The sequence below is a fragment of the Camellia sinensis genome, chromosome 15 (genome assembly GCF_055761805.1).
Source record: "Camellia sinensis isolate YWXY chromosome 15, ASM5576180v1, whole genome shotgun sequence".
NCBI lineage: Eukaryota > Viridiplantae > Streptophyta > Magnoliopsida > Ericales > Theaceae > Camellia > Camellia sinensis.
Genome location: NC_138975.1, coordinates 80,066,423 through 80,354,780, shown reverse-complemented (window position 1 = coordinate 80,354,780; position 288,358 = coordinate 80,066,423). Strand labels below are relative to the sequence as shown.

Sequence of the window (288,358 nt, the reverse complement as noted above, 5' to 3'; positions counted from 1 at the left end):
TACAGGTGTTATGCCATCTCCAAGGACGTAGCTTGGAAGGCTTGAGGCTATTAGTCCACCTTTTGTTGTTTTGTTGTATTACATGTATATCAAGCCAATGGCTTTCTTTGTATAGAGTTTGCACTCTCTTTTTCCAACCAAGCGTTGTCTTGGGAAGTTGTAAGCCCATAGGGCGATTACTTTTATTGTCAATATGTAATACATTTTGTAAGAATACTCTGATGATTGTAATATAATATCTCTTTCCTATATCTTGAATGTATGATATTATGGGTTTATTTTGAGGGCGTTACAACTTGGTATCAGAGCGTACCGGGTTCGAATACTTTGGGTACGCGGGAAGTGGTTAGTACCACAATGGGTTTGTCTCGCTTATTAGAGACTTATGTATGATGTTAAGTGCTTATGTGATAACATGTTTATGTGATTATATGGGTATGGAATTTAGTTTCTAGGATGTTGACTGGATCCTTGGGTTTCTGGGAGTCCTGTTGGAAAGGCACTTGATCACTGCCATTTCTAACTGGAACTCTAGCAACGCCGCGGGACGGTCATTATCCGGAAATGCGATTCAAAAGTGCTTATGTGATTATGTGCTTATGTGGAGTGAATTACTGTTGTCTATCATTTAGCACGCGATCTTTGTTACCTTTACTAGGATGCCTAGACGAGGAAGTTGTGATTTCCCTCCTTCCACATGGGAAGAGTTGTGGAAACAGTTTGTGGAGTTACGCCAAGGTACTACACCTTTGGTACAGTTTGAAGCATGGTTTTCTAACCTGTCAAGGTTTGCCCTAGAGTTAGTGGAGACGGAGGAACTGCGTTGTTCGGAGTTTGAGAGTAGGCTGTGTGACGACATCTGAGACAAGATTGTGGGGTCTTGGCATAGGAGTTATAGTGTGCTTGTTAGGGTTGCGACTCATGTGGAGGCAGCGGTGCTAGCTATGGGCCAAAATAGGGAGGAGGCCATTTCGGCGACTCTTGTGATTCAGAGTGTTGGTAGGCCTTTTAAGAGGCAGAAGGGTTTTAATCCACAACAATTTCAGAGAGCTCAGCCTGGCTCTACTTTTCCAGTGCCGAGTCTAGATTCGAGAAAGGATGAACGAAAGGTTGTCACTTGTTTCAAATGTGGTCAGCTGGACCACAAGTCCCCAGCTTGCCCACAGAGGAAGAAGGCTGGGTTGGAAGTTCGACCAGTAGTTGCCCCACCAGAATTATCTAGCCAGCCAGGTTTTGGGCCGATCGAATGTTCAGTGGGGAAGTAGTAGTTGGGGTCTTCATCAGCTCAAACTTTGAACCAGTCTCGTGCTCGGGAGCCGCTTACTTGTTGGGTGTGTAATCAGCCGGGTCATATCCAACGTTTCTGTATTCAGCCAGGGGCTTCTTTGGGGGTTTTGCAACCTAGTCGGGCTCAGTTTTATTCGACCGAGCAGGGGCAGTATCATTTTGGGGGACAATCAGGCCAGATTCCTTAGGAGAGTCGAGTTCCCAAGCCCCAATTGGGGAAATATGCAGTTGTTCCAGGTGTGGCCAGTTGGGGCATACCAATAGTTCTTGTTCGTGGCCTGTAAACTCGTAAGATATCTTGGGTTTGAGAATGACCAACTTTAGCAGTCCAATGGGGGACGATAATAGTGGTAGTACCAATAGTATGGTTTTGTTTTGACTAATCCGTTTTGTAATCGGTGAATTATCGTTTTGAAATCATGGGTTCTGTTTTGTAACCAATGTGTTTTGGGAATGTTGAAACATCAAAACTGCTTGTTTATATATATATGTCTGTGTTTATTACTTTCCTTGGGTTAGGTGGACTGGAACATGTTGTGGCTCTAAAGTTTTATTAATGTGACAAGTTGTTGTGAAACCGTAAAATTTTTGTAACAATGCATCGATATGCGTGTGATTTGGTTTGGGAGAATGAGGGCTGGTGAGCCATGTTTTGAAATTAGGAAGAATTATTGAAAGATGCGTATCTTAGTCAGGACTACTATGGGGTGAGAACAGTTATACTTGCCGGGTGTGCGAAATTTCAAGGGTGTTACCTATTTAATCTTTAATGAGTGGTAGAGTTTGTGGCCAACTGTCGTGAGAACTCTTCGAGAGGATGTGAAGTGTGCGATTACTACTAGGTCTTGTATATTTAGCATGATGTTTTATGGACGCATAGTGCATAATTTCGTTAGGAGTAGACTTACACCTTCATGGTAGGTGACGTTGCCGAATTTGCATACGTACTGAATGGTTGTCTCATTTGAGGGAGTGTTAGCCCTTGTTAAGATTGTGGTTATTGGCATCGGGGAGTGGCGTGTTGTGAGCAACTGGTATTATATCCCGGGTAGTAGTATAATGGATATTCTCTTAAGTTTCAGGATTCTTTTGCTATGTTTAAATGCATTAGGTGTGTACCTTAATACTGGTTAGGTTAGGAGATGTTGTCGGTAGGGTTGGTTGGGTGTATAACCCGTGGTTAGGGTGTGACCCGTGAGTAGAGTCACAGTGGTATGGTGTTTGCAGATGAAGGTTTGAGTTGATAGCGATGAGGGTGAGGACTCTTACTCTTCTGGAGAGTTAGGATGGTGAGTCTTTGAAAGCCTTGTCAGCGACATGCGATTGCGTTGGGGTTTGGTTCTAAGCAGTGGTTCAGTGGTAGTGGTGGCTAATGATTTGGCACGGAGGCTTAGTGTCTTGATTGTACTCTCAAGACGAGTGATAAGTAGGATGCGGAATAAAGAGTAGACCCTATAGGTCATTAAGGGATAAAGGTACTATATTTGCTTGTGTTCGGTACGAACAGTTACGTGGTAGTGAAAAGTGTCGCGGCGTGGTAAACCCTTGTTAGCTAATTCGGTACGAGGGAATGAGTATGCAAATTTTGTTATTATAAGTTCAGTCGAGGTGACGAGTGAAATCCCTGAATGAGGGATTCAGTATGGGCGTAAGATAACTTGTAGTAAGTGAGGAGGTTTTTCCTAGTACGATGTGTGATAGTGCTTGGTTCGTATGTTGTTCATTACTCGTGTCTCGTTTGACATCCTCGTTCTGTGAAAGTTGACCGGAGGCCTGGTGTACGAATGTTTTCGTGTTTCCTATGTTGAGGTATTAAGTACTAGATACTGGTCTGAGTATTGTCAGTAGTCGAGACGTGGTGGATGTCTCAAAACACTGTAGTGGTTGATTGTGTCATACTGTTATCTTTGTAATCGAGTCTTGCGAAGCAGGACTTTTCCATTAGTTAAGGTGTTGTGGAAACATAACGGGGTGGAGGAAGCCACTTGGGAACGTGAGTTTGATGTCCGTGAGAAATATCTGGACTTGTTTGTTAATATTTAACCATGTATTGGGAATTTTGTTGTACTGATAAACTTTAAGTGCATTGAATGTGTCTTAAGTTGAAAAACATTAAGTATGTTTTGGTTATTGGAAGTATGGTAATGGTTGGTCATGCCTTGAAAATAGAAGTTTAATTTAGCATTGTATATGTTAAATGTGTTGTAGAAATGCAAATATATTATTGGTATTGAATATGTTATAGAATTGTGAACTATGTTATATGTTGTGATTTGCCTCTTGAATAGAGATAGAATAACCGGTAATAGGTCAGGTTGATGAATATTGAATTGTAATATTGTTGAGAATTGAGAAATCATATTGTTGAAGTTTATTTACCTAATTTCGGGGATGAAATTGTTTAAGGGGGGGAGGTTATAGTGATCCCGGTTTTCCCTTCATTGTTTAATTGTATTTCAGACTCGGTTCCGTGGATGTGTTGTTGTCTTTTTCCCATTTCCATCCTTTACTCTTTGTATGTGAGTCTTGGGTCATGTTGGGTAGGTTTAAAATAAGTTGGTTGCGTTTGGAAACCAAAGGTTAGTGTCCATTAAATTTTCATAATGGTTCATTTAATATCCTTATTAGTGGTTCATTTAATATCCTTATTAGTGGTTCATTTAATATCCTTATTAGTGGTCCATTAGAGCGACCAATCCTTAATATCTTATATTTATTTATGGGGTTTCATTACTTTGGTAACCTCTTGGTCATAAATGGAGGTTAAATAGAATTCATGAACTTGGTTAATGGTCATTATTTTGGTGTAACTATTCTCTTGTTTAATGGTCATTATTTTTGGTGTAACTATAAGGTCCTAATGGCCTGTTATATATCAGTAGGCAGCAGCAGGTTAAACATGATTTTTTTTCATCATCTTTTCTTTTGAAACCCTAGAGCCAACTCTCTCTCTCTAAACTTGTCTTCTCTCTAAGAATTGATCTACCTAGGGTGAGTATCTAACCTTAGTCCTTTATTAAAAAGATAGAGTGGGTTGAGGGCTTCGTTTTAATCTGAGAAACTTGGGATTTGGAGCACGTTGGTCTTTGGTCATCATTCTTCACTTCGAGGTAGGGATTCCTACTCATCTTTATGAGCTTTAACCTAGACGTTGGGCTTTTGTTTAAATGGTTTGATTTGGGAAGTTAGGGTTTTGAAATGTGCTATTTTGAAAAGAGGGGTTTTGTTTATTTGACTCATCCATACGTGTTTTGGGTCTAAAATAGAGATTGTTGAGGTTGTTAGTAATATTGGAGCCTTAGGGTTGATGTTGAGAATATGGGGAAAAGCACTAATTGTTATGATAAATTAATTTGTATAATTAATTTAGGGAAATGAGAAATTGAATAGGAAATATTCAAATTAGAAAGGACATAGGGATTAGGCAAACTAAAACTAATCAATTGAGTATGCTATTGAATAGGGCGGTTGGTATAATACATCAAAATTTTGTATTGATTGATCAAATTTGTACATGTTAATCGCTTGTATACATTGTTTTGTGTGGGAGGAGATAGGGGATGTACTCCATGGTTTATTGGAAGATAGGGGATGGACCTCTAAACCAGATTTTTGTTTGATATAGATACAGCACTAAAATGTGTATCATTTGTGAAGTATAGAAGTGTTTTTGTTTGTTATTATGTACTCCACGGTTTATTGGAAGATAGGGGATGGACCTCTAAACCGGATTTTTGTTTGATATTGATACAGCACTAAAATGTGTATCATTTGTGAAGTATAGAAGTGTTTTTGTTTGTTATTGATACAACACTAAAATGTGTATCATTTGTGAAGTATGGAAGTGTTTTGTTTGAGATTGATACAGTACTAAAATGTGCATCTATTATGAGGTATGAAATGTTTAAAATGAGTTATTATCTCGCCTGAAATAGAAATACGGTTGATATGAGAGGTGATCTCGTTTAAATTGATTGGCCAAGTTATGAGTCATAGTTATGAATTGAGAATTTGATAAGAAACAAAAACTGGAATAGAACATGGTCATATTAGTCATGGGATTGTAATGTGTTATAAGTTGTTGTGTAAGAGTTAAACGTTTATCAATTGCTAACGTTTTAGTTACTGTTCATACTATGTTTAGCATATCTCTACTGGGCGTTGGCTCACCCTATATGGGACATCATTTTCAGGTACAGGTGTTATGCCATCTCCAAGGACGTAGCTTGGAAGGCTTGAGGCTATTAGTCCACCTTTTGTTGTTTTGTTGTATTACATGTATATCAAGCCAATGGCTTTCTTTGTATAGAGTTTGCACTCTCTTTTTCGAACCAAGCGTTGTCTTGGGAAGTTGTAAGCCCATAGGGCGATTACTTTTATTGTCAATATGTAATACATTTTGTAAGAATACTCTAATGATTGTAATATAATATCCCTTTCCTATATCTTCAATGTATGATATTATGGGTTTATTTTGAGGGCGTTACAGGCTAAGTTAGATTGAGTTAAACTTGGCCACAATTGCAAATGAAACAATTAGTTTCCTAAACTAATTAGTTCCCAGAACAAAAGGGAGAAGGATGGAGAAGGACCGAGAGAGAATGAGAAATACTTTCTTCTAGAGAGCAAGAACAGAAAGTTAGAGAACAGTAGGAACAAAATTAGAGGGAGTTTTAAATTCATCCCTTTCGACTTGAGAATTGAATACTTAGGTGATTAAGAACTCCTTAAATGAGGTTCTTAAGTTCAACTATTATCGTTAAGCCAAAATTACTCAGTAAATTCTTGTTCTTAGACGCTAAGCAAGAACAGTTTGACTTAACCATAGCCACTTAACATAATGAAACAATGAGTTTCCTTAGCTAATTAGTTTCTAGAACAAATGAGAGAAGGACGGAGAGCGTTTGGGAGAAACATTCTTCTTGACAGGTACAGGAGAAAGTTAGGGAAAAGAAAGAGAAATAGGAACAAAATCAAAGGGAATTCAAATTCATCTTTTTCGACTGGAGAACTGAACACTTAGGTGATTCAGAAAACCTTAAATGAGGTTCTTAAGTTAAATTAAAATCGATAAGCTACAATTACTCAGCACACTCTCTTTCTTAGATGCTAAGTAAGATTAGTTTGAGTTAAACTAGGCCACTTAAGCTAAAGAAACGATTAGTTTCCCGTGCCAATTAGTTCCTAGAACAAAACAAGGAAGTATGGAGAATGACAGAGTGAGTTAGGGACGTACTTTGTTCTTAAGAGCTAGAAGAAAAGTTTGGGAAAAGAAAGGGAAATAGGAATGAAATCAAAGCGAATTCAGATTCCACATTTTGGACTTGAGAATCGAGCACTTAGGTGATTTAGAAAAACTTAAATGAGGTGCTTAAGTTAAACCAGTATCGTCAAGTTACAATTACTCAGTAAATTCTCTTTCCTAGAGGCTAAGCGAGATTGGTTTGAGTTAAACTCGGCCACTTAGCCAATGAAACAATTAGTTGCCAAAGCTAATTAGTTCCTAGAACAAAAGAGAGAAGGACGGAGAGAGTTAGACAGATACTTTCTTCTTGAGAGCTAGAAGAGAGAAAGATAGAGAAATGGGAACAAAATCGGATGAGTCCAAATTCATCGTTTTGGACGTGAGAATTGAACACTTAGGTGATTTGGAAAAACCTAAATGAGGTGCGTGAGTTAAACTAATATCGTAAAACTACAATTACTCAGTAAATTTTATTTCTTTGAGGCTAAACGAGATTAATTTGAGTTAAACGTGGCCGCTTAAGCCAATGAGACAATTAGTTGCCTGAGCTCATTAGCTCCTAGAGCTAAAGAGAGAATGATATAGAAGGACGGAGACAGTTAGAGAGAAAGTTTCTTCTTGGGAGCTAGAAAAGAAAGCTAGAGAAAAGAAAGAGAAATAAGAACAAAATCAAGGGGAATCGAAATTCATTCTTTTAGACTTGAGAATTGAACTCTTAGGTGATTTAGAAATCCATACACGGGGTTCTTAAGTTAAACTAATATCATCAAGCTACGATTACTCAGTAAATACGCCTTCTTACAGGCTAAGTTAGATTGAGTTAAACTTGGCCACATTTGCAAATGAAACAATTAGTTTCCTAAACTAATTAGTTGCCCGAACAAAAGAGGGAAGGATGGAGAAGGATCGAGAGAGAATGAGAAATACTTTCTTCTAAAGAGCAAGAAGAGAAAGTTAGAGAACAGGAGGAAAAAAATTAGAGGGAGTTTTAAATTCATCCCTTTCAACTTGAGAATTGAACACTTAGGTGATTAAGAACTCCTTAAATGAGGTTCTTAAGTTCAACTATTGTCGTTAAGCTAAAATTACTCAGTAAATTCTTGTTCTTAGACGCTAAGCAAGAACAGTTTGACTTAACCATAGCCACTTAACATAATGAAACAATGAGTTTCCTTAGCTAATTAGTTTCTAGAACAAATGAGAGAAGGACGGAGAGCGTTTGGGAGAAACATTCTTCTTGACAGGTACAGGAGAAAGTTAGGGAAAAGAAAGAGAAATAGGAACAAAATCAAAGGGAATTCAAATTCACCTTTTTCGACTGGAGAACTGAACACTTAGGTGATTCAGAAAACCTTAAATGAGGTTCTTAAGTTAAATTAAAGTCGATAAGCTACAATTACTCAGCACACTCTCTTTCTTAGATGCTAAGTAAGATTAGTTTGAGTTAAACTAGGCCACTTAAGCTAAAGAAACGATTAGTTTCCCGTGCTAATTAGTTCCTAGAACAAAACAAGGAAGGATGGAGAATGACAGAGTGAGTTAGAGACGTACTTTGTTCTTAAGAGGTAGAAGAAAAGTTAGGGAAAAGAAAGGGAAATAGGAATGAAATCAAAGTGAATTCAGATTCCACATTTTGGACTTGAGAATCGAGCACTTAGGTGATTTAGAAAAACTTAAATGAGGTGCTTAAGTTAAACCAGTATCGTCAAGTTACAATTACTTAGTAAATTCTCTTTCCTAGAGGCTAAGCGAGATTGGTTTGAGTTAAACTCGGCCACTTAGCCAATGAAACAATTAGTTGCCAAAGCTAATTAGTTCCTAGAACAAAAGAGAGAAGGACGGAGAGAGTTAGACAGATACTTTCTTGTTGAGAGCTAGAAGAGAGAAAGATAGAGAAATGGGAACAAAATCGGGGTGAGTCCAAATTCATCGTTTTGGACGTGAGAATTAAACACTTAGGTGATTTGGAAAAACCTAAATGAGGTGCGCGAGTTAAACTAATATCGTAAAACTACAATTACTCAGTAAATTTTATTTCTTTGAGGCTAAACGAGATTAATTTGAGTTAAACGTGGCCGCTTAAGCCAATGAGACAATTAGTTGCCTGAGCTCATTAGCTCCTAGAGCTAAAGAGAGAATGATATAGAAGGACGGAGACAGTTAGAGAGAAAGTTTCTTCTTGGGAGCTAGAAAAGAAAGCTAGAGAAAAGAAAGAGAAATAAGAACAAAATCAAGGGGAATCGAAATTCATTCTTTTAGACTTGAGAATTGAACTCTTAGGTGATTTAGAAATCCATACACGGGGTTCTTAAGTTAAACTAATATCATCAAGCTACGATTACTCAGTAAATACGCCTTCTTACAGGCTAAGTTAGATTGAGTTAAACTTGGCCACATTTGCAAATGAAACAATTAGTTTCCTAAACTAATTAGTTGCCCGAACAAAAGAGGGAAGGATGGAGAAGGATCGAGAGGGAATGAGAAATACTTTCTTCTAGAGAGCAAGAAGAGAAAGTTAGAGAACAGTAGGAAAAAAATTAGAGGGAGTTTTAAATTCATCCCTTTCAACTTGAGAATTGAACACTTAGGTGATTAAGAACTCCTTAAATGAGGTTCTTAAGTTCAACTATTGTCGTTAAGCTAAAATTACTCAGTAAATTCTTGTTCTTAGACGCTAAGCAAGAACAGTTTGACTTAACCATAGCCACTTAACATAATGAAACAATGAGTTTCCTTAGCTAATTAGTTTCTAGAACAAATGAGAGAAGGACGGAGAGCGTTTCGGAGAAACATTCTTCTTGACAGGTACAGGAGAAAGTTAGGGAAAAGAAAGAGAAATAGGAACAAAATCAAAGGGAATTCAAATTCATCTTTTTCGACTGGAGAACTGAACACTTAGGTGATTCAGAAAACCTTAAATGAGGTTCTTAAGTTAAATTAAAATCGATAAGCTACAATTACTCAGCACACTCTCTTTCTTAGATGCTAAGTAAGATTAGTTTGAGTTAAACTAAGCCACTTAAGCTAAAGAAACGATTAGTTTCCCGTGCTAATTAGTTCCTTGAACAAAACAAGGAAGGATGGAGAATGACAGAGTGAGTTAGAGACGTACTTTGTTCTTAAGGGCTAGAAGAAAAGTTAGGGAAAAGAAAGGGAAATAGGAATGAAATCCAAGTGAATTCAAATTCCACATTTTGGACTTGAGAATCGAGCACTTAGGTGATTTAGAAAAACTTAAATTAGGTGCTTAAGTTAAACCAATATCGTCAAGTTACAATTACTCAGTAAATTCTCTTTCCTAGAGGCTAAGCGAGATTGGTTTGAGTTAAACTCGGCCACTTAAGCCAATGAAACAATTAGTTGCCAAAGCTAATTAGTTCCTACAACAAAAGAGAGAAGGACGGAGAGAGTTAGACAGAAACTTTCTTCTTGAGAGCTAGAAGAGAGAAAGATAGAGAAATGGGAACAAAATCGGGGTGAATCCAAATTCATCGTTTTGGACGTGAGAATTGAACACTTAGGTGATTTGGAAAAACCTAAATGAGGTGCGTGAGTTAAACTAATATCGTAAAACTACAATTACTCAGTAAATTTTATTTCTTTGAGGCTAAACGAGATTAATTTGAGTTAAACGAGGCCGCTTAAGCTAATGAGACAATTAGTTGCCTGAGCTCATTAGTTCATAGAGCAAAAGAGAGAATGATATAGAAGGACGGAGACAGTTAGAGAGAAAGTTTCTTCTTGGTATCTAGAAAAGAAAGCTAGAGAAAAGAAAGGGAAATAAGAACAAAATCAAGGGGAATCGAAATTCGTTCTTTTAGACTTGAGAATTGAACTCTTAGGTGATTTAGAAATCCATACACGAGGTTCTTAAGTTAAACTAATATCATCAAGCTATGATTACTCAGTAAATACGCCTTCTTACAGGCTAAGTTAGATTGAGTTAAACTTGGCCACATTTACAAATGAAACAATTAGTTTCCTAAACTAATTAGTTCCCAGAGTAAATGGGAGAAGGAAGGAGAATAACCGAGAGAGAATGAGAAATACTTTCTTCTAGAGAGCAAGAAGAGAAAGTTAGAGAACAGTAGGAACAAAATTAGGCGGAGTTTTAAATTCATCCCTTTCGACTTGAGAATTGAACACTTAGATGATTAAGAACTCCTTAAATGAGGTTCTTAAGTTCAACTATTGTCGTTAAGCCAAAATTACTCAGTAAATTCTTGTTCTTAGACGCTAAGCAAGAACAGTTTGACTTAACCATAGCCACTTAACATAATGAAACAATGAGTTTCCTTAGCTAATTAGTTTCTAGAACAAATGAGAGAAGGACGGAGAGCGTTTGGGAGAAACATTCTTCTTGACAGGTACAGGAGAAAGTTAGGGAAAAGAAAGAGAAATAGGAACAAAATCAAAGGGAATTCAAATTCACCTTTTTCGACTTGAGAACTGAACACTTAGGTGATTCAGAAAACCTTAAATGAGGTTCTTAAGTTAAATTAAAATCGATAAGCTACAATTACTCAGCACACTCTCTTTCTTAGATGCTAAGTAAGATTAGTTTGAGTTAAACTAGGCCACTTAAGCTAAAGAAACGATTAGTTTCCCGTGCCAATTAGTTCCTAGGAAAAAACAAGGAAGGATGGAGAATGACAGAGTGAGTTAGAGACGTACTTTGTTCTTAAGAGCTAGAAGAAAAGTTAGGGAAAAGAAAGGGAAATAGGAATGAAATCAAAGTGAATTCAAATTCCACATTTTGGACTTGAGAATCGAGCACTTAGGTGATTTAGAAAAACTTAAATGAGGTGCTTAAGTTAAACCAATATCGTCAAGTTACAATTACTCAGTAAATTCTCTTTCCTAGAGGCTAAGCGAGATTGGTTTGAGTTAAACTCGGCCACTTAAGCAAATGAAACAATTAGTTGCCACAGCTGGTTAGTTCCTAGAACAAAAGAGAGAAGGACGGAGAGAGTTAGACAGAAACTTTCTTCTTGAGAGCTAGAAGAGAGAAACATAGAGAAATGGGAACAAAATCGGGGTGAATCCAAATTCATCGTTTTGGACGTGAGAATTGAACACTTAGGTGATTTGGAAAAACCTAAATGAGGTGCGTGAGTTAAACTAATATCGTAAAGCTACAATTACTCAGTAAATTTTATTTCTTTGAGGCTAAACGAGATTAATTTGAGTTAAACGTGGCCGCTTAAGCTAACGAGACAATTATTTGCCTGAGCTCATTAGTTCATAGAGCAAAAGAGAGAATGATATAGAAGGAAGGAGACAGTTAGAGAGAAAGTTTCTTCTTGGGAGCAAGAAAAGAAAGCTAGAGAAAAGAAAGAGAAATAAGAACAAAATCAAGGGGAATCGAAATTCGTTCTTTTAGACTTGAGAATTGAACTCTTAGGTGATCTAGAAATCCATACACGTGGTTCTGAAGTTAAACTAATATCATCAAGCTACGATTACTCAGTAAATACGCCTTCTTACAGGCTACGTTAGATTGAGTTAAACTTGGCCACATTTGCAAATGAAACAATTAGTTTCCTAAACTAATTAGTTTCTAGAACAAAAGGGAGAAGGATGGAGAAGGACCGAGAGAGAATGAGAAATACTTTCTTCTAGAGAGCAAGAAGAGAAAGTTAGAGAACAGTAGGAAGAAAATTAGAGGGAGTTTTAAATTCATCCCTTTCGACTTGAGAATTGAACACTTAGGTGATTAAGAACTCCTTAAATGAGGTTCTTAAGTTCAACTATTGTCGTTAAGCCAAAATTACTCAGTAAATTCTTGTTCTTAGACGCTAAGCAAGAACAGTTTGACTTAACCATAGCCACTTAACATAATGAAACAATGAGTTTCCTTAGCTAATTAGTTTCTAGAACAAATGAGAGAAGGACGGAGAGCGTTTGGGAGAAACATTCTTCTTGACAGGTACAGGAGAAAGTTAGGGAAAAGAAAGAGAAATAGGAACAAAATCAAAGGGAATTCAAATTCACCTTTTTCGACTTGAGAACTGAACACTTAGGTGATTCAGAAAACCTTAAATGAGGTTCTTAAGTTAAATTAAAATCGATAAGCTACAATTACTCAGCACACTCTCTTTCTTAGATGCTAAGTAAGATTAGTTTGAGTTAAACTAGGCCACTTAAGGCAAAGAAACGATTAGTTTCCCGTGCTAATTAGTTCCTAGAACAAAACAAGGAAGGATGGAGAATGACAGAGTGAGTTAGAGACGTACTTTGTTCTGAAGAGCTAGAAGAAAAGTTAGGGAAAAGAAAGGGAAATAGGAATGAAATCAAAGTGAATTCAAATTCCACATTTTGGACTTGAGAATCGAGCACTTAGGTGATTTAGAAAAACTTAAATGAGGTGCTTAAGTTAAACCAATATCGTCAAGTTACAATTACTCAGTAAATTCTCTTTCCTAGAGGCTAAGCGAGATTGGTTTGAGTTAAACTCGGCCACTTAAGCAAATGAAACAATTAGTTGCCACAGCTAGTTAGTTCCTAGAACAAAAGAGAGAAGGACGGAGAGAGTTAGATAGAAACTTTCTTCTTGAGAGCTAGAAGAGAGAAACATAGAGAAATGGGAACAAAATCGGGGTGAATCCAAATTCATCGTTTTTGACGTGAGAATTGAACACTTAGGTGATTTGGAAAAACCTAAATGAGGTGCGTGAGTTAAACTAATATCGTAAAGCTACAATTACTCAGTAAATTTTATTTGTTTGAGGCTAAACGAGATTAATTTGAGTTAAACGTGGCCGTTTAAGCTAATGAGACAATTAGTTGCCTGAGCTCATTAGTTCATAGAGCAAAAGAGAGAATGATATAGAAGGACGGAGACAGTTAGAGAGAAAGTTTCTTCTTGGGAGCTAGAAAAGAAAGCTAGAGAAAAGAGAGAGAAATAAGAACAAAATCAAGGGGAATCGAAATTCGTTCTTTTAGACTTGAGAATTGAACTCTTAGGTGATTTAGAAATCCATACACGAGGTTCTTAAGTTAAACTAATATCATCAAGCTACGATTACTCCGTAAATACGCCTTCTTACAGGCTAAGCTAGATTGAGTTAAACTTGGCCACATTTGCAAATGAAACAATTAGTTTCCTAAACTAATTAGTTGCCCGAACAAAAGGGAGAAGGATGAAGAAGGACCGAGAGAGAATGAGAAATACTTTCTTCTAGAGAGCAAGAAGAGAAAGTTAGAGAACAGTAGGAAGAAAATTAGAGGGAGTTTTAAATTCATCCCTTTCGACATGAGAATTGAACACTTAGGTGATTAAGAACTCCTTAAATGAGGTTCTTAAGTTCAACTATTGTCGTTAAGCCAAAATTACTCAGTAAATTCTTGTTCTTAGACGCTAAGCAAGAACAGTTTGACTTAACCATAGCCACTTAACATAATGAAACTATGAGTTTCCTTAGCTAATTAGTTTCTAGAACAAATGAGAGAAGGACGGAGAGCGCTTGGGAGAAACATTCTTCTTGACAGGTACTGGAGAAAGTTAGGGAAAAGAAAGAGAAATAGGAACAAAATCAAAGGGAATTCAAATTCACCTTTTTCGACTTGAGAACTGAGCACACTTAGGTGATTCAGAAAACCTTAAATGAGGTTCTTAAGTTAAATTAAAATCGATAAGCTACAATTACTCAGCACACTGTAGACACCCCATTTTTGACTGCCCTTAAGACTTGGGCACTACTGATGGTTTGCTCAGTGTTGAGAGATGTGCAGGGCAAAGATTCAGTTTCTTCGGCAAGGAGAGTGGCAAATCCTTCCAAAACACTTTGTTTAGGGGTTTGGAGTTGAAGAAGAGAGGAAAGGAGAGGAGAAAACTAGTTTGGGAGAAGTTCGGCATGAATCCGGGTAGAAGCGAGTCGAGCATCCCTCGCCGAATCGGGCTTATCTGTCTGTACACTTGGAGTTTAGCTATGGGGCCACCAGCATCGGAAAGCTTACTTCCGGGGCTTCATTTTACACTAAAGAATCTCCTAGAGCCAAGTCTGGGTGGGGGAGATATGATCAGTTGAAGTCGGGCATCATCCCGGTTGGATCTAATCTGCGCGGCTTTACGAAAAAGGACATAACATTTTGCACAGAACGAATTTTAATGCAAGGTTTGCGCAATTGGAAAGATAACTTCCGGGGCTTCAATTTGCATACCCACCGGCCGTCTTTTGACATTGGAATCATCTATGGGCAATCTATTTTTCCGACCGAAAAAATATTATGCCGACCGGCACTTTATTTTGGCCGACGACCAAATTTTCTGGCCGGTTTGCACCATTTGCACCCTCCAAGCCTGGTGCATCCCAGCTGTGCTAGTTGGAATTCACCAGCACACTCCCCCGTGCATATATGTTGCTATTTTGAACCCTTGACCACCTTTGGACCCCTCTTTTGCACACTTTGCTCAAGGCTTCTTGAGGAAGCCTTGACCCCTTATCTTGGCTTCCTCAAGAAGCCTACCGCTGTCCAAGCTTCTCCAATAAGCCTTGACCTCCCTTTTAAACCCCTTTGACCCTTTGAAGCTTGCCTTAGAAGCTTAGTATTGCCTATATAAGGGGCCTCTCCTCCTCCATTGTTAGGGTTAGAGATTTGAAGCAAAAAAACCAGAGATATACCACATATATCTTATATACATACATACAACCCTCCATCTCTCTCCATATCTCTCTCATTCAACCATCAAATTCCCTTGTTCTTGGGCCATTTCTTCATCAACTCATAGCACAAGGCATCCAACGCCCATTCCAGTAGCTTGAGGCTATCCTCCAGAGGTTAAAATCTCCCACACTCGGTCCAAAGGTTGCTAAGGATTGGTTCTACGAGGGTGAGTCCCACTTTCCCTCTTTTGTGCATTTTTTTGGCCTATATCTTAGCTCCTTGTGGTTACATCTTTGGGCTCTGACCCAAACTTCAAATCCTCATATTTTGAGGTCCTCTTCATGTTTGATTGAGGACCTCTTGCTGTTTGAGGACAGTAGCTAGCACTTCCTTCATTAGCCCTCTTTAGGCCATAATTTTGCATAATATTTTTGGCTTGCATGTGATCTGTTTTGAGGCATGTTATAAACTGTGAAGTTGCTTATTTTGAGCCCTTCTTCAACACTGAAGAAGGGCTCAACACTGTTTGGATACTCTATGTGCTACTTGCTTTGAAATCCATGTGTTAGCCCCGTTTTTGTATGCCACTTTAGCCCTATCTTTGCTTGCTGTTTGGCCATGCCATAAACTGTAAAAATGCTTATCTCAAGGCTGCCTTGCTTCTTTATTCATGCTCCATGTCCATATTATGCATGCTTTGTATAGCTGTAAGCCATTTCATGTGCCTAATTTTGCATTTCGGGATTCATTCCATGCGGTGAGTGTTGTTTCGTTTTGTTTCGGGGCTGTTTTGCATCACCTATCACCTCTGAAATTTTCATGTGAATTGTCCATGTTTGTGCCTTTCAAATGCATCAAAAAGTCGCTTCATTATGCTTAAGTCTTGGACCATGTATCTATGCATGTTTGCATGTCATTTGCCTCCATGCACTTAGCATTTTGGCCACTGTTTTGGGCCTAACTAGAGCTGCCTAATTCATGTTTAAGACCATCCTTTGCTTATTTGCATGCTCACCTTGCATGTTTGCTTGTATCGGCATGTTGCATCCTTAGCTCGTATGCCTAAGTTGCATTGCATCTTGCATGCATCACCTTGCCTCTTGAGATGAGTATAATAGAGGTTAGGCCTCCTTGTGTGTTTATTTGGTTTGCATGCATTTTGAAATTGAAGTTGCACACTTGATTCTTTGGGCCATCATGCATGGAAATGCGTGATTGGTGGTCCGAGAATCGGGGCACATCCTCCTTTGAGTCATTAACATGATAAGGAATGTGATTGGTGCATAAATTGTTTGAATTGCATTGCCATGCAAGATTTTGCCCTCTGCTGCTGTGAGTTGCAGGTTCTGCAGGAATTTATTGCCGGCCGGCAGTATTTAGTGCCGACCGGCAGTCAATCGATGGCCGGTGGATCTATTTTGTGCCGGTGACTAAATTCTATTGCCGGTGGAAATTCTGCTCGGCCGATGATATCCCCCAGTGTCCTGAGAGGCATCCCTGAGACTTTGGCAGTTTTCAGAGGAGCAAAGCAGGGAAAACAGAGGCAAACTATGCATGGCAGTGCGATTCCGAACCAATCCCGAGCATGCGTTGCATCTGGCCCTCGCCCCGAGGCGGTTTACTGTTTTTATTTAGTTTAGTTAATTTGTTAATTAATTAAGCAATTTGTAATATTTAATTAGCTTGCGTAGTTAATTAATTTGTATTATTATTTTGGTCCCTCCGAGTGAGGGCATATTTGTAATAAGTGTGCGTGCGTGTGGTGTATGTCTTCCAACCCCCACTTCTTTCTCCCTTTTATTTACCTGCTTATGATGGTAGATTAGGGCACATTTATTTTAGCATACCTTATGCTATGCTTGTGTGCATCCGTGCATTTGTATTGCATGCATTGGGCTCGGTACATCACGCTAACTGCATTTGTACTTCAATTCAAAAATTGACTATGTGATAGTTGATTGCATTTCACATGCCATGTTTAAGATTGGCCGAGCCCATCTAATTGCATCCTGTATGTGTTGCATTAGACAATTTAGCATGAACTAGGACACGCATGTTTCGCTAACTAGTTAACTGTTTTGGCACGGAGTACGATGTAAGTATTTATGCTTTAGCATCTCGCATGTGTGTGAATGTTAACATGACAGTATGCTTGCTATGCGGCTAAATGCTTATGTGTTAAACTGTTTGAAATGCCTGTGGGTGAAGGTTGGATTGTTTGAGTTGGAAAAACTCATTAAAATCCGTGTTTTAGCCTACTTGCAAGTAGCAAATTCCAAAGCATTTTCCAAAACAAACGGATATGCAATGCTTGTTTCCAAATTAGGCAATCTAGTCTATACTTGTTTGCTGCGCGCATAACATAGTAATTCTAAGCTAATAAATGGAATAAGAACACATAAAGTTTTCAAATACGGATATCATGGTTAGTAGAGGCCGGTCTTCGGACCGGGCGAAAGGGGGTGCTCATAGCTGACCTTCCCCGATCGTACCCAAGCTCCCGAGCTGAGACAACTCCGGTGATGACGGACATGTGGCCTTCGGCACCGAGTTAGGGTTTCCTAAATTTCCCATTTTAAAAATATTTTGGTGGCGACTCAGTATCTGGCAAAGCAGTCCATGTTTGGCACTACTTTTTCAAAGATTTGTTCCTCAAAACGATTTGCCAGATTTAGACTCTTTGGTTCAGATTAAGAACCGTGACACAAATCGAGTCCGAACTGTAGCATGAGGCCCTCCACGGGCACGTGTTACAGTTTCTGGCGACTCTGCTGGGGATTTTAGAGAGCTTGACTCGAACTCGTGATATCCTATTTTGATTTCATTTATGTGTCTCTTTGCATTGCATGTGCATTGGTGCGCCTACGACACCGTGTTTGCCATCTGCCATTCCTGAACGGTTTGCCGGAGGCTTGTCTTGTCAAGGCATGTCCATAAGGCTGACCGGCTATGGGCTCTGACAGCATGGGAACACAAACCCCGGTTTACCGGGCACCCTTTTTGACCATTCGACCTAGTACATGTTCGGATCCATAGTGACCATTCCAAACTAGGACAGGTTGCTCACCCGATGTTAGGTTGTTTGAAACCGTTGTGTGCGTAGTGAAACCCTAGCTCCTGACAAAATAGGACAGGGAAACCCTACCCCAACATAGGGGTGTTTTGGCTCTCACTTATCTGCTATGTGCTTTAGAGTGCGTCTCTACAGGGAATGCGTGTATCAGTTTGCAAGTTTGGGCATCAGGCCTGCGGGCACCTGTTCAGTATTTTGGGATTCAGTTTACCTGAGGGTATCAGTTTACCGGCAGAATTTTGGGCAGAATTTAGTAGAGAGCACAGTCGTTCAGCTATGTGCATACCTGTTCTGGTGAAATCAAGCTGAGATACTGTCTGTTTTTTCTTTTGCAAGGTAGTCGTGGAACTATAGCTTCAGAGGGCTCCAATATCCCCCGAGGTTCATTGGATTTGTACTGATAGACTTTGTCAGGTCAGAGACTCAGTTCAAGGATAATCAGGGCCAGAGAAGGCTAGTCAGGCACAGACCACCTGTACAACAGCTACCAGATCAGTGATCTTTGAGCAGTCGGGCCGAGATTTCCAAGCCACTACCGACACAGATATACCGGTTGCTCAGTTAGATTAGAACAATATGTCGAGTCTGGAAGAGATGGTGCACCAACTCCAGGATAGTATGAAAGCCATGCAGCAAGACGCTGTCCGTCAAGCGGAATTCGCCAAACAACAGGCTGTGGCCATAACCCAACAGGCAGAGACAATTGCCAGATTGGAGCAGCAAACTGGAGTTTCTACTTCGCACCAGACTCCTCCCCCACCAAGAGTTCCCATACTCGGGGAGGCAACCCACGTCCAGGAGGATACCGACCTTCCAACGGGGCCAGCTCCGCCCCCGATCCCGCCTCAACTATCCAAAGCACCCACTCCTATCAATCAATCGGATTCTCCCTTCGAGTCCGAGGTGGACCCCATGGCATTAAAAATGAGCAAGCTTGAAAAGCTGTTTAAGAAATCTCAAGGCGTGAAGTCCATCCCGGACATTGGAGACGGATACACTGACGCAGCCGTGACGCTGCCAGACCGGTTTAAGATGCCACAAATTGATCGTTTTGACGGATCTGGGGATCCTATGGTGCACCTACGACTGTTTTCAGACATCCTAAGGCCAATGGGCCTCACTAGATTGCAGAAGCTGTCTTTGTTTGGCCGGACCCTGTCAGGTGTAGCGGCCACATGGTATACAAAATTGGAGGATGACGTCAAGAGAAGTTGGGACGAGATGGCTGAGGCCTTCATCCTGCAGTACTCGTATAACACACAAATCGAGATCACAACCCGGGATCTCGAGACAACGAGGCAAGAAACCAAGGAGAGCTTCTCAGAATTTGTAACCAGATGGCGGGCTAAGGCCTCGATGATGGCTACAAGGCCTTCCGACAAAGATCAGATTCGGATGATTGTGCGCAATCTCCAGCCCAAGCTCATGCAGAAGATGATCGTTCTTCCCTTCCCCACCTTTTCAGATTTACATGAGATGGGGGTACAAATTGAGGATGCTATGAAGCAGGGCCTCATTGACCAAGAGAAGGAGCAGCCCAGGAAGGCGTTTTCCCGCAGTTCTAATGCGACCACCAGTGGTGATGCAGCTGCAAGATCTTCTGATGTGGGCATGGTTACCACCACCGCATCAAAAACAGCCACCCCATTCACCGGTGCATCTGGAAGTAGCTCACAAAAAACCAAATATCCACCTCGAGTCAAGAGGGTTTTCACCCCACTCCATATGCCTTTGTCAAAGGCTCTGGAGGTCTTACTTCGGAAAGGACATCTGAAACCGTTGGAACAACGGCCCCTACCCGATCCTATCCCTGCAAAGCATGACCAGACTAAGTACTGTGCGTACCACCAACAAACCGGTCATGAGACCGATAGCTGCTTTCGTCTGCGCCATGATGTACAAGATTTGTTTGACAACAAGGTCATTGCCGCACCAGCTCAGTAAAGTCTATCACCACTGGATCAGTGAACTCGGGGGATAGTACGAATATGTGATCAGGGGATGAACCACCTGTGGGCGGCACTCAGTTTACTCTAGATGTGGCGTTTGGCACGCACTGTTTCGAGCATTTTACGAATGCTAGTTTTTGTGTTTTCTGACTTGGGTATTGGGTCAGTCTTCTCAATTTGTATTGAGTCAGTCTTTTCATACTGAGTCAGTTGGGTCTGTCTTGTTGTATCGAGTCAGTCCTGTTTTGTTAAAGTCGGGTGATCCCGGGGGTGTTACTTCGAATATCACTATTTTGCTTTGTGTTTGTCCTTTTGAGTCTGTTTCTGCCAGGGAGCCACTTGTGCCAACAGATTTGAATGAACAACAGTGATTTTCACACTCTTGTGTTTGCTTCTGCCGTGTGCCAGTTGTGCCAAAAGTATTGAATGGAATGACAGTGCTCTTCGCCTGCCTTTTCTGTGCCTTGAAATCATTGTATCGACCTAAGTTTTTTCAAAAATTTTTTTGAACACTGCGGTGAAAACGAAGAGGAAGGAATTCCTCGGGATTTGCAAAATTTTGATCATTTGAGAGAAAGGGAGGCATGCTAAGCCCTTAATGATTGAGATCATGCTTGTTAATGTGAGTACTGAGAAGGACCCTGGCTTGATCCAGATTGGTTCTACACTGTCTTCAGCGCGAGCGATTTGTTGCTTTCTTAAAAAAATTTCAAAAAATATTTTGCGCAGTCCTTCGAAGACTTGTGTGGGATCACTCTTGAGATTGTGCAGCTTAGGATCGCTCTCAGCCTCGAGATTCAACCCCTAACTTTCAAACCTTGAACCTGAGTTCAGAACGTTCAACGGTCAATCACAACGTGAGGCCTATGTGGCCATTTTGAAGCAGCCCTCGAACAAGAGGCACCAAAGTCAGATCAAAGGAAGCTTGTAAAGCTAGATCAGAAGCCCCCCCTCAAACTAGGGGCAAAAATGTCAGATATGCTCGAAGAGCCGAAGATGGATCCTTCAGTAAATCAATACAACAACCACTCTCCTGGATACGGATGGCTTCAAAACCCTAAAACCATTTGGCATGGATTTGTTACACTTTTACCCTTTGAGAGGCTCGCTGGGCCGAAAACCCGGAAGGGCGACCCAGGCAAAAGTTAGAGCAAAAGAAAAATACAAAAAAGAAAAAATGCAAAGAAAAGAACCAAAAAAAAAGAAAATAAATCAAAAAAATGAAATGAAAAGAAATGAAAAGAAAAGAAATGAAAAGAATTAAAAAGAAAAGAAAAACAAAGCTCGCAAGGTCGAAAACCCGCATCGGGCGCCTTGGCAAAAGTTAGAGCCTAAAAAGGAGAGGTTAAATACCCGAGTGTACCTTAACCCCGAACTACGTAAGGCTTGATTCCCATGTTTGGGATACGTAGGCAACTTCATCTTGAAGTCCAGCCACAAACACTTTGAATTCGATCATGTCCATGTAATGGTTCTGATAATCTTTGCCTTCTCTGTATCCGAGAGTTCGGTTGCAATCATCACTTCGAGGACTGATTATAATGCGCTACGGTGCCATTCAGACAAGGGGCAACTTTCCGTTGCCATTCAATGCGCTGCGGTGCCGTGCAAACAAGGGGCAACTTTCCGTTGCCATGTAGCTCTCTTCGAGCAAGGGGGCAATTTTCCTCCAAATCCGAGGTTGTGCGTCTCAAGAGTGGGTTCCGTGCTTGTTAAGCATTGGTCGTTTGTAAAAATAGTTTTTGAGAATTTTTACTGAAGCTGACTACTTTTCTCGAAAATTGTTCCATCTTTTCCAAAAACTGGACCATTTCTTGGACCCAAAAAAGGAAAATTTTCAGTGCTCATAGCCTGACTTGCATGATTTCAAATCAAAAATCGAACAAGTGTGTTAATCTAACTCTCATATTGGTCAAAATTGTTTTAGTAGAAAACAAAAACAAAAAATGGTCAAAATGATGAACTAGGGGCACAGTTGAGTCAGGCTTCCTGTCTTTCCCCCGTTGTCAATGCATCTGCCAGAAAGGGCACCTGCCAGAAAAGGGCACCTCTGAAGCTGACCGCAAAAGGGCAGAAGGCTCTCACATCCTCCACGCAACGAGGTATTAAGCCAAGTGCGAAGCACGGATGGGAACGGATCAAGATATCCCACTCCTTTGTTTGGACAGATCTAATCACGTCCGAACTCCCCAGCAGGGCATCATAAACCAATGTTAGCTGCAGATTTGCTACACACCCAGTTGCAGCACAACCCCTCTATGGGAGAAACTTACTGTTGCGAACAAGAGTCTGGTAAAATACCAGGGGTAAGAGCCCACAATTTCCAGCTTATCCATCAACCACCCAGGGGAGGGATGAAAAACGAGAGATTAAAGAATAGAGAGATGTGCGCTGAGAGAAAAAGCGAGAAAAGGGTTTTGAGAGAAAAACCGAGCTTGAGAGCCGAGTGATGTGAGAATCACAAATAAGAAAGGGTGGGAATAATACCCGGTGAAACAGGCTCCCTGTGCACGTCTGTGTGTCGTGTCTTTTGTTTTGTTTGTCTCGATTCCTGCTTTGAGTCATTCCGAGCGTGTCTCGACGTGTTTAGGTTGTTTGCCTTTTGTTTTCCGTTGTTGAGTCTTTCTCGCTGTGTTCAGTCGTAGGCTCAATACCTGTTCGAAAACTCATCTCTCAATTCCAAAACGAATCGTTTTGTGCTCAGAGTGTTGTGCCATCCTTCACGTTTGTGCAAAACAAGATTCTTTTTTCCATAAAACTGCAGGGTCCACCCCCGATAAGTGTGAACGGTGAAACCAGGACCTATCTGAAGCTATGATGGTTCCAGACTGCAAAGCAAAGACAAAAGAGCGAAAATCGAAGTATCTGAGTTTGTGTCAACTTCAGAAAATTCCGTGATTGTACTCCGGACGTACCTCTTCAGGGCCTTGTCAATGCTCCGAAATATGAGTGTACCTCTACCTCAGGCGCAAGATCAATCCTGCTTCAAGGTTATACACTCTTCCACTTACATTGTTATACACCCACTTCACTTGCATTGTAATGCATTATACCTATCAAGTTTCTTCCTCAGTCATGCACGATATTGTATGCACGGTTCATTCAAAGAAGTTCCATTTTAAGGTCATTCACTTTTGTGTATCAATCACACACACTCACTTTAGTGTATCAATCACACTTCATTCACTTAGTGTATCAATTACACTCTAATTTCAATTACACTCTAATCTACTTAGTGTATCAATCACGCTTCAGTTACGCTCTCATTCATATAGTGTATCAATCACACTTCATTTGCCTTAGTGTATCAATCACACTTCACTCGCTTTGAGTATCTATCACCCACATTCCCATTTAGTGTATCAATCACACTCTCTTCACTTAGTGTATCAATCACATTTCTTTTATTTTGTGCATCTATCACACACATTCTCATTTTGTGTATCTATCACGCACATATTCGCTTTTGTGTGTCTATTGCACTCTCACTCAGTGTATCAATCACACTTCTTTCATTTTGTGTATCTATCACACACATTCTCGTTTTCTATATCACACTTATTTGATTTAGTGTATCAATCACACTCTGTTCACTGTGCATCTATCACACTTTGTGTTCGCTTTTAGTGTATCAATCACACTCTGTTCACATAGTGCGTCTATCACACTTTGTGTTCATTTTCAGTATATCAATCATACTTCGTTCACACTGTGCATCTATCACACTTTGTGTTCACTTTTAGTGTATCAATCACACTTTGTTCACATAGTGCATCTATCACACTTTGTGTTCATTTTCAGTATATCAATCATACTTTGTTCACACTGTGCATCTATCACACTTTGTGTTCGCTTTTAGTGTATCAATCACACTCTGTTCACATAGTGCATCTATCACACTTTGTATTCCCTTTTAGTATATCTATCATACTTGCTCACTAAGTGCATCTATCACACTTCGTGTTCGCTTTCAGTATATCTATCATACTTTCTCACTAAGTGCATCTATCACACTTCGTGTTCGCTTTCAGTATATCTATCATACTTTGTTCACTTAGTGCATCTATCACACTTTGTGTTCACCTTTAGTATATCTATCATACCTTGTTCACTTAGTGCATCTTTCACACTTTGTGTTCACCCTTTGTGTATCTATCACACTATGCTCACCATACTCGCTTAGTGTATCTATCACACGCTCAACTACTGTATGTATCACATGTTGCTTCATATAGTGTATCTATCACATGCTCGCTTTGTGTATCAATCACACACGTTCGCTTTGTGTATCAATCACACACTCTCACTTTGTGTATCTATCATACTTGTTCACTAGGTGCGTCTATCACACTTTGTGTTCACCTTTTGTGTATCCATCACACTTGTTCACTTAGTGCATCTATCACACTTTGTGCACACCTTTTGTGTATCTATCACACGCTCACACTTTGCTTCATGTAGTGTATCCATCACACTCGCTTCACCTTTTATGTATCTATCACACTATGCTCCCTTTGTGCATCCACCATACACGGTTGCTTAGTGTATCTATCACATATTTGCTCAGTGTATCCATCACACTTGTTTCGATTTGTGTATCTATCACACTTTTCTTTGCTTAGTGTATCAATCACACTTTATTCGTGTAAGCATGTCCATCACACTCTCTTCACTATGTGTATCTATCACGCATGTTTGTCCACTTAGTGTATCTATCACACTCCATTCACTTTTATGTATCTAACGCACATGTTCGTGAGAATTGCATAATTCTCTTACATCCTTTCTGCATGAGATGTAGTTTGGTTCATGTCTACTTGTTGGCATAGCATTCGCTTAAAATGTTGCATTTATTTTGCATAATTGCTTCATCACAGCTACATTCGTGCTATTCTGCGCACCTCACTTGTACTTGTTAGTACATTGTGTTGTTTTGAGTGCAAACTGGCTTCGCCTGGCGTATAAGTCCAATTATCAAAGTCTTCCTACATATCATTTGCATCCTGCCCCTGAACTACGCTGGTTTGATTCCTTGCAAAGGGATACGTAGGCAGCCTGTGGGCACAACCATTTATTCATCGGTATTTTGTTTGTTTGTCCAAGTCTTTGGCCTTGTCAAAAATGGGTCGTCTTTGGGCTTTGACGTTCACTCCCGTCATCGTTATGACTTTCGAGTTCTGTCAAAGAGGGGCAACTGTAGACACCCCATTTTTGACCGCCCTTAAGACTTGGGCACTACTGATGGTTTGCTCAGTGTTGAGAGATGTGCAGGGCAAAGATTTAGTTTCTTCGGCAAGGAGAGAGGCAAATCCGTCCAAAACACTTTGTTTAGGGGTTTGGAGTTGAAGAAGAGAGGAAAGGAGAGGAGAAAACTAGTTTGGGAGAAGTTCGGCATGAATCCGGGTAGAAGCGAGTCGAGCAGCCCTCGCTGAATCGGGCTTATCTGTCTGTACACTTGGAGTTTAGCTATGGGGCCACCACCATCGGAAAGCTTACTTCCGGGGCTTCATTTTGCACTCAAGAATCTCCTAGAGCCAAGTCCGGGTGGGGGAGATATGATCAGTTGAAGTCTGGCATCATCCCGGTTGGATCTAATCTGCGCGGCTTCACGAAAAAGGGCATAACTTTTTGCACAGAACGAATTTTAATGCAAGGTTCGCTCCATTGGAAAGATAACTTCCGGGGCTTCAATTTTCATACCCACCGGCCATTTTTTGACATTGGAATCATCTATCGGCAATCTATTTTTCCGACCGGCAAAATATTATGCCGACCGGCACTTTATTTTGGCCGACGACCAAATTTTCTGGCCGGTTTGCACCATTTGCACCCTCCAAGCCTGGTGCATCCCAGCTGTGCCAGTTGGAATGCACCAGCACACTCCCCCGTGCATATATGTTGCTATTTTGAACCCTTGACCACCTTTGGACCCCTCTTTTGCACCCTTTGCTCAAGGCTTCTTGAGGAAGCCTTGACCCCTTATCTTGGCTTCCTCAAGAAGCCTACCAGCTGTCCAAGCTTCTCCAATAAGCCTTGACCTCCCCTTTAAACCCCTTTGACCCTTTGAAGCTTGCCTTAGAAGCTTAGTATTGCCTATATAAGGGGCCTCTCCTCCTCCATTGTTAGGGTTAGAGATTTGAAGCAAAAAAACCAGAGATATACCACATATATCTGATATACATACATACAACCCTCCATCTCTCTCCATATCTCTCTCATTCAACCATCAAATACCCTTGTTCTTGGGCCATTTCTTCATCAACTCATAGCACAAGGCATCCAACGCCCATTCCAGCAGCTTGAGGCTATCCTCCAGAGGTTAAAAGCTCCCAAACTCGGTCCAAAGGTTGCTAAGGATTGGTTCTACAAGGGTGAGTCCCACTTTCCCTCTTTTGTGCATTTTTTTGGCCTATATCTTAGCTCCTTGTGGTTACATCTTTGGGCTCCAACCCAAACTTCAAATCCTCATATTTTGAGGTCCTCTTCATGTTTGATTGAGGACCTCTTGCTGTTTGAGGACAGTAGCTAGCACTTCCTTCATTAGCCCTCTTTAGGCCATAATTTTGCATAATATTTTTGGCTTGCGTGTGATCTGTTTTGAGGCATGTTACAAACTGTGAAGTTGCTTATTTTGAGCCCTTCTTCAACATTGAAGAAGGGCTCAACACTGTTTGGATACTCTATGTGCTACTTGCTTTGAAATCCATGTGTTAGCCCCGTTTTTGTATGCCACTTTAGCCCTATCTTTGCTTGCTGTTTGGCCATGCCATAAACTGTAAAAATGTTTATCTCAAGGCTGCCTTGCTTCTGTCTTCATGCTCCATGTCCATATTATGCATGCTTTGTATAGCTGTAAGCCATTTCATGTGCCTAATTTTGCATTTCGGGATTCATTCCATGCGGTGAGTGTTGTTTCGTTATGTTTCAGGGCTGTTTTGCATCACCTATCGCCTCTGAAATTTGCATGTGAATTGTCCATGTTTGTGCCTTTCAAATGCGTCGAAAAGTCGCTTCATTATGCTTAAGTCTTGGACCATGTATCTATGCATGTTTGCATGTCATTTGCCTCCATGCACTTAGCATTTTGGCCACTGTTTTGGGCCTAACTAGAGCTGCCTAATTCATGTTTAAGACCATCCTTTGCTTATTTGCATGCTCACCTTACATGTTTGCTTGTATCGGCATGTTGCATCCTTAGCTCGTATGCCTAAGTTGCATTGCATCTTGCATGCATCACCTTGCCTCTTGAGATGAGTATGATAGAGGTTAGGCCTCCTTGTGTGTTTATTTGGTTTGCATGCATTTTGAAATTGAAGTTGCACACTTGATTCTTTGGGCCATCATGCATGGAAATGCGTGATTGGTGGTCCGAGAATCGGGGCACATCCTCCTTTGAGTCATTAACATGATAAGGAATGTGATTGGTGCATAAATTGTTTGAATTGCATTGCCATGCAAGATTTTGCCCTCTGCTGCTGTGAGTTGCAGGTTCTGCAGGAATTTATTGCCGGCCGGCAGTATTTAGTGCCGATCGGCAGTCAATCGATCGCCGGTGGATCTATTTTGTGCCGGTGACTAAATTCTATTGCCGGTGGAAATTCTGCTCGGCCGATGATATCCCCCAGTGTCCTGAGAGGCATCCCTGAGACTTTGGCAGTTTTCAGAGGAGCAAAGCAGGGAAAACAGAGGCAAACTATGCATGGCAGTGCGATTCCGAGCCAATCCCGAGCATGCGTTGCATCTGGCCCTCGCCCTGAGGCGGTTTACTGTTTTTATTTAGTTTAGTTAATTTGTTAATTAATTAAGCAATTTGTAATATTTAATTAGCTTGCGTAGTTAATTAATTTGTATTATTATTTTGGTCCCTCCGAGTGAGGGCATATTTGTAATAAGTGTGCGTGCGTGTGGTGTATGTCTTCCAACCCCCACTTCTTTCTCCCTTTTATTTACCGGCTTATGATGGTAGATTAGGGCACATTTATTTTAGCATACCTTATGCTATGCATGTGTGCATCCGTGCATTTGTATTGCATGCATTGGGCTCGGTACATCACGCTAACTGCATTTGTACTACAATTCAAAAATTGACTATGTGATAGTTGATTGCATTTCACATGCCATGTTTAAGATTAGCCGAGCCCATCTAATTGCATCCTGTATGTGTTGCATTAGACAATTTAGCATGAACTAGGACACGCATGTTTCGCTAACTAGTTTACTGTTTTGGCACGGAGTACGATGTAAGTATTTATGCTTTAGCATCTCGCATGTGTGTGAATGTTAACATGACAGTATGCTTGCCATGCGGCTAAATGCTTATGTGTTAAACTGTTTGAAATGCCTGTGGGTGAAGGTTGGATTGTTTGAGTTGGAAAAACTCATTAAAATCCGTGTTTTAGCCTACTTGCGAGTAGCAAATTCCAAAGCATTTTCCCAAACAAACGGATATGCAATGCTTGTTTCCAAATTAGGCAATCTAGTCTATACTTGTTTGCTGCGCGCATAACATAGTAATTCTAAGCTAATAAATGGAATAAGAACACATAAAGTTTTCAAATACGGATATCATGGTTAGTAGAGGCCGGTCTTCGGACCGGGCGAAAGGGGGTGCTCATAGCTGACCTTCCCCGATCGTACCCAAGCTCCCGAGCCGAGACAACTCCGGTGATGACGGAGATGTGGCCTTCGGCACCGAGTCAGGGTTTCCTAAATTTCCCATTTTAAAAATATTTAGGTGGCGACTCTGTATCTGGCAAAGCAGTCCATGTTTGGCACTACTTTTTCAAAGATTTGTTTCTGAAAACGATTTGCCAGATTTGGACTCTTTGGTTCAGATTAAAAACCGTGACACAAATCGAGTCCGAACTGTAGCATGAGGCCCTCCACGGGCGCGTGTTACACACACTCTCTTTCTTAGAAGCTAAGTAAGATTAGTTTGAGTTAAACTAGGCCACTTAAGCTAAAGAAACAATTAGTTTCCCGTGCTAATTAGTTCCTAGAACAAAACAAGGAAGGATGGAGAATGACAGAGTGAGTTAGAGACGTACTTTGTTCTTAAGAGCTAGAAGAAAAGTTAGGGAAAAGAAAGGGAAATAGGAATGAAATCAAAGTGAATTCAAATTCCACATTTTGGACTTGAGAATCGAGCACTTTGGTGATTTAGAAAAACATAAATGAGGTGCTTAAGTTAAACCAATATCGTCAAGTTACAATTACTCCGTAAATTCTCTTTCCTAGCGGCTACGCGAGATTGGTTTGAGTTAAACTCGGCCACTTAAGCAAATGAAACAATTAGTTGCCACAGCTAGTTAGTTCCTAGAACGAATGAGAGAAGGACGGACAGAGTTAGACAGAAACTTTCTTCTTGAGAGCTAGAAGAGAGAAAGACAGAGAAGTGGGAACAAAATCGGGGTGAATCCAAATTCATCGTTTTGGACGTGAGAATTGAACACTTAGGTGATTTGGAAAAACCTAAATGAGGTGCGTGAGTTAAACTAATATCGTAAAGCTACAATTACTCAGTAAATTTTGTTTCTTTGAGGCTAAACGAGATTAATTTGAGTTAAACGTGGCCGCTTAAGCTAATGAGACAATTAGTTGCCTGAGCTCATTAGTTCATAGAGCAAAAGAGAGAATGATATAGAAGGACGGAGACAGTTAGAGAGAAAGTTTCTTCTTGGGAGCTAGAAAAGAAAGCTAGAGAAAAGAAAGAGAAATAAGAACAAAATCAACGGGAATCGAAATTCGTTCTTTTAGACATGAGAATTGAACTCTTAGGTGATTTAGAAAACCATACACGTGGTTCTTAAGTTAAACTAATATCATCAAGCTACGATTACTCAGTAAATACGCCTTCTTACAGGCTAAGTTAGATTGAGTTAAACTTGGCCACATTTGCAAATGAAACAATTAGTTTCCTAAACTAATTAGTTGCCCGAACAAAAGGGAGAAGGATGGAGAAGGACCGAGAGAGAATGAGAAATACATTCTTCTAGAGAGCAAGAAGAGAAAGTTAGAGAACAGTAGGAACAAAATTAGAGGGAGTTTTAAATTCATCCCTTTCGACTTGAGAATTGAACACTTAGGTGATTAAGAACTCCTTAAATGAGGTTCTTAAGTTCAACTATTGTCGTTAAGCCAAAATTACTCAGTAAATTCTTGTTCTTTGACGCTAAGCAAGAACAGTTTGACTTAACCATAGCCACTTAACATAATGAAACAATGAGTTTCCTTAGCTAATTAGTTTCTAGAACAAATGAGAGAAGGACGGAGAGCGTTTGGGAGAAACGTTCTTCTTGACAGGTACAGGAGAAAGTTACGGAAAATAAAGAGAAATAGGAACAAAATCAAAGGGAATTCAAATTCACCTTTTTCGACTTGAGAACTGAACACTTAGGTGATTCAGAAAATCTTAAACGAGGTTCTTAAGTTAAATTAAAATCGATAAGCTACAATTACTCAGCACACTCTCTTTCTTAGATGCTAAGTAAGATTAGTTTGAGTTAAACTAGGCCACTTAAGCTAAAGAAACGATTAGTTTCCCGTGCTAATTAGTTCCAAGAACAAAACAAGGAAGGATGGAGAATGACAGAGTGAGTTAGAGACGTACTTTGTTCTTAAGAGCTAGAAGAAAAGTTAGGGGAAAGAAAGGGAAATAGGAATGAAATCAAAGTGAATTCAAATTCCACATTTTGGACTTGAGAATCGAGCACTTAGGTGATTTAGAAAAACTTAAATGAGGTGCTTAAGTTAAACCAATATCGTCAAGTTACAATTACTCAGTAAATTCTCTTTCCTAGAGGCTAAGCGAGATTGGTTTGAGTTAAACTCGGCCACTTAAGCAAATGAAACAATCAGTTGCCACAGCTAGTTAGTTCCTAGAACGAAAGAGAGAAGGACAGAGAGAGTTAGACAACAACTTTCTTCTTGAGAGCTAGAAGAGAGAAAGACAGAGAAATGGGAACAAAATCGGGGTGAATCCAAATTCATCGTTTTGGACGTGAGAATTGAACACTTAGGTGATTTGGAAAAACCTAAATGAGGGGCGTGAGTTAAACTAACATCGTAAAGCTACAATTACTCAGTAAATTTTATTTCTTTGAGGATAAACGAGATTAATTTGAGTTAAACGTCGCCTCTTAAGCTAATGAGACAATTAGTTGCCTGATCTCATTAGTTCATAGAGCAAAAGAGGGAATGGTAGAGAAGGACGGAGACAGTTAGAGAGAAAGTTTCTTCTTGGGAGCTAGAAAAGAAAGCTAGAGAAAAGAAAGAGAAATAAGAACAAAATCAAGGGGAATCGAAATTCGTTTTTCTAGACTTGAGAATTGAACTCTTAGGTAATTTAGAAATCCATACACGAGGTTCTTAAGTTTAACTAAGATCATCAAGCTACGATTACTCAGCAAGAAGAGAAAGTTAGAGAACGGTAGGAACAAAATTAGGGGGAGTTTAAATTCATCCCTTTCGACTTGAGAATTGAACACTTAGGTGATTAAGAACTCCTTAAATAAGGTTCTTAAGTTCAACTATTGTCGTTAAGCGAAAATTACTCAGTAAATTCTTGTTCTTAGACGCTAAGCAAGAACAGTTTGACTTAACCATAGCCACTTAACATAATGAAGCAATGAGTTTCCATAGCTAATTAGTTTCTAGAACAAATGAGAGAAGGACGGAGAGCGTTTGGGAGAAACATTCTTCTTGACAGGTACAGGAGAAAGTTAGGGAAAAGAAAGAGAAATAGGAACAAAATCAAAGGGAATTCAAATTCATCTTTTTTCGACTTGAGAACTGAACACTTAGGTGATTCGGAAAACCTTAAACGAGGTTCTTAAGTTAAATTAAAATCGATAAACTACAATTACTCAGCACACTCTCTTTCTTAGATGCTAAGTAAGATTAGTTTGAGTTAAACTAGGTCACTTAAGCTAAAGAAACGATTAGTTTCCCGTGCTAATTAGTTCCTAGAACAAAACAAGGAAGGATGGAGAATGACAGAGTGAGTTTGAGACGTACTTTGTTCTTAAGAGCTAGAAGAAAAGTTAGAGAAAAGAAAGGGAAATAGGAATGAAATCAAAGTGAATTCAAATTCCACATTTTGGACTTGAGAATCGAGCACTTAGGTGATTTAGAAAAACTTAAATGAGGTGCCTAAGTTAAACCAATATCGTCAAGTTACAATTACTCAGTAAATTCTCTTTCTTAGAGGCTAAGCGAGATTGGTTTGAGGTAAACTCGGCCACTTAAGCAAATGAAACAATTAGTTGCCAAAGCTAATTAGTTCCTAGAACAAAAGAGAGAAGAACGGAGAGAGTTAGAGAGAAACTTCTTCTTGAGAGCTAGAAGAGAGAAAGATAGAGAACTGGGAACAAAATCGGGGTAAATCCAAATTCATCGTTTTGGACGTGAGAATTGAACACTTAAGTGATTTGGAAAAACCTAAATGAGGTGCGTGAGTTAAACTAATATCATTTTTTTGGGTGAATAATTTTTGGGTGAATATTAAACTAATAAACTAATATCATAATGCAACAATTAGTCAGTAAATTTTGTTTCTTTCAGGCTAAACAAGATTAATTTGAGTTAAACGTGGCCGCTTAAGCTAATGAGACAATTAGTTGCCTGATCTCATTAGTTCATAGAGCAAAAGAGAGAATGATAGAGAAGGACGGAGACAGTTGGAGAGAAAATTTCTTCTTGGGAGCTAGAAAAGAAAGCTAGAGAAAAGAAAGAGAAATAAGAACAAAATCAAGGGGAATCGAAATTCGTTCTTTTAGACTTGAGAATTGAACTCTTAGGTGATTTAGAAATCCATACACGAGGTTCTTAAGTTAAACTAATATCATCAAGCTACGATTACACAGTAAATACGCCTTCTTACAGGCTAAGTTAGATTGAGTTAAACTTGGCCACATTTGCAAATGAAACAATTAGTTTCCTAAACTAATTAGTTCCCAGAACAAAAGGGAGAAAGGATGGAGAAGGACCGAGAGAGAATGAGAAATACTTTCTTCTAGAGAGCAAGAAGGGAAAGTTAGAGAACAGTAGGAACAAAATTAGAGGGAGTTTAAATTCAACCCTTTCGACTTGAGAATTGAACACTCAGGTGATTAAGAACTCCTTAAATAAGGTTCTTAAGTTCAATTGTTGTCGATAAGCCAAAATTACTCAGTAAATTCTTGTTCTTAGACGCTAAGCAAGAACAGTTTCACTTAACCATAGCCACTTAACATATTGAAGCAATGAGTTTCCTTAGCTAATTAGTTTCTAGAACAAATGAGAGAAGGACGGAGAGCGTTTGGGAGAAACATTCTTCTTGACAGGTACAGGAGAAAGTTAGGGAAAAGAAAGAGAAATAGGAACAAAATCAAAGGGAATTCAAATTCATCTTTTTTCGACTTGAGAACTGAACACTTAGGTGATTCAGAAAACCTTAAACGAGGTCCTTAAGTTAAATTAAAATCGATAAGCTACAATTACTCAGCACACTCTCTTTCTTAGATGCTAAGTAAGATTAGTTTGAGTTAAACTAGGCCACTTAAGCTAAAGAAACGATTAGTTTCCCGTGCTGATTAGTTCCTAGAACAAAACAAGGAAGGATGGAGAATGACAGAGTGAGTTAGAGACGTACTTTGTTCCTAAGAGCTAGAAGAAAATTTAGAGAAAAGAAAGGGAAATAGGAATGAAATCAAAGTGAATTCAAATTCCACATTTTGGACTTGAGAATCGAGCACTTAGGTGATTTAGAAAAACTTAAATGAGGTGCCTAAGTTAAACCAATATCGTCAAGTTACAATTACTCAGTAAATTCTCTTTCTTAGAGGCTAAGCGAGATTGGTTTGAGGTAAACTCGGCCACTTAAGCAAATGAAACAATTAGTTGCCAAAGCTAATTAGTTCCTAGAACAAAAGAGAGAAGGTCGGAGAGAGTTAGATAGAAACTTTCTTCTTGAGAGCTAGAAGAGAGAAAGATAGAGAAATGGGAACAAAATCGGGGTGAATCCAAATTCATCGTTTTGGACGTGAGAATTGAACACTTAGGTGATTTGGAAAAACCTAAATGACGGGCGTGAGTTAAACTAACATCGTAAAGCTACAATTACTCAGTAAATTTTATTTCTTTGAGGCTAAACGAGATTAATTTGAGTTAAACGTGGCCGCTTAAGCTAATGAGACAATTAGTTGCCTGATCTCATTAGTTCATAGAGCAAAAGAGAGAATGACAGAGAAGGACGGAGACAGTTAGAGAGAAAGTTTCTTCTTGGGAGCTAGAAAAGAAAGCTAGAGAAAAGAAATAGAAATAAGAACAAAATCAAGGGGAATCGAAATTCGTTCTTTTAGACTTGAGAATTGAACTCTTAGGTGATTTAGAAATCCATACACGAGGTTCTTAAGTTAAACTAAGATCATCAAGCTACGATTACTCAGTAAATACGCCTTCTTACAGGCTAAGTTGGATTGAGTTAAACTTGGCCACATTTGCAAATGAAACAATTAGTTTCCTAAACTAATTAGTTCCCAGAACAAAAGGGAGAAAGGATGGAGAATGACCGAGAGAGAATGAGAAATACTTTATTCTAGAGAGCAAGAAGAGAAAGTTAGAGAACAGTAGGAACAAAATTAGGGGGAGTTTAAATTCATCACTTTCGACTTGAGAATTGAACACTTAGGTGATTAAGAACTCCTTAAATAAGGTTCTTAAGTTCAACTGTTATCGATAAGCCAAAATTACTCAGTAAATTCTTGTTCTTAGACGCTAAGCAAGAACAGTTTGACTTAACCATAGCCACTTAACATAATGAAGCAATGAGTTTCCTTAGCTAATTAGTTTCTAGAACAAATGAGAGAAGGACGGAGAGCGTTTGGGAGAAACATTCTTCTTGACCGGTACAGGAGAAAGTTAGGGAAAAGAAAGAGAAATAGGAACAAAATCAAAGGGAATTCAAATTCATCTTTTTTCGACTTGAGAACTGAACACCTAGGTGATTCAGAAAACCTTAAACGAGGTACTTAAGTTAAATTAAAATCGATAAGCTACAATTACTCAGCACACTCTCTTTCTTAGATGCTAAGTAAGATTAGTTTGAGTTAAACTAGGCCACTTAAGCTAAAGAAACGATTAGTTTCCCGTGCTAATTAGTTCCTAGAACAAAACAAGGAAGGATGGAGAATGACAGAGTGATTTAGAGACATACTTTGTTCTGAAGAGCTAGAAGAAAAGTTAGAGAAAAGAAAGGGAAATAGGAATGAAATCAAAGTGAATTCGAATTACACATTTTGGACTTGAGAATCGAGCACTTAGGTGATTTAGAAAAACTTAAATGAGGTGCTTAAGTTAAACCAATATTGTCAAGTTACAATTACTCAGTAAATTCTCTTTCTTAGAAGTTAAGCGAGATTGGTTTGAGGTAAACTCGGCCACTTAAGCAAATGAAACAATTAGTTGCCAAAGCTAATTAGTTCCAAGAACAAAAGAGGGAAGGACGGAGACAGTTAGACAGAAACTTTCTTCTTGAGAGCTAGAATAGAGAAAGATAGAGAAATGGGAACAAAATCGAGGTGAATCCAAATTCATCGTTTTGGACGTGAGAATTGAACACGTAGGTGATTTGGAAAAACCTAAATGACGGGCGTGAGTTAAACTAACATCGTAAAGCTACAATTACTCAGTAAATTTTATTTCTTTGAGGCTAAACAAGATTAATTTGAGTTAAACGTGGCCGTTTAAGCTAATGAGACAATTAGTTGCCTGATCTCATTAGTTCATAGAGCAAAAGAGAGAATGGTAGAGAAGGACGGAGACAGTTAGAGAGAAAGTTTCTTCTTGGGAGCTAGAAAAGAAAGCTAGAGAAAAGAAAGAGAAATAAGAACAAAATCAAGGGGAATCGAAATTCGTTCTTCTAGACTTGAGAATTGAATTCTTAGGTGATTTGGAAATCCATACACGAGGTTCTTAAGTTTAATTAAGATCATCAAGCTACGATTACTCAGTAAATACGCCTTCTTACAGGCTAAGTTAGATTGAGTTAAACTTGGCCGCATTTGCAAATGAAACAATTAGTTTCCTAAACTAATTAGTTCCCAGAACAAAGGAGAGAAAGGATGGAGAAGGACCGAGAGAGAATGAGAAATACTTTATTCTAGAGAGCAAGAAGTGAAAGTTAGAGAACAGTAGGAACAAAATTAGGGGGAGTTTAAATTCATCACTTTCGACTTGAGAATTGAACACTCAGGTGATTAAGAACTCCTTGAATAAGGTTCTTAAGTTCAACTGTTGTCGATAAGCCAAAATTACTCAGTAAATTCTTGTTCTTAGACGCTAAGCAAGAACAGTTTGACTTAACCATAGCCACTTAACATAATGAAGCAATGAGTTTCCTTAGCTAATTAGTTTCTAGAACAAATGAGAGAAGGACGGAGTGCGTTTGGGGGAAACATTCTTCTTGACAGCTACAGGTGAAAGTTAGGGAAAAGAAAGAGAAATAGAAACAAAATCAAAGGGAATTCAAATTCATCTTTTTTCGACTTGAGAACTGAACACTTAGGTGATTCAGAAAACCTTAAACGAGGTTCTTAAGTTAAATTAAAATCGATAAGCTACAATTACTCAGCACACTCTCTTGCTTAGATGCTAAGTAAGATTAGTTTGAGTTAAACTAGGCCACTTAAGCTAAAGAAACGATTAGTTTCCCGTGCTAATTAGTTCCTAGAACAAAACAAGGAAGGATGGAGAATGACAGAGTGAGTTAGAGACGTACTTTGTTCTTAAGAGCTAGAAGAAAAGTTAGAGAAAAGAAAGGGAAATAGGAATGAAATCAAAGTGAATTCAAATTCCACATTTTGGACTTGAGAATCGAGCACTTAGGTGATTTAGAAAAACTTACATGAGGTGCTTAAGTTAAACCAATATCGTCAAGTTACAATTACTCAGTAAATTCTCTTTCTTAGAGGCTAAGCGAGATTAGTTTGAGGTAAACTCGGCCACTTAAGCAAATGAAACAATTAGTTGCCAAAGCTAATTAGTTCCTAGAACAAAAGAGAGAGGGACGGAGAGAGTTAGACAGAAACTTTCTTCTTGAGAGCTAGAAGAGATAAAGATAGAGAAATGGGAACAAAATCGGGGTGAATCCAAATTCATCGTTTCGGACGTGAGAATTGAACAGTTAGGTGATTTGGAAAAACCTAAATGAGGGGCGTGAGTTAAACTAACATCGTAAAGCTACAATTACTCAGTAAATTTTATTTCTTTAAGGCTAAACGAGATTAATTTGAGTTAAACGTGGCCGCTTAAGCTAATGAGACAATTAGTTGCCTGATCTCATTAGTTCATAGGGCAAAAGAGAGAATGATAGAGAAGGACGGAGACAGTTAGAGAGAAAGTTTCTTCTTGGGAGCTAGAAAAGAAAGCTAGAGAAAAGAAAGAGAAATAAGAACAAAATCAAGGGGAATCGAAATTCGTTCTTTTAGAGTTGAGAATTGAACTCTTAGGTGATTTAGAAATCCATACACGAGGTTCTTAAGTTAAACTAAGATCATCAAGCTACGATTACTCAGTAAATACGCCTTCTTAAAGGCTAAGTTAGATTGAGTTAAACTTGGCCACATTTGCAAATGAAACAATTAGTTTCCTAAACTAATCAGTTCCCAGAACAAAAGGGAGAAAGGATGGAGAAGGACCGAGAGAGAATGAGAAATACTTTCTTCTAGAGAGCAAGAAGAGAAAGTTAGAGAACAGTAGGAACAAAATTAGGGGGAGTTTAAATTCATCCCTTTCGACTTGAGAATTGAACACTTAGGTGATTAAGAACTCCTTAAATAATGTTCTGAAGTTCAACTGTTGTCGTTAAGCCAAAATTACTCAGTAAATTCTTGTTCTTAGACGCTAAGCAAGAACAGTTTGACTTAACCATAGCCACTTAACATAATGACGCAATGAGTTTCCTTAGCTAATTAGTTTCTAGAACAAATGAAAGAAGGACGGAGAGCGTTTGGGAGAAACATTCTTCTTGACAGGTACAGGAGAAAGTTAGGGAAAAGAAAGAGAAATAGGAACAAAATCAAAGGGAATTCAAATTCATCTTTTTTCGACTTGAGAACTGAACACTTAGGTGATTCAGAAAACCTTAAACGAGGTTCTTAAGTTAAATTAAAATCGATAAGCTACAATTACACAGCACACGCTCTTTCTTAGATGCTAAGTAAGATTAGTTTGAGTTAAACTAGGCCACTTAAGCTAAAGAAACGATTAGTTTCCCGTGCTAATTAGTTCCTAGAACAAAACAAGGAAGGATGGAGAATGACAGAGTGAGTTAGAGACGTACTTTGTTCCTAAGACCTAGAAGAAAAGTTAGAGAAAAGAAAGGGAAATAGGAATGAAACCAAAGTGATTTCAAATTCCACATTTTGGACTTGAGAATCGAGCACTTAGGTGATTTAGAAAAACTTAAATGAGGTGCTTAAGTTAAACCAATATCGTCAAGTTACAATTACTCAGTAAATTCTCTTTCTTAGAGGCTAAGCGAGATTGGTTTGAGGTAAACTCGGCCACTTAAGCAAATGAAACAATTAGTTGCCAAAGCTAATTAGTTCCTACAACAAAAGAGAGAAGGACAGAGAGAGTTAGACAGAAACTTTCTTCTTGAGAGCTAGAAGAGAGAAAGATAGAGAAATGGGAACAAAATCGGGGTGAATCCAAATTCATCATTTTGGACGTGAGAATTGTACACTTAGGTGATTTGGAAAAACCTAAATGAGGGGCATGAGTTAAACTAACATCGTAAAGCTACAATTACTCAGTAAATTTTATTTCTTTGAGGCTAAACGAGATTAATTTGAGCTAAACGTGGCCGCTTAAGCTAATGAGACAACTAGTTTCCTGATCTCATTAGTTCATAGAGCAAAAGAGAGAATGATAGAGAAGGACGGAGACAGTTAGAGAGAAAGTTTCTTCTTGGGAGCTAGAAAAGAAAGCTAGAGAAAAGAAAGAGAAATAAGAACAAAATCAAGGGGAATCGAAATTCGTTCTTTTAGAGTTGAGAATTGAACTCTTAGGTGATTTAGAAATCCATACACGAGGTTCTTAAGTTAAACTAAGATCATCAAGCTACGATTACTCAGTAAATACGCCTTCTTACAGGCTAAGTTAGATTGAGTTAAACTTGGCCACATTTGCAAATGAAACAATTAGTTTCCTAAACTAATCAGTTCCCAGAACAAAAGGGAGAAAGGATGGAGAAGGACCGAGAGAGAATGAGAAATACTTTCTTCTAGAGAGCAAGAAGAGAAAGTTAGAGAACAGTAGGAACAAAATTAGGGGGAGTTTAAATTCATCCCTTTCGACTTGAGAATTGAACACTTAGGTGATTAAGAACTCCTTAAATAATGTTCTTAAGTTCAACTGTTGTCGTTAAGCGAAAATTACTCAGTAAATTCTTGTTCTTAGACGCTAAGCAAGAACAGTTTCACTTAACCATAGCCACTTAACATAATGACGCAATGAGTTTCCTTAGCTAATTAGTTTCTAGAACAAATGACAGAAGGACGAAGAGCGTTTGGGAGAAACATTCTTCTTGACAGGTACAGGAGAAAGTTAGGGAAAAGAAAGAGAAATAGGAACAAAATCAAAGGGAATTCAAATTCATCTTTTTTCGACTTGAGAACTGAACACTTAGGTGATTCAGAAAACCTTAAACGAGGTTCTTAAGTTAAATTAAAATCGATAAGCTACAATTACTCAGCACACTCTCTTTCTTAGATGCTAAGTAAGATTAGTTTGAGTTAAACTAGGCCACTTATGCTAAAGAAACGATTAGTTTCCCGTGCTAATTAGTTCCTAGAACAAAACAAGGAAGGATGGAGAATGACAGAGTGAGTTAGAGACGTACTTTGCTCCTAAGAGCTAGAAGAAAAGTTAGAGAAAAGAAAGGGAAATAGGAATGAAACCAAAGTGAATTCAAATTCCACATTTTGGACTTGGGAATCGAGCACTTAGGTGATTTTGAAAAACTTACATGAGGTGCTTAAGTTAAACCAATATCGTCAAGTTACAATTACTCAGTAAATTCTCTTTCTTAGAGGCTAAGCGAGATTGGTTTGAGGTAAACTCGGCCACTTAAGCAAATGAAACAATTAGTTGCCAAAGCTAATTAGTTCCTGGAACAAAAGAGAGAAGGACGGAGAGAGTTAGACAGAAACTTTCTTCTTGAGAGCTAGAATAGAGAAAGATAGAGAAATGGGAACAAAATCGGGGTGAATCCAAATTCATCGTTTTGGACGTGAGAATTGAACAGTTAGGTGATTTGGAAAAACCTAAATGAGGGGCGTGAGTTAAACTAACATCGTAAAGCTACAATTACTCAGTAAATTTTATTTCTTTGAGGCTAAACGAGATTAATTTGAGTTAAACGTGGCCGCTTAAGCTAATGAGACAATTAGTTGCCAGATCTCATTAGTTCATAGGGCAAAAGAGAGAATGATAGAGAAGGACGGAGACAGTTAGAGAGAAAGTTTCTTCTTGGGAGCTAGAAAAGAAAGCTAGAGAAAAGAAAGGGAAATAAGAACAAAATCAAGGGGAATCGAAATTCGTTCTTTTAGAGTTAAGAATTGAACTCTTAGGTGATTTAGAAATCCATACACGAGGTTCTTAAGTTAAACTAAGATCATCAAGCTACGATTACTCAGTAAATACGCCTTCTTACAGGCTAAGTTAGATTGAGTTAAACTTGGCCACATTTGCAAATGAAACAATTAGTTTCCTAAACTAATCAGTTCCCAGAACAAAAGGGAGAAAGGATGGAGAAGGACCAAGAGAGAATGAGAAATACTTTCTTCTAGAGAGCAAGAAGAGAAAGTTAGAGAACAGTAGGAACAAAATTAGGGGGAGTTTAAATTCATCCCTTTCCACTTGAGAATTGAACACTTAGGTGATTAAGAACTCCTTAACTAAGGTTCTTAAGTTCAACTGTTGTCGTTAAGCCAAAATTACTCAGTAACTTCTTGTTCTTAGACGCTAAGCAAGAACAGTTTGACTTAACCATAGCCACTTAACATAATGAAGCAATGAGTTTCCTTAGCTAATTAGTTTCTAGAACAAATGAGAGAAGGACGGAGAGCGTTTGGGAGAAACATTCTTCTTGACAGGTACAGGAGAAAGTTAGGGAAAAGAAAGAGAAATAGGAACAAAATCAAAGGGAATTCAAATTCATCTTTTTTCGACTTGAGAACTGAACACTTAGGTGATTCAGAAAACCTTAAACGAGGCTCTTAAGTTAAATTAAAATCGATAAGCTACAATTACTCAGCACACTCTCTTTCTTAGATGCTAAGTAAGATTAGTTTGAGTTAAACTAGGCCACTTAAGCTAAAGAAACGATTAGTTTCCCGTGCTAATTAGTTCCTAGAACAAAACAAGGAAGGATGGAGAATGACAGAGTGAGTTAGAGACGTACTTTGTTCTTAACAGCTAGAAGAAAAGTTAGAGAAAAGAAAGGGAAATAGGAATGAAATCAAAGTGAATTCAAATTCCACATTTTGGACTTGAGAATCGAGCACTTAGGTGATTTAGAAAAACTTAAATGAGGTGCCTAAGTTAAACCAATATCGTCAAGTTACAATTACTCAGTAAATTCTCTTTCTTAGAGGCTAAGCGAGATTGGTTTGAGGTAAACTCGGCCACTTAAGCAAATGAAACAATTAGTTGCCAAAGCTAATATGTTCCTGGAACAAAAGAGAGAAGGACGGAGAGAGTTAGACAGAAACTTTCTTCTTGAGAGCTAGAAGTGAGAAAGATAAAGAAATGGGAACAAAATCGGGGTGAATCCAAATTCATCGTTTTGGACGTAAGAATTGAACAGTTAGGTGATTTGGAAAAACCTAAATGAGGGGCGTGAGTTAAACTAACATCGTAAAGCTACAATTACTCAGTAAATTTTATTTCTTTGAGGCTAAACGAGATTAATTTGAGTTAAACGTGGCCGCTTAAGCTAATGAGACAATTAGTTGCTATAGCGATCCTGGGTTTACCCTTGTTGTACAGTGATCCGGACATGTGTCCGTGGATGTTGGTTGTTGTTTATTATCTTTTTGCATCCTCTTTACTTTGTATTTTGAGTTATAAGATGTGTTGGGCAGGTTTGTTACTGGTTGGTTGTGTTTGGGAGCCTAGTGTTGCTGCCCAGATTTTTGGTCCTTCGCTCGAGCGAGGAGTTTGTCGCTCGAGCGAGTGTAGTGTTGCGTCTGGTTTTGGACCTGAGAGCTGTCTTTCTTGGCTCGAGCGAGCTTCCTTCGCTCGAGCGGTCTGGGTTTTTCTTCGCTCGATCGAGAACTTCTTGGCTCGAGCGAGAGTTTTCTGTGTCTGGTCGCTCGAGCGACCAAGTCCTCGCTCGAGCGAGCGTGTTTTATATCAGCGGACAGCAGCGTCTTAAACATCACTTTTTCACTTCCTTTCTTTGATTAAACCCTAAATCCGAGCCCCTCTCTCTCTAAACTTACATTCTCTCTAAGATTTGATCTCCCTAGGGTGTGAATCTAGCCTAGGGCCTTTGTTAAAAAGATAGAGGGTGTTGAGAGCTTCGATTTAATCTGAAAAAGTTTGGATTTGGAGCAAGTTGATCTTCGAGTCTTCATCTCCTTTTTGGCTAAAACTTCGAGGTAGGGATATCCTACTCCTCTCTATGGGTTTTGTCTTTAAATTTTGGTATTTTGAGATGTTGGGGTTGGTTTGGTAATTTTGTGAAAATTTGGGGCTTTTGTGTAATTTTACAAAAGTTGGGGTTTTATTCATAATAAACCTATATGCATGTTTGGCATGGAGAAATGGAATAATTGTTGAATCATTGATGAAAATGGGACCTAAGGGTTGAAATGGTAATTATGGAAAATGACCTAATTACATTGTTTAATTAATTGGGATGATTAATTGTGAGGAATGAGGAAATAAAATGTTGATTGAATATCCATTGTGCATTTATTTTCTGTTTAGAAATAACTGCTTTGGGCTATCGGTGGAGGATAGTCGTGATTGTTGTAGACAATGCATGATGATTAGGCAAACTGAAACTAATCAATGAAATGTGTCATGGAACTTGACGGTTGATAGAATACATTAACTGTATGTATTGGGTGATTGTATATAGAACCAATGTGTTTATATACGTTATGTGTAGAGGAGGAGATAGGGGATGTACTCCGCGGTTTAGGGGAAGATAGGGGATGTACCTCTAAACCGGATAGTGTTGGGAGAAGACATGGGATGAACTCCGTAGATACAGCTCATATGCTTGTCTAAAGAAGTGAAGATAGAGCTTATATGCTTATCTTTGTGATGTGTGGATATAGCCTTTATGCTTATCTGTGGATATTGTTGTTATACATATCTGTTATAGAATGTGGATATAGCTTATTTGCTTATCTGAGAATGTGGATATTGTTGTTATACATATCTGTTGAGCATGTGGGTAGTGCTTATATGCCTATCCGTTGAAAAAGGGAAATGAAAAGTAATTGGGACTTGTAAGTCGTTTGACATAAATATATGATTTAAGTGATTGTATAAGTGTTGGCCATCTATCAATTGCTAATATTTTAGGCATTGTTCATGGTTGGTTTAGTGTATTTCTACTGGGCTGTGGCTCACCCTATATGGGAATATCATTTTCAGGTGCAGGAAGCATGCCACCTCCAAGGACATAGCTGGGTGGCTAGAGGCGGACATAATTTTTGTCGCTTAACTTTTGATGTATTACATGTAACTTCAAGCCTAGGGCTTAATGTGTAAACGAGTTAGTACTCTTTTGTTGTAACCAAGTGTTAACTTGGAAAGCTGTAAGCCTGTAAGGCATTTTGTTTTGATGTTAACATGTAATACTTATGTAATGGAACTCTAATGAATAAAAGAATGTGGTTAGTTTATATGTAAATGCATGTCTTATCTGATGGGTTTATTGTTGTTATTTTGAGGGCGTTACAACTTGGTATCAGAGCGTACCGGGTTCGAATACTTTGGGTACGTGGGAAGTGATTAGTATCACAATGGGTTTGTCTCGCTTGATAGAGACTTAAATGTAGTATCATATGCTATGTGCTTAAGTGATAACATGCTTATGTGACTATGTGGGTATGGGATTTAATTTCTAGGATGTTGATTGGATCCTTGAGTTTCTGGGAGTCTTGTTGGAAAAGCACTTGATCAATGCTGTTTCTAACCGGAACTCTAGTAACGCCTCGGGACTATCATTATCCGGAAATGAAATTCGTAAGTGCTTATGTGTTTATGTGCTTATGTGGAGTGAATTACAGTTGTCCATGTATTAGGACGTGAGTGTTTAGTTTCGGCACATTTATGAATGTGCTAACGTTCTGTGTTGCCTTTATTAGGATGTCAGGACGAGGAAGAGGTACTAGGCGTGGTAGACCTGCGAGGCAGGAAGCACCGTTATCGGGTGAGATTCCGGCAGTACAGGAGGGGGTTGGTCAGGCCAATGTGGTCGAGCCAGTGGGTCAGCAGGCTATGGGTGCCTTGGCCAGAGAGATAGCAGGAGCTTTGGGTATTCTTAGAGCTGGGAATTAGGCCGCTGAGGCAGGGCCTTCTTTCTTGAAGAGGGAGTTTTTCCGGTCTAATCCGGATGAGTTTGTCGGGGATCCGAAGGAGCCACTGAAGGCTGATGAGTGGCTAGAGCAAATGAGTAAGACGTTCGAGATGCTTGGCATCGAGGACGGAGCACTGAAAGTGACCTTGGCATCCTTCCAGCTGAAGGGAGATGCGGGTCAATGGTGGAAGTACGAGAAGGCTCGTGTTGGTGGTGCTTGGGAGGCGTTTATAAATGCTTTTCAGGAGAGGTTTTTGTCTGCAGCAGCTAGGGAGAAGCTGAGGCATCAGTTTAGCCGGCTGAATCAGCAGGGCTTGTCAGTGGCCGAGTTTGAGGCTACCTTTACTAGTCTGTCCAGGTTTGCACCGGAACTGGTGGCGTCAGAGGAACGCTGTTGTTATGAGTTTGAGCGGAAGTTGAGGCGGGGCCTCAAGTTGAGAGTTTGTGGGTCTTACATCAGGGAGTATAGACACCTGGTAGATGCTGCAGCTCATATGGAGCTCATGATGCAGGAGGAGGATGAGGGGCAGAGAGGCTCCAGGAGGAGCCAGGATGGTCAGGGTGATGGCAAGAGGCAGAGGGGTTTTAACCCTCAGCAGTCGCAGGGTGGTGTTGCTAGATCGACCTTCCCAGTCCCGAGTGCAGGCCCTGGGAGAGGTGGTCAGGGGGATTTCACCTGTTACAAGTGTGGCCAGCTGGGTCACAAGGTTTCTGTTTGCCCACAGAAGGGTGGGGGTCAGAGAGCTGTTTCTTCTACAGCTAGATCACAGAGTCAGAGTTTGGGCAGGGGGCAGCCCTTGTCTTGTTATCAGTGTGGACAGCCTGGGCACCTGAAGAGGTTTTGCCCACAGTTGAGTGCCACTTCGGGAGCGTCTGGTTCTAGGCAGACGTAGGGTTTTCAGCCAGCTCAGTCTGTGCAGGCCTTGAGGGCCAATCTGGGAGCTTCGTCATCCCAGTCTGTGCAGCAGTCTTTTGCTCCGAGAGGTGAGCAGGTAGACCAGGGGCCTACGGGGCGCGTGTATGCTGTTACCGCGCAGGATTTAGTACCGGCTCCATCAGTAGTGAGAGGTACTTTTCTGTTTTGCAACTCGGTTGCTAGTGTGTTGATAGACACGGGTGCATCTCATTTTTTTGTATTTGCTGCATTTGCATCGGTTTTGGAATTGGAGTTAGCACAGTTAGCATCTCCTATTTGTGTGGTATCGCCTTTGGGTGGTGAGTTGATCCTGAAACAGGGTGTTAGAGGATGTGATATAGAGGTCGCCGACTATAGGCTTCCTTTTCCGTTTGTTGTCATGCCCATGAAGGGTTTTGATGTTATTTTGGGTATGGACTGGTTATCGTCATACCGGGCTGTTATCGATTGCTACCGCCAGAGGGTCACGTTATGTACCTTGAGCGGGGAGTGGTTCCATTTCTTGGGAGACCGGGTTGGTAGTGTTTTGCCACCGGGGTATGATTCGCGAGGGCGAAGTGAGCTTAGTGGTTTACTTGCTAGCTTTGAGAGTAGTGAGTGTGATGAGACACAGATTGTGTTGCCGAGGGTGGTTTGTGAGTATTCGGATGTCTTTCCCGAAGATCTGGTTAGTTTGCCACCTCACCGAGAGATAGAGTTCTCTATTGATTTAGTGCCCGGCACGGCGCCGATTTCTATGGCACCTTACCGTTTTGCTCCAGCAGAGTTGGTTGAGTTGAAAGTTCAGCTCCAGGAATTGCTAGATAAGGGCTTTGTTCGCCCTAGTGTTTCACCGTGGGGAGCACTGGCACTCTTTGTTAAAAAGAAAGATGGTGCCTTGAGATTGTGTATTGACTACCGGAAGTTGAATCGGGCTACGGTTAAGAATAAGTATCCTATGCCCCGTATAGATGATTTGTTTGACCAGTTGAAGGGTTCCCGTTGTTTCTCTAAGATAGACTTGAGATCGGGTTACCACCAGTTGAGGGTCAGGGAAGAGGATATTCCCAAGACGGCATTCCGTACGCGGTATGGCCATTACGAGTTTCTGGTGATGCCATTCGGGCTTACCAATGCACCGGCAGTCTTTATGGACTTGATGAACCGGATTTTCCGGGAGTTCTTAGACCGATTTGTGGTTGTTTTCGTGGACGATATCCTTATCTATTCGTCTTCTGAGGAGGAGCACGAGGCACACTTGAGAGTGGTGCTTGAGTTGCTTAGAGCCCATAGGCTGTATGCCAAGTTTGGGAAGTGTGAGTTCTGGCTGAGGGAAGTTAAATTCTTAGGCCACATGGTATCCGGGGAAGGGGTGTCTGTTGATACATCCAAGGTTGAGGCAGTGCAGGATTGGGCACAGCCTAAGAGTGTGTTTGAGATCCGCAGTTTTCTGGGATTGGCTGGGTATTACCGTCGGTTTGTGAAAGATTTCTCCAGGTTAGCGTCACCGTTGACTAGATTGACTCGGAAGGGAGTCAAGTTTGTGTGGAGTGAGACTTGTGAAAAGTCATTCCAAGAGCTGAAAGTTAGATTGACCACCGCTCCGGTGTTGATTATTCCGGAGAGAGGGTTAGGTTATGCGATTTATTGTGATGCCTCACGAGAGGGTTTGGGTTGTGTGTTGATGCAAGAGGGGAAAGTGGTAGCTTATGGCTCACGTCAGTTGAAAATACACGAGAAGAATTACCCCACACACGACCTAGAGTTAGCAGCAGTGATTTTTGCCTTGAAAATCTGGAGGCACTACCTTTATGGTGAGAGGTTCAAGGTATTCTCGGACCATAAGAGTTTGAAGTATCTGTTTACACAGAGAGACTTGAATTTGAGGCAGAGGAGATGGATGGAGTTCATCGAGGATTATGATTTTGAGTTACACTATCATCCGGGAAAGGCCAATGTTGTGGCCGATGCCCTTAGTAGGAAAACCATTGGTGATGTAGCTTGTATAGCCATCCGGGAATGGGAGATGTTGGGAGCACTTGGTGAGTTTGATTTGCTACTGGGCGAATCTGTTGAGGCTGCGGCCTTGTTTTCTGTTGTTGCGCAACCTACACTTGTGATTAGAGTGTTAGAGGCACAGAGAGGTGACCTTGAGGTAGAATCCCTCCGAGAGAAGATCTCCAGTGGGAAAGTTGAGAAGGGTTTGACGGTGTATCCCGACCTGAGTGTGAGATACCGAGACCGTTTGTTTGTACCGGAGTCTTGCCGTGAGGAAGTACTCCGAGAGTTTCATCATTCGCGCCTTGCAGTGCATCCGGGAGGTACTAAGATGTATCAGGATTTGGGTCGCCAATTTTGGTGGCGGGGTATGAAGAGAGATGTGGCTGTTTTCGTATCGAAGTGCCTTACTTGCCAGCAAGTGAAGGCCGAGCATCAGAGGCCAGCGGGTTTGTTGCAACCCCTGCCTATTGCCGAGTGGAAGTGGGAGCATGTCACTATGGACTTTGTTGTAGGTCTTCCGAGGACTCAACGGGGTAGTGATGCTATTTGGGTGGTTGTAGACCGGTTGACTAAGTCGGCGCACTTTATTCCTATGCGCGTGAGAGATTCGGTAGATCATCTTGCCGATTTGTATATTCGGGACGTAGTGAGATTGCACGGGGTCCCAGTGACGATCGTCTCAGATAGAGATCCTCGTTTTACTGCTAGGTTGTGGCAGAGTTTGCAGAGTGCCTTGGGCACTAAGTTGACCTTTAGTACGGCTTATCATCCTCAGACTGACGGGCCGTCCGAGCGTACTATTCAGATCCTCGAGGATATGCTTCGGGCTTGTGTCCTTGACTTTAGTGGGACGTGGGAGAGGCACCTACCCTTGGTAGAGTTTGCCTATAACAACAGTTTTCAGTCTAGCATCGGTATGGCACCGTTTGAGGCCTTGTATGGCCGACCGTGTAGGTCTCCAGTTTGTTGGGCCGAGGTGGGTGATGCACCTTTGTTGGGTCCGGAGTTGGTTAGGGAGAGAACGGAGAAAGTTGAGCTTATCCGTAGGAGGCTTGTTACAGCCCAGAGTCGACAAAAGAGTTATGCCGACCGTAGGAGGAGACCTTTGGCGTTTGAGGTAGGTGATCATGTCTTTCTGAAGATATCACCTAGGCGAGGCTTGATGAGATTTGGGAAGAGTTGGAAGCTATCCCCTCGGTTTATTGGTCCTTTTGAGATCCTTGAGAGGATTGGTGAGGTTGCTTATCGATTAACCTTACCACCGCAGTTGTCCGGAGTGCATGACGTGTTTCATGTGAGTATGCTTCGGAAGTATGAGCCAGATCCATCACATGTGTTGGATTGGACTGATTTAGAGGTAGATGAGGATGCCTCGTATGAGGAGAGACCGGTTCGGGTCTTCGATAGGCGGGATCAGGTCCTGCGTGGCAAGACCATTCCTTTGGTGAAAGTCTTGTGGAAACATCACGGAGTGGAGGAAGCCACTTGGGAACGTGAGTTGGGAGTCCGTGAGAAATATCCGGACTTGTTTGTTGATATGTGATCTTGTATTTAAATTTTACATTTTGTTGAACTTAAGAGCTTTTATATATGTCTTAAGTTGTGAAACATTGAAAATGTTTTGATTATTGGAAGTATGTTTTGGAACTTGCCTCATATGGAAGTTGAATGTAACATTATATGTGTTAAGTGTATTGTTGACATTGGAAAGTTAGTGCATAATTTTGGTGCATGTTAAAAGTACATATGTTGTTTACATATTGTGTTATGTCTCTTGTTAAAGGGATGGGATGACCGGTAATGGGTCGAATTGTTGAATGTTCAAGTGTAACATTGTTTAAAATGGAGGAAAACTTGTTTTGAAAACTTGTGCTTAATTTCGGGGGCGAAATTCCTTAAGGGGGGGAGGTTATAGCGATCCCGGGTTTACCCTTGTTGTACAGTGATCTAGACATGTGTCCGTGGATGTTGGTTGTTGTTTATTATCTTTTTGCATCCTCTTTACTTTGTATTTTGAGTTATAAGATGTGTTGGGCAGGTTTGTTACAGGTTGGTTGTGTTTGGGAGCCTAGTGTTGCTGCCCAGATTTTTGGTCCTTCGCTCGAGCGAGGAGTTTGTCGCTCGAGCGAGTGTAGTGTTGCGTCTGGTTCTGGACCTGAGAGCTGTCTTTCTTGGCTCGAGCGAGCTTCCTTCGCTCGAGCGGTCTGGGTTTTTCTTCGCTCGATCGAGAACTTCTTGGCTCGAGCGAGAGTTTTCTGTGTCTGGTCGCTCGAGCGACCAAGTCTTCGCTCGAGCGAGCGTGTTTTATATCAGCGGACAGCAGCGTCTTAAACATCACTTTTTCACTTCCTTTCTTTGATTAAACCCTAAATCCGAGCCCCTCTCTCTCTAAACTTACATTCTCTCTAAGATTTGATCTCCCTAGGGTGTGAATCTAGCCTAGGGCCTTTGTTAAAAAGATAGAGGGTGTTGAGAGCTTCGATTTAATCTGAAAAAGTTTGGATGTCACGACCCGAACCCGCCCCCATGGGTTAAAGACGTAACCGGCCAGCAATCCTCAGATTACCTACGGCCTCAAACCAAAACAGACTTAACACATCAGAGTAAAGGGGGCCAAAAGGGAAGCAAAATTTAAAACTTTGTCCATAGAGCCGTGCTTATATGCACATCATAACATTCCATACAAACTCATGTTAATAACTCACGTCAGAAATGTAGTAGCATAAAATTCTAAACAGACAGGATCATCCAACTAAGTCAACCCATGAAACTATATACAGACATAATCAAAAACTTCGCCACCATGACAAGATATAAATACATAACAAAAAGGCGAAGGCGGGTCTCATGCGTGAGACACGAGGGCTGACTCTCTCAAAGCTTGGTGGTTCCATACAGACTTCATTGAGGCTGGGTCTGGACTTCTCTTGGCTCACCTACAAATACATGAATGAGCGTGAGCGATAGCCCAGTGAATAATATCAAATCAAATACAGAAGTTACGTAACAATGTAGAACAACACGTTCCAAACGGCCTTAGGCCCAATTCCTATTTCTATTTAACAGATATATAACTATACGAAATTCAAATCAAGTGACTGTAGTCCCAAACATTCTGGCCTTTGGCCCATTCAGATTTCCATTCATGCCAAAACGGCCTTCGGCCCGTTCATTTACGTCAAAACGGCCTTCGGCCCATTCATTTCAATCAAAATGGCCTTCGGCCCATTCGTTTACATCAAAACGGCCTTCGGCCCATACATTCATGTCAAAACGACCTTTGGCCTACTCGTTCATGTCAAAACGACCTTCGGCCTACTCATTCATGTCAAAACGGCCTTTGGCCTACTCATTCATGTCAAAACGACCTTTGGCCTACTCGTTCATGTCAAAACGACCTTCGGCCTACTCATTCATGTCAAAACGACCTTTGGCCTACTCGTTCATGTCAAAACGACCTTCGGTCCATTTATGTTTATCAAAACGACCTTGGGTCCATTTATGTTTATTCATATCAGACTTACGTCCATAATCCCAATTAGCAATTCATAAAACTTATAAGGGAATAGACAATTGGACATTCACAAGCATTCAAATATCGATATTACTCACAGTGATCGGCTTGTGGATTTGCCCTGGAGTTTGACCCTACACGTTTCATGAACACAAAAGGGTCATTAACAGTTCAATCCGTTCTTTAATTCACATATTCCTCTTTAGGCTTTATTATCATCTCATTAACTCATTTACAATGCTTAACATATGCCTAAGAGTGCTTGCAAGTGAAAGAGAACGGAAAACAGAACACAAAATACAAAAACAGGATTTTAGAAAATAGGGTCCCCGCTCGAGCGTGGACTTCCCTGCTCGAGCGGACCCTTAGGTCTGCGAAAGTACTGGTTGCCTTCAATTCCAGCTCGAGCGTGAACTCGGCCGCTCGAGCGAACTGCCTGTCTACATAGCTCCCCGCTCGAGCGTAAACTTCCCCACTCGAGCGGGAACCATGTCTGCAGAAAATGTTGGGAGCTCGATTTCTCCGCTCGAGCGTCACTTCACCCGCTCGAGCGGACGACGAAAATCTGGGAATCCCAGGTTGAGTTCTTGAGCTCCATTCCGACTTTTAACCAACAAATCATGCATGTTGTAGCTCAAATATCACATATAAGTATACCAACAAGGTATAAACACCAAAACACCTTATTATGGAGCTTAATTTCAAGGATTAAACACTTGCATGTCTCAAATTGACACCAAACTCAATTCTATCATACATATTCATGCATTCAAAGCTCCCATCTTCAATTATTCTGACATGAATGCCCATTTGACTTCATATTCACTTCAAATAATGTAATTAGTGCTCATTCCCATAATATTTAACAAAGACATGCTTGCATGTGGGATTACACTACCAATCTTTCACAATTTCACAAATTACATGCTAGATTTTGTGATTCCATAGGAGTTCTTTACATGCATGCACATATAGTCTTCAAATTCATTAAAACCAACTCCTTTCATGTTCTAGATCACAAATTAATCTTCAATTCCCGAAATCACAACTCAAATTCATGAGTTAGGGGTTGGTTACTCACCTAGGAGCTTTAATCTTCCAAATTCTAGTCAATTCTTGAGTTAAATCTTCAAATTCCCAAGCTAGAGCCAAAAATTGCTCAAGTCTCTTCCTTTCTCTCTCTATAGCCGGCCTCTCTCTCACTCTCAAGTGTCTAACTCAGATTTTGAGTTTTTGAGAGAGCTAAAGGAGAGTGCAATGCAAATATACAACAAGCCCCACTAACAAATATTTTAATATAAAATAATGGGGCACTTAATTTATCAATTTAATCAGTTTAAATTGACCAGAATCAATTTTCAATTAAATTTCACCGTAGGCTCTAAAAATTATGCCAATCACAATGGCGTAATCAATTTCGGGTTATATGGCCGATAAGGCCCTCAATTTAATTCCAAAGCGGATTATTCAAACAGATATTCCTACGGTGAACAGGTAGAATTCCAAAGTCGCATATATTCACATAATGGCACACAAAAATCATATCAAAACATATAGTCACATACGTATTAGGGACCAATTAGCATACTACGGAACAGGGGTATTACAGTCTTCCCCCCTTTAGGAAGTTTGGTCCTCCAAACTTACTTTACCTTTAGTCGAAACAATTCGGAACACTTTTCATTCAACGGTTCCAATCATTCCTATAGCCATTCACTTAGTCTCAAAATCAAGCAACGCTCTATTCTCAATCAGTCATAGATTTCTCTTTTTCCGCCATACAAGGCTTGTACGGTGCCATGCCAAAACTAGAGTGAGAGCTGTTGTTGGAAGCAAAGTTTGCCAACGATGAATAGATCTTTCCAACTCCCCTGAAAAATCTAATGCATATCTTTGGAGCATTCCTCCCAAAACTCTAACAAGTTCTTTCTGATCATACATCAATTTGCAAATGGAAAACAGCGCCGAATCATAATTCAGTTTCGTATCAAATTCATAATTTGTCCAGATCATATACAGAAATCATAAGTCATGATTAAGTTTACGTGACACATCCATTAGCATTAACAGAACAGAACGGAACAGAATAGAACAGAACATATACACGTGAGGTTACGAATAACCAGTTCCATAAGGGAACCTCCGGGTCCGGGTAACATAACAGAACAGAAGCTGAGCCCCCATTCCTCTTGGAGGCTTTTCAAAATTCAAACACATTTTAGAATTCCTGTCTAAACAATAGATACTGGGACCCCATGTAACGAGCGATCTTATCGATGTAAACAGTGGCTAGTCTACAAGTATCATACAAATTTTATAGGGAGAAATGGGCAACTTCAATAATTTTACCTACAATAGCCCAAATGGGACTTATACCTTGGGCGCTCAAGGTAGCCCCACAACGAAATTCGTAGCCACATATTTCCACTTCCATTCCAAAATGGAGGGAGGTTGAAGTAGTCCCGCCACTATCTGAAATTCAACTTCGACCTGTTGGCACCAAAAAATATTTAGACATATTCACCAACTGACCTCTTCAAGGTAGGTCACCAACATATTTATTTCAATGTCAGCTGACTTTATCACAGAAGTTCGGTCTATTCCGTGTCACAAAAGTTCAATTCATTCTTCAATAATTCCCCAATTCACGATCTGATTCGGTATTTAGTCCAGTGACTCATCACAATTATCCAAGGTCAATTAAAAGTCTTCAGGAATATAACGTGGATCCAGATACTGATTCCCGAAACAACAAAGGTAACATCGAAGTAATTACCCACACAATACACATAGTCCAGACATCCCCATAATACTGATTGTAAAGTACAATAACATCGAAGCAGGCAATTTCTGACATAATACACGTGTTCTCAATTCATTCAACAGTTTACAATTCACAATTCAGTTCAATATTCAATTCCCTATTCTATCGAGTCTTTCCACATTATTTGATAGTCATCAAAAGCATAAGGCAATTCATATATAAACCTCCATAATGGCAAAAGTAGTATCAAATGAGTCAATCACATGTTAAGCACAATTTACACATCCTCAGGGCCCCAATTACAGAATATAATGGCGCTGGGCAGGCGTTCACAAGGTGTACTGAATTCGCACACTTATGGATAATCAGGATTTTTTTTTTTTCAAAGCTTCTTGGATGTCTATAACATCTGCATAATACCAAAAGATGACATTCCGGACAAAACAAGGGAATAATCGTCTCGGAATCAAGCACACCCGTTCACAACCGTCGGTGGCCGACTCGAGATCGATTAGTCAAACCCACCCGTACGAAACCGTCGGTGGCAAAAGGTATCTCGATCAAAGGTGCTACATAGGCTTAACGTCCCCTAGCACGAAAGGACGCCCCAAGAATGTCATCAAAACAAACATAATACCACTCACCGTAACCTGATCTTCCAAAATCCGATAACACTGAAGCAACCACTCTCCCATACACAACATATTCTGATCCGTCAAAGACAAATGTTCAGTACTGCTCGAAATCAAATCAATCTACCGTCATCAGTCCCCATAGCATCAAACCAACCAGGATGGGACAATACACAAGCATCGTTCCTTAAGACACCCAATCACGGGATTTGTACAATTCAGTTCATCTATAACACATATGTCCTCAATAGTTGAAGGTTGGTTCTCAATGGTGTTCATAGGTAGATCAATCTATTGATAGCCCACAAAAGGTCTTTCAAATAAGTCAAGCACTCCAAACGGATTCAAATTTGAGTCCATCAGTTTTCCTGCCAATAATAATCTGGTCATTTATTTATAGACAATTCTTAACCCCCTTTTACCAAATCAACTTAGATAGAGGTTCTTATTAATCAATGCAAGCAAAGGTCTTGTCAGATTAAATCAAACAAGGTCCCGTCAAATTATATCCAATGAGGGTTCTATCGGGTCAATTCAGACAAAGGTTCTATTGGATCAAGTCAGATAGAAGTTTTCTCAAATAGGGTACATTTGATTCTGTAAAGCTCACTTCGTTTGTTTAGGCACATGGCTGATAGTTTCACAACTGTCCTAAATTTATTAGTTCTCAAGGTCGTATCAGAATCATTCATCACAACTGTTCATATCAAAGTGTTTCAAATCACGTACAATACGATATTGTCCACATATGTTCAGGTATAGTTACATAAGCATGCAAGTGTTCATATCAGGAGGTACGTATCATAATCAGTATAGCAGTTCCCAAATAAGCCTTACATGCAAGAACATGGTGCACAGTAATACATTATACAAAGTTCCTCGGGTACATACAGTATGAGATTGTTACGCAAAAGTTCCAAATTAGTCACATCGCCCAGTCAACTTTCTACCAATCAAAATATATGGTCTCACAATTAGAGTTCATCATTTAGGGCGCTCAACTTGGTCACACGATTACAGAATCATAATTCCAGTGGTTTAGTCATTGAAGGCGGTGACATAATAAATCACCCTCAGCATAGGTGTAGATATATATGTGCATGTGTAGAGTCAATCAATATCCCAAAACGTATTTCACAAATTTCCCAAACGGGGCATATACCTCCAATGAATACAGTCTCGATCATGTGAGTCTAACCAATCTAGATACACATACAGCAGATATGAAATATATGCCGATCCGAATCAAATAATATCCCAAGCGAAGATGTACAAACGTACTAATTCAGGATCAATCAACACATAAGCACTCATTTGTACACAGTATAGATACCTGGGATGATGGTTACAACATTCTGAGTGCTTTCTGGGATGAGTGTAATTACTCCATCCTGAGTAGCAATTCCTACCACTGGTACGGATTTAGCCAAGGCAGAGGATTCATGCACATTTCGTTCAATCCGGGGACAGTTCCTTGCCGTATGGTCCATTTTACCATATCTATAACGAGCCCCAGAAGTCTGATAACAAACTCCTCGGTGTTTCTTACACTGGTGGTGGCAAAGGTTCTTGCCGTAGCGGCAACTGACACCGCTGTCTCAAGATCTCTGCCAATTCTTGTACTACTCTTTCCGGACTATCAAGTCGGGCTGTGGAAGAACCTTCCACCCGTATGCCCTTAATTTGCCCATACTCTACACAAATTCTTATCAAACTTTACCAAATGCTGGGATGCCCAATACGAAATTAAACACAAAATCACATGAGTACATTCGCACATAGGCACATTGTTATATTCTCCTTTCACATATCGTACGCAATTAATCACTTACGCAACGGATAATTGCATATTTATCAAATATCGCATGCTGAACATTTACTAAGTAATTATATACTCAAATCATGTTCATGTTTCACATAGACACCCGTAAGCAGAATTGAATGCACATAGACAACTTTTCATGATGTGCATTATAACAAAACAAACTTATTGTACACATTAGTGTAACAATTTATATCTCATATTCGAATCATGTGTGGTATTTCTTTTAGCGTGACATATCATGTTGGTCAAGCATATCAACATATCTCATACATAGGCCACGATATTATTTCCCCCAGGCGAGGGCCTGTGCCACGGTATTATTTCCCCCGGGCTAGGGCTTCATGACCATAAGCCACAGTATTATATCCCCTGGGCGAGGGCCTCCGCTAAGGATACCACAATTATGTTTAAGGAGAATTTAGGAAATCATTCATTCATTTCATATCATTAACAAATATTTAAAGTTAAACATAACTTTACGGAGTTCTTATTCACCGTCTGATTAAACTTGCATTATACAATATACAAAAGATTCTACGAATATGCATATACTAGAGAGCATATGTAATCAAACAGTCTGCAATGCAAGTACAGCACAACTTATAGCACATAATTGCCCAAATCAAAACACTTAAGCATATTCTCAATGCTTTCGAATTCATACTTATCTCATGAATGCATCCTAGATCTTTTCTAGACGCTTATTGCTCTTTTGGACAAGTGTGTGAGTTATTAACCCGTGCTCTGATACCACTCTGTCACGACCCGAACCCGCCCCCATGGGTTAAAGACGTAACCGGCCAGCAATCCTCAGATTACCTATGGCCTCAAACCAAAACAGACTTAACACATCAGAGTAAAGGGGGCCAAAAGGGAAGCAAAATTTAAAACTTTGTCCATAGAGCCGTGCTTATATGCACATCATAACATTCCATACAAACTCATGTTAATAACTCACGTCAGAAATGTAGTAGCATAAAATTCTAAACAGACAGGATCATCCAACTAAGTCAACCCATGAAACTATATACAGACATAATCAAAAACTTCGCCACCATGACAAGATATAAATACATAACAAAAAGGCGAAGGCGGGTCTCATGCGTGAGACACGAGGGCTGACTCTCTCAAAGCTTGGTGGTTCCATACAGACTTCATTGAGGCTGGGTCTGGACTTCTCTTGGCTCACCTACAAATACATGAATGAGCGTGAGCGATAGCCCAGTGAATAATATCAAATCAAATACAGAAGTTACGTAACAATGTAGAACAACACGTTCCAAACGGCCTTAGGCCCAATTCCTATTTCTATTTAACAGATATATAACTATACGAAATTCAAATCAAGTGACTGTAGTCCCAAACATTCTGGCCTTTGGCCCATTCAGATTTCCATTCATGCCAAAACGGCCTTCGGCCCGTTCATTTACGTCAAAACGGCCTTCGGCCCATTCATTTCTATCAAAATGGCCTTCGGCCCATTCGTTTACATCAAAACGGCCTTCGGCCCATACATTCATGTCAAAACGACCTTTGGCCTACTCGTTCATGTCAAAACGACCTTCGGCCTACTCATTCATGTCAAAATGGCCTTTGGCCTACTCGTTCACGTCAAAACGACCTTCGGCCTACTCATTCATGTCAAAACGACCTTTGGCCTACTCGTTCATGTCAAAACGACCTTCGGCCTACTCATTCATGTCAAAACGACCTTTGGCCTACTCGTTCATGTCAAAACGACCTTCGGCCTACTCATTCATGTCAAAACGACCTTTGGCCTACTCGTTCATGTCAAAACGACCTTCGGCCTACTCATTCATGTCAAAACGACCTTTGGCCTACTCGTTCATGTCAAAACGACCTTCGGTCCATTTATGTTTATCAAAACGACCTTGGGTCCATTTATGTTTATTCATATCAGACTTACGTCCATAATCCCAATTAGCAATTCATAAAACTTATAAGGGAATAGACAATTGGACATTCACAAGCATTCAAATATCGATATTACTCACAGTGATCGGCTTGTGGATTTGCCCTGGAGCTTGACCCTACACGTTTCATGAACACAAAAGGGTCATTAACAGTTCAATCCGTTCTTTAATTCACATATTCCTCTTTAGGCTTTATTATCATCTCATTAACTCATTTACAATGCTTAACATATGCCTAAGAGTGCTTGCAAGTGAAAGAGAACGGAAAACAGAACACAAAATACAAAAACAGGATTTCAGAAAATAGGGTCCCCGCTCGAGCGTGGACTTCCCTGCTCGAGCGGACCCTTAGGTCTGCGAAAGTACTGGTTGCCTTCAATTCCAGCTCGAGCGTGAACTCGGCCGCTCGAGTGGACTACCTGTCTACATAGCTCCCCGCTCGAGCGTAAACTTCCCCACTCGAGCGGGAACCATGTCTGCAGAAAATGTTGGGAGCTCGATTTCTCCGCTCGAGCGTCACTTCACCCGCTCGAGCGGACGACGAAAATCTGGGAATCCCAGGTTGAGTTCTTGAGCTCCATTCCGACTTTTAACCAACAAATCATGCATGTTGTAGCTCAAATATCACATATAAGTATACCAACAAGGTATAAACACCAAAACACCTTATTATGGAGCTTAATTTCAAGGATTAAACACTTGCATGTCTCAAATTGACACCAAACTCAATTCTATCATACATATTCATGCATTCAAAGCTCCCATCTTCAATTATTCAGACATGCATGCCCATTTGACTTCATATTCACTTCAAATAATGTAATTAGTGCTCATTCCCATAATATTTAACAAAGACATGCTTGCATGTGGGATTACACTACCAATCTTTCACAATTTCACAAATTACATGCTAGATTTTGTGATTCCATAGGAGTTCTTTACATGCATGCACATATAGTCTTCAAATTCATTAAAACCAACTCCTTTCATGTTCTAGATCACAAATTAATCTTCAATTCCCGAAATCACAACTCAAATTCATGAGTTAGGGGTTGGTTACTCACCTAGGAGCTTTAATCTTCCAAATTCTAGTCAATTCTTGAGTTAAATCTTCAAATTCCCAAGCTAGAGCCAGAAATTGCTCAAGTCTCTTCCTTTCTCTCTCTATAGCCGGCCTCTCTCTCACTCTCAAGTGTCTAACTTAGATTTTGAGTTTTTGGGAGAGCTAAAGGAGAGTGCAATGCAAATATACAACAAGCCCCACTAACAAATATTTTAATATAAAATAATGGGGCCCTTAATTTATCAATTTAATCAGTTTAAATTGACCAGAATCAATTTTCAATTAAATTTCACCGTAGGCTCTAAAAATTATGCCAATCACAATGGCGTAATCAATTTCGGGTTCTATAGCCGATAAGGCCCTCAATTTAATTCCAAAGCGGATTATTCAAACAGATATTCCTACGGTGAACAGGTAGAATTCCAAAGTCGCATATATTCACATAATGGCACACAAAAATCATATCAAAACATATAGTCACATACGTATTAGGGACCAATTAGCATACTACGGAACAGGGGTATTACATTGGATTTGGAGCAAGTTGATCTTCGAGTCTTCATCTCCTTTTTGGCTAAAACTTCGAGGTAGGGATATCCTACTCCTCTCTATGGGTTTTGTCTTTAAATTTTGGTATTTTGAGATGTTGGGGTTGGTTTGGTAATTTTGTTAAAATTTGGGGCTTTTGTGTAATTTTACAAAAGTTGGGGTTTTATTCATAATAAACCTATATGCATGTTTGGCATGGAGAAATGGAATAATTGTTGAATCATTGATGAAAATGGGACCTAAGGGTTGAAATGGTAATTATGAAAAATGACCTAATTACATTGTTTAATTAATTGGGATGATTAATTGTGAGGAATGAGGAAATAAAATGTTGATTGAATATCCATTGTGCATTTATTTTCTGTTTAGAAATAACTGCTTTGGGCTATCGGTGGAGGATAGTCGTGATTGTTGTAGACAATGCATGATGATTAGGCAAACTGAAACTAATCAATGAAATGTGTCATGGAACTTGACGGTTGATAGAATACATTAACTGTATGTATTGGGTGATTGTATATAGAACCAATGTGTTTATATACGTTATGTGTAGAGGAGGAGATAGGGGATGTACTCCGCGGTTTAGGGGAAGATAGGGGATGTACCTCTAAACCGGATAGTGTTGGGAGAAGACATGGGATGAACTCCGTAGATACAGCTCATATGCTTGTCTAAAGAAGTGAAGATAGAGCTTATATGCTTATCTTTGTGATGTGTGGATATAGCCTTTATGCTTATCTGTGGATATTGTTGTTATACATATCTGTTATAGAATGTGGATATAGCTTATTTGCTTATCTGAGAATGTGGATATTGTTGTTATACATATCTGTTGAGCATGTGGGTAGTGCTTATATGCCTATCCGTTGAAAAAGGGAAATGAAAAGTAATTGGGACTTGTAAGTCGTTTGACATAAATATATGATTTATGTGATTGTATAAGTGTTGGCCATCTATCAATTGCTAATATTTTAGGCATTGTTCATGGTTGGTTTAGTGTATTTCTACTGGGCTGTGGCTTACCCTATATAGGAATATCATTTTTAGGTGCAGGAAGCATGCCACCTCCAAGGACATAGCTGGGTGGCTAGAGGCGGACATAATTTTTGTCGCTTAACTTTTGATGTATTACATGTAACTTCAAGCCTAGGGCTTAATGTGTAAACGAGTTAGTACTCTTTTGTTGTAACCAAGTGTTAACTTGGAAAGCTGTAAGCCTGTAAGGCATTTTGTTTTGATGTTAACATGTAATACTTATGTAATGGAACTCTAATGAATAAAAGAATGTGGTTAGTTTATATGTAAATGCATGTCTTATCTGATGGGTTTATTATTGTTATTTTGAGGGCGTTACAGTTGCCTGATCTCATTAGTTCATAGAGCAAAAGAGAGAATGATAGAGAAGGACGGAGACAGTTAGAGAGAAAGTTTCTTCTTGGGAGCTAGAAAAGAAAGCTAGAGAAAAGAAAGTGAAATAAGAACAAAATCAAGGGGAATCGAAATTCGTTCTTTTAGACTTGAGAATTGAACTCTTAGGTGATTTAGAAAATCCATACACGAGGTTCTTAAGTTAAACTAAGATCATCAAGCTACGATTACTCAGTAAATACGCCTTCTTACAGGCTAAGTTAGATTGAGTTAAACTTGGCCGCATTTGCAAATGAAACAATTAGTTTCCTAAACTAATTAGTTCCCAGAACAAAAGGGAGAAAGGATGGAGAAGGACCTAGAGAGAATGAGAAATACTTTCTTCTAGAGAGCAAGAAGAGAAAGTTAGAGAACAATAGGAACAAAATTAGGGGGAGTTTAAATTCATCCCTTTCGACTTGAGAATTGAACACTTAGGTGATTAAGAACTCCTTAACTAAGGTTCTTAAGTTCAACTGTTGTCGTTAAGCCAAAATTACTCAGTAAATTCTTGTTCTTAGACACTAAGCAAGAACAGTTTGACTTAACCATAGCCACTTAACATAATGAAGAAATGAGTTTCCTTAGCTAATTAGTTTCTAGAACAAATGACAGAAGGACGGAGAGCGTTTGGGAGAAACATTCTTCTTGACAGGTACAGGAGAAAGTTAGGGAAAAGAAAGAGAAATAGGAACAAAATCAAAGGGAATTCAAATTCATCTTTTTTCGACTTGAGAACTGAACACTTAGGTGATTCAAAAAACCTTAAACGAGGTTCTTAAGTTAAATTAAAATCGATAAGCTACAATTACTCAGCACACTCTCTTTCTTAGATGCTAAGTAAGATTAGTTTGAGTTAAACTAGGCCACTTAAGCTAAAGAAGCGATTAGTTTCCCGTGCTAATTAGTTCCTAGAACAAAACAAGGAAGGATGGAGAATGACAGAGTGAGTTAGAGACGTACTTCGTTCTTAAGAGCTAGAAGAAAAGTTAGAGAAAAGAAAGGGAAATAGGAATGAAATCAAAGTGAATTCAAATTCCACATTTTGGACTTGAGAATCGAGCACTTAGGTGATTTAGAAAAACTTAAATGAGGTGCTTAAGTTAAACCAATATCGTCAAGTTACAATTACTCAGTAAATTCTCTTTCTTAGAGGCTAAGCGAGATTGGTTTGAGGTAAACTCGGCCACTTAAGAAAATGAAACAATTAGTTGCCAAAGCTAATTAGTTCCTAGAACAAAAGAGAGAAGGACGGAGAGAGTTAGACAGAAACTTTCTTCTTGAGAGCTAGAAGAGAGAAAGATGGTTTCAATCGCCACGTGGGAGTTCTGAGGAGCTGCAGATTGATATATCTATATCAATCAAGCTCTCTCAAGAGAGAACACAAGGAAGGAGAAGAGAGATACAACTTGAAAGAAGAAAAACATTTCCTCTCTCTCTAAAATTCTCAACTTTCTGCCTATCTCTCTCTTCCAAACCCTTCAAACCTTAAGGTTCTTACCCCCCTTTACGCTACCACTCATAGCCTACAACCTCCATACTCCATTCCAGCAACTTGAGGCTGATTTCCAGAGGCTAGAAGCTCATTTCCTTGGACCAAAATCTGCTGTGTTGTTGTTCTACAAGTGTAAGCTCCTATATTCCCTTTTTTTTTGCACTATTTTGCTCTATATTTTAGCTCCTTTTTCTTACAATTTTGGGCTCCGACCCAAACTATAAATAGTCATATTTTGAGCTCATCTTCATGTTTGATCAAGGGTTTTTCTCTGTTTGAAGCCACCTGCTACCTCTTTCCCTTTATCTCTCTTTTAGGGCTATTTCTTGCATGATATGTTAGCCCTATTTGTAAGCATTTTTGGGCTTCGGGATAAATTGTAAAGTGCCTTATTTTGAGCCCCTCTTAAACTTTGTTGAAGGGCTCTTCACTGTTTGAGGCCAGATTCTGTCCCTTGTCTCTATTCTCTCTTTTAGGGCCATCTTTGCATGATAGTTTAGACCTATTTGTGTTTTTTTTTTTTGAGATTTGTTATAAACTGGAAAAAGCTTTTTTTTGAGGCCCTCTTGATGTTTGATTAAGGGAATCTTCTTGTTTGAGGTCATCTCCTTCCTTACATGCCTTATTTCTTCATGTTTTGAGCCATACATGTGAGCATTTGCATTGGCCTTTTTTTGGCCTTCTAGCCACTGAAATCCAGTGGAATTTCAGTGGCTAAAACACTATTTTCAGAGCCATGATTAGAGGGGGGTGACCCCCCTCTCTCCTTCTCTTGTTTGGTGGCCTTTTTGGCCTTCCAAAGAGACCCTACCTTGCATACTTCGAAGTCACTTTCCAGGGTCAATTTGGTGAGTTTTGGGACTATCATATTTGATTTTTAGAGTTGATTTGGCTATGCTAAGTGTCCATCTTGTATGTGCTTAAGAATCCCTTGCATAGCTCTCTAGAGGAGCTCATCATTTTTGCATGTGTTGGCTTCATTTCAGTGGTTATTTGGGCCTATTTTCACATGTTTTGTTCACTGATTTTTTCTATTTTGGTGAGATTCCATATGCTTCACACACTTGCCATGTAAACCACGTTTGCTAGTCAAAGTTGCATGCTATTTTAGTCCACCATGCTAGCATCTTTTGACCATGCTTTCAACTAGAAATGTGCATGTTTTGGGACTTCCTTGGCTCTGTCTTTGTTCTTCATAGTCAAAAAATGCATGCTTTGTATAGCTATAAGTCAATGTATGTGCCTAGTTTTGAGTTTCGGGGCTTATAGCATGCATTGTATGACATATTTGCATGATTCGGGACCATTGGGCATCACACTTCAGTGCTGGAATTTGCATGTTCATATGCCATGTTTCAACATTTTCCATGCTTAGTTAGAGTTGCATGTTGTATCTTAGGATCGGTCCATGCATTGGACATATTTGTGTGCATTTCAGTTGCCTCATTTCCATCTTATTGGCCACTGATGTGAGTGTGCCTGAGGTCCACTCACATTGGTATAAGTCCATCCTGCATTGTGTATGCCATGTTTCAATGCGTTGTGCATGTTATGTTGTTAGCATTGTGTGTGCCATGTAGTTGCATTGCATGTTTGTATGTTTGCTTGCATGCTTAGGTCGCATGTGCATCGCTGTGCATTGCCTCGCCTCTTGATCAACCATGATTGAGGTTGGGTCCCTTGTATGTTTTGTGTGTATTGCATTTGACATTGAAATGCATACTTGGCTCTTCGGCCATCATGCATCGAAATGCGCAATTGGTGACCCGAGGGTCGAGGGCCATGCTCCCTTGAGTCCATTGCATGATACGGGGTGTGGCCATGCATACATTTGCCTGAAAATTCCATGCCATACACTGCTTGCCCTCTGCTGCTGTCAATTGCAGGTTCTGCAGGAAGCTTTGGCCGGTCGGCTAAATGCAGTGCCGACCGGCCAGTAATCTGTGGCCGATAGGTTAAAAGGCGGCCGGTGATCATCCTGTTAGGCCGGTGGTGTTTCCACTTGGTCGGTGATATTCCCCAACATCCAGAGAGTATGCCATTGGATTTTGGCAGTCCTCAGAGGAGCAAGGCAGTGTAAACAAAGGCAACAGAGGCAACAGTGGTATGGTACGGATTTTTGGGCAAGACGAGTCAAGCATGCATCATTCACGCATCCCGAGACCGGGCTGCGGCCACCTTCTTCTTGCATTTAATTTGTTAATTAATTAGAAATTTTGTAATAATTAACTTAGTATTATTTATTCGGACTGTAATATTTATTTGGACCCTCCGAGCGAGGGCAATTGTGTAATAAGTGTGCGTGAGTGTGTGTATATCTTCCAACCCCACGTCTTTCTTCCCTTTTATTTACTCGCTTATGATGGTAGACTAGGGCATATTTAAATTAGCATACCTTATGCTATGCATGCGTGCATTCATACATTTGTCTTGCATGCACCAGACTCGGCACATCATGCTAACTGCATTGTGTTTCAATTCCAAATTGAATACGTGTTAGTTGTAGCATTTCACATGCCATGTTTAGAATAGCCGAGCCCATTTCTAGTTTCATTTTGCATGTGTTGCATTAGTCATCTTAAACTAGGATCATGTGAGTGTTGCCATAACAGCATGATTACCATGAGGCTAGCTGCTTATGTGATATAACTGCTTGAATGCCTATGGGTGGAGGTCGAATTACCTAAATTGGAATGATGCATTAAAACTGTGAGTTTTAAGCCCACTAGATAGTGGCAAAACCATTTTTTCTAAAGCCCACTTGAGGGTGGCAAAACCTGCATTTCAGTCTACTTGCGAGTAGCAAACCATTTTCAAAACAAGCATGAAATGTTTTGTTCCAATTTAGGCGATTTGGTCTATACTTGTTTGCCGTGCGCATAACATAGTAATTCTAGGCTAACAAATGGAATAAGAACACATAATGTTTTCAAAAATGGATATCACAGTTAGTAGAGGCCGATCTTCGGATCGGGCGAGAGGGGGTGCTCATAGTTAACCTTCCCCAATCGTACCCAAGCTCTCAAGCCGAGGCAACTTTGGTGATGACGGACACGTGGCCTTTGGCACCGAGTCAGGGTTTCCTAAATTCCCCATAAAAAAATATTTAGGTGGCGACTCTGTATCTGGCAAAGCAGTCCATGTTTGGCACTTCTTTTTAAAAATCTGTTTCTCAAAACGATTTGCTAGATTTGGACTCTTTGGTTCAGATTAAGAACCGTGACAATTTGAGAGTCCTGAACTGTAGTAGACCCGCAAAACGAACAGAACGGGACTCATCCTCCCGGGGCGTTCGGGGACGTCTACAGTCGCCTACATATTTCTTGTTTGTTCTTTTCTCGGTGTTGCAATAAGACAGGTTTTGCTAGGCCTAGGCTAGACGGTTAACTTCTTTTTGATAAAACGGCGTAATCTTCCGATGTTGACCAATTTTTGGCGGTTTCCAAGACGCATGAAAATTCTATTTTGTTTTTTTTTTATTTGAGTGTTTTGTGAGGTTTTTATTTTGTTGTAATATTTTCCTTCTCCCTCTCTAATTTGGTTTGTAATTATTCTTTCAAGTGTTGTAATAATTCTCCGCCCCGTTTCTTTCTATCCTAGTCTTTTACTTGTTTTCCTTATTTGTGCATAAGCATCATATTTTTTTTAATCATATCCATGCTTTGCATCCATGTTTCATGCACCTTAATTCAGCTAAGTTTGCATTTATGGTTTTAATCAATTCCTATGTGATTATGTGCACTACCTCATATTCTTGAGATGATTCACATGTCATATCTTAGAAGTCAAATCTTTAATTGTATTACACGAGTGAATTGCATTAGAATTGTGTATACAAGATCATGCATAGTTTTCTAACGTTGTTTTGTAGCTGTTTGCGGGACGTCGGTAAATATGTAAGTTTTTCATGCTTTAGCATCCCGCTTGTGTGCGTTTTGTTTACTATGTTTAAGCATCTTACCATATATGGCTACTTTCTTACTTGATATAATTGTATGAATGCCGATGGATGAGGTTATGTCGCTTAATTTGGAATGATGTTGATTTTCATGATTGCAAACTTAATTTCTTTTAGTTGTACATCTTCAAAACTCTTTCAAAACATATGAAATCACGTTTGTACGGGGAGCAAATATTCCGGCAAGCCCGTACTCGTTTCTTCCGAGCTCCGTTTCTGTCCAATCACCTGCGAGCAAGTAACGGTGAGCTACCCGGCGGTGTGTGGCCGGAAAACCCCTCCGACGGTCAAGTTAGCACACACCTTAGGATAAAGAGAAAGAGAGAGGAGTGTTAGAGTGTAGGAATTCCTTACAGAATGTTCGTCTCCGTGAGTATGAGGGGCGCAGACATGCTTATATACCCTCTGCGCCTCATATCCACTCCCAGTCATCTCCTGACACGTGGCTCCGCTATCCCATCTGTCAGCATAAACCTTGCTGAACATCACCTAATCTCAACTGCCTGCCTTCTCAGCTGGAGCCCGGCAGCCGAGCTTCTCTGTCCACGGCCGTGCTGTCCTTCATACCCAAGCACTTCACTGGCTAAGCCCAAGGAGGACCGGGCTAGGCGGCATCTCGGCAAAGCCGAGTTCGGGGCACCTCCTGTGGTCGGCCTTCCTGCCGATCAAACGATTACCTCGGCTGACAACCCCTTTCTGGGCGCCGGTCACTCAGCTTGACTGGCTCCACCATCGCCTGATCAAGCAGCTCGGTCCAACCGAGCACTGCCCTGCCGAGCAGCTTCTTTACGGTCTGGGGCGGCACATACTTGGCCCAACTCCTGCCCGGCCCAAATCCTGGCAGCCCTTCTCCGGGCGGATCACCGATCATCTCGGCCCCATGCACCATTAGGCTTTCAACCTGCTCGGCCGTTACCTCGGCCCAATTCCAGATCATAAATCTCCCTCTCAATTGCCCCTTAATTCCGTCCGCTGAAGCGTGACTGGGATTACCTATACTAACCGGGATAATCTTGTCCTCGGTCCGCGGTTTGCAGAATGGCGACCAGGCCGATTATTATTCCTGGCTTCAGAACTTGCCCGGTTTAACTTCTCAATTTTTCATTCCTGTCTTCAAGACCAGCCCGGCTGGTTCCTCAGTCGTCGTCTCGCCTGACCTTCCTATCGCTTCAACTCTGACACTGCATTAATGGGAACACGTGTCGTCCTTTTATTCGCCCTCGAGCGGCTAACCCAGCCGTCTTTGCAAATTTGAATTTGGGCGGTTTCTTACCCTTTATAAACATGCCCCTGCCCTCTTCCTTCCGTTCTTACTGCCTCTCTTGCTTATCAAGCTTCACAGAGCTATTGCCCATCCTCTGTCATTCCTGAACTCGAGCTCCAAGGTGGAGAACGCACTGCCCTAACTTGGTAAGTCCTCAAACTCCCCTTTTATTGTCATTTTCTTCGATATTTCACACATTAGGGGAGAGAAACGTAGCTTTTAGGATTCGGGCACCAAAAACCATCCCAAACCCTCAATTACTCATGGTGTTCATTTTTCCTGAAGAACACTGAAGAACGGGGGCGGAACGGGCTCCTGGTCTTCATTTGATCCAAAAAACCTTTGTAACCGAGCAAATAACATGTTAGTCAGAACCCCAGCAAAAACCAAGATAGCAAAAGGAATTGGTCGCTCAACCGGGCTAACATCTGGTTCGCTTGGGCGACCGAGCTCCTTAGTCAACTTAGGAAACCGAGGTGGTTTGGCACTCTTCATGACCGAGCTAAAGAAAAGCTCATTTTGCGCGACCGCGCTCACACTTACACTTGCCATCCTTTTCCTGCAGAGTCCAAGGGGACCACTGTCCATTCCTCAGGCTCTCAAGACCGAGCAACTACCAATTGCACTGTGCCAAACACCTCAGCCGAGCTACTTTAGTCCGGCCACAAATGGGGAAATTCCGCTTCCTAGTGGATACTCCGGCCGCGTTAGCTGTGTTCAGAGAGGAGTACGGCATCCCGGCCGACGTCCATCTCGAACTGGCTGAAGAGGAGACAACACCCTGGGGCAGACTAGACCAATGCCCCTTCACCGTGCTGTCAATAGTAGAAGGAGGCCTCCGCTTCCCAGTCAATCCCCTGATGACCGAGTTCTTGCGCCGAACCGGGCTAGCACCAACCCAAGTATCCACCAACACCTACCGGATAATAAACGGCGTGCACGAGCTAAACAACCGGTTAGGCATAAGCCTAGGTTTAGCCGAGATCCTGCGCCAATACACCCTAGGCCACACTGGCGACGGCCTCGCCTATTATCTTAAGATTAGACCGGGCAGAGAGAAAATTGTGACCGGCACACAAGACAAGGATCTTCACGACGATGATTTCTTCTAGGTGTCAAGCAATTACGAGACAGCTGTGGTACCGGGCTGGATGATAAGCAAAAACTTTGGTAGCACATGTGAGCCGCGCAAATTAGCTCGGTTAATATACTTTCTTCATGTTTCTATACTTAGTCATTTTCTTTCTTGTTTCTTTTGCAGCAATCCAAGCCTTGCAAGCCAACTATCATTTCCCCAACGTAGAGGCAATCAGGACCGCGCTTCGCTACCGCGACCGAGATTGCAACCAATTGCTCGGCTACAGTCCCTCATACAGATACTCCGCTCCCCACCGGAGTAAAGTTACAGACTTCCTCCGCGCTCCAACACCTCCACCAGATCTAACTCTGCCAGACGTTCCACTCATTCGCTTGACAGAGGAGCAAGAGATGGCCAAATGAAGCAAAATCAAGAACCTGCTCACCGCCACGTCTGCCGAGATGCCAAGCGTTGTCACCCGCTCGCCAGCCGCAGGTCAATCCAGAGGCGCCGTGGTCGCTCTTGCCTCTCCCGCGACCGGGCAATCCAGCCGAGAACCTGCTCCTCGCCGTGCTGGTAAAAGAACTCACGCAGACCCATCTGCCGAGCTTGTCGCTGAGCTGACTACCGAGCACCCATCTGACACTCTTGTCCCAGTGCCGGCCTGGCGTCCACAGCTGAAGCACCGGGCTCAAGACATCCCGGCCATGGCTTCGATCAAGGGCGATAAAGAGCATTTGCTCGCCTTCGATCTTACCAAAGCTCTTCTTCTACCGAGCGACGTGGTCGGCAGTGACCACGTCCCTGACACTCGGTTGATAAAATCATCAGTGAAGTCTATGGCTAGGGTAAGTCAATGTGCCTCTGAAATTTTCACAAGTGTTTGCCCGGTTCCTTCTCTAATCAACTTTGTTTCTTGCAGGCCATTCAGAAACAACACCTAGTAATGGAGCGCATCCATAGACTTCGGCAAAAGGCCAATGACATAGCCAGCCAAGTCCAGAGCCTCCAAGCTGAGCTCGGCCGGGCAAAGTCTTCACTTGAGATGGCTAATGCAGATAACAACAGACTGCTCGGTCAACTGAATGCGGCCGTGAAAAAACAGGATGAGCTCCAGACCGAGCTAAATGCGCTCAAAAAGTCACGGAAGAAAGATTGTCGGGATGCTAACAACGCCGGTTTCAACGAAGCCGAGGAGAGCTATAAGAAACAAGTCTTTGCAACACAAGACATTTACTTCAAAGCTGGCTGGAAGTCCGCCTGCAAGCATCTCGGCCAGGGCTCTGACACCGACGTATTTGCCAATCCACCTCCTGCGTTCCTACCGGTCTACCTCGTGCCTTACGCAAACGACGTCTTCAGCGCGTTGCAAGCTGAGGCCGAGGAAGGGCTTGAAGAGGGAGACGCCGGGACAGATGCAAAGGCAGAGGATGCCGAGGTGCAGGAGCAGCCCGGCCATGACGAACCTGGTGCCCAAGACAAAAGTCCAACCATCAACCTTAAGGCCGCCGAGGACGAGTTTACCAATCTCTCCCCCTTAGTTTAGTTTTCTTTTCTTTTTGTATGTTTGCTTTCTGCGTTTCTGATGTAACCGGGCTTTGTCCCCACCATTTGTATTGACTTTCTATCAATGAAAAACTCTAATTTTGCCAAGTGTTTGCACGGTTGTCATCAATTCCATCTTTAGCAAAACATCTCGGCATAAATCATAGATTGAACAAAACACCTCGTCAACCGGAATACATAACTCGGTTGAAGTACTTAAGCAGAACAAAACAGCAACTTCATAAACCGAAATAACCATCTCGGCTGGTAATAACAAAGTTGAACAAATCACCAACCCTTCCAACCGGAGTAAATCATCTCAGTTGGGAATAGCAATTGAACAAATCACCAACTCTTCCAACCAGGATAAATCATCTTGGTTGGGATTCCCAAGTTGTACAAAACACCAACTCTTCCAACCGGAGTAAATCATCTCGGTTGGTAATCTGAAGTTGGACAAAACACCAACTCTTCCAACCGGAGTAAATCATCTCGGTTGGGAATCCTAAGTTAGACAAAACACCAACTCTTCCAACCGGAGTAAATCATCTCGATTTTTACATTAAAACAACAGTCCAAGTGCTAAAGCAAAATTACTTCTATATATTGACAAAAAGAATTACATTTTAAAGTGCAAGCCAAAAAATTCCTTTGCACAAGAAAAGAAAGCAAAAGCTTAGAAATAATACAGTTTCAGGTTAGCCGCATTCCATGGCCGGGGTATTGCTCTTCCCTCTAGATCCTCCAAGTGGTAAGCCCCCTTGCCCACCAGACCGGTGATCTTGTAGGGTCCTTCCCAATTTGCCCCTAGTTTGCCTTCACCTGGCACCAGGGTGTTGCCCATAACTTTCCTCAAAATCCAATCACCAACTTTGAATGGTCTGGGGTGCACCGTCTTGTTGTACTTCTTTGAAAGCTCTTGTCGGTATGCAGCCACATGGATGAGGGCCTTCTCCCGACGCTCTTCCACTAGGTCCAGCTCCAAGGCAATAGCCTTGGCATTCAGTTCGGGCTCGAAACTCTCACTTCTTAGGGTGGGCATGCCAACTTCCAGAGGTATGACCGCCTCCATGCCATAAGCCAAAGCAAATGGAGTTTCCCCGGTAGATCACCGCGGGGTTGTTCGGCATGCCCAAAGGACGCTGGGTAGTTCCTCAGCCCATTTTCCCTTTGCCTTCTCCAGCCGTTTCTTCAACCCATCCAGTATAGTCTTGTTCGATGCCTCGGCTTGACCATTACACTGCGGGTAAGCCGGGGTGGAGTTGTAGAATTCAATCTTCAAATCTTCACAAAATCCTCTGAATAGGCTACCGTCAAACTGGGTGCCGTTGTCAGAGATCAAGATCTTAGGGACGCCAAACCGCGTGACCACGTTTTGCCAAACAAACCGCTTCACGTCTTTCTCTTTGATTGTTGCCAAGGGCTCAGCTTCAACCCATTTCGTGAAGTAATCTGTGGCCGCAATGAAGAATTTCCGGTTGCCCGGTGCTGTTGGCAGTGGCCCCACTATATCTAGCCCCCACATGGCGAAGGACCAAGGACTTGTGAGGGGAAGAAGTTCCCTAGCAGGCTGATGGATCTGATGGGTGAATTTCTGGCATTTTTTGCACTTGCGGACGTACTTTTGTGCGTCGGCCTGCATGCACAGCCACCAGTATCCCTGCGAAATAGCTCGGTAGGCCAAGGACCTGCCCCCTATGTGGCTGCCACAAATGCCTTCGTGAATTTCGTACAAGAAGGCCTCCACACTACTCGAGTGCACGCACTTTAGACAAGGACCAGTGAAGGACTTTTTATACAACACACCAGATGGAGAGAGCCAAAACCGCTCTGACTTCACCCGGACTTTGTGTGCTTCTTTCTTGTCAGTTGGTAGAGTCCGGTCTCTGAGGAACAAGATTAAGGGGTCCATCCAGGAATGACCTAGCGCGGCGCAGAGTACATCCGTCTGCCCGGCGTCTTCAATGCTTAGTCGTGGAAGAAAGTCAATTAACAGGGGGTTTGGAGACGTACTATCTACCATCGAAGCGAGGCCGGCCAACTCATCAGCTCGGCTGTTTTCTTCACGGCCAATCTGTTGGACTCTGATTGCCTGAAACTGCTTGATGTGCGCCCTGACCAGAGCTTGGTACTTCGCCATTCTGTTATCCTTTGCTTCGTAAATCCCAGAGACTTGGTTAACCACAAGCTGGGAATCACTGTACACTAATAGCTCGGCAGCCTTCATTTGAATAGCGCTCTTGAGCCCGGCGAGAAGGGCCTCGTACTCAGCCTCGTTGTTAGATGCTGGGAAGCCAAGCGTGATAGAATGTTCAATGGTTAGGCCATCCGGGGAGATAAGAACGATACCTAGGCCGGCACCATGACGGTTGGACGCTCCATCAACAAAAAGCTTCCACATTTCCCCTACAAAAAGCTTCCAACAGTCTGATGGGTCCTGAGAGTTGCGAAGGGCAATGGGATCACGGTTTCTTGGCTGTCTAGTTTCAAGTTCTGTGTTGATTGGTTCCACTCCAGCCCCCCTTGGTGATTCGGCACCAGACTCAGCAAGTCGGTCTACAATGATTAAATCCGTAGGCGAATCACCAGGTTGTGGTATTATGTCGGCCGCAGGCTCTATGCTGAGTAGTTCCATCACTTCACCCTCTGACGACGCGGTACCGGACAGAGTGGGTGGGACAACAATACCCGACTCCGTCATCGCGTCACCGGTTGGTTGAATTGTACAAGTTGAGGGTACTACGGTGGGGCTCGCAAATTTTGCGTCGGCAACTCCACCCAGTTGTGGTATCTCGGTCAGGCTTGCAGTCCCTTCTTCTTCGGCCACGGCAATATCGACTGGGCATACCGGATGAGTTCCTGGCGAGAATTCAGCAACGAAATCGGCCAAAGTTTGGGCCTTTATGGCTGTGCGCGGTTGGAACTTTACATCAAACTATCCCAATTCGACCGCCATTTGAGAATTCGGCCTGAAAAGTTCGCCCATTCAAACAAGGCCTTAAGGGGAAACTCGGTCAGTACGATGATGGTATGGGCGTGAAAATAATGTGCCAACTTCCTTGAAGCCATCATCAACGCCAACGCAAGCTTTTCCAGTGGCAAGTACCTCGTTTCAGCCGGCAGCAAGGTCTTACTGACATAAAAAATTAGGAGGTGCTTGATGCCTTCAGCTCGGACTAGCACCGCACTGACTGCGTGCTGGGAGACGGCAAGTTAAAGGTAGAGTTCCTCACCCGGCTTTGGTGTAACCAACAGTGGCGGAGTAGACAGATATTCCTTAAGCTCGGCCAAAGCTCGATCGCACTCTTCGTCCCACAAGAACTTTGACTTCAAAGCTTGAAAGAAAGGGCGGCAGTGATCTGATGACCGGCTTATAAACCGATTAAGCGTGGCGGCCATCCCGGCTAGGTGCTGTACGTCCTTAACCGAGCTGGGCTGCTTCAACTCTTGCACGACTCTAATCTGAGTAGGGTCTGCTTCGATGCCTCGGTTCATGACTAGGAACCCAAAAAAAATTTTGGATCCCACGCCAAAGGCACACTTTGACGCATTCAAGCGCAGCTTGTGCTTCTTTAGAATGGCAAACATCTCGGCTAAGTCGGACAAATGGTTTGCCTCATGTCGGCTCTTTACCAACATATCATCGATGTAAGCCTCCATTGTCCGGCCAAGAAAAGGAGCAATCATTTTGGTCACCATCCTCTAAAAGGTTGCCCCGGCTTTCTTCAAACCAAAAGGCATGACTCGATAGCAGAAGAGTCCCCTTGGAGTTGTGAAAGATGTGATCTCTCGGTCAGGCCCATGCATGGCGATCTGATGGTAGCCGCGGTAGGCATCCAAGAAACTGAGCCTATTATGTCCAGCCGTCAAGTCCACAAGCTGGTCAATTCGCGGCAAAGGGAAGCTATCTTTGGGACAAACTTGGTTGACTGTCTTCTAGTCGACACAAACTTGCCACTTTCCATTTTTCTTGGGCACCACTACTGTGTTGGAAATCCACCGAGGGTAGTGCACTTCCTGAATTGCTCGTGCCTCAAGCAGGTTTTTCACCTCCTCTGCAACTACCTCGGCGTGATGCAGTGCCGATCTCCTTGTTCGCTGGATGACTGGCTTTGCTCCAGGGAAGACATTGAGGTGATGGCAGATAAAACTTGGATCGAGGCCAGGCATGTCGTAAGGCGACCATGCGAAGACTTCGATGTTGGCAATCAAAAACTCAACCATCTCGGTCCTCTCTTGGGCAGTAAGGCTGGAACCGAGCAGGAAGAACTTATCCGGTCGTTCTATATCGAGTTGCACCTCAACCAGGTCCTCCACAGCTTTGTCCTCTGCCCTAGTGCCCACATCCTCCAGAACTCCTCGGTCTTCCGGTCCTTCTATCATTTGCACGAACCCTTTGGCAGCCCGGCTGCCATTCACCGCCACGAAGCACTGTTTGGACATGACTTGATCCCCCCAGATCTCCTCGATTGCCCCCATAGCTGAGGGGAATCTCATCACCTGGTGGTAGGTCGACGCTACAGCTTGCATAGCGTGAAGCCATCCCCTTCCAAGGATAAGGTTGTACATCGAAGGCACTTATAGCACCCAAAACTCCACTTGCTTGACCACGGATCCCGCTTTGACCGGCAAGATAATCTTCCCCAAAGGCCACTCCGGTTGTGAGTTGAAACCAACCAATGGCGAAGTCGCCGGGGCCAAGTCCGTATCTCGGAGCTTGAGCTGTTTGAAAGCGTCGTAGTACATGATCTCGACCGAGCTTCCCTGATTGATCAAGATCCGTTTGACTTCAAAATCTTTGACGCGGAGTGTAACTACTAAGGCGTCATTGTGCGGTGTCTGAATGCGCTCCAGGTCCCTTGAGGAGAAACTGATCACATCTTTCGCTTCTGTCTTCCCCCTCTTGAGCGCAGGCTGAACTGACAAGACTTCCCGCATGTGCTCTGCCTTTTTTATCATACCACGGAGCTCGCAAACTCACGCCGGTTCCACTATGTTGTGGATGACATTTACAACCCCTTGAGGAGGTGCATCTCGGTCATCCGGTCCCCGCAGATCAGCCGGAACCTGGTTTGCCTTGATGCCCCCATCAATGTAAAGATCCAGGTGCCCGGCTGCGACTAGCTCTTCCAAGTGTTGCCTCAAAGGCAAACAGTCCTCTGTTCGGTGGCCCCTCTCCCGGTGGAATGTGCAACGATACTGCGGGTTGTAGCCCTTCTGTCCATCGCCCAACTTAGCAGGAAACCGGACATACTCCTCGTCTCGGATTTCACTAAGTATGCGATAAATTGGAATCTTGAAGACCGTGGTGATGCCAGTCCTTGCCTTCAATCTTCTGTTGGCATCCGCAATATCATCTCGGGCGTAGTCATCCCGGTCGTTCCGACGTCCTCTACCTCGGTTCTTACGATTCGAGCCACGGTCTAATTCCTCTGCTCTGTCACTTGAGCGGCTGGACTCTCGCCCAACTGCGTGCACTTTGCCTGCTGTCTTCTTGTCCGTTGCCACCGGAGTTGCCTTCACGGTAGATGCTGACGCGTCATCCTCTACTCGGATGTGCTCATTGATCCGCTGCATGAGCTGGCCCATGGAGGTCGGTTGGTGCATGGTGAGCGAGTCCCGCATTCTATGTCCGACCGGGAGACCACGCTTGTATTGAGTGATTGCAAGGTTGACCGGGCAATCCAAGATCTCGTTGAAGGTTTCCCAATACCTTGAGTTGTATGCCTTCAGTGTGTCGCCCGGTTCCATCTTGGCACTTAGTAAGTGATCGACTTCCTTTGGTATTTTTGTGTTGGTTTTGAAGCGTGTAACAAACGCCTCGGCCAACTGATGCAAACGCCTCGGCCAACTGATGCCACCTTTGTATGCTCCCTTCCGGCAACCTCTCGAACCACTTTAAGCCCAGTTCGCCTAAACTTGACGGGAAGATTAAGCACATGACTCCGTCATTTCGCCTATGTTCGACCATAACCTGTCGGAAGTGGCTCACATGCATGTAAGGATCGGTTTTTCCGTCGTAGAGTGTGAACTTAGGCTGGTGGAAGCCTGCCGGAAGCGGTGTTGTTTCTATTTCCGGGGAAAAAGGGGTGGCGCTCAGCCTGGCCAGGTCCGTATCTACAAAGAGTGGCGCTGCTTGGCGGGATGGAGGCATTCCACCCTCCTCGCTGGCGTGAACCCCATAGGATAGCCGTTGAAACGCCGGCACCCTTTGTGCCTCCCGACGGCGAGCTCTTTCCTTCAAGACTGCCCGCAAATCCTCTAAGTGAGCAGAAAATGAGTACCTCGACGTCGTCACCGGACGCGAGGGCTGGTATGTGTTATCCTGCGCGCTAGACTTCTCTGCATGCACGTCGGAATCACCGACCTGGTAACTTCTGGTAATAGATATGGACTGAGTGCGTCGCTGACTCTGACCGCCTGAACGGCGGGATGGGGTGCGCTCACTATGGTCACCCACTCCAGCTACACCTTTACCTTTGACATGCCGCTTCAGATCCTCCATCTCCGCCGCCATTCGCTGGATGACAGCGTCTTGGTCCCTCAACTTATTTTCCAGACGTCTGGCATGTGAGTCTCTCCTCCGCCGGTGACCGTCCGGACTCCGTGAATGACCATGACTTCTTCCGCGCTTATCCCGTGCGTCTCCTGACTGTCCTCCGGTGGGCGTCCCCAAGTCCGCCATTGGATGGATGGTGGGAGGGCCTTCTCTCCTTCGGGTGAACTCCGGGGTGGCTCCGTCTATGGCAGACAACGGAAACTCGTCGTTGTTCGCCATGGACGGCGATCAGATGAACCTGGAAGACAAGGTTTTGTCTGTCAACCTTCCCACAGACGGCGCCAATCATACGGGGAGCAAATATTCCGGCAAGCCCGTACTCCTTTCTTCCGAGCTCCGTTTCTGTCCGATCACCTGCGAGCAAGTAACGGTGAGCTACCCGGCGGTTTGTGGCCGGAAAACCCCTCCGACGGTCAAGTTAGCACACACCTTAGGATAAAGAGAAAGAGAGAGGAGTGTTAGAGTGTAGGAATTCCTTACAGAATGTTCATCTCCGTGCGTATGAGGAGTGCAGACATGCTTATATACCCTATGCGCCCCATATCCACTCCCAGTCATCTCCTGACACGTGGCTCCGCTATCCCATCTGTCAGCATAAACCTTGCTGAACATCACCTAATCTCAACTGCCTGCCTTCTCAGCTGGAGCCCGGCAGCCGAGCTTCTCTATCCACGGCCGTGCTGTGCTTCATACCCAAGCACTTCACTAGCTAAGCCCAAGGAGGATTGGGCTAGGCGGCATCTCGGCAAAGCCGAGTCCGGGGCACCTCCTGTGGTCGGCCTTCCTGCCGATCAAACGATTACCTCGGCTGACCACGCCTTTCCGGGCGCCGGTCACTCAGCTTGACTGGCTCCACCATCGCCTGATCAAGCAGCTCGGTCCAACCGAATACTGCCCTGCCGAGCAGCTTCTTTACGGTCTGGGGCGGCACATACTTGGCCCAACTCCTGCCCGGCCCAAATCCTGGCAGCCCATCTCCAGGCGGATCGCCGGTCATCTCGGCCCCATGCACCATTAGGCTTTCAACCTGCTCGGCCGTTACCTCGGCCCAATTCCAGATCATAAATCTCCCTCTCAACGTTGTTCCAAAATAAATGGCATAGTCTATATTTGTATGCTTCACATAGTAACTTTTAAGATTTATTTAATAATTATAATATAAACATATAAAGTTAATAAAGCTCATATCATCGTTTAGTAGAGGCCGATCTTTAATCGGGTAGGTAGGGGTGCTCAATTAATAACCTTCCTCTCTCATACCTAAGGTTCTGAGCGAAGCATCTTTGGTTATGAGGAACAATGACCTTGGCACGAGTCACTGGTTTTCTAATTTTTCCAAAATGACTCTAAGATCTGGTGATGCAGTCCATTTCAGGCAATGGTTTTGCAATAAAATGGATTTTCTATAAAAGTTGCCAAATCTGGACTCTCATCTATGTTTCACATTGCACTCGTGAGACTAGATCAAACAAATAAAGGGCCCGGACTGTTTAACGCCCATGGGTACCCCTCGGGCATGTGACAGCTTTTGGTGACTCTGTTAGGGATATTAAGAAACCTTGACTCGACCTCTATGATATGAATTTTATTTTCAATTATATATTCATTGCATTGCATGCAATGGTGAGCTTAAAGTTCCTGTGTTGCCCAGATTTTGGTGGGAGTGCAAGCAAACTTTTCGTGACACTATACCTATCTCTAAGTTACTTTAGAGCCCTTGTGTTATAACTTTTTGAGATCTGTCAAAAAGGTAGTTCTGCTATCTAAGGTTCTCAGATTTCCGTGAGAGGCTATATTGACTCTTCTGATTTCTTGGGATCTTCATTGGTTATTACCCAAAGGACTCTTTCATAGCGTCACCTTGATATTAACCCCTAGAGTAGAGCCAACCTTATGCATATAGTGAGCTATAGTACCTTCCAAAATTAGGATATGATACTTTTCCATTTCTAGGATTTATGATATCGCTTGTTTGAATAGTGAAGTCTTAGATCAATTCAAAGCTAGGAGAGGGTAACCCTAACCCCCATAGGGGTGTTTGTTCTCTTTCCTGCTATGTGTTATGTGCAATGTATGGGGATTCTCATATTCAGATGAATGGTTTAGGCATTTCAGTTTGTGGGGTTTGAGTTCATTTTTTCAATGTGATTTAGTAGTAATCAATTGAACCGACATGCTGCTGAAATTTGATTGGGGGTTCTGTTTTATTTTTGCAAGGTAATTGGGCACCATAGTTTCAGAACAGTCAAATATACCCAAGTTTTGTGGACTCGTGTTGGTAGACTTTGTAAGACTGCAGATTTGGTTTAAAGATAGCCAGTGTTAGTTTCTTTGCCACCGATCACACGAAGCAGAAGAACAAAAGCCGTATTAACTGTTTAGAGTACCCCTTCTTCACCAGCTAGATCATCCCCACTTAGTTTATCGGCATCATTGATGTCTCAAGTTCTAGAAAATATAGTGGACATATGTTGTTGGCCCTTCAACAAAGTTTGGCGTAATCTTCCCCGAGCCTTCACGTGACTGTTACAGGATTTCGGCCCCCAATGGCTTATTTTTAAGTTTAAGTGTGAAAAAAGTGCCTTTTTCGACTTACTTTTCAAACCGGGAGTTCTGTGCTTGTTCTGAAAGTTCCACAAGTCACATTGGTCCTTCTCGAGGTGTTTGAGGTATTCCCCCCGCCTTCTCGTGGCTGTTACACAATTTTGGCCCCCAATGGCCTATTTTCAATCTTAAGTGCGATAAAAGTGCATTTTTTTACTTAGTTTTCAAACTGAGAGTCTCGTACTAGTTTCGTAAGTTTCCACAACTTACATTGGTCTCTCCTGAGGTGTTTGATTACTTCCCGGGGCTTTCCCCTGACTGTTACATGATTTTGGCCCCCCGATGGCCTATTTTGAAGCTTAAGTGTGAGAAAAGTGCCTTGTTGATTTTAGTCTTCAAACCGGGAGTCTCGTGTTAGTTCCGTAAGTTTCCACAACTTACATTGGTCCTTCCCAAGGTGTTTGAGGTGTTCCCCGGACTTCTCGTGACTGTTACACGATTTTGGCCCCCAGTGGCCTATTTTCAAGCTTTTTTTTTTTTGGGTGAATAAGACATAAATAAAACAAGAAAATTTACATGATTACAAGGGGCAAACCCCAAGACCTAACACAAGAAACCAAACAAAAACAAAACCACACACACAGCAAAAGGAGGCGAAAAAACCAAAACAGCAAAACTAAAGCCCAACAACTTGTTCACCATCCATATGTACTAGAAATAGGGGAAGTGAACAAGAGAATTAAACGATTGTAGTAGCCTAGAAAAAAGGAAAAAGAGCAAACCAATCATTTGATCCAGGAGCCTACATCCTTGCCAAACAAAACCCCAGCTACTGTAGCACCCACCCAGATAGTTAAAAATGGCTTCTGTATTCGCAGGTTCAAGCATAAACAAGATAACCCAAAGAAAAAGTATAGGATTCCCTACACAACCCGTAGGGATAGGAAGTAACACCCAAAACCCACCAGTTAACATCTCTTTACAAACCAGAACAAAACAAATTATTACAATGTAGAAAATAAAGACGAGGAATTTCCACAATGACAATTCTCCACATAGACTGGCGCAGCATGCAGCCTGGTCCTTGTGTCTTCAAGACTCCAATCACAGCATACCAAAATAATAACAAGACCTCAACATCCAGAGATGGGATTTCACCATAGCAGACAATCCACACAGCACAACAGATCTGTCTATTACACATAGTAAAAGGATCTGTCACTAGAAAAAAACTGCATTTGTTACCTAACATTACATAAATGACACCAAAATGTAGCATGCAAAGAAAACACACAATATTAGGTCTCACATCACTAAACCCACAATTTCGGAACTCACAACACTCAGTAACAACATCCTTAGCCTGCAAATACAGATGTACCATATATATATTCATTAGCTCAGAAACCATAAAAATAGTAGATGAACACTCATTCCGCACAGAATATCTTTAAGTATGGTCTCACACCACTCAACCCTCAGTTTAGGCACTCAAAATTAGCTCCATTTTCCACTGCACAAGAGATAAACACACATGTATGCTCACATTCACTTAGATAAACACACATGTATGCTCACATTCACTTAACCCTCTTATGGTCATCTCACCACACTCAACAGCCCTCCCATTCCTGTAGCATGGGGCTTCAAGATTGTGTTGGGCAGATAAACACACCTGTATGCTCACATTCACTTAACCCTCTTATAGTGATCTCACCACACTCAGCAGCCCTCCCATTCCTGTAACATGGGGCTTCAAGATTGTGTTGGGCAGATTCCACTGAGTCATGTACCAATTATCTCTTGTAGATCTAGACAAATTTGTGATAGAGAGAATTCGACCTCTAATCATATGAATGATAGATTTAATAATCACCTCTTCAGGTTTGAGTTCTTTATGAAAAATTCTATTGCTCCTTTCAAGCCAAATATGGTAAACAGAGCAAAGTAATGTGAGCTTAAGGATTATGGATCTCAAAGACGTGCTCTTTGTTTCTGTGACAGTAAAAGTCAGAATGTGTGGCCATTGGAGATTAGGCCAATTGACATTACATTTGGCTTTAAGAGTTTCCCAAATTCTAGCAGTGAAGATGCAATCGAAAAATAAATGGGAATGGCTCTCAATAGAGTATTGACAGAAAGGGCAGTTTGGGCTAGATGACAGACCAAACAACTGCAGGCGATCCCCAGTATTTAATCGCTCTTGAATAGCCATCCAAACAATAAAACTGACCCTAGGAATCATATGGGGCCCCCAAAGTAGATTATGCCAGGCCACAGTGTCAAATTTGCTTCTCCAGTAATTCTAGGCAGATTTAATGGAGAAGACACCATTCGGGTTTAAATGCCAAAAAGGTTGGTCACTTCTCGAGGAATTAGGTTTACAGCTACTGGGAGTAACTGAGATTAATTCCCTAATCTCCCAAGAATTATGAATAGGCCACTTCCAGGAATTTCCATCCACAATTTGACTGATTTTTGCCTTACTATTGAGGCAAGAATCATACAGGATTCTATCACCATATCTATGCCAAAGAGGCCCAAGTGGATGCCAATTATCATGCCACAGGAAAGTAAAATCACCTCTACCAATCTTATGTAATATAAGAGGAGAAACAGTATCCCTAAGAGATAACAGCTTCCTCCAGACCCAAGAAGGGTCATTAGGGACTTTGACCTTCCAAAAGCTCCTACCTTTAAGTAAGTAGGACTGCAGCCTATTTTCAAGTTTAAGTGTGAACAAAATGCCTTTTTCAACATAGTTTTCAAACCAAAAGTCCCGTGCTAGTTCTGTAAGTTTCAACAACTTACATTGGTCTCTCCAGTGATGTTTGATGTGTTCCTGGGGCCTTCTCGTGACTGTTACACGATTTTGGCCCCTATGGCCTATTTTCAACCTTAAGTGTGAGAAAAGTGGCTTTTTGGACTTACTTTTCAGACCGGGAGTCCCGTGATAGTTCCGTAAGTTTTCACAACTTACATTGGTCCCTCCTAAGGTGTCTGAGATGTTCCCCGAGCCTTCTCATGACAGTTACACGACTTTGGCCCCCGATGACCTATTTTCAACCTTAAGTGTGAAAAAAGTACATTTTTAACTTAGTTTTAGAATCGGGAGTCCCGTGCTAGTTCCGTAAGTTTTCATAACATACATTGGTCCTGCCCGAGGTGTTTGATTTGTTCCTTGGGCCTTCTCGTGACTGTTACACGATTTTGTCCCCCGATAGCCTATTTTCAAGCTTAAGTGTGAGAAAAGTTCCTTTTTTGACTTAGTTTTCAAACCGGGAGTCCTGTGCTAGTTTCGTAAGTTTTCACAACTTACATTGGTCCCTCCCGAGGTGTTTGAGGACTTTGCTGGGCCATCTCGTGACTGTTACACGATTTTGGCCCCCGATAGCCTATTTTAAATATTAAGTATGAAAAAAGTATCTTTTTTGACTTACTATTCAAACCGGAAGTTCCGTGATAATTCTGTAAGTTTCCAAAACTTACACTGGTCCCTCCCAAGGTGTTTGATGTGTTCCTGGGCCTTCTCGTGACCGTTACACAATTTTGGCCGCCGATGGCCTGCTGGGAGTGGCTATTTTAGCCAAAAAGCCAAAAAGCCAACTAAAACTTGTCACATCACCTCTCTACTTTCCTGCACATCTTTTCGTAAAAAGCCAAAAAGTTACTAAAATAGCATGTTCCCAAACAAGGCCTAAGTGTGAGAAAAGTGCCTTTTTGGACTTAGTTTTCAATCGGGAGTCCCGTGCTAGTTCCGTAAGTTTTCACAACTTACATTGGTCCCTCCCGAGGTGTTTGAGGTGTGCCCCGGGACTTCCCGCGGCTGCTACACGATTTTGGCCTCCGATGGCCTATTTTTAACCTTAAGTTTGAAAAAAAGTCCATTTTTTTACTTAGTTTTCAAACCGGGAGTCCCGTGCGAGTTCCATAAGTTTTCACAACTTACAATGCTCCCTCCCAAGGTGTTTGAGGTGTTTCACAGGCCTTCTCATGACTGTTACACTATTTTGGCCCCTGATGGCCTATTTTAAAACTTAAGTGTGAAAAAAGTGTCTTCTTTCAAGTTACTTTTCAAACCGGAAGTCCCGTGCTAGTTCCATAAGTTTCAACAACTTACATTGGTTCCTCCCAAGATGTTTGATGTGTTCTCGGGGCCATCTTGTGACTGTTACACGATTTTGGCCCCCGATGGCCTATTTTCAAGCTTAAGTGTGAGAAAAGTACCTTTTTGGACTTAGTTTTCTAACCGGGAGCCTCGTGCTAGTTCTATAAGTTTCCAAAACTTACATTGGTCTCTCTTGAGGTGTTTAAGGTGTTGTGCAGTCCTTATCGTGACTGTTTGTAGACGTCCCCGAACGCCTCGGGAGGGAATCTCGTTTTGTTCATTGGGCTCACTACAGCTCAGGACTCAATGTCACGGTCCTGTATCTAATCTTGCAGAGTGCAATGCAAGACCAATGAATCATCAAAGAGTCCAAATCCGGCAAATCGTTTTGAAAAACTGATTTTTTAGAAAGAAGTGCCAAACATGGACTGCTTTGCCAGATACAGAGTCGCCACCTAAATATTTTGTTTTGGGAAAATTTAGGAAACCCTGACTCGTGCCTAAGGCCACGTGTCTGTCATCACCAAAGTTGTCTCGGTTCGGGAACTTAGGTATGATTGGGGAAGGTCACTTCGTGAGCACCCCCACTCACCCAATCAAAGATCGGCCTCTACTAACTATGATATCGAGTTTTGAAAATATTATGTGCTCTTATTCCGGTAATTAGCCTAGAATTACTATGTGATGCACACAACATATAAATATAGACTAGATCGTTTGAGTTGGAACAAAACATTTCATGTTTGTTTATTTGAAAGATGGTTTGATGGTGCTACTCGCAAGTAGGCTAAGACGTGGATTTGCCACCCTCAAGTGGGCTTAAGAAAACATGATTTTGTCACTCTCAAGTGGGCTTAAAACTCTCAAATGGTGGATTGTTAAAATTCAAATAACCCAACCTTCACCCACAGGCATTCAGGCAGTTATATCACATAAGCAAATAGCCTCATGGTAAGCATGCTATCATGGCAGTCACTCATACGCATGCAAGGATACTAAAGCATAAATATTTACCGAGTACTCCAAGTCAAAGAAAGAAGCTAATTAGAAAACATGCATGAATCCTAACTATACTGAGATGCCTAATGCAACACATGCAAAAATGCAACTACAATAGGCTCGGCGATCCTAAGATGGCATATGAGATGCTACAGGTAACATGTATTCAACTCGAAATTGAAATACGATGCAGTTAGCATGATGCGCCGAGCCCAGAGCATGCAATACAGATGAATGAATGCAAACATGCGAACATATAGATGCTAATCGAAACATGCCCTAAAACTAACCATCATAAGCTGGTAAATAAAAGGGAGAAAAACGTAGGGTTAGAAGACATACATCACACACACACACACTTATTACAACATTGCCCTCTCTCGGAGGGTCCGAATAAATAATACACAACCGAACGAATAACGAACTACAGCTAATTATTACACGACATTAATTACTTAACAAACTAGCTAAATAAGCATGTAAACTAAGTGAATGTGATTGCCTCGGCTCTGTTTTGGATGACATTGGATGCATGCATGCTCGAATCGCCTTTGTCGGGAAATCCATCGCAATGCCCCCGACTCACCTTTGTTTGCAATTGATTTCAGAAACTTGCACAGGGCTCCAAGAGGCTGAAACTCCACTCTGGGAAGTTGTGGGAGGGCTACCGACCGGCCGATGGCATGGAAGACCACCTGCCAACCACCCCTTTGAGGTGGAGACCCAAAAGGGTGGTCAGCCTGCTAGAAAACCTGGTCAGCCTACCACTTTCTGCCCCTAGATTCTGGTTTTCTGCAACACAAAGCAATAGGGAAGCATGGCAAGGTATTTTCAACAAATGTGTGCTCAACCACTCTTCCCGTCATAGCATAGGCTCTAGGGAGTGTAACCCTCGATCCTCAGACCACCAATCACGCATCTCGATGCATGATGGCCGAGGAGTTGGATTGCACGACTTAATGTGGCATGAATGCACAAATAAGCATCTAAAGCCAACAACTCTATCATGGATAGTCAAGAGTGTCAGTGACCGGGAATCGAGGCACGTTTCATCACTTGGGGTATGAAACGCTCCTCGTTTCCCGTGTTTGGGCTAACTCTTATCCCAAACATGATGAAACAAGAATGGCATGCACAATGCAACTTCTAGCATGGAATCCTAATGTATAGCATGCAATCCTAATGTAATGCAATTAAATGATACAAAGATCCAAGGAATGACATGCAAACATGTAAATGGCATACACAATGCTATGAACTACACATGACATACTCAATGCACATGGACTAAACAATGGCATACACAATGCACATGTGAAGATTAACAAACACAATGAGATGAACAAGGCATGCTCAATGCAATGATCAACTCATGCGACAACATGGACTATGTGGCATACATAATGTAAGATGGACTTAAACCAAAGTGAATGGACCTCGGCCACACCCAAATCAGTGGCCAAACATGACGAAATCAAAGTAACAAGACACACATAAGCATGCACAATGCAAAGGCTCGAACCTAAGGCATCAAATGCCACTCTACCAAAGCATGGAAAGGGATGAAATATAGCATATAATCATACATTTTCCAGCTCTGAAATGATATGCAAGATGGTCCCAAGTCATGCAAATATGCCACACGATGCATGCTAGATGGCCCGAATATCGAAACTAGTGAAGTGCATTACACTAGAGGTATACAAAGCAATGCACAAATGGCAAAACTAGCCCCAAACAGACCCTAGGCAGGTCCAAGACAGTGGGAAAATGGCCTAAAATGATGGCTCAACATGCATAGAAATGAAGCTCATGCAATGGTCCAAAAACGAGGCAAACAAGCACAACTCTCAAATGCACTTAAGGAGTGGAAAACATGGGAACATGGCACAAGTATGAGGTCTGAAATAACATGCACAAAGATGCCAAGACATGCAAACACCTCTATTCAAGCATGCAAGAGGCTAGAAAACTCAAGGCTAGGCATGGATATTGAACTACAACCATGCATAACATGCATTATTTCACCATGAGGCATAAAAACAAAGCTAAGGTAGTCCCAAACATGCGCAAAATTAATTTAAGGCATGGCCAAAAAGTGCTAGAATCATAGACCAAAATAGCATGCAATGTAAGCTAGTAAATGGGATTTTCACTACAAGTATGTGAGGCAATAAAGAGGCTACCAAACCAGAAAAATTCAGAGGTATGATATGCCAAATAAACCCCAAACACCCACTGAAATATGATCCATGCATGCAAGAATGATAGGCTCCTTTGATAGGCTATAAAGAGGGTTGTTCTACACATGCAAGATGGACACCCAAAATGGCAAAACCACCTCTGGATAGAGGTTATGCAGGTCACAAAACCCACCAAAAAAGGCTTGAAATATGGCTTTGAAACATGCAAATAAGGGGTCCTTTGTAAGGTCAAAAATGCTAGTAAATAAGACAAGGGGTGAGAGGGTCACTCCTCTTTGATTTTGATGCTCAAAAACACATAATAACCACTGAAAATCCGATGGATTTCAGTGGTCAAAAGGGCCAACAAGGCTCAACACAAAGGCCCTAATGCATGGCTTAAAACAAGATAAAATGAAGCATGAAGGGGGTAGATGACCCCCAATAGAAAAATGATCTTAAACAAACATGTTAAGGGCCTCAAAATAGGACTTTTTTCAGTTTATGACAAAGCTCAAAAATGCTTGCAAGTAAGGCTAAAAGATGAAGCAAAGCAATGCTAAGAAAAGGAAAAGAGAGTGTTACCCTTGTAGCCAAAGGGACCAGCAGCTTCTGGACCAAAATAGCACACCTTCAACCTCTGAAAACCAGCTCCAAGGTGCTTAGGTTGATGTTGGAGGTGTTAGGCTAAGAGGTGATATACAATGGTGCAAGAACAAGGGGCTTTTGAACACCAAATAGAGAGATATATAGAGATAGATATATGTACGCCTTCCAACAAAATCTGAACCTTTGCAAATGAAGGAGAGGGTTTCTCTTATAGAGGAACAAAGGTCCAAGCTTCTTCAAGAAGCTTGTGCAAAGGTCCAAGCTTCTTGAGGAAGCTACAGCCAAACGGTCAAGCTTCCTCAAGAAGCTAAAAAAGGTCAAGCTTCTTTTAGAAGCTTAGAGCAAAGGGCCAAGCTTCTTTATGAAGCCAAAACAAGGTTGCCAATCCTCCATACACGTGTATGGAGGATGCAGTCTGTGCCCTCCAGCTGGCGCAGCTGGCACACACTCACAGAGACAAAAAAGGGGGAAGTAGGCCGACCAGTTCAAGTGGTCGGCCGACCACCTAGCCTAGTCGGTCGACCAGTTCAAAAGGGTCAAGTTGATGAATGGTGGTCAGCAGCCTCAATTGGTGGTCTCCCAATTCAATGCAAGCTAGTGGTGTGGTAGGAGACCAGCAATTGTGGCTCAAAAGTCAAAGAGACCAACTACTTGATAAGAAAAATCGGCCAGTGGGGAAAGAGGTCTCCAAGAATAAAAGGTGGTCTCCCACCCTAGTACCACCTTTCAAACAATGAAAATAGGATCCATGCCAAAAATGAACCAAGACGGATGCAAAACGAGGGTTCGGGGGCCAAAACGCGCAGTCGGGTGCCCCGAAAATTGACTGTTAAGCATCGAAAGTGGCGTGCGACCACGAAAGTGGTCTCCCGGACCACAGTGTCCCTCTAGAGAGAGGAAACAAGGTGTGTGCCAAAAATCGGAGCAAACGAAGAAAATTAGGCTGTCCCGAACCGAGGCGCACGGCTAACGGCTCCGAAAATTGAAAACTGGTCTCCAAACAGGAACAGTGGTCTTCGACCACGAAAAGTAACCTATGGCCACTGAGAGATGGTCTACGAGGCCTCTCCCTCCCTTCGGGAAGAGAAAACAAAACTTGGTTCGCAAACCGAGGCAAAGCACAAAAGAGTTCCAAAGTCCAGAGGCAAGGCTCTCAGCCGAGACTCCGTAACCTCAGAATGAGCACAACATGCGCAATCACCGAGCACTCAATTGATGACATCTAAGTCTTAAGGTCGATCAAAAATGGGGTGTCTACACTGTTACACAATTTTGGCCACCGATGGCCTATTTTCAACCTTAAGTGTGAAAAAAGTGTATTTTTTGACATAGTTTTCAAACTGGTAGTCCCGTGCCAGTTCTGTAAGTTTCCACAACTTACATTGGTCTCCCCCGAGGTGTTTGAGGTGTTCCCCTGGCCTTTTCGTAACTGTTTCACGATTTCAGCTCCCGAATGCCTATTTTCAAGCTTAAGTGTGAAAAAAGTGTCTTTTTCGACTTAGTTTTCAAACCGGGATTCCCGTACTAGTTCTGTAAGTTTCCACGACTTAGATAGGTCCCTTTCAATGTGTTTTATAGCGATCCCGGGTTTACCCTTGTTGTACAGTGATCCGGACATGTGTCCGTGAATGTTGGTAGTTGCTTATTTCCTAGGTTGCATCCTCTTTACTTTGCATTTTGAGTTATGGGATGCGTTGGGCAGGTTTGTTACAGGTTGGTTGTGCTTGGGAGCCTAGTGTTGCTGCCCAGATTTTTGGTCCTTCGCTCGAGCGAGGAGTTTGTCGCTCGAGCGAGAGTAGTGTTGCCCCGGTTCTGGACCTGAGAGTTGTAGTTTCTGGCTCGAGCGAGCTTTTCGTGGCTCGAGCGGTCTGGGTTTTTCTTCGCTCGATCGAGAACTTCTTGGCTCGAGCGAGAGTTTTCTGTGTCTGGTCGCTCGAGCGACCAATCCTTCGCTCGAGCGAGGGTGTTTTATATCAGCGGACAGCAGCGTCTAAAACATCACTTTTTCAGTCCTTTTCTTTGATTAAACCCTAAATCCGACACCCTCTCTCTCTAAACTTACACTCTCTCTAAGATTTGATCTCCCTAGGGGGTGAATCTAGCCTAGGGCCTTTGTTAAAAGGATAGAGGGCGTTGAGAGCTTCGATTTAATCTGAAAAAGTTTGGATTTGGAGCAAGTTGATCTTGGAGTCTTCATCTCCTTTTGGGCTAAAACTTCAAGGTAGGGATGTCCTACTCCTCTCTATGGGTTTTGTCTTTAAATTTTGGTATTTTGAGATGTTGGGCTTGGTTTGGTAATTTTGTGAAAGTTTGGGACTTTTGTGCAATTATACAAAAGTTGGGGTTTTATTCATAATAAACCTAGATGCATGTTTGGCATAAAAAAAATGGAATGATTGTTGAATCATTGATGAAAATGGGACCTAAGGGTTAAAATGGTAATTATGGAAAATGGCCTAATTACATTGTTTAATTAATTGGGATAATTAATTGATGAGAAATGAGGAAATGAAATGTTGATTGAATATCCATTTGTGCATTTATTTTCTGTTTTAGAAATAACTGCTTTGGGCTATCGGTGGAGGATAGTCGTGATTGTTGTAGACAATGTATGTTGATTAGGCAAACTGAAACTAATCAATGGAATGTGTTATGAAACTTGACAGTTGCTAGAATACATTAATTGTTTGTATTGTGTGATTGTATATAGAACCAATGTGTTTATATACGTTATGTGTAGAGGAGGAGATAGGGGATGTACTCCGCGGTTTAGGGGAAGATAGGGGATGGACCTCTAAACCGGATAGGTATTTGGAGGAGATAGGGGATGTACTCCGTAGACAGAGCTCATATGCTTGTCTAGAGAAGTGAAGATAGAGCTCATATGCTTATCTTTGTGAAGTGAAGTGTGGATACAGCTTGTATGCTTATCTGTGGATATTGTTGATATACATATCTGTTGTAGAATGTGGGTATAGCTTGTATGCTTATCTGTGGATATTGTTGATATACATATCTGTTGAGAATGTGGATATAGTTTTTATACTTATCTGAATGTGAGATATAGTTTTTATACATATCTGTGGAAATAATGATAGAGCTAGCATGCTTATCTGTTAAAAAGGGAAAATGAAAAGTAATTGGGACTTGTAAGTCGTTGACATAAATATGTAATTTATGTGATTGTATCGGTGTGGACCAACTATCAATTGCTAATGTTTTAGTCACTGTCCATGGTTGGTTTAGTGTATTTCTACTGGGCTGTGGCTCACCCTATATGGGAATATCATTTTCAGGTGCAGGAAGCATGCCACCTCCAAGGACATAGCTGGGAGGCTAGTGGCGGGCATAGTTTTGTTGTTTTACTTTTGATGTATTACATGTAATTTCAAGCCAAGGGCTTAATGTGTAAACGAGTTAGAACTCTTTGTTGTAACCAAGTGTTAACTTGGAAAACTGTAAGCCCGTAGGGCATTTTGTTATGAGATTATCATGTAATACTTATGTCTCGGAATTCTAATGAATGAAAGGAATGCGGTTAGTTTAAATGTAAATGCATGTCTTATCTGATGGGTAGATTGTTATTATTTTGAGGGCGTTACAACTTGGTATCAGAGCGTACCGGGTTCGAATACTTTGGGTACGTGGGAAGTGATTAGGATCACAATGGGTTTGTCTCGCTTGATAGAGACTTAGATGTAGTATCATATGCTATGTGCTTAAGTGATAACATGCTTATGTGACTATGTGGGTATGGGATTTAATTTCTGGGATGTTGATTGGATCCTTGAGTTTCTGGGAGTCTTGTTGGAAAGGCACTTGATCAATGCTGTTTCTAACCGGAACTCTAGTAACGCCTTGGGACTATCATTATCCGGAAATGAAATTCGTAAGTGCTTATGTGTGTATGTGCTTATGTGGAATGAATTACAGTTGTTCATGCATTAGGACGTGAGTGTTTAGTTTCGGCACACTTATGAATGTGCTAACGTTCTGTGTTACCTTTATTAGGATGTCAGGACGAGGAAGAGGTGCTAGGCGTGGTAGACCTGCGAGGCAGGAAGTACCGTTACAGGGTGAGATTCCGGCAGTGCAGGAGGGAGTTGGGCAGGCCAATGTGGCCGAGCCAGTGGGTCAGCAGGCTATGGGTGCCTTGGCCAGAGAGATAGCAGGAGCTTTGGGTATTCTTAGAGCTGGGAATCAGGCAGCTGAGGCAGGGCCTTCTTTCTTGAAGAGGGAGTTCTTTCGGTGTAATCCGGACGAGTTTATCGGGGATCCTAAAGAGCCGCTTAAGGCAGATGAATGGCTCGAACAGACAACGAAGACGTTTGAGATGCTTGGCATCGAGGACGGAGCACTGAAAGTGACCTTGGCATCCTTTCAACTGAAGGGAGATGCGGGTCAATGGTGGAAGTACGAGAAAGCTCGTGTTGGTGGTACTTGGGAGGCGTTTATAAATGCTTTTCAGGAGAGGTTTTTGTCTGCAGTAGCAAGGGAGAAGCTGAGAGATCAGTTTAGCCGGCTTAATCAGCAGGGCTTGTCAGTGGCCGAGTTTGAGGCTACTTTTACCAGTCTGTCTAGGTTTGCACCTGAACTGGTGGCGTCTGAGGAACGCCGTTGCTATGAGTTTGAGCGGAAGTTGAGGCGGGGCCTCAAGTTGAGAGTTGGTGGGTCTTATATTCGAGAGTATAGACACCTAGTGGATGCTGCAGCTCATATGGAGCTTATGATGCAGGAGGAGGATGAGGGTCAGAGAGGCTCCAAGAGGAGCCAGGATAGTCAGAGTGATGGCAGGAGGCAGAAGGGTAATAACCCTCAGCAGTCTCAGGGTGCAGTCTCTAGATCGACCTTTCCAGTGCCTAGTGTAGGCTCGGGGAGAGGCAGTCAGGGAGAATTCACTTGTTACAAGTGTGGCCAGCTGGGTCACAAGGTTTCTGTTTGCCCGCAGAAGGGTGGGGGTCAGAAAGCTGCTTCTTCTTCAGCTAGACCGCAGAGTCAGAGTTTGGGCAGGGGGCAGCTCTTGATTTGTTATCAGTGTGGACAACCTGGGCACATGAAGAGGTTTTGCCCACAGTTGAGTGCCACTTCGGGAGCGTCTGGTTCTAGGCAGACGCAGGGTTTTCAGCCAGCTCAGTCTGTGCAGGCCTCGAGGGCCAATCCGGGAGCTTCGTCATCCCAGTCTGTGCAGCAGTCTTTTGCTCCGAGAGGTGAGCAGGTAGACCAGGGGCCTACGGGGCGCGTGTATGCTGTTACCGCGCAGGATTTAGTACCGGCTCCATCAGTAGTGAGAGGTACTTTTCTGTTTTGCAACTCGGTTGCTAATGTGTTGATAGACACGGGTGCATCTCATTCTTTTGTATCTGCTGCATTTGCATCTGTTTTGGAATTGGAGTTAGCACAGTTAGCATCTCCTATTTGTGTGGTATCGCCTTTGGGCGGTGAGTTGATCCTGAAACAGGGTGTTAGAGGATGTGATATTGAGGTCGCCGACTATAGGCTTCCTTTTCCGTTTGTTGTCATGCCCATGAAGGGTTTTGATGTTATTTTGGGTATGGACTGGCTATCGTCATACCGGGCTGTTATTGATTGCTACCGCCAGAGGGTGACATTATGTACCTTGAGCGGGGAGTGGTTCCATTTCTTGGGAGACCGGGTTGGTAGTGTTTTGCCACCGGGGTATGACTCGCGAGGGCGAAGTGAGCTTAGTAGTCTACTTGCTAGCTTTGAGAGTAATAAGTGTGATGAGACACTGATTGTGTTACCGAGGGTGGTTTGTGAGTATTCGGATGTTTTTCCCGAAGATCTTGTTAGTTTGCCACCTCACCGAGAGATAGAGTTCTCTATTGATTTAGTGCCTGGTACGGCGCCGATTTCTATGGCACCTTACCGTTTTGCTCCAGCAGAGTTGGTTGAGTTGAAAGTTCAGCTCCAGGAATTGCTCGATAAGGGCTTTGTTCGCCCTAGTGTTTCGCCGTGGGGAGCGCCGGCCCTCTTTGTTAAAAAGAAAGATGGTGCCTTGAGATTGTGTATTGACTACCGGAAGTTGAATCGGGCTACGGTTAAGAATAAGTATCCTATGCCCCGTATAGATGATTTGTTTGACCAGTTGAAGGGTTCCCGTTGTTTCTCTAAGATAGACTTGAGATCGGGTTACCATCAGTTGAGGGTCAGGGAGGAAGATATTCCTAAGACGGCATTCCGTACGCGGTATGGCCATTACGAGTTTCTGGTGATGCCATTTGGGCTTACCAATGCACCGGCAGTCTTTATGGACTTGATGAACCGGATTTTCCGGGAGTTCTTAGACCGATTTGTGGTTGTTTTCGTGGACGATATCCTTATCTATTCGTCTTCTGAGAAGGAGCACGAGGCACACTTGAGAGTAGTGCTTGAGTTGCTTAGAGCTCATAGGCTGTATGCCAAGTTCGGGAAGTGTGAATTCTGGCTGAGGGAAGTCAAATTCTTAGGCCACGTAGTATCCGGGGAAGGGGTGTCTGTTGATACGTCCAAGGTTGAGGTAGTGCAAGGTTGGGCACAGCCTAAGAGTGTGTTTGAGATCCGCAGTTTTCTGGGATTAGCTGGGTATTATCGTCGGTTTGTGAAAGATTTCTCCAGGTTAGCGTCACCGTTGACTAGACTGACTCGGAAGGGAGTCAAGTTTGTGTGGAGTGAGACTTGTGAAAAGTCGTTCCAAGAGCTGAAAGTTAGATTGACCACCGCTCCGGTGTTGATTATTCCGGAAAGAGGGTTGGGTTATGCGGTTTATTGTGATGCCTCACGAGAGGGTTTGGGTTGTGTGTTGATGCAGGAGGGGAAAGTGGTAGCTTACGGCTCACGTCAATTGAAAATACACGAGAAGAATTACCCCACACATGACCTAGAGTTAGCAGCTGTGATCTTTGCCTTGAAAATCTGGAGGCACTACCTTTATGGTGAGAGGTTCGAGGTATTCTCGGATCATAAGAGTTTGAAGTATCTGTTTACACAGAGAGACTTGAATCTGAGGCAGAGGAGATGGATGGAGTTCATCGAGGATTATGATTTTGAGTTACATTACCATCCGGGAAAGGCCAATGTTGTGGCCGATGCCCTTAGTAGGAAAACCATTAGTGATGTAGCTTGTATAGCCATCCGGGAATGGGAGATGTTGGGAGCACTTGGCGAGTTTGATTTGCTACTGGGCGAATCTGTTGAGGCTGCGGCCTTGTTTTCTGTTGTTGCGCAGCCTACACTTTTGATTAGAGTGTTAGAGGCACAGAGAGGTGACCTTGAGGTAGAATCCCTCCGAGAGAAGATCTCCAGTGGGAAAGTTGAGAAGGGTTTGACGGTGTATCCCGACCTGAGTGTGAGATACCGAGACCGTTTGTTTGTACCGGAGGCTTGCCGAGAGGAAGTACTCCGAGAGTTTCACCATTCGCGCCTTGCGGTGCATCCGGGAGGTACTAAGATGTACCAGGATTTAGGTCGCCAATTTTGGTGGCGGGGTATGAAGAGAGATGTGGCTGTTTTCGTATCGAAATGCCTTACTTGCCAGCAAGTGAAGGCCGAGCATCAGAGGCCAGCGGGTTTGTTGCAACCCTTGCCTATTGCCGAGTGGAAGTGGGAGCATGTCACTATGGACTTCGTTGTAGGTCTTCCGAGGACTCAACGGGGTAGTGATGCTATTTGGGTGGTTGTAGACCGGTTGACTAAGTCGGCGCACTTTATTCCTATGCGCGTGAGAGATTCGGTAGATCATCTTGCCGACTTGTATATTCAGGACGTAGTGAGATTGCACGGGGTCCCAGTGACGATCGTCTCAGATAGAGATCCTCGTTTTACTGCTAGGTTGTGGCAGAGTTTACAGAGTGCCTTGGGCACTAAGTTGACCTTTAGTACGGCTTATCATCCTCAGACTGACGGGCAGTCCGAGCGTACTATTCAGATCCTCGAGGATATGCTTCGGGGTTGTGTCCTGGATTTCAGTGGGACGTGGGAGAGGCACTTGCCATTGGTAGAGTTTGCCTACAACAACAGTTTTCAGTCTAGCATCGGTATGGCACCGTTTGAGGCCTTGTATGGCCGACCGTGTAGGTCTCCAGTTTGTTGGGCCGAGGTGGGTGATGCACCTTTGTTGGGTCCGGAGTTGGTTAGGGAGACGACGGAGAAAGTTGAGCTTATCCGTAGAAGGCTTGTTACAGCCCAGAGTCGACAAAAGAGTTATGCCGACCGTAGGAGGAGACCTTTGGCGTTTGAGGTAGGTGATCATGTCTTTCTGAAGATATCACCTAGGCGAGGCTTGATGAGGTTTGGGAAGAGTGGGAAGTTATCCCCTCGGTTTATTGGTCCTTTTGAGATCCTTGAGAGGATAGGTGAGGTTGCTTATCGGTTAGCCTTACCGCCGCAGTTGTCCGGAGTACATGACGTGTTTCATGTGAGTATGCTTCGGAAGTATGAGCCAGATCCATCACATGTGTTGGATTGGACTGATTTAGAGGTAGATGAGGATGCCTCGTATGAGGAGAGACCGGTTCGAGTCTTGGATAGGCGGGATCAGGTCCTGCGTGGCAAGACCATTCCTTTGGTGAAAGTCTTGTGGAAACATCACGGAGTGGAGGAAGCCACTTGGGAACGTGAGTTGGAAGTCCGAGAGAAATATCCGGACTTGTTTGTTGATATGTAATCTTGTATTTAAATTTTACATTTTGTTGAACTTAAGAGCTTTTATATATGTCTGAAGTTGGGAAACATTGAAAATGTCTTGATTATTGGAAGTATGTTTTGGAACTTGCCTCATATGGAAGTTGAATGTAACATTGTAGGTGTTAAGTATATTGTTGACATTGGAAACTTAGTGCATAATGTTAGTGCATGTTGATAATACATATGTTGTTTACATATTGTGATATGTCTCTTGTTAAAGGGATGGGATGACCGGTAATGGGTCGAATTGTTGAATGTTAAATTGTAACATTGTTTAAAATGGAGGAAAACCTGTTTTTGAAAACTTGTGCTTAATTTCGGGGGCGAAATTCTTTAAGGGGGGGAGGTTATAGCGATCCCGGGTTTACCCTTGTTGTACAGTGATCCGGACATGTGTCCGTGAATGTTGGTAGTTGCTTATTTCCTAGGTTGCATCCTCTTTACTTTGCATTTTGAGTTATGGGATGCGTTGGGCAGGTTTGTTACAGGTTGGTTGTGCTTGGGAGCCTAGTGTTGCTGCCCAGATTTTTGGTCCTTCGTTCGAGCGAGGAGTTTGTCGCTCGAGCGAGAGTAGTGTTGCCCCGGTTCTGGACCTGAGAGTTGTAGTTTCTGGCTCGAGCGAGCTTTTCGTGGCTCGAGCGGTCTGGGTTTTTCTTCGCTCGATCGAGAACTTCTTGGCTCGAGCGAGAGTTTTCTGTGTCTGGTCGCTCGAGCGACCAATCCTTCGCTCGAGCGAGGGTGTTTTATATCAGCGGACAGCAGCGTCTAAAACATCACTTTTTCAGTCCTTTTCTTTGATTAAACCCTAAATCCGACACCCTCTCTCTCTAAACTTACACTCTCTCTAAGATTTGATCTCCCTAGGGGGTGAATCTAGCCTAGGGCCTTTGTTAAAAGGATAGAGGGCGTTGAGAGCTTCGATTTAATCTGAAAAAGTTTGGATTTGGAGCAAGTTGATCTTGGAGTCTTCATCTCCTTTTGGGCTAAAACTTCAAGGTAGGGATGTCCTACTCCTCTCTATGGGTTTTGTCTTTAAATTTTGGTATTTTGAGATGTTGGGCTTGGTTTGGTAATTTTGTGAAAGTTTGGGACTTTTGTGCAATTATACAAAAGTTGGGGTTTTATTCATAATAAACCTAGATGCATGTTTGGCATAAAAAAAATGGAATGATTGTTGAATCATTGATGAAAATGGGACCTAAGGGTTAAAATGGTAATTATGGAAAATGGCCTAATTACATTGTTTAATTAATTGGGATAATTAATTGATGAGAAATGAGGAAATGAAATGTTGATTGAATATCCATTTGTGCATTTATTTTCTGTTTTAGAAATAACTGCTTTGGGCTATCGGTGGAGGATAGTCGTGATTGTTGTAGACAATGTATGTTGATTAGGCAAACTGAAACTAATCAATGGAATGTGTTATGAAACTTGACAGTTGCTAGAATACATTAATTGTTTGTATTGTGTGATTGTATATAGAACCAATGTGTTTATATACGTTATGTGTAGAGGAGGAGATAGGGGATGTACTCCGCGGTTTAGGGGAAGATAGGGGATGGACCTCTAAACCGGATAGGTATTTGGAGGAGATAGGGGATGTACTCCGTAGACAGAGCTCATATGCTTGTCTAGAGAAGTGAAGATAGAGCTCATATGCTTATCTTTGTGAAGTGAAGTGTGGATACAGCTTGTATGCTTATCTGTGGATATTGTTGATATACATATCTGTTGTAGAATGTGGGTATAGCTTGTATGCTTATCTGTGGATATTGTTGATATACATATCTGTTGAGAATGTGGATATAGTTTTTATACTTATCTGAATGTGAGATATAGTTTTTATACATATCTGTGGAAATAATGATAGAGCTAGCATGCTTATCTGTTAAAAAGGGAAAATGAAAAGTAATTGGGACTTGTAAGTCGTTGACATAAATATGTAATTTATGTGATTGTATCGGTGTGGACCAACTATCAATTGCTAATGTTTTAGTCACTGTCCATGGTTGGTTTAGTGTATTTCTACTGGGCTGTGGCTCACCCTATATGGGAATATCATTTTCAGGTGCAGGAAGCATGCCACCTCCAAGGACATAGCTGGGAGGCTAGTGGCGGGCATAGTTTTGTTGTTTTACTTTTGATGTATTACATGTAATTTCAAGCCAAGGGCTTAATGTGTAAACGAGTTAGAACTCTTTGTTGTAACCAAGTGTTAACTTGGAAAACTGTAAGCCCGTAGGGCATTTTGTTATGAGATTATCATGTAATACTTATGTCTCGGAATTCTAATGAATGAAAGGAATGCGGTTAGTTTAAATGTAAATGCATGTCTTATCTGATGGGTAGATTGTTATTATTTTGAGGGCGTTACATGTTTGAGGTGTTGCCCTGGCCTTCTCGCGATTGTTACACAATTTTGGCCCCCGATGGCCTATTTTCAAACTTAAGTGTGAAAAAAGTTAATTTTTTGACATAGTTTTCAAACGGGGAGTCCCGTGCTAGTTTAGTAAGTTTCCATAACTTAAATTGGTCCATTCCGAGGTGTTTGATGTGTCCCTGGGCCTTCTCATGACTGTAGCACAATTTTGGCCCCCGATGGCCTATTTTCAAGCTTAAGTGGGAAAAAAGTGCCCATTTGGACTTAGTTTTCAAACCAGGAGTCCCGTGCTAGTTCTGTAAGTTTTCACAACTTACATTAGTCTCTCCCGAGGTGTTTGTGTGTTCCCCGAGACGTCTCGTGACTGTTACAGGATTTTGGCTCCCGATGGCCTATTTTCAAGCTTAAGTGTGAAAAAAATACCTTTTTTGACTTAGTTTTCAAACTGGAAGTCCCGTGCTAGTTCCGTAAGTTTTCACAACTTACATTGGTCCCTCTTGAGGTGTTTGATGTGTTACCGGGGCCTTCTCGTGACTGTTACACAATTTTGGCCCCCGATGGTCTATTTTCAAGCTTAAGTGTGAAAAAATAACTTTTTGGACTTAGTTTTCAAACCGGGAGTCCCGTGACAGTTTCATATGTTTCCACAACCTTCATTGGTCTCTCCCGAGATGTTTAAGGTGTTCTCGGGCCTTCTCATGATTGTTACACGATTTTGGCCCCCGATGGCCTATTTTTAAACTTAAGTTTGAAAAAAGTTAGTTTTCATACCGAGAGTTCCGTGCTAGTTCAGTAAGTTTCCACAACTTACATTGGTCCCTCTCGAGGTGTTTGAGGTGTTCATCGGGCCTTCTCGTGACTGTTATACAATTTTGGCCCTCGATGGCCTATTTTCAAACTTAAGTGTGAAAAAAAGTGTATTTTTTGACTTAGTTTTGAAACCGGTAGTCCCGTGCCAGTTTCGTAAGTTTCCATAACTTACATTGGTCCCTCCTGAGGTGTTTGAGGTGTGCCCTGGGCATTCTCGTGACTGTTACACGATTTTTGCCCTCGATGGCCTATTTTCAAGCCTAAGTGTGAAAAAAGTGCATTTTTTGACATAGTTTTCAAACTGGGAGTCCCGTGCCAGTTTCGTAAGTTTTCACAACTTATATTGCTCCCTCCCAAGGTGTTTGAGTTGTTCCCGGGCCTTCTCATGATTGTTATATGATTTTAGCCCCCGATTTCCTATTTTAAAGCTTAAGTGCGAAAAAAGTGTATTTTTCGACTTAGTTTTCAAGCCAGGAGTCTCATCCCAGTTTTGTAAGTTTCCACAACTTACATTGGTCACTCTCGAGGTGTTTGAGGTGTTTCACAGGCCTTCTCATGCTTGTTAAACAATTTTTTCCCCTGATGGCCTATTTTCAATCTTAAGTGTGTAAAAAGTGCATTTTTTGAGTTAGTTTTTAAGCCGGGAGTCCCATGCCAGTTCCGTAAGTTTTCAAACCTTACATTGCTCCCTCCCGATATGTTGTAGTTGTTTCCCGAGCCTTCTCGTGACTGTTACACGATTTTGGTCTCCAATGGCTTATTTCAAGCTTAAGTCTGAAAAAGTGTCTTTTTCGAGTTAGTTTTAAAACTGGGAGTCCTGTGCTAGTTTCGTAAGTTTTCACAACTTACATTGCTCCCTCCTGAGGTGTTTCAAGTGTTCCTCGGGCCTTCTCGTGACTGTTACACAATTTTGGCCCCCGATACCCTATTTTCAATCTTAAGTGTCATAAAAGTGCATTTTTTGACTTAGTTTTCAAACCGGGAGTCCCGTGCTAATTTCGTAAGTTTCCACAACTTACATTGATCCCTCCTGAGGTGTTTGATGTGTTCCCAGGGCTTTCTCGTGATTGTTACAAGATTTTGGCTCCCCGATGGCCTATTTTCAAGCTTAAGTTTGAAAAAAGTGCCTTTTTGGACTTAGTTTTCAAATTGGCAGTCTTGTGCTAGTTCCGTAAGTTTCAGCAACTTACATTGGTCCCTCCCGAGGTGTTTGAGGTGTTTCCCAGGATTTCTCATGACTGTTACACGATTTTGGCCCCCGATGGCCTATTTTCAAACTTAAGTGTGGAAAAAGTACATTTTTTGACTTAGTTTTCAAACCGGGAGTCCCGTGCCAGTTCCGTAAGTTTTCACAACTTACATAGGTCCTTCCCGAGGTGTTTGTGGTGTTTCTCGGGCCTTCTCGTGACACGATTTTGGCCCCCGATGGCCTATTTTCAAGCTTAAGTCTGAAAAAAAGTTCATTTTTCGACTTAGTTTTTAAACCGGGAGTCCCGTACTTGTTCCGTAAGTTTCCACCACTTACATTGCTCCCTCCCGAGGTGTTTGAAGTGTTCCCTGGGCCTTCTCATGACTGTTATATGATTTTGGCTCCCGATGGCCTATTTTCAACCTTAAGTGTGAAAAAAATGCATTTTTCGACTTAGTTTTCAAATCAGGAGTCCCGTGCCAGTTCCGTAAATTTTCACAACTTACATTGCTCCCTCCCAAGGTGTTTAAGGTGTTCACCGGGCCTTCTTGTGACTGTTACAGGATTTTGGCCCCCGATGGCCTATTTTTAACCTTAAGTGTGAAAAAAATGCATTTTTTGACTTAGTTTTCAAACCGAGAGTCCCGTGCTAGTTCCGTTAGTTTTGACAACTTACATTGGTCCTTCCCGAGGTGTTTGAGTTGTTCCCGGGGCTTTGTTGTGACTCTTACAAGATTTTGGCCCCCGATGGCCTATTTTCAACCTTAAGTGTGAAAAAGTACATTTTTTGACTTAGTTTTCAAACCAGGAGTCTCGTGCCAGTTCTGTAAGTTTCCACAACTTACAATGCTCCCTCCCGAGGTGTTTGAGGTGTTCCCCAAGCATTCTCGTGACTGTTACACAGTTTTAGACCCCGATGGACTATTTTCAAGCTTAAGTATGAAAAAAATACATTTTTCCACTTAGTTTTCAAACTGGGAGTCCCGCGCTAGTTCTATAAGTTTCCACAACTTACGTCAGTCCCTGTTGAGGTGTTCGCGGTGTTTTCCGAGCCTTCTCATGACTATTAACTGATTTTGGCCCACTTAAGTTAAAAACAAATAGTGGTCTAAGATATTTTGTTTAAGCTATTTTGTACCATGCAACAAAATAGCTAAGCCTAAACCTAAGCCTAACCTAAGCCTAAGACCTTGAGCTATAACCTGAGCTGAGGCTGCAACTATAGCTTGAGTTGTGCCTTGAATTTGTTGAACTGTGTGTTAATCCTCTTCATTTTGCTTTGCTTTTCATTTTCATAGGAATAGGTCATATCAAACCTCAGCACAATAGTTTTCGTACCAATATGTGTGCCTTTCTTTTCAGTCGTACAACATGATAAGAGAGGTTTGAAACATAGGGACACGAGCATTTTGAGATAAAGGAACCAAACCCTGTCAACTTTAATAGCGTAGTCATAAGTTAAGTCCTTGTCCCAATGTTTATGTCCCTTTTTTCATGCCTCTCTCTTAACTATACAACATGATAAGAGAGGTTTAGAGATATAAGAATTTATGGACAAAGTAACCAAAGTCACCCTAACAATGTAGTCCTGACTTGTATGGTACAAGTCTCACAACTATGGAATCACTCTTTTGTCACAATGGGAGGTAATTTTGACACATCTGATATGTTCTATTTGATTTATGGGAATGAGATAGAATGAAATTGAATGGAATATAGTGATCATTCTTTAAACTCTACTCTTGAATGATCATTCAATTTGATAACTATTGATTACAATTGTAATGCATTTTTTATTACTTTTTTAATCAATTAAACATGAGAATAAACATTTTAATAGAATGATCATTTCATTCCAATGAATTAAACACTACCTACAAAGATTGTATAGAAAAAAGTTTGCTTCCTGCATAACTTCCTATTTTAATGGCAGTTGCATCAGGATTTTAATCGTCAATTTGTTTATAAAATAAAAAATAGTCTAAAAACCACGCATCAACAATGAAAGATTGAGTTCTAGAGAGAGAGGGACGAAAGCTTCAATCTTTAGGTGATTCCTAGCCAAGTTTCGATGATGATCCGACAACCTTTTTCACACTTTTAAAATGTAGATTTACACTTCTAGAATGTAGATCTAGACTTTTTATGTTCGGAATAGGGAGTTTTGTGATATTCCCTTTGTTTCCTACATAGATTTTTAGTTTTCGGCAATATGATTAGGGAATATCGAGATCATGATAGAGGTGGAGGAGATGAGGCAAAAACTAAAGAGGTCAGGTTATACGGAGTCCCTTTTTTCAGGGAAATTTGGCCATAAACCCATCTTATCTTCATTTTCTTGTTAAAAAAAATAAATTATCCTTTTAAAACCCCCTCATAATAATAAAGTCTTGTATAAAGGACAAAATTTATTATTTAAATTTTTATCTAACTATTATACCCTCAACTAGATCTTCAATTCGATCACGACGATCTCACCACTATGGTGCTCAGATCTCATATCTCTGCTCTCTCTTTCTCTCTCTCTCATCTCTTGTTCATCTCAGTCGGTCTCTCTTTCCAACTCCGTCGTCTCTCCCTCTCTGCTGTCGCCTCTTTCCTCAGATCGCGTCAGATTTGAGATCTCCACCTCACGTTAGACTTGAGATCTCAATCTTACTCTTCTGTTCAAACTCAAAAGTCTTACTTTCTCTCTCCTTAATACATATATATTAATATGTTCAGACCTTTGCCTATGATTTTAGAAGTGGAGATGGCGAAGTGAAGGAACATGAGTGTTCCATTATGCCTAGCAATGGGGTTCAATGCATGATGAATGATTATATGAGCTATGCAAGCTTTGATCTGTTTGAGATGGAGAACATTAGTGTGATTGGGGTTGGAATGTATAGAGAGTGAACAAAAATGCATATCAATTGGCTTCTTCTTTTTTCTTTTTTTGTTTATTTGTTCATAGATCTAAAAGTAAAATTTGACTTTGGTTCATTCATTTAGTATGCATTTTATTTTTTGTAACAGTAAAATTTTACTCTGGTTAAAAACATATTGATTTGCTTAACGATATAAAATTTTATTTTGAATCATAATAAATTTTACTCTGATTCAGAGTAAATTTTACTCTAAAATACATTGTAAGGATGGCTTTACTGGAGAGTTGATATATATATATATATATATATATATATGTGAGGGTAGTATTGTAAAAGAAACAAGTTTTAAAATATTAGGGGATTTTGAAAGGATCTATATAATTTTTTGTCCTTTTAAAAGACAAATTAGACAGTGAGGGGTCTATCACCAAATTCCCCTTTTTATCTTTTTGTTCTTGTACTCTGTTTTTCTTTTAATTTATTGCCTCTCAACAAAAAAACAAAAAATAAATAAATAAATAAATAAATAAATCAAAGGTATGGCTTCATTCCCTCACAAATTTAAGATTTTTTTTTTTGGTAATATAACAGTGATATTAATGATATAGCATCACTATCTAATAATTGTTTGTTATTTGTTCTCCTATGTAAATGTGGCAAGATAATTATAGGGTTCTCATAAATATACGTAAGTTGTGATTTCTCAATTATTTATGGATTAACTTAAGTATGTTTGTGAAAACTTACGTGATAAAGAGGTAATTTATGTATATTTTTTAGAATATGCATGTGACACCCCTGTTCCGTAATATGTTAATTGGTCCTTAACATGATGTGATTATGTATTTTGATATGATTTTGTGTTCCACTATGTGAAAATATGTGGTTTGAAATTTTATCTGTTCATCGTAGGAATATCTGTTTGAGTAGTCTGTTTTGGAAATTTAATTGAGGGCCTTATCGGCCACGGAACCCGAAATTGATTACGCCATTGTGGTTGGCATAATTTTAGGGCCTACGGTGAAATTTAATTGAAATTTGATTCTGGTCAATTTAAACTGATTAAATTGATAAATTAAGTACCCCATTATTTTATATTAAAATATTTGTTAGTGGGGCTTGTTTTATAATTTGCATTGCACTCCCCTTTAGCTCTCTTAAAACTCAAAATCTGAGTTAGACAATTGAGAGGGAGAGAGAGGCCGGCCATGGAGAGAAAAGGGAGAGATTTGTGTAATTTGGGCTCAAGACTTGGGAATTTGAAGATCTAGCTCAAGATTTGGCTAGAGCTTGAGTGTTGAAGCTCTTAGGTAAGTGATTTCATGAACTCTTACTTGTAATTTGTAAGTTCAAGGGTTGTTTGTGATCAAGAACATGTAATGAGTTGATTTTTGTTGAGATTGAAGTCTTAGAACTCATGCATGTAAGAAATTACCTTGAAATTGCATGTTTGAGCTTGAAACACATGATTCATGTGGAGTTTTGGGTAAAGCTCATATTGTAGTCACCATTTGTACCATCTAAGTTGAGAATGATGAGCATCTCCCACATGCATGTACAAATCATGGGAGTATAAGTCTTGAATGTTGAATTTGAGCATGTTGATGATGGGTTTGAGACAATTTGGGACATGCATGTAGATAAATCATGAAATTGAGCTTCCTAATGTTGTAATCTTGTATTAGTAGCATGTTAGCATGTGTAAATGTGTAATTTGGGCCATTGCATGCAAGAAATGTAGATGGAAAACCGTATTGGAGCTCAAGAACACGATCTGGGAAACCCAGATTTTTGAGGTCCGCTCGAGCGGGGTAATGGCCGCTCGAGCGGGAAAATCGTGCTCCCAGCATTCTTTTTGCAGAGTTGGATGTCCGCTCGAGCGGGACACCTCACGCTCGAGCGCGGAGTCTTGTAGACAGGCCTTCAGCTCGAGCGCATCTTTCGTGCAACCAGTACTTTAGCAGGCCTTAAGGGTCCGCTCGAGCGGATAAGTTTACGCTCGAGCGGGGACCCTGTTTCCTGGAATTTTGTTCATGCATTCTGTGATTCGTTTTCCGTTCTCTTTCACTTGTAAGCACTCTTAGGCATGTGTTAAGCATTGTAAATGAGTTAATGAGATAAGAACAAAGCCTAAAGAGGAATATGTGAATTAAAGAACGGATTGAACTGTTAGTGACCCTTTTGTATTCATGAAATGTGTAGGGTCAAGCTCCAGGGCGCATCCACAAGCCGATCACTGTGAGTAATATCAATATTTGAAAACTTGTCAATGTCCAATTGTTATTCCCCTATAAATATTATGAGTTGTTAATCGGGATTGTGGACAAAAGTCTGACAAGAATAAATAAATGAATGGGCCAAAGGCCGTTTGACATGAATGAATGGGCCAAAGGCCGTTTGACATGAATGAATGGGCCAAAGGCCGTTTGACATGAATGAATGGGCCATAGGCCGTTTGACATGAATGAATGGGCCAAAGGCCGTTTGACATGAATGAATGGGCCATAGGCCGTTTGACATGAATGAATGGGCCAAAGGCCGTTTGACATGAATGAATGGGCCAAAGGCCGTTTGACATGAATGAATGGGCCAAAGGCCGTTTGACATGAATGAATGGGCCAAAGGCCGTTTGACACGAATGAATGGGCCGAAGGCCGTTTGACATGAATGAATGGGCCGAAGGCCGTTTTGCCATGAATGGAAACCCGGATGGGCCAAAGGCCAGAATGTTTGGAACTACAGTTACTTGACTTGCATTTCGTATAGTTATATATATTTTGCTGTTAAACAGAAGTATGAATTGGGCCCAAGGCCGTTTGGAGCATGTTGATCTACATATTGTTATGTAACTGTTATATTTGATATTATTCACTGGGCTATCGCTCACGCTCATTCATGTATTTGTAGGTGAGCCAAGGGAAGTCCAAACCCAGCCCCAGTGAAGTCTGCTAGGAACAACAGGAGTTTTGGGAGAGTCAGCCTTGTGCCTCGCGCATGAGACCATCCTTGCCCTTTTACTATGTACCTATGTTTTGTCTTGTTGGCAAGGACCCAGTGCATGTCTGTACATAGTCTGTTATAGGTTGACTCGTTTTGGACGATCCTGTCTGTAATGAATTTTGTGAAGCTGTACTTTTGATGTGAGTTATTAGCGTATCTGAGTATGGTTTGTTTGATGTGCATATAAGCACGGCTCTATGGACAAAGTTTTTAATTTTGCTTCCGTTTGGCCCCCATTAACTCTGTTAAAATACGTTTAGAACGGTTTGAGGCCGTAGGTAATCTCATGATTACTGGCCGGTTACGTCCTTAACCCACGGGGGCGGGTTCGGGTCGTGACAATGCAAGTGCATATGGTATGCACTTACACACTTAAAAATTGCCCGTAAAACGAATCGAGGATCATAAGATTTTATTTTCAATGTAAAGTAAATCAAAAATTAAATAATTTGATAAATTTGATATTTTAAATAATTTGAAAAACATTAAAGAAAAAAGATAAATTTGATATAATATATTTTATGTTAATATAAATTAGAGAAAATGTTTGGAGAAAGAGTTTATAGTCAAAAATTTAAATAAATATATACATATATAATAAAAAAATAATAGGAATAGGATCGTAGTATGATTTATGACTAAGATTATAATTACTTTAAGATATTGCAAAATTTAAGATTCTAATGTGCAATCCAAGATTGTTTGGCCTAACTTAAATCATTAAATCATGAGATTTTAAGATCCAAATCATGATTTTAATAACAATAGCTTATGAAAGGTAAATGAATCAAAATGTTATGGCTCATATCTTTGTGGAGTAAAAATAAAAATTCAATGCAACGGTGATATTACGTTATTCACAACACTAGTATCATTAGCTAATAATAAACCTATGGCAGGGATGCAATTTTGTGAGCTAACTTATACATATTCGTGAAAATTTATGCAAATACATACGGTATGCACCTTGCACACCCAAACACCACTACAACAAAACTAACTATTTACGGCATCATATTTACGACATGCATTAAATGCATGTCGTAGTTAGTACATTCTACGACATTTTTTTTTTTGCAAGCCGTTAATGTTTTGTCAATAACAGCATACATACCATGTAAGTCATTAATTCATATATTTATGGCATGCAAAAGTATGCTGTAAAAAATATATATTTTCACAACTTACAAAAATATGTCGTAAAATATTTGCACTTAAGACGACATGTATTTCATGTTGTAAAATATTATAATTTTACATGACATGCTAATGAATGTTGTGAAAACTTCTTTAAGCAAATAAAAAAAAAATTCAATCCGATTTTTTTATGACATGCAAAAGCATGCCGTAAAAAATGTATATTTTCACGGCATACAAAAATATGTTATAAAATATTTGCACTTAAGACAACATGCATTTCATGTCGTAAAATATTAAATTTTATATATTTTGAATTTAGTGATTGTTTTAGAAAATTAAAAAATATTTTCCTTCTAAGTATATGAAAATTATTTGAATTTAAAAATTAAAAAAAAATATTTAAAAACTTTCGCCACACTCCCTCTCATTTTAGATCCATACCTATTTTTGTCCCAAACCCTCTCATTCTCTAGAGAAATTATATTTTAATTATAAATAATAAAAACAAAATTCTAGGTGTTCTTAGATATTTATAAATTCAAGATGTTTTTTTTACCAAATTATATTTTAATAATAAACAATAATAAAAAAAATTCTACATGTTCTTAGATATTTATAAATTTCTAGCAAATATGACAGTTTTTTTTATTGTTTTCCCCCAATAAACTAGATATTCTATTTATAATCTACATTTTTTTAATACAAAAATAATTTATAAACTCATACTTGAAATCTTTTTATCTACAATTTTTTCCTTCAATTTTTATTTATTTTTATTTTTTAGGCAAAGGATTGAACAAAGCACTTGGAAAATTTCTATGGTAGCATACATACATCATTCTCATACCCTCTCTCTCTCTCTCTCTCTCTCTCTCTCTCTCTCTCTCTCTCTCTCTCTCTCTCTCCATCGGTATCTCACACAGACACACGAGCGCCACCACCAACCACTGTTCCTCCGATTCAGAAACATGAACGCATCTTTGGCATTTGGAGTTTGATTTCCCTCCATAAATCCGCCGCTGCTGCCGTTGGCCTTGGCATCTCTGACGACAAATTTCTTCTACGGCGAGGTCGTTCGATTCCGATTTCTTTGTGAGAGTGATTCATCGTCTCTCTCTTTATACTCTCTTTCTTTACATATATAAATCAATCGTATACAATTTTTTATTTGTTTGATTATTTTCTTAACTGATTATTTTCTCCATAAATCGTTTTCTAATTTATGATTATTTCTTAACTGATCTATAGTTTAAATTACACAAATCCAGATCTCTCCTCTCTCATTCACCAGGTAACTAATTCGTACTTTTAGAGAGAGAAATGAGATAGCAATTTCATATTTGATCGAACATTGGTTTGGAGGAAATCGAAACCCTTAGATTTGTCTAAAATTGTTGTGTTTTGTTGCTTTGTTTCTATATTGATTCACTGAACTACATCATTCTCTCCTGTGGTTGAAGAAAACTCAACCTCAATTTTTTAAATATTAACTATAAGAATCTACAAGCTTTTGCAATTGCATTCATGTGGCTTAAAATCAAAATCTTCTAGTTGATGTGATCTTTTCTTCTTCACTGGACATAGTAATGAAAATAATGATAAAACTGATGCAGGGAAGGGTAATACCCTATATTTTTTTTTTAATCACGAAGAGTTATTCAAAGTCTTTCTAGTTCCCCCCTCCCATAAAACACTAAAATGTGTCCAAAATATTTTTATTAAGAAACAGATTCATACATACATCCAGTGTGACCTCATCTATTAGCAAATATATGAATATGCAAGTGACGGGTAATTAGATTTAGTATGCAAGTGGTATTTAGTATTTGAGCAGCATATGCTACTAGATAACTTCTCTTTTTACTTTGATGTATAAGCTTAGGTTTTTTATTCATCTCATTAGTGTTTGATTTTTAAAGAAGAACCAGTACACAAGATATTACGACCTTATTGCTCACATGAGGCTAAGTTCTCTACTTATTTTTTCTTAAACAAAAATTGTCTAACATTAAGAACTTTTGGCATTAGGACCTTGGGTTGTAGAGTTCCTTAGAGAATGCTGCTTAAGCATACACTCCCTTAATCCATAGGAGAATTCAACTGAAATTTAGAATGAATGCAGAAAGATTTTAAAGAAGAAATGCTCATGGCAAGTACATGTATTAGGTTCTAATATCGATATGATCCAAGTGGACAAAGTGTTGCATGTAATACTTTCAATTTTGATAAAATGAGATGTTTGAAAAAAAATCCTAAAAATATACTCTTTGATTTAATGAACTCAAATCCCTTTGGGTTTAAAGAATTTGGCCCTCTTGAAGTTGGAATTCGAATATACTCTTGTAGATGAGGCTTGTCTCTTGTTGAGTTCAGGGTTCATGCTTTAACACTTCCAGTACATTGTTACTTGATATTTGACTTATGTTGATGTGATTTTCTTGTTTTACTTTTACAGATGATAGAGAGGTTATAAAACCACCATTGATGGAAGGTTTGGATGACTTGCTAGCAGTAAGTAGTCCTATTATTTATTCTTTTTATAGTTACTTCAAAAGGAGACTTTTAGTTCCATTGACCTTTTATTGGTGCTCCTCTTCCTCCAGAAGCATAAGGGTTCTAAAAGCAATAACAATTATGAGGCAAATGGTTAGTACAAATTCTCATATTTTGACATAAAAATGACATTGTTTCAATTCATTTAAAATATTTTTTTGATGTCAATGTAGGAAGTACTATGCTACAACCATCTTTGTCAGTAAATTTGTTTATATCAAAATCTACCGAGAAGGTAATAATTTTTTTATTATTACAAAAATCAAAAACAAATATCTCACCAACCCACTTCCCTACCTAAAAAATACTATTACATATCAAATAGACACATGGATTAGAAAAAAAATTTAAAAAAAATCCTGATAGTAACACTCGACCATAATCACGACTTGCATTTGCCAAACAATATTTTTTTATTTTAAAACACAAAATAATAGAATTAACATTAATTAACACACTTAAAATCTACAAATTTAAAAACAAAAAAATCTACAAATTCACACATTGTTGTTTTGACATTTTAGAGTGCTTTGTTTTGGTGGTCAAAATATTCAAAGTACTTATGTTGTTTTGACATTTTTGAGTGCTTTGTTTTTGTGGTCAAAATATTCAAAGTACTTATGAGATTGAAGACGTTACTTGGTAATTTTAAAATATTATCATATGATATTTTAAATTAAGGATCTTGTAAACATGTGTGTTTAGGGCATATATTAAGAATGTTTACAAAAGTAAATATTTGATATTACACATAATTTGTACATAATATATATTTAAAAAATTTATAAAAAAAATCTTTAATTTCATGTGATTAATTTATGGGCAAATTACATTGGTGGTCCTTAATTGGCTCAATTTTGACCTTTAATTTTAAAATTTGTGTCATTTTGGTCTGATTGATAATGTTGTTATTGTTTTTTATGGAAAATAATCATTGAATTAGTTGAGTTTAATTTACTAAATTTAGTAAATTTATAATTTTACTCTAAAAAATATGATAGATGCACTTATATGCATATTTTTCATAAAAAAATATTAAGAGTTATAATCAATTGGACTAAATTACATTAAAATTATAAATTCAGGATCAAAATCAAACAAATTAAAATTATGGAGATCAAAACGACACAAAAATCAAATTACAAGGATTATTGTCGCAATTTGCTCTTAATTTATACATTGAATTCAATTCATGACTTTTTGAAGTTAATATTTTAAAATTTTAAGAAAAAAATATGTAAAAAATAACAATTAGTAATTAATTAATAATTAATGTGTTTTACAAATACTAATTAGTTATTAATTAATTTGTTTTACCAGTTCGAGGACAGGAAGGGCCAGGCTACCTGCAAGTCGTAATCGACCACCGATCCCAAATGGTACCCCGAGGGAGGAGAAGGGGAGCATCCAATGGTTCAGCTTCAACCTGACTAGCCAAAAACACACATGAGCCGTCGATTGTTTGTATAAATCATCCTCATCAATACCAAGACCAAAACCAAAGGCAAGACCCATTTAGAATGAATCTAGCCTAATAGTCAACTCACAGAGAGAGGGCCTTTTGTCTCTCTCTCTCTCTCTCTCTCTCTCTCTCTCTCTCTCTTACTTACCCCTCGTGTTCGTATCTATATAGACACATCCCTCCTCTCCTCTCACAACCCCACTCTCTCTTACTTACTTACCCCTCGTGTTTGTATACTCTCCTCTTACAACCCCACACTGAGAGAGACAGAGACAGAGAGAGAGAGCATACAAGCAAGCAGCACAAGGCAAAGCTAATTCTCTCTCAGCAAGGTGAGGATGGCTTTTCTCTTTTGTCTACTGATTTGTTTTTATGCTCTGGTTTTAGTTGAAATTTTGTGATCTATCTTGTACTAACTAATTTTCCTTTCAAAATCATTACTTTTAATTGCTATCTTATTAACAGTGTTAAGGGTTTTGGATTGCAATGCATTATGCTTCTGTTCTTGCTATTTGTGTCTTGATTGATCTCAAGACTCTAAACCTAAAGTTGTAAACCGGTTTTGGAATAAATAAATAAATAAATAAAAACCAAAAGTTACGCATCTTTTAGGATTTAAATTTGGTTGATCCATCTCGCTTTCTCAATTCAATTCATTATCCGTCTCTAAACGTTCTTATTTCGCTGAAGTTACTTGATCTTTGTTAACAAGTTTTAATCTTGCTAGATCTCATGGGATTTTTCTCTCATGGTTGTTTGTTTGGATGTTTTTCTGTAACGCCCTCAAAATACACAATAAATATGATCCAAAGCATACATAATTAGTAACATAAATAAGAGTAAATAAGAAAGTTTAAAATAAATAAATGCCCTACTGGCTTACACTTTTCCAAACCTTGACTTGGTTACAACAAAAGTGAGCTTCGCTCATTACATCTTAAGCCCTTGGCTTTACAAAAATATATAATCAAAATAAAAAGCTGTTGCTCCAGAAAATCTTTCCAATGCTATTGCCTTGGTGGAGGCATTCTATCATTACCTGAAAATGTTTTTCCCAAATAGGGTGAACCACAACCCAGTAGGAATCATCTAACACAATATATGAAGTTTAGCAGAGATATAAGTACAAAGTGCATAAACAATGCTCGTAGTGAAACTTTTCACAACTTTATATACTCATAAGATATCAATTCCATGTCTTAATCCATTTACTTTCAATTCATATTCCGTTCACTTATCTGTCTCAATTCATGAGTCAATTTCGTTATTTCTCAACAACCGAACTAAGGCTACAACTCAATAATTTTCAAATCATACAACACATATGCATAAAACACTTCAAAACTTCCATTTCACGGATATTTCGTTCGCGGGCAGCCGTCAAACGAGACCCATGTAAAGGTAGGCTATGCAAGCATTACAATTGCCATTTTGCGGATATTTCGTCCGCGGCTAGGCACCCATGTATAATTTCAGGACTCTCACCCAGGACACTCCGACCAACTTAATTATAATGGAGTCCATCCCCTTTCTCCTCCCAAAAAAACATACATATACAATGTATTTAAACACATAATCACACGTGGAGTACATCCCCTTTCTCCTTCCAAACAAACATACATATACAATGTATTTAAGCATGGCCATATTCGCTAACAACTATCAAAAGATTAGTTTCAATTCACCTAATCCACATGCAATTTCTACAACAATCAAAGCTATCCTCCACCGATAGTCCAATACAGTTATATCTAAACAGATATTCGATCTCAAATAGATAGTTTATTCCAAACTTCCAAAGGTGTGAAGTAATACATATTCAATTTCACAATTTATATCAAAGATCATCCAATTTTACATTTTCAATGCCAATTTCAATCATTTATACAAATTAACAATTTGATTCAATTAGGAAAAAAACCACCCTTTTCCAAGTACGCAATCCAAGTACCAAAATTCACCATTTTGACACAACACGAACATATTTTCAGTCCCCAAACTCATTTATTTCATATTTACCAAAGACCCCTATTTTATATTTCACCCCCAAACCCTAGGTTTGGTCAAACTATTCTCAAATCTCACTATTGTTACACAATAACAAATAATTAATCTAAAAATCATATGAGAGTGCAGAAAAATCCCTACCTCAAAGGAAAAAGATGAGCTAAACAAGAGAGAAACTCCAAGAACACCGAAACCCACTTCTATTCGGATCAAAATATAGATCTTGAGGTGCTCTAGCTTTTTCTCAAAGACACTAGGGTGGAAATCCCAACGGATCTAGATGAAATCTTAGAGAGAATGTGAGTTTTAGAGAGAGAATGTGTGGATCTAGGTTTTTTGGGAAGTTTGAGAGAGAGAGAGAATAAAAAGTGATTCAAGATGTCATCTTCACGAACTGTTATACACGTAGTCCGCTTGAATGTGAAAAATGATGCTCGAGCGTCAGACATAAAGGCCCGCTCGAGCGTGGAAAGTTACGCTCGAGCGTGAAATACACATTTCTAGAAGTTTTGCAGACGAAGGACCCCGCTCAAGCTTGGGACTAGACGCTCGAGCGTCGATTGCACTCTCCCAGTATTTGTTGACCTGCAAAAGAAAATACTAAGAGTTAACAGATCTCGCTTGAGTGCAAGAGTGGCCGCTTGAGCGGATGAGCAAAAGTTGTGAAGCCCGCTCAAGCGCAAGAATGCCCGCTCGAGCGGAAGAGCCAAAATCTGGGCATCACAGGCTTGGAAAAGCAACCAACCAACCTGTTCCGAATGCACAAATACAACCCGATAAGCAAGATAGAGAGGAGACAACTGAAACAAGATATGGATAACCATTCTAAACCATACCAACCCAAGTCTGGAATACAATAAGTGATGGGTCAAAACCGGAATCGCTATAACCTTTCCCCCTTAAGGAATTTCGTCCCCGAAATTACAAATCAAGTTCAAAATCACAACTAAACCATACACAACCAGGTTTATTCTTACAAGTTCATCACCATGACTCATTCTCCAATCATCCATTCCCATCGACTCGATACACAAGCCCCACATTGAAAGTACATTTTACAAATTCCAAACATTTGCAATGTTTAAAACAAGATGCAAGTTTTCAAATTTATTTATTTATTTATTTATTTTTAAACATAGCCTATACAATGCTTTCAAAAGTGATACAATACATATGATACTCCATATCTTCAAACATAAGCAATGTATATTGAATACATGTTTCCAAAATACCCATAATATATACAATGTTCTCATAATCTAAAACTTATACAATGCCTATATATTTCATTACCATAATCAAAATCTCAGTGCATGTTTAGGCATCAACAAACAAGTCCGGATATTTCTCTTAGACTTCCAATTCACGTTCCCAAGTTGCTTTCTCAACTCCGTGATGTTTCCACAACACTTTTACTAAGGGGATTGTCTTGCCTTGCAAGACGTGATCCCGTCTATCCAAGACTGTCATTGGTCTCCCCTCATACGAGGCATCCTCATCTATCTCCAAGTCGGTCCAATCCAATACATACGATGGATCCGGCTCATACGACCGAAACATACTAATATAAAACACGTCATGAACCCCGAAAAGCTGTGGCGGTAACACCAAACGGTAAGCAACCTCCTCAATCCGATCAAGGATCTCAAAAGGGCCAATAAATCGAGGAGATAACTTCATACTATTTCCAAATCTCATCAAACCTCGTTTAGGTGATATCTTCAGAAAAACATGATTTCCCACCTCAAAAGATAAAGGTCTCATCCTATGGTCGGCATAACTTTTTGGCGACTCTGAACCATAACCAACCTCTTACGGATAAGTGCCACTTTCGCCGTCGTTTCTCGCACCAAGTTTGGGCCTAACAAAGGTACATCACCCACCTCGGCCCAACATACCGGGGATATACACGGTCGGCTATACAAGGCCTCAAGCGGTGCCATGCCAATACTCGATTGAAAGCTGTTATTATAGGCAAACTCCACTAAGGACAGGTGCCTCTTCCACGAACCCTTGAAATCAAGCATACAAACTCAGAGCATATCCTCAAGGATCTAAATGGTACGCTCGGATTGCCCATCAGACTAAGGATGATATGTAGTACTAAAGGTCAATCTAGTGCCCAAGGCACTTTGCAAACTCTGCCACAATCAGGCTGTGAAACGCGGATCCTTATCCGAAACAATTGTCACAGGGACTCCGTGCAACCTCACTATGTCCCTAATGTACAGGTCGGCAAGATAGTCTACTGAATTGCCTACACGCATAGTTATGAAATGTGCAGACTTGGTTAACCAGTTAACTACCACCCAAATGACATCACTACCCCGTTGAGTCCTCGAAAACCCACAACAAAATCCATTATGACATGCTCTCACTTCCACTCGGCTATAGGCAAGGGTTACAACAGACCCGCTGGCCTCCGATGCTCAGCCTTCACTTGCTGACAAGTAAGGCACTTTGATACAAACACGGCTACATCCTTCTTTATACATCTCCACCAAAACTGGAGACTCAAATCATGATACATCTTTGTGCCTCCCGAATGCCCCGCAAGGCGTGAATGATGAAACGCTCAGAGTACTTCCTCTCAGTAAGACTCCGGCATGAAGAAACGATCCCGGTATCTCACACTCTGGTTAGGATATACAATCAAGCCTCTTTCTACCTTCCCACTGGAGATCTTCTCCCTGATAGTTTCTACCTCAAGATTACCCCTCTGTGTTTCTAACACTCGATTCACAAGTGTAGGTTGTGCAATTATTGAAAACAAGACTGCAGACTCAACAAACTCGCCCAAGTGCAAGTCAAACTCATTAAGAGTACCCAACATCTCCTATTCTCGGATGGAAATACAAGCTATGTTGCTAATAGATTTCTTACTCAAGGCGTCGGCCACAACATTGGCCTTCCCAAGATGATAATGCAATTCAAAATCATAGTTCTGTATGAATTCTATCCATCTCCTCTACCTCAAATTTAAGTCTTTATGTGTAAACAGATACTTCAGACTCTTGTGATCAGAGAATATCTCAAATTTCTCCCTATACAAATAGTGCCTCCAAATCTTTCAGGCAAATATCACTGCTGCTAACTCTAAGTCATGAGTAAGGTAATTCCTCTCGTGTGTTTTCAACTGCCGTGAGCCATAGGCTACTATCTTCCCTTCTTGCATCAACACACAATCCAAACCTTCTCGTGAGGCATCACAATAAACTGAATAATCCAAACCCCTCTCCGGAATAATCAAGACTGGAGCAGTGGTAAGTCTAACCTTAAGCTCTTGGAATGACTTCTCACAAGTCTCGTTCCACACAAACTTAACTCCCTTTCTCGTCAGTCTAGTCAAAGGTGAGGCTAGCCTAGAGAAATCCTTCACGAACCAATAGTAATACCCGGCCAACCCCAAGAAACTACGGATCTCAAAAGCATTCTTAGGTTGTGCCTAATCTTGTGTTGCCTCTATCTTGGATGAATCTACGGTCACCCCTTCCCCGGATACCACGTGGCCTAAGAACTTAACCTCTTTCAGCCAAAACTCACATTTTTCAAATTTAGCATACAGTTTATGGGCTCTAAGCAATTCACGCACTACTCGTAAGTGTTCCTCCTCGGACAGTGAGTAAATCAGAATGCCGTCCACAAAGACGACCACGAAATGGTCTAGAAACTCACAGAAGACCCGATTCATCAAATCCATAAACACAGCTGGAGCATTAGTTAGCCCAAAAGACATTACTAGGAACTCATAATGGCCATACCGCGTACGGAAGGCTGTCTTCGGGATATCCTCATTCCTTACCCACAACTGATGATAACTCGACCTCAGGTCTATCTTAGAGAAACAACAAGACCCCTTCAACTGATTGAACAAATCATCTGTATGAGACATTAGGTACTTGTTCTTAACAGTAACCCGGTTTAATTTTCGGTAATCGATGCAAAGTCGCAAGGCTCTGTCTTTCTTTTTAGCAAAGAGGGCCGGCGCTTCCCAAGGTGAAGTGCTAGGACAGATAAAACCCTTATCTAATAACTCCTAGAGTTGAACTTTCAACTCACTCAACTCAGCAGGTGCAAACTGATACAGTGCCATAGAAATCGGTGACTACACCCATGTTTCAAGATAACCTCACCACCAATAGGTGACTCTACACAAGTAGGAGATGCTAACTGTGCCAACTCCAACCCCAAAATCAATGTAAATGCAGACGAAATAAATGAATGTGATGTACCCGTATCAATCAACACATTAGCAACTGAATTGCAAAACAAGAAGGTACCTTTCACTACAGATGGAGCAGGTACAATATCTGGTGCCGTAACTGCATACACACGCCCTGTAGGTCTCTACTCATGCTCACCCCTTGGAACATACGCCTAATGCACTGACTGAGCTGAAGAGGCTCCCTGATTGGCCCTCGAGGCCTGCGCAGACTGTGCTGGCTGGTGACTCTGTGTCTACTTCGAACCGGACACACCAGATGTGCCACCCAACTGTGGGCAAGACCTCTTCAGGTGCCCCGCCTGCCTACACTAGTAACAAGTGGGCCTGCCTTCTATTCTGACTCTGGCCCTGAGAACGAGCCGAAGACGAAGCTGCTTGCTGCCCTCCTCTCTGCGGGCAAGCTAGAGACTTGTGGCCCAACTGACCACATTTGAAGCAAGTCATATTACTTTGACCCCCTCTCCCAAAATCCAAACTCGACATTGGAAAAGTTGACCTCGACTGTACTCCTTGGGACTGCTGAGTACTGTTGAGGTTTAGAACTTCTCTGTTTCTTACCGTTCCCCTGGCTGTCCTGACTCCTCTTGGAGACTCCATCCTTTCCCCCTCGGTTTGCATGATAGTCTCAAGATGGGCCGCCGCCTCCACAAGGCATCCATAGTCTCTAATCATAGATCTAGCCACCTTGAACATGAGCTCGATCCTCAGCCTCTTCTCAAACTCCAGACAATGGCGCTCCTCAGTCGCCACTAACTTTAGTGCAAACCTAGAGAGACTAGTGAAGGTGGCCTCAAACTCGGCCACTGGTGTGTTCAACTGCTTGAGCTGCGAAAACTGATCTCTTTACTTCTCCCTAATTGTGGGAAGCAAAAACTTCTTATGGAAGGCGTCGACGAAGGCCTCCCAAGTGCTTCCAATGCGTCCCCGCGCATACTTCCACCACTGACCTGAGTCTCTCTTCAACTGGAAGGACGCCAGAGTCACTCTCAAGCCTCCACTTCGATGCCGAGCATCTCAAAAGTCTTTACCATCTGTTCTAGCCACTCATCTGCTTTCAATGGCTCCTTGGGATCACCCAAAAACTCATCCGAATTCAACTAGATGAACTCTCTCTTTAGAAAACATGGCCCTATTTCAGCTACTTGGGCCTGGACTTGATTCTCTGCTCTGAGAATATCCATAGATTCCCTCAATGCTCCGGCCATTTCGCGGGCTAAGGCGTCCATGGCCTGCTGACCTACTGGTTCGGCCTCATTGGCCTGACCAACTCCCTCTTTCTGTGCCAAAATTTCATCTGGTATAGGCATTTCGTGCCTCCTAGGCCTACCACGCCTACTTCCATGACCACGTCCTGATATCCTAATAAAAGTGACAAAGAGATTAGCATATTCACAAATGTACCGAAACTAACTCACTTATGTCCTAATACGTTGGACAACAGTAATTCACTCCACATAAGCACATAATCACGTAAACACATACGAATTTCATCTTCAAATAATGACCGTTCCGAGGCATTGCTGGAGTTCCAATTAGAAATAGCAGTGATCAAGTGTCTTTCTAACAAGACTCTTAGAAACCCGTAGACCCAATCAACATCCTAGAAATTTAATCCCATACCCAAATAATCACATAAGCATGTTATCACATAAGCACATATCGTTCACACTTAAGTTTATAGCGAGCGAGACAAACCCATTGCGATACTAACCACTCCCCACGTACCCAAAGTATTCAAACCCGGTACGCTCTGATACCAAGTTGTAATGCCCCCAAAATACACAATAAATATGATCTAAAGCATACATAATTAGTAACATAAATCAGAGTAAATAATCCGTTCATTTCATGAAGTTAATGATACAAAAGAAAGTTTAACATAAATAAATGCCCTATTGGCTTACACTTTTCTAAGCCTTGGCTTGGTTACAATAAAAGTGACCTTCGCTCATTATATCTTAAGCCCTTGGCTTTACAAAAATATATAATCAAAATAAGAAACTCTTGCTCCCGAAAATCTCTCCAACGCTATTGCCTTGGTGGAGGCATTCCATCATTACCAGAAAATGTTTTTCCCAAATAAGGTGAGCCATAACCCAGTAGGAATCATCTAACACAATATATGAAGTTTTGTAGAGATATAAAAACAAAGTGCGTAAACAATGTTTGTGTTGAAACTTTTCACAACTTTATATGCTCATAAGATATCAATTCCAAGTCTTAATCCATTTACTTTCATTTCATATTCCATTCACTTGTCTGTCTCAATTCATGAGTCAATTTGGTTATTTCTCAACAACCGAACTGAGGCTACAACTCAATAATTTTCAAATCATACAACACATATGCATAAAACACTTCAAACTTCCATTTCACGGATATTTCATTCGCGGACAGCCATCAAACGGGACCCATGTAAAGGTAGGCTATACAAGCACTACAATTGCCATTTTACGAATATTTCGTCCACGGGCTAGCACCCATGTATAATTTCGGGACTTTCACCCAAGACACTTCAGCCAACTTAATTATAATGGAGTCCATCCCCTTTCTCCTCCCAAACAATATAGTCCATCCCTTTTCTTCTCCTAAACAAACATACATATACTATGTATTTAAACATATAGTCATACGTGGAGTACATCTCCTTTCTCCTCCCAAACAAACATACATATACAATGTATTTAAACACGGCCATATTCAATGACAACCATCAAAAGATTAGTTTCAATTCACCTAATCCACATGCAATTTCTATAATAATCAAAGCTATCCTCCACCGATAGCCCAATACAGTTATATTTAAACAGATATTCGATCTCAAACAAATAGTTTATTCCAAACTTCCAAAGGTGTAAAGTAATACATATTCAATTTCACAATTTATATCAAAGATCATCCAATTTCACATTTTTAATGCCAATTTCAATCATTTATACAAATTAACAATTTGATTCAATTAGGGCAAAAATCCACTTTTTCTAAATACCCAATCCAAGTACCAAAATCTACTATTTCGACACAACAGGAACATATTTTCAGTCCCCAAACTCATTTATTTCATATTTACCAAAAACTCTTCTTTTACATTTCATCCCCAAACCCTAGGTTTGGTCAAATCCCACCAAAATCCCACCATTGTTACACAATAACAAATGACAAAGCTAAAAACCATATGAGAGTGTAGAAAAATCCCTACCTCAAAGGAAGAAGATGAGCCAAACAATAGAGAAACTCCAAGAACACCGAAACCCATTTCTATTTGGATCAAAATGTAGATCTTGAGGTACTCTAGCTTTTTCTCAAAGACACTAGGGTGGAAATCCCAACGGATCTAGATGAAATCTTAGAGAGAATGTGAGTTTTAGAGAGAGAATGTGTGGATCTAGGTTTTTTGGGAAGTTTGAGAAAGAGAGAGAGAAGAAAAAGTGATTCAAGATGTCATCTTCACGGACAGTTATACACGTAGTGCGCTCGAGCGTGGAAAATGACACTCAAGCGTCAGACACAAAGGCCCACTCGAGCGTGGAAAGTTATGCTCGAGCATGAAATACACATTTCTAGAAGTTTTGTAGACGAAGGACCCCACTCGAGTGTGGGACTGGACACTTGAGCGTCCAATGCACTCTCCTAGTATTTGCAGACTTGCAAAAGAAAATACTGAGAGTTGACAGATCCCGCTCGAGCCCAAGAATGGCCGCTCAAGCGGAGGAGCACAAGTTGTGAAGCCCGCTCGAGCGCAAGAATGCCCGCTCGAGCGGAAGAGCCAAAATCTGGGCATCACAAGCTTGGAAAACCAAGTAACCAACCTGTTCCAAACGCACAAATACAACCCGATAAGCAAGATAGAGAGGAGACAAGTGAAGCAAGATATGGATAACCATTCTAAACCATACCAACCCAAGTCCGGAATACAATAAGTGATGGGTCAAAACCGAAATCGCTATATTTTCTGCTTCCAATTATTTTTCTAGGATATTTTTTGATTCTCTATCACAGCATATTACTAGCTTCATTTTTGTGCTTTTAGTAGTTTAATTGATGATATTTATTTTGTAAAATGTTTATTAATATGCTGTGTTAGTAAAATGCTCTGATATTACTGTTAGAAAAATATAGGTTACCTTAGGTGGAAAAACACCCACACAATAAGATCTGAAAGTTTGAATTACAAGTCCTTCTTGTTGCAAACTCACGTCAATGGAGAGGCTACTAGAGTTTCCCTTATGGAGCTGTTGGAAATTGGGTCGAGTTTAGAATTCAAACCTAATTGGGTCGCCCATGGTGGCATGACCCGATTAGGAGAGATCCAAATAAAATAATAGATTATATTTTTTTTTTGGGTAAGTAAGTCATAAAATAAAGACAATGAAATATACAAGTTTACAAGGGGCATACCCCAGGTACGCCCAACAACAAATAAATAAAAGATTACATAAACTACTAAAGCACCCCCTAAGATAGGGGGGATACACGAGAACAACAGAATACAAAATAACCCAACTTTGCCCATATATCCTTTTGTCCCCAAGTAACCCCTACCATCAGAGATAATAGATGGAAACTTGGGATGGATATATGGGCTAAGGTACAAATAAACACCACAAAGCTATTTAAACATAACAAACAAACACACAAAGCTGCAACCCACAAGCCCAAACCAAAAGGATAGTCACCCCCACAAGCCGCCAGTCTCTACCGAAGATGAGCACATGGAATCCAGTAGGCCTTCCACTCCTCACAGCCGTGACATCCTAGCCACTTAACCAAAGCCACGACAGAGGAAAAAATCTATCCCACGACACATCCCGACAAAGTCACATGAAGCTAGCACGAGCAGTAACCATAATCAACGGTCTTGGGAGTTGAAGCGAAAAGACAATAGCCCCACAGCAACAGCCCAATATATAGTCAAAAATCGCATAAGATCAAACATCACATCCCCCAGTCCCTTCCTTGGTAGATCACAAGCCTGAAACCCTACGGTAGTGTGCCCTTCACTCCATGTCAGGCGTGGCAATACAATCAATTAGAATGGGTCACATGAAGACAAGAAGCAACCATAAACCGGTAGCTATCCTCCCGCTCATCTCCCAGTCTCTAACTCAGCAAGTCATCGAACCACTATTCCCCATAGCAGTGACCCCTCAATCACCCTTGGCGGAGATGGCTCAAAACTCACCTCGTATCGAGTCACATGAGGATCACACGATCAATCAAAATGAAAAAATCAACTATAAATGGCAAAACCGTTGCAATGTGGCCAAACAAAAGCACAAACTACCCACAGTGGAAAAACATGGGGCCCACCACCCACTTCCAAACACATTACCCACGTGAATCTCCAAAACAATTTGAAATTCCCTCCATAAAACAACCCACTAAGCTTAACACCAAATCCCATAAAATATTGCAATATAAAGCAAAACCATTGCAATATAAAACAAAACCGTGGGCTAAGCAAGCCACAAAAAAATCGTGGTTCAAGAAACCCACGTGAATCACTTCTGCAGAAACAACATCAACATCTAGCTAATCGGTCCCACGTGAGACTTGATCCACTCATGCCAATGCTTACTTTTTGCTTACAATAACCAGCTGGAATATATAATGGCCAATATAATATATTATACAATAATATAATATATTATAATAGAACATACCAGCCCACAGAAACTTGAAACCACCACCAATATTCCAAAAAGTTGAATTACCCACTACGTGAGCGGTGGGAAAGCTAGAGTCCACGTGCAACACCAACTTTCTCCACACACGCGCAGCTGTCACACGTGTAGCCACTTGTCTCTCTCAGCTCGTTCCTTGACCACAAGCAGCCATGGATAAAAGCTCACACCAAGCCGTCGAAACCACGGCAAAAACAGGTCGACACCAGCAGAAAAGCCACACGCCAACTCAAATATTCTGAACAAATGACCGGCGGTAACCCATTGCCGAAGTAACCCAAAACGATGGTAGCCCACAGCAATGAGCTTGAAACTCCGATCAACTGCACAACTGGACCTCTACCGTGGACGGCGAGATCACCGACATAGAACCCTAGGAACAGAACCTCCCTTTACACCAAAGTTCTTGAAAAACCGAAACCACAACAGTGATGTCGGAACAGTCCCAGAAATATATTATATTTTAAGATATGATATAATCTTGATATGGATAATTGTCAATATATTAGATAATAATTATTAATATGTGATAGATATTATCTGGGATAATACGTCTATCCTATGAGTCTCTTAACTCTCCTACATAAACGGATTTTGGGTTCTGTATTTCATACAACAAAAAAACGATACGTTCTCTCTTCCCATAAACCATTTCGCCTTTGTACTATGAATAGTGTGGGTAGTTCACTAGTAGTGTGAATAGTGTGGTAGATCACTAGTAGTTTTACTCTACTACTAGGAATTATTCGAAGACAGCAATAGAGGCATGTGATTACCCACATGATCCATGGATTCGGTTTGAACGTGACAGTTATGTCCGAATCCGTTTATTCCATTGATTATTATTTCATATTTTTCCTACAGGAGCACACACTCCAAATTGACAAGGTTGTTGATTCTCTATCACAGCATATTACTAACTCTTTTCCGCCTATTGCTTGTTTTCGCCTCTTGATTAGTATGACATTGATTTGTTTATTGTTTATACTATTAGATTGATGTATCATTAATATTGTTTTATATTATGGCATATTCAAAGTTTTTTTTTTGGATAATGCACATACAGCAAATTTTTTGGTACTCAAAAATAGAAAATAAAATTTCATTTTTTGTAAATGAAATTGTCATATTAGATTGTACTCTCCATAAGCTTTTTATTGATACAAAATAGGCTTTAATCGGAGTTAAATTGAAAAATATATGATTTTTCAAATTTTTTGAGTCAAATATGTATTTTTTGCATACATCAGATTTTTTGGTACCCAAAAACAGAAATTAAATTTCGCTTTTTGTAAATGAAATTGACATATTTAGATTGTACTCTCCATAAGATTTTTATTGATATAAAATAGGTTTTAATTGGAGTTAAATAGAAAAATATATGATTTTTCAAATTTTTTGAGTTAAATATGTATTTTTTTGCATAAAGTAGATTTTTTGGTACTCAAAAACAAAAAATAAAATTTCATTTTTTGTAAATGAAATTTACATATTTAGATTGTAGTCTCCATAAGCTTTTTATTGATATAAAATAGGCTTTAATCGGAGTTAAATTGAAAAATATACAAATTTTCAATTTTTTTGAGTTAAATATGTATTTACACTGCTACAATAATGCTTAAAGATTACACACGAGGAATTAAAAAATCTCACTTTTAGTAGAAGTATGATTAAAAAAATTAGAATGATATTTTAATCACAATTAATCTAATTAAATGAGATAATATTTATTTTTAATCTTACCTTCCAAATAAATTTGATTATATATATATATTTTTTAATCACAATTTTTATATAAATGTAATTGGATATATATATATATTTTTAATTTTATTTTTATATCTCTATAAAAACAACACTATTTTTAAAAGTGTTTATATTTATAATTGGTTACAACCGTCAAGATCAATCCATCATCTATACTATTATATTAAGTGAGGCTTGAATTTAGTCTCTTGAAACCTCTACCGATGCTACCACGTAGAATTTATGTGATTTGAAAAAAAAAAAAAAAACATATTCCACGTTTGCCACTTTCTTCCTTAATCAACTACCCAATACAATTTCCTTTTTCTTCTCTCTCTCTCTCTCTTTGTTCTCACATTTCTTGGCTCAAAGCTTTCTCTCTCTACCACCCCCAAATACTCCATGGCCACTGCATCCCCAAAGCTCACTTCTGGAGTCCTCTTTCTCCCTTCGCCGCCGCATTGCCGGAAACTACCGCTATTGCTGCCGTTGCGCCGCCTACCCAGTAAATCCATTAATTTTGATTTCATCCCCAATCTCTCTCCGTAAAATTACGTGTAAGGCTACTGAAGCCTCAGTGACCGAGGACAAGGGAGGCGGCGGCGGCGGCGGAGGCGGAGGCGGAGGTGGAGGCGGAGGCGGAGTGAGTGATGAGGAGGGAAAGAACTGGGTACTGGTGGTGCCCAGTGGCGGCGTTGTCGAAGGGAGAGCGGTGCGTGATAATTTAGGATGGGGAGACTATACTGTTATTATGATACAAAGATGACATCTTTGCAATTGAGAACAGGTCTCCTGCTGAGGGCGCTTACTCTGAAGGCTTCCTCAATGCCAATTTGCTTTTTTTTTTTTTTAATGCATGTATACGGTCCATCAATTTATATATGTATGTAAGAATGGATGATGTATGTTGGTACTCTTGCCTTTTCTATATATGAATGTGTATATTAATAGATTCTTCAACCTTACATTAAAAACTTAAATTAACTTTAAAATGTGTTTAATTTTGTATCATTTTCAACTTTATCAAACCATAGAGGACTGAGGTGCATTGGGTTTTAAATAGGGACCATTCTTAGTATAAATAAAAAAATTGTTTAATTTTTTATAAAATTTCTTTGATTATAAGTGTTATAAGAGTAGAGTTTGTATTTTTTCTATTTTATGTATTTTTATGTTTTTATATTATTTTTTTTATAAAAAAATTATATTCAATTTTTTTTGTTCCTATTTCACCTTTTTAAGCTTTTGTTTGTTTTTATATATAAATTTTATTTTGTTTTTATATATAAATTCTATTTTTAAAAAATTGATTTGTTTGTTCACGTAACTTTTTTTTGAGTGTCCAGTGCTTTTAATGTTTTTTTTTTAATTATAAAAAAATAGTTTTTCTGAGTTTTGGCTATGGTTTTTTTTTTTGGTGTATAAATCTCTTTTTTTGTTACAGTTGTATAAATCACTTTGATTGTAAGTATTTTAACAGTCTTGGGTTTGTATTTTTGTATTTTGTGTGTACTAATTTAATTGTACTTTTAATTTTCTTCATTAAAAAATAAAAGGAGATGAAAAGTTTCATTATATTATCAAGTTCCTTAGGGAAAAAATTTCACTATTATTTTACTTCGTTTATATCAAAAAAAAATTCAATGTAATTGTTTATATTTCTTTGTATATATCAAATCTATTTGAATATAAATATTCTAAGAATCTTGGATTTATAGTTTTTAAAAAGAATACTATTATTTTATTTTATTTATATCAAAATTATAAGTCTTATTTATTTATTTTTTTAATAAGTTTGTGATGTGTAATTATTTTTTAAAAAAATAATATTTTTTTTTTATTTGCACACACATCATGTGTCCGACCGCTAGTAAGGGGTTGTTTGAGATGTCCTAAATAAATGTACTTTTTATCTTTTTAGAATAAAAAATTGAGAAAAAAAATATGGATGTTTGGGTTAACTCTTTGACTTTTTATGAGAAAATATGTATTAAAAAATTATATAAATTAGTATGTAGAGAAAAATTAAAATTAAAAATTATGCAATCATAATTTTTAACTTTTGATAAATAATGATAATTTTTTAATTTTTTGAATAATTTTTTAACTTTTTGACATCTTACCAAACTTGTCCTAAGATTAATGGGTGGTTAACTTGACCTATGTTTACCACCAGGAAACTTCCTACTATTTCCTCCCAGCACAATCTGTGCCTCGCTATCTCTCTCTCTCTCTCACTTCTCCACCGCGACCACAGCAGAAACTTTGCCTCTTCCTTTTCATCGACACCCACACTCCTCACCACCGTCGCTGCTCTTCCCTCCTTAACGACCCTTCGTCTACATCTCGATCGCAACAACTACGGTAGCCACCATCTTAGCCTCACACAACATTACGAAGGTGAACACATTTATTTATATATATATATATATATGCTTCAGTTTTCAAGAACTATTTGGAAAGGTCTGATAAAAATTTGTCTTTGTAGAGAATAAGAACCACATGATTTTACCTAATTTGTCATCTGTGATTGAATCTCCAAATTCATAGAAAAACTATTGTTCTCATACGACAAAAATCCCTAATTTTTCACACCCCTAAACTGTTATAGTGATGACGAAAGTTACTGAAAAGTTCATTGTGATTTTCAGTTGGGAATGCACATTTTGAAACACAGTAGATTTGTATTCCAATTCCTTAAAATTTAGTGATAAAACAAAAAAAATAAAATAAAATAAAATTGCCCCATTTCTTTCCTCACTCAGTTATTTTTAAAAAAGATTTATGCAAGTAATGGATTGATAATAAAATGCAATTGACTACTTATATAAAATTCATGAGGAGCAGATTGAGGGAAGACCTATATAACATATCAAATATTAAACTTTCTCAGGGAAAAATTTGGGATTCATCCATTAAACTTACTTGGGAAACATATTGGGATTCAAACACAACTTATTCAGGAAAGGCTCATATGATTTCAAAGAGTAAACTTGAATCCCAATATGTGCTCTATATTGCTTGCTAGCTGTTTCTCATGTAGTGTAGTTGCAGCAATATTAAATGTTTCAATAGTCTTTACTGAGCATATAATTCATTAACTTTTCTTCATTATTTTTCACCATTGCAGGAAGATAAGGCTGATGCTATTTCCCATATGAACACCATTGTCAATTCAACAAAAGGAGATCCAATTTTGGTTAGTTTTCTCTTTCGCCCTGTCATGAGTGCTATCTATTGATATTTTGCTTATAACTTAATCTATTTAATTGTCACTAATGTGAATAATTATAGCGATCCCGGGTTTACCCTTGTTGTACAGTGATCCGGACATGTGTCCGTGGATGTTGGTAGTTGATTATTATCTTGTTTACATCCCTTTTTACTTCGTAATTGAGTTATAGGATGTGTTGGGTGGGTTTGTTACAGGTTGGTTGAGTTTAGAAACCAAAACTAGTTGCCCAAATTTTGGCCTGTACGCTCGAGCGGGGGTTTTGGCGCTCGAGCGGAGATTACACCCATCCAGTATTTTTCCTGTGTAGTGTTGTACGCTCGAGCATGGGATTGGCCGCTCGAGCGGGGAGTTGGACGCTCGAGCGGAGGCCTGGTTCTGTATAAGTGTTGGGGAAGTGCATCCGGCGCTCGAGCGGAAGTTTGGCCGCTCGAGCGGGAGTCTGTGAGTAACGCTCGAGCGGGGTGTTTTACGCTCGAGCGGGCGACTGGGTTTAAGTCCCGAAATTGTGACTTTTCAAATCACTTTTTCACTTTCTCTTCTCTCTCTTACTTTTCCAAAATCACCATTGTTGAGCCTCTCACTCTAGACTCTACCTTCTCTCTAGGTTTTGATCTAGTAGGAGTGATTTGCTCACCTTTGGCCTTTCCAAAAAAGTTGTTGATCGTCGAGGGCTTCTTTTTAATCTGAAAATTTCGGGTTTTGGAGCACGTTGGGTTTTGTCATCTTCTCCCTTGGAGCTCCGAATTTGAGGTAGGGATATCCTACTCCTCTCTATGAATTTTGTCTTTAAATTTTGGTATTTTGAGATGTTGGGGTTGGTTTGATAATTTTGTGAGAGTTTGGGCTTTTGTGTAATTTTACAAAAGTTGGGGTTTTATTCGTAATAAACCTAGATGCATGTTTGGCATAGAGGAATGGTATAAATGTTGAATCATTGATGAAAACGGGACCTTAAGGGTTGAAATGTTAATTATGGCAAATAACCTAATTACATTGTTTGATTAATTGGGTTAATTAATCATGAGAAAGGAAGTTATGAAATGGGAATGTTGAGATTGGGAATGTATGGGGTTAAAGGGTGTAGTTGAATTATTCATCACTCACCGAATTGAAATGTTGATAATTATCCATTTGTGCATTTATTTTCTGTTTAGAAATATCTGCTTGGGGCTATCGGTGGAGGATAGTCGTGATTGTTGTAGACAATGCATGATGATTAGGCAAACAAAAACTAATCAATGGAATGTGTCATAGAGTATGACGGTTGATAGAATACATTAACTGTATGTATTGAGTGATTGTGTATATGACCAATGTGTTTATATGCATTATGTGTGGACAGTTGGTAGAATACATTAACTTTATGTATTGATTGATTAAGTATGTGATTCTGTGTTTACATACGTTATATTGTGTCTAGAACCTTTGTGTTTACATGCATTGCTTGTGTAGAGGAGGAGATGGGGGATGTACTCCGCGGTTTAGGGGAAGATGGGGGATGTACCTCTAAACCGGATAGGATTGGGAGGAGATGGGGGATGAACTCCGTAGATACAGCTCTTATGCTTGTCTAGAGAAGTGAAGATACAGCTCTTATGCTTGTCTAGAGAAGTGAAGATACAGCTCTTATGCTTGTCTAGAGAAGTGAAGATATAGCTCATATGCTTGTCTTTGTGAAGTGTAGATATAACTCATAGGCTTGTCTAGTGAAGTGTGGATACAGCTCATACGCTTATCCATTGGAATGTTGATATAGCTCATATGCTTATCTGTTGTGGTATTGATATAGCTCATATGCTTATCTATTGAAAAGTTGGTTTGATTGATATAACACTAAAATGTATATCATCATCGTTTGTAAAGTATGGAAGTAGTTTATGTGTTATTGATATAACATCAAAATATGTATCCGCCATGAATTTCGAAAGTGTTCTAGTGATGAACTATAACCTCATCAAATGTTTTGGCCAGAGTACTGAGCCTTGTTTTCAAACTCAAAGTTGAATAAGAAATGAAAAGTGAATTGTAACATAGACTTGGTTGTCATGGAATTGAAATAAGATATAAATGGAGGTATAAGTATTGACCATCTTTCAGTTGCTAATCTTTTAGGCATTGTTTATAGTTGGTTTAGTATATCTCTGCTGGGCTGTGGCTCACCCTATATGGGAACATCATTTCAGGTACAGGTAGCATGTCACCTCCAAGGACATAGCTTGGGAGGCTAGAGGCGGACAGACTTTTGTTCTCTTATCTCCTTTTGATGTATTACATGTAAATTCAATGCCAAGGGCTTAATGTGTAACCGAGTCATTACTCTCTTTGTAACCAAGTGTTAACTTGGAAAGCTGTAAGCCCGTAGGGCATTTACTTTTGTTGTTAACATGTAATACTTTTGCGATGAAGTACTCTGATGAATTGAGGAAATGTGGATCTTTTGTATATAAATGTATGTTTATATTGATGGGTTTAATGTTATTATTTTGAGGGCGTTACAATAATGTTGATGTTCGAGCACTAACATCTTAAACTAAGATTGGCTTAGTATTTATTTTGTAGGGTATTGTTGATTTTGAGTTGTGATAGCCTTAACACATTGTTGTCTTGTTCTCCATATGGTTAAGAATTAGCAGCTATTGATTTATCTGTCATTTTTTACTTTGTTTTGGAATCATCCAGGAAATTGATCTTCAGGAGCCTTCGTTTCTTTTCTCCTTGTGCGATTCCTCTTTTTGTTCCTTTGTCAAAGGGCCTTTTTTTTCCCGGGGGGGGAGGGGAGGGGGTTAGGACTTGGGGGGATATAATGGTGTTGATTTTGGAGTTCTTTATCTAATTAGGCTTATATGATTGCCACATCTATATTGTTCATTTATCCACAGCTTCTAAGTTGAATGTATAATGTATCATTACTTTTTTTCCTATTAACTGGGGTGGGGGGTGGGGGTTGGGGGGTGGGATATAATGGTGTTGATTTTGGAGTTCTTTATCTAATTAGGCTTATATGATTGCCGCATCTATATTGTTCATTTATCCACAGCTTCTAAGTTGAATGTATAATGTATCATTACTTTTTTTCCTATTAACTGGCCCTTTTTTTTTCTTCTTCTTCTTCTTCTTCTTCTTCTTCTTCTTCTTCTTCTTCTTCTTATATTATACCATATGCATCTACATACGTTTTCCTAGAGTTGGTTACAATTTCTGCTAATTATTTTTTACGCTTGTTATAAGAATTTCAAGCTCTTTCCCTACTCTTTGTATTATACCATACTGCATCTATATATTATTTTTTTCCCTTTTTTCCTATTAATTGGCCTATTGTTAATTTTTTTTTTCATTTTTTTAATGAGATTTTTATTGTGTAATCACATTAAAAAACCTTTTATTCCTGAACTTTCTTTGTATATATTTTTCCAACATTAGACTTTCATTTATGAAATATATGATATTATTAGCTATTCATATGTGGTCAATGTTGTGATTCAAAGGAAATTTGTTTTAAAGGAAATTTTTGTACAAATAATATTGATTATATTTTAGATATTAGTTTTGTTTGGATTTTAATCACGGTTGATATGTTGTGATTGGTAGTCACATTTTGTGGTCGAACTTTTTTTTTTTTTTATCGCATGTACTAATCGTGATGAGAAATGCATATAACTGTGATCTTATCTCACTATTAATCATGGATTAATCTCAGGTTTTATTAGTTATTGATCACACTTAAAATTCGTGATCTAAATGTTTATTATCACGGTCAAAACATGTGATGAAATTATCTTTTAATGACGGTAAAAAAGTATGATAAAAAATGACCCTGAACAATCACACTTTCAAAGATCACACTTTGGCAAAATAAAAAATCCATAATTAAATAACATACATCACACTTAAAATCCGTGATCTATTTATGATTTTGTAGTAGTGAGAAGAAGAAGAAGATGCTACACAAATAAGGGAATTATTATTCGATTTTGATTCTAAATCTAACATAAAGAAATCATCCCTCAAATTACCATGACCATAAAATGTTCTACCAAGATAAATTGACAAACTAATGTCCTCAAAATGAAAAGAAAAACCTAACTTCAAAAATGCTGAAACTGAAAGCAGATTACATCGGATAGTGGGTGCAGTGTTTTAAAAAGCTCTAGGCGCATCGAGGCGCCAAGGTCACCTGGAGCCTAAGTGTCGAGGCGCGCGACTCACCAAAGCGAAGCGCAAGTTATAGAAGTTAAGCAAAATATTAATATAGCACAATTTTCAACATTAGCAAATATTTAATATGTATATTATTAATTTTTTTAATAAGAAGAGAAGAAGAAAAAAAATAATTAATTTTTTAAATATATATATATATTATTTTATTTATTTATTATATTTTTTAAATAATGTGTTTCAGTTCATTTTTTTATTTTATTTTGTATATATGTGTATTTTTTTTATTACTATGTATAAGTATATATTATATTTTACATATTATCTATAAGTATATTATATATTATATAATAGATATTGTATAATATTATATATATATGAATCAATTATATTTTATATATTATCTAATATCTGTAAGTATAATATATATTATATATTATATAATAGGTGCTGATAAAAAAAATATAGTATAGAATAGGTATTATATAATATTATATATATATATATGAATCGCGAAGATAAAGAAAGGGAGAGGAGAGAGAGAGAGAGAGAGAGCGATCGCGAGAGACACAGAAGCGAGAGAGGAGACGATGAAAGAAGAGAAGAGAAGAGAAGAGAAGAAGCAGAGAGAGAAGAGAAGAAGAGGAGAAGAGAGCAGAACCTATGTGGCGTGGTGTGGCGTGTACTCGTCGCGTCATCTTCTTCTTCTTCTCCACTAGGTTTTTTTTTTTTTTTAATTTAATGTTTTTGCTCTTTTGACTCACGTTTTGAAAATTTTATAATGTAAATGTGATTTCATCCCATGTGGGTATCCACACAGAAAGCCGAGGCGCACAAGGCGCTCGCCTTGTGCTTCGTAATAAGGCGCTCGCCTCATCGCCTAGGCAGCCCTTCCCCTATGTTGCCTCGCCTCACCATGCCTGAGGCGCAAAGCTACGCCTTGTCTCGCCTTAAGCTTAGGCGTGCGCCTAAGCGCGCTTTTCAAAACACTGAGTGGGTGCATAAAGCACATCATGAAGGAGCAAGTTGCCCCCAGTACGCAACTTGAGCTGAAAGCTACCAACTCCTGAGACTTCTTCTTAAGCTCCATTTCCCACTATTACATAATTCCTACCAACTGGTATCCGATGATAATCTACAAATCTAGCCTGATCTCTAGTTACATGTTTGGTTGCTCCCGTGTCTACAATCCAACCAAAGAGAGAGTGATCAATAAAAACATGTGAACAAACAAATATATTTAGACAGCTAGTAATAAGGTGTACCTTCTTCGACTCAGTACACTCTTGAGTGAAGTGACCCTTTTATCAACAGTTATAGCATTTGAGTTTGGACCTATCATTCTTTCCAGCACGCTTGCCATTGCGACGCTTGGTTACTCTGCCATCTCTTGGCACCAGATTCTTAGCCTTTACTTGTCTACTCTTTTTTTGTTGTCATTTGCGCTGAGGCTTGTATCTCTTGTGCTTTCCAGCTTTAGCGACAAGTGTAGCAGAGCAGTTTGCATCTTTGCCATCTGCCTCGAGCTCAAGGTGTCAAGAAATGTCATCAAAAGTTTTGATTCCCTCATTGTGCGTGAGCACCAATTTCACACGTCCCCACGAAGGGTCAAGTAGGGATCTGATGACTGACAAAATCTGTTGCTCATTAGTGGGATCATTGTCAGCTGCCTTCTTCTCTTTAATTATGGCAGACATCACCTTAAGGTGCTCAGCCATAGTATGTTTTGGGTCCATCACAAATTGATTGAACTTCAATGTAAGGGCATGCAACCTAGTTGTTGTCGTGCCTTCATACTTTAAGCGCAATTGATCCCACATTTCTTTGGCAGTTGGGAATTTCTCAAATTCATGCAGCTCAACAAGGTAAAGCCCATACTCCTATCCCTCTTAAACCCGTTTGCATAGGCATCGTGGTCACGACGATGTTGTGTTGTGTTCCTTGCCTTAGGAATGGCCATGATGTTGGTCAAATGGTCAAGCAACTCTTGCTCATTGAGAAGGTACTGAACCTTCCTGTGCCAGATATCATAGTTGTTTCCGTCCAATTTACCATTATTAAGTTCAGTTCAACAATAATATTCTTCGAGTCCATTTCACTGATATCAAATAAATTTTTTACTCAAATTTGATTATAAAAAAAAAGATGAACTGTTGGAGATGCTCTTACTCTTATTAGTATGATAATAAAAAAAAATGTTAATATCATTATTTTAAAAAAAAAAAATATTTTGTTTTTTGCAGGAAACATTTCTTTTCCAATAAGTCACCCTAAATAGATCGGCCTCTCTATACTCTGCAACGAGGATATAATCGCAAAACCCTAGCCCAATTCATCCCAACTCAGTGAAATTCAAGTTTATGCATTAAAAACATCTCAATTAAAAGCTCTGAATTCCGTGAAGTGTGTGTGAAAATGGGGAGTGAAGGGTTGGATGTTGAGTTGACGAAGCATAGCTGTGGGTTTGCGGCGGGATTAGAAGAAGTGTCGATTGATGTGGTGGTGGAAGGAGTAGGTGGTTTGGGAATCAGAGGAGGGGGAACATCTTCAGATGGAAGCTCCGAGGTTATCAACTCCAACAATGGTGATGGTGGTGGTGTGCAGGTCACGTGCTTCATTGAGGTGTTGGAGGATGTTACCCTTCATTTTTAGATCATATGTTTTCACAAACAGGTTAGGTTTTGTCACTCTTTATGTTCACAATTTTGTAATTGAAATAGTTAGTATTAATTATTCCTATGGTGCTTACTAATATTATCATCGATGGGAGAGATGTGAAATTGTGTAAGTAATTTTTCAGCAAAATAAACATTTAAAGGGGGTCAAATTGTAGGATTTTATTGAAAAATGAAAAAGAAAATGGGAGTTATAGAAGATTTAAGGGCATATATGAAATTTAAGAGGGGATAAATTGGATTTTTTTTATATTATTTTAGCTATAGGTGAGAAACAATAATTTTCAAAGTCAGCCAGGAATACAAAATTAGAATATGTTTGTATGTATGTAATGCTGATACTCAGTTGATTTTGTGATAAGTGAAAATGCTTTCTATTCTCGACTGATTGTAATACCTGATTAGGGATAGTTGTTTTAGCACAAGTCTGGTCCTTTTTCCTCTCTCTCTCTCTCTCTCTCTCTCTCTCTCTCTCTCTCTTGTTGTTGTTGTTGTTGTTGTTGTTGTTGTTAAGGAGCATTGCTTTGTTTTTGTTTTTTCTAATTGACATGGGGTGTTTCCATGTGGACAAATAAATTAGTGCTACTTATCAAGAAAAAAATAAATAAAAGGGAAAAGAAAAATAATATGCAAGGTTATGTGATTATTTAGATATTATACAGCTTTTATATGCCATGTAAGGCTGCATAGGTCATGTCTTGACATAATTGGATTGTATGTATGGTTATATCACCAAATGGATTAATTAAAATTGATACTGGATTAGAGTTTGTAAAATCGAAAAATCAAGTATCATTTAGATTAATGACAATTGTTTTCTTTTATTTCTATAGATCTATGCATGGATTGGTTGCAACTCTACCAGATTTGGACGCTTATATGCCGCTGCACCTACCCGACCTGTAAGTTAACAATTTATATATTCACGAAAGCTTCCATCTTTTCTGAATTTCATGGTTGTTTTATTTAGGGAAGTTTCCCTATTATTCATTTCAAAAACTACCTATTTTTGTGGCAAAAGTTACAATTTGCTTATTTACAAATTTTAATGGTAGCAAAGAAGGAATTATGAGGGATAAAAGCACCTACATTGATGGCCTTCCTGTCCTTGCATAATGGCATGAGATCATGATATAGTTAGAACTAGTATGGTTGTTATGTTTAGCACCATAGGAGTTACTTAGAGTTAGTATGGTTGTTATGTTTAGCACCATAAGAGTTAGTTAGAGTTAGTTGGGTCTTTGTCCTATAAATATAAGATTAGGCTTCTAGTATTCAGTTTTATGATATTTTGACATTGAATATTTCAAAGCTTGAGAGCTCTTGTACCCATTTTGGGATTTTCTCTCTCTAATGAAATCTCTTTCTCGATTGGTTTCATCATTTTGGTCTCTTTCTTGATTGGTTTCATCATTTTGGTATCAGAGCCGGAGAATCTAACCTGGTTCTTGCCCATTAATCATCAATTTCAACTGGATGAAGAAGGATTCCTGTTTTTTTCTGGTTAACAGCAACTAGGTTCACATCGTAACCCTAGATTGACCTCTGTTCTGGTAAATCAACTTCTGTTCTGGCCTAGTTTGTCAACTTTGCTGAGTTGAAAACAAAATTCTGTCAGAGAACCTTCAATCGATCTGTGCTTGTGATCTGATTTCTTGACAAATTGAAACCCTCAATTTGTGATCTAACTCCTTGCTAAAGATCTTCATTCTTGAATTCGTTCTTGCATTTGTGGTTCAAATAAAGGTACACTGTTATGAATCTAGACTTCAAATGGGGTACAGGCATTGTCCACAACTTTGAATCCAAGTTTAGTTGCAGTTTGACCTTCGACTCTAAGTAGATTCTAGTGTCACAATCATCAGATCAACCTTACGAACCTAACTGATTTTTGCGATCTCCTGCGAAGCCTTAAATCTGAGTTGCGCACTGAGTTGATCATTTCGAACTCAGTGGGTTGAGACAATTAACATATTACGGGACATGGGTATCACACATATGGGGTTGAGACAATGGTTGGAGATGATGGTGGATGTGAGTTAGGTTTGGAAAATTAGAAAATTTTCAAATTTTTGTAAAAAGAAGGGGGGTGTAAGAAAGAAATTATGTTGTGTTAATAGAATTACCCATAGAAAAATTATTAAACTTAGTGCATCCAGGGTAATTCGATTTGCATGCAACACTATATCTCAATACACAATTTATATAATTCAGATATTAATTTTTAAACAAATATGATGTGCAAATGAAATTACCCTTGTCCAAACATAAAAATGGGATGCATTTAGAAGCACCCTTACAATATATCTAGGGCCAATCAACCTTAACATGCTGGTTTGAGTGACTATTCTCTCAAATAATGTTACAAAGCTCCTCTAACAACATGGGGAAGAAAGAAGAGCCTTCAGGACTGTAGACAGATGGATATGGCGATGCAGTTGTGCCACAAGGCACAAATATCCATATTACTTACATAATAATGTATATATATAGTTATATTATCAGGATATTGATTGTCTACATAAATATTCTCTAATTTTAATTATTGAGAGTTCCCATGTAATTAGATTAATATTTGCTCCTTACATTTCAACATGGTCCCAACCAGATGATCCGTCTTCAAAATTGTTTTCTAATCGTTGAACCTCATTGTGAGCCAATCTGCTCATTATAGCAAGACCTGAAATAAACACACAAAAAAGGCCAATTTTGGATTAGGAAACAAAAAAAGAAAAAGAACAGTGAAAGGACATCGCCTCCTATTGGTGGTTTCCATCTATGCTGTTGCCAAAGAAAATAAATTTACTAAAGAGCTCAGCGAGAAGTAACAAGACAGTGCTAGTAATTTAGAACAGTGTCATTTTGGATTAACATCTTAACTGGCATGAGGGAAAAAATATATCTTTCCAAATTGGGTAAAATTCACTTTACCCATTGTGGTTTGATCTTGAAGCATTTTACCCCCAATGATTCAAATATAGGCAGAGAGCTCCCTTGTAGTTTTGGACCAAGCTGCACTGTAAACGCTGTTAATGGAAAATGAAAAATAGACCTTTATACCCTCATCATTGTCTTCCGTCTCTTTCTTTATTAACAAAAAATAAACCATTATCACTATTGTATTCAACCCAATTACCACCATTTATTTTAATGGATAAAAAATATACATAAAATAATTTTAAAAATAAATACATATATGTCTCATAAAAACTATGCATATATACACACAACATTAAAGTTATACATATATATATATATATATCTGGTAATTGAAATATGCCTATAACTAAACCCAATAATTGAAAGAAGAAACATGGTGTGAAATGTGGCTGTGCGAGGTGTAGAACCGTGACTGTGCAACCCATGGTTGTGTAAGGGACTATTATAAGTGTAAATTGTAGCTATGGCCGAAATTGTGTGTGAATTCAGGAGGAAGGAGGCGGTGATAGGAGAGGTTGGGGAGAGGCAAGGACGTGGGGGAAGGAGGGAGGGGGCTGCAGCGGTGGTTGGTATTAGTGCTAGGGTTAGAGTTTATAGAATTAGAATTTTTAGGGTTTGAAGGTAGATGATGAAGATGAAGGGTAAAAATGGCTTTTTGCATTTTTATTTTACTTTAGTTTTTTAAAAAATTATATCCACTTTCAAAGTAGGCAAGTGCATTACACCTTTTGTTAATTTTAACTAACTATTGGAGTTTAGTCCAAAATTATGAGGGAGTTGCCTGCTATATTTGAACCATAGGGAGTTAAAGTGCTCCAAGCTCAAACCGTAACGGGATAAAGTGAATTTTGCCCTTCCAAATTATGTGTAGAATATATCGCCACAAAGTGAACAGTCATTAAATAGTTAAGATTAATTAATCAAAGAAAATCATGCTAGTTGCAAGGTTGCCGGGGGCCTATTCAGTTTTATCTTAGTTCACTCAGTTTTATCTTAGTTCTTATACAAAATGATTCCATATTCATCCAATTTCATTACTAATAATAGTATAATAGGCAACATAGAACATAACAATTAGCCAAATCAACCTCTATTGCATGTGGCAATGAATAAAACATAATGGGCATCCAAACATTGTTGTGCAAATTCACTTAAATTTTTACTATTTGTTTTATAAAATAAAAAAAAGCACACCACTTGTAGAATTAGTGCAGATGTGTGTATGCATGTATGCATCTTAGTACCTTCAATGACCTTGTAGAGAGCTGACCACCATCTTTCACTAGGAAACTGGTATTGATCTAGCGCCTTTTCGATGACTTCATCATGTTTCCCTTGTAAAACTTCCTGAAGGGTTACAACCGCATCCTTAGTTTTCTTGACGATATTGTTCTCATCTTCCATCATTTCCAAGGAGGGTTGAAGAAGGCTATTCTGTGAGGAAGCCATATAAACACCAAGTGCAAACTGCGTAGCAGCAGCCCAATGGGAAGAGGCTACCCGTCTCCTCTGCTGCCCGTTAAATATCTCTTCTCCCGAGGACTTATTCTCTCCTTCTCCTCCTCCGAGTACTAAGCTGTGTAAATACTGAGCGTTTGCAGCCCCTGTACTCTGAATCATCTTCGAGAAACCACTTGCTTCATTCAACAATAGTTTCTCCGGGGCATCATATTCCATAACCTGAAAAATAGGTGTTGACAATTTCTTACTACTGACATTCATACAAAACAACTCCAACTCAAAGACTGATGAATGTTCAATGTGAGGGCACACCTGACCAGCATCAAGCACCAGAATTCGATCACTATCTATAATAGTATTAAGTCGATGAGCAATGATGAGCATTGTGCGTGATCTGAATTCTTCTCGAATGGTTCTTTGGATAATTGAGTCGGTTTTAACATCAACAGCTGCCGTGGCTTCATCAAGAACAAGAATTTTTGATCTGCGTAACAATGCTCTCCCAAGACTCAATAGTTGCCTCTGTCCAACACTGAAATTTTCCCCAGCCTCTGAAACCTTTACAGTTAAAAAAAAAAAAAAAAAATTACTTTCTTTTTTTTGTTAATCAATTGTCAATTTCCTTCTTTTGGACAGTAAAACATATTTGATAATGGGTCAAACCTTAGACAATAATAATTTGTACACATAAATAATTCCATTTAATTTGTACACATTGACTTCACTCTAAATGCTGTAAAAATGTCATTCAAACTATTGTAATCATATTAAAGGACAATAAAATAATATAAAACTCTGTCAAACTTTGACTTCACTTCAATCACTAACAGTTTAGTCAACTTTCAGAGGAGATACGAATATCATACATGTTTCATTATCACAGAACCCTGCAGATGTAAGAAACTAATGGAACCAAAGCTTATAGGTGAGGTTTTCTGGACAAACTGGATTCTGGAATATCATACTTGTGTGATATTTTAGAGAAATCATTTATTTATTTATTTAGTTATTTTTTTATAAATCAAAACTGGCTTTTGGCCAAAAATACTAATTTCTCGTGTTAGTGGTAGGACTAGCATAGGTTGGCAATTTCATAGCTATGTAATGTGTGCCTTAGTTAGAGTCCAAGCCACTAACACTTTGGAGAGCATAGTGGACAAGTCTTGAAGCCGTGGAAGCAAGGATGCTATGGAAGTTCTTCACCGGCATGTGAGTTGCTATGGGAGAGATTCATCGGCATGTGAATTGCTATGCACTGCTATTATTGCATAATAATACCCACTAAAAATACAAAGAAACCTAATAAACAATGATTATCCTAATAAATAGAAGTAAATGACTAAACTGCCCTCCATCATTAATACAAAAAATACTACATATCTTAACAACCAGCAACTATCCAGATAGGTTGGTTGACCAAGATAGAATCAAGTCCTTAGGTTGTCAAAAATGACCCACATGTGGGCCGGCCATCTGTAATCATGGGCCAGCCCATGGTGAGATCTAGAGCACTGTTTTTAAAACCGGATTGGGCTGGCTAATTCAACCGGTCAACCCGTTGACCGGTTCAAGTTCCGGTCCGGATAGACCCTAAAACCCATTCTAACTTGAAAACCGACTTATTTTCTTAAAACGAGATAAAGCCACGGTTAAACCCATCATCCGCTCAACCCGGAGCCAGTTCAGTGAAACCGGCCAAGCCCTCATGTGTGATAACTGCAATGCAAGACAATGTAAAACTGTTTATGCTAAAAACAACAACTAACTTGCAAAATGGAAATGCAGGACTGCGATCTAAAGTGAGTGATGCGCTCAATCTAACTTCTAATACCAACGAAAGTTGGTGATGAAAGGGGAAACACCATCGAGGTTCTTTCTTCGCCTCAATGAAGAGGGCTTAACTATTTCTTACGTGTGAGTGAGTGTAGTACTCATATGACATGAAAGACAAAATAAACTATTCTATTGATGAATGGAAGTATAGTAGCTTATAGGCTTGAATAAATTGAAATGAATAAGTTAAGACATTCTAAGTTAGTGAAACTAGGAAATGTAAAAGATAAAGGCGCTGGGCCAAATTGAAGTATGAAAATAATCTTTTTGTTTGGTTGGTACTAGACCGTTTGCCATGATCACTTCTTGGGTATTTATAGTTGTTGCCGATGGCAGTTTATTCGATCCAGCTTTTTCCATCAAGGTCCCATGATTGCTTGCCATGTGTCCCATGATTCCATATCTAAAACTGATCACTTGCTGCATTTGTGAATAGTTAATGTTGAATTCTTGCACGACATCCTGCATTCTCCCTTCCATGTCACCATTATCCCATGTTTGTAGGTCAAGTAACTATTTCCTAGGATTTAGGAGTGAGCCAAACCTGGTGGTTTGTTACATCCCATGGGAGCATTTGTATAACGGTTGAACCATCTTGGAAAAGGGGCTGCATTTGTGGATAATTGGTGTTGAATTCTTGCATGACATCCTGCATTCTCTCTTCCTTGGCACCATTATCCCCATGTTCGTAGGTTATGATTCTCTCTTCCATGTCACCATTATCTCCCTATGTTCCTAGGTCATATGGCTATTTCCTAATATTTAGGAGTGAGCCAAACCTAGTGGGTTGTTACATCCCATGGGACCATTTGTATAACAGGTGAACCATCCTAGAAAAGGGTACACATGGCCCACTTGTTGAAGCGTAATTGTGAGATACCCCAAATTAATTATAGTAATAATCAACTTTAAATATCCTATGTCAAATTAATTATTTTAATATGTAGAATATTTAAAATAATGAATAAAAGTAAATAGCTAGAAAGCTTTGAGGAAAGAATAAGAAGAAGAACTTTGGAATATTTATGATCAATGAATAAACTTCAGACAAATTGGAAATAGAAATATGTTTTAATAAGATAATCCAAGAATATAAATATTTATTATTAAAGAGTTAGGGGAAGACTTAAGACTTGATTTGAGAATCATAGCATGAGCTTTAGTACTAATTGAGGAGCTTAATGATCCTAGTCTAATGTGCTTGATCAACTCATATAATAAAAATTTTACTAATCAGGATTAGTGTTAATTAAGCGTGAATAGTGAACCTTAATTGGGATTAATTAAGTTAAGTAGGATTAAGTATAAACCTCACAATTAATTAGTCCTAACCTAGATTAGTTAAACTAAATAAACAAGATTAGTGAATTAATGAACCTAGTAACTAATGATTTTCAGAGAATACCAAGATTAGAGAATGATTGTGATATCATCCCCTTTTTGTATTAATAAAGATTAATAATTACAAAGGGGTCCTAAGGCAAAGAATAATTACAATTGATAATAACCCAACTAATAATAATAATATTTTAACTCTCCCCTCAAGTTGGTGCGAAGATATCTTTCATGCTCAGTTTGCCTAGGATGTCATGCAATGGTTTACTCCTAACTCCCTTGGTGAGGATGTCAGCGAGTTGTTCACCAATATGCACAAATGAAGTACAAATTGTGCCACTAGTGAGTTTCTCCTTAATGAAATGACAATCAATCTCAACATGCTTTGTCCTATCATGTTGAACCGGATTGTGAGCAATGTTGATGGCGGCCTTATTGTCACAGTATAACTGCATGGAGTCCGTCTGATCATTACCAAGATCACTCAACAATAACTTGATCCATAACAGCTCACACACCCCTTGTGCCATAGCTCTAAACTCAGCTTCTACACTTGACCTGGCAACTGCATTCTGTTTCTTACTCCTCCAAGTAACTAGGTTGCCTCTAACAAAGGTGTAATACCCTAAAGTCGATCTCCTATCAGTTACTGATCCAACCCAGTTAGCATCTGTATAGGCTTCTACACGAAGATGATCATGCTTTGAAAAATAAAGACCCTTACTAGGAGCAAACTTCAAATACCTCAAAATTCTCATGACAACTTCGAAGTGAATCTGATGACCACACTGACAGCAACAACAATATTAGGACGGGAGTGAGATAGATAGATGAGCTTACCCACTAATCGCTGATAGCTCCCCTATCAACAGCTGCTTCCCCTTCATCATTCCCCAGTTTCTAATTAGGTTCTAGTGGAGTGTCACAAGCCTTACAGCCATGCATCCTCGTTTCCTTCAACAGGTCAAGCACATACTGCCTTTGTGAAATAAATATCCTATCTTTTGAGCAAGCAACTTCAATTCCCAGAAAATACTTCAAGCTCTCCAAGTCTTTGATTTCAAACTCACTCGCTAAATATTTCTTCAACAGAGGTATTTCCTCACTATCATCACCTGTAAGAACTATGTCATCCACATAAACAATGAGCGCTGTAGTCTTACCACGTGAGGAATTTTCACAAATAAAGTGTGATCTGTTTGACTCTGTTTGAAGCCATATTTAAGCATAGCCTGAGTGAATCTCTCAAACCAAGCCCTTGGAGACTGTTTGACACCATAGAATGACTTCTTAAGTTGATATACTTTACCCTCTATCTGATGATCCTCAAAGCTAAAGGGAATGTCCATATATACCTCTTCTTCGAGGTCACATGGAGAAAGGCATTCTTTACATCAAACTGATGAAGTTGCAATCTAGATTAGCTGCTAGAGAGAGAAGTACTCTAAATGAATTCATCTTAGCAATGGGTGCAAAAGTCTCCTGATAGTCAACGCCATATGTCTGAGTGAACCCTTTTGCCACAAGTCTAACCTTGTAACGCTCAATAGAACCATCCGTTTTGTGTTTCATGGTATACACCCATTTGTATCCCACAAATCGTTTGTCCTTAGGTAACCCAGTCAATTCCCAAGTGCCATTCTTCCTAAGTGCTTCCATTTCCTCAATCATGGCAAGTTTCCACTCAGAGGTAGCAACAGCATCCTGAAAATGGTTAGGAATGCCAACAGAGGAAATATTTGACACAAAAGCTCTATATGAGGATGACAAGAGAGAGTAGGACACAAAATTTGAGATAGGATGTTGAGTACATGATCTCACACCCTTTCTCTTGGCAATAGGAACATCAAAATCAATAGGAGTATCAAGATCAGTGAACTCAAGAGATTCAAAGTTACCTGGACTCTTATCAAAAGCAGGAGATGGCAGTGGGTGAGCAAAAGTGGTCTCTTATATCCAGTCACCTTTATGTCTGTCTTTATCCCTGACATAAAGTTGCCCTTGCCCTTGCCCTTCCCTATCCTTGGTGACATTGGGTTCTGTAGTCCCAGTAAGAGGTGGTGGGGCAAGAACAATTGGTTCCACCATAGGAATCACAAGAATCACTTCACACCAAGGCTCCCCTTAAAGGGAGGACTGTGACACCGAAGAGGACAAGAAATAGGAGACTCAAAAAAGGTGACATCCATGGACACAAACCATTTATGAGAAGGAGGGTGATAACACTTATACCCCTTTTGAGTAGGAGAGTACCTAAAGAAAACACATTTGAGGGAGGGAGGGTCCAACTTACCACGAGTAGCAGAGTGATTATGGACAAAACAGTAAATATTTTTGGAGGAATAGAAAACAAGGACTCAGAACCTAGGAGCACTTAAAGGGGAGCCTGTTTTTGCAAGACCTGGGTAGGAAGACGATTAATAAGATGGGCAGCAGTGAAAATAGCGTCGCCCCAGTAGGATCGAGGCACACTCATAGAAAAACACATGTACCAAGCCATGTCAAAAAGATGACGATTCTTGCGTTCCGCCACCCCATTTTGTTGAAGGGTATTGGTGCAAGAGGTTTGATGGATAATGCCATGGACAGAAAAATATTGCCCTAACCTAGAATCTATGTATTCCCTCCCATTATCAAAACGGAAGATTTTGACAGTGGCTGCAAACTGAGTACAAATCATCTTATAAAAATTGTGGAACACAGAGAAAACCTCACTGTTGTCTTTTATGAAATACACCCAAGCAGTACGAGAAAAATCATCAATAAATGTAACAAACCATCGATGACATTTCATAGATATAACACGAGATGGACCCTAGACATCAGAATGTATTAATGAAAAAGGAACTAAACTTTTATCAAAACTGCGAGCAAAAGAAGCTCTGTGTTGTTTTCCAAGTTGACAAGACTCACAAAGAAACTTAGACACATTATTGTTTGCAAAAATAGATGGAAATAAATGCTTAAGTACATAAAAAGAAGGATGCCCAAGATGCCGATGCCACAACCATAAATCATCTTTTGTAGTAGGACTCGTGGTGGAAGAATGAACAAGCTTGTCCGGTTGATTTAGGAAGTAGAGACCATTTTTTGCACTACCACTGCCAATCGTCCTCCTCGTGACAAGGTCCTGAAAAAGACAATAATCAAGGAAAAATGTCACACTGCAATTCAAATCATTTGTAATACGACTCAAGGATAACAGGTTAATAGAAAAATTCGGAACATGGAGAACAGAAGATAAAGGAATGGTAGGAGTGACATGGACTAAACCTTTCCCAGAAATAGAAGAAACAGTACCATCTGCATCCTAAATCTATCCTGACCTAAGGAGGGCTTACGAGCAGAGAAAAGGTCAGAGGATCCAGACATATGATTTGAGGCATTAGAATCAATAATTCAGGGCAAAGACTTACGAGAAAGGAAAACACGAGGAGAAGAGGCTAAGTTATCTGAACGGACAAACGACGAGGAAGATGTATTGAGAGCAGTAGAAGACCGGCGGTCCAGCAAATGACGTAGAACATCCTTAAGCTCATGAGTAGTCATGCCAGATAGACCATTAGAAGCCTGGCCAATGGAAGCGGAAGTAGAATTAGGTGTATCAATGACACTAGATTGGTGAGCCCGTGGATGAGAGCTACGTCCTCTAGACTGGCTTGACTGACCTCCCCTAGAACCAGACTGATCACCTCGACCCCCAGATGGAGTTCCACGAAACTTCCAACACGTCTCACGAGTATGCCATGGCTTTTTACAGTAATCACAGAATATAGATTCCTTAGTGGCGGACAGAGGGATAGGAGTCAGGCTGAGGCCATCTCTAGGGGTAGACAATATTGCTGAGCGCTCAGTAGAGACAAGAGACATCATAGTAGACCGGCGACTCTCCTCATTCTGTACATAGGCAAATGCCTCCTGAAGTGAAGGAAGAATGTCTATACTTAGAACCCGACTGCGAACGCGAACATACTCCACATTGAGACTGGATAGAAACTTGAAGACCCATTCCTATGCAATGAACTTCCTATACCCGACTGAATTAGCAATGCAAACAGGCTTATAGTCCTGCAGGTGATCAAGGCATTTCCAACCGTTGGTGAGGAAGGTGAAGTACTGAAGAACCGTCTGCTCCCCTTGAACAGAGCTCTCAATAGAGTGACGCCACTCAAATTCCTGTGAGAAATTTCCTTTGCGGGAATAGGTGGTAGCCACAGCATCCCAAACATCCTGGGCAGTCTCCATAGACAAGTAGCTCTCGCCAATTTCTGGTACCATCAAATGAATAAGCCAACTGATAATCAAAGAGTTAGTAATCTCCCATTGGTCATAACCCGGGCCAGTGGTGTTGGGTGCTTATATCCTGCCATCAACATACCGCATATTCCCTCTGTTCTTCAAAAACATAGTCAAACTCTGTGACCACGCTAGATAGTTCTGACCATTAAATAGAGAGGTGGTGATTTTAACACTAGGGTTGGGGTTATTAATTATAGTTGTACGTATAATGAAACTCTCACTCCTAGGTGTCTAATAAGTAGTGGACACACTAGTGAAATCTGCCTTGGATACTGTACTACCAAACCCTCAACAAAACTAGTGCCAATCACAAATTCGGAAGATGGTGGTGGAAGGGAAAAACAATAGAAAGAATTAAGAACTTATATATTTTTTTTCCTTTTTGTTTTTGTTTTTTTTTTTGTTTTTTTGTTTTTTTAAACAAAGACTCAAACTAGGGAGAGAGACGACAGATACAAAGACTCAAACAAAGACCTAGTCAACGACAAGAGAGAGGTGACAGAAACAAGAGACATACGACAGACATATGACGGCAGAAGGGAGAGGCGAGCAGAGGGAGAAGCAGAGAGGCTATCGTATGAAGCCAAAGAGGCATAGAGGCTGTTAGTGGCAGTCGGTTAGGCAAAAAGAGCCGGTAGCAGTGGTCGGCAAAGCCAGGATGGCCTTCAGCACTGAAGGCGACCAACCAGGGTGATTTGCGAACCCTTGTGCGACCAACCAGGGTGGTTTTCAAGCCCTAGATTGACATCAACCTAGCTGAAACAACATGGGTCCTTCTCGGCTGCTGAAGTGGGTTATCTCTAGCGGGTGATTGGTTGCTTCGGTGGGTAACAGAACTGTATGGATGGATGTAGATGGGTTTAGATTTTAGGGTTAGGCTCTGATACCATGATGATTTTTAGAGAATACCAAGATTAGGAAATGATTGTGATATCATCCCCTTTTTATATTAATAAATATTAATAATTACAAAGGGGCCCTAAGGCATAGAATAATTACAATTGATAATAACCCAACAAATAATAATAATATTTTAACAGTAACCTTGTACGATTTTTGCCACACTGAATAAAGCCTTATGTTCTAATCAAATAAAAGGAGATGAGTTCTGTAGAGGTATAGAACCTATAGAAGTCCAAAGAAAGAGAGAAAGGAGGAGAAAAGAAAGAAAGAAAGAAAGAAAGAAAGAAGGGAAAAAGGAAAAGGTTAAGAAAAATCAACCAAAAACTCAACCAAGAAGTGTTCTAAGGTATGAATCCATCCCTAATTCTTGTAGTAAACGCTCCTAACATCTAACAATTGGAAGAAACTAGGATCAATTTGGTTTAAAAATGGAGAAATATGGAAAAGAATAAGAAAAGTTAAGCTAGGTGAGGAATTAAAAAGAAAGTTAGGTATTCATCCTTGTTTGAGATAGTTTATGGTGTTCTTGATGTATTTCGACATCTACTTTTGGTTGTTTCTTTGGTTTTGATGAGTTTGGTGGTTGAAATCCTCGCTAGGAAGAAAGAAAGAGATAGATTGCATGAAAAGAGAGTTTTCTCAAATACTTGGAAAATTTCAAAGTCTCATCCTTTATTCTTGAAAATGAAGGAAGTTTTAATGTTTTTGATTTACAAAACAATCTTATTTTCAAGTTTTTTGAGGATTTTGCATGATTTAGATTAAGTTTCACAAGCCTAGCTCAAGGAAAAATGTAGGTAGAACACTTAGAACAGGGCTGGATTTTTCATACAGCAGGTTTTTGTTTCAGACTGCTCGAGCAGTATGAAGACTGCTCAAGCGAAGATGTTGAACTCTCAATACTTTGAGTTTTGCAAGTTGGTTAAGTTTGAAGAAGTCGGTTAACCGCTCGAGCAGTTAGGGCACCGCTCGAGCGAACATGAGAGGGTCCTCAGAATCTTGTTTGCAGGCCTGTAATTCTGGGGAAATCATTTCACTGCTCAAGTGGTGGAAAGTTCGCTTGAGCAGACTGACCAAATTTAGCAAGTCCTGAACTACTTTTCACTCATTTTTCTCTCTTTGGATACTTTTATACATGTTTTAGACCTGGACACAAGGTTAACATAATTAGAAACCCACTTGAATTATGCATAAGTAGAAAAGAGAACTACTAAATCATACGTTTAAGTGAATATAAGAAGCTTACAAGTTATCTAGTATTTCAATGTTTGTTTCCTGTTTCGTATAGGTCAAGCTTGAAGAAGTCTATACCCTTGTCTATGGAGCCATTTGTGAGTAGTAGTATAGTAAGTTGTGTTTCTTAAAAACTATGATTCGAAATGCAAACGTATGGTATGTTTATGAAAGCTAATTATTGTTTTGCTATGAATGAACATCATATATTTTTGTATCATGTATTAAGATGACATCTTGGAACCTGTTTGTTATTGGGAATCGTGCCAATAACCTCTTGCCAACTGAGCTTTTCGCCACCTGCTGTGGCACCTTGTATTTGATTTGAAGTGCCTTGAGAATGTTCGTCGCTATGTATATGCTTGCAAGTTAAGCTTTATTTTCATGTGCAAAGCTATATTATGTTCAAAATGATCACGTTCTTGGTTTCGATAAAATATGTTAGTGTTCATTCATTTACCACTTTATTGTATTACTATTTACTGGGCAATGGCTCACCCCTCTCCCTTAGGTGAGAAGAGTTTGAGCACCAAGGAAAAGTTTAGTTAGAAGCCGGTTTTACGTTTCTTGTATCGGATTTGTAAAGTTATGTTGAGTATTGTATTCTATTTTATTATTTAGTCATTTAATAGTACAGATAATTATTCAAGAAGAATGTACGCTTTCATTTCATATAGATATTCACTACTCTGAATGGATGTTCTAAATGGACTCAATATAAGAAATTAAAGGCTTCCACACTCTCTTAATTAATTTTGCCCCAATTATGTTAAGAGTCCAACTTGTTTTTTGTTTAGTAGGCCTTTGGTAGTCAAGAACTATTGGCCGGTCATTGCACGATCCTATTTGGGGTGGGTTGGGGTTGTGACAGTAATTTACTTCTCTATTTATAGCTGCCTAAAAGTGTTTGAAAACCAAGGATCCGTAATTGCCTCTTTGACCAAGTCTAACCCTTTGTTTGTTGCTATGGATAGACCAGGGTGCAACTTCTACGAGTTGACCCAATCATCATTTGAGTGTAAGTTTCTGAATAAACTTGTATATTTCAATGCGTAAAATACAAAGAGTACAATCTGATTTATATAGCAATCCTAGACCTAAGACGAAAATAGGAAACAATAAATCTAATATTCTCATACAACCCCCCCCCTCCCCCCTTCTCAAGCTTAAGGTGTTTTAGAAGAAAACACGAAGAGTTTGTCAAGAGAAAATCGAAACCGAGCAGTAATGTGAGTCTTGGTAAAGAAATCAAGAAGTTGCAGCGTAGATGGATCGAACGGAAGCAAAGTAGAGCCAAATTACAGATACTGGCCGACAAAGTGACGATCAATCTCAATGTGCTTCATGTGCTCATGAAAAACAATGCTATGAACAATTTGTGTAGCATTGCGGTTGTCACAGTAGCGAGAAGTCAAAGAGGATTGAGGAACAGTTAAATCATACAAGAGACAACGAAGCTAGACAATCTCAGTAGTGGCATGGGCCATAGCACAATACCCAGCCTCGACAGTAGAATGAGCAACAATAGTTTGTTTCTTGCTTTTCCAAGAAATCAAGGATCACCAAAAAACATATAGAAACTAGAAATGGACTTGCGGTCAATGACATCACCATCCTAATCAAAATTAGCATAGGCTACCAAATCTAAAAAAGAAGTGGATGACAACAACAAACCCTAAGAGATAGTAGCTCAGAGATAGTGGAGGATTCAAACCAAGGCTGCCTAATGCATGGAACGAGCAGAGACAAATTAGATGATCACATGAACAACATATGAAAGATCAGGACGAGTGAGAGTTAAATAGACCAAGGAACCAACAAGCTTGCAATATGAGGTAAGATCATCCATTGGGACACCAACAGTATAATGAAGCTTTACATTAAGCTCAATTGGTTAGTATCAGTGAGACCGACACGGTGAATAACTTCATTCACATACTTGGTCTAAGCCAAAATAACTCTTGGGAGAAAAAACTACCTTAATAATACTAAGAAAATCCGCAATGGGCCCAGATTCTTAATTTCGAAGGTGCGGAAGAGAAGGAAGAGTGGAGGTAGACGGGGATAGTTGGGAAGTAGTCAATATATGCTAAAGCTGAGTAAATTGAACACTCAAGGAAGCCAAGTCAAGATCAAGAGCTAGAGCAGATGCAGTATAAGCTTCGGGAGGCCGAAAAGTACTCAGAGAAAGAGCGCAGAATTGGGTCTGAGACTGCTGAGAAGACAAAGCAAGCAGACGTCCCTTCTTGGGACAGTCATACTTCCAATTGCAGCAGATGTGTAGATGGGGTCGACAATAGTAGAGGCTGAGTACAAGCCAAGACGACAGATGGAGATAGAGCTTGACTGGCCGTCTTGGGAAGAGTTTCCTCTGACAAGAGCTCACGAACTATAGAATCCACAGAAGGGAGAGGAGAACGGTTAAGGATACCACCTTAGATGGCCTCAAACTGAGGAGAAAGAGCTGTTAAGAACTACACCAAACAACGTTCCTCACGAAACTGCAAATAAGCATCAAGTACCTTAATGCTAGATGGTTACATGAAGGCTAGCTGATCCCAGAGACCCATTATCTCAATGTAGAAATCTTGAATAGACCGATACTGCTAACTAGCACTCTGAATGGCTGATTGCAACTCATACCGCTTGACAAAGTTAGACTGCTGATAAACTCCCAGTAAATAGTTCCACACCTCCTTAGTAGTAGTGTATTTGAAAAAACATCATCCCAATACAACCTTCCATAGAGTTCTGAAACTAAGTCAGAACTTGGGTGTTGTCACAATCCCAAGTGTCATAAGTAGTTAGATATCCTTCATTTTTCAAATCCGATGAACGAGAAATAGAACCAGAGACATACCCTAATTTTTTTCGACCGAGAAGAAAATTCTTCATAAGCCCAATAAGCATAGTTGACAGCAATGAGTTTGCAACTGATGGCTTGAATTTTGTTGTCCGACATCGTAAGAGTGGTAGTAAACAAAGATTGTAAAATCTCTCAACAGGGGCTCAATTGAAATTAGACCTACAAATGTGGCAATTTGTAATAAACTAAAAACTTTACCAATAGAGTCAATATTTGTGGGTCAATCAGGGGTCACAAACACAGAGAGACCACACAAAGAGATAATCCCAAGTCGGCAAGCCAGATGCGCTAGATGCAAGAAGCAGAGGTGAGACACGGAGGTCATGAACACCAGATGGGTGGCGATTTGAGGCAAACTGTTGTGAGGGGTCGTGATTCAGGGGCTGCGAAGCAGACAGGTCACGAGGTAATGAGCTTCAAATATGTGAACAAGGGTTTGAGAACAAAGGGGTTGAATCAACATTCCAGTATTGGGTGGGTGGCGATTCCGATGAGATCAGAGGTTGATCCTAATTTTGATATGTGCAAGTTAGGAGGATCAAAAAAGAGGTTGAACGAACAGAAAACACGGCTAGGGTTTTCGCACACGGCTCTGATACCATGAAAGTTTATGAATAAACTTGTATATTTCAATATGTAAAATACAAATAGTACATCTGATTTATATAGTAATTCTAGACCCAAGACTAAAATGGGAAATAAGAACAAATCTAATATTCACACAATCAATCTAATATATTTACACAATCAAGCTAATATTCTCACATTGAGCCCCACGGGTTGACCCATAACCACCACTCTTTTATTTGTAACTTCATGCCACGTGGCGGCCTCCTATTGGTCGTGCCAAATAGGGTACAAACAAAAACATAAGCTTTGAGGTCTCAAACTTAGAACCTCATCCATAGAAGCTTGGATTTTGACCACCAAGCCATCACCTTGCTTTGTTTAGCTATGGCAAATATAATTTATTTATTACATTATGCCCATTTTGTCTAAACACAACTTCAATTAATTTGACTACAAACAATATATATGTATAAACTTATATATTTGATTAACATATATGCTATGTTACACGAACTCTTCAATATAAATTAAATACTTGTGTAGGACACACGACACTTAGACTAGGGTATGGGATATGTGTCGGATAATTTTAATCAGACACTTCTTATATAATTGTATTTAACACTATTATTGTAGGAACCCACATTTTATGTCCTCATCATGTTCATGAGCATCGGTATGATTATGACTTGTTAAGCTTGCGTGTGTATGTTTGTGATTTGTTTCGCTTGAGCGAATGTGATCCATGCCTTGTTTTGAAGCCTTGTGATTTGTCTAAGTGTGGTGTACTTGTCTCGTTCCTTCCTTGATGTGAAACTTAGGTCACGCCTTGCCTGAGTTATACTAGCCGATGTTATTCCAAGCCTAGGTTACGTTACGCCTAGATCATTCCAAGCCGAGGTCATCCTCAGTCTAGAAGTATCTTGGAACCCCTTGTTCACCCCTGTCCCCGCCTTGACACATTAGCCGAGATGTTACCTTGCACCCAAGTGATCTCGTCCTGGAGTGGTATGACCTAGACCGAGGTGTGGCGCATCTAGGCCAAGGTGTGGCACAGCTTAGTCAAGTGTTGTCCTTCCTAGCCGGGGTCATTGTCACCTTAGTTGCCGAAGTCCTTTTGTTAGCCGATGTCACCCCTTGCCGGAGTGCCATTCCGTGTAGCTTGTTAAATGCGCCTTGTTATTAGCCGATGTCATTGCCTCGTCAGAGAGCCCATACCGCTTTACTTGTTGAACACCCTTCCACCATGCTTTGTCTGGTCTGTCAGCCACCTTTTCAGGGTAAACCCAACCAGTCGCCGCCACGTGTCTCAGTAGAGGGTTAACCCCAGAACCGGGTAAAGAAAACTATCATTTGGTATCATAACCTTGCCTTGTAGAGAGAGAAACTCTAGGAGGAAGAAGGAGTTTTAGAGTGAGGAAGTAGATCTTCAAGCTTGATTCCTAGAGATCGAACCGTTAGATCCGTGTTCTAAGGTTAGATTCTTGATCTGCTCATGATGTTCTCTATGTTCATGTTATTGCATTGCATGATCGGATATGATTTGTAAGCCATGCATTGTTTTGAAGTTCGATTTTAGAAAGAGAAAATGACATTCATGTGTTCTTCAAGAAAATCTTGTTTTGATCCGAAAGCTTGCATAAAGAATCATGTTTTTGTGTTTATTTCCGCAAGAATTCCAAGTACGGGTACCCAGGTCCATGTTTTCAAACTCATAGCACGAAAATCCCAGATTTGTGATGACAGATTATGATTGAACATTCGTATTTTTCATGTTTTCACACTCATGCTCTTCATGTTCATCAGCAGAGGGAAACCCAGAGTTTCCCGACCTCTTTTCCTTGTATGTGGCCCTCGGGAACACACCTCGGCGGGGAGGTGTGGAACCTCGGCCTAGACCTGGTTGGTGCCCAGCATGTTTTCCGAAATCATTTGTATACATACGAAACTTGTTGAAGGTGCATTCAATAGGCTTTGCCATGTGTTTGTAGGACTTGGGCTTGTCTCGACCCCGACGTTTGAAGAAACTATGTGAGTGGTATTTTTAATAAAGCTATGTTACACTTGCTTTCATAAATCTCGTCTTGCCTTGTTTTGAAAAGTATTTGATCTAGCATGAATGACTATCCCTACTTGTATATTAAACACTATCTTGTTTTGATGACATTTCTTAAAAGTCCTTAGTTGCAGGGGACTATAATGCAACTGCACTCTTGTCTTGAAAGTCCTTAGCTGCAGGGGACTATAATGCAACTGCACTCTTGTCTTGAAAGTCCTTAGCTGCAGGGGACTATAATGCAACTGCACTCTTGTCTTGAAAGTCCTTAGCTGCAGGGGACTATAATGCAACTGCACTCTTGTCTTGGAATTGTCATCACCCCCTTGTATTAAATAGATGTAATAACATCCAAAGAACTTGAAAGGCCGGCAATGAACTTGATTTCCCCTTGATTATAAAGTATGCTATGTATTGTTTTGAAAGAAATCTTGGATATCAATCATGCAAAACCTTTATTTCTAATATCATTCACTGAGTATCCAAGCTCACCCTCTCTATATATATGTAGGTGATGAGCAAGAAGGCAATGAGGCCTAGACGTGTAGCCGATGTGTTTTTGGATGCATTGCCGACGTGTTTTGGATTAGCATTTTGTACCATCTTGAAGATTATGCTTCTTAGTCTATATTCCATGTGTACTTGTATATGTCGGCTTGAGAAGCCTTTTGGTCAAGATGTATTTTGTATCTCATTCCCTTATTGTATCTAAGTTGTAAGACTTTGTAAAAATGTATGTCATTTCATTGGACTTAAGCACGGCTCTCATGGACTATTTAGATTCAGTATATGTATATCTGTTGCTTCCGCACTTGTAAGCCCCATATTTTATACTCTGATTGTGTGTGATCCTTGTAAGTCGGCCTTCGGTAATCTCGGATTACTGGCCATCACGGCACCAAACTACTAGGGGCGGTTTGGGGGCGTGACAGAATGGTATCAGAGCACGCGTTCCTTATAGTACGTTAATCACCCACCTTGAGTCCTAAAGAGCATAGGATTTTCCTTAGAATGATGTTAGGATTGCATCATATTACTTGCTACTTGACTACGTGTGCATCATTTCGGCATAGACATTTGTTACTTGTATACGAATTATCTGTTCAGTTATTTTAAAGTCTCATCTTGCATCCTCCTAGTATCATGAGGAGAGGTAGACCTCCAGTTGGCCGAGATCGTTCAGAAGATAGATTGGAGAGATTGGAAAGGTTAGTCGCAGGCTTGGTTCGTGAGCAGAGACAACCTAGGCCACAGGATACTGGTACGACTTCCACGCAGGCCGAGCAGACGAATGGCCGTTATACAGCTCCACCCCCTCCAGTGCCACAAGTGCCTCTACAGTAGGCTTTATATGGGAACGACACGATAACCCTAATCAGAGAGTTCAAGAAAATGAAACCGCCGAGATTTCAAGGAGGTATAGAACCAATGAAAGCCGAGGCATGGGTTTTAGAGATGGAGAAGTTGTTTGAGATCTTCCCCAGTACAGACGCCCAGAAGGTATCTCTGGCAGCATTCACATTAGACGATGATGCTCGTAGGTGGTGGATGATGGTCCGAGAAAGCAATCCGGGTTTGACTTGGGCAAAAATTTTGGAGTTGTTCTACAACAAGCATTTTCCCCTCAGCGTCCGAGACCGAAAAACCACAGAGTTTCAAAATCTGATGCAAGGGAACAAGACAGTCGCAGAATACGATCGTGCCTTTACTGAACTGGCGAGATATGCGCCTCATATGGTTGACGACGAATACCGAAAGGCGAGAAAGTTCGAAAGTGGGTTACGTGGACCGATACAAGATAGGGTCAATATGCTCAATATGCCGACATACGCTGGAGTACTGGACAAGGCCATCCTGGCTTAAGCTAATTTAAACCGATACCAGAGTTCAGGTGAGGGTCAGAGGAAGAGACAGAATTATGATAATCGCCGAGTTCCGTTCAACGCCAAGAAGAGAATGAGCATAGATAGTTCCAGCAACTCAAATCAGGAAGGTAACGCCAAGCCGGTGTGTGCAAGTTGTGGAAAGCTACATTTCGGGGTTTGTCGTTGGGCGACAGGAGCTTGCTATGAGTGCGGCGAGATAGGTCATCGTGTGAAGGACTGCCCGAAGGCAGGGACTGGCGATGGAAAGAGGAATGGAAGCACCTCGGGCTCTGCACAGAACAACAACGTCGGGAGAATACAGGCAAGGCAAGGCAGAGTTTTTGCATTGGTACCCGGAGACGCCCAGAATGCCGAGGCGGTAGTGTCAGGTACCCTTTCAATTTGTTCTCAAGATGCATACGTATTGATTGATTCGGGTTCTACGCATTCATTTGTGTCCACTATATTCGTCGAGAAGTTGAGTAGAGAATTAGAACCCCTTGATTACGTATTATCTGTGTCTACTCCATCTGAGAGAAATATGATTGTTACATCCATTTATAGGGCGTGTATTGTTATGATTGAGAGTGTAGAGTTGTTAGTTGATTTGATGCCATTAAGCATGACCCATTTCGATGTCATATTGGGAATGGATTGGTTAGTAGCGAACCATGCATCCATTAATTGTGTTACTAAGAGCGTCACATTGAAGACCCCAAGTCAAGCTGAGGTCATTTTCCAAGGTAAAGGAGTAGTACCCCCACCTTACTTAATCTCATCCATGAAGGCCTACAAGTTGATCCAAAAAGGATGTCAAGGTTATTTATGCAGTATACTAAGTGATTTGAATGGAAGTGTTGAGTTAGCCGACATACCCGTTGTTGAGGAATTCCCCGATGTTTTTCCGAATGAGTTGCCTAGCCGCCTTGTCGATAGGGAAATAGAGTTTACCGTGGACATCCTGTCAGGAACACAACCCATCTCCAAAGCACCCTACAGAATGGCCCCAGCCGAACTTAGAGAACTGAAATCGCAATTACAAGAATTGTTGGACAAAGGATTTGTTAGGCCGAGCACTTCACCGTGGGGAGCACCCGTTCTATTTGTTAAGAAAAAGGATGGCACACTTCGTCTTTGTATTGACTACAGAGAACTTAATAAGGTGACCATTAAGAACAAGTACCCATTGCCTAGAATCGATGATTTGCTTGATCAACTACGAGGAGCACGAGTCTTTTCCAAGATTGATCTTAGGTCAGGCTACCACCAGTTGAAGGTTAAAGCCGAGGACATCGAGAAAACTGCTTTTCGGACAAGATATGGCCACTACGAATTTTTGGTAATGCCCTTCGGAGTAACCAATGCCCCAGCAGCATTCATGGACTTGATGAACAGAGTCTTTAAGCCGTACCTAGATGAGTTTGTCATTATTTTTATCGACGACATATTGATCTATTCCGGGAGTACGATCGAGCACGAGAATCATCTGAGGCTTGCCCTGCAGACCTTGAGAGATAAAAAGTTGTACGCCAAGTTGAGTAAATGCGAGTTTTGGCTTTCCAGCATTTCATTTCTAGGGCATGTGATTAATGAAGACGGTATATCAGTTGACCCCAGTAAGATTGAAGCCATTGTGAATTGGCCGACGCCGACCAACGTGTCCGAGGTTCGTAGTTTTCTGGGTTTGGCAGGTTATTACAGAAAGTTTGTGAAGGATTTCTCGAGGATTGCAGTGCCTTTGACACAACTAACTAAGAAGGGAGCAGCTTATGAATGGACCAATGAAAGAGAATCAGCCTTCCAGGAGCTGAAGACGAGGTTAGTTACAGCACCAGTTTTGGTACTACCATCGGCTAATGAGGAATTTCAGATTTACAGTGATGCTTCACATAAGGGTTTGGGTTGCGTGCTAGTGCAAGAAGGTAAAGTCATAGCGTACGCGTCTCGTCAGTTGAAGCCCAATGAAAAGAATTATCCTACCCATGATCTGGAGCTAGCTGCCGTGGTTTTTGCCTTGAACATATGGCGTCATTACTTGTATGGAACATCTTGCCAAGTTTTCACCGACCACAAGAGTCTGAAGTACTTGTTCACCCAGAAAGAGTTAAATATGAGGCAGAGAAGATGGCTCGAGCTACTGAAGGATTATGACATGCAGATTCAGTATCACCCAGGTAAGGCAAATTCCGTAGCCGACGCATTGAGCAGGAAGTTAGTTGGAAGTTTGGCGTGCCTGACAGCGGTTTCGGTGGAACCGACCATTATTGAGGAAGCGAAGACCAGACAGAGGGAGGATAAATTCCTCAAGAAGGTAATTGATGAATTCGTCACCAAGCCGAGGCCGGGATACACTATGGAGAATCAAGTGCTTAAGTTTGAAGGAAGATTGTGCGTGGCCGACGTACCAGAGTTAAAAAGGAAGATTTTGCAAGAGGCCCATAGTTCCAAGTTTGCCATTCATCCAGGGAGCACCAAGATGTATCAGGACGTAAAGCGGACCTTTTGGTGGCCAAACATGAAAAGAGAGATAGCCGAGTTCGTATTTCAGTGTCTGTGTTGTCAGCGAGTGAAGGCAGAACACCAGAGACCGGCAGGACTTCTTCAACCCTTGTCAATTCCTGAGTGGAAATGGGAGCACATCTCCATGGATTTCGTAGTGGGTTTGCCGAGGACGCAAAGAGGTATGGATTCCATTTGGGTTATAGTCGACAGGTTTACTAAGTCAGCTCACTTCTTGCCTGTCAAGACTACATTCAATGCCGACCGACTTGCCGAATTGTACATGAATGAGATCGTTAGGCTTCATGGTGTGCCGATGTCCATTGTGTCAGACCGAGATCCGAAGTTCGTTTCTAGATTTTGGCAGAGTCTACAAGGAGCCTTGGGAACAGAGTTGAGATTCAGCACAGCCTTTCACCCCCAGACCGACGGGCAGACAGAAAGAACGATTCAGACACTCGAAGACATGCTCAGACTGTGCGTGTTGGATTTCCAGGGAAGTTGGGAATCGCAATTGCCATTAGTAGAGTTCGCGTACAACAACAGTTATCAAGCTAGCATAGGCATGGCGCCGTATGAAGTTTTGTATGGAAGGGAGTGCAGATCGCCGATATGTTGGACTGAAGTAGGAGACAAAGCTCTAATTGGCCCCGAGTTGGTTCAGATGACAACCGAAAAGATCAAACTCATTCAGCAGAGGATTAAAACTGTACAGAGTCGACAGAAGTGTTATGCCGACCAAAGAAAGAGGGAGTTAGAATTTGAAATTTGGGATCATGTATTTTTGAAGGTCTCACCGATGACAGGAGTTTCGAGATTTGGGAAGAAGGGTAAACTTGCACCCCGATATATTGGGCTGTTTGAAATTCTTGAGAAAGTTAACACCGTTGCTTACAGACTCGCTTTGCCGCAAGATTTGAGCCAAGTCCACAGCGTGTTCCATGTTTCAATGCTGAGAAAATATATCCGAGACCCACTGCATGTAATAGATTACTCCGGGGTTGTAGTTAATGAAGACTTGGGCTACGAAGAGAAGCCAATGAGAATTATCGACAGACAAGTGAGACAGTTGAGAAACAAGTCGATATCAATGGTGAAAATCGAATGGGAGAAGCATTATGGCGAGGAGGCCACATGGGAAAAGGAAGAGGAGATGAAAATCCGCTACCCGGAGTTATTCGTAGGACAAGGTAACTTAAGTTTGGGGACCAAACTTCTTTAAGGAGGGTAGACTGTAGGAACCCACATTTTATGTCCTCATCATGTTCATGAGCATCGGTATGATTATGACTTGTTAAGCTTGCGTGTGTATGTTTGTGATTTGTTTCGCTTGAGCGAATGTGATCCATGCCTTGTTTTGAAGCCTTGTGATTTGTATAAGTGTGGTGTACTTGTCTCGTTCCTTCCTTGATGTGAAACTTAGGTCACACCTTGCCTGAGTTATACTAGCCGATGTTATTCCAAGCCTAGGTTACGTTACGCCTAGATCATTCCAAGCCGAGGTCATCCTCAGTCTAGAAGTATCTTGGAACCCCTTGTTCACCCCCGTCCCCGCCTTGACACATTAGCCGAGATGTTACCTTGCACCCAAGTGATCTCGTCCTGGAGTGGTATGACCTAGACCGAGGTGTGGCGCATCTAGGCCAAGGTGTGGCACAGCTTAGTCAAGTGTTTTCCTTCCTAGCCGGGGTCATTGTCACCTTAGTTGCCGAAGTCCTTTTGTTAGCCGATGTCACCCCTTGCCGGAGTGCCATTCCGTGTAGCTTGTTAAATGCGCCTTGTTATTAGCCGATGTCATTGCCTCGTCAGAGAGCCCATACCGCTTTACTTGTTGAACACCCTTCCACCATGCTTTGTCTGGTCTGTCAGCCACCTTTTCAGGATAAACCCAACCAGTCACCGCCGCGTGTCTCAGTAGAGGGTTAACCCCAGAACCGGGTAAAGAAAACTATCATTTGGTATCATAACCTTGCCTTGTAGAGAGAGAAACTCTAGGAGGAAGAAGGAGTTTTAGAGTGAGGAAGTAGATCTTCAAGCTTGATTCCTAGAGATCGAACTGTTAGATCCGTGTTCTAAGGTTAGATTCTTGATCTGCTCATGATGTTCTCTATGTTCATGTTATTGCATTGCATGATCGGATATGATTTGTAAGCCATGCATTGTTTTGAAGTTCGATTTTAGAAAGAGAAAATGACATTCATGTGTTCTTCAAGAAAATCTTGTTTTGATCCGAAAGCTTGCATAAAGAATCATGTTTTTGTGTTTATTTCCGCAAGAATTCCAAGTACGGGTACCCAGGTCCATGTTTTCAAACTCATAGCACGAAAATCCCAGATTTGTGATGACAGATTATGATTGAACATTCGTATTTTTCATGTTTTCACACTCATGCTCTTCATGTTCATCAGCAGAGGGAAACCCAGAGTTTCCCGACCTCTTTTCCTTGCATGTGGCCCTCGGGAACACACCTCGGCGGGGAGGTGTGGAACCTCGGCCTAGACCTGGTTGGTGCCCAGCATGTTTTCCGAAATCATTTGTATACATACGAAACTTGTTGAAGGTGCATTCAATAGGCTTTGCCATGTGTTTGTAGGACTTGGGCTTGTCTCGACCCCGACGTTTGAAGAAACTATGTGAGTGGTATTTTTAATAAAGCTATGTTACACTTGCTTTCATAAATCTCGTCTTGCCTTGTTTTGAAAAGTATTTGATCTAGCATGAATGACTATCCCTACTTGTATATTAAACACTATCTTGTTTTGATGACATTTCTTGAAAATCCTTAGTTGCAGGGGACTATAATGCAACTGCACTCTTGTCTTGAAAGTCCTTAGCTGCAGGGGACTATAATGCAACTGCACTCTTGTCTTGAAAGTCCTTAGCTGCAGGGGACTATAATGCAACTGCACTCTTGTCTTGAAAGTCCTTAGCTGCAGGGGACTATAATGCAACTGCACTCTTGTCTTGGAATTGTCATCACCCCCTTGTATTAAATAGATGTAATAACATCCAAAGAACTTGAAAGGCCGGCAATGAACTTGATTTCCCCTTGATTGTAAAGTATGCTATGTATTGTTTTGAAAGAAATCTTGGATATCAATCATGCAAAACCTTTATTTCTAATATCATTCACTGAGTATCCAAGCTCACCCTCTCTATATATATGTAGGTGATGAGCAAGAAGGCAATGAGGCCTAGACGTGTAGCCGATGTGTTTTTGGATGCATTGCCGACGTGTTTTGGATTAGCATTTTGTACCATCTTGAAGATTATGCTTCTTAGTCTATATTCCATGTGTACTTGTATATGTCGGCTTGAGAAGCCTTTTGGTCAAGATGTATTTTGTATCTCATTCCCTTATTGTATCTAAGTTGTAAGACTTTGTAAAAATGTATGTCATTTCATTGGACTTATGCACGGCTCTCATGGACTATTTAGATTCAGTATATGTATATATGTTGCTTCCGCACTTGTAAGCCCCATATTTTATACTCTGATTGTGTGTGATCCTTGTAAGTCGGCCTTCGGTAATCTCGGATTACTGGCCATCACGGCACCAAACTACTAGGGGCAGTTTGGGGGCGTGACAATTATTATGAACATATTATTGTATAATTGCTATAAATGCCTTTTTGACACTATAAATTACTTACAACACTATTTTATCTCACATACTTGATTAAAAATATAAAAATACGACATTTTTTTGCCTAGTCCACGTATCCTTAAATTTGTGGTTTGATGAGTCTGACCTCTAGATACATACCTACACTTGACACCCATACCTGAGTCCATGTAACGTAGCATATATGTACGTTAAAATATAAAATAATTAATGTTTTTAATGCTTATATTTTTAAATTTATTTTTAATATATTTATGAGATAATTATGACATCACGGTTCGATTTCGCTTGACTTGACGTTGAACTAGTGACCCTTGACCTGGTACCTTTTCCGGTTTGTCGAACAATCCATGGCTTAGAGCATTGATCTAGAGTATAGAAAATGCATTGAACAAGAAAAAATCAAGTTGTTCATGCCTACAACCTAGACACTTTAAACATTTGCACTGATCACAAAAAGAGAAAAACAAGATTATCAGTACGAAGATTGAATCTCCTTGCGTGAACACCTTTTATCCAATATCTAGTAGCATTTAGGTAAAAAAAAAAGGTAAAAAAAAAAAAAAAAAGATTGAGCAAAGAGAAATTAAGCTTATACCTCAGCATCCAAACCAAAAGCATTCCTTCTGATGACATCCTTTAGATGAGCACGCTCTAAAGCCTCCCAAAGGTCAGCGTCATTGTGTTCACTGAACGGATCAAGATTAAATCGGATGGTCCCTAGCCAAATAAAATGAGTGTTAATTAGTCACTATTGGAAGTTTTTTTCACAACACATTTTTGTGACAAGGAAAAAAGGAATAAGTTACATTAACAAATATTAGTTTGAAAAATATAGTGGGAAGTTATTATAAACAAGTGTAACTTGGTATAGCCATAGAGCTGTACTCAAGATGCCAAATGGAAAGATTGAGGAGTACTGCAGACTATCAAACTATTTGATTGTCAATTTAGTTAACATAGACAATAATTTGTCATTGATCCAGACATTTCAAGATGAGACTTCTGTAAATTGTCTGTTGTTAAGTTATTGTAAATCCATATGTTTGATTACTTGACACTTTTTTTCCTTGAGTTTGTGCATATTCACATATGCCTAGCTTGAGTGGTATCTATAATGGAAGGCCTTCCATCAAGGCCAGCCCTGAGATTTTTGGGGCCCAAGGGAAATCTTAAAATTGGGGCCCTTTATGTATAAAAAAAACTATTTATTCAAAATTTTACCTTGAAGGTGTATAATGTATATTCAAAGTTACTTTAATGTGAGCCATACCTAGAATGAATGAGATATATAAATATATTTTTTGAGTTAATTTTTAAGAGTATAGTATTAATGTATGTATACATAATCATTAAAAAAAAGTTGTCGAAAAATGGTAATTTAGTACTCGTAATTTTTTTTTACTAATCCCACACCCTTTCATCAAATGTTTATTAAATCAATGGAGAATTTTTTATTTTATTTTTATTTTTAATCAAATTTGAGTTTGATGAAAATTCAAAAAGATAAAGCATTGGAGATTTTTTTTTTTCATCAAATTTGATGAAAATGGAAATTTGCGGTAAGAGAAGTTTTTTTTTTTTTTTTTGAGATTATGAAAAAACTTTGATGAAAGGGTTGGAGTAGTTTAAATCAATTCAAGTTTTTCATTCAAATTTAGAATAAAAGTAATGAAGGGTGGTTGGAGATGCTCTACGGATCTTTAATTTCGATTGTGAAGTTAAATTAGATAATTTGGGTTGTAATTTTTAAACCCACAAATCTCATAAGAGTTAAAATTTGACAAAATTTGGGGGCCCAAGGCGGCCTTGCCTTGGGCCAGGGCCAACCCTGCACTTCCATACACAAATATATTACATAGCATCCTAGCATCCTTTTCATAGGATTTATGTGACAAATATGAACCGTGTGCAAAACTAATACCAGCCATGTCATGATTGTAGAACGTTTTTATGTCCTTATGTACAAAAGTTAACAAAAGAATACCATAAGCAAGAAAACGTACATGAAAATATATATTTGCTTGAGGTGGCATGATAATGCACAACCTAGCAAACAACCATTTCTTGTGTTTTCTATGTCATTATATTGCCCTCTACTAAGATGCAATAGGTGGACAACAGCTGCAACACCCACATATAGAAAAAGGTGATTGGGAGACTGCCAATAGGCAGAAGATAGTTAATTTATCAGAAGTATCTAGGGAATTTCAATATTCTACAATTATAAGGTAAGAAATTGAAATTCTAGAAAGAGTGTCAAGATCTTAGTTTTTCCTGAACCACAGGAGAGGCATTCTATTCATCCCAAGGCTGATATCAACTTGAACAATTTTTTAAAACCGAGGACAGAATAATACTGGACATATGACTTTTATGTTGAGAAAGTGCCAATTACGCAAAGAGGAAAGAAAATGGGGCCAATTCAAGAGAAATATAATAATTAAAAAAAATGTAAGGTATACTTGGAACTTATATTCTCTACAATCTAGTTTATGGACAATGCATACCTGAGAAAAGAACTGGTGATTGTGGAATAATACTCAAAACTTTACGCAGATCTGTCAACCCAAACTTTGCAACATCACAATCATCAATCAAGATTTTTCCTCTTTCCAGTTCTACAATCCGAAATAAAGCATTGACCATGCTAGATTTCCCGGCACCAGTCCTTCCTACAATGCCTACCTTCTCACTTGGTGAGATAGTGAAGGACAGTCCATGCAAGACAGGAGGAAGTTCAGGCTTGTAACGTAAGACAACATCTTCAAATTTAATCGATCCTAATGAAGGCCATCCAGGTGGTGGACGATGGCTCTCGATGATGGCTGGAGCCTCAGAAGGTAAATCTATATATGTGCCAACACGCTCAACAGCATTTAGACTGTTTTCAGCCCTACTTGCTTGTCTTAAAACATTACTCAGTAGATTAGTGATGTTTAGAGAATAACTAAGAAGCAAACCCATTGTAGATGCGAATGCCACCTGGTTTTCTGCTTTTCCATTCTGCATGACAGCAAAGCTTGCGGAAAAACCATATTATGATGCCTCCCAATGTTTCCAATCTTATGGTAAGCCAGCGGTTGGAACTTATGTTGACAAGAGTGAATCTGATATTCTTATCCATAGATTTTCCATTAATATTGGCCATCCGGTCATATGCTTTGTAGGCACGAATTGTTGACAAACCATTTAGTGCTTCTCCAAATTGTGCATAAACTGGAGATCTGGTAATGGAATCTAAGTGTTTTACTTCCCGGCTTGTGCTCTGCGAAACAGACGTATATATTGTTTGTAGTCAAGGGTTCAATTGACATGAAATGAGCAATGTGAGAAATATTTGATGATTTTCAATTTTGATATGACAAGCATATGTAGAAGCTATGTAAATGTTTGATTTGCAAAAAATACAGTATAAGGAATGGCTGAATAGATTTAAGATACTATCTCCATATTTTCTTATTTTATTTTGCCTTCCCTCACTGCACATTTCCCATGGCGACCAAAGATGTACCTCCTATTTTGATGAGGATCAGCCCCTAAAAATCTAAGTTAAAAGATGGAAATAGGGATAAGTTCTCTGATCAAGGTACTTTGGCAATTTCCCAGATCAGGGGTATTTCTATAATTTTTCAAACCCAGGGGTCATTCGGTAATTGTTTTATTATTTGGGTCTATATTTTTTGGGAGCTTCTATTTGCACACTGTACTTTGTCTCAATCCACACCATTTCTGCCTTTTGGATAATCAACTTCTGAACAAAAATCAATTGTTTGGATATCTAATACCGAATGGTGTTTTTGTTCCGAAGTTGATATTTGAAAAATTAATTTTTTGTTCGAAAGTTGATATCAAAAAGGAAAAATAATGTGAACTGAGAATTTTTGTGGTGTGCAAATAGAAGCTCACATGTGTTCTTAATTGGATTATGTTTGTGCTTTAATTAGTTTTGGAAATCCTTTTTCTAGTAGGAATTTTTAGGAAATCCCAAGTTCAATTTGAGAGGTTTTAAGCTGCTACATATGCTAGCCTAGTATAGACACTTTTACTGGTTTTGGCTAAACAAAATTTCTAACTCTGCCTGTGTCATGCTTAGTTCTTCATCTTTTACACAGCCGTCAAGCCTGGATAAGGAGGTTTTGTGTTAGCCAGCTTCCTCGTAACATGAATCCTAATATGAATAGATGAGTAAGGGCTAGGGCGTTTCCTGTAAGCGATGCTTTGTGCCTGCATTCAGACATTTCAAAAAATGGACAAGGGGCGCTGCATCGGTGAAAAATAAGTTAGGTTCCCTGTACTTTTTTGAATTAGTTCAGGTAAAGAAGTTAGCTCAGGATTGTAGGTTTAGGCTATCAACTTGGAAACCAACAAATCAAAAAATAAAACAGAAGAGAAAGAAAACCAACCTGATAATATAGATAGGCTGCATAAAACAAAATCAGAAGTGGCATTATGGCCCAGAGGGAGATCGTGCTCTCACTATGCCAATCAGCACAAAAGTTGACAGAAGCTGCCAAACTTGGCTGAGAAACATATTCATAGAACTGGCAACATTGCGATCTATATCACCCACATCCCTTGCAAATCTGTTGATTACCCGCCCAATTGGATTGGTATGGAAGAATAACATAGGAGCTCTGAGTACAGACTGTAGCATGGTATCATGTAATTTTCTAGCCGCCTTAAGGCTTGATGTAATCAACCAAAAGGAGTTTGTCAGTGTCACAATCACCTGAATACAGCACATGCAGAGTAAGAAACCTCATTTTCTATTTTCAACTAACATAGCCAGTGCATAGGCATTGTTGTGCATAACATATATACATGTTGTGTGTGTGTGATATTCTTTCCTACTTGGTTTTACTATTACCAACCAAGAACATAATATCTGGAAAGATGATTAGAAACACATGAAATTATTGAGTTAAATAAGATAAACAATACAGAAAAGAAAATTGGGATAATCAATTGCAGGAGGATGAAGGTAAGTTGCAAGATGAAGTTGTCAAAATACCTGACTAAATGACAAAAGTGTGTAAATCAGAATGAAGAAACCTGGTCCAAAACTGCTTCCACCGCTTTGTTTTGTCCAAACACTTAACCACGTGCTACTCAAGACTCGAAGAACTTCAGTTAAAATGTAGCACATACACAGTATCATGACAACCCACAAACCTCCTAAGGCATCTTCATACCTGGAAGAGAAGCAATATAAACACATTAATGCAGGGTATTTCCGAACAGTTTGATTCAAGAGGCAACATTGGAAGAGACCTTGTACAGCACAACTAGTTGCCTCCAATGTATAGATAATATTCACCATATGGCTGTACTTACTCTATTGACATTTATTGCTACTGTAACTGTGGTGAACAAGAAAATCCATCTTCTTTGGCAACATTTGATTTCCGAAGAAGAGAGGTCGACTGAAGAGAAAAAGGAGGTGTATGAAAATATCGTATAAGGGAGGACGTCCCATCAAGAGGAAAAAAGTGGAATTGACATGATAATGAAAATTAAAGGTTATGATGAAGAATTGAAAGGAAGGAATTCTATGAATAGGGACTCAGAACTGAAGGAAGAGGTATGTGAAAATATAGATGCAAGTAGTAGAAATTAACACAAAGCAAGAAAGAAAAGGAAAAGAGATCTAATCTGATCGTCGGAGGACTTACCCGGTGAAAACAACTCGTTGGGGCCTCATTGCTTTTGTGTGTGCAGGTGTAGGGTCAAGAAGAGTTATTGGCCGACAAGGGAAAGCAGGAGCATAATTTTCGTCCCACCATAGTAACATTGCTATAATGGCATTTAGAGGGATAAGGTAAGTTCTTATTGTTGAGTTTATAAAAATATAGGCATATATGTATGTTTGGTTTGGTTTGGTATATGTATGTATGTATGTATGTATGTATGTATGTATCAATCAGGAAGGAAGATAAGAAGAATGTCCTAACGTATATCTATCTCACAGTAAATTAAAGGGTAGTGCCTTTTTTTAATCTCCACCCCATGGATAAATGATAATGAATCTAGTTGAAAAAAGATTCCATAATTTCATTCAATTTTTTCTAATGTGCTTTTTTTGGAAATGGCTTTGTGTAGTGTGTCAGTTTAACTGATCTGCAAACTGCTTTTCAAAGAATCAATTATGATGTTTCATCTATTGTTATGCAGCTGAGTAGATATGATTATGAAAATTGAGGCGTGGCATGTGCATGCAATCAACGCAAAACAAAAGAATGAAAAGAATTATTTGGCTTAGCCATTAATGAGTTAGAAGCCATGTCTATATAATAGATCCATGATACAATTTAGGAAACGATATTAATAAGAAAACAATACTAAATTAGTGATTGACACAATCACAGATTATATACATAATACTAAAAATAAGAAGATTCTATGTATTCTAATTTCTATATTCAACACTCCCTCTCAAGCTAGTGTGAAAATATTCAACAATCGCAGCTTGTCAATGGATGACTAGAAGAAGCCAGAAAAAACTCAATGGTTAGTCCAAATAAATGCTACCGAACAAATCTGGCAGTCCACTAAATAAAAAAAGCCAAAAAGTGCTTAATACATCAGCACCACACCCTAGAAAAGGACAAAAAAAACATAGGGATTGAACTGCCCTAGAAGAGTTACTGAAGCATCTATGGTGAGGAAACACCCTGGTCGGCATCAAAAGCCGGAGCTAATGTCGGGAGATAGTTTATGGTCTTGCCGGACCATTGTAGAAACTGGTCGTAACTAATGTCGGAACAGTTTAAGTTCCAGCTAGACAGTTGTAGGAACTGATTAGAATCAATGTCAGGATAGTTTACGAGGTCATGCCGGACCGTTGTAGGAACTAATCGAAATTAATGTCAGGATAGTTTAAGGGGTCATGTCAGACCATTATAGAGACTAACCAGAATCAATATAGCGATCCCGGGTTTACCCTTGTTGTACAGTGATCCGGACATCTGTCCGTGGATGTTGGTAGTTGTTTATTATCTTGTTTGCATCCTCTTTACTTTGTATATTGAGTTATGGGTTGTGTTGGACAGGTTTGTTTCAGGTTGGTTGTGTTTGGGAGCCTAGTGTTGCTGCCCAGATTTTTGGACCTTCGCTCGAGCGAGGAGTTGGTCGCTCGAGCGAGAGTTGAGTTTGTGTCTAGTGGGTCGAGCCAGAGTGGCTTCGCTCGAGCGAGTGATGGCATCTGGTTCTGGACCTGAGAGTTGTGTTTCTTGGCTCGAGCGAGCTTTTCTTGGCTTGAGCGGTCTGGTTTGTTCTTCGCTCGAGCGAGAGGTCTGTCGCTCGAGCATGCTTCTGGTTGCAGACCTGAGGGTTTGAGTTGTTGGCTCGAGCGAGCATTCTTTCGCTCGAGCGCACTTTTGAGTTTTTGGCTCGCTCGAGCGAGAGTTCCTTGGCTCGAGCGAGAGTTTTCTGTGTCTGGTCGCTCGAGCGACCAAGTCTTCGCTCGAGCGAGAGTGTTTTATATCAGCAGACAGTAGCGTTTTGAAACATCACTTTTTCACTTTATTTTTCTTTCAAACCCTTGATCCGAGACACTCTCTCTCTAAACTTACACTCTCTCTAAGAATTGATCTCCCTAGAGTGTGAATCTAGCATAGGGCCTTTGTTAAAAAGATAGAGGGCGTTGAGAGCTTTGTTTTAATCTGAAAAAGTTTGGATTTGGAGCACGTTGATCTTCGGGTCTTCATCTCCTTTTTGGCTCAAACTTCGAGGTAGGGATATCCTACTCCTCTCTATGGATTTTGTCTTTAAATTTTAGTATTTTGAGATGTTGGGGTTGGTTTGGTAATTTGGTAAAAGTTTGGGGCTTTTGTGCAATTTTACAAAAGTTGGGGTTTTATTCATAATAAACCTAGATGCATGATTGGAGTAGAGAAATGGAATAAATATTGAATCATTGATGAAAATGGGACCTAAGGGTTGAAATGGTAATTATGGATAACAACCTAATTACATTGTTTAATTAATTGGGATAATTAATTGTGAGAAATGAGGAAATGAAATGTTGATTGAATATCCATTGTGCATTTATTTTCTGTTTAGAAATATCTGCTTTGGGCTATCGGTGGAGGATAGTCGTGATTGTTGTAGATAATGCATGATGATTAGGCAAACGGAAACTAATCAATGGAATGTGTCATGGAATTTGACGGTTGATAGAATACATTAACTGTATGTATTGAGTGTTTGTATATAGAACCAATGTGTTTGTATACGTTATGTGTAGAGGAGGAGATGGGGGATGTACTCCGCGGTTTAGGGGAAGATAGGGGATGTACCTCTAAACCGGATAGTGTTGGGAGAAGATAGGGGATGAACTCCGTAGATACAGCTCATATGCTTGTCTAAAGAAGTGAAGATAGAGCTTATATGCTTATCTTTGTGAAGTGTGGATATAGCTTATCTGTGGCTATTGTTGATATACATATCTGTTGTAGAATGTGGATATAGCTTATTTGCTTATCTGAGAATGTGGATATTGTTGTTATACATATCTGTTTAGAATGTGGGTGGTGTTTATATGCCTATCCGTTGAAAAAGGGAAAATGAAAGGTAACTTGGACTCATAAGTCGTGTGGCATAAATATGTGATTTATGTGAATGTATCAGTGTTGGCCATCTATCAATTGCTAATATTTTAGTCACTGTTCATGGTTGGTTTATTGTATTTCTACTGGGCTGTGGCTCACCCTATATGGGAATATCATTTTCAGGTACAGGTAGCATGCCACCTCCAAGGACGTAGCTTGGGAGGCTAGAGGCAGGCGGACTTTTGTTGATTTACTTTTGATGTATTACATGTAAACTCAAGCCAAGGGCTTAACGTGTATGAGTTAGTACTCTTTTGTTGTAACCAAGTGTTAACTTGGAAAGCTGTAAGCCCGTAGGGCATTTTGCTTTTGTTGTTAACATGTAATACTTATGTAATAGAACTCGGATAAATGGAAGAATGTGGAACTTTTGCATCTCAATACATGTCTTATTTGATGGGTTTAATGTTAGTATTTTGAGGGCGTTACAATCAATGTCAAGATAATTTAAAGGGGTCGTGCCGGACCGATGTAGAGAACTAGATGTTGAACCATCTAGCGTGGCGTACACATAACTTATGACGCCGTGTTGAATGATGATGGCAACAAATGACTGAGTGCACCAAAGGACGGCTGATTAGAAAGTGCGCTAGGGGGCGGCTTTAGTTGTGCGCCAAAAGGGGCAGTTTTAGTTGTACGCCAAAGGGGGCAGCTTAGGTGGTGCGCCAATGGGGCGACTTGGGTTGTGCGCCAGAGGGGGCAGCTTAGATGGTTCACATAGTATATCACCATGCTCACCATGATATAGGTATAATACCCCCTCCCCCCAACCTATTTGAGATTGAAATAGAGGGAAAGACAAAGTGGAACAGAAACACAAAAAAATAGATTGCGAATAAAAAAAATATGATAGAGATATTTGGGATAAGAATGAACTAGTGGGTAGAGGAAGAGATCACCATGAAATGATATTGAAAGAAAATATGTCAGTGGAATGGGTTGAGATCCGGTAGGCGGCCAAGGCAAGGTTGCCGCCTACCGGTGAAGTAAAATTAGTAGGTACTTAATCTAGCTTTGATACCAAGAAGGATGAAAAGTATTATTTGGATTACCCATGAATGAGGTAGAAGCCATGTATATATAATATATTTATGATACAATTTAGGAAACGATATAAATAAAAAAACAATACTAAATCAGTGATTGACACAATCACAGATTATATACATAATACTAAAAATAAAAAGATTCTATGTACTCTAATTTCTATATTCAACAAAAACCAAGTTCCAACTTTATACTTCCGTCTATTTTCTTCAGCTGTTTTTCATTATACAGTGTGCTTTACCAATTTTGCCACTGCTGTAAATGCCAATCTCATTAGGAACAGTCTTCAGCTGCTATGACGCACATGCAAAAGACAAATAAAATCACATGGACTTCTTTATGTTGGCCTTGAAGAAGGTTAACCTAGAACATCTAATCTTAAGCAGTGTAAACTTAAAAATATCTTTGTCTTGAGTACAATCTGGGCATCCAAGAAGGTGACAAAGATGGATGTAGGGTCTCTATTTGAGTGATTTAACCAAATATCAGTTAGAAGACTCAAATTTGTTCATTAAAAAACATGTTTCTATATCATTTTGCTTAAGCGAAGAATTCCACTTTACATCAAAAAAAGAAGAATAGAAAAAGAAAAAGAAACATCCCTAACGATGTTGGATAACAAAACAGCGCCCAATTAGTACACATTAATGTGTTTGGGAGGGGAAAAATTGAGTATACACCTAACCTTTGGCATAATCCACAAAGTGATGGCCCCAAGATTTGAACCCATAACCTTAAGGTTATTAGGCCAAGTCTTAACCATTAATCAAAGCTTTAAATGACTCATCACTGTATAAACTATAATTAGAAAAATAAAATAGCTTCAGATTGGACATCTATGTCATAATGACATCAATGAAACTTGCAACTTTTAGCTTTGATTACACAAAACAAGGAAAGAAGATGATTTTTATCAGGTTCATAAGAACTGTTATTTTGTTAGAATAGCGCTGAAGAAATCCAGACAAAAATTAGAACTGTCACTTGGATAAGCAACAAAAAGATTCAAAAGAATAGGACACGCTTTAAGTTGATCTCCTATCTGAACCATCATTTTATTTTACTTCTATATTTTTTTAATCATGGTCAATGTTTTGGATTTATAAAATAGGATTTTTTCCCCTAACATCACATGTTTTTATTAGAAAATACGAAAAATATAGCAGTATCAGTGGATATCCTTTTCAATCATTGTCAGTCACATGTCCAGCATACAACATGAGATTTTGATCAAGTATTCTAGGATTCTTATTTTTTGAGCTGAAACATAGAGGTTGAAACAGAATGAGTTATTTAATGTGTTTGAAAATTTATTACAGCAGTGAAACTCATTCTGACTACCTTATTGAACCCAAAACCTACAACCTTTCCTTTCTTTAAAACTACCACAAAATCACTTGCAGGCAGATATACTTTACCTAAAGTCATATAAGTTCATACAATAACATGCAATTGCAAACCTATTCAAGAAAAGATTCATATTAATTTTGGTCATTTAATTTTGTTTTCCCTAGAAGCAATCAAGAAATCAATGAGCATGTTAGAATATATAGTGATATATGTTATTTTTGTGTTGAGTGAGGGTACTATGGTCATATGGTTATATTGTATTTTATATAAATATTTGCCGATGGTTTTAGGTTTATTCAAGAACCTAAAAACATACGTTTAATAGACAGTCTTCTCTTTGTTTCTTCTCTCTTTCTCTCTAGCCCTAATCAAAGTTTTTCATACTGTTCCACTTCAACTGAACAGTAAGAAACAACAAAGTATGATAGAAATGTAATACTAAAACTTCATGATACAGCATACTACCTCTTTAAGACTTTCCAACTGACAACACCTGTCTCTCGTTCTTCCTGCTTTATAAGAACAGATTTTCCTTCTTTCCTTTTATTTTTTGAGTTCACACTTTTTGGAAAAGCATTCTGCACACCATTATCAGCAGGCTTCGAGGATTTATAATCAAGATTAATTCCATCTTCCATTTCATCACCATATTCCTTTTCATCCACATGTTCTTCCATTTTCCTTGCATTCTCCATGAGCTTTTTGAAGAATGTTCCACTTCTAGAAAGCTCCTCGAATGTTCCCTCCTCTTTGACCATACCTTCAGATATTAATATGACTTTATCTACCTGAGGAAGAAAATGTAGCTGGTTTGTGACAAGCACTCTGGTTTTCCCTTGCAACTCGCCTTTGATACAGTTGTTAAAAACCTGGAGGAAATTGATACTGGAGATTAGACCAAGAACCAAAAAAAAAAAAAAACTAATGATTAACAAAGTTGAGAAGATTCAAGAGCCAATTCAGTGATAATTATGACCCAAGATAATGTTTAGATGTTTAGAAAACATGAGCAATATTCTGAAGAGAAATAAAGGAGAGATGAAACAGAAAGTCATCTCAGTTTTCTGATTATTCTTCCGGAAGGTATATTTCAGTAAATTTAGCTTGTTTACAAGTACGAAGAGTTAGCAACAAAGAGTTTCAGAGACCTTTTTCCATAAAGTATATGGTATAATCTCAGCACAAATGACACTCTAAGTCAAAGTAAACCATTTTAAATATAAAAATTTTCGTACTCTCTAACTAGGTAGGTGACAATATATTGCTTAAACATGCAATGTTTACCTGTCGACCAACATGGGCATCTAGAGCACTTAAAGGGTCATCAAATATGTATACATCTGCATTTGAATATACAGCCCTAGCCATGGAAACCCTTTGCTTTTGTCCCCCACTAATATTCACCCCTCTTTCACCAATCTCTGTAAGATCGCGACCCTGAAAAAGCATTAAATACACAAGAAATTCAGGTCCAGGATCCATTTTAATGTAATGACAGCATTCCATCACATATCATGTTAATGAAAACTAATCACAATCATATAACATTATACTTAACAGGAAGTAAGTCAAGGTCATGCTGCAATGCAGTTACATCTATTGCCTTCCAGTATCTGGCTGGTTCAAAGTTAGATCCAAATAATATGTTCTCGCGTACCTGCAAGGATAAGATTTGCTCATTAAAAATGTGAATGATCATAAATCCTGAGCATTTTTAATATAACAAATTTTCAGCTACAGGACATAGTTTTGATTGAGGATGAGCATGCTGTAACTCACAGTAGCATTGAAAATCCATGAAATTTGGGGAACATAAGCAACAGATCCTCTGATGACAACACTTGCATCTGCTACCGGCGGAAGCTCCCCAATCATTGCCGATATAAAAGACGTCTTTCCTTCTCCAGTACCACCAACAACTGCAACTAGACTACCAACTGGGATGTCCAAATTGATGTTTGCTAATGTGGGGTTTTCTGCCTGAAAAAAATGTATATATATATACATAAAAATACAGGAAACATAAATCCTAAAAGTCACAGGATTGCTAATGTTATCAGTATATGAGAAGATTGAACTCGTGTAACTATCCAGTGGAAAGGTAATGGCTTCACAGCTGAAGTAGTTTACCGTTTCCTTTATTTTATTTTCACTTCTTTATTTTTTTGGCAGGCAACTGTAACATTTTCTTGTTGATGCATAAATGGTAAACCTTGACCATTAGACAAGTAGGGCTGAAATATGTCTTATAAAATTCTGTGTTTCACTCTAGTTCACATAACAACATTCACCGTCCATCTTTCCCTATCAGGGGACTAAGGAAAAGGTTATACACAGTGCACAAGGCTCTTGCTTACGGTAGGTGTGGGAGAGAGAGTAGGTACTAGGTAGACAGCCTCCCCCCAACCTTTTTGTAAAGATGCTGATTAAAAAAAGTTCCAAGATAAAAAGTGAAAAATCATTATGAATGTTAAGTAACTTGGAATATATCTCTCATCTTTCTGAAGTCCAAATGCTTTTAAATCCTAATTATTCCTGGGCAATACATGTTAAGTTCGAACTATTTGTATGTAGAGATTCATGACTGCCACTTTTTCTTTTGATTGCTTTCTTAATCTGTTCACGTCACTAGCAAGTTTCTTTAGATAACTGCTACTTCCTATAGATTCCCCATGAACCTCTTATGATTATCTTTGATACAAATATGCTATATTTATAAACACCCAAAAGATACATGATGCTTTGACAGCTCCATTATATATTCTATAATAGAGAGAACACAATGCTTAGACAAACCAAAATAAGTAAGCACGAAGGACTAAAAAGCGCTATGAATGTCAAAATTTACTTTGTTGAGTGTTAGAATAGTTATATGTTCTATGTTATTTTTGTGTTAAGTTGTGGGTACTGTGGTCATATTGTTAGGTGGTATGTTTTATAAATATGTGCTGATGGTTTTAGGTTTATTTTAAGAACTTACAAATATATATTCAATATAACGCAGCCTTCTTTTCTTCTCTCTCTCTAACCCGAATCATAGTTTTACATATTTTTACATTCTAACTTGGTATTAGAGCATCAATTCTGCCCTATCAAGTGTTCATTAGACTCTTGGGATTATTCTGAGGTGACAATATGTGCTGATGTCATCCTTTGTACGATGACATCAGCATGACATCGTAATTTGTACGGACCAGATTGACCTCCCAAGGTCATTTTCTCCCTCTGATGATGATGATGACTTTTGTGGAATTTTTGGGACCATTTGATGCAAGTTTTCAATTTTTGAATGTTTTTCGAGTTTTTGGTGGTATTTTCTTCAATCTGTGGTATAGCCCATTAGCTGAAGTTTCTTCTTGCAATCAACTCTGTGGGAGCCGAAATTGCCCTAGAGAGCTGTTTCAGAGCTGGCTTTGCTGTTTTGTTGGATTTTCGAGTGATTTTGTTCATCTGTTTGGCGCAGCATTGCTGATTTTGTTCCAGTACTGTAGCTATTTGTTCATTCTGGTGATTCTGGTAATTTAGCTTGGTGATTACTAGTAGTGGTAATTTCTTTGGCTTGTTTGTTTGTTTTTTTTTTTTTTTTTGTGTGTGCGCGCATGCGCTTTATTGGTGGCTGGTGTTGGTCTTTGCTTTGTGCTGCCCATCTATTGTTATTTTCTAGTATTGTTGTTTTATCTCATTGTCATAGCCGAGGCAAAACCTGATGCAAAATCTTCATTGGTTAATGATGATGACTTACCCAAGTTTGTTACAACTAAGAAATTAAATGGACTGAATTATCTGGCATGGGCACATGCAGTTCAGATTTTCTTGTGTGGCAAGAAAAGTCACGCTTTCTTACTGAACTTCCACTAGCTGATAATGATAAGGGCTATGATGATTGGTTAAGTGAGTATTCATGTGTTATGGGGTGACTTTGGCATAGTTTGGAACCCCATGTTGCTACTACAGTGGAGTTTTGTGAAACCTCTAATGAAATTTGGGACTCCCTTGCTGATTCTTTTTCCAAATCAAAGTAGCATTTCTCATGTCTATGAGTTGTATGAATAGATCTTTGTTACTCGACAACCTAGTTGTCCTCTACCTAAATATTATAGTGGACTTAAGAACTTGTGGAATCAATTACTGCAGCACAGACCCTTTACTATTGGTTTGGCCCAACAGAAGTAATATTGGGAGGAGTTTATGATGACATCCTTACTTTTGGGTTTAGATTCTGATTTACGGGATTTCAAAGATCAGATTCTTATTAGTGAGACTTTTCCTTCAGCTGCTAATGCCTACTCTCGGTTATTGCTTTCTTCTTTGGGATAATGTCATTCTACATCTGGTTGCTCCTCCTAGTCCTTGTCCTCTTCTGCATTGATCTCTAGCAGTGGTGACCGTGGGCCTACCCCTAGGAGTTTTCATGGCCACTCTAGTCACCACGGCTCTCATGCTGGTTCACGTGGTTCTCATGGTGGTCGTTCTTCTCATGGTTCTCATGGTAGTGGTCGGCGTGGTACTAGTTCCATGTCCCGTGGTGATCGGAAGTGTACTTATTGTGGTTCCTTGGGTCATTTTGAACCCTGGTGTTGGAAGAAGTATGGTAAACCTGATTATGTGAATCAGGTTATGGATGCTCCATCCTTGCCATCGACATCCTTTCCTTCTGATATGGTGGTTTCCCCAGTTGATTCTCGTGATACACTCACTATTCAGATTAGTGAGGTTACTGACCACGTCCATTCTCTTCACATTGCTCTCCCGTCATCCTCCATAACTACATTGGCTAGTACAGGTAATATTGCATGTATGGCTCAAACTTCTAAGCCTTGGCTCCTAGACTCCGGTGCTAGTTCCAACATTTCTGATAATTCTTCTCTTTTTAATACTCTTCATCCTTGTTACCGATAATATTATCTTAGCTGATGGATCCTCCCAACCTGTCAGTGGGCAAGGTACTCTTCAATCCATCTCTAGTCTTTATGTTCCCACCTTTCCATTTAATTTGCCTTCTATTAGTCAATTAACTAAAGCTCTTCACTTTCTCTTACTTCATGTGTATTGCATGCCTTCCAGACCAAGCAGATGATTGGTTCGGGACATAAGAAAGATGACTTATATTTTTTGGATACTAATGGCTCTCCTCATCCTACTTCTGTTGTTTTGAGCGCGTCTCCTACAATGGCATTTCCGCTTGGGTCATCCATCATTGGCTAAGCTTAAGTTAGCTATTCCTGATTTGAGTCATGTGTCTCAGCTTGAGTGTAAAGTGTGTCAGCTTGGCAAGCATCGACGTAGTTCTTTAACTAGTCGTAGTGTTAGTCGCGTGTCTACGTCTTTTGATGTAGTCCACACAGATATATGGGGTCCCTCTCAAACTCCTACTATTAATGGTTTTTTTTTATTTTGTTATTTTTGTGGATGATTACTCTTGAATGACTTAGTTGTTTTTATTACAACAACAGTCTGACTTGCCCCAAATACTTTCTAAGTTTTATAATGAAATTTTTACTAAGTTTGGGAAATCTTTAAGATATTTCGGCCTGATAATGCCTTAGAATATGTGCAATCTATTGTGAATAATTTTTGTGATGATCGTAGTATTATACATCAGACTAGTTGTGCTCACACCTCCCAAAAAAGTAGTGTTGCTGAGCGGAAACATTGCCATTGTTTGGCCGCACCTTAATGTTTAACATGCATGTACCGAAACAGTTTTGGGGTGATGCTGTGCTCACTGCTTGTTCTCTTATTAACCGCATGCCCTCGGTTGTTTTACAAAACTAGTCTCATTTCTCTCAATTATACCCCAATTGTTCCCTGTTTCCACTTCCTCTTCGTGTGTTTGGTTGTGTGGGCTTTGTCCATGTCCTTGATTTAAGAATGGATAAGTTATCTCCCCATGCTCGCAAATGTGTTTTTTTAGGTTATTCTCGTACTAAAAAATGTTATCGGTGTTATCATACTAAGTGTCGTCAATTTTTTGTTAGGGTTGATGTTAGCTTTTTTGAGTCCACCTCTTTTTTTTTCCTCCTTCTGGCCAGCAGTTGTCTGCTCATCTTATCTCATCGTGAGGGGGAGCCGTCTTTTCCCACTCCCACTCCGACTCCGACTCCCACTCTTCTAGTGCCTTTTGTCCCCTCACCGGCTCTAGGTTTAGATTACTGTCATTCTTCACCATCTCCTCTATAGGTTTATCAGCGGTCTCAAGCGCGTCACATTGTTTCTTATGGCCCGGCTACTTCATCTTCTTCGTTAGAGGCTCTTGCATCTTGCTCCAGTGCTAAGGTTGAGTATCGTACCATGGCTTGTACCGCCTCTGAGATGTTGTGGGTTTGTTGTCTTTTGTAGGATTTTAGTATTTCCATTCCCACTCCACTGAACATATGTTGTGATAATCAGGCCACTATTTCATTTTTTAATAACCTTGTGTTTCATGAGCGCATGAACTATATTGAGATTGATTGTCATTTTATTCGGGATTTGTTGTTGTGGAAGCAACTTATGACACGATATATTCGTCCTGATGTTTAGTTGGGCGATACCCTCACCAAACCCCTCGCTGGGCATGTTCGATCTCTATGCCAGCTTGAGGGTTAGTGTTAAAATAGTTATATGTTCTATGTTATGTTTGTGTTAAGTTGAGGGTACTATGGTCATATTGTTAGGTGTTATGTTTTATAAATGAGGGCTGCTATTAGCAGCTGCCTAATTTCTTTGGACCCCTCATTTCTTTGAATCTCCGCCCTAAATCCTAAATTTTAATGAGATTTCTTTGAACAGACTTAATACCAATTTTACCCATATTCATAATATTATCACACCCAAGTGTACACTCACCTAATTTTGCACACCCTCTCTTCTTCTTCTCTCAGTGAACAATGAACGATTGAGAACAACAAATGATTGAGAGACGAATCAAATATCCCTCTCTTCTCTTCTCTCATAAACGATGGTCTCTTTCTCCTTGTCACCATGAACGGCGGTATCTCAGTCGAAAATCTCTTCTACGATCTCTTTCTTCTTCTCTTAGGTAACCTCCAACTCCCCATCACTTTTTTTTCTTGGTTTATTTCAGGGTAATACCCTCGATACAGGGGGTTTTAGAGGGAAAAACCCTTAGAAAAGAAATAGGAGAAAAATTCTGCAAAATAGAACCGTTCGGCATTCCAGTTCCGAACAAAATGTTTATATCCAACACTGCATTACTGAACTAAATGTTTTTGTTCAACACTGTATTACTGAACTGAACCTTAACAGTTGACAAACCAATACCGAATCGAAAATGACCCAGAATCGTAAATGCAAGATAGATAAACTTACCTATGCAATGCCAACCTCATTAGAGTTTTTGTCATCGTCTTCCATTGCTCTATAAGTATCAACAAATGGTGAAAAAGATCACAAATGTTGAAACTCAGAGTCTGTAATAGGATTGTTTGCAACATTAACTGATTTGGAATACTGAACACATTTGAAACCATCGAACAAAACGTTAACTGATTAGGTGGTTTCAAATGTTTTTCATTGAAGATGAATACGTGGGTGTAAGATGGTGATGAAGAAGAATACGGTTAGGCTTTAGGTTGGTAACGAATACGTATAGATGGGGATGAAGGTTGTACAATATTGTAGAGTGTCATTCTAATTGTTTTCATTTGGTGGGTGGGTGTTTCATTAAAAATTGTCATTTAATGTAATTTTACATCAGGATACAATTGTAATAAAAAAAAAAGAAGTTGAAAATTGGAGGGTTCAAAAAAATTAGGTAGGTGCTAATAGTAGCACTCTTTTTAAATATGTGCTGATTGTTTTAGGTTTATTTTAAGAACCTACAAATATATTCAATATAACAGTCTTCTTTTCTTATCCTCTCTTTCTCTCTAACCCTAATCATAGTTTTACATATTTTTACATCATAACTTTGAGCAATGCATAAGAAATCATAAAATTAAAGCACAAACACAGAATTGAAAAGAAGAAAGCAACACACACCATAAACACAAAACACACTTGTAAATTTAATGTTGATAGCAAACCTTAGAATCCCATGAAAAGTATCCATTCTTGATTGAGATGGCAGGAAGTTCTGGCTCAAGAGGTGGATTCGGTAACAGAATTCTTCCTTCAGCGAAGAATAGCTCCTCCAGTCGTTGTAATGATACATTTGCATTTACAACTTGTAAGCAATATCCATATTTAAATTTTAGAGCAAAACTGGCACTTGAGCACTACTCTGAACATGTAGGGGGGAGGGTGGGGGGAACATTCTATTTAACAGATATAAGGTAAAGAAATGAAAACAATTAGGCTGCAATATATCAGAATATAAAATATAAATATAAATAAATAAAAAGTGAATTGCAAAGCAGTTTTCACTCAGATCCTTCAATCATTTATCCCTCAGGGGCTGTATCATGACTTTTCAAAGGTAGTTATACACTCTTTGAGGTGTCGCGTGGTTAATGCCTCTTTCTATCTATGAGGCTAGCAAGGGGCCACCCTAAGGGTGTGCTAAGAAACCTTAACGATCCCTCAAAACAACACTGAGTCAGCTCTAAATTAGCATTTATGAAACACAACTACTTCATTTTAGTAGTCATAGCAGTGTCTAATTGAGATATTTATGGACACACCATATGGCATGTCAATTTTTTAATTATTTTTTCACTGGACAAGTTGGGGGGACACATCAAGCACATGCGTGTCTTGTGCCTAGATACTCCACATTACACATTTGTGTTTTTTATTTTATTTTTATTTATAATTTTAGAAAGTTGGTTTGGTGGTCAAAGTATTGCATTTCGAAACAAGATGGTGGCAGAAAAAAACATTTCTCCTAATACGTTATATCTTTGATATCTGTAATATGTGTCCTAAAATTCAACTAATATAGGCAGAAAGCATATGTCTTTGAAAAAATCAATTTCAGTGTGTTACTATAATCTTTTTTATGTACATTGGTTTGTAGAAATTTTGGTGCAAACTTTTGGCATATGTAAACACTATATTATTATTTCTCAAGAATAATAGTATGATTTACATATTTTTTATGGATGATCTATTCATTATTGTAATGACTCTAATTTTTTTTTTTAAAATAGCCAGTGCATAATTTAATTGAGCAAATTTTCGAATTTGATTGTTGTGTAAATTCTGTGCAAAAATAGTTCGGTTTTGTATTTTTTAGTAATAGTTTCCGATCTCAGAAATTTATATATTGTTCCCATATGAGTCTAGCACGTTGTATAAAAAATTCAGAATTAAATGATGAGTATTTATTTTATGAAAATTCACGAACTGATTGGTGTTCAGTTTAATTTATAACAGAATTTGAAATTGAGTTTTGGGTGCTCGGACCAGGATTTGAGATAAATTTGTTAGGACTATTTTGGTATATAATTGGACCATGTTTGATCTATGGGTGAGACCCATGATTTAAATTTAATTTAATTTAAATTTGTTTAATGACTCATCTTTAACTGTTTAGTCATTTTTAATTAGGTGATTGGTGGTAACCGCCTTAGGAGTTGTAATTATTTATTATATAGGATTATAATAAATATTTGATAGTTGATTTTATGGTGTGTACCATATGGCAAAAAATTATATATTTTATAAATAATGAAAATGTGCATATTTCATAGTGATCAAAATATTATATTTTGTGGTGAGAAAAATTATATCATTTTATAATTTATATTATAAAATTTGAAAGTATTATTACAAAAGTAATATGTATATATATATATATATATATATTTAAAAATACCAAGCTTTGGGAAGACAAACTCACAGGGGTTGCCCCTCTTTTTGTGTTGGCCATCATTCACCTTCCTTTCCTTTTCATCTCATATCATTTCTTGTTGGGTTGGCTGAGAGCTTGGCTCTCTTTCTCTCTATCTCAACGTCTCTCTCTCTCTCTCTCTCTCCTTTTCTCTTTTCTCTATTGTTGCTCAATCTTTGAGCTTCAAATGGAAGTCCTTAGAGTGAGATTTTGCAAAACTGTTGTAAATGAAAGTTGGAGAGCTCGTCGTGATATTCGCAATAGTGTTCTCGGATTCATGACCGGATGATGTTTGCATTTTCGGATTAGCTTTTCTTCATATTTGAGATAAGGACTTTCTTCATATTTTTATATTAAAAATGACAGATTATGGTTTTGACATGATATGATTTCACGTATATGTATTACTATTTTTTACATTAAAGCGTAAGGCGGCGGTCAAATCCTAGTCAAACACAACAACAGTAATATACGTGGAGTAAAACTCATCGTGAGATGAAATCTTATCGTTATAGAAGTCCCGACCAATTAGAGATTATGTAGTGTAAGACTTCTAGATCAATTATGTTACTTGCTAGGCAAGATACCGGATTATTATAAATAAACCAACACCCCTACGGGATGAGGTACCCTATTTTCTTAGCGGCTAGCGGTGTTTTTCTTGCACGCGATGGTTTTGGTTATCTTCTTCATTGGGTTTTTTCATAATTAAGTATGGTATTTTTTTTCTGTCCTAATAGAACCTAAATGCTTATGAGATCTATGATAGTATGGGTCATGATTGATGAAATAGTACTTTGTATGCCGAGCTTCTATTTACACACCATAGTTTACCTCAATACACACCATTTCTAGTTCACACCTCCACACCATCTTCATTTTTTAATATTTTCTCAATTCACACCCTTTATGCCCAAAATACCCTAACCCTACCTACCCCCAACCCAGCCACCACCAGATCCGGCGACCCACCCACGCGCTCATCCACCCTCCACAACCGATCCCGACTACCACTGTTCCTCCCTCAGACTCCTTCAACCCTTCCTTGCATCAATTCCGCCCCACTCCGACACCTCCACAACCACACCTCGCCATTACCGCAGCCTTAGTGACCGCCACCCCCAACCCTCGCGATTGACTAAGATCGATGAATGATCAATCGAATAGAGAGAGAGAGAGAGAGAGAGAGAGAGAGAGAGAGAGAGCGAGCAAGTGAAGAAGAGAAAAAGAGGTCGCAATGGGTAGGGTTCGCCAAAGGAGGCGTTGGAGAGTTGTTGCAGAGGAAAGATGGTACCAAAGGTAAAGGGCAGCGAGGGAGGCAGTGGAAATGGGGTAGATGGCAACCGGCGGTGGTGGGGTTGAGGTGGGTGGGAGTGGTGCTATTGGAGGTGAGGGGTAGCAACCGGTGTTGGTGGGGTTAGAGGAGGTGGCAGTCGGCGGTCGCGGGGTTGGGAGGAGGTGGTAGCCGGCGGTGGTGAGTTGAGAGGGAGGAAGGGGTGTGTAGGTAATTTAATTAAAGGATACAATGGTAATTAAAAAAAATTGGGATAATGGTGAGGAGCTTCTATTTGCACACACCCATTACACTCTATGCACATCCTTCGCAATAAATAACTTGTTTGGAAGTAGTATTGCAAAAATAAACAACTTGTTCGGAAGTACCATTCCGAAAATTGTAACGCCCTCAAAATAATAACATTAAACCCATCAGATAAGACAAGCATTTACATATAAACTAACCACATTCCTTTATTTCATTGAGTTTCATTACATAAGTATTACATGTTAACATCAAAACAAAATGCCCTACGGGCTTACAGCTTTCCAAGTTAACACTTGGTCTCAACAAAAGAGTACTAACTCGTTCACACATTAAGCCCTTGGCTTGAAGTTACATGTAATACATCAAAAGTAAAACAACTACACTATGTCCGCCTCTAGCCTCCCAAGCTAAGTCCTTGGAGGTGGCATGCTTCCTGTACCTGAAAATGATATTCCCATATAGGGTGAGCCACAGCCCAGTAGAAATACACTAAACCAACCATGGACAATGACTAAAACATTAGCAATTGATAGTTGGTCAACACTGATACAATCACATAAATTACATATTTATGTCAACGACTTACAAGTCCCAATTACTTTTCATTTTCCCTTTTTCAACAGATAAGCATGCTAGCTCTATCATCATTTCTACAGATATGTATAAAAACTATATCTCACATTCAGATAAGCATAAAAGCTATATCCACATTCTCAACAGATATGTATATCAACAATATCCACAGATAAGCATACAAGCTGTATCCACACTCTACAACAGATATGTATATCAACAATATCCACAGATAAGCATACAAGCTGTATCCACACTTCACAACAGATATGTATATCAACAATATCCACAGATAAGCATACAAGCTGTATCCACACTTCACAAAGATAAGCATATGAGCTCTATCTTCACTTCTCTAGACAAGCATATGAGCTCTGTCTACGGAGTTCATCCCCTATCTCCTCCCAATACCTATCCGGTTTAGAGGTACATCCCCTATCTTCCCCTAAACCGCGGAGTACATCCCCTATCTCCTCCTCTACACATAACGTATATAAACACATTGGTTCTATATACAATCACACAATACACACAATTAATGTATTCTATCAACCGTCAAGTTCCATGACACATTCCATTGATTAGTTTCCGTTTACCTAATCATCATGCATTGTCTACAACAATCTCGACTATCCTCCACCGATAGCCCAAAGCAGTTATTTCTAAAACAGAAAATAAATGCACAAATGGATATTCAATCAACATTTCATTTCCTCATTTCTCACCAATTAATTATCCCAATTAATTAAACAATGTAATTAGGCCATTTTCCATAATTACCATTTCAACCCTTAGGTCCCATTTTCATCAATGATTCAACAATCATTCTATTTTTCTATGCCAAACATGCACAAAAGCCCCAAACTTTCACAAAATTACCAAAACAAGCCCAACATCTCAAAATACCAAAATTTAAAGACAAAACCCATAGAGAGGAGTAGGATATCCCTACCTCAAATTCGGAGTCCCAAAGGAGAAGACGACAAAACCCAACGTGCTCCAAAACCCGAGATTTTCAGATTAAAATGAAGCCCTCGACGATCAACAACTTTTTTGTAAAGGCCAAAGGTGAGTAAATCACTCCTACTAGATCAAAACCTAGAGAGAAGGTAGAGTCTAGAGTGAGAGGCTCAACAATGGTGATTTTGGAAAAGTAAGAGAGAGAAGAGAAAGTGAAAAAGTGATTTAAAGAGTCACAAATTCGGGACTTTAACCCAGGTCTCCGCTCGAGCGTAAAACACCCCGCTCGAGCGGCCACTCACAGACTTCCACTCGAGCGGCCAACCTCCCGCTCGAGCGCAGAATGCACTCGCCCAGCACTTTTGCAGAACCAGGCCTCCGCTCGAGCTCCCAACCCTACGCTCGAGCGGCACTCAGACAACCCCGCTCGAGCGGCCAATACCACGCTCGAGCGTACAACGCTGCACAGGAAAATACTGAATGGATGTAATCTACGCTCGAGCGTACAGGCCAAAAATCTGGGCAACTAGTTTTGGTTTCTAAACTCAACCAACCTGTAACAAACCCGCTCAACACATCCTATAACCCAAATACAAAGTAAGAAAGGATGCAAACAAGATAATAAACAACTACCAACATCCACGGACACATGTCCGGATCACTATACAACAAGGGTAAACCCGGGATCGCTATAAAAATTATCATTTTTTTCGACAGTAGAATTTTGATTTTGATTTTTATTTTTTCGACATTCAACTTCCAAATGTGTTTATTTGAATTGAGTGTGATGTCCATAATAGTAATTTTACTTAGGAATAAAATTGTAATAAAAATAATCATCATTAAGTGTGTGCACAGAGTAGAATGTGTGTGTGCAAATAGAAGCTCCCATAATGGTGTGAATTGAGAGAATAGGAGGTGTGCAAATAGAAGCTCCCATTTTATATGTTAATTGATATTTCAAATTTTAAATTGTAGATTGAGCTGTTTTCATGTTAAAATTAGTGGTAATTTTTATTTTTATTTTTCTTTTATTATTAATATTATTATAATTTTTGTAAATAAATATTTAAAAAAAAAATCATTATCACCGCCATGTCCGTAATTTTTTGAAAATTGTCAGTTCCCATGTACTTGCTTCTTAGATTACCATATCAAGGTGTAATTCAACCCTAACCATTTTTGCCTTCCTATCTTGCTTTCAAATCGAAATCCCTTAAGTGCCTAATTATCTTAAGATTCTAGAAAACTTTTCATGAAATATTTGCAAGGCCGTGAGAGTCAACGCTGTCAACTTTCAAATCCGACATTCGGATCCCAAGCTCAAGACAATTGACCTAACACATTTTGAAAATGCTCCTAAAGTTCTATACCATTTTGATGCGGTTCTCAATTGTTCAGTTTCCAAGCCGATCATGGCTCCTCAATTGAATAAAATGGAAAGTTCAGGAGGTGGCAGAAAATGATATTGGATAACATATTGCACAGTTTACATATTGAATAAATTGATTAATTTGCTTATTCTACTTTCAAGTATCCAAAATATCAAAGTCTCGATTGTACGCTGAATAAAATTATAACCAAGCTGAAGAAGGCAAAACCTGTGTTATTAAATTTGGAAGCATGTTTAACGGAAAACGTAGCATTGCAAACAGAGAAAGTGATGTAAAAGCCCTCGAAGGAGTCAAATTTCCTCCAAGAAAAGTGAGCATCCCAAACGATGTCACTGTCACAAGCACTGGAATGTTGTTTAGTATGAAACTGTTACACTACATAAGAAAAAAATCAAGTTAAGAATGGCGTTTAACAAGATTAACAGTGTCATGAATCACTTATGGTCGACAAATAGCCTTTAGAGAAGCTGATCCATTCAAAGATTATAAAAATAATAGGTAGGACAAAATTTTGAATCATTAATGCAATTAGTCTACTTCTGTAAAGCACAAGCAAATTGTAGTTGAACACTGAGTCATAAAATAGATGAATCAGGTTACGATACTATACATATTTATAGTCTTGCCCAAAGATAAATCAAATGCAGTACTATATAACAGCATAGAACTGGATATGCAAGTAATTCTATGTGCAAATATAGATGCATATGCAATCTTGGGGGTGGCCCAAAGTGCAATGGCTTTAAAAAAAAAGAAGTAATAATAGGTGAACATTTTTGATCGATACTGTAACGCCCTCAAAATAATAACAATTAACCCATCAGATAAGACATAAGTATTACATGTTAACCTCATAACAAAATGCCCTACGGGCTTACAGCTTTCCAAGTTAACACTTGGTTACAACAAAGAGTTCTAACTCGTTTACACATTAAGCCCTTGGCTTGAAATTACATGTAATACATCAAAAGTAAAACGACAAAACTATGCCCGCCACTAGCCTCCCAGCTATGTCCTTGGAGGTGGCATGCTTCCTGTACCTGAAAATGATATTCCCATATAGGGTGAGCCACAGCCCAGTAGAAATACACTAAACCAACCATGGACAATGACTAAAACATTAGCAATTGATAGTTGGTCACCACTGATACAATCACATAAATTACATATTTATGTCAACGACTTACAAGTCCCAATTACTTTTCATTTTCCCTTTTTCAACAGATAAGCATGCTAGCTCTATCATCATTTCCACAGATATGTATAAAAACTATATCTCACATTCAGATAAGCATAAAAGCTATATCCACATTCTCAACAGATATGTATATCAACAATATCCACAGATAAGCATACAAGCTATATCCACACTTCACAACAGATATGTATATCAACAATATCCACAGATAAGCATACAAGCTGTATCCACACTTCACAAAGATAAGCATATGAGCTCTATCTTCACTTCTCTAGACAAGCATATGAGCTCTGTCTACGGATTACATCCCCTATCTCCTCCAAATACCAATCACACAATAAACACAATTAATGTATTCTATCAACCGTCAAGTTCCATGACACATTCCATTGATTAGTTTCCGTTTACCTAATCATCATGCATTGTCTACAACAATCTCGACTATCCTCCACCGATAGCCCAAAGCAGTTATTTCTAAAACAGAAAATAAATGCACAAATGGATATTCAATCAACATTTCATTTCCTCATTTCTCACCAATTAATTATCCCAATTAATTAAACAATGTAATTAGGCCATTTTCCATAATTACCATTTCAACCCTTAGGTTCCATTTTCATCAATGATTCAACAATCATTCCATTTTTCTATGCCAAACATGCATCTAGGTTTATTATGAATAAAACCCCAACTTTTGTAAAATTACACAAAAGCCCCAAACTTTCACAAAATTACCAAACCAAGCCCAACATCTCAAAATACCAAAATTTAAAGACAAAACCCATAGAGAGGAGTAAGATATCCCTACCTCAAATCCGGAGTCCCAAAGGAGAAGACGATAAAACCCAACGTGCTCCAAAACCCGAGATTTTCAGATTAAAATGAAGCCCTCGACGATCAACAACTTTTTTGTAAAGGCCAAAGGTGAGTAAATCACTCCTACTAGATCAAAACCTAGAGAGAAGGTAGAGTCTAGAGTGAAAGACTCAACAATGGTGTTTTTGGAAAAGTAAGAGAGAGAAGAGGAAGTGAAAAAGTGATTTAAAGAGTCACAAATTCGGGACTTTAACCCAGGTCTCCGCTCGAGCGTAAAACACCCCGCTCGAGCGGCCACTCACAGACTTACGCTCGAGCGGCCAACCTCCCGCTCGAGCGCAGAATGCACTCGCCCAGCACTTTCGCAGAACCAGGCCTCCGCTCGAGCTCCCAACCCTACGCTCGAGCTCACAACACTGCACAACAAATACTGGATGGGTGTATTCCCCGCTCGAGCGCCAACACCTCCGCTCGAGCGGACAGGCCAAAAAAATCTGGGCAACTGGTTTTGGTTTCTAAACTCAACCAACCTGAAACAAACCTGCCCAACACATCCCATAACTCAAATACTAAGTAAAAAGGATGCAAACAAGATGATAGACAACTACCAACATCCACGGACACATGTCCGGATCACGGTATAACAAGGGTAAACCCGGGATCGCTATAACCTCCCCCCCTTAAAGAATTTCGCCCTCGAAATTAAGCACAAGTTTTCAAAAACAAGTTTTCCTCCATTTTAAACAATGTTACATTTTAACATTCAACAATTCGACCCATTACCGGTCATCCCATCCCTTTAACAAGAGACATATCACAATATGTAAACAACATATGTATTTTCAACATGCATTAACATTATGCACTATCCTTCCAATTTCAACAATATATTTAACACATATAATGTCACTTTCAACTTCCATATTAGGCAAGTTCCAAAACATACTTCCCATAACCAAAACATTTTCAATGTTTCACAACTTAAGACATATATCAAAGCTCTTAAGTTCAACAAGATGTAAAATTTAAATACAAGATTACATATCAACAAACAAGTCCGGATATTTCTCTCGGACTTCTAACTCACGTTCCCAAGTGGCTTCCTCCACTCCGTGATGTTTCCACAAGACTTTTACCAAAGGAATGGTCTTGCCACGCAGGACCTGATCCCGCCTATCCAAGACCCGAACCGGTCTCTCCTCATACGAGGCATCCTCATCTACCTCTAAATCAGTCCAATCCAACACATGTGATGGATCTGGCTCATACTTCCGAAGCATACTCACATGAAACACGTCATGCACTCCGGACAACTGCGGCGGTAAGGCTAACCGATAAGCAACCTCACCTATCCTCTCTAGGATCTCAAAAGGACCAATAAACCGAGGGGATAACTTCCCACTCTTCCCAAACCTCATCAGACCCCGCCTAGGTGATATCTTCAGAAAGACATGATCACCTACCTCAAACGCCAAAGGTCTCCTCCTACGGTCGGCATAACTCTTTTGTCGACTCTGGGCTGTAACAAGCCTCCTACGGATAAGCTCAACTTTCTCCGTCGTCTCCCTAACCAACTCCGGACCCAACAAAGGTGCATCACCCACCTCGGCCCAACAAACTGGAGACCTACACGGTCGGCCATACAAGGCCTCAAACGGTGCCATACCGATGCTAGACTGAAAACTGTTGTTGTAGGCAAACTCTACCAATGGCAAGTGCCTCTCCCACGTCCCACTAAAATCCAGGACACAACCCCGAAGCATATCCTCGAGGATCTGAATAGTACGCTCGGACTGCCCGTCAGTCTGAGGATGATAAGCCGTACTAAAGGTCAACTTAGTGCCCAAGGCACTCTGCAAACTCTGCCACAACCTAGCAGTAAAACGAGGATCTCTATCTGAGACGATCGTCACTGGGACCCCGTGCAATCTCACTACGTCCCGAATATACAAATCGGCAAGATGATCTACCGAATCTCTCACGCGCATAGGAATAAAGTGCGCCGACTTAGTCAACCGGTCTACAACCACCCAAATAGCATCACTACCCCGTTGAGTCCTCGGAAGACCTACAACGAAGTCCATAGTGACATGCTCCCACTTCCACTCGGCAATAGGCAAGGGTTGCAACAAACCCGCTGGCCTCTGATGCTCGGCCTTCACTTGCTGGCAAGTAAGGCACTTCGATACGAAAACAGCCACATCTTTCTTCATACCCCGCCACCAAAACTGGCGACCCAAATCCTGATACATCTTAGTACCTCCCGGATGCACCGCAAGGCGCGAATGGTGAAACTCTCGGAGTACTTCCTCTCGGCAAGACTCCGGTACAAACAAACGGTCTCGGTATCTCACACTCAGGTCGGGATACACCGTCAAACCCTTCTCAACTTTCCCACTGGAGATCTTCTCTCGGAGGGATTCTACCTCAAGGTCACCTCTCTGTGCGTCTAACACTCTAATCACAAGTGTAGGCTGCGCAACAACAGAAAACAAGGCCGCAGTCTCAACAGATTCGCCCAGTAGCAAATCAAACTCGCCAAGTGTTCCCAACATCACCCATTCCCGGATGGCTATACAAGCTACATCACTAATGGTCTTTCTACTAAGGGCATCGGCCACAACATTGGCCTTTCCTGGATGATAATGTAACTCAAAATCATAATCCTCGATGAACTCCATCCATCTCCTCTGCCTCAGATTCAAGTCTCTCTGTGTAAACAGATACTTCAAACTCTTATGATCCGAGAATACCTCGAACCTCTCACCATAAAGGTAGTGCCTCCAGATTTTCAAGGCAAAGATCACAGCTGCTAACTCTAGGTCGTGTGTGGGGTAATTCTTCTCGTGTATTTTCAACTGACATGAGCCATAAGCTACCACTTTCCCCGCCTGCATCAACACACAACCCAAACCCTCTCGTGAAGCATCACAATAAACCGCATAACCCAACCCTCTCTCCGGAATGATCAACACCGGAGCGGTGGTCAATCTAACTTTCAGCTCTTGGAACGACTTTTCACAAGTCTCACTCCACACAAACTTGACTCCTTTCCGAGTCAGCCTAGTCAACGGTGACGCTAACCTGGAGAAATCTTTCACAAACCGACGGTAATACCCAGCTAATCCCAGAAAACTGCGGATCTCAAACACATTCTTAGGCTGTGCCCAATCTTGCACTGCCTCAACCTTGGATGTATCAACAGACACCCCTTCCCCGGATACCACGTGGCCTAAGAATTTGACTTCCCCCAGCCAGAACTCACACTTCCCAAACTTGGCATACAGCCTATGGGCTCTAAGTAACTCAAGCACCACTCTCAAGTGTGCCTCATGCTCCTCCTCAGAAGACGAATAGATAAGGATATCGTCCACGAAAACAACCACAAATCGGTCTAAGAACTCCCGGAAAATCTGGTTCATCAAGTCCATAAAGACTGCCGGTGCATTGGTAAGCCCAAATGGCATCACCAGAAACTCATAATGGCCATACCGCGTACGGAATGCCGTCTTAGGAATATCTTCCTCCCTGACCCTCAACTGATGGTAACCCGATCTCAAGTCTATCTTAGAGAAACAACGGGAACCCTTCAACTGGTCAAACAAATCATCTATACGGGGCATAGGATACTTATTCTTAACCGTAGCCCGATTTAACTTCCGGTAGTCTATACACAATCTCAAGGCACCATCTTTCTTTTTAACAAAGAGGGCCGGTGCTCCCCACGGTGAAACACTAGGGCGAACAAAGCCCTTGTCTAGCAATTCCTGGAGCTGAACTTTCAACTCAACCAATTCTGCTGGAGCAAAACGGTAAGGTGCCATAGAAATCGGCGCCGTACCAGGCACTAAATCAATAGAGAACTCTATCTCTCGGTGAGGTGGCAAACTAACAAGATCTTCGGGAAAAACATCCGAATACTCACAAACCACCCTCGGCAACACAACCTGGGTCTCACCACTCTCACCACTCTCAAAGCTGGCAAGTAGACTACTAAGCTCACTTCGCCCTCGCGAATCATACCCCGGTGGCAAAACACTACCAACCCGGTCTCCCAAGAAATGGAACCACTCCCCGCTCAAGGTACATAACGTGACCCTCTGGCGGTAGCAATCAATAACAGCCCGGTATGACGATAACCAGTCCATACCCAAAATAACATCAAAACCCTTCATGGGCATGACAACAAACGGAAAAGGAAGCCTATAATCGGCGACCTCTATATCACATCCTCTAACACCCTGTTTCAGAATCAACTCACCACCCAAAGGCGATACCACACAAATAGGAGATGCTAACTGTGCTAACTCCAATTCCAAAACAGATGCAAATGCAGCAGATACAAAAGAATGAGATGCACCCGTGTCTATCAACACATTAGCAACTGAGTTGCAAAACAGAAAAGTACCTCTCACTACTGATGGAGCCGGTACTAAATCCTGCGCGGTAACAGCATACACGCGCCCCGTAGGCCCCTGGTCTACCTGCTCACCTCTCGGAGCAAAAGACTGCTGCACAGACTGGGATGACGAAGCTCCCGGATTGGCCCTCGAGGCCTGCACAGACTGAGCTGGCTGAAAACCCTGCGTCTGCCTAGAACCAGACGCTCCCGAAGTGACACTCAACTGTGGACAAAACCTCTTCATGTGCCCAGGTTGTCCACACTGATAACAAGTCAAGAGCTGCCCCCTGTCCAAACTCTGACTCTGCGGTCTAGCTGAAGAAGAAGCAGCTTTCTGACCCCCACCCTTCTGCGGGCAAACAGATACCTTGTGACCCAGCTGGCCACACTTGTAACAAGTGAATTCCCCCTGACTGCCTCTCCCCGAGCCTACACTAGGCACTGGAAAAGTCGATCTAGAGACTGCACCCTGAGACTGCTGAGGGTTATTACCCTTCTGTCTCCTGCCATCACTCTGACTATCCTGGCTCCTCTTGGAGCCTCTCTGACCCTCATCCTCCTCCTGCATCATAAGCTCCATATGAGCTGCAGCATCTACCAGGTGTCTATACTCTCGAATATAAGACCCACCAATTCTCAACTTGAGGCCCCGCCTCAACTTCCGCTCAAACTCATAACAACGGCGTTCCTCAGACGCCACCAGTTCAGGTGCAAACCTAGACAGACTGGTAAAAGTAGCCTCAAACTCGGCCACTGACAAGCCCTGCTGATTAAGCCGGCTAAACTGATCTCTCAGCTTCTCCCTTGCTACTGCAGACAAAAACCTCTCCTGAAAAGCATTCACAAACGCCTCCCAAGTACCACCAACACGAGCTTTCTCGTACTTCCACCATTGACCCGCATCTCCCTTCAGTTGGAAGGATGCCAAGGTCACTTTCAGTGCTCCATCCTCGATGCCAAGCATCTCAAACGTCTTCGTTGTCTGTTCGAGCCATTCATCTGCCTTAAGCGGCTCTTTCGGATCCCCGATAAACTCGTCCGGATTACACCGGAAGAACTCCCTCTTCAAGAAAGAAGGCCCTGCCTCAGCTGCCTGATTCCCAGCTCTAAGAATACCCAAAGCTCCTGCTATCTCTCTGGCCAAGGCACCCATAGCCTGCTGACCTACTGGCTCGGCCACATTGGCCTGCCCAACTCCCTCCTGCACTGCCGGAATCTCACCCTGTAACGGTACTTCCTGCCTCGCAGGTCTACCACGCCTAGCACCTCTTCCTCGTCCTGACATCCTAATAAAGGCAACACAGAACGTTAGCACATTCATAAATGTGCCGAAACTAAACGCTCACGTCCTAATGCATGGACAACTGTAATTCATTCCACATAAGCACATAAACACATAAGCACTTACGAACTTCATTTCCGGTTAATGATAGTCCCGAGACGTTACTAGAGTTCCGGTTAGAAACAGCATTGATCAAGTGCTTTTCCAACAAGACTCCCAGAAACTCAAGGATCCAATCAACATCCTAGAAATTAAATCCCATACCCACATAGTCACATAAGCATGTTATCAAATAAACACATAGCATCTGGTACTACATCTAAGTCTCTATCAAGCGAGACAAACCCATTGTGATCCTAATCACTTCCCACGTACCCAAAGTATTCGAACCCGGTACGCTCTGATACCAAGTTGTAATGCCCTCAAAATAATAACAATTAACCCATCAGATAAGACATAAGTATTACATGTTAACCTCATAACAAAATGCCCTACGGGCTTACAGCTTTCCAAGTTAACACTTGGTTACAACAAAGAGTTCTAACTCATTTACACATTAAGCCCTTGGCTTGAAATTACATGTAATACATCAAAAGTAAAACGACAAAACTATGCCCGCCACTAGCCTCCCAGCTATGTCCTTGGAGGTGGCATGCTTCCTGTACCTGAAAATGATATTCCCATATAGGGTGAGCCACAGCCCAGTAGAAATACACTAAACCAACCATGGACAATGACTAAAACATTAGCAATTGATAGTTGGTCACCACTGATACAATCACATAAATTACATATTTATGTCAACGACTTACAAGTCCCAATTACTTTTCATTTTCCCTTTTTCAACAGATAAGCATGCTAGCTCTATCATCATTTCCACAGATATGTATAAAAACTATATCTCACATTCAGATAAGCATAAAAGCTATATCCACATTCTCAACAGATATGTATATCAACAATATCCACAGATAAGCATACAAGCTATATCCACACTTCACAACAGATATGTATATCAACAATATCCACAGATAAGCATACAAGCTGTATCCACACTTCACAAAGATAAGCATATGAGCTCTATCTTCACTTCTCTAGACAAGCATATGAGCTCTGTCTACGGAGTACATCCCCTATCTCCTCCAAATACCTATCCGGTTTAGAGGTACATCCCCTATCTTCCCCTAAACCGCGGAGTACATCCACTATCTCCTCCTCTACACATAACGTATATAAACACATTGGTTCTATATACAATCACACAATAAACACAATTAATGTATTCTATCAACCGTCAAGTTCCATGACACATTCCATTGATTAGTTTCCGTTTACCTAATCATCATGCATTGTCTACAACAATCTCGACTATCCTCCACCGATAGCCCAAAGCAGTTATTTCTAAAACAGAAAATAAATGCACAAATGGATATTCAATCAACATTTCATTTCCTCATTTCTCACCAATTAATTATCCCAATTAATTAAACAATGTAATTAGGCCATTTTCCATAATTACCATTTCAACCCTTAGGTTCCATTTTCATCAATGATTCAACAATCATTCCATTTTTCTATGCCAAACATGCATCTAGGTTTATTATGAATAAAACCCCAACTTTTGTAAAATTACACAAAAGCCCCAAACTTTCACAAAATTACCAAACCAAGCCCAACATCTCAAAATACCAAAATTTAAAGACAAAACCCATAGAGAGGAGTAGGATATCCCTACCTCAAATCCGGAGTCCCAAAGGAGAAGACGATAAAACCCAACGTGCTCCAAAACCCGAGATTTTCAGATTAAAATGAAGCCCTCGACGATCAACAACTTTTTTGTAAAGGCCAAAGGTGAGTAAATCACTCCTACTAGATCAAAACCTAGAGAGAAGGTAGAGTCTAGAGTGAAAGACTCAACAATGGTGTTTTTGGAAAAGTAAGAGAGAGAAGAGGAAGTGAAAAAGTGATTTAAAGAGTCACAAATTCGGGACTTTAACCCAGGTCTCCGCTCGAGCGTAAAACACCCCGCTCGAGCGGCCACTCACAGACTTACGCTCGAGCGGCCAACCTCCCGCTCGAGCGCAGAATGCACTCGCCCAGCACTTTCGCAGAACCAGGCCTCCGCTCGAGCTCCCAACCCTACGCTCGAGCTCACAACACTGCACAACAAATACTGGATGGGTGTATTCCCCGCTCGAGCGCCAACACCTCCGCTCGAGCGGACAGGCCAAAAAAATCTGGGCAACTGGTTTTGGTTTCTAAACTCAACCAACTTGAAACAAACCTGCCCAACACATCCCATAACTCAAATACTAAGTAAAAAGGATGCAAACAAGATGATAGACAACTACCAACATCCACGGACACATGTCCGGATCACGGTATAACAAGGGTAAACCCGGGATCGCTATAGATACCATATATATATTTCAGTGTCATGCTAATTTTATATAGTCTTCTACACATGCACAGAAATTGTATATGATCTTGGGGAAAGAGCAAGATGGATTGATGAAATTACAAAGAAATCCATGTGAGTATCATCCATCCAGTAGCATAAGCACGTTGATAGACATCTAGAGTTTCCAGGGTTGAATCAATATCAGGATAGCCATTATAAATATAGGTGGCTTGATGCCTTGACCCCAAGTCTTGCCATTGGCAGGGGCAGTCTTATTCCGAGGTAAACCAGAGAGGAATGACTGTCTTATTTATTTATTCCTATATATTGCTATTGAGGAAAAAGCCCTTTGCTTCACCCTACTCTTTCTTTTTCTTTTCCTGCCTTGACACTGCCTTCAACACCCAGAGACATTGACTAGGGGCTCTGGCTTGATAGAATTGGGCTCAAGCTCTCATCCTGGACCCTTACACTTCTAAAGAGAAGACTCAAGAAAAATCTCAAAAGTTCTGTCCGAAATCGCTTAGTGGCTTATCTTAGTCTTAGTACCGAGCTTACAACTAACCCTCTGGTTTGACTACCGAGCTTACAACTAGCTAACTGTCCCAAAGTCCATTCCATTATATAGATCTCACAAACGACGATCCAAAAGGAAGGTGAAAGTAGAAAGCATGTTGAAGGGAAAGGGAGAACGGGTCAATCTTGATATTATAACCCTTTCCTACAAAGAAGGCCACAAAGAGTACATTCTCGCTTGAGACCGAGACAACAAAATTTGATTATGCCTCACTTATTGTATATGCCGGGTCCATTTAGTCTCACTCTGCTTTCTCTTCCCCCGCTAACAGGCCCGAACCATCAAAGCCCTCTTGGTTATTTTCACATTGAAATTTATTGTTCACATTTGTGAGATCCATTTGTAGTCTCAAGGGCTCGATCCTACTGCCTCATCATTATGATTACATTTTTTGACATTATTCTTGGAATCCTGTGGAAATTGTAATGGACTTTTGTCACAGATTAACCGAACTCAAACTTTAGGGGTTTGGCACAATTTTGCAAGGACGTCATTCATTAATTTTCTTGTTATTATGTTTGCCTCAATAATATAAGATCTTAATTATTTTGTTGATTCCTCCACCAATTGAACGTCATTTACAATAAAACTTGAATTTGATGATATTGTCTTACCCATCTTCCAAATCCTAACCCTGATGCACCTACCCGTCCCACCCCCTCTAGCCTCCTCTTCCACTACTACCTAACCTCCTCCGCCACTACCTCTCTCTTGAGGGATAGATCTAGGACTTGAACTTTGGGAGGGCAAAAACACACATAACTTTTCGTTGGAAAAAAGTATTATAAAATTTTAAATTTTGATTTATACTAGCACAAAAAAGTGGATAATGTATGTTTTTATGAGTAACATGATAATTCATTTCAATAAGCGAAATTAAAATTTATGAACTCATTTTCAAGAATGTCATATAAAAAACAAAAAAAAAAATGACATATAAACAAAAAAGAATACCAACAAATAAGAACAACTAGAAGAATATAATTAACTCTAAACAATATTGAAATATAACAAATAACACATATAACAAATAGAATAGATCAATATTTGATAAAACTCGATTTAGAAACTATTTTTTAAATTTTGTAATGTACATAATTTGGGGGGTGAATCTTTATAATTTTGAGGGTGAGAACTATTGAAATTTTGGGGGGGCGAATCCCCCCCCGGCGTCTGGCGGCTCCTCTAGACCCATCCTTGTCCCTCCTCCCATTCTGCTCCCCAACCTCCTAGCCACCCCCGACCTCTTCCCCTGCTAAATCAGAATTGCATGATAAGTGCTTCTAAATTGGCCTCCTGTGTTTGGGCATTGGTATGTGACCATCAGAATATAAGCACTGAGAACTCTAATTGGTTGTTTGCACTTCAATCTCTGGATGTTTGGATGCCCCATGAAATTGAATGAGTTCATTGATTGCAACTGGTCGAACACAAGCCAACCCCATCCTAACCATTAAGAAAACAAAAATTCCGTTCTCTATCTTCATTCCTATAGTCATCCTTTCCTTTCTGTTGCAATTTCTTCAAGATCATATACAACGACCCCAAGGTGCCAGGGTTTGGAGTCTAAAGCTCTTTGAAGAGATTTGTAATTAGTTTGGGTTTTTGTGCTTTAAATTTTATTTTTTTTTAAGATAGATCTTGATGAATATAGAAAAGTCTCAAACTTTGTGTTTCATGAGTACAAAACCCCAAATTATGCTTAGTTTAATCTATGCTCCATGTGCTGAGCCGAAGTTTCCTGCACCAGGTGAGCAAAAACATGTCCCATAAGATCAATAGAGAAAGGGTTTTGTTTCTATAAACTTAACTTGAGTTGATACAGAGCTCTACATGTGCTAAGTTGAGATGAAAAATGGTGCTTTCCATACTGATAAGGATATATGTGCAGCACTAGTTTAGAAAATTCTTTTAATTGCTTTCTTAGGGCCATCACATTCCCTTTTGCAGCCTTGGCCGATTTGCTTTTCTGTCGCATTTGAATTCTAGCCTCTTGATGATTTTTATAATGAAAGGGGAGGAAGACAATGTCATGGTGAGGAGGGAATAAAGATCTTTTGCATTTTCTGTTAACATTTTGTTAACTGTGCATTTTTGTCCCAAACCATGTGAGTGTGAGTGGCATATTTTTAAAAGACGGGGTGAAGCCAAACCATAAGGTGGTAAAATGGAATTTGCCCATAAATATATTTGTAAGTATAGTTTGTTACACATCTTCAGCCATTAAACTTGGGATTTGCCTCCACTAATACTAAAACACTTTTCCCCTTTACCAGCATGTAATAGATAAGCCTTAAGTTTTAAGTCTAAATACCCCTCGCTTCAACACTCCATGGGCAAAAAAGAGAACAATTAATACCAGCCATGTTGACTAGGACCATAAAGGCATTGGATGACAATAAATTGAAGAATCTTTGAATTTTGGTATTATTCGGAGTTATGATTTAAAAAGATTTTGTATCTTTATTAGTAGTTTCCAATTCCATAGTTTCCTATTTATGAGTTTCCTAATTAGATGGTGCTTATGCCTACATATATGGCCTTTTATGTAGTAGTTTGGATACCTAGACTTTGATGATTAATGATTGGATGTTGAGTTTGATTTCTGAGAGACATTTTCGGAGTGAAATCCCTATTTATTCTTCTTGACTAAAAACCCTATTTTTTGGTTATGCCATTCTTCGTCTTTTGGTTCTACACCGCATGTCCTATAAGATGTTAAGTAACTAAAGCGAGTTCAGAACTCACTAATGCAAACGGGCAGGCACATCTACTAAAAATGTAATATTTCAGTCAATTGTAGAGAGTACAACAGTAAAGAAACTTATCACAAATTATGGTGCCATTTGCAAAATTTGTAGCGCCAAGAAGATGGTTTCCAAGATTATGATTCATGTCATACCGCTGACAGTAGCTGTGCTTTCTGGAACCATGAGAGTTCATCAAACCGGATGCTGTGAACTTTAGATTGGAAACTCTCCTCCCACGCATAACATCTGAATTAGTTTAGCATAAAATCAAAATAATCATTGTTAACAGCCTAAAGTAGTACATAAGCTTAAGTAAAACCTAGCAAAGATTAAACTATACTTCACAGTGTCCATGGCAGCCAAGATTTCATTCATCAGCCCAACTCTCTTATCAGTACGTTGCAATCCTTCCTTTGACAGTTTTCTCATTTTGCTTATGATAAATGTCTGTTCCCACAAGATAAATTAAATGTATAAGAGTTCTGAGCAAAAGAGTGGAAGATACAGTGACTACAGTAAAATAGTTATAAATCTTAAATTCATGGGCACTGAACAAAATAAAGAACAATGTTTCCTTAATATCTCCAAGATCTTGTGACATCTATCTCAATGCTCAAACATTAACTGCAATATTTCCTATGGTCCCTAAACTTAATCAGGTTTCAAAAGCATAGAACTAAAAGCACTCTGAGGTCTAAAAGTGACCCATTCTGCCCATCAATATAACTTTTGAATAAAGAATCACATTTAGAGTAAGTTAAAATTGGCCATTGTGGACCAGTCAATGGACATCTGCTGCCAAAAAGAAAATTGGTTAGGAATAAGATTAAGCTTACTCTTTTAAGTCCTACAAAATGCTATTACATGTATGGGACTCTTCTGTAGTAGATGTTGATGAAAAGTGTGTCTGACTGTTCTGTCTCTACACAACACTTGTTTCTTCAATCTCAACACAGTGTACAACCATACTACAATAATTAAAGTCATCCATATTAAAACAAGTACTTTTAGCTCCAACCAAAGACGTATGCTGTACTCAGTGGGGGATGCAGAAATTGTGCAAGGGGGTGGGGGGGCTAAAGCAAAATTATTTGAATTTTAGAGGAATTGAAATAAGATTATATAGATTTTGGAAATCAGAATATTAATTTATTTTACAGAAACTAAAAAATGACATGAAAGTATGAGATTTGTCAAAGGTTTGGGGTGACTTAAATACTAATGTATTCTACAATTACTAAAAATTGCATAAAAAAAAAAGATTTTTTTTTTTAAATTTAGGATAGCAAAAGTAAAAAGTTTTAGATTTTGAAGGGTTGGAGTAAAACTATATATATTTTGAAGGGGCCAAAATACAAACTTCTTTTATAAATATTCAAAATTGCATGGCCAAAATGCAATTTTCCAAAAGTTTGGTTGGGTGGGGGTGGGGGGGGAGGGGAGGGGAGGGCGGTGGTGGCCCCTATGGAGTATTACTACTATATCTGCCTTCAAAGACACCAGGGGTTCTTCCATAAAATAAACTGACAGTTGAATTTTGTAATAAGGCATTAAGGTTGAATATAGAGAGATAATAGAGATAATATTATCAGCTCAAATGAATAAATAAAGCAGATTTAGACGTAGAAAACAATTAAACTGAAGCATACAGAAGTATGATAATTTAGTAGATTGGATAATTGGACTTTAATTGAACTGTTTACTTCAAAACCGTGGACACACGCACACTACTCCTACCTCCTTTATTTCTTTTCTTTTTTCTATTATTTCTTTTAGAACCCCCCCCCAATATTTCATTTTGAGCCATGCCTAACTTTCATCTCTTTCTAAAATTTGTAGCTCCTTGATTTAAGAACACTCACACAAGCATGACTTTTGTTCCTTAAAATATTTTGAAATGTTAAATCATCAAAAATAGTATAATATCAGAAAAACATTCAAATAGATGAACAAGAGGAGTGCTTATGAAATTCTGGGTGCCTTCCTAGCTGCTGAGGCCATTTAACAACCATTCCCTAAACAGAATAGAATGGGAATAGAAAATGCTAAACACGGTCAACCAAAAAAGATGGTTAAGATTTTATTCAAAGTACATGGAATCCAAAAATTTTCAAAACACACACACACACACACACACAAAAAAAAAAAAAAAAAAAGAAGAAGAAGAAGTCAGAAACAACATTAATAAGTAATGACAAGACTTGAAAGAAAAAGATCATCACATGCAACACACCATTAAGACAAAACCCATATGCAGCTTCAAAGCAGCAGGAAAAACTATGGTTACCTGTATGGGGAACATTAGAGCTAACATTAGGGAACCAGGAAGTGATGCAACACCCAATTGCTGATAAAGAAGAACCATAGCAATAATGATACGAAATGGAGCTGACCATAAACCATGAAGTTGTTGGCATATTTGCTGAACAAAGGACATACGAGTTTATAATTCAATCCAAGCAACTGCAAAAGACTACCAAAATATGCAGACATGATTGGTACCAAAATCAAGTATAGACCAAAGTCAGTCATATCATAAAATGCATACCTTGCAAATCAAAATTTCTAACTATAACGAGTCTGTATTATTGCAGATTGTCTTTAATTTTTTATATAAGTTGTACTATTGCAGATTTATAACCCTTGGTGGGGGACAGAAAATTGGACTTCATTTTAAAACTATAAGGTCAAAATTATTATTATTATTATTAATATTATTATTATTTTGTATTCAAAAGACAAGGGGACTAGAGCCCCTGATATTTTGTTTGAGAGACCAACTAGGTTCCGATTCCCAACTTAAAATAAAAAACAACGGACTGGAAAGAAAAAAATTACCAGCTGAATTTCAAAAAAATGAAAATCCAAGAATTTTTTTACTTGACACGTATACTTTCAGACATGGCATACTTGTTGCAGACACATTTCCCAAATAATGCAATTACATGTGAATCATCACTAGTTTTCTTCATACATACAGAGAAGTCCCATGAAAAGTTCTGACAATTGAGAATTGTCAACTTATTCTCTTTGGAAACAGTCATGGTGAAATTGATGATATCATAATATTATTCAGAATAGAAAGAGGACAAACCATTGTCTGACTTCCCAAAACTTCATCAAAATTTCATACTTGTAGTGTCCTCAAATAGAGTATAATATAAAAGCATAATGAATTTAGCATTGGGCATAATAAGGTTTATTTACATGTGAGGTTGTGTGCATGTGCATAATTATTAAAAATAGCATGCCTGAAGTGCATTAGCATCGGTTGTCATCAAATTTGTTATCTTTCAAATTGGCAAGACATCATAGAACTCCAAAAGAATCTACATTGAACATTACCAATATCACCAACCATAACAACTGATCAACATTTCATTGACATCTAAAAATGGGAAATGAAAATTCTTTGTGAGCTATATTTGACAGCATTTGGACAAGTGTCTGGGTCAGGCATCACAAAAGTTTGAAAAAGGGAAATATGATCAAGAAGTTTTCATGAGAAAACTAATAATATGACCATGGTTAATATCTATTCTGGCATTTGAAGGGCCCACAGTTTACGTAGGGTTTTATTTTCTTCCTCTTGTAAAAGAGATGCATTACTTATTTCAAGAGCGCCATTCTCACCAAAATAAATAAAATACCTATCACACAATTAGAATAATATACCAGCTGTTTTCTATCTTATACTTCTTCTCTTGGTCATTGACTTTTCTAAACTATATCATTCAGCCTCCTCCTTGAGCCAAAGTTTTTTACCAAAAATCAGAAAGTTTTAAACCTCAGGCATAAGACATGCTCAAGAATCCTGGTCTGTTCATATCAAAACCTAGAGAAAAATTGATAAATAGACATGCCGTATAGCGATCCCGGTATTCCCTGTTGTTGTTTAACTGTAATCTGGACTCAGCTCCGTAGATTCATTGTTGTCTTATCCTCATTTCTATCCCTTACTCTTTGTTTTAGAGTTTTGGGTTGTGTTGGGCCAGTTGGGAATTTGTTGGTTGTGTTTTAAAGCTTTGAAATTTTGCCCAGGTTTTGGTCTCTCCGCTCGAGCGGCGGTTTGACGCTCGAGCGGGATTTTGTTGCTGCCTTTCCGCTTGAGCGGAAGTTTGGACGCTCGAGCGTGAATTTCCTTCTCTCAGCATTTTGGTCGTCTGCAGAAAATTCTGGGAGAGTGCATCCAGCGCTCGAGCGGATCTTTGGACGCTCGAGCGTGAACCTGTGTCTGACGCTCGAGCGGGGTATTGTACGCTCGAGCGGACCTGTTTTTATATCAGTCCGTGAAATCACTTTTTTGATCACTTTTTGATTTCCTTTCTCTCTCATACTTTTTCAAAACCTCCATTGGAGAGCACCTCACTCTAAAGCCTAACTTCTCTCTTAGGATTGATCTAGCTAGAGTGTCTTCCTCACCTTGGGCCTTTGTAAGAAGTGTGTTGATCGTCGAGGGCTTCGTTGTGATCCAAGAAATTGTGGATTTGGAGCACTTTGATTTCGGGTCATCATCTCCTTTTGAGTTCTCCTTTGAGGTAGGGATTCTCCTTGTTCTTTTTCAATAATACCGTCTATAGATAGACATGTGGTAATTTTTGTATTGCATGAAAACCATTTTATGTGGATTTTTGTATAAATTCATAAGGTTGAACTTTGGGTTAGTGGTTGGATTTAGATCTATTATCATAAGATGTGGTTTGGGGCTAATTGGGTGTTAATTAGCATGTTGTTGTTGTAAGGAGAGGAAACCCTAATATTTATTTGGTTTAATAACTCAATAGAGGGGTTTTGATCATTGGGTAAATACTTGGGTATTTTGGGTTTTGAATGAAGCCATTGTTGTTTGTTGTAGATGATTGAACCTTTTTATCAATATTGGGAGAAGGGGAGGGAAATCCTATTTTTTTGTGATTATGATTTAATTTGTATAATTAAATTGGAATGGCTTGGAAATGAATGTAGTAGATTAAAATGAGCTTTGGCTTTATTGTCCTTGGATTTGATTTTGCGAAAAACAAAAGGAATAAAACCGGTTTTGAAAAATAAAGAGAGTTGGTTTTGTGAAATGGGAAAGGTACTTTGAAATGAGTATGAATGTTGGATTGTTGTATCTTATACTACTATGTTAGTATTAGTGATAAGTTGGTGATCTCATGATATTTGAGTCTGTTAATAGATGTACTATATATATATGCATCTAGAGGTTTTGTCCTTGGTCATCGGTGGAGGATGACATGGTTGTGTTGAATTGTTGTGTATACATTACACCTATGTGTTTATCTACTTTAACTCGTTGTTAGATTCTTGTTGGCTATGTATATGCATTATACATGTTGGATATGCCTTGTTGCATGGTTGTTGTTGGCGTTATATGCCGCGCTCATAATCAAAGGTACCGTTACCTTCCAGCTAGCGCCTGGAGAACTGACTGCGCTAATAATCGAAGGTGCCATACCCCTCCAGCTAGCGCCTGGTAAACTGGCTTGTTGTTAATGATGTTGAATGGGGTGTATTGTTGGCTTACTACGCACATAGCTAGTAGAGCGAAATGGGATTGTTGTTGTTTCGTTGTAACTGAAAATATCATGGATTTGATTGGTTACAGTTCGGAGGACCGAGTTACTCCATTGGTTGATTGTATACATGTTAGTGGGTTGTAAATTTATATTTTTACAAAGATATGCATGTATAATTATGATAGAAACGGAAACGAACCAAAATGTTTTTTTTTTGTCTTTTGGAAAGTGTGGAAGAGAAAGAATGTTTTACAGATAAACATGTTTGAAAAGGTACATCTGAGTATGTATAAGAAGTGGAAGAGAGTATCGGGCTTAGTGAGATTATTTTCCTAAGTAATTGTTAATGCTATGAAAGAATGGGAATGGGGATTAATGAAAGGAATAAAGAAAGATGAATCGCTTATAGCGTTGAATAAAACGGTTGTTTTCAAGGAAAGTTTATATATATATATTTTGTATAAACTGTCATATTACTATTCTAGTACGAGAATGAGTGTTCATGATCATAGCTATCTGTAAGTTGTTATTGTTGAGGATCATGTTGAGTTCCCTACTGGACTATATGTTCATCCCACGTTGTTGAATCTTTTCAGGTATTAAGCAGGTTGAGCTGCACGATTTGGATCTTCTTATTTGTTGGCCACGGGGCCTCTTTGTTGTTGGCGGAACACCATATGTGTAAAAGGGTTACACCCCTTCATTTGTTTATTTAAAGGTTGTAAGCCCAAGGGCAATTTATTGAGTATGTTCATGTAACATTTACTTTGCATACAAATGAGAGTATTTATATTCATTCCGATGGATTAAATGTATGAGTTTATTTCCGCATGTTATCTCTGAAATTGAATTAAGTTAATGAATTTGGTAATGGCTTCGAGTAATAAAAAGTGGGGCGTGACATGCCGGATGATGTAAATTGAATAGAGAACAAACTTCTGCCACAAGCAGATTCATTCAAACTCTCCACCCAAGCCCTCGGTATGCTAGAAGAAACCCCTAATCCGATTATATAAATTTAGTTTTTATCCCCAAAATCTGATATGGTATGCAGTGTACTGTTGGTTTTCTTGTATTTGTGGCCGCCCCGGGTCAAACAAGTAATGCTAATGCAGTAAAAGAAACATGTTAGGTGATACAAAAAACAACCAAAATTGAAAGAGAAATACAGAAATAAACCACATGCAGATCTGAACACTGTTATTGGAGAAAGAGAATTTACCAAAGTTGATCTTAGCCTGAAACCAACACGTAAAACATTTTGATAATACTGAGCTTCACAAAGCACTCCAACTGACTGAACCATGGAAAATCATCTAGTCAATGCAATGATCACAAACTACAAGTACAACTTCCATGATCAGTTGTACTCTAGGCATAAATCATCTTAGAAAAGAATGCTTATAGAAAGCAACTTCTTAAATCTTGTAGTAACAAAGATTAACAACGGCATTTTAATGTTCAGCATAGAGAACATTCAAAATAACATATTCAAGAATATGCAGTCCTAGAACTTTTTGCTCTCATCAGAAAACTGTGGAATGTGACTTCAATATTCAACAACATAAATATAAGGACAGAATTAATAAATTGTGGAAGAGAATAAAAACTACAACCAATTTAGTTTCTATTTGATGGGGGTCTGGAAGGGGTTAGATTGCACAGTCAAAATAAAAGAAAGATAAAACCTCCAAAAACTTCTCCCAAGAAATTTTAAGTCCTCGGAAAGAGCCTGAGTTTCACTTAGTTCCCAAAAAAACGTCAAATATCATTAACGTCTGAATATAGATCTCTTTCTTCCCTTTCCTTTTTATTTTTCAACAAATGTCTCAGATTGTCTTCCCATTCATGTCTCATTGCCATTTTCGTATATCTTTTAGGGTGCATCTCCCATTTCAAGACTTAGACAGCTTCTGGCAACTTCAAATGAGTAATTGCTTTAAATATTTGAAACACCTAATTGTGTGCCTTATGATGTTGAGTCTAAAAGATAATTGCAAGATACTATTCTTCCTCAAAATTTCAAGTTCAATCCAAGCCCATCCTATGGTCATGATATAAAAAGTTTAGACACTGTTTACTGGCCATCGAATTAGTACACAAGGCAAATCATTCACTCATTCACATTTGGATGAATGCCGTTCTTGTCACCAGAAAGGTCACTGGAAGGCTCAGTGTCCTAAACTTTTACATTGACAGAATTTTGGGCAGCAACAGAGATAGGTATCTTGGACATCTGTAGAGGATAGGTATCTTTGACAGAATTTTCAGCTACTGCCCCATCTGTAGAGGATCAATCCCAATTCATCTAATGATTTATCTCTCTCTTCACCTCTAGGTTTGTCTTCCGCATCTCACTCCACTTGGGTATTTGATTCAGGTGCTACACACCATATGGAAAATGATCCTTCTTTGCTTATTTCTATTTTCTCTCCTCATTCTTCTACTAATGTGATGGCTGTCAATGGCATCTCCACATCTTTGGCCGGTGTTGGTCCGGTTTCGAATGATTTCCTCTCTCTTTTTTATGTATATTGTATTTCCTAGTGGATTTTGAATTTACTTTCAATTAATAAATTTTGTGATGTTAGTTGAAATTAAATTAAAGAAGAAAAATGACCGAGATAATTAATACTAAACCCGTACATGTGATATCTCTAGAATGCCAAATGACATGTAATATTTATTAGTGATTATTTAATGAAATTAATAGCATGCAAAGGAGGAAAAAGAAAAACAAATACTAAAGGAAGAGCAATTTACTCCCTTGAGAAAAATAAATATGAGATAAATCTGATACATATTTTTTTTAACATAAATACTTCATAAAAATAAGAAGGATAGAAATCATACCACCCCAACAAAGATTGAGAAGGCATAAATGTAGCCAACCCATGCTGGATCACCTCGTTCCATTGACTGTAATCAGTAGTATCATAAACTTTGTAGGCCAAATACAAACTATAAAGCTCAAATGGCATCCTTTGCATACATAAAAATGAGAAGTAAAGGGCGAACACAAGAGTGGGAAAAAAATAAACAAGATTTATAGTATTATAAAGAAATTATGAGCTTACCCAGTAAGTATATATTATAATTTCTTATTTCAGTGAATATTGACTTCATGAGCTCAACCTACTTTTTTCAATATATAAGTGTTCCTAACTGTGAATGATTTAATTGGCTACAAAACTATTTTTAGGTACATTTTTGCACAATCTTTTATAAGGGATTAATAAATAATAATAATAAAAAAAAAGTAAAAAGAGGAGATGGACAAACATCCAAAAAGCATGTGTATCAATAAGATGATATGGAATTTTGAAAAATTGCTTAGAATTACAAGATCCATATTATATCTCAAAAAGCAAAGTGGAAGTGCTTCATATTGCATTATTGGTTGTGTTAGGATTAAAATGAATACTTTTAGGGAAGTATTAAGCACTATAAAATTTGATAAAAAAGCAAATTTTTAGGAACTAATTTTTTTGGTACAAATATAAATTATAGATTATAGTTACCCATGCCAATTCAACAAATTTGTTAATTCAGCAAATTAAATAGATTATTACAAAACATTTTTAGTTATTCGGATTTGAAAGTTTTTAATCAATTTTAATAGAATTTTGAATTTATAAAATATAAATAAATATGTCCTTATGGAGTTCGAATTTCCTGAAGTTGAAGATCTCAACTCCATAGATGAAGTTGGTGCATTGTGGGACCAATCTGTACTCATCACAATAATTTGAACCGTTCATCTCATATGATAAGTAGAGAAGAACATGCATGCAAAAAATTTGGTTGATCAAACGTAAGTAATCGCATATATATTATAACAAATGAACAGTCCATTCTAAAAAACATGTATGTCATATGGATAAAAACAATATAATGGTATGACAATCGATGTTGGATCAAATTGATTTTTTGCATGGATAATTTTCTCTGTTAGTTGTATGAGATGAACGGTTTAGATTACCGAAGTAGGTCCAAGTTTGTCCTATAATGGGTCAACTTCACAGTGAAGTTGCGATCTTCAACTTTAACAAATCTAGACTCATCTTGATATTATTGATCAATTGATTTATAAGGCAATAGATCCAAATTTTCTTAAATTACAGACTTTCAACATGTATACAATAAAAGTAAATAAAAATTTAATTTTCTTAAATAGTAGTTATTCCAAAACTTTTATATTGAAAATTTATATAATAAAACTCATCACTTTTTGAAATGTCTATGAAATACAATTGGTTAGAATGTAGGATTAATCTTGCTTTCAATTCTGTTAATGTAGTTTGTTCACTTTCAACTTTCAACCCTTTTATAAGGCAATATTTTCAAGTTTTCTTAAATTTTATGGCCTTTCAACATGAATTATGTGTCGGGTTCTTTGATATATGCTAATTTTTCACTTTTCTTAAATAATTGTTATTCCAAAACTTTTATGTAGAAAATGAATTATGCATTTCAAATTTAGAATTTAACAATTAATGTATCTTCTTAGTTCAAATACTAATATTTTACTATCAATTATTAAAACTATTTTTAATATTTTCTTTCAAATTAATAGGCCTCTCCTCCATAAAAAATAAATAATAAAAAAAAAAAAACCCATATGTGATAATAAAATTTCATTTAAATATTTTAATGAGTCGAATTAAACTCAATACTAACATCCACTTTCCTAAATTGTAAAACCTAAATTTCTAGTAATTACTTGATAATTGGTTGTGCCCTAAATTCTAATTTTTGAACTCTCGTCTTTTTCTTCTACTTGTGATTTCTCTTTTCCAACAACTAGGTGATAGTAGTAGATGTGACAATAGCAGTGATGGCTGACGATGTCAAGCAATGGTACAGCCTTTTTCATCAGCGGCAGATTAAACCGGATTTCAAGAGTCTGGTGGTTTATCTAGGTTTTAGTAGTGGTTGGTTTGGTTTCAGCTGTGGGGGCTAGGATTGGTCAAAGGCATGAAAGGGTGTTTAATTTGCCTGGGATCAAATTGTGTCGTAAGTGCCTTAGGCACGAGTAATTTGCTAGTGTACAAATAAGTCAAAGGCCCTTTTATGGGCCTTGGATCACAAAGGAACAAAGATGGGATGCATCACTATGCATTTGAATGGTAAGACTAACCTGTAAGAGATGATTCAACAAAACTGGCCCAACAAACTGAGAAAGATCATCCCCAATCTACAAGATTGTTGAAGAATGATGAGTAAGACAACAAACATAATATAAGTGATTATCATACGAATCATAAGATTTTCAAAATATGAAGAAAAACAAAGAGCAAATTAATAAAAATTTCACCAAGGTTGACTATTTGTCCTAGGACAACTACATTGAAGAAATGTAATGCAAGCTCTAGCCATACTTTACAACAAAATTAAATAACCATAATGAATGCACATGATACGAGCTCTGTTAGTTTTTTTGGGTTGGCAAATTTGCGTGGACAAATCTTTGTGTTGATTATTCACATGTTTTGTTATAGGTTCTACTTGTCTTGTTTAATCTGCTTTGATTTGATTTATATGATGTTTACATTGGACATACTCACTTGTGTTGTTGTGTTGAGTTTCTAACTTATTATGCAGGATTCATTTCGAAGAACAAACATGGTACACTGTCATGTATTGTTTCCCTTTCATTTGTATTTGAGAACACTTAGTCTACATAAATATGTATTGGTATTTGGTTGAGTCAAGTTTTATCATAGAAAATGGAGATAACAATTTCAGGGGACAAAACGTTTTGTTAATGACTCAATTTCTGTTTGAAATGAGCATTGGTTGTTCAATTGTACTTTTGCAGATGCATGAGTGAGTTGTAAATGTGCCTGGAAGACTTAACAAAGCGAGATGGGGCACAAACAGTAAAGTGTCTCTCCTACTAGAAGAGCAACACCTTAGCCTAGGATAAAGAGCAATCGCTCAAAAGGTGGATCAATTGCTCAAGTTGTGGACTTCAACTCAATAAAACGTGAGCCCACATACATTGCTCAAATTACATTAGATAGTCGCTTGAGCGATGACACTATTCAGGTACCGTAGAAATGTTTACTGGTACTGTTGTTGTAGTGCCAAGCGATAGAGCTATTTATCATATTTATGACATCTTTTGAAGCTAAGATATTGATATTCTCTATAAAAATGTCTCCACGCGTGCCTATGAAGACAAAGCCGTACGGTGAAAAAACAAAGGTGGATTTCACAGGAACATGAGGTAAAGATGGATTTATGACACAACTTTAATTTGTCTTTCACTAGGAGTAGAGAAAATGTAATGAATGTTTCCCTACACGTGGATGGAAGGATGGGGTAAAGCCATCATGGAACATGGCACATGGAGTCATGAATCATGGAGTAAAATCTATGGAGTCATGAATAAAGCTTTTATTGTAGAATCTATGAAGTCCAAATGGCCTCGTCTTGGAGATTTGTGAGATGGACATTCTATATATATAGAGAGAGAGAGACAGAGAGAAAAGAAATGGAGGTTCTCTAGAAACTCGGTGAGAGAAACACATGATAAGGATACTCCACATTTACCTCTCCAAGCACTCAAAGGTTTTTCCAACCTCTCTATATTCTTCGAAGCGTTCATCTTTTAGAGAGGAGCTATGCCGAAATTCTTCCAATTCACCTCATCACCATTTGTAACAAAATTGAGGTGTCTTAGTTATTCTCCAAAGGCAACAAGAGTTGAAAGAGAAAATCATCGGAGTGCACCCTTGATTGCCATTGGTTAGAGATGTTGCAACAAGGATCGAATTTTGCAAAATCCATGGAAGATGAGTTCACATTCAAGAAAAAGGGTTTCAAAGGCATGTGGGTTGTGGCTATAAGATTCGTTGTGTTTGGGAGGAAATGAGTTTTCGTGGACTACAAGAGTTCAAATGTGGTAAGTGCGTGCATCTGAGGTACTAGTTATAAGTCACTTAACTTCGGTCTTGTATTAATCTTTTGAATAGTGTATTATCTTAACCGGAAAGGTGTCTTTGGTTTTTCTATTTTGGAGGGTTTTTCTATTAATCTTTTGTGCATTCATGTGGATGCTTTGATTTACTGTTTACTATCTTTCCTAACAATTATCATAGAAATTTCAATTGAATGGTATAATTACCATTGAAGCCTATTCACCTCCCTCCCCTTTAGGCTATTTACCTCATCCATTATGCAGTTTCAATTACCCCTCCAAGGGTCCTTGATCTTAATTTGTCGTTTTACTCCTGTTGGGTTGATATTTTGTTCGATTTTTGGCTGTTTCTGGTCCAGTCAGCTTGTGTTCTTCGGTTCTACCTATTGAAGGCTCCTCTATAAGGGTTAAAACCCTTCTAGCAGGGGATATTTGTCCTCTCTTTATTGATTGCTACTGTTGAGTTGATGTGTTGGTCTTATTTGGGTCTAAACTTGGTTGTTGAGCTAGTTCTGTGTTTATATTGGTGATTGTGGGTGTGGGTATTGGCTGTTTGCAAGTCTGGTTGATCATTATGGTTGAGATTGAGGCTAAGGCTATAACTATGGGTAAAGATGATGACATGCCTAAATCTATCACTACAAAGAAATTGAATGGTGCTAATTATTTGGCTTGGGCCCATGCTGTCAAGATTTTCTTATGAGGTAAGAAGAAGTCCCGCTATATTAGTGAACTCCTTCCTCCTACTGATGATAAGGATTATGATGATTGGTGTTGTGAGGATTCTTGTGTGATGGGTTGGATTTAGCATAGTCTGGAACCACAGGTTGATACTACCGTGGAATTTTGTGATACCTCTAAGGCCATTTGGGACTCCCTTGCTGAGTCTTTTTCAAATCAAAGTAATGTCTCTCGGGTCTACGAGTTATATGAACAGATTTTTGCTATGCGTCAATCTGGCCGGTCTCTCCCTGATTATTTTAGTAGTCTCAAGACTTTGTGGGATCAGTTACTGCAGCATCGACCTTTCACTACTGATGTGACCACCCAGAAACAACATTGGGAGGAGTTTATGATGGCTTCTTTACTTTTTGGCTTAGATCCTGAGTTGCGAGGGTTCAAAGATCAGATTCTTGCCAGTGACACTCTACCTTCAGCTGCCAATGCCTATTCTAGGCTGTTACGCTCTTCATTGGGACAAGCACAATCCACTGCTGGGTCCTCTTCTTTATCATCTTCTGCATTGGTTTCTAGTAGTGGTGATCATGGGTCTACTCGCGGGGGTTTTCATAGTTCTTCTGGTTCCCGGAACTCTTCTTCTGGTTCACGGGGCTCTCGTGAAGGTGGTTCTCGTAGTGGTGGCTCACGTGGTGGTTTCCGTGGTGGAAGTAGTAGTGGACCTGGTTCTCGTATACGTGGCGATCGCAAGTATACTCATTGTGGTTCCCAAGGTCATACTGAACCTTGGTGTTGGCAAAAGTATGGCAGACCTAATCATGTCCATCAGGTTATGGATGTCCCCTCCTCACAGTCTTCCTTGTTGTCTATTGGCTCGGATGCTTCTCCTGTTACTTCGCATGAGACACTCACTACTCAAATTAGTGAGCTTACTGCCCTTGTCCAGTCTCTCCGGCCTAGTCTACCTTCTTCTCTACTGCTACCATGGCTAGTTCAGGTAATATTGCATGTGTGGCTAAGTCCTCTCAGCCTTGGCTCCTAGACTCTAGTGCTAGTTCTCATGTCTCTGGTAATTCCTCTCTTTTTGATGTTGATCATACCACTATACTTGCTGATGGATCTTCTCGGCCTGTCTGTGGTCAAGGTCCTCTTCATCCCACTCCATCCATGTCCTTACCTTCTGGTCTTTATGTTCCTAAATTTCCATTTAATTTGCTTTCTGTTAGCCAATTGACTCAAGCTCTCCATTGTTTGATAACCTTTTCTCCTACTTCATGTGTTTTGCAGGACCTCCAGACCAAGAGGATGATTGGTTCGGGGCATGAGAAGGATGGCTTATACTTTTTGGACGCTGAGACGTCTCCTCCTCCATCTGCTATGTTGAGTGCTAGTGTATCTCCTCTTCAGTGGCATTTTCGCTTGGGTCATCCCTCCTTAACCAAGCTCAAGTTAGTTGTTCCGGGTTTGAGTCATGTTTCTCAGATTGAGTATGAAGCCTGTCAATTTGGGAAGCATCATCGTAGTTCTTTTCCTCGTCGTAGTGTTAGTCGTGTGTCTGAGTCTTTTGCTCTTGTCCATACAGATATTTGGGGTCCTTCTAGAACTCCCACTGTTAATGGGTTCTTTTATTTTGTTATTTTTGTGGATGATTACTCTCGGATGACTTGGTTGTTTTTAATGAAACAAAGATCTAATTTGCCTTCCATCATCTCTAAGTTTTATAATGAAATCTTTACTGAATTTGGCAAACGTATTAAGATATTTCGATCTGATAATGCCTTAGAATATGTGCAATCTATTGTAACTACCTTTTGTGATGCTCATGGTATTATTCATCAACCTAGTTGTCCTCATACATTCCCACAAAATGGTGTTGCAGAACGGAAACACCGCCATTTGCTAGATGTTGCTCGCACCCTGATGTTTAATATGCATGTCCCCAAACAGTTTTAGGGCGATGCTGTTCTCACTGCTTGTTTGCTTATCAATCGCATGCCCTCTAGTGAAAATGTAAAATGGAGAAATTAGGGTTGAAAGTTAGGAGGAAGAAGAAGAAGAGAGAACTTTTGTATATATTGAAACCAATTAATTCACTCAACTTTACATCACTCAAATATATATAAAAAACCTAAAGTAGCAATATGACCATCGTACCCTCAACTTAAGTAAATATTAACAAGAGAACAAAAATAACTAAAAGAACTATTCTAACAGGTATCAGAGAAAGCCAGAAAGCCCACTCATTTTTTGTCGAACAACCAGAGTGAGATCTTATATATTTTGTAATGGAGTAGACTAGAGAGCCTTCTCAATTAGAAATTTTTTTGAACATTAATGATGAAGAGGTCTCTATGCTAGCCCAAGAGACGGTATTCAAAGAAGCCGGATGTTTCATATGGTGAGAAAGAGGATTCAATTTGTGAGCCTATGTTCCAAGTATAAAGAGTGTCTTAAACTAAAACGGTGTAATGACTAGGGAAAATATGAACTTTTAATTAATGTAATTGAGCCCCAATTAAGTTTAATTAATTGTAATTAAGCCCTTGAGTTTTTCTATTCACTTCAATTTAGACCTTCGTCTGTTAATATTATGTGCATCTGATTGTCTCAGTTTGTGTGCACTGATTCCCAAGCTGACCCGAGACTCGAGGGATAGACCCTTTGGGCCCAGTGTATGATGTTAATATGACCATAGGGTCAATCCTGTTAAATTATAATTTAATTACTTGTTGAGAAGCAGTGCGACGATTGCCTCAATTTGTGTGCATCCAGACCCGAATTGACACGAGACCGACAGATGGACTCATCGGGGCTGGCATTATATGTTTTAATATTAATTCAGTGTTATCAATTAATCTAGGAGGTATTATGGTAAATTAGGAATCCCAATGCACGTATCGCCTTGTTTGCGCGCGTGTGGGCTCGATCCAATTTGAGATTCAAAATATGAACTCTGCGGACCCCATATTTATTATTTCTATGTTATTAGTTTGTATTTTATTGTTATTAGTAGACCTTGAGAATTTCACGAATTTCTAGTCCAGAAAACGTACATTTTCTGGGTTCGAAACTATACAAATTTGAGCTAGAGGGAGAAAGTCCAAAACCCTTAAACAACGCAGAATACATAATTTTTGGGGTCCTAGAGGAGCCTCAACAGCAGCCCACTCTCTCTCCTCGCATGTGTTCTTACTTTACCTCTTTTATGGACTTCTATTTCTTACAAAAGTTGGTACCTTTCTTACACATGCACAAGAGAGGAAATGTTTGCAAGAGTTGTGCTAACTAGGATTATATGTATATAAGATTGGTTATATGTATATAATTATATTGAATTCAAAATGAAAGGCGTAGATGCATTTCTTCTATCAAGATCAAGTTAGGACCTTTGGAGTAAGTTTTATTTAAAATTAATCAAGAAGCTAATTGGTCATCATTCGAAAGGGGTTGTGTAGGGATTGGAAGAGAAGGAAAACATTTCATTTTCCTTCCTCCTCCTCTCTCTCTCTCTCTCTCTTGCTTTTCTTAGATTTCTCTTACTAAAAGCCTTGTTGATCCTTAGTTGTTGGATCAAGAGTTAAGTTTAGTGTTGGTGAGCTTCATACCTTGATTTTTGGAGAGATTAGTGAACTTGAAAATTGATTTTTGGCTTGGATTGAAGACTTTTGTTGAAGAATTTGGGTGGTCTTGGTGTTCTTGAAGCCTACACTCCATTTCTACCTCTTCTCTTCCTTTCTCTTTGGTTTCAAGCTTCAAGAGGTAGGGGTTTTCTTATTTTCTTCTTAGAACAACATGTTAGGGTTTATTTCAAGTTAATCATTTGATTTCATGAGTTTATGACATGGTTTGTTATGAAAAGCATTATTTAAATTTTTTTATTTAAATGCATGAAATACATGTTAGTTTATGACACTTTGAATTACTATTGAGTTTGGAGTTAGGTTATCATATTCTAAATTTGAAAAGTATCTTAGTTGGTTGATTTCATCAATTTAGAGTATAATGTTGCCATGTTTCATTTAATTTCATGAAATACAATATTAAATAAATTTGCGGCTTTTGCTTGAATCTCAAAAAGTGTTATCTATGCCATATTCTAAAACTTTTGATGTAAAGAACATAGTAACTTTAAATTTTTGTTAAATCTTGAAAGTATCGGAAATTTGGAGAAAATAATGTTGTTAGATTAGTCATAGGGTTAAATAGCCTAGTTAAAAAGATGATTTGATTTGATTTGATTTGATTGAGTCTCGCTATTTTTCTTATTTTCTTTTAAAACTAGTTTGCTTATTAGTTTCTTGAATAAATATATTTCCATGATTATTTTAATGTCGAAGTTACTTTTACAAATTTGTTGGATTATTTAATGAATTTAGAGACTAAAAGGTGATTTTGACCACTTGGGGTAAATTAGTCCATTAAAAGTAAGTTGGGTGAAATTCTTGAATTTATCATATAAGAAATTAAATTGGGGTTAACTGGCGTAAAATGGTAAATGATGTTGTAGTGTCCCGAGTCTAAAACCCGACTCAAACCCAGTTATATGGATGTCCCGATACGTTTTCAGATCCTTGGTACAACAGGTTGCCCTTTTGAAGATTGTGATTGAGTGAGTGTAAATTCCTATTTAGCATATAACTTCTTTAATATTCGAGTTTCGGGCGTAAGGACGAAAAATAGAAGTGTAGAAGCCCCTCTATAGGACTCAGACTTAGGTAGGTGTGACCACATGTGTGGATTGGTGCAGAAGAGTTTGGTGTTGATGGTAGCAGAGCAATTGACTGCACTCAGGAGCGATTGATCGCCATAGTTGAATTTCGTCTAGTGTAAAAAGCAACGTTGCAATCGAAAGGGGATCAATCACACTGGGAAGATCGACCAGCACTGATAATGCGATCAATCGCTCTGATTATTTATGTTGGATGTGTTTTCAGCAGAACGCTCTGATCGATAGTCGATTGATCTCATTTGGAGAGATCAATTGCTCTTACAAGTGCAATTGATCGCTTTGACTAAAATCTGATTTTAGTGTTCCTTCCCTCTCTCTTTCTTCTCTCTTCTTACGAAATTCTCTATCTCTCTCTCTCTCTCTCTCTCTCTCTCTCTCTCTCTCTCTCTCTTTCTCTCTCTCTCTGAATCAATACCAAACTCTACAAAACCTTTGATCCACCCCACTTAGGATCTTCATCTTACCTTGGTTCTTTAGCATAAAGTGTAGAACACATTGAGAGCTTCGATTTCACCAAACCAATCATCGTTTTGGCACTTTCGGATTTTTGGCTTTTCCTTCTCCCTCTTCAATTTGAGGTAGGGATTTCTTTAATTTTTCTTAATATGATTTTATAGATGGATATGTGGTATTTTATTGCATAAATTTTAGGAATTTTTTAGAGATTTCAAAGCATGTATATGAGAACCTAGGGTTTGGTGTGTTGTGAAATTCTTAAACTTTCTCTATTAAATGTGAGTTTTAGAAGCTTTAGAGTATATGAATTCTTTAAAATTGAAAAGTCTCAAATAATCCAAAGGAAACCTTGAAATTGTATAACTTGGAGAAATTAGAAATTTATATCATTTTGAGAAGTAAGGAGTGAATATTACTAATTGAAGAATGATGATTATGGAGGACACATATGTTGGGCAATTGATTAAGAGTGATAACAATTCATTGTTGTAGAGTGATAACAATTCATATTTTGGGCAATTGAGTGTATCTCAAATTATTAAATTCGTTGAGACTAATATTATATAGTGTTGTTAGTTATGCTCTAATATTACCTTATTGGAATATTTTGATAGAGATAACTATCATTTGCAATCGGTGGAGGATTGCATTGTTGTAGAAATATGTCAACCTAAGGTGAACTGAAACTCAATTGTAAATGATTAGTTATATAGAAATTAATGTGATGATAACAATGTGATTTTATGAGTCGTGAGATTATGTAACTCAAAACGGTGATAATGAGAATAATTTGAGATACACTCAAAATGTGAAATGTGTTGTGCTATATAAAGGTACTGCGTTCCTTTCGGCTAGCAACCAGTAAAGTTGGGGTGTGCTATATAGAGATACCACATTCCTTCTAGTTAGCACCCGACAAAGTGGAGTTGTGCTATATAGAGGTACCACGTTACTTCCGGCTAGCAACCGGTAAAGTGGGGGTGTGCTACATAGAGGTACCATGTTCCTTCCAGCTACCAACCGATAAAATGGGGTTGTTTATGTGGGGCTTGGCGAGACCACGAATATATGCATGTGTTGTGATAGGTATATGTGTGTGTTGGAATCTTTTGTGAGTTATGTACATGTATTGAGATTAGTTGTAAATCATGTACGTATTGGAGGTTAATATAAATTGAGTAGACTTATTACTGAGTAGGCATGAATGTGAGATTTTAAGATCAAATGGAAACGTCATGGAAATGTTTAGTGCTTTTGGACAAAAATGGAAAAAGACATATATATGTGTATAATATGGAGCATCATGATCATATATATATGTATAGAATTATAATTGGAATTAAAGATTTTGCCCACTGAACTATATGTTCACCCCACGACGTTAAAATCTTTTTAGGTACAGGTGGTGTACCACGACCATGAGTGGCTTGGAAGATGAGCACGAGCTAGAGGAGATCTTTTGATTGTGGCCACGGGGCCTTTATTTGTAGGCGGAATGCCATATGTGTATTAACGGGGTTACACCCTTTCCTTTTGTTAATGTAAGCCTAAGGGCATCTTAATTTCATTTGATAGTTAGAGCTTTCGAATTTCGTATTGTATTTGAAAAACCTCATGCATCGAATGATTCACATGTATATATACGAGAGAAATTCCATTTTATTATGTTTATTATTGCTTGTCATTATTATTTGGGTTTATTTACCACAGGTCAGACTGTATATTTTTGGGGCATGACAGATGCCTTAAGGGTATTTTGATAATTTGTGCCTGGAGAGCAATTTGGTAATTTAGGCTTTGAGGACATCTTAGTAATTTGTGCCTTAGGGCTATTTAGGTCAATTATGCCATAGGAGCATAATGGTAATTTGAGCCTTTGGGGTATGTTTATAATTTGGGTCCTTGGGGAAATTTTGATCATTTTACACTTGGCATATAGCAAATTCTATTTGCACACCCTAAGAATATTTTTCATAAACACGGATATATTTTTCGCAAACTCCATCCTGATGTTGTATTGCATTTCATGGCAATGTGTGCCAGTGAGATTGGTTTATGAAATTGAGTGTTTCACATGTTTTTCAAAGAACATTTAACCATTACTTCTTCAAAAATAATAAATTAGACGTGTTTGCTAAGGCAAGTCAGTTATATTCCAAAAACACTTCTTTTGGTCACTTTAACTCTACTTAAGTTTAAGAAAAGGATAACAGGCACATCTTGCAATATTATTCAACCAAAGGCCTTTAGGCACATTTTATGAGACAAACCTAATTTTGAGAATTAATTTAGAATTGGCTAAGGAATCATGAGCTAAGTAATACAGGGAGTTTTCACTTAAAAACCTCATGCTTAGGTTAATTAGTTTTCACCTAATTAATTTTTCAAAATCGGGGTGTGACAAAAAAGAATAGGTTGGACTTGGTGATCAAGTTCAAAACCTTAAAAAAAGAGAGATACCTTTGTGTCTTCTCTGAAGGATAAAGAAGCCACTATAGAACAACTCCAGGCTCAAATAAGACATTTTTCCAAAAGGATAATTTCCTTTAAAAAAGATATGAATGAAAGATTGGAGTCTTGTAGCCAAGCTTGTTAAGTCACCAATTGTCCCAAAAGTTTAACTTGTTAGGAAATGGGCCCAACAATGTATGTCAAACTATTCAACATCCTCCCTCACATGTAACTCTACTTTGCATGTGGAGATGCAAACATACATACATATAGAGAAGTATAATGCAAATGGGAAGCAAATGCAAATGGACAAATTTGAATCCAAGACCTCCCCCAACTTGAGCTTGAATACCATATTAAGTCACCAATTGTCCCAAAAGCTTAACTTGTTAGAAAATGGTCCCAACAATGTATGTCAACTAAGATTTTGGGATTAGTAGTGATCTAACATAGTATTAGAGCTCAGGTTGAGAGAGATCTTGTGTTCAAGTCTCTCTCTTAGCATTTGGTATTTGGTTCCCATTTGGTTTCTTCTGTTATGTTTAGTTGCCTGCTTCGCTTTCTATTTGGTTCTCTATTTGTCTCTCAACACGCAAGATGGGATTGCACGTGAAGGAGGATATTGGATAGTTTGATATACATTGTTCGGTCCATTTTTTAATAGCTTAAGCTTTTAGAAGAATTGGTGATCTAACAAAGCCAAGTCAAGTATAACTTCCTTAGAGAAAGTGCAGCATGTCTTCTTTAGAGAAGGAGTTGAGTAATGCAATGTCACTACTAGGATGCTAACTAGTTATACAGAAGAACTAAACCAATGTTGAGTGTTGGCAAGAGTCCTAGTGACAATCATGGTCTAGGATATGTACATGGTAAAGTTGCATCTAGGCCTCCTAAGATTGAATGACATTTGAAGCCAAATACATATATGACAGGCCACACTCCAGCTTGTATATTACAAGAGCATCTTCCAGGTAACACAGTTTTGTAACACTAAACAACAATATTTCTAAAGAGATCAAATGCTTAGAGCAAGCAACTTGCCATATATAAGGATATGAAGAGTTCTAAACAAATGAAATTCTTAAAGAAAAGTAGGGAGAATAATGTCATTACCAAAAGGCCTCCAAACCAAAACCTGTAGAAAAAAAATTAGAATGGAAGGAATGAGATAAAAATGCTTCTATATGTTGGTACAACACATGGATGTTCATATTAGAAAATAATAATTGCTTGGAAGGTTAATGGTTTCATTAAAATAGAAAAATGTAGATCATTCTGAATGGTTTTTGTTTAAACAATACCTTCCTCCAAGGCTATATTATTTAAGGCACGCAAAAGCCAGGGTTTAGACCTTTGAGATTCTTCAGCCCAACAAATATGGAACCTACAAAAGTCAGAAATTATTACATACCATAGAACAATGATCCAATTAAGTATGCAGAGGTGTAATTAAGAGAATCAACACAATGCAAACTTTTTAATCAATGTCTCAGTCTCATCCCATGTGTCTAGCTTCCAGACATCATTCTCAGCGATAGGTCTTTTATAGCCTTGCAGCATGAGTGGGGTCATCCACCCGAAACAAATCCCTACCATATACCAATGCATCACATTAGTGGTATGCAGCTCAATCATTCATAGATTCATCTAACTTGATTATCAGAAGGAAGGTAAGTATAACAAAAGCTATCATCAAATCAAACTTACCATCAAAATTTTTCTCATTCGTAATAATTGTATAATTTGTTTTTCATAGGCTTAAAATAACATTGAGGTTTCAATTTCTAAATTACAAATTTTATGTTCTCAAATAGATTATCCATAGTAGAGATGCTTAATCAATGTAACTGGCCATTAATCAATAGCATAAGATACTTAACACTAAACAAGTAGATATTTCTACAAAATATTGGACGAAACAAAAGAAAAAGTACACTTATCATCTTAACGATATTCTTTACTTTAACAAGGTAAAAGAATTTGTTAAGTATTAGTGTCTAAGGATAGTTATGTCCTTTGTTCCTTTAGTCTTTTATTATAAATGTGTAAGAGGGGAGAACCCTAATATTATCAGTGTGTGTTAATAAACTCAGCCGTTCTCTCTTTTTCTTCTTCCTTTCATTCTTTTCTTTCTCTTATGCGAATATAACATGGTATTGGAGCATTCTTAGAAATCCATTGAGTACGCAAGGAGTCATCACCATATGGTAAGGGAAGAGACCAAGTAATGTAGCCAGTCAAATGGCGAGCAACAATAGCAAGACTACAGGAGCGTGACCAAATCAGATAGTTGGAACCATCCAGTTTGACGGGACTGATTTAAAGAGAGGGACTATTGTTAAGAGTAATAACATGACAGCGCACCCTTATCACTAACTGTATCCTTAGTCTCACCCTCAACCATTGAAAATTAAGTCCCACAACAAAAAAACAAACACCAACCTAGGAACCAGCAAAAAACAAACAGAGGCAAATCCATAAACTTAACTTAGGAACAATAGGTTACCTCTAGAGAAAAACAGAGCCGAAACATGGGTTGGAGAAGCAGAAACTGTCAAAAATTGAGAGAAATCTTGCTAAAACTGAGAAAAATCGATAGAAATAAAGCTGAGCCTTGCCAAATCATCAAAAAGACTCCCAACCCTTTGCTCCCAAGGTAGAGGGGGGAAGGAAAAATTTGGAGCAAGGATCCTCTAGAGTGATTTTTCTCTAAAATTTTCTAGAGTGTTACATTGTGTGGTTGAGATTTACTGGCAAGTCACATCAATTTTTCTGATGTGACTTGCCAATAAATCTCAACCACACAATGTAGCACTCTAGGAAACTTTAGGGAAATTTCACTCTAGAGGATCCTTGGTGAAAAATTTGGGGAAAAAAATAGCCCCAACAAGGACTTCCGAAAAATGAATCAGTTTTTCCAAAAAATAAACAAAAATTGGAAAAACCCTCAAACAATCATCAAAAAAATTAAAATAAAATTATAGGGTGAAAACCCATCAAATTTCAACCATAGAGGATTTTTTATTTTTTTTTGGTTAGTATGGATGTCACTTTCCGTGAATCTGAGTCCTTTACTTCTCCTCTGCAATCTCCTCATGGGGAGAGTGTTATGGATGAGATTGCGGATGAGGAGATGGCATATCAGCATGAGTTATCATTTTTTCTTCCTAGTAAGCGGGTTGTTATTTGTGGTGAGGGAGAGCCTAATAGTCTTGATGTGGAGCCTGACATTGATGGTCGTTTGGACAAGGTTGATCTTAAAACTTATTCTTGGCGTTTGAAAGAACAAACTTCTCTTGTGCCACCAGACCAATCATCGTCCCTCATGTCGGTTCCAGATCCTGTTTCGACTGATTCTACAGATAATGCACCTCAGTCTATTCCTCCACTTGTAGTTGATAGTCCTGTTGTTAATGATTTGAGTCTTCCTACTGCTCTTAGAAAGAGGGTTAGGGCTTGTACTCAACGCCCCATTTCTAAATTTGTGTCATATGATTCATTGTCCTCTACATATCGTGCTTTTGTCTCGTCTCTGTCTTTTATGTGTATACTCCAAGGTTGGAAAGAAACTATCAATGATCCTAAGTGGAAAGTAGCTATGGTAGAAAAGATGTAAGCTTTAACACTCGGGAGTTGGTTCCTCTTCCTAGTGGAAAAAAACCTGTAGGGTGTAAGTGGATGTTCACCATTAAGTAGAAAACAGATGGAACAATTGAACGGTACAAAGCACGACTAGTGGCCAAGGGATTTACTCAGACATATGGCATTGATTATCAAGAAACCTTTGCTCATGTAGCAAAGATGAACTCCATTCGAGCTATTCTCTCATGTGCGGCTAATTTGGGATGGCCTTTACAACAGTTAGATGTGAAGAATTCATTTCTCCATGATGATTTAAAGGAGGCTTATATGGATGTACCACCAGGATTCTCATCTCAGTCTACAGTTGGGAAAGTTTGTAGGTTGAAAAAGGCTTTATATGGTTTGAAACAGTCTCCTCGAGCTTGGTTTGACAGATTCTTGAAGGCTATGTTGAGATTTGGGTATAAGCAAAGCAATGCAGACCACACAATGTTTGTCGAACGCAATGCAAATAAGGCAACTATGCTTATAGTATATGTGGATGACATAGTTGTGACAGGCAATGATGAAAAGGAAGTGACACATCTTAAGATGCTGTTGGCTAAGGAATTTGAGATACCTTGGTTTGTTGAGGTACGTTCTTGGGATTGAAATTTCCAGATCTGACAAAGGCATCTTTATTTCTCAAAGGAAGTATATCCCAGACCTTCTTAAGGAAACTGGCATGTTAGGCTGTAGACCTACTGATTCGCCAATTGAGGCTAATCACCATCTTTGTAGTAGTGTTAGTGATCTTGTGGAGAAGTAAAGGTACCACAAACTTGTGGGAAGTGTGACAACCCCGTCACTATTATGCTTTTAATCCTTTAATTTTGAATGTGCTTATGTGTTTAGTGTGAAATTGAATGCTAATTATTGTTTAAAATGATTGTTAGATTCATATCTGTTAGCCATAGGAATATCTGTTATGATTTCTGTTATAACCTGAAATTGAAGGCGTTAATGGCATTAGAAACCAAAACTGATTAGTTTAATGTGAATGGCATAGTTTTTAGAGCCTACTGGGAAGTTTGATGAAAATTTCATTCAGATTAAATTAATTAAAATTGAGTGGGATTAATTAACCTTAAGCATGCTTAATTAGTCTAAGTTAATTAAGTCTATATAAATATATATATGTTGAGAAGGTTATTAAGCTCATTTTTACACTCAAAAATTCTGAAATTACATTCTAGAGAGCGAGTGAGAGCAAGTTAGAGAGAGAGAAGCAAGAAAACTTGGAGAATTGAAGGTTTGTGAAGAGGAGTGCAAGATTTTGCTAGAATTGGTACAATTGAAGACTCTAGGTATGTGATTAATCCTTAATTTATGAATTGAAGTCATCAATATGTGTAATCAAGAAGATAATGAACTAAAATACAAGAAATGAGCTAACAATGATGAATTTGAAGCTAATTCATACATGCATGCATAGAAGAGTGTAGAATCATCATTTTGATCATGAGTTTTATTACCTATGTTAAGTTTAGAAATTGAATTCTGCATGCATCCATGAATTATGTTGTTTGGAACTCAATTTCATGTTTTGAAGTTTTGGAAAAGAATTTGAAGTCAATTGAGCCTTGCATGGTGAATTCGTGAAATTTTGAACATAAGGTTAGAAGTAGGTTTTGTATTCATGTTTTTGAAGGAGTTCATGCGTTTTAGAACATGTCATGCAAAGGTTTTTGGCATTGAACTTGTGTGTTGAAATTCAAACTGTGTTTTGGAAATTCCAGAATTCGACTGCATCGCTCAAGCGAACAAGTTGTCGCTCAAGCGTTCATCTCATGCATCTAATAGTTTTGCAAACATTTACAGTTGGCTCGAGCAACCGCCTTTTATTTTGCACTTTGGCTTGAGTGATCATCGAGCCTAGATTCGAACCATCCAGTACTTCTGCAACCCATGTGGTCCGCTCGAGCGACCAATGTTGCGCTCTAGCAAAGTGCCCTGTTTCAGCATATTTTGAAAAGTTATACTCTCATCATAATTCCATTCTCATCCCTTTCCGAGCACCCTCAGGCATGTATTGAACATCCTAAATGAATTAACGAGTTAGAACGAGACTTAGAAGAATTGAATAAGTTAATGATCGGTTCGATAATATGACTCAATGTGTGTATGTGCTTATGTGAATTGTAGGTTCATCTACGAGGACGTGTCAAAACCAAATTCTTCTTGTGAGTACTATCTTAGTAAAGATATTTTTATATATCTTATTTTCTAAATGATACCAACGTAGTAAGTTCTCCAAACTTATGATTTTGTGCTATGAATGAGCCTTCTATCTGTCTAATTCATAAAAGATTTGTAAATGTGATTGACAAGCATGAAAGCATATGATGGACCTAAGGTTCTGTACAATTGAAATGGGCCAAAGGTCGTTCTGAATATCTGAAAAAGAAGGACCTAAAGTCGTTCCGATTATTTGATTTTTCTGAATATCTGTTATGTGTTAACCCAATGGTCATTATACAGATAATTGATTAGACCCAAGGTCGTTTCAACAAGTATGATATGTTCTGTTCTATATCTCTGTTTATGTTGGATCCGAGGTCGTTCTGTCATGTATTGAACCCAAGGTCGTTCTGCTATGATACGAATTTAATATGTGAATGATTTTATTTAAGTATTAGAACTCATTCATATAACCTCTTTACTCTGATGTTATTCACTGGGCTTTCACTCACTCTGTCATATATATGTATGTACGTGAGCAGTGGGATGTCCAGCCCCAGTGAATCTGTGAAGTTTACTCTAATTTTTGTGGAGTTAGCCATGGAACACCTCACACATGAGGCTTTTGTTTTAATCTTTGTTTTTGATCTTTTATTTTCTTTTGTTGGTCATGTTTTACCATGTTTGTATATAAGTTTTGGTTTTGTTTGATAATGATGTATGAATGATCATAGACATGTGAGATCTTTATATATGTATGGGTGTGACTTATTAATGTATAAGAAGTTTTTTGTTCATGCCGTTTATGCACAAGCTTATTGGACAAATTTTATAATTCCGCTGCCACTTCTGGCCCCATATAATTAAATATGATTGGATTTCACTCTGAGGCCGTAGGTAATCTCATGATTACTGGCCGGTTATGATCCAAACCTCTAGGGGTGGGTTCGGGTCGTGATAGGAAGGCTTGTATATCTATCTCACAATCAATTTATGCATGATCCTCATGCACCTCATTTGGATGCAATGTGTTGCATTTTGAGATATCTTAAATTTGCTCCTGGAAAAGGGATTTTATTCTCCAATCATAGTAACTTGAGATTAGAGGCATTCACAGATACAGATTAGGCTAGTTCTATAGATGATAGGCTATCTACCTCCAGTTACTGTGCATTTGTGGAGGGAAATTTAGTGACATGGCGTAGTAAAAAGCAAGATGTAGTGTCCAGATCTAGAGCAGAGCCAGAATACAGGACTACAGCGCATGGTACATGTGAACTAATGTGGCTTCAATCCTTGTTGAGTGATGTAAGGTTTGTTTGCAGTGAACCCTTGGCACTGTATTATGACAACAAAGCTGCCATTAGTATTGCTCACAATCCTGTTCAGCATGACAGAACAAAGCATATTGAGATCGACAGACATTTCATCAAGGAAAAATTGAATAAGGGTTTAATATGTATGCCTTTTGTGAAATTTGAACACCAATTGGCTGATGTATTACTAAGAGTCTTAGTAGTAAGGTTTTTCACCCCATTTGCTACAAGTTGGGCATAAGAGATATCTTTGCACCAACTTAAGAGGGAGTGTTAAGTATTAGTGTCTAAGGATAGTTATGTCCTTCGTTCATTTAGTCTTTTTAAATAAATATGTGTAAGAGGGGAGAACCCAAATATTATCAATGTGTGCTAATAAACTCAACCATTCTCTTTTTTTCTTATTCATTTTATTCTTGTCTTTCTCTTATGCAAATCTAACAGAATCTTTCTAAATAATATTAATTTTCAAAAAATAAGTTCAGCTATTTTTTTGTTTAAATGTTAAAGAAAATTTAAACATTCATGTAATGTATCTACGATGTATCGTGTATGGTATATTGCATCATGTATCACAAGATATAGGTAGCTCTATTTACATGACAACTTTATCTCCTGATACCTTTTTTCCATTTACGCCCCATAAAAAATTCAAAAATCTTCACTTTATCTCTTTATACATCTCATAATTTAAACAAACCATCATCACTGACCTTTCATATCTCTTTAAACCCCCCGCACCTTTCCAAACCCCAACTCACACGCCCACCTCCGATCATCATCTTTGACCATTGTAGCTACTGTCTCAGACCACCGCAGACACAACTTCGCAGCCCTCCTCCACCACAACCTTTCCCCCCCACAACCTTTCTCCACCCCCAGCGACTACCAACTGCAGCCTCTACCCCTTGCAACACTCCCAAGCCCGACAACCACCACATCATTGCCATGCCCACCCTAGTGGCCACTGTGTCGCAGCCATCTCCACCCCACTGACCCCCAACCTCATAGCCCCACACACCTCCCTAAACTCAGATCTAGGGTTTTTAGAAAGGAGGAGTGGCAGTGGTTCATGACGGTCGCACGGTTGCAGTGGTGGTTCGTAGGGTTGGAGGGGGGGGCGGGGGGTTGTAGTGGTTCATAAGAGGGATGGCGAGTGCGGAAGAGTGTGTGGCGCTGGTGCAGTTGCGTGCGACAAAGGCAGTTGAGGCGGTGTTTGAGAAATTAGGGTCAATGATTTGTAGGATTGAGTTTTTGGTAATGTTACATAAGGAGAGAATTGTAATTAAAAAAACAAAAAGGAAATGAGGGGTGGAAGGAATTAAATTTGTGGTGTAAATAGAAGCACCCATAAGATACATATCAAATTGTAAGACACTAACCCTCCAAGACACACATGGATAGCATCTACTAATTTTCTAATTGAAGTCCATTCTCTGTCAAAAAAAAATCTTACTGGTAAGATTTCTTTATTATAGAACAAGAACTAGGCCATTTTCAACACTTTGGTATTCTTGGAAAAAACACTATATAATATTTACTACTTACTGGAAAATATGCTGGCATCCCTCTCTGGACAAACATGCTCTCCTCCAAGAAGTGCTTCATACTTGGTGTCGATAAGAGGGTCATTCCGTATTGGGACGTACCCCGGATAAGGATCCAATTGAGGAATGTAAACAAAAAGAAACACTCCAAACAGAACCTGCACTAGAACAAAAATTACATACCAATATCAGAGAGATTTTCTTTAGAGTGACTTAAAAATAAAACCAGAAACTTTAAAATCCAGACCATTTTGGTTTGAAAAATGTTATGCTTCCATACAATGCAGTCATCCTGATTTGGCATCAGCCTTCTGGATTTAAATTTTAGTGTCTAACAAGTATTGGCCAGTTTGTGTCAGCAAGAGATAATGAATCCCATGAGCCTAGAAGGATCAACATAGATACAAAAGCAACAAACCTGAATGAAAAGTGTGATGAGGTACATATGCAGCACAGATCTGCACAAATAAATACAATTATGAGTATGCATAAGCCACTGAAAGTTACAAAAGAGGAATTCCACACCAAAGCCACATGCATCCTAACCAAATAGTTCTTTAATTTTATATGCCAAAGCACAAGGATTGATTTTGTTTCTGATCTGACATTTTGATCAACTTGGGGAAGGAAAGAGTTTGAAAACTTAAGGGAAATGGAAATAAGTTTTGGAAATGCACAAAATAGAACAAGTGAGCAATCTAGGAGTAGTTTTTCAATCAGTAAATGAATTTCAAGCACAATACATAGGTACCAACAACAAAGGATTACAAATTTATTAAAAGTATACTGACCCTGTGTAGAAATCTGTAACTGAAAGAATGAGATTGAGCATCACAGCATCCCCCATATGCAGCTCCAAACCGAACATACCACCGGAACTCTCTGATGTAGATTCCAGTTTCTATTCCAAGCATAACCAACATGGAGCACCAAGCAAGAGCCACAATGATCAATGAAACCATCTGTAAGAGATAAGACATTATTTTACAAATAAAGTTGCATTAAACCATCACATCGCCTAAACAATTTATAATCTACATGCCATTAAAAATAAAATAAATAAATAAATAAATAAATAAATAAAACTGGGATAGACATTCCAACTAACATTGCAATTCATTAATGAGAAAATAAATAAAATAAATGATATTAATAACAACAATAAAAAAGGCGACCTAGTGCATGAGACTCTTGCTACAACAAGGTGGGAAGGGTAAGACGTCCACAGCCTTACTCCCATTTCTAAACTATTTCGACGACTCAAACTCACGACACCTTTTAATGCCAAAAGCAAAGTGCAAACCAAATTTTGATGTCATTACATTAGAAAACCTACAAACCAAAACTTAATTTTAAAAGCATGCTAAGCATTAAAGGAAGTCCTATCAAGGAAACTTCATCTCTAAATAAAAGAACACCCTATTTTGGTACTCATATACTTCAAAACATGATTGTAGTTAGAACCTGTTATCCTCCAAAGGTACCCATTACATACCCAAGTTGAACACTCAAGAAGCAAAAAAAAAAAAAAAAAGAAACATGTTTCGTCTCGTGTATCCAATGTGATGTGGTACAGGTATGGCATTTTTTTTAAGTACACGTGCTTCATATAGGGGGTACTAATGACAAGCTTTACTGTTGGGCCAAGCAGTCCTTAAAAACAACAACAACAACAACAATAATAATAATAATAATAAAGTGTGTCTTATTTCAAAGTTGTGACTTTTACTTTTACTCTTTTTGTCTCTTTGGTAAGTGTGAGAATGAAGTGATCATCTGATCTAAGAATAATTTCTACAGTCAGTTTGTCATTTTGAAATTGAGCACAGAAAATTTGAAAACAGAAGGGAAAAAAGAAAAAAAGAAAAATGTTCAGCTTATTCATGGTTGCCAAGACATTATAGATCAGCTTTAGTCTCTCTGTACCAAAATAGCAGAAATTAGAAACTAAGGCACCACAATGACCAAAGGCAAATGTCAATCAGTAACAGCCAAGATCCCATATAAGGGAAAAAGAGAAGCATAAAAAAAGGATCATCGATATAAAAAGTTATCGCAAAATAAATTTAGATATCTAACAACCAATGTCTTTAAATTGTCCAAAACCAATATCAAAGAGCATAATTCCTTTTCCTCTCATTCTAATCATAATAACTCTCCTTCAGCAATAGCATCACACTCCTAAATCCTTATGAGCCTCAACTTCAGTTTATATGTGAAATGAAGCATTCCATCCAATCCTTTAATCCCTAAAAACATCTTTTTGCACAAAAGAAGAGTATGGAATTTTTATAAAAGATAGATGCATGAGATGTACGGTACATAACTGGGAAGAACATGCAATCTATATGCAATGCCATTGGGGGGCAATACCTAATCACGTTTAGAAGATCGTGATAGAAGAAAAGCCAGTAATGGAGTGCCCTTTAATTGAGGTAAATGCAAGACCAAAATGCTATTTAGTGACTCTCTCGTCTCTAAAGATTTAAACCAAGCTATCATATCATATCTTCACAATACTATGTTCTTGTTTCTTGAATGCTTAAGATTAATGCAGATAAACTCAGCCACCACAAATTTTGATACTTCAGAATCAAGATTCCCTGACCCTTCCTCCCACAAACCCCCATTTGGAGCTAGGCATTGCATCAGCCATGTAAAATCATCTTGAGAATGCAAACTATGTCTCAAATGTAAATGTAAATGTCCATGAGGATGGCTAACTGAATCTTACTTGGCGTTGTAATGTTTTGAATTGTAAGCGCGGAAAAAAGATTGAAGGAAGTAACATTGTAAATCATGAACAAGATTTACATGGAGAAAAAGATTTTTTTCCTAGAAGAACTGTATTCACTAGGACTTACTTCACTTTAAAGCCCAAGTTCAGCTTTATTTGCTTTTAGAACCAAATACACATGAATGCTCTTCCATGGCAGATATTTTCATACTAAAAAATTACTCTCAACGTCTTAGGCAAATGTCTAACTTCGGCTGTCAATTAGCTGCACATTTATGGATGCCTCATAAGCTTGCATGTTGAAACACATAGGAGCCAAGATTACACATTTAACTAGTTAGATGCATTTAAAAGACAAGAAAAGTAACTATAAAATCCAGATCGCATATTATTCAAAGTAAAGGAATGTTAGAATCGAAAGAAAATTGTAAATAGAAACTGCATGATAGTAAACAACGAACCTCGAAGGGAGCAAGACCTGTCTGTCCTTCCAAGTTAAACAATGAAATGCCCATAACCAGTCTAAACAAAGGCTCAGCAGCACAATAACCAGCCAAGAGACCCAACACATAATTGTAGTATTTTGATCTGAGTTGGTACCTCTGGACTTTAAGATCATTTCTAATTAGCCGAATTCGGTAGAAGCACAGGCCCAGAAGAACCAAATGAGATATACAAACCACAACAGAGTCAATGCCACATGGTGTATAAGCACCAAAAGCACTATCTGTCACTGTTGCCCAAATCCCACCTTTAACTGGCTGACAATACCAAACCAAAGGCTCAAAACCCATTTTTAATTATGTTCACCACCAAAATTATTATTATTTTTCTTTGTAATACAGACACAAATAATTTTAAGTAGTAGAGTATTTAGGTATTTGATTGGGTGTTCTGTTCATCCAATCCTTCCAGAAATAACTCCCTGCACCTCTGCTCTGCAGTAATAGCAAACCATAAAGTCTTGAAATTAATTATTAAAAAAAGAAGAAGTCATATATATGCATATTAAAAATCAAACTTGTAACTCCACTGGCATAAATTGAACTCTACTTGGAACTAAAACAAACAAACAGGCATTGGTATCCACTTGACCCTCCCTTCTTTTGGTTTCCAAAAAAAGTTAGAAAACAGAAGAGAATACAAGAGAGTAAAACTCTATTGAAATATTTTCTGTTGTTTTTGGTTTCAGAAAATGGATATACAACAAACATGGAGATACAAACACACTCACTCAAAACAGCAACTGTCCAAAATGGAAATGTTGATCATTTGGGTACTGATATGGGTCTTAAAGCACTCAAAAATTCAAAACCCATGTTTTCTCTACAACCAAACAGAAACATGAAGAACAGTGAGCAAGAGAAAATACCTCTGAAACATTGCAACTTTAAGACTAGTAGATTGTTGTTAGCACCATAAATCTGCAATTTTTATTATTATTTATTATTTATATAATTGCAGGACATGTGGCATCCTCCTACTCATTTGGAGGTTATGAGAAGTTATGAAGGCATGGAGAGTTATGTGGCATTATGGGAATGAAGATGGAAGAGTTGGTAGTTTTAGGTGGTTATTGGGTAGTTATTGCTGGAAGTTTTTTCCTACAAATATTTGTCTTTAAATAGCCATTCATGGTTACATTGTAAAGGACCCAGAATTCAAATCAAAGACAATTGATTTCTATTTTTCTTGTCATTTTCCTTATCTTAGGAGTAGTTTAATATAGATTTCATTTATTTTCAGCATTTTCTTTTCGAAACATTTTATGCACTTCCTTTTCGAAGCATAGGAGTAGAGGTAAGTAATTATTACTTTGATTGTTCACTCAATCGTCTTTCTCCGTCCCTCTTTCTTCTTTTACTTTATCTTTTCTCTACACTTGACAATTTTGAAGTCGTCTTCATTGAGGCAAAAGAACCGTCAACGCAATCGCTTGACAATTGGCTTGAATTTAATCTGTAAGGATTTTTCAATCCTTACTGGCACGCTCACATTTATAATAATTTCCTTCGAAGGAAAAATAAGCCAACAATTTTTAGCACGCCCAGTGGGACGTCAAGTGTAATAAATGAAAAATGAATTGGATTTGTCCATTTCAAATAGCCTAGATGAAATTTATTGCCGTAAACCGGGAGTCCCGTGCTAGTTCCGTAAGTTTTCACAACTTACATCGGTCCCTCCCAGGGTGTTCGACGTGTTCCCCGGGCCTTCTCGTGACTGTGACACGATTTTGGGCCCCGACGGCTTATTTTCGAGCTTAAGTGTGAAAAAAAGTGCATTTTTCTATTTAGTTCTCAAACCGAGAGTCCCGTGCTAGTTCCGTAAGTCTTCGCAACTTACCTTGGACCCTCCCGAGGTGTTCGGGGCATTTCCCAGTCTTTCTCGTGACTGTTGCACGGTTTTGGCCTCCCCGGTTATCCTATTTCCAAGCTTAAGTGTGGAAAAAGTGTCTCTTTCCAACTTAGTTTTCAAACCGGGAGTCCCGCGCTAGTTCCGTAAGTTTTCACAACTCGCGTTCATCACTTCCGACGTGTTTGATGTGTTCCCGGCCCTTCTTGTGACTGTTACATGATTTTGGCCCCCCGATGGCCTACTTCCAAGCTCAAGTGTTAAAAAAGTGTATTTTCTGACCTAATTTTCAAATCGGGAGTCCCGTACTTGTTCGTTAAGTTTTCACAACTCAGATTGGTCCCTGCTGAGATGTTCGAGGTGTTCCCCAGGCCTTCTCGTCACTGTTACACGATTTTGGCCCGCCGAGGACTATTCTCAAGCTTAAGTGTGAAAATAGTACCTTTTCCGACCTAGTTTTCAAACCAGAAGTCCCGCGCTAGTTCCTTAAGTTTCCACAACTTACATTGGTTTCTCCCGAGGTGTTGGAGGGGTTCCATGGGCTTTCTCGGGACTGTTACAGGATTTTTGGGGGCCCTCGATGGCCTATTTTCAAACTTAAGTGTTTAGGAAGTGCATTTTTTGACTTAGTTTTTAAATCGGGAGTGCCATGCAAGTTCCGTAAGTTTCCACAACTCTCGTTGGTCCGTCCCTAGGTGTTTGAGGTGTTCCCTAGACCTTCTCTTGACTGTCACACGATTTTGGCCCCCCGATGGACTACTTTCAAGCTTAGGTGCGAGAAAAGTGCCGTTTCGGACTAAGTTTTCAAACCGGGAGTCCCGTGCTAGTTCCGTAAGTTTTCACAACTTACATTGGTCCCTCCCGGGGTGTTTGACGTGTTCCCCGGGCCTTCTCGTGACTGTTACACGATTTTGGCCCCTGACGGCTTATTTTCAAGCTTAAGTGTGAAAAAAGTGCATTTTTTGATTTAGTTCTCAAACCGAGAGTCCCGTGCTAGTTCCGTAAGTCTCCGCAACTTACCTTGGACCCTCCCAAGGTGTTTGGGGCATTTCCCGGCCCTTCTCGTGACTGTTACACGGTTTTGGCCCCCCCGGTGGTCCTATTTCCAAGCTTTAGTGTGGAAAAAGTGTCTCTCTCCAACTTAGTTTTCAAACCGGGGGTCCCGTGCTAGTTCCGTAAGTTTTCACAACTCGTGTTGGTCACTCCCGAAGTGTTTGAGGTGTTCCTGGCCCTTCTTGCGACTGTTACATGATTTTGGCCCCCCGATGGCCCACTTACAAGCTTAAATGTTAGAAAAGTGTATTTTCCGACCTAGTTTTCAAATCGGGAGTCCCGTGCCTGTTCGTTAAGTTTTCACAACTCAAATTGGTCCTTCCTGAGAAGTTCGAGGTGTTCCCCGGGCCTTCTCGTGACTGTTACAGGATTTCGGCCTGCCGAGGACTATTCTAAAGCTTAAGTGTGAAAATAGTACCTTTTCCGACCTAGTTTTCAAACCCGAAGTCCCGCGCTAGTTTCGTAAGTTTCCACAACTTGCAATGGTTTCTCCCGAAGTGTTGGCCGTGTTCCACGGGCCTTCTCGGGACTGTTATTGGATTTTAGGGGGCCCCCGATGGCCTATTTTCAAACTTAAGTGTTTAGGAAATGCATTTTTTTACTTAATTTTCAAACCGGGAGTCCCATGCGAGTTCCGTAAGTTTCCATAACTCGCGTTGGTCCCTCCCTAGGTGTTTAAAGCGGTGTTCCCTGGACCTTCTCTTGACTGTCACACGATTTTGGCCCCCCGATGGACTATTTTCAAGCTTAGGTGCGAGAAAAGTGTCGTTTCGGACTTAGTTTTCAAACCGGGAGTTCCGTGCTAATTCCGTAAGTTTTAACAACTTACATTGGTCCCTCCCGGGGTGTTTGACGTGTTCCTCGGGCCTTCTCGTGACTGTTACACGATTTTGGCCCCCGACGGCTTATTTTCGAGCTTAAGTGTGAAAAAAGTGCATTTTTTTATTTAGTTCTCAAACCGAGAGTCCCGTGCTAGTTCCGTAAGTCTTCACAACTTACCTTGGACCCTCCCGAGGTGTTTGGGGCATTTCCCGGTCCTTCTCGTGACTGTTACACGGTTTTGGCACCCCCGGCTGTCCTATTTCCAACCTTAAGTGTGGAAAAAATGTCTCTTTCCAACTTAGTTTTCAAACCGGGAGTCCCGTGCTAGTTCCGTAAGTTTTCACCACTCGCGTTGGTCACTCCCGAGGTGTTTGAAGTGTTCCCGGCCCTTCTTTAGACTGTTACATGAATTTGGCCCCCCGATTGCCTACCTCCAAGCTTAAGCGTTAGAAAAGTGTATTTTCCGACCTAGTTTTCAAATCGGGAGTACTGTGCCTGTTCGTTAAGTTTTCACAACTAGGTCGTAAAATGAACTTTATAACACTTAAGCTTGGAAGTAGGCCATCGAGGGGCCAAAATCATGTAACAGACGCAAGAAAGGCCGGGAACACATCAAACACCTCGGAAGTGACCAACGTGAGTCGTGAAAACTTACGGAACTAGCACGGGACTCCCGATTTGAAAACTAACTTGGAAAGAGACACTTTTTCCACACTTAAGCTTGGAAATAGGACCACCGGGGGTGCCAAAACCGTGTAACAATCACGAGAAGGACCAGGAAATGCCCCAAACACCTCGGGAGGGTCCAAGGTAAGTTGCGGAGACTTACGGAACTAGCACGAGAAGGCCCGTGGAACACGTCAAACACCCCGAGAGAGACCAATGTAAGTTGTGAAAACTTACGGAACTAGCACGGGACTCCTGGTTTGAAAACTAAGTCCGAAGCGGCACTTCTCTCGCACCTAAGCTTGAAAATAGTCCATCGGGGGGCCAAAATCGTGTGACAGTCAACAGAAGGTCCGGGGAACGCCGCAAACACCTAGGGAGGGACCAACGCAACTTGTGGAAACTTATGGAACTCGCATGGGAATCCCGGTTTGAAAACTAAGTCAAAAAATGCACTTCCTAAACACTTAAGTTTGAAAATAGGCCATCGGGGGCCCCCAAAAATCCCGTAACAGTCCCAAGAAGGCCCGTGGAACACCTCCAACACCTCGGGAGAAACCAATGTAAGTTGGGGAAACTTATGGGAACTAGCACGGGACTTAGGGTTTGAAAACTAGGTCGGAAAAGGTACTATTTTCACACTTAAGTTAGAGAATAGTCCTCGGCGGGCCGAAATCGTCTAACAGTCACGAGAAGGCCGGGGGAACACCTCGAACATCTCAGGAGGGACCAATTTGAGTTGTGAAAACTTAACGAACAGGCACGAGACTCCCAATTTGAAAACTAGGTTGGAAAATACACTTTTCAAACACTTAAGCTTGGAAGTAGGCCATTGGGGGGCCAAAATCATGTAATAGTCGCAAGAAGGGCCGGGAACACCTTAAACACCTCGGGAGTGACCAACGCGAGTTGTGAAAACTTACAGAACTATCCCGGTTTGAAAACTAAGTTAGAAAGAGACATTTTTTCCACACTTAAGATTGGAAATAGGAACACCGAGGTGGCCAAAACCGTGTAACAGTGACGAGAAGGACCGGGAAATGCCCCAAACACCTCGGGAGGGTCCAAGGCAAGTTGCGGAAACTTACGGAACTAGCACGGGACTCTCGGTTTGAAAACTAAATCAAAAAATGCACTTTTTTCACACTTAAGCACGAAAATAAGCCGTCGGGGGCCAAAATCGTGTAACAGTCACGAGTAGGCCCGGGGAATACGTCGAACACCCAGGAAGGGACCAATGTAAGTTGTGAAAACTTACGGAACTAGCACGGGACTCCCGATTTGAAAACTTAGTCCGAAACGACACTTTTCTCACACCTAAGCTTGAAAATAGTCCATCGGGGGGCCAAAATCGTGTGACAGTTAAGAGAAGGTCCGGGGAACACCGCTTTAAACACCTAAGGAGGGACCAACGCAAGTTGTGGAAAGTTACGGAACTCGCATGGGACCCCCCCCCCCCCCGATTTGAAAACTAAGTCAAAAAATGCACTTCCTAAACACTTAAGTTTTAAAATAGGCCATCGAGGGCCCCCCAAAATCCTGTAACATCCCGAGAAGGCCCGTGGAACACCTCCAACACCTCAGGAGAAACCAATGTAAGTTGTGAAAACTTAGGAACTTGCGCGAGACTTCCGGTTTGAAATCTAGGTCAGAAAAGGTACAATTTTAAAACTTAAGCTTGAGAATATGCCTCGGCGGGCCGAAATCATGTAATAGTCACGAGAAGGCCCGGGGAACACCTCGAACATCTCAACAGGGACCAATCTGAGTTGTGAAAACTTAACGAAGAGCAACGGGACTCCCGATTTGAAAACTAGGTCGGAAAATACACTTTTCTAACACTTAAGCCTAGAAGTAGGCCATCAGGGGGCCAAAATCATGTAATAGTCGCAAGAAGGGTCGGGAACACCTCAAACACCTCGGGAGTGACCAACGCGAGTTGTGAAAACTTACGAAACTAGCACGGGACTCCCGATTTGAAAACTAAGTTAGAAAGAGACACTTTTTCCACACTTAAGATTGGAAATAGGAACATCGAGATGGCCAAAACCGTGTAACAGTGACGAGAAGGACCAGGAAATGCCCCAAACACCTCGGGAGGGTCCAAGGCGAGTTGCGGAGACTTACGGAACTAGTACGGGACTCTCGGTTTGAGAACTAAATCAAAAAATGCACTTTTTTCACACTTAAGCATAAAAATAAGCCGTCGGGGGCCAAAATCGTGTAACAGTCACGAGTAGGCCCGGGAAACACGTCGAACACCCAGGGAGGGACCAATGTAAGTTGTGAAAACTTACGGAAAGCTTGAAAATAGTCCATCGGGGGGCCAAAATCGTGTGACAGTCAACAGAAGGTCCGGGGAACACCGCTTTAAACACCTAAGGAGGGACCAACGTAAGTTGTGGAAAGTTACGGAACTCGCATAGGACCCCCGATTTGAAAACTAAGTCAAAAAATACACTTCCTAAACACTTAAGTTTTAAAATAGGCCACCGGGGGGCCCCCAAAATCCTGTAACATCCCGAAAAGGCCCGTGGAACACCTCCAACACCTCAGGAGAAACCAATGTAAGTTGTGAAAACTTAGGAACTAGCGCGAGACTTCCGGATTGAAAACTAGGTCAGAAAGGTACAATTTTAAAACTTAAGCTTGAGAATAGGCCTCGGCGGGCCGAAATCGTGTAATAGTCACGAGAAGGCCCGGGGAACACCTCGAACATCTCAGTAGGGACCAATCTGAGTTGTGAAAACTTAATGAAGAGCAACGGGACTCCCGATTTGAAAACTAGGTCGGAAAATATACTTTTCTAACACTTAAGCTTTGAAGTAGGCCATCAGGGGGCCAAAATCATGTAATAGTCGCAAGAAGGGTCGGGAACACCTCAAACACCTCGGGAGTGACCAACGCAAGTTGTGAAAACTTACAGAACTAGCACGGGACTCCCGGTTTGAAAACTAAGTTGGAAAGAGACTTTTTCCACACTTAAGCTTGGAAAAAGGACCACCAAGGGGGGGCCAAAACCGTGTAACAGTCACAAGAAGGACCGGAAAATGCCCCAAACACCTCGGGAGGGTCCAAGGTAAGTTCCAGAGACTTACGGAACTAGCACGGGACTTTCGGTTTGAGAACTAAATCAAAAAATGTACTTTTTTCACACTTAAGCTCGAAAATAAGCCGACGGGGGCCAAAATCGTGAAACAGTCACGAGAAGGCCCGCGGAACACGTCAAACACCCCGGGAGGGACCAATGTAAGTTGTGAAAACTTACGGAACTAGCACAGGACTCCCGATTTGAAAACTAAGTCCGAAACGACACTTTTCTCGCACCTAAGTTTCAAAATAGTCCATTGGGGGGCTAAAATCGTGTGACAGTCAAGAGAAGGTCCGGGGAACACCGCTTTAAACACCTAGGGAGGGACCAACGTGAGGTGAGGAAACTTACGGAACTCGCATGGGACTCCCGATTTGAAAACTAAGTCAAAAAATGCAGTTCCTAAACACTTAAGTTTGAAAATAGGCCATCGGGGACCCCCCAAAATCCTATAACAGTCCCGAGAAGGCCCGTGGAACACCTCCAACACCTCGGGAAAAACCAATGTAAGTTGTGGAAACTTACGGAACTAGCACGGGACTGCCGGTATGAAAACGAGATGGGAAAAGGTACTATTTTCACACTTAAGTTTGAGAATAGGCCTCGGCGGGCCGAAATTGTGTGTAACAGTCACGAGAAGGCCCGGGGAACACCTCGAACATCTCAGGAGGGACCATTTTGAGTTGTGAAAACTTAACGAACTGGCACGGGACTCCCGATTTGAAAACTAAGTTGGAAAGAGACACTTTTTTCACACATACGCTTGGAAATAGGACCACCGGGGGGGGCAAAACTGTGTAACAGTCACAAGAAGGACCGGGAAATGCCCCAAACACCTTTGGAGGGTCCAAGGGAAGTTGCGGAGACATACGGAACTAGCATGGGACTTTCGGTTTGAGAACTAAATCAAAAAATGCACTTTTTTCACACTTAAGCACGAAAATAAGCCGTCCGGGGCCAAAACCGTGTAACATTCACGAGGAGGCCCGGGGAACACGTCGAACACCCCGGGAGGGACCAATATAAGTTGTGAAAACTTACAGAACTAGCACGGGACTCCCGATTAGAAAACTAAGTCCAAAACGGCACTTTTCTCGCACCTAAGCTTGAAAATAGTCCATCAGGAGGCCAAAATCGTGTGACAGTCAAGAGAAAGTCCGGGGAACACTGCTTTAAACACCTAGGGAGGGACCAAATCGGGGAACACCGCTTTAAACACCTAGGGAGGGACCAAATCGAGTTGTGAAAACTTACGGAACTCGCAAAGGACCCCCGGTTTGAAAACTAAGTCGAAAAATGCACTTCCTAAACACTTAAGTTCGAAAATAAGCCATCTGGGCCCCCCCAAAATCCTGTAACAGTCCCGAGAAGGCCCGTGAAACACCTCCAACACCTCAGGAGAAACCAATGTAAGTTGTGAAAACTTACGGAACTAGCGCGGGACTTCTGGTTTGAAAACGATGTGGGAAAAGGTACTATTTTCAAACTTAAGCTTGTGAATAGGCCTCGGAAGGCCGAAATCGTGTAACAGTCACGAGAAGGCCCGGGGAACACCATGAACATCTCAGGAGGGACCAATTTGAGTTGTCAAAACTTAATGAACAGGCACGAGACTCCCGATTTGAAAACTAGGTCAGAAAATTCACTTTTCTAAAGCTTAAACTTGGAACAGTCACAAGAAGGGCCGGGAACACCTTAAACACCTTGGGAGTGACCAACGCGAGTTGTGAAAACTTACGGAACTAGCATGGGACTCCCGGTTTGAAAACTAAGTTAGAAAGAGACACTTTTTCCACACTTAAGCTTGGAAATAGGAACACCGGGGTGCCAAAACCGTGTAACAGTGACGAGAAGGACCGGGAAATGCCCCAAACACCTCGGGAGGGTCCAAGGTAAGTTGCGGAGACTTACAGAACTAGCACGGGACTCCCAGTTTGAAAACTTAGTCCGAAACGGCACTTTTCTCACACCTAAGCTTGAAAATCGTGTGACAGTCAAGAGAAGGTCCGGGGAACACCGCTTTAACCACCTAGGGGGGGACCAACGCAAGTTTTGGAAAGTTACGGAACTCGCATGGGACCCTCGGTTTGAAAACTAAGTCAAAAAATGTACTTCCTAAACACTTAAGTTTGAAAATAGGCCATCGGGGGCCTCCCAAAATCCTGTAACATCCCGAGAAGGCTCGTCGAACACCTCCAACACCTCGGGAGAAACCAATGTAAGTTGTGAAAACTTATGAAACTAGCGCGAGACTTCCGGTTTGAAAACTAGGTCAGAAAAGGTACAATTTGAAAACTTAAGCTTGAGAATAGGCCTCGGCGTAATAGTCACGAGAAGGCCCGGGGAACATCTCGAACATCTCAGCAGGGACCAATCTGAGTGTTGAAAACTTAACGAAGAGGCACGGGACTCCCGATTTGAAAACTAGGTCGGAAAATACACTTTTCAAACACTTAAGCCTGGAAGTAGGCCATCGGGGGCCAAAATCATGTAACAGACGCAAGAAGGGCCGGGAACACCTCAAACACCTCGGGAGTGACCAACGCGAGTTGTGAAAACTTACGGAACTAGCACGGGACTCCCGGTTTGAAAACTAAGTTGGAAAGACACACTTTTTCCACACTTAAGCTAGGAAAAAGGACCACCGGATGGGGCCCAAAACCCTGAAACAGTCACGAGAAGGACCGGGAAATGCCCCAAACACCTCGGGAGGGTCCAAGGTAAGTTCCGGAGACTTACGGAACTAGCACGGGACTCTCGGTTTGAGAACTAAATCAAAAAATGTATTTTTTTCACACTTAAGCTCGAAAATAAGCCGTCGGGGGCCAAAATCGTGTAACAGTCACGAGAAGGCCCGGGGAACACCTTGAACATCTCAGGAGGGACCATTTTGAGTGGTGAAAACTTACCGAACAGGCACGGGACTCCCGATTTGAAAACTAAGTTGGAAAGAGACACTTTTTTCACACATACGCTTGGAAATAGGACCGCCGTGGGGGGACAAAACTATGTAACAGTCACAAGAAGGACCGGAAAATGCCCCAAACACCTCGGGAGGGTCCAAGGGAAGTTGCGGAGACTTACGGAACTAGCACGGGACTCTCGGTTTGAGAACTAAATCAAAAAATGCACTTTTTCCACACTTAAGCTAGAAAATAAGCCGTCCGGGGCCAAAATCGTGTAACATTAACGAGAAGTGCCGGGGAACACGTCGAACACCCCGGTAGGGACCAATGTAAGTTGTGAAAACTTACGGAACTAGCACGGGACTCCCGGTTGGAAAACTGAGTCCAAAACGGCACTTTTCTCGCACCTAAGTTTGAAAATAGTCCATCAGGGGGCCAAAATCGTGTGACAGTCAAGAGAAGATCCGGGGAACACCACTTTAAACACCTAGGGAGGGACCAACGCGAGTTGTGGAAACTTACGGAACTCGTATAGGAATCCTGGTTTGAAAACTAAGTAAGAAAATGCACTTCTTAAACATTTAACTTTGAAAATACGCCATCGGGGGCCCCCAAAAATCTGTAACAGTCCCGAGAAGGCCCGTGGAACACCTCTAACACCTCGGGAGAAACCAATTTAAGTTGTACAAACTTACGGAACTAGTGCGGGACTTCCGGTTTGAAAACGAGGTGGGAAAAGGTACTATTTTCACACTTAAGCTTGCGAGGTGGGAAAAGGTACTATTTTCACACTTAAGCTTGAGAATACTTCTCGGCGGGCCGAAGTCGTGTAACAATCAAGAGAAGGCCCGAGGAACACCTCGAACATCTCAGGAGGGACCAATTTGAGTTGTGAAAACTTAACGAAGAGGCACAGGACTCCCGATTTGAAAACTAGGTCGAAAAATACACTTGTCTAACACTTAAGCCTGGAAGTAGGCCATCAGGGGGCCAAAATCATGTAACAGTCGCAAGAAGGGCCGGGAACACCTCAAACAACTCAGGAGTGACCAACGTGAGTTGTGAAAGCTTATGGAACTAGCACGGGAGTCCCGGTTTGAAAACTAAGTTGGAAAGAGACACTTTTTCCACACTTAAGCTTGGAAATAGGACCACCGGGGGGGGGCCAAAACCGTGTAACAATCACGACAAGGACCGAGAAATGCCCCAAACACCTCGGGAGGGTCCAAGGTAAGTTGCAGAGAGTTACGGAACTAGCACGGGACTCTCGGTTTGAGAACTAAATCAAAAAATACACTTTTTTCACACTTAAGCTCGAAAATAAGTCATCGGGGGCCAAAATCGTGTAATAGTCACAACAAGGCCCGGGGAACACGTCGAACACCCAGGGAAGGAGCAATGTAAGTTGTGAAAACTTACGGAACTAGCACGCGACTCCCGGTTTGAAAACTTAGTCCGAAACAGCACTTTTCTCGCTCCTAAGCTTGAAAATAGTCCATCGATGGGCCAAAATCGTGTGATAGTCAAGAGAAGGTCCGGGGAACACCGCTTTAAACACCTAAGGAGGGACCAACGCGAGTTGTGGAAAGTTACGGAACTCGCATGGGACTCCCGGTTTGAAAACTAAGTAAAAAAATGCACTTCCTAAACACTTAAGTTTGAAAATAGGCCATCTGGGGAGCCCTAAAATCCTCTAACAGTCCCGAGAAGGCCCGTGGAACACCTCCAACACCTCGGGAGAAACCAATGTAAGTTGTGGAAAATTAAGGAACAAGCGCGGGACTTCCGGTTTGAAAACGAGATGGGAAAAGGTACTATTTTCACACTTAAGCTTGAGAATAGTTCTCAGCGGGCCGAAATCGTGTAACAGTCATGAGAAGGTCCGGGGAACACCTCGAACATCTCAGGAGGGACCAATTTGAGTTGTGAAAACTTAACGAACAGGCACGGGACTCCCGATTTGAAAATTAGGTCGGAAAATACACTTTTCAAACACTTAAGCTTGGAAATAGGCCATTAGGGGGGCAAAATTATGTAACAGTCGCAAGAAGGGCCGAGAACACGTCAAACACCTCGGGAGTGACCAACGCGAGTTGTGAAAATTACGGAACTAGCACGGGATACCCGGTTTGAAAACTAAGTTGGAAATGGACACTTTCTCCACACTCAAGCTTGGAAAAAGGACCACCGGGAGGGGGCCAAAACCGTGTAACAGTCACGAGAAGGACCGGGAAATGCCCCAAACACCTCGGGAGGGTCCAAGGTATGTTGCGGAGACTTACGGAACTAGCACGGGACTCTCGGTTTGACAACTAAATCAAAAAATGCACTTTTTTCACACTTCAGCTCGAAAATAAGCCGTCGGGGGCCAAAATCGTGTAACAGTCACGAGAAAGCCCGGGGAACACGTCAAGCACCCCGGGAGGGACCAATGTAAGTTGTGAAAACTTACGGAACTAGCACGGGGCTCCCGGTTTGAAAACTAAGTCCAAAACGACACTTTTCTCCAACCTAAGATTGAAAATAGTCCATCGGGAGGCCAAAATCATGTGACAGTCAAGAGAAGGTCCGGGAACATTGCTTTAAACACCTAGGGAGGGACCAACGCGAGTTGTGGAAAGTTACGGAACTCGTATTGGACCCCCAGTTTGAAAACTAAGTCAAAAAATGCACTTCCTAAACACTTAAGTTTGAAAATATGCCATCAATGGCCCACCAAAATCCTGTAACAATCCCGAGAAGGCCCGTGGTACACCTCCAACAACTCGGGAGAAACCAATGTAAGTTGTGAAAACTTACGGAACTAGCACGGGAGTTCCGGTTTGAAAACGAGGTGGGAAAAGGTACTATTTTCACACTTAAGCTTGAGAATAGGCCTCGGCGGGCCAAAATCGTGTAACAGTCACGAGTAGGCCCGGGGAACACCTCGAACATCCCAGGAGGGACCAATTTGAGTCGTGAAAACTTAACGAAGAGGCACGGGACTCCCGATTTGAAAACCAGGTCGGAAAATACACTTTTCTAACACCTCGGGAGTGACCAACGCGAGTTGTGAAAACTTACGAAACTAGCTCGGGACTCCCGAAATGAAAACTAAGTTGGAAAAAGACACTTTTTCCACACTTAAGCTTGGAAATAGGACCACCGGGGTGGGTGCCAAAACCTTGTAACAATCACGAGAATGACCGGGAAATGCACTTTTTTCACACTTAAGCTCGAAAATAAGCCGTCGGGGGCCAAAATCGTGTAACAGTCACGAGAAGGCCCGGTGAACACGTCAAACACACCGGGAGAGACCAATGTAAGTTGTGAAAACTTACGGAACTAGTACCGGACTCCCGGTTTGAAAACTAAGTCCGAAACGACACTTTTCTCGCACCTAAGCTTAATAGTCCATCGGGGGGGGCCAAAAATCGTGCGACAGTCAAGAGAAGGACTGGGGAACACTGCTTTAAACACCTAGGGAGGGAGTTATAGAAACTTACGGAACTCGCATGGGACTCCCGGTTTGAAAACTAAGTCAAAAAATGCACTTCCTAAACACTTAAGTTTGAAAATAGGCCATCGGGGGAGCCCTAAAATCCTCTAACAGTCCCGAGAAGGCCCGTGGAACATCTCCAACACCTCGGGAGAAACCAATGTAAGTTGTGGAAAATTAAGGAACTAGCGCGGGAATTCCGGTTTGAAAACGAGTTTGGAAAAGGTACTATTTTCACACTTAAGCTTGAGAATAGTTCTTGGCGGGCCGAAATCGTGTAACAGTGACGAGAAGGCCCGGGGAACACCTTGAACATCTCAGGAGGGACCAATTTGAGTTGTGAAAACTTAACGAACAGGCACGCGACTGCTGATTTGAAAATTAGGTCGGAAAATACACTTTTCTAACCCATAAGCTTGGAAGTAGGCCATCGGGGGGCCAAAATCATGTAACAGCCGCAAAAAGGGCCGGGAACACCACAAAAATCCTCGGGAGTGACCAGCGCGAGTTGTGAAAACTTACGGAAGTAGCACGGGACACCCGGTTTGAAAACTAAGTTGGAAAAAGACACTTTCCACACTTAACCTTGGAAATAGAACAACCGGGGGTGCCAAAATCGTGTAACAGTCACAAGAAGTACCAAGAAATGACCCAAACACCTTGGGAGGGTCCAAGCCAAGTTTCGGAGACTTACGGAACTAGCACGGGACTCTCGGTTTGAGAACTAAATCAAAAAATGCACTTTTTTCACACTAAAGCTCGAAAATAAGCCGTCGGGGGCCAAAATCGTGTAACATCAACGAGGGACCAATGTAAGTTGTGAAAACTTACGGAACTAGCACGGGACTCCCGGATTGAAAACTAAGTCCGAAACGACACTTTTCTCGCACTTAAGCATGAAAATAGTCCATCGGGGGGGCAAAATCATGTGACAGTCAAGAAACGGTCCGGGGAACACCGCAAACACCTAGGGAGGGGCTAACGCGAGTTGTGCAAACTTATGGAACTCGCATGGGACACCCGGTTTGAAAACTAAGTCAAAAAATGCACTTCCTAAACACCTAAAGTTTGAAAATAGGCCATCGGAGGGCCCCCAAAATCCTGTAACAGTCAGGAGAAGGCCCGTGGAACATCTCCAACACCACGGGAGAAACCAATGTAAGTTGTGGAAACTTATGGAATTAGCGCAGGACTTCGGGTTTGAAAACTAGGTCGGAAAAGGAATTATTTTCACACTTAAGTTTTAGAATAGTCCTCGGCGGGCCAAAATCGTGTAACAGTCACGAGAAGGCCAGGGGAACACCTCGAACATATCAGGAGGGACCAATTTGAGTTATGAAAACTTAACGAATAGGCACGGGATTATTCAAGCTTAAGTGTGAAAAAAGTGCATTTTTTGATTTAGTTGTCAAAACGAGAGTCCTGTGCTAGTTCCGTAAGTCTCCGAAAATTACCTTGGACCCTCCCGAGGTGTTTGGGGCATTTCCCGGTCCTTCTCGTGACTGTTGCACGGTTTTGGCAACCCCGGTGGTCCGATTTCCAAGCTTAAGTGTGGAAAAAGTGTGTCTTTCCAACTTAGTTTTCAAACCAGGAGTCTCGTGCTAGTTCCGTAAGTTTTCACAACTCGCGTTGGTCACTCCCGAGGTTTTTGAGGTGTTCCCGGCCCTTTTTGCGACTGTTACACGATTTTGGCCCTCCGACGGCCTACTTCCAAGCTTAAGTGTTAGAAAAGTGTATTTTCCGACCTAGTTTTCAAATCGGGAGTCTCGTGCCTGTTCGTTAAGTTTTCACAACTCAAATTTGAAAACTAGGTCGGAAAATGCACTTTTCTAACACTTAAGCTGGGAAGTAGGCCATCAGGGGGCCAAAATCATGTAACAGTCGCAAGAAGGGCCGGGAACATATCAAACACCTCGGGAGTGACCAACGCGAGTTGTGAAAACTTACAAAACTAGCTCGGGACTCCCGAAATGAAACCTAAGTTGGAAAGACACTTTTTCCACACTTAAGCTTGGAAATAGGACCACCGGGGGGGGTGCCAAAACCTTGTAACAATCACGAGAATGACCGGGAAATGCCCCAAACACCTTAGGAGGGCCCAAGGTAAGTTACGGAGCCTTACGGAACTAGTACGGGACTCTCGGTTTGAGAACTAAATCAAAAAATGCACTTTTTTCACACTTAAGCTCGAAAATAAGCCGTCGGGGGCCAAAATCGTGTAACAGTCACGAGAAGGCCCGGGGAACACGTCAAACACACCGGGAGAGACCAATGTAAGTTGTGAAAACTTACGGAACTAGTACCGGACTCCCAGTTTGAAAACTAAGTCCGGAACGACACTTTTCTCGCACCTAAGCTTAAAAATAGTCCATCAGGAGGGGCCCAAAATCGTGTGACGGTCAGGAGAAGGACTGGGGAACACTGCTTTAAACACCTAGGGGGGAGTTATAGAAACTTACGGAACTCGCATGGGACTCCCGGTTTGAAAACTAAGTAAAAAAATGCACTTCCTAAACACTTAAGTTTGAAAATAGGCCATCGGGGGAGCCCTAAAATCCTCTAACAGTCCCGAGAAGGCCCGTGGAACACCTCCAACACCTCGGGAGAAACCAATGTAAGTTGTGGAAAATTAAGGAACTAGCACGGGAATTTTGGTTTGAAAACGAGGTTGGAAAAGGTACTATTTTCACACTTAAGCTTGAGAATAGTTCTTGGCGGGCCGAAATCGTGTAACAGTGACGAGAAGGCCCGGGGAACACCTCGAACATCTCAGGAGGGACCAATTTGAGTTGTGAAAACTTAACGAATAGGCACGCGACTGCCGATTTGAAAATTAGGTCGGAAAATACATTTTCTAACCCATAAGCTTGGAAGTAGGCCATCGGGGGGCCAAAATCATGTAACAGCTGCAAAAAGGGCCGGGAACACCACAAAAATCCTCGGGAGTGACCAGCGCGAGTTGTGAAAACTTACAGAAGTAGCACGGGACACCCGGTTTGAAAACTAAGTTGGAAAAAGACACTTTCCACACTTAAGCTTGGAAATAGGACAACCGAGGGTGCAAAAATCGTGTAACAGTCACGAGAAGTACCAGGAAATGGCCCAAACACCTTGGGAGGGTCCAAGGTAAGTTTCGGAGACTTACGGAACTAGCACGGGACTCTCGGTTTGAGAACTAAATCAAAAAATGCACTTTTTTCACACTAAAGCTCGAAAATAAGCCGTCGGGGGCCAAAATCTTGTAACATCAACGAGGGACCAATGTAAGTTGTGAAAACTTACGGAACTAGCACGGGACTAGCACGGGACTCCTGGATTGAAAACTAAGTCCGAAACGACACTTTTCTTGCACTTAAGCGTGAAAATAGTCCATCGTGGGGCCAAAATCATTTGACAGTCAAGAAACGGTTTCCGGGGAACACCGCAAACACCTAGGGAGGGGCCAACGCTAGTTGTGCAAACTTATGGAACTCGCATGGGACACCCGGTTTGAAAACTAAGTCAAAAAATGCACTTCCTAAACACCTAAAGTTTGAAAATAGGCCATCGGAGGGCCCCCAAAATCCTGTAACAGTCAGGAGAAGGCCTGTGGAACATCTCCAACACCTCGGGAGAAACCAATGTAAGTTGTGGAAACTTACGGAATTAGCGCAGGACTTCGGGTTTGAAAACTAGGTCGAAAAAGGAATTATTTTCACACTTTAGTTTTAGAATAGTCCTCGGCGGGCCAAAATCGTGTAACAGTCACGAGAAGGCTAGGGGAACACCTCGAACATATCAAGAGGGACCAATTTGAGCTATGAAAACTTAACGAATAGGCACGGGATTATTCAAGCTTAAGTGTGAAAAAAGTGCATTTTTTGATTTAGTTGTCAAACCGAGAGTCCTGTGCTAGTTCCGTAAGTCTCCGAAAATTACCTTGGACCCTCCCGAGGTGTTTGGGGCATTTCCCGGTCCTTCTCGTGACTGTTGCACGGTTTTGGCACCCCCGGTGGTCCGATTTCCAAGCTTAAGTGTGGAAAAAGTGTGTCTTTCCAACTTAGTTTTCAAACCAGGAGTCGCGTGCTAGTTCCGTAAGTTTTCACAACTCGCGTTGGTCACTCCCGAGGTTTTTGAGGTGTTCCCGGCCCTTTTTGCGACTGTTACACGATTTTGGCCCTCCGACGGCCTACTTCCAAGCATAAGTGTTAGAAAAGTGTATTTTCCGACCTAGTTTTCAAATCGGGAGTCTCGTGCCTGTTCGTTAAGTTTTCACAACTCAAATTTGAAAACTAGGTCGAAAAATGCACTTTTCTAACACTTAAGCTGGGAAGTAGGCCATCAGGGGGCCAAAATCATGTAACAGTCGCAAGAAGGGCCGGGAACATATCAAACACCTCGGGAGTGACCAACGCGAGTTGTGAAAACTTACAAAACTAGCTCGGGACTCCCGAAATGAAACCTAAGTTGGAAAGACACTTTTTCCACACTTAAGCTTGGAAATAGGACCACCGGGGGGGGTGCCAAAACCTTGTAACAATCACGAGAATGACCGGGAAATGCCCCAAACACCTTAGGAGGGCCCAAGGTAAGTTACGGAGCCTTACGGAACTAGTACGGGACTCTCGGTTCGAGAACTAAATCAAAAAATGCACTTTTTTCACACTTAAGCTCGAAAATAAGCCGTCGGGGGCCAAAATCGTGTAACAGTCACGAGAAGGCCCGGGGAACACGTCAAACACACCGGGAGGGACCAATGTAAGTTGTGAAAACTTACGGAACTAGTACCGGACTCCCGGTTTGAAAACTAAGTCCGGAACGACACTTTTCTCGCACCTAAGCTTAAAAATAGTCCATCGGGGGGGGGGGGGCCCAAAGTCGTGTGACGGTCAGGAGAAGGACTGGGGAACACTGCTTTAAACACCTAGGGGGGAGTTATAGAAACTTACGGAACTCGCATGGGACTCCCGGTTTGAAAACTAAGTAAAAAAATGCACTTCCTAAACACTTAAGTTTGAAAATAGGCCATCGGGGGAGCCCTAAAATCCTCTAACAGTCCCGAGAAGGCCCGTGGAACACCTCCAACACCTCGGGAGAAACCAATGTAAGTTGTGGAAAATTAAGGAACTAGCACGGGAATTTTGGTTTGAAAACGAGGTTGGAAAAGGTACTATTTTCACACTTAAGCTTGAGAATAGTTCTTGGCGGGCCGAAATCGTGTAACAGTGACGAGAAGGCCCGGGGAACACCTCGAACATCTCAGGAGGGACCAATTTGAGTTGTGAAAACTTAACGAATAGGCACGCGACTGCCGATTTGAAAATTAGGTCGGAAAATACATTTTCTAACCCATAAGCTTGGAAGTAGGCCATCGGGGGGCCAAAATCATGTAACAGCTGCAAAAAGGGCTGGGAACACCACAAAAATCCTCGGGAGTGACCAGCGCGAGTTGTGAAAACTTACAGAAGTAGCACGGGACACCCGGTTTGAAAACTAAGTTGGAAAAAGACACTTTCCACACTTAAGCTTGGAAATAGGACAACCGAGGGTGCAAAAATCGTGTAACAGTCACGAGAAGTACCAGGAAATGGCCCAAACACCTTGGGAGGGTCCAAGGTAAGTTTCGGAGACTTACGGAACTAGCACGGGACTCTCGGTTTGAGAACTAAATCAAAAAATGCACTTTTTTCACACTAAAGCTCGAAAATAAGCCGTCGGGGGCCAAAATCGTGTAACATCAACGAGGGACCAATGTAAGTTGTGAAAACTTACGGAACTAGCACGGGACTCCTGGATTGAAAACTAAGTCCGAAACGACACTTTTCTCGCACTTAAGCGTGAAAATAGTCCATCGGGGGGCCAAAATCATTTGACGGTCAAGAAACGGTTTCCGGGGAACACCGCAAACACCTAGGGAGGGGCCAACGCTAGTTGTGCAAACTTATGGAACTCGCATGGGACACCCGGTTTGAAAACTAAGTCAAAAAATGCATTTCCTAAACACCTAAAGTTTGAAAATAGGCCATCGGAGGGCCCCCAAAATCCTGTAACAGTCAGGAGAAGGCCCGTGGAACATCTCCAACACCTCGGGAGAAACCAATGTAAGTTATGGAAACTTACGGAATTAGCGCAGGACTTCGGGTTTGAAAACTAGGTCAAAAAAGGAATTATTTTCACACTTTAGTTTTAGAATAGTCCTCGGCGGGCCAAAATCGTGTAACAGTCACGAGAAGGCCAGGGGAACACCTCGAACATATCAGGAGGGACCAATTTGAGTTATGAAAACTTAACGAATAGGCACGGGATTATTCAAGCTTAAGTGTGAAAAAAGTGCATTTTTTGATTTAGTTGTCAAACCGAGAGTCCTGTGCTAGTTCCGTAAGTCTCCGAAAATTACCTTGGACCCTCCCGAGGTGTTTGGGGCATTTCCCGGTCCTTCTCGTGACTGTTGCACGGTTTTGGCACCCGATTTCCAAGCTTAAGTGTGGAAAAAGTGTGTCTTTCCAACTTAGTTTTCAAACCAGGAGTCTCGTGCTAGTTCCGTAAGTTTTCACAACTCGCGTTGGTCACTCCCGAGGTTTTTGAGGTGTTCCCGGCCCTTTTTGCGACTGTTACACGATTTTGGCCCTCCGACGGCCTACTTCCAAGCTTAAGTGTTAGAAAAGTGTATTTTCCGACCTAGTTTTCAAATCGGGAGTCTCGTGCCTGTTCGTTAAGTTTTCACAACTCAAATTTGAAAACTAGGTCGGAAAATGCACTTTTCTAACACTTAAGCTGGGAAGTAGGCCATCAGGGGGCCAAAATCATGTAACAGTCGCAAGAAGGGCCGGGAACATATCAAACACCTCGGGAGTGACCAACGCGAGTTGTGAAAACTTACAAAACTAGCTCGGGACTCCCGAAATGAAACCTAAGTTGGAAAGACACTTTTTCCACACTTAAGCTTGGAAATAGGACCACCGGGGGGGGTGCCAAAACCTTGTAACAATCACGAGAATGACCGGGAAATGCCCCAAACACCTTAGGAGGGCCCAAGGTAAGTTACGGAGCCTTACGGAACTAGTACGGGACTCTCGGTTTGAGAACTAAATCAAAAAATGCACTTTTTTCACACTTAAGCTCGAAAATAAGCCGTCGGGGGCCAAAATCGTGTAACAGTCACGAGAAGGCCCGGGGAACACGTCAAACACACCGGGAGAGACCAATGTAAGTTGTGAAAACTTACGGAACTAGTACCGGACTCCCAGTTTGAAAACTAAGTCCGGAACGACACTTTTCTCGCACCTAAGCTTAAAAATAGTCCATCAGGGGGGGCCCAAAATCGTGTGACGGTCAGGAGAAGGACTGGGGAACACTGCTTTAAACACCTAGGGGGGAGTTATAGAAACTTACGGAACTCGCATGGGACTCCCGGTTTGAAAACTAAGTAAAAAAATGCACTTCCTAAACACTTAAGTTTGAAAATAGGCCATCGGGGGAGCCCTAAAATCCTCTAACAGTCCCGAGAAGGCCCGTGGAACACCTCCAACACCTCGGGAGAAACCAATGTAAGTTGTGGAAAATTAAGGAACTAGCACGGGAATTCTGGTTTGAAAACGAGGTTGGAAAAGGTACTATTTTCACACTTAAGCTTGAGAATAGTTCTTGGCGGGCCGAAATCGTGTAACAGTGACGAGAAGGCCCGGGGAACACCTCGAACATCTCAGGAGGGACCAATTTGAGTTGTGAAAACTTAACGAATAGGCACGCGACTGCCGATTTGAAAATTAGGTCGGAAAATACATTTTCTAACCCATAAGCTTGGAAGTAGGCCATCGGGGGGCCAAAATCATGTAACAGCTGCAAAAAGGGCCGGGAACACCACAAAAATCCTCGGGAGTGACCAGCGCGAGTTGTGAAAACTTACAGAAGTAGCACGGGACACCCGGTTTGAAAACTAAGTTGGAAAAAGACACTTTCCACACTTAAGCTTGGAAATAGGACAACCGAGGGTGCAAAAATCGTGTAACAGTCACGAGAAGTACCAGGAAATGGCCCAAACACCTTGGGAGGGTCCAAGGTAAGTTTCGGAGACTTACGGAACTAGCACGGGACTCTCGGTTTGAGAACTAAATCAAAAAATGCACTTTTTTCACACTAAAGCTCGAAAATAAGCCATCGGGGGCCAAAATCGTGTAACATCAACGAGGGACCAATGTAAGTTGTGAAAACTTACGGAACTAGCACGGGACTAGCACGGGACTCCTGGATTGAAAACTAAGTCCGAAACGACACTTTTCTTGCACTTAAGCGTGAAAATAGTCCATCGGGGGGCCAAAATCATTTGACAGTCAAGAAACGGTTTCCGGGGAACACCGCAAACACCTAGGGAGGGGCCAACGCTAGTTGTGCAAACTTATGGAACTCGCATGGGACACCCGGTTTGAAAACTAAGTCAAAAAATGCACTTCCTAAACACCTAAAGTTTGAAAATAGGCCATCGGAGGGCCCCCAAAATCCTGTAACAGTCAGGAGAAGGCCTGTGGAACATCTCCAACACCTCGGGAGAAACCAATGTAAGTTGTGGAAACTTACGGAATTAGCGCAGGACTTCGGGTTTGAAAACTAGGTCGAAAAAGGAATTATTTTCACACTTTAGTTTTAGAATAGTCCTCGGCGGGCCAAAATCGTGTAACAGTCACGAGAAGGCCAGGGGAACACCTCGAACATATCAAGAGGGACCAATTTGAGTTATGAAAACTTAACGAATAGGCACGGGATTATTCAAGCTTAAGTGTGAAAAAAGTGCATTTTTTGATTTAGTTGTCAAACCGAGAGTCCTGTGCTAGTTCCGTAAGTCTCCGAAAATTACCTTGGACCCTCCCGAGGTGTTTGGGGCATTTCCCGGTCCTTCTCGTGACTGTTGCACGGTTTTGGCACCCCCGGTGGTCCGATTTCCAAGCTTAAGTGTGGAAAAAGTGTGTCTTTCCAACTTAGTTTTCAAACCAGGAGTCTCGTGCTAGTTCCGTAAGTTTTCACAACTCGCGTTGGTCACTCCCGAGGTTTTTGAGGTGTTCCCGGCCCTTTTTGCGACTGTTACACGATTTTGGCCCTCCGACGGCCTACTTCCAAGCTTAAGTGTTAGAAAAGTGTATTTTCCGACCTAGTTTTCAAATCGGGAGTCTCGTGCCTGTTCGTTAAGTTTTCACAACTCAAATTTGAAAACTAGGTCGGAAAATGCACTTTTCTAACACTTAAGCTGGGAAGTAGGCCATCAGGGGGCCAAAATCATGTAACAATCGCAAGAAGGGCCGGGAACATATCAAACACCTCGGGAGTGACCAACGCGAGTTGTGAAAACTTACAAAACTAGCTCGGGACTCCCGAAATGAAACCTAAGTTGGAAAGACACTTTTTCCACACTTAAGCTTGGAAATAGGACCACCGGGGGGGGTGCCAAAACCTTGTAACAATCACGAGAATGACCGGGAAATGCCCCCAAACACCTTAGGAGGGCCCAAGGTAAGTTACGGAGCCTTACGGAACTAGTACGGGACTCTCGGTTTGAGAACTAAATCAAAAAATGCACTTTTTTCACACTTAAGCTCGAAAATAAGCCGTCGGGGGCCAAAATCGTGTAACAGTCACGAGAAGGCCCGGGGAACACGTCAAACACACCGGGAGAGACCAATGTAAGTTGTGAAAACTTACGGAACTAGTACCGGACTCCCAGTTTGAAAACTAAGTCCGGAACGACACTTTTCTCGCACCTAAGCTTAAAAATAGTCCATCAGGGGGGGCCCAAAATCGTGTGACGGTCAGGAGAAGGACTGGGGAACACTGCTTTAAACACCTAGGGGGGAGTTATAGAAACTTACGGAACTCGCATGGGACTCCCGGTTTGAAAACTAAGTAAAAAAATGCACTTCCTAAACACTTAAGTTTGAAAATAGGCCATCGGGGGAGCCCTAAAATCCTCTAACAGTCCCGAGAAGGCCCGTGGAACACCTCCAACACCTCGGGAGAAACCAATGTAAGTTGTGGAAAATTAAGGAACTAGCACGGGAATTCTGGTTTGAAAACGAGGTTGGAAAAGGTACTATTTTCACACTTAAGCTTGAGAATAGTTCTTGGCGGGCCGAAATCGTGTAACAGTGACGAGAAGGCCCGGGGAACACCTCGAACATCTCAGGAGGGACCAATTTGAGTTGTGAAAACTTAACGAATAGGCACGCGACTGCCGATTTGAAAATTAGGTCGGAAAATACATTTTCTAACCCATAAGCTTGGAAGTAGGCCATCGGGGGGCCAAAATCATGTAACAGCTGCAAAAAGGGCCGGGAACACCACAAAAATCCTCGGGAGTGACCAGCGCGAGTTGTGAAAACTTACATAAGTAGCACGGGACACCCGGTTTGAAAACTAAGTTGGAAAAAGACACTTTCCACACTTAAGCTTGGAAATAGGACAACCGAGGGTGCAAAAATCGTGTAACAGTCACGAGAAGTACCAGGAAATGGCCCAAACACCTTGGGAGGGTCCAAGGTAAGTTTCGGAGACTTACGGAACTAGCACGGGACTCTCGGTTTGAGAACTAAATCAAAAAATGCACTTTTTTCACACTAAAGCTCGAAAATAAGCCGTCGGGGGCCAAAATCGTGTAACATCAACGAGGGACCAATGTAAGTTGTGAAAACTTACGGAACTAGCACGGGACTCCTGGATTGAAAACTAAGTCCGAAACGACACTTTTCTCGCACTTAAGCGTGAAAATAGTCCATCGGGGGGCCAAAATCATTTGACGGTCAAGAAACGGTTTCCGGGGAACACCGCAAACACCTAGGGAGGGGCCAACGCTAGTTGTGCAAACTTATGGAACTCGCATGGGACACCCGGTTTGAAAACTAAGTCAAAAAATGCACTTCCTAAACACCTAAAGTTTGAAAATAGGCCATCGGAGGGCCCCCAAAATCCTGTAACAGTCAGGAGAAGGCCCGTGGAACATCTCCAACACCTCGGGAGAAACCAATGTAAGTTATGGAAACTTACGGAATTAGCGCAGGACTTCGGGTTTGAAAACTAGGTCAAAAAAGGAATTATTTTCACACTTTAGTTTTAGAATAGTCCTCGGCGGGCCAAAATCGTGTAACAGTCACGAGAAGGCCAGGGGAACACCTCGAACATATCAGGAGGGACCAATTTGAGTTATGAAAACTTAACGAATAGGCACGGGATTATTCAAGCTTAAGTGTGAAAAAAGTGCATTTTTTGATTTAGTTGTCAAACCGAGAGTCCTGTGCTAGTTCCGTAAGTCTCCGAAAATTACCTTGGACCCTCCCGAGGTGTTTGGGGCATTTCCCGGTCCTTCTCGTGACTGTTGCACGGTTTTGGCACCCGATTTCCAAGCTTAAGTGTGGAAAAAGTGTGTCTTTCCAACTTAGTTTTCAAACCAGGAGTCTCGTGCTAGTTCCGTAAGTTTTCACAACTCGCGTTGGTCACTCCCGAGGTTTTTGAGGTGTTCCCGGCCCTTTTTGCGACTGTTACACGATTTTGGCCCTCCGACGGCCTACTTCCAAGCTTAAGTGTTAGAAAAGTGTATTTTCCGACCTAGTTTTCAAATCGGGAGTCTCGTGCCTGTTCGTTAAGTTTTCACAACTCAAATTTGAAAACTAGGTCGGAAAATGCACTTTTCTAACACTTAAGCTGGGAAGTAGGCCATCAGGGGGCCAAAATCATGTAACAGTCGCAAGAAGGGCCGGGAACATATCAAACACCTCGGGAGTGACCAACGCGAGTTGTGAAAACTTACAAAACTAGCTCGGGACTCCCGAAATGAAACCTAAGTTGGAAAGACACTTTTTCCACACTTAAGCTTGGAAATAGGACCACCGGGGGGGGTGCCAAAACCTTGTAACAATCACGAGAATGACCGGGAAATGCCCGAAACACCTTAGGAGGGCCCAAGGTAAGTTACGGAGCCTTACGGAACTAGTACGGGACTCTCGGTTTGAGAACTAAATCAAAAAATGCACTTTTTTCACACTTAAGCTCGAAAATAAGCCGTCGGGGGCCAAAATCGTGTAACAGTCACGAGAAGGCCCGGGGAACACGTCAAACACACCGGGAGAGACCAATGTAAGTTGTGAAAACTTACGGAACTAGTATCGGACTCCCAGTTTGAAAACTAAGTCCGGAACGACACTTTTCTCGCACCTAAGCTTAAAAATAGTCCATCAGGGGGGGCCCAAAATCGTGTGACGGTCAGGAGAAGGACTGGGGAACACTGCTTTAAACACCTAGGGGGGAGTTATAGAAACTTACGGAACTCGCATGGGACTCCCGGTTTGAAAACTAAGTAAAAAAATGCACTTCCTAAACACTTAAGTTTGAAAATAGGCCATCGGGGGAGCCCTAAAATCCTCTAACAGTCCCGAGAAGGCCCGTGGAACACCTCCAACACCCCGGGAGAAACCAATGTAAGTTGTGGAAAATTAAGGAACTAGCACGGGAATTCTGGTTTGAAAACGAGGTTGGAAAAGGTACTATTTTCACACTTAAGCTTGAGAATAGTTCTTGGCGGGCCGAAATCGTGTAACAGTGACGAGAAGGCCCGGGGAACACCTCGAACATCTCAGGAGGGACCAATTTGAGTTGTGAAAACTTAACGAATAGGCACGCGACTGCCGATTTGAAAATTAGGTCGGAAAATACATTTTCTAACCCATAAGCTTGGAAGTAGGCCATCGGGGGGCCAAAATCATGTAACAGCTGCAAAAAGGGCCGGGAACACCACAAAAATCCTCGGGAGTGACCAGCGCGAGTTGTGAAAACTTACAGAAGTAGCACGGGACACCCGGTTTGAAAACTAAGTTGGAAAAAGACACTTTCCACACTTAAGCTTGGAAATAGGACAACCGAGGGTGCAAAAATCGTGTAACAGTCACGAGAAGTACCAGGAAATGGCCCAAACACCTTGGGAGGGTCCAAGGTAAGTTTCGGAGACTTACGGAACTAGCACGGGACTCTCGGTTTGAGAACTAAATCAAAAAATGCACTTTTTTCACACTAAAGCTCGAAAATAAGCCGTCGGGGGCCAAAATCGTGTAACATCAACGAGGGACCAATGTAAGTTGTGAAAACTTACGGAACTAGCACGGGACTCCCGGTTTGAAAACTAAGTTAGAAAGAGATACTTTTTCCACACTTAAGCTTGGAAATAGGAACACCGGGGTGGCCAAAACCGTGTAACAGTCACGAGAAGGACCGGGAAATGCCCCAAACACCTCGGGAGGGTCCAAGGTAAGTTGCGGAGACTTACGGAACTAGCACGGGACTCTCGGTTTGAGAACTAAATCAAAGAGGTAAGTTGCCAAAATCGTGTAAACGCGTCAAACACACCGGGAGGGACTAATGTAAGTTGTGAAAACTTACGGAACTAGCACCGGACTCCCGGTTTGAAAACTGAGTCCGAAACGGCATTTTTCGCGCACCTATGCTTAAAAATAGTCCATCGGGGGGGGCCCAAAATCGCGTGATAGTCAAGAGAAGGTCCGGGGAACACTGCTTTAAACACCTAGGGAGGGAGTTGTGGAAACTTACGGAACTCGCATGGGACTCCCGGTTTGAAAACTAAGTAAAAAAATACACTTTCAAAACATTTAAGTTTGAAAATAGGCCATCGGGGGCGCCCTAAAATCCTGTAACAGTCCCGAGAAGGCCTGTGGAACACCTCCAACACCTCGGGAGAAACCAATGTAAGTTGTGGAAAATTAAGGAACTACCGCGGGACTTCCGGTTTGAAAACGAGGTTGGAAAAGGTACTATTTTCACACTTAAGCTTGAGAATAGTTCTTGGCGGGCCGAAATCGTGTAACAGTTACGAGAAGGCCCGAGGAACACCTCGAACATCTCAGGAGGGACCAATTTGAGTTGTGAAAACTTAACGAACAGGCACGCGACTCCCGATTTGAAAATTAGGTCGGAAAATACACTTTTCTAACGCTTAAGCTTGGAAGTAGGCCATCGGGGGGCCAAAATCATGTAACAGTCGCAAGAAGGACCGGGAACACCTCAAACACCTCGGGAGTGACCAACACGAGTTGTGAAAACTTACGGAACTAGAACGGGACTCCTGGTTTGAAAACTAAGTTGGAAAGAGACACTTTCCACACTTAAGCTTGGAAATAGGACAACCGGGGGTGCCAAAACCGTGTAACAGTCGCGAGAAGTACCGGGAAATGCCCCAAACACCTTAGGAGGGTCCAAGGTAAGTTGTGAAAACTTACGGAATTAGCACGGGACTCCCGGATTGAAAAGTATGTCCGAAACGACACTTTTCTCGCACTTAAGCGTGAAAATAGTCCATCGGGGGGCCAAAATCATGTGACAGTCAAGAGACGGTCTGAAAACTTACGGAAACACCTAGGGAGGGGCCAACGCGAGTTGTGAAAACTTACAGAACTCGCAGATTTGAAAACTAAGTCAAAAAATGCACCTCAAAAATAGGCCATCGGGGGCCCCCCAAAATCCTGTAACAGTCAGGAGAAGGCCCGTGGAACACCTCCAATAGCTCGGGAGAAACCAATGTAAGTTGTGGAAACTTACCGAATTAGCGCGGGACTTCGGGTTTGAAAACTAGGTCGAAAAAGGTACTATTTTCACACTTAGGTTTTAGAATAATCCTCAGCGGGCCGAAATCGTGTAACAGTCACGAGAAGGCCCTCGAACATATCAGGAGGGACCAATTTGAGTTATGAAAACTTAACGAATAGGCACGGGACTAATCGAGCTTAAGTGTGAAAAAAGTGCATTTTTTTATTTAGTTCTCAAACCGAGAGTCCTGTGCTAGTTCCGTAAGTCTCCGAAAATGACCCTCCCGAGGTGTTTGGGGCATTTCTCGGTCCTTCTCATGACTGTTGCACGGTTTTGGCACCCCAGTGGTCCTATTTCCAAGCTTAAGTGTGGAAAAAGTGTCTCTTTCCAACTTAATTTTCAAACCAGGAGTCCCGCGCTAGTTCCGTAAGTTTTCACAACTCGCGTTGGTCACTCCCGAGATGTTTGAGGTGTTCCCGGCCCTTCTTGCGACTGTCACATGATTTTGGCCTCCCGATGGCCTACTTCCAAGCTTAAGTGTTAGAAAAGTGCATTTTCCGACCTAGTTTTCAAATTTGAGTTGTGAAAACTTAACGAACAGGCACGAGACTCCCGATTTGAAAACTAGGTCGGAAAATACACTTTTCTAGCACATAAGCTTGGAAGTAGGCCATCGGGGTGCCAAAATCATGTAACAGTCGCAAGAAGGGCCGGGAACAGCTTAAACACCTCGGGAGTGAACGCGAGTTGTGAAAACTTACGGAACTAGCACGGGACTCCCGGTTTGAAAACTAAGTTAGAAAGAGACACTTTTTTCACACTTAAGCTTGGAAATAGGAACACCGGGGTGGCCAAAACCGTGTAACAGTGACGAGAAGGACCGGAAAATGCCCCAAACACCTCGGAGGGTCCAAGGTAAGTTGCGGAGACTTACGGAACTAGCACGGGACTCTCGGTTTGAGAACTAAATCAGAAAAAGCAATTTTTTCAAACTTAAGCTCGAAAATAAGCCGTCGGGGGCCAAAATCGTGTAATAGTCACGAGAAAACGTTGAACATCCAGGGAGGGACCAATGTAAGTTGTGAAAACTTACGGAGCTAGCACGGGACTCCCGGTTTGAAAACTTAGTTGGAAAGAGACACTTTTTCCACACTTAAGCTCGGAAATAGGACAACCGGGGGTGCCAAATCCGTGTAACAGTCACGAGAAGTACCGGAAAATGCATCAAACACCATGGGAGGGTCCAAGGTAAGTTGCGGAGATTTACGGAACTAGCACGGGACTCTCGGTTTGAGAACTAAATCAAAAAATGCACTTTTTTCACACTTAAGCTCGAAAATAATCCGTCGGGGGCCAAAATCGTGTAACAGTCACGAGAAGGCCCGGGGAACACGTCAAGCATCCCGGGAGGGACCAATGTAAGTTGTGAAAACTTATAGAACTAGCACGGGCTCCCAGTTTGAAAACTAAGTCTGAAACGGTACTTTTTTCAAACCTAAGCATGAAAATAGTCCATCGGGGGGCCAAAATCGTCTGACAGTCAAGAGAAGGTCCGGGAAACACTGCTTTAAACACCTAGGGAGGGACCAACGCGAGTTGTGAAAACTTACGGAACTCGCATGGGACTCCCGGTTTGAAAACTAAGTAAGAAAATGCACTTCCTAAACACTTAAGTTTGAAAATATGCCATCAGGGGCCCCCAAAATCCTGTAACAGTCCCGAGAAAGCCCGTGGGAACACCTCCAACACCTCGAGAGAAACCAATTTAAGTTGTAAAAACTTACGGAACTAGCGCGGGACTTCCGGTTTGAAAACGAGGTGGGAAAAAGTACTATTTTCACACTTAAGGTTGAGATCGTGTAACAATCACGAGAAGGCCCAGGGAACACCTCGAACATCTCAGGAGGGACCAATTTCAGTTGTGAAAATTTAATGAAGAGGCACGGGACTCCCGATTTGAAAACTAGGTCGGGAAAGGAGACTTACGGAACTAGCACGGGACTCTCGGTTTGAGAACTAAATCAAAAAATGCACTTTTTTCACACTTAAGCTCGAAAATAAGCCGTCGGGGGCCAAAATCATGTAATCGTCACGAGAAGGCCCGGAACACGTCGACCACCAAGGGAGGGACCAATGTAAGTTGTGAAAACTTACGAAACTAGCACGGGACTCCCGGTTTGAAAACTAAGTTAGAAAGAGATACTTTTTCCACACTTAAGCTTGGAAATAGGAACACCGGGGTGGCCAAAACCGTGTAACAGTCACGAGAAGGACCGGGAAATGCCCCAAACACCTCGGGAGGGTCCAAGGTAAGTTGCGGAGACTTACGGAACTAGCACGGGACTCTCGGTTTGAGAACTAAATCAAAGAGGTAAGTTGCCAAAATCGTGTAATAGTCACGAGAAGGCCCGGGAAACACGTCAAACACACCGGGAGGGACCAATGTAAGTTGTGAAAACTTACGGAACTAGCACCGGACTCCCGGTTTGAAAACTGAGTCCGAAACGGCATTTTTCGCGCACCTATGCTTAAAAATAGTCCATCGGGGGGGGCCCAAAATCGCGTGATAGTCAAGAGAAGGTCCGGGGAACACTGCTTTAAACACCTAGGGAGGGAGTTGTGGAAACTTACGGAACTCGCATGGGACTCCCGGTTTGAAAACTAAGTAAAAAAATACACTTCCAAAACATTTAAGTTTGAAAATAGGCCATCGGGGGCGCCCTAAAATCCTGTAACAGTCCCGAGAAGGCCTGTGGAACACCTCCAACACCTCGGGAGAAACCAATGTAAGTTGTGAAAAATTAAGGAACTACCGCGGGACTTCCGGTTTGAAAACGAGGTTGGAAAAGGTACTATTTTCACACTTAAGCTTGAGAATAGTTCTTGGCGGGCCGAAATCGTGTAACAGTTACGAGAAGGCCCGGGGAACACCTCGAACATCTCAGGAGGGACCAATTTGAGTTGTGAAAACTTAACGAACAGGCACGCGACTCCCGATTTGAAAATTAGGTCGGAAAATACACTTTTCTAACGCTTAAGCTTGGAAGTAGGCCATCGGGGGCCCCCCAAAATCCTGTAACAGTCAGGAGAAGGCCCGTGGAACACCTCCAATAGCTCGGGAGAAACCAATGTAAGTTGTGGAAACTTACGGAATTAGCGCGGGACTTCGGGTTTGAAAACTAGGTCGAAAAAGGTACTATTTTCACACTTAGGTTTTAGAATAATCCTCAGCGGGCCGAAATCGTGTAACAGTCATGAGAAGGCCCTCGAACATATCAGGAGGGACCAATTTGAGTTATGAAAACTTAACGAATAGGCACGGGACTAATCGAGCTTAAGTGTGAAAAAAGTGCATTTTTTGATTTAGTTCTCAAACCGAGAGTCCTGTGCTAGTTCCGTAAGTCTCCGAAAATTACCTTGGACCCTCCCGAGGTGTTTGAGGCATTTCTCGGTCCTTCTCATGACTGTTGCACGGTTTTGGCACCCCAGTGGTCCTATTTCCAAGCTTAAGTGTGGAAAAAGTGTCTCTTTCCAACTTAATTTTCAAACCAGGAGTCCCGCGCTAGTTCCGTAAGTTTTCACAACTCGCGTTGGTCACTCCCGAGATGTTTGAGGTGTTCCCGGCCCTTCTTGCGACTGTCACATGATTTTGGCCTCCCGATGGCCTACTTCCAAGCTTAAGTGTTAGAAAAGTGCATTTTCCGACCTAGTTTTCAAATTTGAGTTGTGAAAACTTAACGAACAGGCACGAGACTCCCGATTTGAAAACTAGGTCGGAAAATACACTTTTCTAACACTTAAGCTTGGAAGTAGGCCATCGGGGTGCCAAAATCATGTAACAGTCGCAAGAAGGGCCGGGAACAGCTTAAACACCTCGGGAGTGACCAACGCGAGTTGTGAAAACTTACGGAACTAGTACGGAACTAGAAAGAGACACTTTTTTCACACTTACGCTTGGAAATAGTACCACCGGGGGGGCCAAAACCGTGTAGCAGTCACGAGAAGGACCGGGAAATGCCCCAAAAACCTCGGGAGGGTCCAAGATAAGTTGCGGAGACTTACAGAACTAGCACGAGACTCTCGGTTTGAGAACTAAATCAAAAAATACACTTTTTTCACACTTAAGCTCGAAAATAAGCCGTCGGGGGCCAAAATCGTGTAACAGTCACGAGAAGGCCTGGGGAACACGTCAAGCACCCCGGGAGGGACCAATGTAAGTTGTGAAAACTTATAAAACTAGCACGGGGCTCCTAGTTTGAAAACCAAGTTCGAAGCGGTACTTTTCTCAAACCTAAGCATGAAAATAGTCCAACGGGGGGCCAAAATCGTGTGACAGTCAAGAGAAGGTCCGGGGAACACTGCTTTAAACACCTAGGGCCACCAACGCGAGTTGTGGAAACTTACGGAACTCGCATGGGACTCCCGGTTTGAAAACTAAGTAAGAAAATGCACTTCCTTAACACTTAAGTTTGAAAATATGCCATCGGGGGCCCCCAAAATCCTGTAACAGTCCCGAGAAGGCCCGTGGAACACCTCCAACACCTCGAGAGAAACCAATTTAAGTTGTAGAAACTTATGGAACTAGCGCGGGACATCCGGTTTGAAAACGAGGTGGGAAAAGGTACTATTTTCACAGTTAAGCTTGAGAATAGTTCTCGGCTGGCCGAAATCGTGTAACAATCACGAGAACACCTCGAACATCTCAGGAGGGACCAATTTCAGTGGTGAAAACTTAACGAAGAGGCACGGGACTCCCGATTTGAAAACTAGGTCGGAAAATACACTTTTCTAACACTTAAGGTTGGAAGCAGGTCATCAGGGGGCCAAAATCATGTAACAGTCGCAAGAAGGGCCGGGAACACCTCACACACCTCGGGAGTGACCAACGTGAGTTGTGAAAACTTACGGAACTAGCACGGGACTCCCGGTTTGAAAACTAAGTTGGAAAGAGACACTTTTTCCACACTTAAGCTTGGAAATAGGACCACCGGGGGAGCCAAAACCGTGTAACAATCATGAGAAGGACCGGAAAATGCCCCAAACACCTCGGGAGAGTCCAAGGTAAGTTGCGAAGAGCGAACTAGCACGAGACTCTCGATTTGAAAACTAAATGAAAAAATGCACTTTTTTCACACTTAAGCTCGAAAATAAGTCGTCGGGGGCCAAAATCGTGTAATAGTCACGAGAAGGCCCGGGGAACACGTCGAACACCCCGGGCGGGACCAATGTAAGTTGTGAAAACTTACGGAACTCGTACGGGACTCCCGGTTGGAAAACCAAGTCCAAAACGGCACTTTTCTCGCACCTTAGCTTGAAAATAGTCCATCGGAGGGCCAAAATCGTGTGACAGTCGAGAGAAGTTCCGGGAAACACCGCTTTAAACACCTAAGGAGGAACCAACGCGAGTTGTTGAAAGTTATGGAACTCGCATGGGACCCCCGATTTGAAAACTAAGTCAAAAAATGCACTTCCTAAGCACTTAAGTTTGAAAATAGGCCATCGGGGCCCTCCCAAAATCCTCTAACAGTCTCGAGAAGGCCCATGGAACACCTCCAACACCTTGGGAGAAACCAATGTAAGTTGTGGAAACATACGGAACTAGCGCGGGGCTTCTGGTTCGAAAACGAGGTGGGAAAAGGTACTATTTTCACACTTTAAGCTTGAGAATATCTCAGGAGGGACCAATTTGAGTTGTGAAAACTTAACGAACAGGCACGAGACTCCCGATTTGAAAACTAGGTCGGAAAATACACTTTTCTAACACTTAAGCTTGGAAGTAGGCCATCGGGGTGCCAAAATCATGTAACAGTCGCAAGAAGGGCCGGGAACACCTTAAGCACCTCGGGAGTGACCAACGAGAGTTATGAAAACTTACGGAACTAGCACGGGACTCCCGGTTTGAAAACTAAGTTGGAAAAAGACACTTTCCACACTTAAGCTTGGAAATAGGACAACCAGGGGTGCCAAAACCGTGTAACAGTCACGATAAGTACCGAGAAATGCCCCAAACACCTTGGGAGGGTCCAAGGTAAGTTTCGGAGACTTACAGAACTAGCACGGGACTCTCGGTTTGAGAACTAAATCAAAAAATGCACTTTTCTCACACTTAAGCTCGAAAATAAGCCATCGGGGGCCAAAATCGTGTAACAGTCACGAGAAGACCCGCGGAACACGTCAAACACCACGGGACTCTCGGTTTGAAAACTAAGTTCGAAGAGGCACTTTTCTCGCACCTAAGCTTGAAAATAGTCCATCGGGAGGACTAAATCGTGTGACAGTCAAGAGAAGGTCCGGGGAACACCGCAAACACCTAGGGAGGGATCAACGCGACTTGTGGAAACTTACGGAACTCGCATGGGTATCCTAGTTTGAAAACTAAGTCAAAAAATGTACTTCCTAAACACTTAAGTTTGAAAATAGGCCATCGGGGCCCCCCAAAATCCTGTAACAGTCCCGAGAAGGCCCGTGGAACACCTCCAACACCTCGGGAGAAACCGATGTAAGTTGGGGAAACTTATGGAACTAGCGCGGGACTCAGGGTTTGAAAACTAGGTCGGAAAAGGTACTATTTTCACACTTTAGCTTGAGAATAGTCCTCGGCGGGCCGAAATCGTGTAACAGTCACGAGAAGGCCTGGGGAACACCTCGAACATCTCAGGAGGGACCAATTTGAGTTGTAAAAACTTAACGAACAGGCACGAGACTCCCGATTTGAAAACTAGGTCGAAAAATACACTTTTTTAGCACTTAAGCTTGGAAGTAGGCCATCGGGGTGCCAAAATCATGTAATAGTCGCAAGAAGGGCCGGGAACACCTTAAACACCTCGGGAGTGACCAACGCGAGTTATGAAAACTTACGGAACTAGCACGGGACTCCCGGTTTGAAAACTAAGTTAGAAAGAGACACTTTTTCCACACTTAAGCTTCGAAATAGAAACACCGGCATGGCCAAAACCGTGTAACAGTCACGAGAATGACCGGAAAATGACCCAAACACCTCGGGAGGGTCCAAGGTAAGTTGCGGAGACTTACGGAACTAGCACGGGACTCTCGGTTTGAGAACTAAATCAAAAAATGCACTTTTTTCACACTTAAGCTCGAAAATAAGCCGTCGGGGGCCAAAATCGTGTAACAGTCACGAGAAGGCCCGGGGAACATGTCAAACACCCCGGGAGGGACCAATGTAAGTTGTGAAAATTTACAGAACTAGCACGGGGCTCCCGGTTTGAAAACTAAGTCTGAAACGGTACTTTTCTCAAACCTAAGCACGAAAATAGTCTATCGGGGGGCCAAAATCGGGTGACAGTCAAGAGAATGTCGGGGGAACACTGCTTTAAACACCTAGGGAGGGACCAATGCGAGTTGTAGAAACTTACGGAACTCGCATGGGACTCCCGGTTTGAAAACTAAGTAAGAAAATGCACTTCCTAAACACTTAAGTTTGAAAATAGGCCATCGAGAAATCCTAAAATCCTGTAACAGTCCCGAGAAGGCCCGTGGAACACCTCCAACACCTCGAGAGAAACCAATGTAAGTTGTGGAAACTTACCGAACTAGCGCGGGACTTCCGGTTTGAAAACGAGGTGGGAAAAGGTACTATTTTCACACTTAAGCTTCGGCGGGCCGAAATCGTGTAACAATCACGAGAAGGCCCGGGAAACACCTCGAACATCTCAGGAGGGACCAATTTGAGTTGTGAAAACTTAACGAAGAGGCACGGGACTCCCGATTTGAAAACTAGGTCGGAAAATACACTTTTCTAACACTTAAGCTTGGAAGTAGGCCATCAGGGGGCGAAAATCATGTAACAGTCGCAAGAAAGGTCGGGAACACCTCAAACTCCTCGGGAGTGACCAACGCGAGTAGTGAAAACTTACGGAACTAGCACGGAACTCCTGGTTTGAAAACTAAGTTGGAAATAGACACTTTTTTCACACTTACGCTTGGAAACAGTACCACCGGGGGGGGCCAAAACCGTGTAACAGTCACGAGAAGGATCGGGAAATGCCCCAAACACCTCGGGAGGGTCCAAGGTAAGTTGCGGAGACTTACAGAACTAGCACGAGACTCTCGGTTTGAGAACTAAATCAAAAAATGCACTTTTTTCACACTTAAGCTCGAAAATAAGCCGTCGGGGGCCAAAATCGTGTAACAGTCACGAGAAGGCCCGGGGAACACGTCGAACACCCCGGGAGGGACCAATGTAAGTTGTGAAAACTTACAGAACTAGCACGGGGCTCCCGGTTTGAAAACTAAGTCCGAAACGGTACTTTTCTCAAACCTAAGCATGAAAATAGTCTATCGGGGGGCCAAAATCGGGTGACAGTCAAGAGAATGTCTGGGGAACACTGCTTTAAACACCTAGGGAGGGACCAACGCGAGTTGTAGAAACTTACGGAACTCGCATGGGACTCCCGGTTTGAAAACTAAGTAAGAAAATGCACTTCCTAAACACTTAAGTTTGAAAATAGGCCATCGAGAAATCCTAAAATCCTGTAACAGTCCCAAGAAGGCCCGTGGAACACCTCCAACACCTCGAGAGAAACCAATGTAAGTTGTGGAAACTTACCGAACTAGCGCGGGACTTCCGGTTTGAAAACGAGGTGGGAAAAGGTCCGGTTTGAAAACGAGGTGGGAAAAGGTACTATTTTCACACTAAAGCTTCGGCGGGCCGAAATCGTGTAACAATCACGAGAAGGCCCGGGAAACACCTCGAACATCTCAGGAGGGACCAATTTGAGTTGTGAAAACTTAACGAAGAGGCACGGGACTCCCGATTTGAAAACTAGGTCGGAAAATACACTTTTCTAACACTTAAGCTTGGAAGTAGGCCATCAGGGGGCGAAAATCATGTAACAGTCGCAAGAAAGGTCGGGAACACCTCAAACTCCTCGGGAGTGACCAACGCGAGCAGTGAAAACTTACGGAACTAGCACAGAACTCCTGGTTTGAAAACTAAGTTGGAAATAGACACTTTTTTCACACTTACGCTTGGAAATAGTACCACCGGGGGGGGCCAAAACCGTGTAACAGTCACGAGAAGGATCGGGAAATGCCCCAAACACCTCGGGAGGGTCCAAGGTAAGTTGCGGAGACTTACAGAACTAGCACGAGACTCTCGGTTTGATAACTAAATCAAAAAATGCACTTTTTTCACACTTAAGCTCGAAAATAAGCCGTCGGGGGCCAAAATCGTGTAACAGTCACGAGAAGGCCCGGGGAACACGTCGAACACCCCGGGAGGGACCAATGTAAGTTGTGAAAACTTACAGAACTAGCACGGGGCTCCCGGTTTGAAAACTAAGTCCGAAACGGTACTTTTCTCAAACCTAAGCACGAAAATAGTCTATCGGGGGGCCAAAATCGGGTGACAGTCAAGAGAATGTCTGGGGAACACTGCTTTAAACACCTAGGGAGGGACCAACGCGAGTTGTAGAAACTTACGAAACTCGCATGGGACTCCCGGTTTGAAAACTAAGTAAGAAAATGCACTTCCTAAACACTTAAGTTTGAAAATAGGCCATCGAGAAATCCTAAAATCCTGTAACAGTCCCGAGAAGGCCCGTGGAACACCTCCAACACCTCAAGAGAAACCAATGTAAGTTGTGGAAACTTACCGAACTAGCGCGGGACTTCCGGTTTGAAAACGAGGTAGGAAAAGGTACTATTTTCACACTTAAGCTTGAGAATAGGCCTCGGCGGGCCGAAATCGTGTAACAATCACGAGAAGGCCTGGGAAACACCTCGAACATCTCAGGAGGGACCAATTTGAGTTGTGAAAACTTAACGAAGAGGCACGGGACTCCCGATTTGAAAACTAGGTCGGAAAATACACTTTTCTAACACTTAAGCTTGGAAGTAGGCCATCAGGGTGGGAAAATTATGTAACAGTCACAAGAAGGGCCGAAAACACCTCAAACACCTCGGGAGTGACCAACGCGAGTTGTGAAACTTACGGAACTAGCACGGGACTCCCGGTTTGAAAACTAAGTTGGAAAGAGACACTTTTTCCACACTTAAGCTTGGAGATAGGACCACCGGGGGGGGCCAAAACCGTGTAACAGTCACGAGAATGACCGGGAAATGCCCCAAACACCCCGGGAGGGACCAATGTAAGTTGTGAAAACTTACGGAACTCGCACGGGACTCCAGGTTGGAAAACCAAGTCCAAAACGGCACTTTTCTCGCACCTTAGCTTGAAAATAGTCCATCGAGGGGCCAAAATCGTGTGACAGTCAAGAGAAGGTCCGGGGAACACCGCTTTAAACACCTAGGGAGGGACCAACGCGAGTTGTGAAAAGTTACGGAACTCGCATGGGACCCCCGGTTTGAAAACTAAGTCAAAAAATGCACTTCCTAAACACTTAAGTTTGAAAATAGGCCATCGGGGTCCCCCCAAAATCCTGTAACAGTACCGAGAAGGCCCGTGGAACACCTCGAACACCTCGGGAGAAACCAATGTAAGTTGTGGAAACTTACGGAACTAGCGCGGGACTTCCGGTTTGAAAACGAGGTGGGAAAAGGTACTATTTTCAAACTTAAGCTTGGAGGGACTAATTTGAGTTGTGAAAAACTTAACGAAGAGGCACGGGACTCCCGATTTGAAAACTACGTCGGAAAATACACCTTTCTAATACTTAAACTTAGAAGTAGGCCATCAGGGGGCCAAAATCATGTAATAGTCGCAGGAAAGGCCGGGAACACCTCAAACACATCGGGAGTGACCAACGCGAATTGTGAAAATTACGGAACAAGAACGGGACTCCCAGTTTGAAAACTTAGTTAGAAAGAGACTTTTTCGACACTTAAGCTTGGAAATAGGACCACCGGGGGCGGGCTAAAACCGTGTAACAGTCACGAGAAGGACCGGAAAATGCCCCAAACACCTCGGAAGGGTCCAAGGATAATCAATATTGCTTACCAACAACAAAATATGTTTACTGGATTTTATAATTCAGAATGGGAAAAGTGGATAATCAAATTAAAGTCACACACAGCTCCATAAAAGACAACTTTGAGGGCAGAACTTAATTTATATGACACAAAATACAACAATTATTTCGTTGTGGTGATAAAAATACCTATACAAGAATAGTAAATATAAGTTGGAAGCTAGAAGCGCACAAGGAAATAGGAATCGCACCAGAATCGTTTGATTTGAGATACATATTGGTACCATAAGATTTGGTTTGATAAGCCAAGCAATATCTTCAACTTTATCCACATGTAAAAGGAATATTTCGGAGACATTAATTATGAATGAATTTATTACCCAATAAGCATAAAATTTTGAATGGACAACTAAACATCAATAATATCAAAAATTTGACCTTTCATGAAAAGAACTAATTTCCAAAGAGTTTGAAAAAGGAAAGAAGATCAAATTACAGTAAGAACTACACAGCAGATTCAAATCCAGCAACCAAAAACAGAGTAGTTGAGAACTACCTGATGATCTCCACATGTTCAACTTGGTAAGCAAAGAACTCATAAACAACCTTCTTCGTCACTCTAGGAGATAGGTTTGTTACTTCTGAAGTATAACCACCAGGGTACATTGTTTGAAGGTCCAAACAAGAAAAACTTGCCTAACTGAGTGAATCTATCTGAAGCAAAAAAAAAATAAAAATAGAAAATAGAAAGTCAACAACTTATGCATAGAAAGGTATTATAATCATTTAAAATCATCTTTCACAATTCAAAAGATATTATTTCTTGACCAAAAAAGGTCATTATTTGGAAGAAACAAAAGAGATAAAAATATATCAGAAATAGATAACAATCATCATCTTTGTGCAAGCCTTACACATCTCATGATCCTAAGGTTTCATATCCCCAAGTGGTCGCACTTTAACATTATCCCATTTCAAAGACATTCTGCAATGATCAATTCAAAATAACTGGACATAACTTACAACCATTAGATATATCATGTATCTCCCACCATTCAGCATAATAATTTTTTTCTCAATTATTTTATGTTTCCTTAGCAAAGGTAGAAAATTGGCTCACCAACTACATGACACCAATCTCCCATGTAGTGAACTGGGGTACAACGGCCATGCCCATTCTTGGTGCAATTTATTGATGCTTCTTATAGTTTTTTTATTTTAGAAATTTGTGTCAGAGTATGTTTGTTACAGCATCTGGTTATAGTTTATGTGACAAAAAAAGCTATAAAAAAAAATGTTTATTGGGAAGTTGGGACATGGGTATTTTTAGCTTAATTTTTTTAATAATAACTTTCAACTCGATTCACCCAAAAAAAAACTTTCAACTCGAAAAAAGCTTCACAAAACATGCCCAACACTAAATACTGTTATATTTAGCTCCAATGTGGCACTCAATGCTGTTGCAAATTGCTGCCTAATGCAAAATGCTGCCTAATGCAAAATTTTCATTATAAAAAGTTAACTTATACTTTAAGGGACCAATGGAAGTCAAACAATGCAGCTTCTACCCACGATTCATCTTTTCTAAAATGACTATTTTCTCCTTTGGACGAAAACAGAGCCTTTTTTAGATTTTCCCTAGGGATCCTTATATAACTTATAATAATGCCTTAATCAAGTTTGACAAATTGGGTTCCTCCATTAAACTTGTCACAATACAATTATTTTCCAGTAAAAAAATTCCAAATAAAAGCAAACTGAATTTCACAAGTACAAACACTATGATTCCCAAAAGTTATCAAACATGGTTTATGAATGCGAATAAATATGAGAATATAATTCATGGTCTGCTGTGTTTGGATCTTGAATTCACGCAGAAATTTGTACAGGAAACAAGAAAAGCAATGGAAAAAGTTATATATATATATATATATATTTCCCTCCACAAATTCATCATCCAAACAAAGTTCAGCCAAATATATTTGATTATTAGAAATAGAAAAGGGTATCTAAAATTGATGTTATATTCCAGAAACATATCGATATATTTATACATGAACAAGATTGTAACAATAAAAGAGAAAGTGACAAAAAGTTGTGTACAGTCCTAAATATCTGAAAATTCAATATCTGCAGTTTCGAAGAAACGATTTTGGAAGAAAAAGATTGAAATAGAAATATAAATAGAAACAGTTCTTGATAATGGATTCAGTTTGCAACAAACTGTGTCAATAAGTTTCAATCACCATAGATTTCTAACCCCTGAAAAGCTAATTGAAAACAAGAAAGTGAAAAGGCCCCAATTACAGAAAACAATAACAACCCAACATGCCTGCTTCAGATAACAACTTTGAATCACTTCAACACCGCAAAGGAGAGACAGAGAGAGAGACACAGACAGACGGAGAGCGGAATTAATTTGGCAGAGGATGAGTGTAGGACTTACGAATCGTGTTCGGCACGCGCGTATACGGCGAGTAACGAAACACCAGTCTATGGAGAGCGGCTTGAGGAGGAGGAGGAGGAGGAGGGGTTCTCACGGTACTGCTCATCATCATCAAAGTCATTTTCTCTGGTGATTTTTTTCCGGTGGTGGCGGTGGATCCCGAACCCACTTCCGCAAATTTCCTTAGCAGTTCATCTGATGAAGCCTTCGCTGTTGCTGGTGCACTCCCACTGTCGATTCTAGAGAGAGAGACTCTAACCAAAACTTTTCAGAGAGCGATAGTGGGTTCGGGATGCGAGGTTAATCGCAATGACGAGAGAGGAAGATAAAAAGATGTAAGAGATTGCAATTTTGTGAGAGATATGTACCGTTGCGTGGGGGCGGTGGTGAGAATATAGCCGTTGTTGGCTTGTTACCAAACACGCCCCTAAAAATTCTAATAAAAATTCTAATAATCAAACTCTTTTAAAATTGTAATTCTATTTTCTACATGTGTAACTAAATACACAATTCAAAATTTAATTTAAAATTCTTTTCAAAACTCATAACTAAACTCTTTTTAAAATTTTATTTAAAAAAAAATTTAAAAAATATTTTTTTATTTTATGTTTTAAAATCTTGATTTTATTTTTTAAAATATTTTAAATTTTTTTTAATTTCAAAAAAATTTGGACGGTCATATATATCTAAACCATAACAAATTATTTGGCCAATACTTAAAAAAATAACAAAAATTATTTTTCAATAAAATAAAAAAATAAAAAAAATATTTTGATTAAAAAATTTTTGAATTGAGTTTTGAGTTTTGAGTTATGTGTTTGGTTATGAGTTTTAAAAATAGTTTTTAAATTGAGTTGGAGTTATGTGTTTGTTTATGATTTGAGTGTGCAGTTGTGTTTTGAATTTAAAAAACTGAAGTGATTGGTAGCTCGAAATAGAGGCCCCCGAATTCCCCAAATTCAAAAACGACGTCGTTTCGTTGCTTTGATTTTTTTTTTTTTTTTGTTCAATTAGAAAAAAAAAAAGAAAGAAAGAAAGAAAGAAAGAAGAAGAAGAAAGAGACAGAGGTGGAGGCAACGGCGGCCGAGCAGAGGCAGAGGCGGATGAGCTGCGACAATCGGCTGGGTGATTTGCGACGAGCTACGACGATCGGTCGAGCTGTGACGATCGGCTGGGCGATCGGCAAAATGGAGGGACCTCTCTCTCTCTCCATTCCTTCTTCCCCTCCTCTTTCTCTTCTCCTCTCTTCTCTCTCTCTCTCTCTCTCTCTGTTTCCCTCTCTCCTCTCCTCTCTCTTTCTCCCTCTCTCTCTCTTGCCTTTCTCTTCAGATGTAAACAAGAGAACAAAAAAAAAAAGGGGGGATTCGGTGAATGATTTTTCGAGGCAAAAATCATTTTTCTTTAAAAAATTTACAAAAATAAAATAAAATATTTAAAATGAAAAATAAATTTTTCTTAAACGTTTTTAAATATTTAAAAGAAATAAATTCGAAAAATTTCAAAATACAACTCAAAATTCAAAAACTTAAAACTCAAAATACAACTTAACACTCTTTTCCAAACTCAAAATTCATTTCAAAATTCAAAAACTCAAAAATATTTTCAAAACTCATAATCAAATAAACTTTTATTTCTTTAAAACTGAACTCACAACTCCATACTTAAAATCACAATGCCTTGCACATTCTCTCTCTCTCTCTCTCTCTCTCTCTCTCTCTCTCTCTCTCTCTCTCTCATACAGAGATGAAATTGGGATTTTATTACTACAGGGGTTAAAAGATAAATAATATTTTTTTACTGTATAGACAAATACACATATATGTACAATATGATATATAAATTATATATATACACATAAAAAAATTTAAATATCATATAAACAATCTCTAATAGAACGAATAAATTTTTTTCTAGAAAAATAACAGAGAATAAGAGATGAGAAAAGAATGAAGTATATATCTTTTATACTAAGATGCTATTTTATTTATAAAATAATACATACATATAAAATAATACATACTACGGAAAATAAAATTTTCACAGAGACAGAAGGGTCATGACCCCTCATAATCTTCTTCCAGTTCTATCCCTGCACACATACGCTCACCTCATTCTTTTAATAAAAAAAACAAAAATAAAAAAAATTTATCTTTATATTTTTAATTTTATTAAAATATATTTAATATACAAATTCTATTTTTATAAAATTGATATTGTTCTAAAAATATATTTAAAATTTTAAAATGCAACTAATATTTCACATATTTAATAAAAATTTAAATTAATAATCTAAAATATATAAAAATTTATAGAATTAAAGTAATTTGTATGACTTAAGTTAATATAAATAATAAATTACTTTTCTAATTAATATATATATATATATATATTGGTAGGAGAAAAAGTTTAGAATAACACAAATGCAAATAAAAATATATTAATTCAAACCACGCAAATAATAACTAAAACCAAAATAATTATATAATAAAAAAAATAGTGGCATGTTTGATCCCACACACAAAGTAAGACTTGCACCCACACAAACTAAACTTACACTTCACATAGACTAGACTTGTATATTTACACATATTAGACTTACACCCCACACCGTACACCCCACACCCTACATAGATTAAACTCGCGTCCTATATAGATTAGATTTGCATCCCTACATAGATTCAACTTGCATCCCTCACAAATTAAACTTGTACTTCACACTAACTAAACTTTCACCTCCACACAGATTCAACATACACGCCAACACAAACTAGACTTGCACTACTACACAGATTTGACTTGCACACCCTACGCATACTGAATATGCATCCCTACATAGACTAAAGTCTCATTTGGCAAGTGATGATTTTAGTCAAAAAGCCAAAAAGTCACTAAAAAAATCAAAAAATCAACTTATACAAAAAAGTCAAAGATTCCATTTTCCTCTCTACTTTATTGCACATCTTTTTGTAAAAAAATCAAAAACTCATCCCAAACATACTAGTTTTTTTTATATCATATTTTAGCCGAAAAGTCAAAAAATTACTAAAAAAGCCTGCTCCCAAACGAGGCTTAAACATGCGCCCCATACAGATTAGATTTGCACCTTTACACAAATTCAACTTGCACCCTTCATAGATTTAATTGCACCCTACACAGACTAAGCTTACACTCCCATATAGATTTGACTTGCACGCCAACACAAACTAGACTTGCACAACTACAAAGATTTGACTTGCACACCACATAAACTAAACTTGCACCCTCACATAGATTCAACTTGCATGCTAACACAGACTAGACTTCCACCACTACATAGGTTTAACTTGGACACCACATATACTAAACTTGCACCTACACATAATGGACTTGCACCCTACAAAGTACTTTAAAAATATATATATACAATTGAGTTATTTATAAATGAAAACAAAAATATTTCTAATATTTTATATTATTTTTAAAAATTAATTTTTAAATAAAAAATATTATTTAATCTACGAAGAAAAAACGTAGAGACTAATAAAAATATTAACTCAAATTATACAATTACTATAAAAATATTATTCAAACATACAAATATTATTTTCATTAAAAACAAAAATAGAATCATATGAAAATGAAAACGATATTTTTTTATCAAGCTACTTTTAATTTTTTTTTTTTAAATAAAAGACAAAATTTAAAAATTCAACCAAACAGTTTACGTTTCAAACTTAAAACTAGTTTTAAAAAAAATTAATCGCACAGCATATTTCAATTTTATAAATAGTTATAAAAATAGTAAAAATTAGTCACAGGAAAAAAAAATTCACATAATATTGTAGACACCCCATTTTGACCGGCCCTAAGACTTGGGCGCTTTCTTTTGATTACCCGATGATGACAATCAGAATGTGTTTCTCACAAAATTATTAGTAAGAGAGCTTGGAATTTGAGCTTTATTTCTAACCCTAAGCCTATATCGGCCAAGTGTTTAAGCCCTGTGGGACACCCGGAGTGAAATAGGACCAAACCGGAGCGAAACAAGACCAAACTGGAGCGAAAATCCACCCTAGCCGGTCAACCGGTAGCACCATCGCGGGCAAGACCAATGTGATCGCGGGTGCAACTTGCCTTACTACGGTCGCGACCTATTTACATTGGGCGAGTTTTTTTTATTGTGTGGGGCACTTTGTGATGTTATTTCTTACCTATTTTTGCACCAAATGCATGCTTACTCATCCTCCATTGACTAGTGCTTGAGCCAACGAGGATAATGCTCCATTTTAGTGCCCCATTAGCTCCATTACCTTCTCTAAATGATCCACTTTGTCTTCCACCATTGCTCCACTAGCATTGCCTATATAATGAGAGCTATAGTCTTGAGTTTGAGGAGATGAGTTAGAAGAGAAGTGTAGAGAGAATACTAAATTTAAATTAGAATTTGAGAGAAAAAAAAAAGCCTTGAAAGCAAGAGAGTTGTCTTTCCAAATTAGTGAAGTTATAAAGGCTCTATACATCTCATATTTCCTTGCAAACACCACTCAAGAACCAAGTCCTACAGCTTTGACCAAAGTGAGAGTAGTCTTGCTAAGTTGAAGAAGATTAAACAGTGATCATACACTTGTCGAAAACATTATTCTAAGCTCAAATTCCAAGCTCTTGAATTGAGGATTGAGATCAAAACTCACAACATTGAGGGCGATCAAGATGAAGTTTGGAAATCGAGAAGTTCAATCTTTCTCTGGAAGGTGAATTTCAAGTCTTTCATTTTCTTTATATTTTCTATTTCATAATTATTTCCTTACTTTCAATTTCATAGTATTTTGTTATAATCTAATTGGAAGTGGTTAGTTTTAGTTCATATTTATTTTCTTACTTCATATTTTAAAGCGTTTTGTTATAATCCAAGTGGTTAGTTTAGCTCATATTTATTTTCTTACTTTTTATTTCATAGTGTTTTGTTGTAATCCAAGTAGTTAATTTAGCTCATATTTATTTTCTTGCTCTTGTTTCATATTGTTTTGTTGTAATCTAACTGGAAGCGGTTAGTTTTCAATTCTTTCATTTTCTTGCACTTTCAATCTTATAGTCATTTTCTTGTTTTAAGTTGTATATTAGTTTTGTTGTAAGCTAACCAGAAGTGGGTAGTTGAGTCGCCTACATATTTCTTGTTTGTTCTTTTCTCGGTGTTGCAACAAGACAGGTTTTGCTAGGCCTAGGCTAGACGGTTAACTTCTTTTTGATAAAATGGCATAATCTTCCGATGTTGACCAATTTTCGGTGGTTTCCAAGACGCATGAAACTTCTATTTTGTTTTTTTTTATTTGAGTGTTTTGTGAGGTTTTTATTTTGTTGTAATATTTTCCTTCTCCCTCTCTAATTTGGTTTGTAATTATTCTTTCAAGTGTTGTAATAATTCTCCGCCCCGTTTCTTTCTATCCTATTCTTTTACTTGCTTTCCTTATTTGTGCATAAGCATCATATTTTTTTTTTAATCATATCCATGCTTTGCATCCATGTTTCATGCACCTTAATTCAGCTAAGTTTGCATTTGTGGTTTTAATCAATTCCTATGTGATTATGTGCGCTACCTCATATTCTTGAGATGATTCACATGTCATATCTTAGAATTCAAATCTTTAGTTGCATTTCACGAGTGAATTGCATTAGAATTGTGTATATAAGATCATGCATAGTTTTCTAACGTTGTTTTGTAGCTGTTTGTACGTCGGCAAATATGTAAGTTTTTCATGCTTTAGTATCCCGCTTGTGTGTGTTTTGTTTACCATGTTTAAGCATCTTACCATATGGCTACTTGCTTACTTGATATAATTGTATGAATGTTGATGGATAAGGTTATGTCGCTTAATTTGGAATGATGTTCATTTTCATGATTGTAAACTTAATTTCTTTTAGTTGTACATCTTCAAAACTCTTTCAAAACATATGAAATCATGTTGTTCCAAAATGAATGGCATAGTCTATATTTGTATGCTTCACATAGTAACTTTTAAGATTTATTTAATAATCAGAATATAAACATATAAAGTTAATAAAACTCATATCATCGTTTAGTAGAGGCCAATCTTTAATCGGGTGAGCGGGGGTGCTCAATTAATAACCTTCCTCTCTCATACCTAAGGTTCTGAGCGAAGCATCTTTGGTTACAAGGAACAATGACCTTGGCACGAGTCACTGGTTTTCTAATTTTCTCAAAATGACTCTAAGATCTGGTGATGCAGTCCATTTCTGGCAATGGTTTTGCAATAAAATGGATTTTCTATAAAAGTTGCCAAATCTGGACTCTCATCTATGTTTCACATTGCACTCGTGAGACTAGATCAAACAAATAGAGGGCCCGAACTGTTTAACGCCCATGTCGGGCATGTGACAGTTTTTGGTGACTCTGTTGGGGATATTAAGAAACCTTGACTCGACCTCTATGATATGAATTTTATCTTCAATTATATATTCATTGCATTACATGTAATGGTGAACTTAAAGTTCCTGTGTTGCCCAGATTTTGGTAGGAGTGCAGGCAAACTTTTCGTGACACTATACCTACGTTACTTTAGAGCCCTTGTGTTATACCTTTTTGAGATCTGTCAAAAAGGTAGTTATGTTATCTAAGGTTCAGATTTCCATGAGAGGCTATATTGACTCTTCTGATTTCCTGGGATAGAGTAGAGCCAACCTTATGCATATCAGCTATAGTACCTTCCAAAATTAGGACATGATGCTCTCCCATTTCTAGGATTTATGATATCGCTTGTTTGAATAGTGAAGCCTTAGATCAATTCAAAGCTAGGAGAGGGTAACCCTAGCCCCCATAGGGGTGTTTGTTCTCTTTCCTGTTATGTGTTATGTGCAATGTATGGGGATTCTCAAATTCAGATGAATGGTTCAGGCATTTCAGTTTGTGGGGTTTGAGTTCATTTTTTCAGTGTGATTTAGTAGTAATCAATTGAACCGCCATGCTGCTGAAATTTGATTGGGGGTTCTGTTTTATTTTTGCAAGGTAGTTGGCCACCATAGTTTCAGAACAGTCAAATATACCCAAGTTCTGTGGACTCGTGTTAGTAGACTTTGTAAGACTACAGATTTGGTTTAAAGATAGCCAATGTTAGTTTTTTTGCCACCGATCACACGTAGCAGAAGAACAAAAGTCGCATCAACTGTTTAGAGTACCCCTTCTTCACCAGCTAGATCGTCCCCACTTAATTTATCGGCATCATTGATGGCTCAAGTTTTGGAAAATATAGTGGACATAACCCTTCAACAAAGTTTGGCGTAATCTTCCCCCGGCCTTCACGTGACTGTTACAGGATTTCGGCCCCCAGTGGCTTATTTTCAAGTTTAAGTGTAAAAAAAGTGCCTTTTCCGACTTACTTTTCAAACCGGGAGTTCCGTGCTTGTTTTGAAAGTTCTACAAGTTACATTGGTCCTTCTCGAGGTGTTTGAGGTATTCCCCCCGCCTTCTCGTACTGTTACACAATTTTGGCCCCCCAATGGCCTATTTTTAATCTTAAGTGCGATAAAAGTGTATTTTTTGACTTAGTTTTCAAATCGGGAGTCTCGTCCTAGTTTCGTAAGTTTCCACAACTTACATTGGTCTCTCTTGAGGTGTTTGATTACTTCCCGGGGCTTTCCCATGACTGTTACACGATTTTGGCCCCCCGAGGCCTATTTTCAAGCTTAAGTGTGAGAAAAGTGCCTTGTTGGATTTTGTCTTCAAACCGGGAGTCTCGTGTTAGTTCCGTAAGTTTCTACAACTTACATTGGTCCTTCCCGAGGTGTTTGAGGTGTTCCCCGGGACTTCTCGTGACTGTTACACGCTGTTGGCCCCCAGTGGCCTATTTTCAAGATTTTGTTTTTGGGTGAATAAGACATAAATAAAACAAGAAAATTTACATGATTACAAGGGGCAAACCCCAGGACCTAACACAAGAAACCAAACAAAAACAAAACCACACACACAGCATAAGGAGGCGAAAAAACCAAAACAGCAAAACTAAAGCCCAACAACCTGTTCACCATCCATATGTAGTAGAAAGTGAACAAGAGAATTAAATGATTGAGGAAAAAGAGCAAACCAATCATTTGATCCAGGAGCCTACGTCTTTGCCAAACAAAACCCCAGTTACTGTAGCACCCACCCAGATAGTTAAAAATGGCTTCTGTATTCGCAAGTTCAAGCACAAACAAGATAACCCAAAGAAAAAGTATAGGATTACCTACATAACCCGTAGGGATAGGAAGTAACACCCAAAACCCACCAGTTAACATCTTTACAAACCAGAACAAAACAAATTATTACAATATAGAAAATAAAGACGAGGAATTTCCACAATGACAATTCTCCACATAGACTGGCGCAGCATGCAGCCTGGTCCTTGTGTCTTCAAGACTCTAATCACAGCATACCAAAACAATAACAAGACCTCAACATCTAGAGATGGGATTTCACCACGGCAGACAATCCACACAGCACAACAGATCTGCCTATTGCACATAGTAGAAAGATTTGTCACCAGAAAAAAACTGCATTTGTTACCCAACATTACATAAATGACACCAAAATGTAGCATGCAAAGAAAACACACAATATTAGGTCTCACATCACTAAACCCACAATTTCGGAACTCAAAACACACAGTAACAGCATCCTTAGCCTGCAAATACAGATGTACCATATATATATTCATTAGCTCAGAAACCATAAAAATAGTAGATGAACACTCATTCCTCACAGAATATCTTTAAGTATGGTCTCACACCACTCAACCCTCAGTTTAGGCACTCAAAATTAGCTCCATTTTCCACTGCACAAGAGAATATAATTAGATAAACACACATGTATGCTCACATTCACTTAACCCTCTTATAGTGATCTCACCACACTCAGTAACCCTCCCATTCCTATATTATGGGGCTTCAAGATTGTGTTGGGCAGATTCCACTGAGTCATGTACCAATTATCTCCTGTAGATCTAGACAAATTTGTGATAGAGAGAATTCGACCTCTAATCATATGAATGATAGATTTAATAATCACCTCTTCAGGTTTGAGTTCTTTATGAAAAATTATATTGCTCCTTTCAAGCCAGATATGGTAAACAGAGCAAAGTAATGTGAGCTTAAGGATTATGGATCTCAAAGACTTGCCCTCTTTGTTTCTGTGACAGCAAAAGTCTGAATGTGTGGCCATTGGAGATTAGGCCAATTGACATTACATTTGCCTTTAAGAGTTTCCCAAATTCTAGCAGTGAAGATGCAATTGAAAAATAAATGGGAATGGCTCTCAGTAGAGTATTGACAGAAAGGGCAATTTGGGCTAGATGACAAGCCAAACAACTGCAAGCGATCCGCAGTATTTAATCACTCTTGAATAGCCATCCAAATAATAAAACTGACCCTAGGAATCATATGGGGCCCCCAAAGTAGATTATGCTAGGCCACAGTGTCAAATTTGCTTCTCCAGTAATTCCAGGCAGATTTAATGGAGAAGACACCATCCGGGTTTAAGTGCCAAAAAGGTTGGTCACTTCTCGAGGAATTAGGTTTACAGCTACTGGGAGTAACTGAGATTAATTCCCTAATCTCCCAAGAATTAGGAATAGGCCACTTCCAGGAATTCTCATCCACAATCTGACTGACTTTTGCCTCACTATTGAGGCAAGAATCATACAGGATTCTATCACCATATCTATGAGGCCCAAGTGGATGCCAATTATCATGCCACAGGAAAGTAGAATCACCTCTACCAATCTTATGCAATATAAGAGGAGAAACAGTATCCTTAAGAGATAATTGCTTCCTCCAGACCCAAGAAGGGTCATTAGGGACTTTGACCTTCCAAAAGCTCCTACCTTTAAATAAGTAGGACTTCAGCCTATTTTCAAGCTTAAGTGTGAACAAAGTGCTTTTTTCGACATAGTTTTCAAACCAGAAGTCCCGTGCTAGTTTCGTAAGTTTCAACAACTTACATTGGTCCCCCCAGAGATGTTTGATGTGTTCCTGGGGCCTTCTCGTGACTGTTACACGATTTTGGCCCCCGATGGCCTATTTTCAACCTTAAGGGTGAGAAAAGTGACTTTTTGGACTTACTTTTCAGACCGGGAGTCCCGTGATAGTTCCGTAAGCTTTCACAACTTACATTGGTCCCTCCTGAGGTTTTTGAGATGTTCTCTGGGCCTTCTCGTGACAGTTACAGGACTTTGGCCCCCGATGACCTATTTTCAACCTTAAGTGTGAAAAAAGTACATTTTTTAACTTAGTTTTAGAATCGGGAGTCCCGTGCTAGTTCCGTAAGTTTTCACAACATACATTGGTCCCGCCCGAGGTGTTTGATATGTTCCTTGGGCCTTCTCGTGACTGTTACACGATTTTGTCCCCTGATGGCCTATTTTCAAGCTTAAGTGTGAGAAAAGTTCCTTTTTTGACTTAGTTTCTAAACCGGGAGTCCTGTGCTAGTTTCGTAAGTTTCCACAACTTACATTGGTCCCTTCCGAGGTGTTTGAGGACTTCGCCGGTCCATCTCATGACTGTTACACGATTTTGGCCCCCGATGGCCTATTTTAAATGTTAATTGTGAAAAAAATGTCTTTTTCAACTTACTATTCAAACCGGAAGTCTCGTGATAATTCTGTAAGTTTCCAAGACTTACATTGGTCCCTCTCAAGGTGTTTGATGTGTTCCTGGGCCTTCTCGTGACTGTTACACGATTTTGGCCGCCGATGGCCTATTTTCAAGCTTAAGTGTGAGAAAAGTACCTTTTTGGACTTAGTTTTCAAATCGGGAGTCTCGTGCTAGTTCCGTAAGTTTTTACAACTTACATTGGTCCCTCCCGAGGTATTTGAGGTGTGTCCCGGGACTTCCCGCGACTGTTACACGATTTTGGCCTCCGATGGCCTATTTTCAACCTTAAGTTTGAAAAAAGTCAATTTTTTTACTTAGTTTTTATAGCGATCCCGGGTTTACCCTTGTTGTATAGTGATCCGGACATGTGTCCGTGGATGTTGGTAGTTGTTTATTATCTTGTTTACATCCTTTCTTACTTTGTATTTGAGTTATAGGATGTGTTGGGCGGGTTGGTTACAGGTTGGTTGAGTTTAGAAACCAAAACTAGTTGCCCAGATTTTTGGCCTGTACGCTCGAGCGGAGGTGTTGGCGCTCGAGCGGAGATTACACCCATTCAGTATTTTCCTGTGCAGCGTTGTACGCTCGAGCGTGGTATTGGCCGCTCGAGCGGGGTTGTCTGAGTGCTGCTCGAGCGTAGGGTTGGGAGCTCGAGCGGAGGCCTGGTTCTGCAAAAGTGCTGGGCGAGAGAATTCTGCGCTTGAGCGGGAGGTTGGCCGCTCGAGCGGAAGTCTGTGAGTGGCCGCTCGAGCGGGGTGTTTTACGCTCGAGCGGAAGACTGGGTTTAAGTCCCGAAATTGTGACTTTTCAAATCACTTTTTCACTTTTTCTTCTCTCTCTTACTTTTCCAAAATCACCATTGTTGAGCCTCTCACTCTAGACTCTACCTTCTCTCTAGGTTTTGATCTAGTAGGAGTGATTTACTCACCTTTGGCCTTTACAAAAAAGTTGTTGATCGTCGAAGGCTTCATTTTAATCTGAAAATCACGGGTTTTGGAGCACATTGGGTTTTGTCGTCTTCTCCTTTGGAACTCCGAATTTGAGGTAGGGATAACCTACTCCTCTCTATGGATTTTGTCTTTAAATTTTGGTATTTTGAGATGTTGGGCTTGGTTTGGTAATTTTGTGAAAGTTTGGGGCTTTTGTGTAATTTTACAAAAGTTGGGGTTTTATTCATAATAAACCTAGATGCATGTTTGGCATAGAAAAAAATGGAATGATTGTTGAATCATTGATGAAAATGGAACCTAAGGGTTGGAATAGTAATTACGGAAAATGGCCTAATTACATTATTTAATTAATTGGGATAATTAATTGGTGAGAAATGAGGAAATGAAATGTTGATTGAATATCCATTTGTGCATTTATTTTCTGTTTTAGAAATAACTGCTTTGAGCTATCGGTGGAGGATAGTCGAGATTGTTGTAGACAATGCATGATGATTAGGTAAACGGAAACTAATCAATGGAATGTGTCATGGAACTTGACGGTTGATAGAATACATTAATTGTGTGTATTGTGTGATTGTATATAGAACCAATGTGTTTATATACGTTATGTGTAGAGGAGGAGATAGGGGATGTACTCCGCGGTTTAGGGGAAGATAGGGGATGTACCTCTAAACCGGATAAGTATTGGGAGGAGATAGGGGATGAACTCCGTAGACACAGC

The 288,358-nt window shown here is 40.1% G+C and overlaps 1 long non-coding RNA gene and 1 pseudogene across 2 annotated transcripts; one reads left to right on the top strand and one right to left on the bottom strand.

The window, feature by feature from the left end:
- Positions 1 to 135,295: 135,295 nt before the first annotated feature.
- On the top strand, positions 135,296 to 149,875 carry LOC145813728 (uncharacterized). Its single transcript, XR_014356959.1, has 3 exons — positions 135,296 to 135,484; positions 136,320 to 136,388; positions 149,546 to 149,875. It is a non-coding gene; the product is annotated as an uncharacterized LOC145813728 (long non-coding RNA).
- LOC114258034 (ABC transporter C family member 12-like) lies at positions 137,708 to 276,424 on the bottom strand (annotated as a pseudogene). Its single transcript, XR_014356960.1, has 33 exons — positions 276,068 to 276,424; positions 274,178 to 274,335; positions 273,873 to 273,943; positions 234,273 to 234,749; positions 231,866 to 232,036; positions 231,493 to 231,532; positions 231,076 to 231,232; positions 223,884 to 223,998; positions 223,711 to 223,793; positions 223,523 to 223,544; positions 220,223 to 220,225; positions 212,311 to 212,367; positions 210,024 to 210,089; positions 208,367 to 208,467; positions 205,750 to 205,792; positions 204,903 to 204,941; positions 203,939 to 204,073; positions 201,992 to 202,098; positions 201,804 to 201,897; positions 188,433 to 188,600; position 188,003; positions 182,008 to 182,147; positions 175,760 to 175,960; positions 175,539 to 175,637; positions 175,265 to 175,417; positions 174,446 to 174,849; positions 167,986 to 168,166; positions 167,378 to 167,703; positions 165,482 to 166,239; positions 163,570 to 163,691; positions 140,200 to 140,445; positions 139,671 to 140,106; positions 137,708 to 138,166 (listed from the first exon to the last, which is right to left on the bottom strand). The product of XR_014356960.1 is annotated as an ABC transporter C family member 12-like (transcript).
- Positions 276,425 to 288,358: the final 11,934 nt, after the last annotated feature.